Below are 288,358 nucleotides of genomic sequence, written 5' to 3'. Positions count from 1 at the left end.
GTAGAGAGTAGTACAGTGAATAGTAGAGTGAGTAGTAGAGAGTAGTAGAGAGTGAGTAGTAGAGAGTGAGTAGTAGAGAGTAGTAGAGAGTAAGTAGTAGAGTGAGTAGTAGAGAGCAGTAGAAAGTGAGTAGTAGAGAGTAGTAAAGAGTGAGTAGTAGAGAGTGAGTAGTAGAGAGTGAGTAGTAGAGAGTAGTAGAGAATGAGTAGCAGAGAGAATAGTAGTGAGTAGTAGAGAGTGAGTAGTAGAGTGAGTAGTAGAGACTAGTAGAGAGAGAGTAGTAGAGAGTGAGTAGTAGAGAGTAGTAGAGAGCAGTAGAGAGAGTAGCAGAGAGTGAGTAGTAGAGAGTAGTACAGTGAATAGTAGAGTGAGTAGTAGAGAGTAGTAGAGAGTGAGTAGTAGAAAGTGAGTAGTAGAGAGTAGTAGAGAGTAAGTAGTAGAGTGAGTAGTAGAGAGCAGTAGAAAGTGAGTAGTAGAGAGTAGTAAAGAGTGAGTAGTAGAGAGTGAGTAGTAGAGAGTGAGTAGTAGAGAGTAGTAGAGAATGAGTAGCAGAGAGAATAGTAGTGAGTAGTAGAGAGTGAGTAGTAGAGTGAGTAGTAGAGACTAGTAGAGAGAGAGTAGTAGAGAGTGAGTAGTAGAGAGTAGTAGAGAGTGAGAGGTAGAGAGTGAGTAGTAGAGAGTAGTAGTGAGTAGTAAAGAGTGAGTAGTAGAGAGAGAGTAGTAGAGTGAGTAGTAGAGAGTAGTAGAGAGCAGTAGAGAGAGTAGCAGAGAGTGAGTAGTAGAGAGTAGTAGAGTGAATAGTAGAGTGAGTAGTAGAGAGTAGTAGAGAGTGAGTAGTAGAGAGTGAGTAGTAGACAGTAGTAGAGAGTAAGTAGTAGAGTGAGTAGTAGAGAGCAGTAGAAAGTGAGTAGTAGAGAGTAGTAAAGAGTGAGTAGTAGAGAGTGAGGAGTAGAGAGTGAGTAGTAGAGAGTAGTAGAGAATGAGTAGCAGAGAGAATAGTAGTGAGTAGTAGAGAGTGAGTAGTAGAGTGAGTAGTAGAGACTAGTAGAGAGAGAGTAGTAGAGAGTGAGTAGTAGACAGTAGTAGAGAGTGAGAAGTAGAGAGTGAGTAGTAGAGAGTAGTAGTGAGTAGTAAAGAGTGAGTAGTAGAGAGAGTAGTAGAGAGTGAGTAGTAGAGAGTAGTAGATAGTGAGTAGTAGGGAGTAGTGAGTAGCGAGTAGTAGGGAGTGAGTAGTAGAGAGAGAGTAGTAGAGTAGTAGAGAATGAGTAGTAGACAGTGAGTATTTGAGAGTAGTGGAGTAGGAGAGAGTAAGTAGTAGAGAGTAGTGGAGAATATTCCAAAGTTTGGCACAGCACCACTTTCACAATGAGTCCAATCAAATCATATCACTTAGAGTCCTTATTGAAGCGCTGAATCTTGGTGTATATTCAAATGCTTTTATTTTCCTTAAGTTTATGTACCACAGCCAGCCGAAAGGTTTCGTTCTGTACAACAGAACTTCTTCAGGGCGTTCTTATTTCCTTCAAGTTATGTCGGTATCCAGTTGTCATATAACTAGATATTTCTTCCAAATGTTAGACGAGACATAAGTATATTCTTATTCAAAGTGACTAGGTATCAATTTTACCCACACAATTCGGGCAGACTTGAGTAATTTATAGCATCCTCAAAGTCAGTCTTTCAAAAATTCCAAAGTATAGGACATGATAATCCAAATCCAAATGTTTCTCAAGAAAAGTAATTTACAATCGTTCGGAATATCGGTGTTTGGGCAGATATGATCCAGGGACCCCCAGTATGCAAGGGGAATTAGTCCCCCCTCTACAAACGCGCCAGTGGCCTGCATTGCAGAGAGGTGTAACAAGGGTGTGGCCTCATTACACTTCTCTGCAATGCAGCTCCCTCGCGCATACTGGAGGCTCCTGGTGGACCAATTGACCCCAGGGACCCCCAGTATGCAAGGGGAATTAGTTCCCCCCCTGCAAACGCGGCAGTGGGCTGCGTTGCAGAGAGGTGTAACAAGGGGCATAGTCTCATTACACCTCTGCAATGCAGCCCCTGGCGCATACTGGAGGTTCCAGGTGGGCTAATTGGCCCCCAGGGGCCCCCAGTATGCAAGGGGAATTAGTTCCCCCTCTTCAAACATGCACGGGGGCTGCGTTGCAGAGAGGTGTAAAAAGGGTTGTGGCTTCATTACACCTCTCTGCAATGCAGTCCCCTGGCGCATACTGGAGATTCCTGGTGGGCTTTCAGGTCTTATATAGTTAGGAATTAGCATTAAAAAAACCTTTGAAATTCACTGAAAAAACCATAGGTTTCACACCAGTTATAGTTAGGAATTAGCATTTAAAAAACCTTTGAAATTCATTGAAAAAACCATAGGTTTCACACCAGTTATAGTTAGGAATTAGCATTTAAAAAACCTATTAAATTCACTGACAAAACCATAGATTTCACACCATTTATAGTTAGCTGGAAATTTTACTGACATAAAACCATTGAAATTCCCACGTTATAGTTAGTTGGACTCACTATAACTTGCGCGCCTGTAATGCACTGCTGATGACGTCACATATTACATCACTCATGACATGGTCAGTGACATCACTCATGACATCACTGATGACACCATCCTTGTGACAGAGTGACAGACCTAATTTCAGTGTAATGTAACGCTTGAAACACATATTCAAAAATAGAAACAAACATTTTCAAAAAAATGGAGATACCCAAACCAGTAACAACAACCAATTCAGTAATTCCACCATCTATATACACATCCACTCATTCACCAACAGTTCTATATAGTCACTCATATATATACTCACTCATCATATGTAGTGATACACCTATACATCCTGTTACACATCAGCAGTCATCCAAAAGTTACTCACACACATACTCACACATGCAAATAAACTATTGAACATCCATTTATTTGCATATACATTTATACACACACTACCACCTTACTTCTAAGGAAACTTACCCATACTTACTCTCTTAAACAATCACTTATAGAAACACATACTTATTTAAACAGGAACTCCTACAATCTCTCACTATATATACTATACTCACTTATATACATCAATACTCACATATACTAGATTAAAACATATGTCGTTACTAATGAAGACACTAGTGAGACAGTCATTCACTCACTAACACACACATATACACACTCATCCACCCATACAGTCCTGCACATATGCTGTCTTCAAAACACATACAAACAGTGAGTCAGTCACCAACCCCTGCAGCCACTTATACACAAAGAGAAACACTGATACAAACATTTAAATATTTAAACAATACTCGCTAATATATGTATTCACTAAGATACACGTAATAAGCCAGTTACCCAACCAATTTTTTTTTTAAAAAACATCCATTTACACACTTATTTAAACATTTATTCTTCCATCGACCTTTACAAATACATATATAAAACAAATTTATTTTTCAGAAAGACACACATTCACTGGATGGTGTCATCAGTGATGTCATGAGTGATGTCACTGACCATGTCATGAGTGATGTAATATGTGACGTCATCAGCAGTGCATTACAGGCGCGCAAGTTATAGTGAGTCCAACTAACTATAACGTGGGAATTTCAATGGTTTTATGTCAGTAAAATTTCCAGCTAACTATAAATGGTGTGAAATCTATGGTTTTGTCAGTGAATTTAATAGGTTTTTTAAATGCTAATTCCTAACTATAACTGGTGTGAAACCTATGGTTTTTTCAGTGAATATATATATATATATATATATTACCTACTGGCGGTCGCCAGTAGGTAGTTATAGTTAGGACCTAGTTTCCATGGGATATCCTCAAAATTCTATTTGGATTAACTTTGGCCCCGGTGGATGGATCTTCGCGAATTTCTCAAAGAAGATGGCTCGGTCTGCTGCGGTCCTTCCCTTAAAGTTTGGGGGGGATTCGTCAAGTGGGGGCTGAGATTAAAGGGGGGTCCCAAAATGTGTTTTCTCCATGTTATTTTCCATAGGACGTTTAGACACGGCTACAGCTCGAACGGCTGAATGGATTTATAAGAAATTTGGCAAAACGGTAGAGTCCGGCTCGCAGATTACGCTTCTTTTTTTAATGGTGTAAATCCGTTCAGTAGTTGCTGAGAAAATTAAAGTTGAAGTCAATTATATATCTATAAGCACGCACAGGTGTGTGACGTCTGTGAACGTTCGATTCGAAGGAAATTAGGAAGTGTTGACCGCCATTTCGTTAGTTCGAGTGAATATATTGTACATTTCAAAGCGTTGGAACATGGAAAGGGGACAAGGTAGAGATTGTCTGGCTGCGTAGGTTTTCCCAGGGGGTGCAGTAAGGCCCTTGAACCCGAAAATAATTTTTTATTTTTTTTAAAAAAAAGTTACGGGGTGCGCGCACCCGGTCGCGCACACCTATTTACAAGAGTGTGAAAATGGAGATAAATCAGAAGTTTGAGTGCTTAGATATAAGGTGGCTCTGAAAAGAGCCCTTGTGTTAATTGAGTTTTTTCTGCATTTATAAGTAAGTACCGATGCAGGGTCTCATGTTACAGAGGAAGATTCTGTTTCCCTCATCCGTGAAATAAACACCATCTCTCCTATAGATGCCTTGCTTGTTGTAACGCAAGTTGTTGTGGTAAATCGAACCCATGCTATAATCTCTGAGGAAAGCAGAAACAGATTTATTTACATGTTTCCTTGCTTTCTCAATTTGTGCACAATGTTGATTGGGCCAATTCCATTTCTGTCTTTGGCATATATTGGAATATACCAAGGCAGTTCGAGGAAAAAGTGTCATCAATTGTCGAAAGGTGTCTTTTAGAAGCATTTTCAGACCTACCCCAGTCAATGTGCCTAGATCGTTCCCACCACAGTGCACAATTATAAGGTCTGGTTCTGGGAGATTCATAAAACTTTTCACCAAAGGTATCAATTGGTGACATCTCAATCCTCTCTGGCCAATCCACGTTATCTGCACATTTGGTAAATCAAGGTTGGAAATTCGTCTGTTTGCTGCATATTTTCCACTCCAGTGAATATAGCTGTGTCCTAAAAGCCAAACCTTCATTTTCAAGGTAGATGCACTCGTACTCCGATGGGTTCTGGAAGTGGAATGGTAGTTAGAAGCTGAAAGTCAGGATAAAAAAATGGATGAGGCTTGGTGTGGTTGAACAAATAAAAATGATTGGTTGATTGTAATATCTCAAGATTGAAGACTACGTTGCATGTTAATGTTTATGTAAAACGAAAAGTACTATTGGGTGTCAAAAAAATGACATGTAACAGAGCTGTGGATAGGCAGGTGTTTCTGGAGGGAAAACAGTCTTCTTAGTTTGATGTAGAACGTTGAGAAATGAACTTTTGACCTGTGCCTTCAGCCAGGTGCAGAATGAGGTGTTACCATGGAAACAGCCAGAGAAGGCAGTGGGTGATGGGTGACTTTTATGTGACATTGAAAATATTGTGAGGGACAACCAACTGAAATGTTAATTTGATTTCAAAATTTTGCGGGAAGAAATATGATTGGTTAAAGACACATATATGAGTCTGTATTGACAGGATATCTGTGCCATTGAATTTTGGTTGCAGTGATAGAAGCATTTTTCAGAGTTACGCAAACGAATATCTGTTTTGTGACTGTCACTGTTCTACTTCGTACAAAGCATTGGTAAAGGTAAGTCTGTAACTGTTTGCTTTGTCATGTACTGTAAAATGTGGTTTAGTCACTAAAATTGGTTAATTTTCCTCACGGTCTCTGAGTAACCTCATTTTTGAATTTGAATTTAAAAACATTTATATAGCGCTCTACTACCGTGCGGTTTCTTGGCGCTTTAGGACTGCGAGGGGGGTGGCAGGAGCGGAGGGGGATCAGACCTTGTAGGCTTGGGAAAAGAGCAGAGTTTTAAGACCCTTCCGAAACTCTATGTAAGAGGAAGTCAGCCGGAGTTCAGTCGGGAGGGAGTTCCAGAACGCAGGGGCGAGAACTGCAAATTTTGTTCCTCCGGCCTTTTTCTTACGGAAACGGGGGATGGTTAGCAGGGCCTGATGGGAGGAGCGGAGCTCTCTGCCAGGTGAGTAGGGTTTGATGGCGGAGCAGATAAACTCCGGGGCGGTGCCCATTTTGGCCTGGAAGGTGGTACAGCCGAGTTTGAACAGGGCACGCTCTTTCACCGGCAGCCAGTGCAGTGCCTGCATTAAGGGGGTAACCCGATGGAATTTAGGCAGGCCGTGGATCAGGAGGGCAGCCTGGTTCTGCACTAGCTGCAATCGGCGAATGGCGTAGGCTGGGGCGCCGTTGTAAATGATGTTACCATAATCAAGGCGCGAGAGCACCATGGCCATCACTATGATTTTTAACGCAGGCAGAGAGAAAAAGCGAGAGATCTTCCTAAGTTTGGCTGTGATAATGTCTTGTATTTTTAAAACTATTTTTCCATTTCGCTTCGTCACTCTTTATCGACATTATTTGTTTGCAATTATTAGTTTTACATTTTGCATAATAAATTTCAATAAGCTAAATGGTGTTCAGTCATGTTCTTATGTAATCTTTTACTGTTAGTTTTTTAAATTCACTGTGAGTCAGAGACGAAACTGGAACGAAATTTTGGGGGGGCAAATTAAAAAAAATTGTTAGGCGTACTTGAATGTTTAATTAGTAGGCTGAGTAAAGCTGCAGGAGCTTTTAGAAGGGGTAAAATAAATGCAAGGCCTAATTAACATTCAAATGGATGTTTACAGACATGTGAAACGTTCAGGTGCGGCTATGTGTGTATCTGGAATATATATGTTACCTTGGGCTGGTAGACCAGACGGGAGGGGGGTGGGGGCCTGAAGTCCTGTGAATTTAATGGGGGTTGCACGCCTTTTTTTCACATTCTATCAAGTGTAAATTATAGTTTTGTATATAATTTAGGTGAACAGCAAAAAATGGAATATAAAATGTTTAATATAGACAGTAATTATTTAGGTGATTTTGAAGTGTTTGCATATAACGAGAGAAGTTGGTTCTGAGATGAAAAAATGGTATTAGCAGAGACAGAGATAATGCAGATAGAGAGAGAAATGGTACATTACATGTGGTACCGTCGTCAAAAAGTGCGAATGCTTAAGGTATTCCTAAACTTTGTGTCAGACGACAAAATTCCAGTCTGGTTTGTGGCCGCGGGTGCACTGGTGGGGGTGGGGTGAGAGGGGGAGATGGTCGAGTAAAATAAAATGAAAAGTTGTGACTATGAGGTTGTACACAGGTTTGTGTAGTACACAGGTGAAACCGTCGTCAAAAAGTGCTAATGCTTAAGGTATTCATAAACTTTCTGTCAGACGACAGAATTACAGTGTGGTTTGTGGCCGCGGGCTGCACTGGTGGGGGTGGGGTGAGAGGGGGAGGGGGCTGAGTAAAATAAAATCAAATTTGTGATTATGAGGTTGTATGCAGGTTCGTGCAGTACATGCCTTCGTACATTGAGGTAGCAGACCGTGTATACAAATCTCTCTCTCACTCCTGCCGTCTGACTTAATCTTTATCTCCGTCCTGCTTTCCGTCTCCGTTGCCCTGTGTTATCTTACTGTGTGTGTGTCTGTCTGTGTCTGCCTTCAGTCCGGGCTGAGGAAGTTTGCTGTGGAGGCACACACAGATAGTCGCATCAAAGTACTTGGCAGCTTTTCAAAAAACTATTTATATAATTGAGATGCTTTTTTGAAGCGCTAGTGATTGTCTACTTTCACAATTACTGCTCGGTTGGCTCCACAGAGCAGAGGGTATGTCGTATTTGACTTCTTAGGGCTTTTGCATCTGTACTCTGTTCTCTGGTGGCTGGCGGAGAAGTGTTTATTATAGTGGAGATGAAAGGGTGATAAGGAGTGAAATACGACATAGCGTCTAGTCTGTAGAAGCGGGGGAGCAGTGATTAACACTGAGTGAAGCGGAACTGCGGTGGTGCTTGGTAACAGTAATACATTATTTTCTTAAAGAGGTACGATTGTTTGCATGGTCCGCGACCCGCTAAGAAAGGCTTGACAGGCCGTCATAGGCCTGCGGGTTCTAGTATGAGTACGTCAGGTCGACAAAAGAAAACATGAACTTAGTACAGCTGAGGTTACGTGGAACACATGAATACTCTTTCAGTATACAATTATTTCAGTTCAGAATATTGATTAAAAGAGAGAACGTGTATATTTGAAATGTTTATTCAGAAATGCACTGTTCTCAAGGCAAGTTTCTTATCTAATACGAGTACAGATATTGTAAGAAACAAAGTAATCAGCATAGTCACTGCTACATAGAATACAAACGTTATAGTTGATGTAAAATGAATATGGTTTAGCAAAATTAATTCTACACCGTTATGAGGAAGTACATTATATTTTATTAAATATAAGAAGGTGTCTTGCGTTTCAGTTTAGCAACGATACATGAAAATGCTAGTGGTTAGACATCAGCTCATTAACAATAAGGTCTCTGTATGCGAAGCACTATCAACTTTGTGTTATGCTATTGTGTGAGGAAAAAAAACGCGCCAAAAGCGACAAGTTGGCTGGAGGTGCATGTATGTAATCAGTTGGAACGTTCGCAAATTAGTGTTGAGAAGAACTACTGTATTGACATATCTTTTGAAGGTTTCAGTACTCCATCTGAAATACAGCACGAAAAGTAATGCAAATATTAGTGAAAGAACATATTTTTCTCTTATGAATTAATAAAAAAATCAGTACATGGAAAACTAAAGCAGCAGAGGTGTGTGAGGCGCAAATAAGCAGTTGAAAGGAGAAATGGCATTTACACTTATAAAAAACTCATGCTACCTTTACACATTAATTAGGGCACATGTAGCATATATTACCCTGTTTTGCTCCGAGTACGTTTGAAATAAGATAAGATAAGATATGCAACTGAATTGTTGAAATTAGAGTTCAATAAAAAGTTAAGTTCGAAATCGAGTAGCTGAGGAAAAAAGAATGTGTCCACATAAAACACGAAAATCTGACCAGCAGGAAATTGTAATGTCCACTGTTAGTAAAGCCAATAGGTCTGTTGATGTAAAAAAAAATCCAAGAAAACGTGAAAAAGATAGGGAGGCAAAACAAAATGTAGACATCAATGGCTTGCATAAGAGTCATCCAATAACTGAGTAAGCGAAATAAGCAGCAACCGCTTCTAAAAGGAAGTCACTGTTATCATCCGAAAACATGTCAGCCATCCAATTGAAAAGAGGAAAAGAACATACACAGTCTTTAATTACCGGAGCCTCTAGTACCATCAGAGGGCAACTCGGTGAGTTTTCAATGTAGCTGTTTGCCAAAAAATCTTGCGCCGCTGCGAATATATTCCAATGACCCAGAACTCCTTGTATCGCTGCAAAGGCCATAATCCCTCCATCGGAACAAAGCTGTTCATGATCAATTAACGGATTCATGAGAGGATTGTAATTCACTTCAGGAGATACCAAGTTGCAGAGACATAAGTCCAGGGCCCACATGAAATCACAGCTCAGACAATGAAATACAGGCTGCACACAGGTGAAATAGGAAAATCGAAATGATAATCGAAATGATGCACTCAAAGTCGAGAGTGGTAGGATGCCATAGTACTCAAGCATCCTCTGGCGAAATAGTTCTAAGTGCTCCTGTTCATTTGCGAAGACAGGAGGGACATCCATTTTGTAATAAACAAAATAGGAACACAAAAGTCACAGCAGTGGTAGTACAACTGGAAGTCCAGACAAATAGGTCGCCAACTATGGAGTGAAGAGTAGCAGAATGAGTTCAAATTATTTCTGCAAGAGAAGTCACTAAACCATTGCTTAGTAATTATAAAAAAAATAGGGCTGCCTTGAAGTGGAGGATGCGTTAAAGATTATGGGAGTCACCTCAGCAAATTGTAAAGGAAGGTCACTATTTTATACGGAATGCACTTCTTTGTGAATATTAGCTAAGTGAAAGAGATATGTTTGCGAACAGATGGTAGGGAGAAGTGTGGCTCACTGGTTAGAGGAGGCAGACCTGGAAACAGAGGTCAGCCCGGGACCAGGGTTCGATTCCCGGCTCGGCTGGGTCTTGAGTCCTAAAATGTCCATGGACTCGACAATTCTCTCTCTGGTGCCTACTCGATTCGCGGGTTCACACTCTGCGACTCTGGGCAATAGCTTGCTTAATCTCCACAATGGCCCCTCGCGGCGGATGCCTGGCTTTCACCTTGCGGATACCCTGCCGGGGTTATCTTACAGGGGAATACCAGGACGGGTTCCCTAAGCAAGCGCTTAGAAACCGCTTGGTGATTTGCGCTATATAAATTCCTGTACATGGTAGGGTAACTTGTTTTTGTGACAATAAGGCTGTTGTTCATGTCTTGTGATTCAAGGCCAGAATTCGCGGCCAGATGGAAACATCAAGGTTCCCATGCGGGGGTAGATAAACTACATTCTTATAAGGAAGCACATGCAGAGTGACTATTACCGCGTAAGCTTTGCTGTTTAAAAACTCATAGTAATTTTCATTACATGAAAAAAAAAACATAACCACTGTTGAAGAATAAGGAAAAAGTCGGCATTATAGCAGGCACTGGTGTATCTTTGAAAAGACATGCAACATTATAGCGCTTCTACTTAAATATGTCATGTAATTGAAAGTGCCTGCATGTGAACGACTAATTACATGTTTGAGTACACTCATTTCTATAAAGATTTAGGGGCAGATTAACATGCTCCGTGCTGCAGTTTTGCTTCACTTGTCCCATGTTAAAAGTGATGCTAAAGTGGCGTAAGGGGATTGTAAATCTGCCGGACATTTTTTTGCATTCTCAAAGGCATTTGTAAGTGAAAGGGAGCGACTCGGTTTTATGACTGTAGGAGGTACTGAGCCGCTGGTATCTATTTATGTGAAGAAATTTAAAGAATTTGAACACTGAAAAAACGCGAAAGGTAGACTAATTAATTTGTGCATTAGCCATGTTGCAGTTGCGGCTTCAGATACTAAAAAGGGAAAAATGTCTAGGCGTTGAATGTGGAATATTGAAAAAAAAACGTGTGTCATGGAAAGCAAACGTGGTTTGAAAATGAAATGTAAAGGTTTAAACTAGAGAGAGGAGAAAATTAAGATAGTTTTAGGGCTTTAAGTTGGCCGGGTCTGTTCGAGTTTCAGCACAGGCAGTTTCTTAAAGGTAGGCTTGCTGTCTATCAGGCTGCACTTTTGAGGCCTGGTGTAGGCAGACTTTTTAGTTAACTTGTGCAGCTATTAATCTGTGTCAAAGGTATTAGTACTTAGTTCCTATAGGTATGATGTTACGTGTTCTACCATACCTACATTTAAAATTTAGAGGGCAAAATTTACAGTGTGGTTTGTGGCCGAGAGCTGCGATGGTGGGTGTGAGTTCAGAGGGGAAAGTGTTGGGGCTAAAGGGAAACAAAGAGTTGTGAGTTAAGATTATGCAGAGTTCTTGTAACAGATACATTCTTGCACTAAGTTAGTGGAGTCAGTATACATATATCTGTGTTGCTGTTTTCGTTTTCTGAACATACTGTTTTTGTGCTGCTTACTTCATATATTTTAGTGTGTCTGGCTTGTCTACTGTGCAGTTTTTCTCCATGTTGCCTATCCTTTGATTTTTACCGTTCCTGTCTCTCATACATTTTCTCTCTATGCAGTTGTTGTTCTCCCTCACATGGGCCTTTAATTATGAAGGCCTTGCGCCGGTGGTGTGTCACTTTTAACATGGGAAAAAGTAACGTATCTCTGGCGCAAGGCTTTCATAAATGAGAAGCTTTGTGTCCTATTCTTTTTGTTTTTCTTGCTCTCTCTGTCTTGGTTGTGCTTTTCACTATATTTATTCATTTCTGTGATTGTTTTATTTTCTGGCCTAAAAGCACTCTTACCTTCACTGTCCCTTGTGATATCTCTCTTCTTCTCGTGCTCCTTTTGTATGTTTATCTGTGTCGTGTTCTCAGTCTTCCTCCTACATTGTCTGTATAGTGGTGTATATCTGTTTTCTTCTTATTCACTCTTTTTCTCTCCATCTTTCTCTGTCTTCTGCTTTGTTTGTCCATCTCTGTGTTGCTTCTGCTCTCTCTCCCCCTATTGTAGTGTTTGCCTACTGTCCTCTCTGTCTCTGTTCCTCCTGTTTTTTGTCTTCTTTGTTCTCTGTCTGTTATTTCTACTCTGTGACTCCGTCTGCATGGTCATCTTTTTCTTTATTGTACCTTCTCTTTCTTTCTTGACTTTCAGTGGTGGTGTTATTTTTTTGTCTATCTATTTGTGCTTTGAATGTTAGTCTGTCTCTGTATGTTCCTCGTCCTGCTACTGTCTCTCTCTTTCCTGTAGTCTGTATCTCTCCTGTCCTGTATCTATTTCCTACTCTATATTTGAAATTTTATTTCATATTTATTTATGTCATGTGTTCAATAAACAATTATTGAACTTAGTTAGGCATTAGGATATCTAATGGTGGAGAATCTTAGGGAATTTATCTGTTAGGCTTGTTCTTTGCTACAATGGCTCTATGTTGTGTAATAAATATGTCTGTATTATGTTAATTAAATTTTATTATTTCTCTTTTTTATAGTGTTTGGTGCTGAAAAGCAACAACCTGCTTTCCATATCACAGAATTCCAGGAATTATATTATTTTTTTCAGGTGAGTTGGTATTTTTGAAAGGCAATTTTTTTGGGTGCACATTAAAATAATAAACAAGATTTTTAAAAATATTTGCAAAGTTTCGGTTTGGAGCATGATTTTATCTTCTATTTTTGCCATCTCTGTATCTGCTTGTACTAGATATGTATTTTGAGATATTTTTCCACTGACAGTTGATATTAACTTTTTATGGGCCTGGTGCATGTCTTCTTTCTGATGGAGTTCTGGTTTATCTATCATTTAACTATAATTCTTTGCAGTTTCCATGGAATAATTCTTGCTAAGTGTTCATTATTTTTGAAACTCATGCTGTATTATCTTTGGCAGTCTTTTTTCTTCCTTTACAGAGGGGTATTATGATATGGCTCTTGGTGTGATGGGCATCTTTCCTGCATATCTGTGACTGTACTATCTGTATGCACTGTTTTACATATATTTTCAGAGCTTTATTATGATGTGGTTCTTCATGGTTAGCTTGAAATTTTGTACATACAATGAAATTCACATGCTGAGTATGCTGTTGAACAAAAAAGCAACTGTCTCTGTGGGAAGTAGTAATCTGTTAAGTGAATGTTATGGTTTGTACAATGTGAGCCTCCCCTTCAGACTGTATATAGTTTGAATTGCACTTTGTAGTGGTGAACTCAGAAAATGGATCCCTAAAGAATAATTATAAAGTTTATCAATAGTTGTTATATCTAGAAAATCTAAAAACACATTTTACAGTAAAATGTCTTTTTACAGAAGTAATTATTTCATGCAAAAAAAAGGAACAGTGTTAATGTCTAGGGTTATAGTGTCAATTTCTTTTCAAAACAAGAGGAAGGTGCTATCTTAATATATGTAGTTAATGAGTTAGAAAGTATAAAAATATGTGTAGTTTAAAAATTAGTAAAGGTACTTTTAAATTATATTTATGAAAAAGATATAATTTAGTCTTTATATTTTTTTAAAAGGATACAGAAGAACGAAAACTAATAGAGATGCAGAATTATTCTGAACAAAAAGAAATTCATTTTGAAATTATTAATGATCTGATGGAGGACTTATTAGAAGCAGTGTTTGAGGAGGAAAAAAACAATGAAAATGAGGACTTTATGGACATTTCATTGGACAGTTCATATTTAGAGATGGTGGAAGGAGAAGAGGAGTATTTGGAGGATGAGGACTATGAATTGGACAAAGTACCTGATGATATTATGATTCAAGTTCTTTTAGATTATGAACTTTTAAATGAATAAAATTATTTTTGATAGTAAAGTATTCTTGAAAACAATTTTCTTGCCCTATTCGTCGTTGATCTGCTTTATGAGAGTGGCAAGACATGTTCTCATGAAGTGTATAAGAGATTATAGTAAAAAAGATTAAAGCACTAGGATGACGGACAGTTCTTGAAAAACAGTGTACTGTTTGTATGCTTTAAAAAATAGAATCAGAAAATATGTCTATAATGTTAACACAGCTATGGACTGTCATAAATTTAGAACCAACATTCACTACAGGATTTCCTACTCTGTTCAGAGACTGTTTCTTTGTCTTTATTCTACTTAGAAAATAATTCTGTGGTTTTAATTTGTATGTTATATGCTAGTAGCCAACTATATTATTTATTATGTTTGTGTTTTACAGATTGTCATTTTCATCACAAACATAAATTAGTATGCCGACCAGAAGTGAAAAAAGAAAGCTCTATAAACGGACATACCATTTGAAGAGGAAAGAAATACAAGAATTATCAAAACAAGAAAGGACGGATAAAAAGAAGAGTGCTCCTGGTAAGAAAACCAAAGCTTTTTTAAGAAGATTATGTCAAAGGAAAACTATTAACGATAACGTTCAAAAGGAAAAACAGTTATCAGTATGTAGAAGGACAAATGGAACAAAACATAAAAATGTTTCTGGAATCAGCAGAGAGGAAAATATATACATCAAAACTCGTACGAATCAGTTTACGGAAATCAGGAAGCGTATGTTTTATAACAGAGTAGTTTCAAATTTATTAAAAAAGGAGAAAGTTTGTAAAAGAAGATCTGCTTTTTAGAAGAAGAAAGAACATATAGAGGGTGTTGTTCAGCGCGCGTTTGAGACAAAAAGAAAAATATTTATTTTAGTACTTAATAGAATAAATACACTAAATAAGGCAATCCGAGTTTTAAAAGCTAAATGTAAATGGAAGAGACACATAAATAGAAGTAATTTTTGTAAAGTGTTTTCTGGGAAGTGGATGCATACTTCAACTTCTGAGCCATTTTTTAATGAAGAGAGTTACTTTCAAAGTAACGATTTGTTGCTTGCAGTTGACACCAGTGGTCGAGCATATGAGGTGAAGGATGGTTGTGCAATTGAGAAAGAGAAAATTGTGGTTAGAAATGCAGAAGAGGTGATGGCTGGAGAAGTTTTAGAGGGACGTCCTAATGTTCCTGTTTACAGTTGGAAATGTAGTAGCATTTGTAGTGCACGACATCATTCAATTAATTTCTTTCGCAATTTCTTACGTAAATACACGAAGGAAAGTCTTAAAAAAAAATTGTAATGCTGCAAGAATTAGATCATTGCAGAGTGCGAGAAAAAATAGGTCTGCAAGGCCATTCTCTGGCTTGTTTTTCTAAAACAATATGCCAGAGTGTGTTTCATCACTTCAGGATGTTAGCAGTACATCATACCAAAATGAGAAAATTAGTGAGGAAGTTGTATTATGCAAAAAGTCCAGCACTTAAACTTAAACAGTTAAATAGTGCTCTTTTGCATGGATGTGAACTAGATGTTAAGAAGATTTGTGGAGAAATTGAGGTAAGTTATTTTGGTCCAGAGGAAGATAATGCAGAAACTGATATAATTATAGAAGGAAATGTGTTAGAAAATGTTGGAAATTTTAATATTCAAAATTTTGAACAGGAAATAACAAACTTTAAGGTCATTGCAGGTGAGAAACCAAATTTTCCTTGCGTGTGTTGTCGACGCATTCATTACAAAAGTCAAACTAGGTTAGTTGATTTATATAACAGTACCTAGACTCTGAGAAAACCGCATTTAGGTCTGCTATGCACAAATATAAAGCTCAAATTAAGATAGCGAAAGCGACCTTTCTTGAACTCACTCTGAATCAGGCCCCAAACAAGGCTCAGGCCCTTTTTAAAATCGTTAAGGACCTGGCTCACCCTACGTGCGTGGCCAGTGCTGTTCCCTCGTCGCAGGCTCTTTGTGACTCTCTGGCGGATGCCTTTGAGGAAAAAATCCGCAAAATCCTAGCCGGTCTGCAGGACCCACGGAATTCCACCACTGAGGCGGGAGCTCCGGAGGAGTTGGCCAGTCGACCCCTGCAGAGGGTTACTAATCTCTGTCAGGAAGCTCCGGTCATGCCCTCCAGTCGACCCCGACCAGATGAGCAGCCCCCCAGCTTGGGAGCTCCGGCGGCGGAAGCCAGTCGACCCCTGCTGAGTAGCCCTCCTCTCTTTCTTTTGGATCAGGCCCTCAGCTTGGGAGCTCCGGCGACTGCGGCCAGTCGACCCCAGCTGAACTGTTCTCCCCTCGCAGCCCCCGATCTGGCTCCCTGCTTGGGAGCTCCGGCAATTGTAGCCAGTCGACCTCAGCAGGGTAGCCTTCTTCTTCCTCCTGTGGAGCCGACTCTCAGTCTGGGAGCTCCGGCGAGCGAGGCCAGTCGACCCCAGCTAAGTGGCCCCTCTGTCCCCACTTTGGATCAGGCCCCCTGCTTGGGAGCTCCGGAGACTGTAGCCAGTCGACCCCAGCAGAGGAGTCCCTTTTCTCTTTCCTTGGAGCCGACTCTCAGTTTGGGAGCTCCGGCGAGCGAGGCCAGTCGACCCCTGCTGAGTAGCTTCCCCCTTCCATCCCTGAAGGAGTTCGGCGACTTAGCCCTGACGATTTCCTCTGGTTCGCCTTTGGATCCTCTCCCTCCAAGATTATGGAAGGTGTTTCAAGAGGACCTCTTCCAACCCCTGCACGCTATCTGCTGTCAGTCATTTGAGACAGCTATTGTCCCTAGCTGCTGGAAGAAGGCAGTGGTATCCCCGCTGTTAAAAAAACCTACGCTCGACCCTGCTTGCCTCTCTAACTACCGGCCAATTTCCCTGCTTCCTTTTCCGGTTAAAATTATGGAAAAGTTGGTCACCCGCGCTCTGTCCAGTTTTCTAGAAGGGAACAGCTGGTTGGATGAGACGCAATTTGGCTTTCGCCCAGCGCATGGGACGGAATCCGCGTTGGTGACCGTGCTAGACAATCTGCGGGCGCGAGTCGACAGTGGTCGGGCAGCATTTTTGGTGCTGCTCGACATGTCGGCCGCGTTCGACACGGTCAGCCATCCCACCCTGATTTCTAGGCTGGAGGAGTGCGGGGTCAGTGACAAAGCCAGGGACTGGTTAATCTCCTATTTGGACTGCCGTCAGCAACGGGTCTCGTTACCCCCCTTCAGTTCAGAGGAGCGGAGAGTGGGACAAGGAGTACCTCAGGGCTCGGCCATCAGCCCTATACTCTTTAATGTCTACCTCCGCCCCCTAGTCCAGCTCATCAAAACCTTCGGTATCTCCGCATTTAATTATGCGGATGATACCCAGCTGGTCTTTTCTCTGGAGGGACAGGATGCAGTCTCATTGGAGACCTTTCACCGGTGCATGCAGGCGACAGCGGAATGGCTCCGGTTGAACTCGCTACAGTTCAACGGAACGAAGACGGAGGTCTTACACTGTTCCGCGGATCGGGTTCCTCGCGATCTTCCAATGGACTTCTGGCCTCCGTCCTTCTCAGAGACAGTGTCTGCGGCACAATCAGCGCGCAATTTGGGCGTCACTTTTGGGCCCAACCTGCAACTGGATCTACATGTGAATAAGATCTCTTCAACATGTATGATGTTGATCCGCATGCTGCGCAAGGTCCTTCCTTTCCTCCCTGCGCAAGCCAGACCAGAAGTAGTGCGTTGTACCATCCTAAGTCGACTTGACTATTGTAACGCACTACTTCTGGAGGCCCCGGTAACACTCCTGGGCAAGTTGCAAAGGGTGCAAAATATTGCTGCTAAACTCGCCCTTTCTCACCCCTACCACAGCTCTTCTACGGCAGCACTGCGAGAACTCCATTGGCTGCCAGTTCATCTACGAGTGCGCTACAAAGCAGCGTGTATTGTGTTTAGGGCTGTTCATGATCTGGGCCCCATTCCTTTGCGGCGAATGTTTGCCTGGTATTGTCCAGCTAGAGCTTTACGCTCCTCGTCATCCAGGCTACTGGTAGTCCCGCGATTCCAGAGAGTGAGGATGGGGGGCCGCTCTTTTAGAGTAGCGGCTTCCAAACTCTGGAACTCTCTGCCTATATCCTTGAGAAGCCTTGGAGATCTCCTATCCTTCAGAAAGGCTCTAAAAACTTATCTCTTTCCCAGGTTAGGCTGAGCTACTGTTTTCTCACTGAGTACGGGTCAAAGCGCCAGGATGCCCTTTGTGGTGACAGGTTGCGCTATACAAGTATGCCACAATAACAATAACACAATAACAATTTAAAAAGTGAAGATGAAAGTACTAGTTAATGGAAAGATTTCGCAACTTATTTGTTGGTGGAAAACTATTTTGATTTGGGTTTTGAGCAACGTATTTGTAAATATTGTTATAATAAATTAAATAAAAATAGAATGCCTGCTAGATCTTTCCATAATAATCTTGAGTTGATAAATATTCCATCGGAACTGATGGATTTAAATACTTATGAGACTATTCTGATTCAATGTGTACATCCTTTTCAGGCTATTGTTCGTATGGAGCCTAAGACTGGCAAATTAAATCCTTCAGATTTACAAAGAGGATTAAAGGGTAGAGTTGTATATTTGCCACTTGATTTAAAAAAAATATGGAAACAATTGGTGTTGAAAATGTAGAAGAGGAACCTCTAGTTATTCTAGTTTATGGTGTACCTACAAAGAGTAAGAAAATCTGGCAAGATTTAGTGGATGTTAGAAAAGTCAAAAAGGCAACGTTGTATTTAGTCAAAAATAATAAGTACTATAAAGATGTATACGTAGAAGAAGAAGAAGTAAGTGAAGAAGAGAACAATGATTTGTCTATTGGACAAATTGAAAAAGTTGACTTATCCAGAAGTGAAGAAATTTATGAGCATTACAGTGTTCATCCACTGCATTCCAAAGAAGCAATAGGGAATGCTATTGAAATATTTCAGATGAAAAAAGCAAAAGGAAATCCTATTAGTGTATGGGAAGAAAGTTTGGAAGGTCGTTGTTTCCCTCAGTTATTCCCTACAGGTGAAGGTACACAATATGATGATCGACCTATGCAGATTCCTGCATCTGAGTACCGGACAACAAGATTATATGCAGAAGATCCGAGGTTTCGCCAATGCATTCCATATTTGTTTCATCTTCTGTTTGAGAGTGACTATCTGGTCTTTCTTATGCAGTAAACCATATCTTAAAAAGTGGAGTGCATCTGCAAAATATTTCAGCAAAGGAATTTATGGATAAAGTGCAACAGAAAGATAGTGTTTTGGATTCACACCTAATTAATTTAATGGCTTGTCATCATGGTACTAATGAGTATTGGTACTGTCGTCATGGAGATTTGAAGTGCATGCTTAGAAACTTAGGAGCACCTACATGGTTTTTAACTCTAAGCTGTGCAGAGTATGCTTGGGAAGATTTGCTTGAATTTTTTCGGGAAGCGAATGCAAACATAGAAAATATCAACTACAAGACACCTGGAGAACTGTGTTCGTTAGATCCGGTTAATGTTTGCAGATATTTTAATCATAGATTTGAAGCTATGATGTCTTTTATTACAAACAAGAAAAATCCGCCTCTTGGTGAAGTACTGGATTTCTTTTGGAGAAAAGAATATCAAGCAAGAGGTGCTATTCATACGCTGTTATGGATCAAGGATGCTCCTAAATTTGGAACAGACTCGGATGAGACTGTACTGTCTTTTATTGAACAGTATGCCACTTGTGACATACCTAATAGTACAACTGATAAGGACTTAAGAGGAAAAGTGTTACGCTTTCAAAGTCATCGTTGTTGAAAATATTGTCGGCGAAAATTCAAATCAAAGAGTAAATTCTACACCAAATGTCGTTTTGGATTTGCACGGCCGGTACTTTCAAAAGGAAGAGGCAACAATTTTATGTCATCTTTGCGACATAACATCACAAGAAGAAGAAGGTCACCTAAAAATACGTACAATTTAAGAAGAGGTGAAGAATCCAAATATATAAATGACTATAACCCAGTCATTTTGTCCATGTGGAATGCTAACATGGACATACAATATGTTGCAGACAACTCTATGGCTGTGGCTCGATATGTAACGTCTTACATCACGAAATCTGAAAAGACGGAACTGAAGGAGATGTGGGAAGATATTTCTCATGAAAAGAGCCTAAGCAAGAAATTTTATACGTACAGTTTGAAGATGTTGTCTCATCGAGAAATTCGAGCATATGAATGCTGTGATCGGTTATCATCAGCAAGTCTTTATGCAAAATCAAGGACTATCCTCTGGGTGAGTTTGGATCTTGCAGAAACACGAAACCGTGTTCTGAAACCTGTGCAAGAAATTGAATATTTAGCCCAGAAAGAACCAAACAGTACAGACATTCTGAAAACAAATATGTTGGATACATACTATCCAAATAGAAGTACTCTGCTTGAAAATATTTGTCTGTATGAAATACTTCAAAACTACACTTTTAAAAGGAATATTACAGAGAATATTGATAAAGGTGTACATGCTGTAATTGGACATGAAGGATGTCTGGTGAAACAAAGAAAAGGACACTTGATTAATCATCGAAAACTGAGTTGCGATACAACTGACAAAAGAGAATTTTACTATTTAGCTCTTTTGCAACTCTTTAAACCATGGCGTACAGAAGAGGAACTACTTGGTGACTTTGATAGTTATGAAGATTCATTCAACGCATCTAAAAGTAGTATCAAATGTCCTGTTTTTAGTAAATATCTCCAAACGTTGAATGATGAAATAGAGCAAGAAGCAAGAATTGCAGAGACAGTTCACAAGGTAGTCAAAGTTCGGCTTCATTAAGTCAAGATCCACTGGGACAACCAATTATCCAAAATGAAGCAGCCACTGCCATGGATGAGGTGGAAAGAGCAATGCAGCAAGGTCAAGAGGAAGTAATAAACTTAGAAAAATTAAAGAAGCAATTTAATCTTGAGCAAAGACAGATATATGATGAAGTGACAGAGCACATTGAGCATGGCTTTCGTCATGAGAAAAAAGATTGCTCATGTATGTCATTTGAACCTATTCGACTATATGTAAGTGGAGAAGCTGGAACTGGTAAAAGTTTCCTAATTAAAGGAATTACTACATATCTACAGCAAAGAACTCAGTCAACACTGTTGTGTGTTGTTACTGCTCCAACTGGATTGGCAGCACATAATATTAAAGGTATTACTTTACATCGTTTACTGATGCTGCCAGTTGAACATGAAAATAAATTACAATATCACAAGCTATCTGGAGAAGCTTGTTTTGAAGTTTCTAGAGTCCTTAAAAAAATGAAACTTCTTAATATTGATGAGGTAAGCATGGTATCCTATTTAATGCTTGCTTTTGTGCATTTAAGAATGCAACAGATACTTAAGACAGAGTATGATGTGTTATTTGGAGGTAAACATGTCATCGTTTTTGGAGATATACTGCAGCTAACTTATGTGAAAGGACAACCTGTATTTGAAACTGTTACGCATGAAGAGACCAGAATGTGCCTGGGCAGTATTGGAAATGTTAATATATGGTCACATTTCAAATATACTGAACTGATTCAAAATATGCGACAGGCAAAGGATACTAAATATGGAAATATTCTTCAAGATATAAGGATTGGAAAACTAACTGAAGATGCGAAAGACACTCTACGAACACGAATACTTTCCAAGCTGTTTCCTAATGAAGATAATGTACCTGAGAAAATATATAGTAAAGAGGTAGCAGATAAGTCAGTCATATGCTTGATGCCAACTCTCAAAGAATGTTCGGTTTTTAATGAGAAAATGTTGAATTTAGAAAATCAAGAAATTAAGAAACTGGAAGCTAAAGATAGAATAGAGCATGAAGGTAGTACTATTGTTTTGTCTGAAAAGTTGAAGTTAAAATTGGATTCTCTTCAGAAATCTATATCTAAAACTGCTTGCTTAGAGAAAAATCTGTATGTATGTTTAAATTGTCGTATAATTTTATGGAGAATTTTAAATGTAGAAAGAGGATTGGTAAATGGAGCAATGGGTAATGTTGTTGGTTTTGTCAATTACTCAAATAGAGATGAGATTGAATTTTTAAGAATAAAATTTGATGGAATTGAGGAAGTTCAACAAATTAGTCGCTGTTCAACTCGTTTTTTGCTTGTGAAAGACTTATATGTCTGTCGGAAGCAATTTCCAATTTGTTTGGCATATGCAGTGACTATTCACAAATCTCAAGGTTTAAGTGTAGATTGTGCTTTGGTAAATATTGGAACCACTGTATTCAAAGAGGGTATGGCGTATGTTGCTTTATCTCAAGTTAGAACTTTATGTGGACTTTATCTAATTGATTTTGATGAGACAAAGATTAGTGCAGATTTAAATTGTGTGAAGGAGTATAATAGGTTAAGAAGAGAATATGCTCCAAGTTTACCTCAATATCCTTTAATTGAAAGGTGAATGGTTGGTCAGAAAAGGAAAAATGAGGAAAAATGTACCGAAGTAGTTGAGGAAGGAAGAAAAAAAGATGTAGCTGTCATTGGTAGGCATAAGACAAAGGTTAGTATTGAAGAGATTGTTGGATTTAAGTTTGAAAACAGGTCTGGTGTCAACTGCTATGCAAATGTAGTAGTTAATGTTGTTTTTTTTCTAAAAAATGTTAAGCAACAGATTGTACAAAATCAGGAGCAAAAATGTTGTTGTTCATTAAATTCTATATTTGAAAAATGTAGCAGTGGTGATAGTGAAGTAGCAAGTGTTTCAGAACTAAGGAATGTTTTAGACATATGTGCAGGACTAAATCAATTTTCTCAGAATATTCAGCAAGATTGTCAGGAATTTATTATGTATATGTTTACAGTTTTGGAAGATGAAGGTGTAGATATTGATAGTCTTTTTGGCCTTTCTTATAAATGGGAACATAAGTGTGATAATTGTTCATTTTCAAGTACTACTGATATACACAGTGAAAGATTTATATATTTAACATTACCAGACTGTAAAGAAGTGTCTTTTAATAAACTAGTTAAAGATGCACATCAGAACATGGTCTGTTCTCAATGTAAGTCTGAAATTTTATCCACAGAAATGGACAATATGTAATTTTAATGTTTCAACGATGCAGAGCTGATAGGAGTAAATTGTCAACTTTAATTAAAAATGTTGTGGCTTCTCAAGTATCTATTTCTAGAAGAACATTTGTAACTGTAGCCATTATTTTTCATGAAGGGCCTTCAACATCATCAGGACATTACACAGCTTATTTGAAGTGTCCAACAGGCTGGACGCTTTGCAATGATAGGCAATTGACTTTTAAGAAACGTTTGCCTTTTGACTTAACTAACTCTTATCTGCTATTTTTGCAACCCAAATTTCAGTAAAATGACTTGGTGTAGGAAGATTAATACTGTAACGTTGTTTTCACACAGTAATGTGTGCCTTGTAATTAGGGGACAGGGTGGATTTAGTTTTATTTTCTACACTCTTATGTTAACGATGTTGAATGTTTGATTAGAGCATGCTTTAACAGTCCTGTGATAAACTAGTTTATTCCACCTCTTTTTCTCGCAACGCCTCTTTTTGTGATAGGGCATTTTCCCCTCCAACCACATTTTGCATGTGTTTTGACATGCGCCCACTTTGCATGTCAGTAACTTACTGTACGCAGCATATGCAAAGTGGTCCTCCGGCAGGCGATGTAATGCCGTTTTCAAGAAGGTGCAGCAGAATATTTTCAAGGATAGGTAAAATATTAACGCCAGTTTTATCGGCAGAAAACTGCAGATATAGCGGCGATAACGGCGTTGATAATATGCTCTATGAATTGCAATCGAATCTAATGTTAGATGTAAAGACAACTAACGTAGGTTTCGGTTGCAATTCATAGATCATATTATGAAGGCTATTATCGTTGTTTTATCGGCAGTGTCCTGTCGATGAAACATACGATAATGTATTACGTCTCCTTCATAATATGTCCCAAGTATCGTCGCTTTTTTGCATAATTGTGCTGAAAAAAAGCGTCGATACTTCAGCTTGTGAATAGAGCTCTTTTTGGTACAATGAGGTAGTTCTGAAAAGAACTTTTTTTTTTTAACAAGTGTTATATTGTTTTTGATTTTTAAAACTTGCACCAACATTTTTAACTGTAAAACTGTGACACAGGATCAAAATGAAATGAAAAAAATTATCTTTTGTCGGAGCATTGATGACTCTCAATTTTTATTTTAATAAGAGTGAGGCTCTGCTCTCCGTACAGAAGAATTTCTCCACACTCGTTGCATTTCATATGCACCTTTGAGAAATATGGTCTCAAGTCCATCTCTGCACTGGATGGAGATACAGGTCATCGACCAAAAGATGTGCTGGCCACCTCTGATGGTAGTTGCGTGGCCAGGGCTCTTGTCGATGCCTGTGCAAATTTCTCAGGATGCACTTGTCTCACATGCCTCATCATGGTATGTATGGAAAAGGAATACTTTTTCGACTGATTTCCTCTTGAAAGAACTGTGTCACATATTGTGCAAGTTACTTTTGGCGCATTCACTTTTTTTTGATCCTTAGGATAAGTGAAAAATTGCCAGATGAAAGATTCCTTCCTTTTTCCTAAAGGTAGTCGATAATTTTCTTCAGATTCGGAAGATGAATTCGGAGTGGCAGCCATTTCACCAAAGTCTTCGGAAAGATGTAAAAAGTTGTTCTCACTTGAGAGTACAAAAGATAGTGAGGGAAGTGGGTGGGGTGGTCCGTGAAAATTCCAGAATAGAAACTACTAAGAACCAATTGGAAGTGTTGTTTTCGAGTCACATGACTTCACATACGCGCATTAGGACGTGTACGTGGTGACAGTATCTGGTCACGTACGTCATTTGGAAGTAGCGGTCTAATTTACTGAAGTTTCAAAACGTGAAAAGGAGTAAACCTAAACACATCCGGATTTTGTACATCTTCTGAGGGGGATTCAAGCACAAAATTGTTAAAGTATAAAACCTTTTATGTTTTTGAAAAAAAAATGGGGTGTGTGCATCCGGTCACTCACGAAAGTTTAAAAAGACGTTCGGCTCCATTTACTGAAAAGTTTCATAACAATAAAAAAGAAGGCTAGGTACAGTCTCTTTGACGTACTATAACTTCTTTGAGGGGTCTGTGAAGAAACTCAATGAGTTGGAATTGCAATGTTTTCTCGAAATATATAGGAGGGTGCGCGCACCCGGTCACGCACGAAAGTTTAGAAAGGCGATCTCCATTTACTGACAAATTTCAATACGTTCAAAATAAGGCAAGGTGCAGAGGGTGCGCGCACCCGGTCGCGCACGAAAGTTTACAAAGGCGATCTCCTTCTACTGACAAATTTCAATACGTTCAAAATAAGGCAAGGTAGACACTTTCTAATCCACTAGCGCTTTTCAAGGAGTCTCTATACAACTCTGACAGTCAAGAAAACTGTTTCTTTCCGAAATAAATATTTGCAGAAATTCATTGACAAAACTATAGGTTGCATTCACAATATAGTTCAAAATTAGCATTTAAAAAACCTATGAAATTCACTGAAAAAAACATAGGTTTTAAACCTGTTATAGTTAGGAAGTAGCATTCAAAAAACCTATGAAATTCACTGAAAAAACCAAAGGTTTTACACACGTTATAGTTAGAAAGTAGCATTTACAAAACCTATGAAATTCACAGAAAAAACCATAGGTTTGACACATGTTATAGTTAACTGGACATTTTACTCATATAAAACCAATGAAATTCCCCTGTTATACTTACTTCAGCTAACTATAACTCGCGCGCCCGCAATGCACTGCTGATGATGTCACATATTACATCACTCATGACATGGTCAGTGACATCACTTATGACATCACTGATGATATCTGAAATGACATCACTGATGATATCACTGATGATATCATCCTTCTGAAAGAGTGGTAGACCTTCTCTCAGTGTAATATAACCTTTGATACACACATTCAAAAATAGAAACTAAAATGTTAAAAGCATGAGTGAAGTACTGTGTGACATCATCAGCAGTGCATTGCGGGCGTGCGAGTTATAGTTAGCTGAAGTAGCTATAACGGGGGAATTTCATTGGTTTTATATGAGTAAAATGTCCAGTTAACTATAACATGTGTCAAACCTATGGTTTTTTCAGTGAATTTCATAGGTTTTGTAAATGCTACATCCTAACTATACCGTGTGTAAAACCTTTGTTTATTTCAGTGTGTATATATATATATATATATATATATATATATATATATATATATATATATATATATATATATATATATATATATATATATATATATATATATATATATATATATATTCACTTAAAAAACCATAGGTTATAGACCATATATAGTTAGGAATTAGCATTTACAAAACCTTGAAAATACACTGAAAAAACCATAGGTTATAGACCATATATAGTTAGGAATTAGCATTTACAAAACCTTATTTTACTCACACAAAACCAATGAAATTCCATATATAGTTAGTTGCACTAACTATATATCGCGCACTCGCAATCCACTGCTGATGATGTCACATATTACATCATTCATGACATGGTCAGTGACATCACTGATGACATCACTGATGACATCTCAAATGACATCACTGATGATATCACTGATGACAACATCCACTGACTGTATGTTTCTGTAAAGTTAAAATATGTCTTACATATTGAAGAATGAGTGGATGTATAAGTGTCTGGATGAAGGATTTAGTAGGTGCATGACTGACTGTATGAGTGAGTGATTAAATGTGTCTCACTGAGTGCATGGGTTAGTGACTAAACTGTCTTAATTTGTGCATCATTATGTCTGTTGTTCTGTAAACTGCTGCATGTGTTGATAAGTAGCTATATGAGTAACTATATGGGTTATTGATAGGTTGCCCAAGTATTTCTTTGGGAGACTGAGTGTGTGTGTGGGTGGCTGGGAGGTGTATGACTCTGTGCATAGATGTGTGAGCAGTTGATTCACTAGATGTATGGGTTCAAAAGAGCATGTGGAAATAGCTGTATGGGCGGTTGACTGTGTGCATGAGTGTATTGGTGAGTGAATGGATGTCTCAGTGCTACATGTCAAAGTAAGTACATATGTAAAACACAGTACATGTGAGAGTTGACATATATAAATAACTGTGCATAAGAGCCAGTGAATGTGTGAGTGGCTGTATGGATCATTGTGAACTTGTATCAGGGATTCTATAAGAGAGTAAATATGTGTTAGTATATGTTTGAATAAGTAGGGTGTGTATAACTGTATAGTTGAGGAAATGGAGGTGTGATTGATTCTTTGCATGACTGACTAGGTGTGTGAGTAACTCCATGGATGAGTGACAGTCTGTGAGTGTCTGTTTACACTGATTGTATCTAAGGTTATATTAGAGTCGGAAGAGGTTCATCGTATTATCACATGAATGATATCATCAGTGATGTCACGAGTGATGTCATTTGAGATGTCATCAGTGATGTCATCAGTGATGTCATTTGATATCTCATCAGTGATGTTATTTGAGATGTCATCAGTGATGTCATCAGTGATGTCACTGACCATGTCATGAATGATGTAATATGTGACATCATCAGCAGTGGATTGCGGGTGCGCGATATATAGTTAGTGCAACTAACTATATATGGAATTTCATTGGTTTTGTGTGAGTAAAATAAGGTTTTGTAAATGCTAATTCCTAACTATATATGGTCTATAACCTATGGTTTTTTCAGTGAATTTTCAAGGTTTTGTAAATGCTAATTCCTAACTATATATGGTCTATAACCTATGGTTTTTTAAGTGAATTTCAATGGTTTTTTAAAAGCTAATATCTGTAGCTGTAAAATGTATTCTTCTATAAATCTTAAAATATATTTTACATGTTTTTTATACAATTTTTTTTTTATTTTTTTTTTGTTTCGCTCCCAGTCCGCGAACCGGTCAGCTTCCCGTTAGCTCAATTTAAAGCCGCGACTCGGTCCGCGAACCGGTAAACGTTCCTTTACGTAACTGTTACGTTAGAATGACGTTTTGCGTTGTCGCGTAATACGTCATTTGACGCGCCAAGTTAGCGGACCCGGAAGCGGACCGGAAAGCGGAGCAAAGCGCGAAACGTAAACACAGCAGGTCATGTGACTCGGTAATAACACTTTTCATTGGTTCATTTCACTTTTGGTTTCCGAATGATGTAATACTAGGTCATGTGATCTAAAATTAACACTTTTCATTGGTTTAGAACTTATACTTTTCCCAAATGATGAAAACCCCTCCTTCTTTCCTCACTCTGACTTTCATCTTGGTGAGAGAAAGACCCTTTATTAACATTGTGATATGGCTTCATTAGTAGCTTCAGCTGGTTCTAACCCACCACCTCCACCAGATCCAAGGAAGAGAGGACCACCTGCTGAAGTAATCATACAACAAGAAGAGGAAGATCAGGAAGAGGAGGAAGAGCAGGAAGAGCCAGAGTTTTTGCCAGAGGAGCCCAGGAGGTATAATCGAAAAGAGAACTACATTTGGCAATTTTTTAAATTTCCTGAGGTGCAAAAAAAAGTGAATGCAAGATATGTGTTTTGCCGTATATGCGATGATAGACTGTCAAGGGGGACTGATAAAAAATACAGCTACGGCAATTACACTATGCATAGGCATATGAGTAGGTGGCACCCAAACAACTATAGTGCTGCCCAGCTACGTGATGAGCAACAAAATCCCCCTGCGATGGCAAGAAGATCGGTTGTTCAAGAAGTGTCGGGACCAGAGGTGAGGGAGATGGTCCCAAACATTCAAATGAACTTTGGGGAAGTGAAGCAAGTGTGCGTGCGCTGTAACCAAATCATTTGCTACAGAGAAAGTAGCATTACTCTAATTATGAAAGCTATTAACAATCATGTTTGCCCGAAACGCCCCAAACAATAAATTCTTCTTTTTTTCGTTGCTCCTGTTGAGCCCTTTTCAATTAATCATTTTTGTTTCCCCCCTCCCCCCAAAAAAACAAAAAAATATCAAAATGTTCAGAAAATACAAAAAAAATTAAAAAATGTTCAGAAAAATAATAAAAAAAACTTTAAAACAACAAAACAAAAAAAAAGTTCTTTTCAGAACTACCTCCCCATTATAAAAAAATTGGTAGAATTTTTGAAACTCTGCCAACCTCTATTTCTTTTAGTTCGCTTCCCGGTTCGCACTCCAGTACGCGAATCGGGAGCGAACCAAAACATTTTTAAAAAAAAAAAGAACAGTAAGTATAAGGGAAGGAAACAGACAGTTATGTTACAAGAAAGACAGCTATAGGGAGTAAACAAAAGATACTGTTACCCGCAATCCACTGCTGATCATGTCACATATTACATCATTCTTGACATGGTCAGTGACATCATCAGCAGTGGATTGAGAGTAACAGTATCTTTTGTTTACTTCCTATAGCTGTCTTTCTTGTAACATAACTGTCTGTTTCCTTCCCTTATACTTACTGTTCTTGTTTTAAAAATTTGTTTGAGATCATTCAGAAACAGTAACATTAATAGAGACAGAATGAGTGAATAAGAATGAAGAAGTATGAGAAGAGAGGGACTGAGAAAAATACTGGAAGGAGTATGTGACGTGGGGGACCCGGACGAGGGGCCCCCTGGTATGCCTATTAATGTCTCTACTCTTTTTATGCAGCACACAGAGGCCTGGAACACTCCGGATGTCATCCGACGTCGGCCCGATGTGGAGAACAGGCAGGCCTACACCTTTAAAGGGTCGGATCTGGAATGGCGGCACGCCCTCACCGAAGAGGTAAAACCCATCCCAGAATCTAACCAGGTGTGCGAGACACCCGGAGGCGGAGTAGGAGACTGGTGGCGAGAGTGGAGAGAGAGCGGAGCGGAGTGGACGGAAGAGGACGAGGATCGGAGGACGGAGGAGGAAGAGGATCGGAGGACGGAGGACGAAGAGGAAGAAGAGCGGGGGACGGAGGCGGAGGACGTGGTGGAACATCGGAGGAAGGACGAGAGAAACGGAGCGGGACCTCGAAGAAGGACGGGGAGAGAACATCAGGCGGAGCGGAGTTACGAGGAGGCTCCAGGGGAGAAGGCGGCGACAGGTCCGGAGGACGACGCTGAGGGCGACTACCGCTTCAAGCCAGGAGGCATTGTGGATCGCACTTCACCCAGCCACACTAACACGGAAGTGTGGCTCGACCAGGTACGGTCCAAGTTCACCGGGTGGGCGGGTATTAGGCGAGGCAAGCCCCACTGAATGCACGAAGCCCCTACTGCACATCCCTTTTGTTTGTCTTTACAAGGGGTCACGTCACTGAGCAGGGGTGCAGGTTTTGCACGTGTGTTTCCTCACCCCCTTTCCCTGCGAGCCAGTATCGCACTGAACACTTTGACTGAGACGGTTTTTCTTTCTTTTGTTATACCGGCACACCGAGGACACCGAGACGGCGGGGAAAAGGCCTACAACTCCCAGGAGACCGTGGGACCGACGCTCCGGAGGGAGAAGATCCACCACGGAGGAAGCAGAACAACCCCTACCATTTTACCGAGTGCCTGTACAGAAACGCAGACTATATAAAATAATAAAACCTGCACTACCCCGACAACCTGTGTCAGCGAATCTGTTTGAGACACCCTCTGAAACCCCACAAGTGGTGGAGAATGCGGGCACTCCAGTGGTAGACATCGAGGACACAACGATGGATGCGATCCTGCAGGCCCTCGTGAAGGGCCAAGAACAACTAGCATGGGCGGTAGAGCAGCAACTCGCCACCGCCCAACTGGACAGAGACACGTTTCGGAGTACAGTGGTCAAGCAACTAGAGGGAATGAGGGGTACCGGCGACACAGCCAGTCTCCCAGTCTGGGAGAACCGGGCCCCCCCTAATCCCGCAGGTATTTCGCTACAGAAATACGTCAGCGGGGAGGACCCAGACGCCTTCCTGACCAACTTTGAAAGGGTGGCTCTGGCATGTGGTTGGCCTTTAGATAAGTGGCCGTTTTTCTTAGCACCCTTACTGAATGGAGAGGCACAGGCGGCATATCAGGTCGCTAACAGCAATGGCACGACACCATATGCCCAGATCAAGACCATAATCCTGGATCACCTAGGCTTGGACTCTGAAGCCTACAGGGTGCGGTTCCGAAAGGAGAGGGGGCAAGCCGGCGACAATCCCAAAACATTGTTTTTTAGATTGAAAACCGCAGCGGACAAATGGCTTACCCCGACCACGAGCTCCAAGGAACAAATCATGGATAAAATATACCTGGAACAATACCTAGAAGCCCTCCCCTATGGGACTCAGCGGTGGCTGCGTCAGCATTCCAACTTGACCACAGCCCAGGCCATGGAGATGGCCTCCACCTATGCCAGAGCCCAACCACGTCTACACAATGTGGAACCAGACAGACCAGCAAAGGGACCGACCAGACCCGAACGCAGAGTGAGGGCCCCACCGGGACTGCTCCCTCCCCCTCCACGACCATCGGCTGCGGAACATCCCCCATTCCGGGGTCCGCAGTGCTTTGACTGTGGACAGTGGGGCCATATAGCTCGCTTATGCCCCCAGAAACGGACCCAGGAAGAACCGATGGATATCAACTATCTTCCCAAGGCGGTGTTGTAATCAGCGGAACTGGGAGGCTCCTTCCACGTGAGTGTTGCTGTCAATGGGGTGGTGGTCAGGGCTCTCCTTGATTCCGGGTGTAAACAGTCGGTCATACAAGGGTCTTATGTGAAACCTCTGCAACTGGTGCCTGACAACAGTGTGTTCATAAAATGTGTACACGGGGATGTAAAGGAATACCCAGTCGCACACCTCCCCATTGGGCTGGAGGGGATGGAAAGGATGGTAGTAAAAGTGGGGGTACTGGATGCCCTGCCTGAGCCATTGATCCTGGGTACGGATAATCCCCATTTCCTGAACCTATTCAAAGGCCGCTTACGCCAGGACAGTGACAGCGAGGTAGCGGTACCTAATCTCTTGTCCACGGGTCCCTGGGAAGGAGACAGGTCTTTTCGCTTTGCCCAAGCCAACGATGACACCCTCATCAACGCTTGGGAACAGGCACACATCGGACTATCCAACACCTCCCCCAGTTACCCCCGTTTTCTGATCAAGGAGGATCTACTGTACCGACAGGCCTCTCGTGATGATCCAATGCAATTGTTGGTGCCCTCCTGTTTTCGCGAGCAGATCATGTTTTATGCGCATACACACCTGTTGGCTGGACATATAGGGAGTGAGAAAACCACACAAAACGTACTCAGGAACTTCTACTGGCCGGGAATCTACAGCGATATAAAAAAACATTGCCAGACGTGCGATCTTTGCCAAAAGAAAAATACCCAGAGGCCTCCTGCGGTGCCTTTGCAACCTCTTCCGATCATCGGAACCCCCTTTGAGAGGGTGGGCATGGACCTGATAGGTCCATTAACGCCAACCAAAAAGGGCTACAGATACGCTCTCGTCATTGTGGACTACGCCACCAGGTTCCCAGAGGCGTTTCCTCTAAAAAGCCCTACCTCCCGGAACATAGCCGACAAATTTCTTGAACTGTTCTCCCGAGTGGGGTTCCCTAAAGAGATCCTCACGGACCAAGGGACCCCATTCATGTCCAAGGTTATGCAGGAAGTGTGCCAGTTATTGGGATTACACCAGATTAAGACTTCCGCGTACCACCCGCAAACAGACGGATTAGTGGAGCGGTATAACAGGACACTAAAGACAGTCCTAAAGAAAATGGTTGCTGTGAATCATGCAGACTGGGATGCTTTGTTACCGCTGGCCCTGTATGTGATCAGGGGCCAGAGACAAAGCAGTCTTGGTTGTTCATCATTCGAGATGCTCTATGGGAGACAACCCAGAAGCCTGCTGGACATGACAAAGGAAGTGTGGGAAACCGAACAAACAGGAGAGACCAGAGCTCTTCTAGAATACAGTACAAACTTAAGGAATAAGTTGGGAAAAATCAGAGAACTTGCCTTTACCCACTTGGAAGAAAGTCAGAAACAACAACAGGTGCAATATAACAAAGGAAAAAAATGGAGATCCCTAAACATTGGAGACTGGGCCCTGGTACTACTGCCATCGACGTCTAAGAAATTCCAAAACGAATGGCAGGGCCACTATGAAGTCACCGAGACAATAGGCAAGACGACGTACCGACTGCGTCTCTCAGCAAAGAAGTCCCAGATCTTCCACATAAACATGCTGAAGAAATGGCTGGGAACAAACCCAGTGGCAGCCCATCTGGTAGCGACCACCAAGACGGACCTCTCAACCACCATGGATGATTTGGTTGTCAACGAGGAGCTGTATAAAGACGAACAGGACGGACTCCGACGAGTATTGAAGGGGTTTGCGCCTATATTTTCCGACCTTCCAGGAAGAACCAGCCTAGCAGAGCTGAGGATCGATACGCCTGCTGGTACCACAGTAAAACAGCATCCATACAGGATTCCCGCTGCCAAAAGGGAAGCAATAGCAAAAGAGGTTGAGGAAATGCTCAGGATAGGCGTGATACGGCCATCCAGGAGTGAGTGGTCATCACCCATTTTCATGGTACCCAAACCTGATGGCAGTAGCCGTTTTTGTATGGACTTCCGTGCGCTAAACGCAGTATCCGCGTTCGATTCTTACCCGATTCCCCGGATCGATGAGCTCATCGAGAAACTCGGGGACGCTAAGTACATAAGCACGCTGGACCTGACCAAGGGGTATTGGCAGGTACCCCTGCGAGAAGAAGACAGGAAAAAAACAGCATTCGCCACCCCTGAGGGACTTTACGAGTTTACAGTCCTGCCCTTTGGCCTGCACGGAGCCCCCGCCACTTTTCAGAGGCTCATGAATACGGTCTTACGGGGTCATCATCGGTATTGCTCTGCATACCTAGACGACATTATCATATTTAGTCCCTCATGGGAGGACCACCTACAACATCTCGGTATTGTACTACAACTGTTAAAAACCGCTGGTCTACACGTAAACTCCAAGAAGTCCAGAATAGGATTCCATAAGGTCAAATATTTGGGATACCTTCTGGGTCATGGTGCCATCGAACCGCAAATCGAAAAAGTGAGGGCCATCGCGGACACCCCTTTCCCGAAAAACCTGAAGGATATGCGTGCCTTTTTAGGCCTGGTAGGCTACTACCGGAGATTTATACCAGCTTTTTCGGAGGTGGCAGCGCCCCTGACCGATACCCTCAGGAAAACAAAAACCGGCACGGACTTCCACAACCCTACACCGGCCATGTGGAAAGCCTTCCAAACCCTTAAGAAGGCTATCACCACCAGCCCAGTGTTGACATCTCCCGATTTCAACAAGCCCTTCATCTTGAACACAGATGCTTCGGACTTCGGCATCGGGGCTGTGTTGTCCCAGGACACAGGGGAGGGGGGCATTCAGCCCATCCTATACATCAGCAGGAAGCTGTTCCCGCGGGAGGTCAGGTATCCTACCATCGAGAAGGAGTGCCTTGCCATCAGATGGGCGGTGGACAAACTGCGCTACTATTTGGAGGGGCGTACCTTCCTACTATACACTGATCATGCCCCTCTTTTGTGGATGGCAAGGAACATTTCAAACAACCCTCGTGTGATGCGCTGGTTCCTGGCCTTGCAGCCCTTCAGGTTCCAGGTCCGACACCAGAAGGGGTCCGAGAATATCAATGCGGACTTTCTGTCTCGGTACCCTCTCCCCGATCGGGAGAATCCTAGGGGGGAGGTGTGTGACATGGGGGACCCGGACAAGGGGCCCCCTGGTATGCCTATTAATGTCTCTACTCTTTTTATGCAGCACACAGAGGACTGGAACACTCCGGATGTCATCCGACGTCGGCCCGATGTGGAGAACAGGCAGGCCTACACCTTTAAAGGGGCGGATCTGGAATGGCGGCACGCCCTCACCGAAGAGGTAAAACCCATCCCAGAATCTAACCAAGTGTGCGAGACACCCGGAGGCGGAGTAGGAGACTGGTGGCGAGAGTGGAGAGAGAGCGGAGCGGAGTGGACGGAAGAGGACGAGGATCGGAGGACGGAGGAGGAAGAGGATCGGAGGACGGAGGACGAAGAGGAAGAAGAGCGTGGGACGGAGGTGGAGGACGTGGTGGAACATCAGAGGAAGGACGAGGGAAACGGAGGGGACCTCGGAGAAGGACGGGGAGAGAACATCAGGCGGAGCGGAGTTACGAGGAGGCTCCAGGGGAGAAGGCGGCGACAGGACCGGAGGACGACGCTGAGGGCGACTACCGCTTCAAGCCAGGAGGCATTGTGGATCGCGCTTCGCCCAGCCACACTAACACGGAAGTGTGGCTCGACCAGGTACGGTCCAAGTTCACCGGGTGGGCGGGTATTAGGCGAGGCAAGCCCCACTGAATGCACGAAGCCCCTACTGCACATCCCTTTTGTTTGTCTTTACAAGGGGTCACGTCACTGAGCAGGGGTGCGGGTTTTGCACGTGTGTTCCCTCACCCCCTTTCCCTGCGAGCCAGTATCGCACTGAACACTTTGACTGAGACGGTTTTTCTTTCTTTTGTTATACCGGCACACCTAGGACATCGAGACGGCGGGGAAAAGGCCTACAACTCCCAGGAGACCGTGGGACCGACGCTCCGGAGGGGGAAGATCCACCACGGAGGAAGCAGAACAACCCCTACCATTTTACCGAGTGCCTGTACAGAAACGCAGACTATATAAAATAATAAAACCTGCACTACCCCGACAACCTGTGTCAGAGAATCTGTTTGAGACACCCTCTGAAACCCCACAGAGTAGAATAATTAAGTAATAGAGAAAGGAATGAGGGAAGTAGCAAATGCAGGAAAGTAAGGATTAAAGAAATGAAGCAGTAGAACTAATAGATGTTAAATGTGATAGATTAAATGATTGATTCAGGATGACGATAAGGTGTGGCCTCTCCAAAAGTTTGTTTAAGGTGAGGCCTACTCAGGGTTGCATATCAAATGTATGCTTGTTGAAGAATACAGAGGAGATAATACATGTGAAGGCCTACCATTGAAGTAAAACATGTCCACTTCACTCTTGAACAACGGCCAGACCTCTTCTGTGTCCATAGACAGACCTAAACTTCATCTGCACAATGTCATTCGGAAACTTAGAAAACACAAGTAATGTAATTGAAAAATGTGGAGTTTCTTTTGCTCATTTTACAATCACATCAGCTGTGTTGCCTTTGCTTAGGTATCTCATAGTGCAGATGTAGTCCAGCATATGAAACAGTACCCAGAAGTGCAGCAGTGTATGCATTAATACATGTGAAGGCCTACCAATGAAGTAAGTCATGTCCACTTATTACATCATTCATGACATGGTCAGTGACATCATCAGCAGTGGATTGCGGGTAGAAAGAGTAGAAAACATTTACCTTATAATTCTTGTTAACTTTTTCAATTCTTTTTTCATACTTTCAATCTGTAAAAGAGAGAACAAACATTTCAAAAATATTAAAACATGTATTTAAAAATTAGAAAAGACAAGGGAAAAGGTTCAAGAACAAACAGTTTTTCAACAACTTTGACATTTACAGAAGCCTCTGCTTCTCTACGTCCCCTACACAATCCTAAAGATATATATTTTAAACAAACAGTATCTTGATGCTGAAAAAGTGAGGCCTATTTTGGAACATGGTGCATCTTTTGCACTGCTGATGTCTCACAATAGTGATGCAATAGCAGCTCAAAAGAGATGTAAAGCCATCATAAAATTGTGTCTAACATTTTAAATGATTGTTTCAGGATGCAAATAAGATGTGTCCTTTCAAGAGGTTTCTTTGAGGTGAGGCCTATTCAGTTTTCAAAAAAAACAGTACCCAGAAGTGCAGCACTGTAAGCATTAACTTTGACACTCACAGAAGCCTCAGTTTCTCCATATCTACCTCACATTTCTAAATGTATATCATAAGTACAAAAAGTAGAACATTAATTATACATGTTAAATGGTTTATTTTTGCTGTTCTCAGAATGTATCAAATTTCACTTAAATCAGTGACTTGAAGGTATTCATCATGTAACAGCGGGGAAAAAAAACACAATCAAAATGATTGTGTTTAAAAAACCCATACAACCTAAGAAATCTGAATTCAAAACTCCTTAAAATTAACTTACTTTCCATAACGTCGAAGGATGTCCTATGAACAGCGTACACTCTGTTGTGCTATAAATATTTTCAGCCCGCCACTTTCTGAAAGAAAGCCTCCATCATTTTGAAAAATATGTTACATACAATAAAAGACTTCTCACATTCTACCACATGTTTCCACTTGGCCAAATCATGTTGCAGCATTTTACAACTCTTGTAATTCTTATAATGAAATCCCGTCATTTTCTATTTTCGCAACTTTCAAAAAGAAAACATTTAAGATTACTTTCACAATCCTGGACTACTAATATCTTACCCTTCTTTCTCACTCATGTTCTACTTTTCCTATGACACTGATACTGCTTACTATGAAGCAGACTTACTTGCATCAGGTTTATATAGTTGGATTTTTTAATTGACATTATAATTAAAAGTTTTGAACCAATAATCTAGACAGCATTGCAGACTTACATTCCCTCTACCTCATGAACCTTTTGCAATTCCTCAGAGGAAATCCCGAGATTCTTTCCTTAAAATTTTGGTTTTAAAAACACCAGGTAAGAATTTTTAAGGTCAAACGGCAATTTTGTTTTGAAAATTACAACAGAATCGTTGCAGAATGACCAGCCGTTTCTAGACTTTAAATAAGCTGTGTAATGTCCTGATGTTGTTGAAGGACCATCGTGATAGATAATTGCTACAGTTACAAAAGTCCTTCCTGATATTGACAGCTGAGAAGCAACACATTTTTTTATTAAAGTTGACAATTTTGATCCATCAGGCCTACATCATTGGATCATTAAAATGACATAGTGGCCATATCTTCGCATAAATATTATTGACATCATTTCAGATTTACATTGGCTACACTCCATGTTGTGATCAGCTGCATTTACTAGCTTATTAAAGGAGACTGATTTACTGTCTGGCAAAGTTAAATATATAAATCTTTCTGAGTCTACACTAGTAGTACTTGATACCATACAGTTCTCGCAGTCATGCTGCCATTGATAAGAAAGCCCAAACAGGTGATATACATCTACACCCTCATCTTGCAATACATCAAGCATATACATTAAAAACTCCTGACAATCCTGCTGATTATTTTCAGAGAAGTCTGTTTGACCTGAACATTCATCTAACAGATAACGAACTTCAGACACACTTTCTACTTTTGTTCGATCAGTGCTACATTTCTCTAACACAGAATTCAACAAACAGCATAAACTTTGTTCCGAATTGAACACAATCTGTTCTTTTAAAGTCTCTAGTGAAAAGAGAACATTAACCACTACATTTGCATAGCAGTTGACACCAGAACTGTTTTCAAATTGAAAACCGACAACATCTTCAACAGAATCCGTTTTCTTTCTGCTTACAATTTTCGGTTCATCGACTTTTCGGCTTTTTGCTACAACCTCCCTACTATTAGTGATATTTCTTCATTTACGGCCTACCACACGTTTCTCAAACAAAGGATATTGAGGCAAATGTGGCGCATACTCTCTTCTTAACCTATTGTATTCCTTAACATAATCTAGATCCGCACAAATGTTTGTGACATCACAATCAATCAAGTACAATCCCGATAAAGTTCTAACTCGTGACAATGCCACATATGCCATACCCTCTTTGAACACAGAACTGCCAATATTCACCAATGCACTATCTACACTTAAACCTTGCGATTTATGGATTGTCACCGCATATGCCAAGCAAACAGGAAACTGTTTACGGCGAACATATAAGTCTTTAACAAGCAAAAACCTAGCAGAACAACGACCAATTAGCTGTACTTCCTCAATGCCATCAAATTTAATTTTTAAAAATTCAATACCATCTCTACTTCTGTATTTCTCAAAATCAACAACATTACCCATTGATCCATTTACCATACCTCTTTCAACATGTAAATTCCTTCTCAAAATGATTTGGCAATTTAAACACACATTCAAAGTCTTTTCAAAACCCGCTGTTTTAGATATAGTCTTCTCTAATGAATCCAATTTTGATTTTAAATTCTCAGACAAAATAATTGTTGATCCCATATGCTCTATTCTGTCAATAGCTTCAAGTTTCACAATCTCTTGCTTTTCTAAATTCAACATTTTGTTGTTGAAGATGGCACATTCTGCAAGAGTTGGCATCAAACATATTCCGGATTTCTTCTCAGTAATTTTCTGAAAAATATTCTCAGGCACAACGTCTTGTTCTGGATATAAATTTGACAGTAATCGTGCATTTAAAGCTTCTTTCCCATGCTCGGTCACTTTTACAATTCTAATATCTTGTAGAATATTCTTGTAATCTTCATCCTTTGCCTGACGCATATTTTCATGCAGTTCAGCATAATTGAAGTTTAACCATATATTGACGTTGCCAATGCTCCCTAGGCACTTCCTGGTATCTTCATGCGTGAGTATTTTGAACACAGGTTGTCCTTTTACTGGTGTCAGCTGCAGAAGATCTCCGAAAACAATGATGTGCTTGCCACCAAATAACACATCATACTCAGTTTTAAGAACTTCTTGCATTCTCAAATGCACAAAGGCAAGCATGACATTGGAAACCATGCTTACTTCGTCAATGATAAGAAGTTTCATTTTCCTCAAGACTCTTGAAACTTCACAACAAGCATCCCCTCATCCCATCACCCTCATTCAGGGTCTAATCCTGGCAAGATTAGACTACTGTAACGCCATCTACTTGGGAGCCCCTGAAGCCACCTTGAACTCGCTGCAGAAAGTCCAAAACGCCGCTGCCCGCCTTCTCACGGGCACACCAGGAAGATCCTCCGCCAGGCCCGCTCTTAAATCCCTTCACTGGCTCCCAGTCAGAGAAAGGGTCGTCTTCAAGGCCCTTTGTCTGGCCCACAAAACCCTCAACAATAACGGCCCCCCTCTTCTTAAAGAACTCCTAATCCCATTCAAAGCGGAGAGAGACCTCCGGTCTAACGTAGAAAATCTTATCGTAGTCCCTAGAGTCAGGAAAGCCAAGACCGGTGGCCGTCGCTTCTCGGTTCACACGGCCAAATGTTGGAACCATCTACCACGAAGACTCAGGACAGAACCGAACTACCTCCAGTTCAGAAAAACCTTAAAGACCCTCCTTTTCCCGCAGATATAATTTTATCAGACGGCTGAAACCCTTGGAGAAGCAGGTCAGCGCTGGGATGCTCTTTGAGTTACTACGCGCTTTATAAAACCATTAAATAAATAAATAAATAAATAAATAACTTGTGGTATTGTAATTTGTTGTCATGCTCCACTGGCAGCATCAGTAGACGATGCAAAGTAATACCGTTAATGTTATGTGCTGCCAGTCCAGTAGGAGCGGTAACAACACAAGACAGCGATGACTCAGTCCTTTCCTGCAAATAACAAGAAATTGCTTTAATAAGGAAACTTTTTCCAGTTCCCGCTTCTCCACTCACGTACAGTCGGACAGGCTTCAACGACGTACATGAGCACTCTTTCTTCTCATGACTTAATCCATGATCAATTTGCTTGGTAACTTCATCATATATTTTCCTCTGCTCAACGTTGAGATGTTTTTCCAAGTCTTCTAAGTTAACCGCATCCTCCTGAGCATGTGCCATGGCTCTTTCCACTTCATTCATAGCAGTGGCAGCTTCATTTTCGATAATAGGTCCTCCTAGTGGATCCTGACTCAATGAAACAGAACTCTGACTGTCCTGAGAACTGTCTCTGGCAATCTCGGCTGCAATCGTTGCTTCCTGCTCAATTTCCAAAGTCAACATTTCTTGATATTTGGGAAAAGCAGGACATTCTATGGTCTCCTTAGCAGCAGTGAAAGAGTCTTCGTAACAGAGGAAATCTCCAAGCAGTTCCTCTTCTGCACGCCAAGGCTTGAAAAGTTGCAAAAGTGCTAAATAGAAAAACTCCTTTTTTTCTGGAGATTCGCCACTCAATTTTCGATGGTTTACTAATTGGCATTTTCTTTGCTTGACCAGACATCCCTCACTTCCAATTACAGCATACACTCCTTTCTCAATATCTTCTTTGATGTTCCTCTTGAATATATAATTTAGTAGAACCTCATATAGACAAACATTCTCAAGGTGACTGCTTCGATTTGGATAATATGTATCCAACATGTTGGTCTTCAAAATGTCGGTACTGTTTGGTTCCTTTTCTGCCAAATACTCAATTTCCCGGACAGGTTTTAGAACTCGATTTCGCGTTGCAGCAAGACCAAGACTCGCCCAAATGATACTCCTGGATTTGGCATAGAGACTTGCTGAAGACAAACGGTCAGAACATTCGTAAGCTCCGATTTCTCGATGCGACAACATCTTCAGACTGAAACTGTACAACTTCTTGCTGAGGCTCTTTTCATGGGAAATGTCCTCCCACATATCCTTCAATTCTGTCTTTTCTTTTTTGGTGATGTAAGATGTCACATACCGAGCCACAGCCATACAGTTGTTAGCCACAAATTGTATATCCATGTTAGCATTCCACATGGACAAAATCACTGGGTTGTAGTCGTTGATGTACTTGGACTCTTCGTTCCTTTTCAAATTGTATGTATTTTTGGGTGATTTCCTCGTCACATTATGTCGCAGCGAAGACATCAAACTGTTCACTCTTCCTTTAGAAATCACCGGTCGTGGAAAGTTGAAACGACATTTGGTGTAGAACTTGTCCTTGTTTCTGAATTTACGACGACAGTACTTTCCACAACGATGGCTTTGGAAACGTAGAACTTGTTCTCTTAGGCTTTTCTTCTCCGTTGTGTTTGGAACAGCACACGTAGAATACTGTTCTATGAAATTCATCACTAAGTCATCCGGATCTGTTCCAAATTTAGGTGCATCCTTGATCCACAGCAACATATGTATATGAGGAGCACCTCTTGCTTGGTACTCCTTTCTCCAGAAGAAATCCAACACCTCTCCAAGAGGTGGATTCTTCTTATTTGTGATGAAAGACATCATAGCTTCAAATCTATGATTGAAGTACCTGCATACATTCACTGGATCCAAAGAACACAGTTCTCCAGGTGTCTTGAATTCAATGTTTTCAATATTTCCATTTGCCTCTTGTAGAAATTCAAGTAAGTCTTCCCAGCCATACTCGGCACAGCTCAGAGTGAGGAACCATGTTGGAGTTCCTAAGTTCCTCAGCATACATTTTAAATCACCATGACGACGGTACCAGTACTCATTAGTACCACGCTGACACGCCATGAGATTAATTAGGTGAGAATCCAAAATACTGTCTTGGACATTGACTTTATGCATAAAGTCACTTGCCGAGATGTTTCGCATCTGTAAACCACTTTTTAAGATGTGGTTCACTGCATATGACAGTCCAGACAGATCGCTTTCAAACAGGAGATGAAACAAATAGGGAATGCATTGACGAAACCTAGGATCTTCTGCATACAATCGTAAAGTCCGGTATTCAGACGCAGGAATTTGATGAGGTCGCTCATCATATCTTCCTCCTTGACCTGTTGGAAATAGCTGTGGGAAACACCGAGTTTCCAAACTTTCCTCCCAAACACTAATGGGACTCCCTTTGGCTTGTTTCATTTGAAACAACTCAATTGCATTCCCCATGACTTCCTTGGAATGCAAAGGATGAACACTATAATGTTCATATATTTCTTCACTTTTAGAGGCCTCTACTTTCTCAATTTGGCCAGCACACAAATCGCTATCCTCTTCATCACTTACTTCCTCTTCTGCAACATATACATTCTTATAGTACTTATTATTTTTCTTCAAATACAATGTTGCCTTTTTGACTTTCCTAACATCCACTAAATCTTGCCATATTTTCCTATTCTTTGTCGGAACCCCATTAACCAAGATAACCAGAGGTTCCTCTTCCACTTTTTCTACTCCAATTGTGTTAATGTTTTTGTTCAAATCTAGAGGCAAATAAACAACTCTTCCCTTTAATCCTCTCTGTAAATCTGATGGAGGCAACTTCCCTGTCTTTGGCTCCATTCTTACAATAGCCTGAAAGGGATGGATACTTTGATTCAAAATAGATTCATAAGTATTTAAATCCTTCAATTCAGAAGGAACCTCAACCAATTCCAGATTATTATGAACCTCCCTAGCAGGCATCTGGTTTTGGTTTAATTTGTTACAACAAAAAGTACACACACGTTGATCCGAACCCAAATCAAAATAATTTTCTACCATCAAGTATGTGGCAAAATCCTTTCCATTCACTTTTATTTTCCCTTTCACTTTTTGCATATAAATCCACTAACTTAATTTGATTCTTGTAATAGGTGCGTCGACAACACACACAAGTGACATTAGGCCTCTCACTTGATTTCATCTGAACCGTGGCAATTTCCTTCTGAAATTTATCTGTACTAGAAACCTGTACATTATCTTCAACATTACCCTCTACTTCTGGGTCAATTTGAACATTCTCATCTTTACTTCCAAAGTAACAAAACTCAATTTCTTCACAAATATTCTTGACATCTATTTCAGAACCATGCAAAAGAGCAGCACATAATTGTTTAAGCATAATTGCTGGACTCTAAGCATGATACAACATTCTCACTAATTTTCTCACTTTATTATGATGCACTGCTAGCATCCTGAAATGATGAAAAACACTCTGGCATACTCTCCTGGAAAGACAAGCCAGTGATTGACCACGCAAACATGTCATTTGTCTCACTCTGCAAGGATCTAATTCTTGCAACAACTTCATTTTCTGCTTCAAACTTTTCTTATTAAATGTCCGTACTAAATCATAAAGCAAATTGATGGAATCCTGTCGCACACTGCAAATAGAACTACACTTCCAAATGAACACAGGACCCTTAGGACGTCTTCCTAAAACCTCATTACCTAACACCTCGTCTTTCTCTGTTGTCACAAGTTTTTCTTTTTCAACTGGACAACCATCCTTCACTTCATAAGCTCGACCACTGGTGTCAACTGCAAACACCAAATCATTATCCTGAAAATAACTCTCCTCATTAAAAAATGCCTCACAACTTGAACTATGCATCCATTCTCCGGAAAAAACTTCACAAAAGTTACTACGATTTACTACTCTCTTCCATCTACTATTTGATTTGAAATCAGAAATTACCTTGTTTAGTTTCCTAATTCTATTGATTACCAAAATAAATAACTTTCACTTAATTTCGAAAGCATGATCAATAATTTTCTCTACATTTTTCTTCTTCTTATAAAATGCCACTTTCTGTTGGCCTTTCTTAATATTTTTTAATAAATTAACTATTATCCTGTTGCGGAACATTCGTTTTCGAATGTCCCTAAACTGTTGTTTCCTTCTACTATCATGCAAAGAGTTATCTCTTGCTCTAGCAGTAACATTTTTGATTGGTCTTTCCTTTCCATTTAAATTGCTTTTCTTTTTCTGGACTGAAACATTTTTTGGAGAAATACTTTTTTTACTACAAATATTTCTTATGAATGATTTCGTGCTCTTACCCGGAGCTTTCTTGGTGATTTCACAAGTTTTTTGGGGAGAGGACTGCTGCAATAATAGATGATCTTGCTGTCTTTGACGTTTTCTAGCCTTTCTAATTCGATTCTTAGTTGGCATTTTTCAAATTTTGAAATGATCTGCAGTTGAATCTGTGGAAAAATATAATAAAAAATGTTATTAACCACTATTACCAAACAGTAAATGAATAACAGTCATCAAAAACTTAACACCCTACTTATTATTTAACATAGCAAATCTTTTGCACCACCACTGCGTCACAAAAGTGACACACAGTGGTACAAAACAGGCATACACCTATCATAAATCTCTCCCTAACATTTTAAATGATTGATTCAGGATGACGATAAGGTGTGGCCTATCTAGAGGTTTGTTTGGGCCCAGATATTTGGACTGGGGTGAATGTGTGGCATTGATCCACATTCGGTCCATCACCTGTTTTGTTTGTTTGAGGTGAGGCCAACATATGGTTGCAGATGAGATTTTCGCTTGTTGAAGAAAACAAAGGAGATAATACATGTGAAGGCCTACCAATGAAGTAAGTCATGTCCACTTCAATCTTGAACAAAGGGCAGACCTCTTTTGAATCTGTGGTCACACCTAAACTTCATCTGCACAATGTCATTCATAAACTTAGGAAGCACTAGTGATGTAATTTAAAAATGTGAAGTTTCTTTTCCTCATTTCAGAATTACATCTCCTGTGTTTCCTCATTGACTTAAAATGTCCTTAATACACATGAAAGCGTTTTTTTGATTGCCCTTGCACCATTTTTGGGTCATTTTGAACATGGCTATGTTACTCCCATAATCAAAATCTAAATTTGCCAAGCACAGGTGGGAGCGTATTTACAAGAAACTTGCCCCATGAAGAACGCTTTCCATTTAAAAAGGGAAAAATAACATCATAGACACTCAAATGCCTTATAAATATGGCCCAAACAACCTATGAAGCTCTAGCAGTACATATCCAGAAATGTAATTGATTTCAAAAATCGTTTTTAAACACAACATATAAATCAATTGTATACCTACATTCAGTTGGAAATGACTGTAAATGTCCTTGAGACACATGAAAGCGTTTTTTTGAATGCCCTTGCACCATTTTTGGGACATTTTTAACATGGCTATGTAACTCCCATAATCAAAATCTAAATTTGCCAAGCACAGGTGGGAGCGTATTTACAAGAAACTTGCCCCATGAAGAACGCTTTCCATTTAAAAAGGGAAAAATAACATCATAGACACTCAAATGCTTTATAAATATGACCCAAACAGCCTATGAAGCTCTAGCAGTACATATCCAGAAATGTAATTGATTTCAAAAAATCGTTTTTAAACACAGCATATAAATCAATTGTATACCTACATTCAAGAGGAAATGACTGAAAATGTCCTTGAGACACATGAAAGCATTTTTTTGAATGCCCTTGCACCATTTTTGGGACATTATTGACATGGCTATGTAACTCCCATAATCAAAATCTAAATTTGCCAAGCACAGGTGGGAGCGTATTTACAAGAAACTTGCCCCATGAAGAACGCTTTCCATTTCAAAAAGGGAAAAATAACATCATAGACACTCAAATGCCTTATAAATATGACCCAAACAACCTTTGAAGCTCTAGCAGTACATAGCCAGAAATGTAATTGATTTCAAAAATCGTTTTTAAACACAGCATATAAATCAATTGTATACCTACATTCAAGAGGAAATGACTAAAAATGTCCTTGAGACACATGAAAGCGTTTTTTTTGAATGCCCTTGCACCATTTTTGGGACATTTTTAACATGGCTATGTAACTCCCATAATCAAAATCTAAATTTGCCAAGCACAGGTGGGAGCGTATTTACAAGAAACTTGCCCCATGAAGAACGCTTTCCATTTAAAAAGGGAAAAATAACATCATAGACACTCAAATGCCTTATAAATATGACCCAAACAACCTATGAAGCTCTAGCAGTACATATCCAGAAATGTAATTGTTTTCAAAAATCGTTTTTAAACACAACATATCTGTTTCAGCTTACATGAGAGACCATGGAATGGGCTCCATGTACAACAATAACTTGTGTTACTGCGTGCCAGAATGCTACACCGAATATGCAATTTCTCAAAGAAACAAAATCTATTTGTATATCACTCGAGACAAAGCCACATTTTGAAAACACAGCTTTCTTCATCATTTTCTCCTTAAATCATACTATTCTCTATCTAAATTAAATAAATCTTTTCTCACCTTAGCAAATACTTTTTGAGTTTCAAAACAGTCTCAGAAATACTCCAAATTGTCTTCAGCAGAACAAAGAGGATGCACTCCAGAGGCTGCAGCTATAGAAAGCACAGAAATGCTGATATTCATTACACATATCTCTCATATTAGCCAATCATAACTCTTCCCTCTCAGTGCACCTGCGTATCCAGTGCAATCTTTCATTAAATGTTTTTTCCTTGACCATTCAAATGACATCTTTCAAAGAACACATCCATGCACCCTAACTTTCTGTTTTCAGAAATGGAAATGCACCAATCACTGCTAATGAATCATTAGCACTGGAAATCCACAGTTTTTTTTCTTTACAAACTCCTACTGTTTCAACTGCCCTTTCATTACCACACTTCATCTGACTGCAGCCCAACCTTCTCTCACCATGTTTAATGTCTGGATTGTTGGACATAGTTACATCTACTGGGCTCAAAGGTATGCTGAGAACAGAAATTTACCTAACCTCAATTTACAAGATGTGGAAATTAAGTGGTTGGGCCAAAGAGGATTAAAATGTCACCAATTGATACCATTGGTGAAAATCTTTATGCATTTGCCAAAACCTGACCTGTTAATTGTGCACTGTGGAGGTAATGATTTGGGCACTTTGACTGGGGTAGGTCTGGAAATGCTTTTAAAGGACACCTTTGAGCAATTAATGGCACTTTTTCCTCAAACTGCCTTGGTATATTCCAATATATGCCAAAGACAGAAATGGAGGTGGTCCAACCAATTTTGTCCACAAATTGAGAAAGCGAGGAAGCATGTAAACAAATCTGTTTCAGCTTACATGAGAGACCATGGAATGGGCTCCTTGTACAACAATAACTTGTGTTACTGCATGCAAGATATCTACAGAGGAGATGGAGTTCACTTCTCAGATGAGGGCAACAGAATTTTCATTTTGAATTTAAGACTGTGCATTGGTACCTACTTATAAGTACCAAAATGTACCATAAACCCAAAAGCTCTTCTCAGAGCTACCCTACATCTGATCACTCACAATTATTATTTTTCTCTAACTTTTTTCTCTAATTTTCAACAAACTACGCTCAAAAAGCGCTACCCGGTGCGCGAACTGGAAGCTAACTGTGCAAAATTTCTAAAAAAAATGTTTTTTCCCCGCACATATGGTCCTCCTCAGCCACCCTCAGAAAACCTAGGGGGTCAAGATACATCTACCGTGCCCCCTTCTGAACATTATTTGCCCTCCATCTTGTATCTTAATTCGACCGAAACACAAAATGGTGGACTCCCGTTACGCTGCTGGTTCGCGGACCGGGACGCATACCGGGAAGCGGTCCAATAAAAAAGGTGGGAAAGTAATTCACAGAAAAACGACTGGAGACACTCTCACCAAATATACATTAGCTCATACTACATAACAATCCCTTTCATTTTCACAAATTTGATTGAAATTCCATTTAGCCATTAAGCCTGTAGACCTCTCTAAATATCGTGAGGTAAATTACTTCAGAAAACACATCTGAAGTGTTGGAATTGACAACCAATGAAAATATTACTTTCATTTTCTACTTTTATTACCTGACATTTGATTGGTTATATACCTGAATATATATAAAGGAAGAGAAGAAAACACAGCCATTTTGACTGCTACTTCTTGTTGTACATTACATTTGAATAGTTACTAAACACTTCAACTTGTTTGTGAAGGTAAGTTGTTATTTTTAAAACTGAAGTATATTGTGCACTATAACTTAATATGGTAGACTTTTTCTGATAGTTATATACTATCCCTCTGTAGTAGTTATAGATTTAGTTAGACTTCTCTGTTATAGTTATGGATGGAGTTAGGCTTCTCTTGGTTAAATCACATACACTTTTTTATAGTCCTATTTCCACTCTGATACTATACACTGCCAAAAGATAAATTCACTGATAAAAACTGCCTATCTAAAATTAATCCCAACAGTGCCCTATCTCTACTAATATATATTTTTTTAATCCAAATTTCAGGCAAAATGGAAGGCGAGCAGCAAGTTCAATTTAAAATTGTACTGCAAGAGAGCAGCCAAGGAAACATTGATGAAAATCAAAATGAATTTATGTATGAAAGTAGGGACCAGGAACTACTACAATGTGTGGAAGCAGTGGATAACCTGCTTAAAAATGAGGACATTTTACACCCTCATAGACTACAAAATATATTCAATGACAATTTTGAAATTTCTGACAATGAAATGTTAGAAAGTTTAATGAATTATGAAACACAATCAAAATAAAAAAAATGCTTTAAAAATAAAGAAAACAAAAAAAAATCAACAAAAACAACAAACAATTAACATACAGTATTTGAAAAATCTATCATTCTTTTATACTTATAGTACGCTGCCCAGAACGCTTTCCGGTTCACGGACTAGGCGCTCAACACGCAAAAAAAAAAAATGTTTTTTTTTTGCCCTGCTGGGCCCTTTTAAAACCTCCACATAAAACCTAGGGGGTCAACGAGGATCTACTATGCCCCCTTATGGTAATTTCCCCCTTTGTTTTGGCCTCCTCTTGTCTCTCGATCCTACCGAGAGACAAGATGGCGGCCGCTCCGGATTGTTTAGAATGTTGACAGACACCAGAGAGCCAATCAGCTTCGCATCGCAAAGTTCCGTTACGCGAAAAGTACGCGATCCGGAGCGCTACCCGGAGCGCTGTTACAGATATATATCTTTTTTTGAACGTTAATTTCTCAAAATCCGCTGGAGCACATATATTGAGACCTAGCAAAGGCACATCGGGCTAACAGTCCCTACAATTTTGCCAAGTTTCGTGCAAATCCATTCAGCCGTTCGGGCTAAAAGTGAGGCCAACCGCCCTATGGAAATTAACATGGGAAAAACACGTTTTGGGACCCCCCTTTTTTCTCGGCCCCCCCCTTGCCGAACCCCCCCCAATGTTTCAGGGGCTGCTCAGAAACAAAATGTGCCATTTTCCTGAAAATTTCAGCCAATTCCGTCCACAAACGCCAAAGTTATTAGACATAGAATTTTCAGAAATCCCATAGGGAAAAAATCCTAACTATATATACCTACTGGCGACCGCCAGTAGGTAATATATATATATATATATATTCCAGCTCCAAAGTACCCAACGTACAAAGGAGCGCCCGGACCTCAGCTGCCCACAAGGAGCCTTAAATGGTAAGAACGCCTTCAGCACAGCGATATCCTTTAACTGTTCAAACTGCCCTGGATGCCTGACGTGTTTCGAAGTGTCCCCACTTCTCTTCAGAGGCTTTGGCAGTTATGAAGGAGCGCTTGAGGCACCACACCCCTTCTTGCTTAGATGCACGCCCAGGATGGGACTTGTAGTGCCTCACGTCGCGCTAATGTTCAGTCGGTAACATTTCAAGCTCACGGATGGGCCTCGCTGTGTGGAATTCGTGCAAAATCCATGCGCTGCTGTCCCATGTTCTCGGCTCGTAGTCAAGACCGCATGGCCCCCGATTCTTTCAGGTTGGTGCTCCTTCTGCGGCATGGGTCGCCGTGTAAATATTCCAGCTCCAAAGTACCCAACGTACAAAGGAGCGCCCGGACCTCAGCTGCCCACAAGGAGCCTTAAATGGTAAGAACGCCTTCAGCACAGCGATATCCTTTAACTGTTCAAACTGCCCTGGATGCCTGACGCGTTTCGAAGTGTCTCCACTTCTCTTCAGAGGCTTTGGCAGTTATGAAGGAGCGCTTGAGGCACCACACCCCTTCTTGCTTAGATGCATGCCCAGGATGGGACTTATGGGACTTGTAGTGCCTCCCGTCGTGCTAATGTTCAGTCGGTAACCATTCAAGGCTCCTTGTGTAAAAAAAAGCTGAGGTCCGGGTGCTCCTTTGTACGTTGGGTACCTCGGAGCTGGAATATATATATATATTTATATATTTATATATATATATATATATATTCACTGAAAAAACCATAGGTTATAGACCATATATAGTTAGGGATTTGCATTTACAAAACCTTATTTTACTCGCATAAAACCATTGAAATTCCATATATAGTTAGTTGCGCTAACTATATATCGCGCACCCGCAATCCACTGCTGATGATGTCACATATTACATCATTCATGACATGGTCAGTGACATCACTGATGACATCACTGATGACATCTCAAATGACATCACTGATGACATCTCAAATGACATCACTGATGACATCACTGATGACATCTCATTTGACATTACTGATCACATCACTGATGATATAATTCATGTGATAATACGATGAACCTCTTCAGAATCTAATATAACCTTAGATAAAATCAGTGTAAACAGACACTCACAGACTGTCACTCATCCATGGAGTTACTCACACACCTAGTCAGTCATGCAAAGAATCAATCACACCTCCATTTCCTCAACTATACAGTTATACAAACTTTACTTATTCAAACATATACTAACACATATTTACTCTCTTATACAATCCCTGATACAAGCTCACAATGATCCATACAGCCACTCACACATTCACTGGCTCTTATGCACAGTTATTTATATATGTCAACTCTCACATGTACTGTGTTTTACATATGTACTTACTTTGACATGTAGCACTGAGATATCCATTCACTCACCAATACACTCATGCACACAGTCAACCGCCCATACAGCTGTTTCCACACGCACTTTTGAACCCATACATCTAGTGAATCCACTGCTCACACATCTATGCACAGAGTCATACACCTCCAAGCCACCCACACACACACTCAGTCTCCCATACAAATACCTGGGCTACCAATCAATAACCCATATAGTTACTCATATAGCTACTTATCAACACATGCAGCAGTTTACAGAACAACAGACATAATGATGCACAAATTAAGACAGTTTAGTCACTAACCCATGCACTCAGTGAGACATATTTAATCACTCACTCATACAGTCAGTCATGCACCTACTAAATCCTTCATCCAGACACTTATACATCCACTCATTCTTCAATATGTAAGACATATTTACACTTTACAGAAACATACAGTCACTGGATGTTGTCATCAGTGATGTCATCAGTGATGTCACTGACCATGTCATGAATGATGTAATATGTGACATCATCAGCAGTGGATTGCGGGTGCGCGATATATAGTTAGCGCAACTAACTATATATGGAATTTCAATGGTTTTATGCGAGTAAAATAAGGTTTTGTAAATGCAAATCCCTAACTATATATGGTCTATAACCTATGGTTTTTTCAGTGAATTTTCAAGGTTTTGTAAATGCAAATTCCTAACTATATATGGTCTATAACCTATGGTTTTTTCTGTGAATTTCATTGGTTTTTTAAAAGCTAACATCTGTAGCTGTAAAATGTATTCTTCTTTAAATCTTAAAATATATTTTAGATGTTTATTAATAATTTTTTTTTTAATATTTTTTTTCTTCGCTTCTAGTTCGCGAACCGGGAAGCTTTCCGTTAGCTCATATTGATGCCGCGATCTAGTCCGCGAACCGGTCAACGTTACGTTAGCGGAACTGTGACGCGTCGCGGAAGCGCGACGTATCACGTTGTCGCGTAATGCGTCTAATGACGCGCTGCGTTAGCGCTCCCGGAAGTGCTCCGGACCGCGAACCGGAAGCGATCTGGGACGCGGCGCGCACCGCGTAACGTAAGCGGAACAGGTCATGTGACTTGTTTATCAAACTTTTCATTGGTTCATTTCACTTTTGGTTTCCAAATGATGTATGACTAGGTCATGTGACCTAAAAATAACACTTTTCATTGGTTTAGAACTTTTGCTTTTCCCAAATCATGTAAACCCCTCCTTCTTTCCTCACTCTGACTTTCATCTTGGTGAGAGAAAGACCATTTACCTATAATTGAGCAATGGCTTCTGTACTTGCTGCAGCTGGTGGACCCCCACCACCACCTCAACCTCCTCATAAGAAGAGAGGACCACCAAGTCAATTTATCTCTAACAGAGAGGAGGAAGAGGAGGAAGAAGAAGAAGAGGATACAGATCAACCACAATTTATCCCGGAGTTGCCCCGTGTTTCTAAGAGAAAAACAAGTTTCATCTGGCAGTTTTTTTCCATCCCTCCAGGAGAGAAGAAGGTGAATGCGAAATATGCCACCTGCCTCATCTGTGATTACAGATTGTCTAGAGGCACAGAGAAGAAATATAGTATGGGCAACTATACTATGCATCGACATATGACCAGGTGGCATCCCTTAAACTACAGCCGGGCTGAGTTAAGGGACCTACAAGACAATCCCCCGACAACTCCTGTGGCCAGATCTAACACAACAATGTCTTTGACAGGAAGAGAGGCACAAGAAACTGTGCCAAACATTCAGCCCAATTTCAAACATATGAGGTTAACTTGTATATATTGTGGTGCAATGCTGTCGTATGGGAACATGAGCATCAACTTGATTAATATGGTGTTCGAAAACCATAAGTGCCCTAATGCACCCAAGAAGTAATTTTTTTTTTGCTCCTGTTGAGCCGTTTTCAATACCTGTTTTTTTGTTGTTTCCCCTCCATAAAAAACACAAAAAAAACATAAAACTGTTCTAAAAATACAAAAAAATCAAAAAATGTTCAGAAAAAAAAAAAATATATATAAAACAACAAAAACAAAAAAAAAAAGTTCTTTTCAGAACTACCTCCCCTTTCAAATAAAATTGCTAGAATGTTTATCACTCTGGCAAGCTCTATTTCTTTTGGTTCGCTTCAAGTTCGCTGACCGGTTCGCGAACTGGAAGCGAACCAAAAAAAATATTTTTTTTAAAAAAAGAAGAGTTAGTATAAGGGAAGTAAACAGAGAATAATGTAAAAAGAAAGACAGCTATAGAGAGTAAATGAGAGATAGTGTCAGTGACATCATCAGCAGTGCATTGCGGGTAAAAAGAGTAGAAAACATTTACCTTATAATTCTTGTTACCTTTTTAAAATATTTTTTCATACTTTCAATCTGTAAAACAGAGAACAAACATTTCCAAAAATATTAAAACATGTATTTAAAAAAAATTTGACAGTAATCGTGCATTTAAAGCTTCTTTCCCATGCTCAGTCACTTTTCCAATTCTAATATCTTGTAGAATATTCTTGTAATCTTCATCCTTTGCCTGACGCATATTTTGATGCAGTTCTGCATAATTGAAGTTTAACCATATATTGACGTTGCCAATGCTCCCTAGGCACTTCCTGGTATCTTCATGCGTGAGTATTTTGAACACAGGTTGACCTTTTACTGGTGTCAGCTGCAGAAGATCTCCGAAAACAATGATGTGTTTCCCACCAAATAACACATCATATTCAGTTTTAAGTACTTCTTGCATTCTCAAATGCACAAAGGCAAGCATGACATTGGAAACCATGCTTACTTCGTCAATGATAAGTAGTTTCATTTTCCTCAAGACTCTTGAAACTTCACAGCAAGCATCTCCAGATAACTTGTTGTATTGTAATTTGTTGTCATGCTCCACCGGCAGCATCAGTAGACGATGCAAAGTAATACCTTTAATGTTATGTGCCGCCAGTCCAGTAGGAGCGGTGACAACACAAGACAGCGATGACTCAGTCCTTTCCTGCAAATAACAAGAGATTGCTTTAATGAGGAAACTTTTTCCAGTTCCCGCTTCTCCACTCACGTACAGTCGGACAGGCTTCAACGATGTACATGAGCACTTGTTCTTCTCATGACTTAATCCGTGCTCAATTTCCTTGGTAACTTCATCATATATTTTCCTCTGCTCAACGTTGAGTTGTTTTTCCAAGTCTTCTAAGTTAACTGAATCCTCCTGAGCATGTGCCATGGCTCTTTCTACTTCATTCATAGCAGTGGCAGCTTCATTTTCGATAATAGGTCCTCCAAGTGGATCTTGACTCAATGAAACAGAACTCTGACTGTCCTGAGAACTGTCTCTGGCAATCTCGGCTGCAATCGTTGCTTCCTGCTCAATTTCCAAAGTTAGCATTTCTTGATATTTAGAAAAAGCAGGACATTCTATGGACTCCTTGGCTGCATTGAAAGAGTCTTCGTAACAGAGGAAATCTCCAAGCAGTTCCTCTTCTGCACGCCAAGGCTTGAAAAGTTGCAAAAGTGCTAAATAAAAAAACTCCTTTTTTTCTGGAGATTCACCACTCAATTTTCGATGGTTTACTAATTGGCATTTTCTTTGCTTGACCAGGCATCCCTCACTTCCAATTACAGCATACACTCCTTTCTCAATATCTTCTTTGATGTTCCTCTTGAATATATAATTTTGGAGAACCTCATATAGACAAACATTCTCAAGGTGACTGCTTCGATTTGGATAATATGTATCCAACATGTTGGTCTTCAAAATGTCGGTACTGTTTGGTTCCTTTTCTGCCAAATACTCAATTTCCCGGACAGGTTTTAGAACTCGATTTCGCGTTGCAGCAAGACCAAGACTCGCCCAAACGAGACTCCTGGATTTGGCATAGAGACTTGCTGAAGACAATCGGTCAGAACATTCGTAAGCTCCGATTTCTCGATGCGACAACATCTTCAGACTGAAACTGTACAACTTCTTGCTGAGGCTCTTTTCATGGAAAATGTCCTCCCACATATCCTTCAGTTCGGTCTTTTCTTTTTTGGTGATGTAAGATGTCACATACCGAGCCACAGCCATACAGTTGTCAGCCACAAACTGTATATCCATGTTAGCATTCCACATGGACAAAATCACTGGGTTGTAGTCATTGATGTACTTGGACTCTTCGTTCCTTTTCAAATTGTATGTATTCTTGGGTGATTTTCTCGTCACATTATGTCGCAGCGAAGACATCAAACTGTTCACTCTTCCTTTAGAAATCACCGGTCGTGGAAAGTTGAAACGACATTTGGTGTAGAACTTGTCCTTGTTTCTGAATTTACGACGACAGTACTTTCCACAACGATGGCTTTGGAAACGTAGAACTTGTTCTCTTAGACTTTTCTTCTCCGTTGCGTTTGGAACAGCACACGTAGAATACTGTTCGATGAAATTCATCACTAAGTCATCCGGATCTGTTCCAAATTTAGGTGCATCCTTGATCCACAACAACATATGTATATGAGGGGCACCTCTTGCTTGGTACTCCTTTCTCCAGAAGAAATCCAACACCTCTCCAAGAGGTGGATTCTTTTTATTTGTGATGAAAGACATCATAGCTTCAAATCTATGATTGAAGTACCTGCATACATTCACTGGATCCAAAGAACACAGTTCTCCAGGTGTCTTGAATTCAATGTTTTCAATATTTCCATTTGCCTCTCGTAGAAATTCAAGTAAGTCTTCCCAGCCATACTCGGCACAGCTCAGAGTGAGGAACCATGTTGGAGTTCCTAAGTTCCTCAGCATACATTTTAAATCACCATGACGACGGTACCAGTACTCATTAGTACCACGCTGACACGCCATGAGATTAATTAAGTGAGAATCCAAAATACTGTCTTGGACATTGACTTTATGCATAAAGTCACTTGCCGAGATGTTTCGCATCTGTATACCACTTTTTAAGATGTGGTTCACTGCATATGACAGTCCAGACAGATCGCTTTCAAACAGGAGATGAAACAAATAGGGAATGCATTGCCGAAACCTAGGATCTTCTGCATACAATCGTAAAGTCCGGTATTCAGACGCAGGAATTTGATGAGGTCGCTCATCATATCTTCCTCCTTGACCTGTGGGAAATAGCTGTGGGAAACACCGAGCTTCCAAACTTTCCTCCCAAACACTAATGGGACTCCCTTTGGCTTGTTTCATTTGAAACAACTCAATAGCATTCCCCATGACTTCCTTGGAATGCAAAGGATGAACACTATAATGTTCATATATTTCTTCACTTTTAGAGGTCTCTACTTTCTCAATTTGGCCAGCACACAAATCGCTATCCTCTTCATCACTTACTTCCTCTTCTGCAACATATACATTCTTATAGTACTTATTATTTTTCTTCAAATACACTGTTGCCTTTTTGACTTTCCTAACATCCACTAAATCTTGCCATATTTTCTTATTCTTTGTCGGAACCCCATTAACCAAGATAACCAGAGGTTCCTCTTCCACTTTTTCTATTCCAATTGTGTTAATGTTTTTGTTCAAATCTAGAGGCAAATAAACAACTCTTCCCTTTAATCCTCTCTGTAAATCTGCTGGAGGCAACTTCCCTGTCTTTGGCTCCATTCTTACAATAGCCTGAAAGGGATGGATACTTTGAATCAAAATAGATTCATAAGTATTTAAATCCTTCAATTCAGAAGGAATCTCAACCAATTCCAGATTATTATGAACTGCCCTAGCAGGCATCTGGTTTTGGTTTAATTTATTACAACAATAAGTACACACACGTTGATCCGATCCCAAATCAAAATAATTCTCTACCATCAAGTATGTGGCAAAATCCTTCCATTCACTATTATTTTCCCTTTCACTTTTTGCATATAAATCCACTACCTTAGTCTGATTCTTATAATAAGTGCGTCGACAACATACACAAGTGAAATTAGGCCTCTCACTTGATTTCATCTGAAACGTGGCAATTTCCTTCTGAAAATTATCTGTACTGGAAACCTGTACATTATCTTCCACATTACCCTCTACTTCAGGGTCAATTTGAACATTCTCATCTTTACTACCAAAGTAACAAAACTCAATTTCTTCACAAATATTCTTCACATCTATTTCAGAACCATGCAAAAGAGCAGCACATAATTGTTTAAGCATAATTGCTGGACTCTTAGCATAATACAACATTCTCACTAATTTTCTCACTTTATTATGATGCACTGCTAGCATCCTGAAATGATGAAAAACACTCTGGCATACTCTCCTGGAAAGACAAGCCAGTGAATGACCACGCAAACCTGTCATTTGTCTCACTCTGCAAGGATCTAAATCTTGCAACAACTTCATTTTCTGCTTCAAACTTTTCTTATTAAATGTCCGTATAAAATCAGAAAGCAAATTGATGGAAACCTGTCGCACACTGCAAATAGAACTACACTTCCAAATGTACACAGGACCCTTAGGACGTCTTCCTAAAACCTCATCACTTAGCGCCTCTTCTGTCTCTGTTGTCACAAGTTGTTCTTTTTCAACTGGACAACCATCCTTCACTTCATAAGCTCGACCACTGATGTCAACTGCATGCACCAAATCATTATCCTGAAAATAAGTCTCCTCATTAAAAAATGCCTCAGAACTTGAACTATGCATCCATTCTCCGGAAAAAACTTCACAAAAGTTAGTACGATTTACTACTCTCTTCCATCTACTTTTTGTTTTGAAATCAGAAATTACCTTGCTTAGTTTCCTAATTCTATTGATTACCAAAATAAACAACTTTCGCTTAATTTCAAAAGCATGATCAATAATTTTCTCTACATTTTTCTTCTTCTTATAAAATGCCGCTTTCTGTTGGCCTTTCTTTTTAATATTTTTCAATAAATTAACTAATATCCTATTACGGAACATTCGATTTCGAATGTCCCTAAACTGTTGTTTCCTTCTACTATCATGCACAGAGTTATCTCTTCCTCTACCAGTAACATTTGTGATGGGTCTCTCCTTTCCATTTAAATTACTTTTCTTTTTGTGAACTGAAACATTTGTTTGAGCAAAACTTTTTTTACTACAAATATTTCTTAAGAATGATTTCGTGCTCTTACCCAGACCTTTCTTGGTGTTTTGACAAGTATTTGGGGGAGAGGACTGCTGCAATAAAACATCATCCTGCTGTCTTTGACGTTTTCTAGCCTTTCTTTTTCTACTTTTGGAAGGCATTTTACAAACTATGAAAGAATCTGCAGTTGAATCTGTGGGAAAATATAATATAAAATGTTATTAACCACTATTACCAAACAGTAAATAAATAACAGTCATCTAAAACTTAATGCCGTACTAATTATTTAACATAGCAAATATTTTCCACCAGCACTGCATCACAAAAATGACACTCAATGGTACAAAACAGGCATACAACACTCATAAATCACTCCCTAATATTTTAAATCATTAATTCAGGATGACGATAAGATGTAGCCTATCTAAAGATTTGTTTAGGCCCAGATCTTTAGACTGGGGTGAATGTGTGTCATTGATCCACATTCAGTCCATCACCTGTTTTGTTTATTTGAGGTGAGGCCAACACATGGTTGCAGATAAGATTATCACTGAAAAAAACCAAGGTAAAAAAACATGTGAAGGCCTACCAATGAAGTAAATCATTAAATGAAAACCAATACATTTCTGGAAATATGCACTACTAGTGCTTCATAAGATGTTTTGGGTCATATTTATAAGGCATTTGAGTGTCTAGTATGCTATTTTACGTTCTTCATGGTGCAAATTTATTGTAAATACGCTCCCACCTGCGGTTGGCAAATTTAGATTTTGATTATGGGAGTTAGACAGGCATGTTAATAATTTCCCAAAAATGGTGTATAACCCCAAACAACCTTTGAAGCAAATGCTCTTAGCCATGTTATCCACCTCCCATTGGATAACATGGCTAAGAACTGCTCGCAAATGCGAAAAAAAACGGCCGCAATACATGAATATCTCAGAAAAGTCAGCGATATTCATGCATTTTCCAGCAAATGCTCTTAGCCATGTTATCCACTTCCTATTAAATAACATGGCTAAGAACTGCTCAGGGCCCCATGAGGAACGCTTTCCATTTAAAAAGGGATAAATAACATCAAAGACACTAAAATGCCTTCTAAATATGACCCCAAACAACCTATGAAGCTCTAACAGTACATATCCTGAAATTTAATTGATTTCAAAATTCGTTTTTAAACACAGCATATAAATCAATTGTATACCTGCATTCATGAAGAAATGACTAAAAATGTCCTTGAGACACATGAAAGTGTTTTCTGGAATGCCCTAGCACCATTTTTGAGACACTATTAACATGGCTAGGTAACTCCCATAATCAAAATCTAAATTTGCCAAGCGCAAGTGGGAGCGTATTTACAAGACACTTGCCCCAAGAGGAACGCTTTCCATTTAAAAAGGTAAACATAACATCGCAGAAAAGTCAGCGATATTCATGCATTTTCCAGCAAATGCTCTTAGCCATGTTATCCACTTCCTATTAAATAACATGGCTAAGAACTGCTCAGGGCCCCATGAGGAACGCTTTCCATTTAAAAAGGGAAAAATAACATCAAAGACACTAAAATGCCTTCTAAATATGACCCCAAACAACCTATGAAGCTCTAACAGTACATATCCTGAAATTTAATTGATTTCAAAATTCGTTTTTAAACACAGCATATAAATCAATTGTATACCTGCATTCATGAAGAAATGACTAAAAATGTCCTTGAGCCACATGAAAGTGTTTTCTGCAATTCCCTAGCACCATTTTTGGGACACTATTAACATGGCTAGGTAACTCCCATAATCAAAATCTAAATTTGCCAAGCACAAGTGGGAGCGTATTTACAAGACACTTGCCCCATGAGGAACACTTTACATTTTAAAAGGAAAACATAACATCTTAGACACTCAAATACCTTATAAATATGGCTCAAAACAACCTATGAAGCTCTAGCAGTACATATCCAGAAATGTAATTGATTTCTTAAATCGTTTTTAAAAGCAACATATCTGTTTCAGCTTACATAACAGACCATGGAATGGGCTCCATGTACCACAATAACTTGTGTTACTGCATGCCAGAATGTTACACCAAATATGCAGTTACAATTTCTCTATGAAACTAATTCTATTACTATATCACTAGAGACAAAACCACATTTTAAAAACACAGCTTTCTTCATCATTTTCTCCTTAAATCATACTATTCTCTATCTAAATTAAATAATTTTTTTCTCACCTTAGCAAATATTTTTTGAGTTTTCAAAACAGTCTAAGAAATACACCAAATTTTCTTCAGCAGAAGAAAAAGGATGCACTCCAAAGGCTGCAGCTATTGAAAGCACAGAAATACAGATATTCATTTCACATATCTCTCATATTAGCCAATCATACCTCTTCCCTCACTTTTTTCAAATCAAAACCCTTCCCCCCTCTGCCCTGTCTGCCTTGTTTCCATAGCAACCACCTCCTGGAAGACCTCTCATGTTTGCAAATTCACACAACAATGTTTCAATTGAACTCTGAACTCTCAGTGCACCTGCGTATCCAGTGCAATCTTTCATTAAATGTTTCTTCCTTGACCATTCAAATTACATCTTTCAAAGAACACATCCATGCACCCTAACTTTCTGTTTTCAGAAATGGAAATGCACCAATCACTGCTAATGATTCATTAGCATTGAAAACCACAGTTTTTTTTCTTTACAAACTCCTACTGTTTCAACTGCCCTTTCATTACCACACTTCATCTGACTGCAGAACAACCTTCTCCCACCATGTTTAAGGTCTGGATTGTTGGACATAGTTACATCCACTGGGCTCAAAGGTATGCTGAAAACAGAAATTTACCTAACCTCAATTTACAAGATGTGGAAATTAAGTGGTTGGGCCAAAGAGGATTAAAATGTCACCAATTGATACCATTGGTGAAAACCTTTATGCATTTGCCAAAACCTGACCTGTTAATTGTGCACTGTGGAGGTAATGATTTGGGCACTTTGACAGGGGTAGGTCTGGAAATGCTTTTAAAGGACACCTTTGAGCAATTAATGGCACTTTTTCCTCAAACTGCCTTGGTATATTCCAATATATGCCAAAGACAGAAATGGAGGTGGTCCAACCAATTTTGTCCACAAATTGAGAAAGCGAGGAAGCATGTAAACAAATCTGTTTCAGCTTTCATGAGAGACCATGGAATGGGCTCTCTGTACAACAATAACTTGCGTTACTACATGCAAGATATCTACAGAGGAGATGGAGTTCACTTCTCAGATGAGGGCAACAGAATTTTCATTCTGAATTTAAGACTGTGCATTGGTACCTACTTATAAGTACCTAAATGTACCATAAACCCAAAAGCTCTTCTCAGAGCTACCCTTCATCTGATCACTCACAATTATTATTTTTTTCTAACTTTTTTCATTAATTTTCCACAAAATTCGCTCCCCGGGGCGCTACCCGGTTCGCGAACCGAAAGCTAACCTCGCGGAATTTTTAAAAAAAATGTTTTTTTCCGCACATATAAACCTCCTCAGCCACCCTCAGAAAACCTAGAGGGTCAAGGTAAGTCTACCATGACCCCTTCTACCCATTCTAAACATTATTTGCCCTCCATCTTGTATCTTAATGCGACCGAAACACAAAATGGTGGACTCCCGTGACGCTTAAGGTTCGCGAACCGGGCCGCTTCCCGGAAAGCGGTCCAAAAAAAAGGTGGGAAAGTAATTTACAGAAAAACGACTAGAGTCACTCTCACCAAATATAGATTAGCTCATACTACATAACAATCCCTTTCATTTTCACAAATTTGATTGAAATTCCATTTAGCCATGAAGCCTGTAGACCTCTCTAAGTACCGTGAGGTAAATTACTTCACAAAACACATCTGAAGTGTTGGAATTGACAACCAATGAAAATGTTACTTTCATTTTCTACTTTTATTACCTGACATTTGATTGGTTATATACCTGAATATATATAAAGGAAGAGAAGGAAACACAGCCATTTTGACTACTACTTGTTGTTGTATATATCATTTAGAATATCACTAATAACATCAACTTGTTTCTAAAGGTAAGTTGTTATTTTTAAAACTGAAGTATATTGTGCACTATAAGTAAATATGGTAAACTTTTTCAGATAGTTATATACTATCCCTCTGTAAGAGTTAGACATTGAGAAAGGCTTCTTTATTATAATTATGGACTGATTTAGGTTTCTGTGGTATAATTATGAATTTACTTAGGCTTCTTCACAGGCACTTTTTAATAGTACTACTTCACGCCTGAAACCATACAGTGCCCATAGATTACTTCTCTGTTATAAACTCACAAGTGCCTGTCTGAACTTAAACCCAACAGTGCCCTATATCTACTGATATATTTATTTTTTATGCAAATTACAGCAATAAAATGGAAGGTGAGCAAAATGTTTCCTTCGAAATTGTTCTGGAGAACAACACAGAAAAAGTTATTGAGGACAATGATGACTCAGATTTCATGGATGAATCACGGGACCATGAATTAGTTCAATGTGTAGAATCTGTGGATCATTTACTTCATTATGATGACGGTCAAATGTTGGAACTTATGTTCACTGAACAAGAACACATATCAGACAGTGAAATGCTAGACGTTGTATTAAATTTTGAAAAACAATCCGAAAAATAAAATTGTATGTAATATTAAAAAATTGTTTGAGTCTTTAATCATTTTTATATGTAATTCATAAACTAGTTAAATGTTAGAAATGTTATTAAATTTTGAAACACAATCACAATAATAAATAATTGCTTAAAAAATAAAAAAATTAAAAAATAATCAACAAAACCAACAAATAATTAACATACAGTATTAGAAAAGTCTTTCATTCTTTTATCCATAAAGTTCGCTGCCCAGAACGCTTTCCGGTTCGCGAACTTGGCGCTTACCACGCCCAAAAAAAATTTTTTTTTTTTTTTTTGGACCCTCCTAGGCCCTTTTAAAACCTCCACATAAAACCTAGGGGGTCAACGAGGATCTACTATGCCCCCTTATGGTAATTTCCCCCTTTGTTTTGGCCTCCTCTTGTCTCTCGATCCTACCGAGAGACAAGATGGCGGCCGCTCCGGACTGTTTAGAATGTTGACAGACACCGGAGGGCCAATCAGCTTCGCATCGCAAAGTTCTGATACGCGAAAGGTTCGCTAACCGGATCGCTGCCCGGAGCGCTGTTACAGATATATATCTTGATTTAAACGGTAATTTCTCAAAATCCACTGAAGCACATATATTGAGACCTAGCAAAGGCACATCGGGCTAACAGTCCCTACAATTTTGCCAAGTTTCGTGAAAATCCATTCAGCCGTTCGGGCTAAAAGTGAGTCCAACCGCCCTATGGAAATTAACATGGGAAAAAGGCGTTTTGGGACCCCCCTTTTTTCTCGGCCCCCCCTCCACAAAACCCCCCCAAATTTTCAAGGGCTGCTCAGAAACAAAATGTGCCATTTTCCTGAAAATTTCAGCCAATTCCGTCCACAAACGCAAAAGTTATTAGGCATAGAATTTTCAGAAATCCCATAGGGAAAAAATCCTAACTATATATACCTACTGGCGACCGCCAGTAGGTAATATATATATATATATATATATATATATATATATATATATATATATTACCTACTGGCGGTCGCCAGTAGGTAGTTATAGTTAGGATTTTTTTCAATGTTAAATCTCAAAATTCCATTTGGAATAACTTTGGCGCTGGTTGACGAATCTGCCTCAAAATTTCCTCAAAATGGCCTCGCGGCGTTCCGGTCCTTCCCTGAAAGTTTGGGGGGGATTCGTCAAGCGGGGGCCGAGATAAAAGGGGGGTCCCAAAACGCGTTTTCCCCATGTTAATTTCCATAGGGCGGTCGATTTCACTTTTAGCCCGAACGGCTGAATGGATTTCCACCAAACTTGGCAAAATTGTAGGGACTGGTAGCCCGATGTGCCTTTGCTATGTCTCAAGATATGTCCTCCAGTGGATTTTGAGTAATTAAGGTTCAAAAAAATATATATATCTATAGCCGCGCTCCGGTACGCGCACCGGTACGCGCACCGGGCGCTTACCGCGACTTGCGCGCAGAAAGCTGATTGGCTCTGGGGTGTCTGTAAACATTCTAAACAGTCCGGAGCGGCCGCCATCTTGTGTCTCGGTAGGATCGAGACACGAAAGGTGGCCAAAACAAAGAGGGAAATGACCATAAGGGGGCAGAGTAGACCCCCCTTGACCCCCTAGGTTTGATGTGGGGGCCATAAAAGGGCCCCGCGGAGCAAAAAAAAAAAAAAAATTTGATTTTCGCGGGGTGAGCGCCCGGTACGCGCACCGGTACGCGCACCGGTAAGCGTACCGGGGAGCGTACCATGGGGAAAAAGAATGACAGTTTTAAAAGTAGCTGTTTAAAAAAAAAATGTTTTTTTTTTTTTTTTATACATACACATACATATATACAAATGCATATGCATATATATATATGCATATATGTGTATATGTGTGCGTGTAGAGAGAGGTAGAGAGGTAGAGGTGTAGAGGTAGAGAGGTAGAGAGGTAGCGGTAGAGAGGTAGAGATTAGTAGAGAGAGAAGAAGAGAGAGGTAGAGAGTAGAGAGTGAGTAATAGAGAGTAGAGAGTGAGTAGTAGAGAGTAGTAGAGAGCAGTAGAGAGAGTAGCAGAGAGTGAGTAGTAGAGTGAATAGTAGAGTGAGTAGTAGAGAGTAGTAAAAGTAATTTACAATCGTTCGGAATATCGTTGTTTGGGCAGATATGATCCAGGGACCCCCAGTATGCAAGGGGAATTAGTCCCCCCTCTACATACGCGCCAGTGGCCTGCATTGCAGAGAGGTGTAACAAGGGTGTGGCCTCATTACACTTCTCTGCAATGCAGCTCCCTCGCGCATACTGGAGGCTCCTGGTGGACCAGTTGACCCCAGGGACCCCCAGTATGCAAGGGGAATTAGTTCCCCCTCTGCAAACGCGGCAGTGGGCTGCGTTGCAGAGAGGTGTAACAAGGGGCATAGTCTCATTACACCTCTGCAATGCAGCCCTTGGCGCATACTGGAGGTTCCAGGTGGGCTAATTGGCCCCCAGGGGCCCCCAGTATGCAAGGGGAATTAGTTCTCCCTCTTCAAACATGCACGGGGGCTGCGTTGCAGAGAGGTGTAAAAAGGGTTGTGGCTTCATTACACCTCTCTGCAATGCAGTCCCCTGGCGCATACTGGAGATTCCTGGTGGGCTTTCAGGTCTTATATAGTTAGGAATTAGCATTAAAAAAACCTTTGAAATTCACTGAAAAAACCATAGGTTTCACACCAGTTATAGTTAGGAATTAGCATTTAAAAAACCTATTAAATTCACTGACAAAACCATGGATTTCACACCATTTATAGTTAGCTGGAAATTTTACTGACATAAAACCATTGAAATTCCCACGTTATAGTTAGTTGGACTCACTATAACTTGCGCGCCTGTAATGCACTGCTGATGACGTCACATATTACTTCACTCATGACATGGTCAGTGACATCACTCATGACATCACTGATGACACCATCCTTGTGACAGAGTGACAGACCTAATTTCAGTGTAATGTAACGCTTGAAACACATATTCAAAAATAGAAACAAACATTTTCAAAAAAATGGAGATACCCAAACCAGTAACAACAACCAATTCAGTAATTCCACCATCTATATACACATCCACTCATTCACCAACAGTTCTATATAGTCACTCATATATATACTCACTCATCATATGTAGTGATACACCTATACATCCTGTTACACATCAGCAGTCATCCAAAAGTTACTCACACATGCAAATAAACTATTGAACATCCATTTATTTGCATATACATTTATACACACACTACCACCTTACTTCTAAGGAAACTTACCCATACTTACTCTCTTAAACAATCACTTATAGAAACACATACTTATTTAAACAGGAACTCCTACAATCTCTCACTATATATACTATACTCACTTATATACATCAATACTCACATATACTAGATTAAAACATATGTCGTTACTAATGAAGACACTAGTGAGACAGTCATTCACTCACTAACACACACATATACACACTCATCCACCCATACAGTCCTGCACATATGCTGTCTTCAAAACACATACAAACAGTGAGTCAGTCACCAACCCCTGCAGCCACTTATACACAAAGAGAAACACTGATACAAACATTTAAATATTTAAACAATACTCGCTAATATATGTATTCACTAAGATACACGTAATAAGCCAGTTACCCAACCAATTTTTTTTTTAAAAAACATCCATTTACACACTTATTTAAACATTTATTCTTCCATCGACCTTTACAAATACATATATAAAACAAATTTATTTTTCAGAAAGACACACATTCACTGGATGGTGTCATCAGTGATGTCATGAGTGATGTCACTGACCATGTCATGAGTTATGTAATATGTGACGTCATCAGCAGTGCATTACAGGCGCGCAAGTTATAGTGAGTCCAACTAACTATAACGTGGGAATTTCAATGGTTTTATGTCAGTAAAATTTCCAGCTAACTATAAATGGTGTGAAATCCATGGTTTTGTCAGTGAATTTAATAGGTTTTTTAAATGCTAATTCCTAACTATAACTGGTGTGAAACCTATGGTTTTTTCAGTGAATTTCAAAGGTTTTTTAAATGCTAATTCCTAACTATAACTGGTGTGAAACCTATGGTTTTTTCAGTGAATATATATATATATATATATATATATATATATATATATATATATATATATATATATATATATATATATATTACCTACTGGCGGTCGCCAGTAGGTATATATAGTTAGGATTTTTTCCCCATGGGATTTTTGAAAATTCTATGTCTAATAACTTTGGCGTTTGTGGACGGAATCGGCTGAAATTTTCAGGAAAATGGCACATTATGTTTCCGAGCAGCCCCTGAAAATTTGGGGGGGGTTCATCAAGGGGGGGCCGAGAAAAAAGAGGGGTCCCAAAACGCGTTTTTCCCATTCATTTTTCCATAGGGCGGTTGGCCTCACTTTTAGCCCGAACGGCTAAATGGATTTGCACGTAACTTGGCAAAATTGTAGGGACTGTTAGCCCGATGTGTCTTTGCTAGGTCTCAATATATGTGCTTTAGTGGATTTTGAGAAATGAACGTTCAAAATAAGATATATATCTGTAACAGCGCTCCGGGTAGCGCTCCGAGTCGCGTACTTTTCGCGTAACGGAGCTTTGCGATGCGAAGCTGATTGGCTCTCCGGTGTCTGTCAACATTCTAAACAGTCCGGAGCGGCCACCATCTTGTCTCTCGGTAGGATCGAGAGACAAGAGGAGGCCCAAACAAAGGGGGAAATTACCATAAGGGGGCATAGTAGATCCTCGTTGACCCCCTAGGTTTTATGTGGAGGTTTTAAAAGGGCCCAGCAGGGCAAAAAAAAAATATATTTTTTTTGTTTTTGCGTGGGGAGCGCCCAGTCCGCGAACCGGAAAGCGTTCTGGGCAGCGTACTATAAGGAAAAAAGAATGACAGACTTTTCAAATACTGTATGTTAATTGTTTGTTGTTTTTGTTGAATATTTTTTATTTTCTTTATTTTTTAAGCATTTTTTTATTGTGTTTGTGTTTCATAATTTATTAAACTTTCTAACATTTCAGTGTCAGAAATGTCATAATTCTCATTGAATATACTTTGAAGTCTTTGAGGGTATAAAATGTCCTCATTTTTAAGTAGGTTATCTACTGCCTCCACACATTGCAGTAGTTCCTGGTCTCTACTTTCATCCATAAATTCATTAATGTTTTCTTGGCTGCTCTCTTGCATGACAATTTTAAATTCAATTTTTTGTTCGCCTTCCATTTTGCCTGAAATTTGGATAAAAAAATATATATTAGTAGAGATAGGGCACTGTTGGGATTAATATTATAGGCAGTTTTTATCAGTGAATTTATCTTTTGGCAGTGTATAGTATGAGAGTGGAAGTAGGAATATAAAAAAGTGTCTGTGATTTAACCAAGAGAAGCCTAACTCCATCCATAACTATAACAGAGAAGTCTATCTAAATCTATAACTACTACAGAGGGATAGTATATAACTATCAGAAAAAGTTTACCATATTAACTTATAGTGCACAATATACTTCAGTTTTAAAAATATCAACTTACCTTTACAATCAAGTTGAAGAATTTAGTGATAATTGAATTGTAATGTACAACAAGAAGTAGCAGTCAAAATGGCTGTGTTTCCTTCTCTTCCTTTATATATATTCAGGTATATAACCAATCAAATGTCAGGTAATAAAAGTAGAAAATGAAAGTAACATTTTCATTGGTTGTCAATTCCAACACATTAGATGTGTTTTGTGAAGTAATTTACCTCACGGTATTTAGAGAGGTCTACAGGCTTAATGGCTAATGGAATTTCAATCAAATTTGTGAAAATGAATGGGATTGTTATGTAGTATGAGCTAATGTATATTTGGTGAGAGTGTTTCCAGTCGTTTTTCTGTGAATTACTTTCCCACCTTTTTTATTGGACCGCTTCCCGGTATGCGTCCCGGTCCGCGAACCAGCAGCGTAACGGGAGTCCACCATTTTGTGTTTCGGTCGAATCAAGATACAAGATGGAGGGCAAATAATGTTCAGAATGGGTAGAAGGGGACACGGTAGATGTATCTTGACCCCCTAGGTTTTCTGAGGGTGGCTGAGGAGGACCATATGTGCGGGGAAAAAACATTTTTTTTTTAAATTTTGCGCGGTTAGCTTCCAGTTCGCGTACCGGGTAGCGCTCCGGGGAGCGTAGTTTGTTGAAAATTAGAGAAAAAAGTTAGAGAAAAATAATAAATGTGAGTGATCAGATGTAGGGTAGCTCTGAGAAGAGCTTTTGGGTTTATGGTACATTTAGGTACTTATAAGTAGGTACCTATGTACAGTCTTAAATTCAAAATGAAAATTCTGTTGCCCTCATCTGAGAAGTGAACTCCATCTCCTCTGTAGATATCTTGCATGTAGTAACGCAAGTTATTGTTGTACATGGAGCCCATTCCATGGTCTCTCATGTAAGCTGAAACAGATTTGTTTACATGCTTCCTCGACTTCTCAATTTGTGGACAAAATTGGTTGGACCACCTCCATTTCTGTCTTTGGCATATATTGGAATATACCAAGGCAGTTTGAGGAAAAAGTGCCATTAATTGCTCAAAGGTGTCCTTTAAAAGCATTTCCAGACCTACCCCAGTCAAAGTGCCCAAATCATTACCTCCACAGTGCACAATTAACAGGTCAGGTTTTGGCAAATGCATAAAGGTTTTCACCAATGGTATCAATTGGTGACATTTTAATCCTCTTTGGCCCAACCACTTAATTTCCACATCTTGTAAATTGAGGTTAGGTAAATTTCTGTTCTCAGCATACCTTTGAGCCCAGTGGATGTAACTATGTCCAACAATCCAGACATTAAACATGGTGGGAGAAGGTTGTGCTGCAGTCAGATGAAGTGTGGTAATGAAAGGGCAGTTGGAACAGTAGGAGTTTGTAAAGAAAAAAAACTGTGGATTTCCAGTGCTAATGATTCATTAGCAGTGATTGGTGCATTTCCATTTCTGAAAACAGAAAGTTAGGGTGCATGGATGTGTTCTTTGAAAGATGTAATTTGAATGGTCAAGGAAAAAACATTTAATGAAAGATTGCACTGGATATGCAGGTGCACTGAGAGTTCAGAGTTCAATTGAAACATTGTTGTGTGAACCTGCAAACATGAGAGGTCTTTCAGGAGGTGGTTGCTAAGCAAAAAAGGCAGAGAGGGCAGAGGGGGGAAGGGTTTTGATTTGAAAAAAGTGAGGGATGAGTTTTGATTGGCTAATATGAGAGATATGTGTAATGAATATCAGCATTTCTGTGCTTTCCATAGCTGCAGCCTCTGGAGTGCATCCTCTTTGTTCTGCTGAAGACAATTTGGTGTATTTTTGAGACTGTTTTGAAACTCAAAAAGTATTTGCTAAGATGAGAAAAGATTTATTTAATTTAGATAGAGAATAGTATGATTTAAGTAGAAAATGATGAAGAAAGCTGTGTTTTTAAAATGTGGCTTTGTCTCAAGTGATATACAAATAGATTTTGTTTCTTTGAGAAATTTTAATTGCATATTTTGTGTAGCAATCTGGCATGCAGTAACACAAGTTATTGTTTTACATGGAGCCCATTCCATGGTCTCTCATGTAAGCTGAAACAGATATGTTGTGTTTAAAAACGATTTTTGAAAACAATTACATTTCTGGATACGTTCTGCTAGAGCTTCATAGGTTGTTTGGGCAATATTTATAAGGCATTTGAGTGTCTCTGATGTTATTGTTCCCATTTTAATTGAAGAGCTTTCTTCATGGGGCTAGTTTCTTGTAAATACGCTCCCACCTGTGCTTGGTAAATTTAGATTTTGATTATGGGAGTTACATAGCCATGTTAAAAATGTCCCAAAAATGGTGCAAGGGCATTCAAAAAAACGCTTTCATGTGTTTTAAGGACATTTTAGTCATTTCCTCTTGAATGTAGGTATACAATTGATTTATATGCTGTGTTTAAAAACGATTTTTTGAAATCAATTACATTTCTGGATATGTACTGCTAGAGCTTCATAGGTTGTTTGGGTCATATTTATAAGGCATTTGAGTGTCTCTGATGTTATTGTTTCCATTTTAATTGAAGTGTTTTCTTCATGGGGCAAGTTTCTTGTAAATACGCTTCCACCTGTGCTTGGCAAATTTAGATTTTGATTATGGGAGTTACTTAGCCATGTTAAAAATGTCCCAAAAATGGTGCAAGGGCATTCAAAAAAACGCTTTCATGTGTCTTAAGGACATTTTCAGTCATTTCCTCTTGAATGTAGGTATACAATTGATTTATATGTTGTGTTCAAAAACGTTTTTTGAAATCAATTACATTTCTGGATATGTACTGCTAGAGCTTTATAGGTTGTTTGGAGCATATTTAAAAGACATTTGAGTGTCTATGATGTTATTTTTTCTATTTTAATTGAAGACCTTTCTCCATTGGGCAACTTTCTTGTAAATACGCTCCCACCTGTGCTTGGCAAATTTTGTTTTTGATTATGGGAGTTACATAGCCATGTTAAAAATGACCCAAAGATGGTGCAAGGGCAATCAGAAAAATATGCTTTTATGTGTCTCAAGGACATTTTCAGTCATTTCATCTTGAATGTAGGTATACAATTGATTTATATGTTGTGTTCAAATACTTTTTTTGAAAACAATTACATTTCTGGATATGTACTACTAGAGCTTCAGAGGTTGTTTGGAGCATATTTAAAAGGCATTTGAGTGTCTATGATGTTATTTTTCCCATTTAAATTGAAGAGCTTTCTGCATGGGACAAGTTTCTTGTAAATATGCTCCCACCTGTGCTTGGCAAATTTAGATTTTGATTATGGGAGTTACATAGCCATGGTAAAAATGACCCAAAAATTGTGCAAGGGCAATCAAAAAAACGCTTTTATGTGTATGAAGGACATTTTAAGTCAATGAGGAAACACAGGTGATGTAATTCTGAAATGAGGAAAAGAAACTCCACATTTTTCAATTACATCACTAGTGTTTCCTAAGTATATGAATGACATTGTGCAGATGAAGTTTAGGTCTGACCACAGATTCAAAAGAGGTCTGCCCTTTGTTCAACAGTGAAGTGGACATGACTTACTTCATTGGTAGGCCTTCACATGTATTATCTCCTCTGTTTTCTTCAACAAGCGAAAATCTCATCTGCAACCGTGTGTTGGCCTCACCTCAAACAAACAAAACAGGTGATGGACCGAATGTGGATCAATGTCACACATTCACCTCAGTCCAAAGATCTGGGCCCAAACAAACCTCTAGATAGACCACACCTTATCGTCATCCTGAATCAATCATTTAAAATGTTAGGGAGAGATTTATGATAGGTGTATGCCTGTTTTGTACCACTGTGTGTCACTTTTGTGACGCAGTGGTGGTGCAAAAGATTTGCTATGTTAAATAATAAGTAGGGTGTTACGTTTTTGATGACTGTTATTCATTTACTGTTTGGTAATAGTGGTTAATAACATTTTTTATTATATTTTTCCACAGATTCAACTGCAGATCATTTCAAAATTTGAAAAATGCCAACTAAGAATCGAATTAGAAAGGCTAGAAAACGTCAAAGACAGCAGGATGATCTATTATTGCAGCAGTCCTCTCCCCAAAAAACTTGTGAAATCACCAAGAAAGCTCCGGGTAAGAGCACGAAATCATTCATTAGAAATATTTGTAGTAAAAAAAGTATTTCAACAAAAAATGTTTCAGTCCAGAAAAAGAGAAGCAATTTAAATGGAAAGGAAAGACCAATCAAAAATGTTACTGCTAGAGCAAGAGATAAATCTGTGCATGATAGTAGAAGGAAACAACAGTTTAGGGACATTCGAAAATGAATGTTCCGCAACAGGATAATAGTTAATTTATTAAAAAACATTAAGAAAGGCCAACAGAAAGTGGCATTTTATAAGAAAAAGAAAAATGTAGAGAAAATTATTGATCATGCTTTTGAAATTAAGCGAAAGTTATTTATTTTGGTAATCAATAGAATTAGGACACTAAACAAGGTAATTTCTGATTTCAAATCAAATAGTAGATGGAAGAGAGTAGTTAATCGTAGTAACTTTTGTGAAGTTTTTTCCGGAGAATGGATGCATAGTTCAAGTTGTGAGGCATTTTTTAATGAGGAGAGTTATTTTCAGGATAATGATTTGGTGTTTGCAGTTGACACCAGTGGTCGAGCTTATGAAGTGAAGGATGGTTGTCCAGTTGAAAAAGAACAACTTGTGACAACAGAGATAGAAGAGGTGTTAGGTAATGAGGTTTTAGAAAGACGTCCTAAAGGTCCTGTGTACATTTGGAAGTGTAGTTCTATTTGCAGTGTGCGACAGGATTCCATCAATTTGCTTTGTGATTTTGTACGGACATTTACTAAGAAAAGTTTGAAGCAGAAAATGAAGTTGTTGCAAGAATTAGATCCTTGCAGAGTGAGACAAATGACAGGTTTGCGTGGCCATTCACTGGCTTGTCTTTCCAGGAGAGTATGCCAGAGTGTTTTTCATCATTTCAGGATGCTAGCAGTGCATCATAATAAAGTGAGGAAATTAGTGAGAATGTTGTATCATGCTAAGAGTCCAGCAATTATGCTTAAACAATTATGTGCTGCTCTTTTGCATGGTTCTGAAATAGATGTCAAGAATATTTGTGAAGAAATTGAGTTTTGTTACTTTGGAAGTAAAGATGAGAATGTTGAAATTGACCCAGAAGTAGAGAGTAATGTTGAAGATAATTTACAGGTTTCCAGTACAGATAAATTTCAAAAGGAAATTGCCACGTTTCAGATGAAATCAAGTGAGAGGCCTAATTTCACTTGTGTGTGTTGTCGACGCACTTATTACAAGAATCAGACTAAGTTAGTGGATTTATATGCAAAATGTGAAAGGGAAAATAATAGTGAATGGAAGAATTTTGCCACATACTTGATGGTAGAAAATTATTTTGATTTGGGATCGGATCAACGTGTGTGTACTTATTGTTGTAACAAATTAAACCAAAACCAGATGCCTGCTAGGGCGGTTCATAATAATCTGGAATTGGTTGAGATTCCTTCTGAATTGAAGGATTTAAATACTTATGAATCTATTTTGATTCAAAGTATCCATCCCTTTCAGGCTATTGTAAGAATGGAGCCAAAGACAGGGAAGTTGCCTCCATCAGATTTACAGAGAGGATTAAAGGGAAGAGTTGTTTATTTGCCTCTAGATTTGAACAAAAACATTAACACAATTGGAGTAGAAAAAGTGGAAGAGGAACCTCTGGTTATCTTAGTTAATGGGGTTCCGACAAAGAATAAGAAAATATGGCAAGATTTAGTGGATGTTAAGAAAGTCAAAAAGGCAACATTGTATTTGAAGAAAAATAATAAGTACTATAAGAATGTATATGTTGCAGAAGAGGAAGTAAGTGATGAAGAGGATAGCGATTTGTGTGCTGGCCAAATTGAGAAAGTAGAGGCCTCTAAAAGTGAAGAAATATATGAACATTATAGTGTTCATCCTTTGCATTCCAAGGAAGTCATGGGGAATGCTATTAAGTTGTTTCAAATGAAACAAGCCAAAGGGAGTCCCATTAGTGTTTGGGAGGAAAGTTTGGAAGCTCGGTGTTTCCCACAGCTATTTCCAACAGGTCACGGAGGAAGATATGATGAGCGACCTCATCAAATTCCTGCGTCTGAATACCGGACTTTACGATTGTATGCAGAAGATCCTAGGTTTCGTCAATGCATTCCCTATTTGTTTCATCTCCTGTTTGAAAGTGATCTGTCTGGACTGTCATATGCAGTGAACCACATCTTGAAAAGTGGTATACAGATGCGAAACATTTCGGCAAGTGACTTTATGCATAAAGTCAATGTCCAAGACAGTATTTTGGATTCTCCCCTAATTAATCTCATGGCGTGTCAGCGTGGTACTAATGAGTACTGGTACCGTCGTCATGGTGATTTAAAATGTATGCTGAGGAACTTAGGAACTCCAACATGGTTCCTCACTCTGAGCTGTGCCGAGTATGGCTGGGAAGACTTACTTGAATTTCTACGAGAGGCAAATGGAAATATTGAAAACATTGAATTCAAGACACCTGGAGAACTGTGTTCTTTGGGTCCAGTGAATGTATGCAGGTACTTCAATCATAGATTTGAAGCTATGATGTCTTTCATCACAAATAAGAAGAATCCACCTCTTGGAGAGGTGTTGGATTTCTTCTGGAGAAAGGAGTACCAAGCAAGAGGTGCTCCTCATATACATATGTTGCTGTGGATCAAGGATGCACCTAAATTTGGAACAGATCCGGATGACTTAGTGATGAATTTCATAGAACAGTATTCTACGTGTGCTGTTCCAAACGCAACGGAGAAGAAAAGCATAAGAGAACAAGTTCTACGTTTCCAAACCCATCGTTGTGGAAAGTACTGTCGTCGTAAATTCAGAAACAAGGACAAGTTCTACAGCAAATGTCGTTTCAACTTTCCACGAACGGTGATTTCTAAAGGAAGAGTGAACAGTTTGATGTCTTCTCTGCGACATAATGTGACAAGGAAATCACCCAAAAATACATACAATTTGAAAAGGAACGAAGAGTCCAAGTACATCAACAACTACAACCCAGTGATTTTGTCCATGTGGAATGCTAACATGGATATACAGTTTGTGGCTGACAACTGTATGGCTGTGGCTCGGTATGTGACATCTTACATCACCAAAAAAGAAAAGACAGAATTGAAGGATATGTGGGAGGACATTTCCCATGAAAAGAGCCTCAGCAAGAAGTTGTACAGTTTCAGTTTAAAGATGTTGTCGCATCGAGAAATTGGAGCTTACGAATGTTCTGACCGCTTGTCTTCAGCAAGTCTCTATGCCAAATCTAGGAGTATCGTTTGGGCGAGTCTTGGTCTTGCTGCAACGCGAAATCGAGTTCTAAAACCTGTCCGGGAAATTGAGTATTTGGCGGAAAAGGAGCCAAACAGTACCGACATTTTGAAGACCAACATGTTGGATACATATTATCCAAATCGAAGCAGTCACCTTGAGAATGTTTGTCTATATGAAGTTCTACAAAATTACATATTCAAGAGGAACATCAAAGAAGATATTGAGAAAGGAGTGTATGCTGTAATTGAAAGTGAGGGATGTCTGGTCAAGCAAAGAAAATGCCAATTAGTAAACCATCGAAAATTGAGTGGCGAATCTCCAGAAAAAAAGGAGTTTTTCTATTTAGCACTTTTGCAACTGTTCAAGCCTTGGCGTGCAGAAGAGGAACTGCTTGGAGATTTCCTCTGTTACGAAGACTCTTTCACTGCCGCAAAGGAGACCATAGAATGTCCTGCTTTTCCCAAATATCAAGAAATGTTGACTTTGGAAATTAAGCAGGAAGCAACGATTGCAGCCGAGATTGCCAGAGACAGTTCTCAGGACAGTCAGAGTTCTGTTTCATTGAGTCAGGATCCACTAGGAGGACCTATTATCAAAAATGAAGCTGCCACTGCTATGAATGAAGTGGAAAGAGCCATGGCACATGCTCAGGAGGATGCGGTTAACTTAGAAGACTTGGAAAAACAACTCAACGTTGAGCAGAGGAAAATATATGACGAAGTTACCAAGCAAATTGATCATGGATTAAGTCATGAGAAGAAAGAGTGCTCATGTACGTCGTTGAAGCCTGTCCGACTGTACGTGAGTGGAGAAGCGGGAACTGGAAAAAGTTTCCTTATTAAAGCAATTTCTTGTTATTTGCAGGAAAGGACTGAGTCATCGCTGTCTTGTGTTGTTACCGCTCCTACTGGACTGGCAGCACATAACATTAAAGGTATTACTTTGCATCGTCTACTGATGCTGCCAGTGGAGCATGACAACAAATTACAATACCACAAGTTATCTGGGGATGCTTGTTGTGAAGTTTCAAGAGTCTTGAGGAAAATGAAACTTCTTATCATTGACGAAGTAAGCATGGTTTCCAATGTCATGCTTGCCTTTGTGCATTTGAGAATGCAAGAAGTTCTTAAAACTGAGTATGGTGTGTTATTTGGTGGCAAACACATCATTGTTTTCGGAGATCTTCTGCAGTTGACACCAGTAAAAGGACAACCTGTGTTCAAAATACTCACGCATGAAGATACCAGGAAGTGCCTAGGGAGCATTGGCAACGTCAATATATGGTTAAACTTCAATTATGCTGAACTGCATGAAAATATGCGTCAGGCAAAGGATGAAGATTACAAGAATATTCTACAAGATATTAGAATTGTAAAAGTGACCGAGCATGGGAAAGAAGCTTTAAATGCACGATTACTGTCAAATTTATATCCAGAACAAGACGTTGTGCCTGAGAATATTTTTCAGAAAATTACTGAGAAGAAATCCGGAATATGTTTGATGCCAACTCTTGCAGAATGTGCCATCTTCAACAACAAAATGTTGAATTTAGAAAAGCAAGAGATTGTGAAACTTGAAGCTATTGACAAAATAGAGCATATGGGATCAACAATTATTTTGTCTGAGAATTTGAAATCAAAATTGGATTCATTAGAGAAGACCATATCTAAAACAGCGGGTTTTGAAAAGACTTTGAATGTGTGTTTAAATTGCCGAATCATTTTGAGAAGGAATTTACATGTTGAAAGAGGTCTGGTAAATGGATCAATGGGTAATGTTGTTGATTTTGAGAGATACAAAAGTAGAGATGGAATTGAATTTTTAAAAATTACATTTGATGGCATTGAGGAAGTACAGCTAATTGGTCGTTGTTCTGCTAGGTTTTTGCTTGTTAAAGACTTATATGTTCGCCGTAAACAATTTCCTGTTTGCTTGGCATATGCGGTGACAATCCATAAATCGCAAGGTTTAAGTGTAGATAGTGCATTGGTGAATATTGGCAGTTCTGTGTTCAAGGAGGGTATGGCATATGTGGCATTGTCACGAGTTAGAACTTTATCGGGATTGTACTTGATTGATTGTGATGTCACAAACATTTGTGCGGATCTAGATTGTGTTAAGGAATACAATAGGTTAAGAAGAGAGTATGCGCCACATTTGCCTCAATATCCTTTGTTTGAGAAACGTGTGGTAGGCCGTAAACGAAGAAATATCAGTAATAGTAGGGAGGTTGTAGCAAAAAGCCCAAAAGTCGATGAACCGAAAATTGTAAGCAGAAAGAAAACGGATTCTGTTGAAGATGTTGTCGGTTTTCAATTTGAAAACAGTTCTGGTGTCAACTGCTATGCAAATGTAGTGGTTAATGTTCTCTTTTCACTAGAGACTTTAAAAGAACAGATTGTGTTCAATTCGGAACAAAGTTTATGCTGTTTGTTGAATTCTGTGTTAGAGAAATGTAGCACTGATCGAACAAAAGTAGAAAGTGTGTCTGAAGTTCGTTATCTGTTAGATGAATGTTCAGGTCAAACAGACTTCTCTGAAAATAATCAGCAGGATTGTCAGGAGTTTTTAATGTATATGCTTGATGTATTGCAAGATGAGGGTGTAGATGTAGATCACCTGTTTGGGCTTTCTTATCAATGGCAGCATGACTGCGAGAACTGTACATTTTCAAGTACTACTAGTGTAGACTCTGAAAGATTTATATATTTAACTTTGCCAGACAGTAAATCAGTCTCCTTTAATAAGCTAGTGAAAGCAGCTGATCACAACATGGAGTGTAGCCAATGCAAGTCTGCAATGCTGTCCACATTATTTATACGAAGATATGGCCAGTATGTCATTTTAATGATCCAACGATGTAGGCCTGATGGATCAAAATTGTCAACTTTAATAACAAATGTTGTTGCTTCGCAGCTGTCAATATCAGGAAGGACTTTTGTAACTGTAGCAATTATCTATCACGATGGTCCTTCAACAACATCAGGACATTACACAGCTTATTTAAAGTCTAGAAACGGCTGGTCATTCTGCAACGATTCTGTTGTAACTTTCAAAAGAAAATTGCCGTTTGACCTTAAAAATTCTTACCTGGTGTTTTTAAAACCAAAATTTTAAGGAAAGAATCTCGGGATTTGCTCTGAGGAATTGCAAAAGGTTCATGAAGTAGAGGGAATGTAAGTCTGCAATGCTGTCTAGATTATTGGTCCAAAACTTTTAATTATAATGTCATTTTAAAAATCCAACTATATAAACCTGATGCAAGTAAGTCTGCTTCATAGTAAGCAGTATCAGTGTCATAGGAAAAGTAGAACATGAGTGAGCAAGAAGGGTAAGATATTAGTAGTCCAGGATTGTGAAAGTAATCTTAAATGTTTTCTTTTTGAAAGTTGCGAAAATAGAAAATGACGGGATTTGATTACAAGAATTACAAGAGTTGGAAATCGCTGCAACATGATTTGTCCATGTGGAAACATGTGGTAGAATGTGAAAAGTCTTTTATTGTATGTAACATTTTTTTCAAAACGATGGAGGTTTTCTTTCAGAAAGTGGCGGGCTGAAAATATTAATAGCACAACAGAGTGTTCGCTGTTCATAGGACATCCTTCGACGTTATGGAAAGTAAGTTAATTTTAAGGAGTTTTGAATTCAAATTTCTAAAGTTGTATGGGTTTTTTAAACACAATCATTTTGATTGTGTTTTTTTTCCCCGCTGTTACATGATGAATACCTTCAAGTCACTGATTTAAGTGAAATTTGATACATTCTGAGAACAGCAAAAATAAACCATTTAACATGTATAATTAATGTTCGACTTTTTGTACATATGATATACATTTAGAAATGTGAGGTAGACATGGAGAAACTGAGGCTTCTGTAAATATGAAAGTTAATGCATACACTGCTGCACTTCTGGGTACTGTTTTTTTATGCTGGACTACATCTGCACTATGAGATACCTAAGCAAAGGCAACACAGGTGATGTGATTCTGAAATGAGCAAAACAAACTCCACATTTTTCAATTACATTACTTGTGTTTTCTAAGTTTACGAATGACATTGTGCAGATGAAGTTTAGGTCTGTCTATGGATACAGAAGAGGTCTGGCCATTGTTTAAGAGTGAAGTGGACATGTTTTACTTCAATGGTAGGCCTTCACATGTATTATCTCCTCTGTATTCTTCAACAAGCATAAATTTGAGTAGTATGGGTTTTGATCTCAAAAATTTTTTTAAAACAAGAACAGTAAGTATAAGGGAAGGAAACAGACGGTTATGTTACAAGAAAGACAGCTATAGGAAGTAAACAAAAGATACTGTTACTCGCAATCCACTGCTGATGATGTCATTGACCATGTTAAGAATGATGTAATATGTGACATGATCAGCAGTGGATTGCGGGTAACAGTATCTTTTGTTTACTCCCTATAGCTGTCTTTCTTTTAACATAACTGTCTGTTTCCTTCCCTTATACTTACTGTTCTTTTTTTAAAAAAAATTTTTTTGATTCGCTCCCGGTTCGCGTACCGGAGTGCGAACCGGGAAGCGAACTAAAAGAAATAGAGGTTGGCAGAGTTCCAAAAATTCTACCAATTTTTTTATAATGGGGAGGTAGTTCTGAAAAGAACTTTTTTTTTGTTTTTGTTGTGTTAAATTTTTTTAATTATTTTTCAGAACATTTTTTTTATTTTTTTTGTATTTTCTGAACATTTTGATATTTTTTTTTGGGGGGGGAGGGGGGAAACAAAAACGATTCATTGAAAAGGGCTCAACAGGAGCAACAAAAAAAAGAAGAATTTATTGTTTGGGGCGTTTCGGGCAAACATGATTATCAATAGCTTTGATAATTAGAGTAATGCTACTTTCTCTGTAGCAAATGAGTTGATTACAGCGCACGCACACTTGCTTCACTTCCCCAAACTTCATTTGTATGTTTGGGACCATCTCCCTCGCCTTTGGTCCCATCACTTCTTGAACAACCGACCTTCTGGCCATCGCAGGGGGATTTTGTTGCTCATCACGTAGCTGGGCAGCACTATAGTTGTTTGGATGCCACCTACTCATATGCCGATGCATAGTGTAATTGCCGTAACTGTATTTTTTATCAGTCCCCCTGGACAGTCTATCATTGCAAATACGGCAAAACACATAGCGTGCATTTACTTTCTTTTGTCCCTCAGGAAATTTGAAAAATTGCCAAATGTAGTTCTCCTTCCTATTATACCTCCTGGGCTCCTCTGGCAAAAACAGTGGCTCTTCCTCCTCTTCCTCCTCTTCCTGTTCTTCCTCTTCTTGTTGTACAATTACTTCAGCAGGTGGTCCTCTCTTCCTTGTCATTTGAGATGTCATCAGTGATGTCATCAGTGATGTCACTGACCATGTCATGAATGATGTAATATGTGACATCATCAGCAGTGGATTGCGGGTGCGCGATATATAGTTAGTGCAACTAACTATATATGGAATTTCATTGGTTTTGTGTGAGTAAAATAAGGTTTTTTAAATGCTAATCCCTAACTATATATGTTCTATAACCCATGGTTTTTTCATTGAATTTTCATGGTTTTGTAAATGCTAATTCCTAACTATATATGGTCAATAACCTATGGTTTTTTCAGTGAATATATATATATATATATATATATATATATATATATATTCACTGAAAAAACCATAGGTTTTACACCAGTTATAGTTAGCTTACTGTGTCATGATGTCATCAGCAGTGCATTACACGCGCAAGTTATAGTGAGTTCATTGGTTTTATGTCAGTAAAGTTTCCAGCTAACTATAACTGGTATGAAACCTATGGTTTTTTCAGTGAATTTCAAAGGTTTTTTAATGCTAATTCCTAACTATAACTGGTGTGAAACCTATGGTTTTTTCAGTGAATTTCAAAGGTTTTTTTAATGCTAATTCCTAACTATAACTGGTGTGAAACCTAGGGTTTTTTCAGTGAATTTCTTAGGTTTTTTAAATGCTAATTCCTAACTATAACTGGTGTTAAACTGTTTCCCAAAATACAAATCCTCTACCTTGAAAATGTTAATAATAAGTATTATCAAAAAGCAAATAACAAATCAACAGCCAACAAACTCAGGGCCTTATTTATGAAGGCCTTGCGCCACACCCAAAATCGTTTTTTGAATAACATTTAAAAAACACTGCCCAGAACCTATGTATAAGCACTCAATATCACTTTTAAAACGTCACTGTTTCCCAAAATACAAATCCTCTACCTTGCAAATGTTGATATCAAGCATTATCAAAAAGCAGAACACAAACCAAGAACAAACAAATTCAAGGCCTTATTTATGAAGGCCTTGCGCCACAAGAGCGTCATTTATTTCCCATGTTTAAATTGATGCATCGGCTGCACAAGGCAATCATAAATAAGGGCCAAATGAAAATACCATTCATTTGCACCCAAAATCGTTTTTTGAATAACATTTTAGAAACACTGCGCAGAACCTATGTATAAGCACACAATTTCACTTTTGAAACAGAAAACCTAGAGGGTCAAGAAGTGTCTACCGTGCCCCCTTCTACCCATTCTGAACATTGTTTGCCCTCCATCGATTGTACCGAAACACAAAATGGAGGACTCCCGTTACGCTGCCGGTGCGCACACCGGAGCGTGCACCGGTAAGCGCTCCATAAAAAACGGTGGGAAAGTAACTTACAGAAAAACAACTGGAGACACTTTCATCAAATATAGAATAGGCCCTACTACATAGCAGTCCCTACCACTTGCCCAAATTTGGTGAAATTCCATTGAGACATTTAGGCTACAGGCCTGTCTAAATATCCTGAGGTAAATTACATGAACAAAACACATATGAAGTGTTAGAACTTACAACCAATTAAAAAGTTTCTTTCATTTTCTACGATTATTTCCTGACATTTGATTGGTTATGTACATGAATAAATAAAAAAAAAGAGAAGGAAACACAGCCATTTTGACTACTGCTTCCTGATGTACATTTGAAAAGAAATAACACTGACAACTTCAACTGCTTTCTCAAAGGTAAGTTGTTATTTTGGAAAGTGAAGTATGTTGTGCACTTTAAGTTAATTTGAGAAAAAATATTCTGTTAGTTATATACTATCCCTCTGTAATAGTTATAGATTGAGATAGACTTCTCTGTTATAGTTATGGATTGAGTTAGGCTTCCCTTGTATTATTATAAATGTACTTAGGCTCCATCACATACTCTTTGTTATATTTCAAATTCCAGCCTGATACCATACACTGCCCAAAGATAACTTCACTGTTAAAAAATCCAAACTACATGTCTGAACTTAAACCCAACAGTGCCCTATCTCTACTGATATAATAATTTTATATGCAATTTCCAGCAACAAAATGGAAGGAGAAAAGAATATTTCTTTTGAAATTGTTTTGGACAACAACCATGATGGAAAAAATGCTGAAAATGAAAACATTAACTTTATGGATGAGTCTCTGGACCTTGAATTACTTGAGTGTGTGGAATCAATGAAAACACAGATTTTAAATGAAGAGATTCCAGACAATTTATTATTAGAAGTTTTATTAAATTATGAAAAAGAATCAGAAGAATAAATTTATATTTAATAATCAAAAATTGTTCGAGCCATTATTCATTTTTATATGTAATTCATCAAGAAGATCAAAAATGTTTAAAATATAAAGTGAGACTTATAGTATACTGTGCAACTTTTTTGTGTTACATAGAAAGTTTGCTCATAGTTACTTCCTTTCTCCCACTATATTATCTCCAATGTGTATTTAACATCTCTTTATCATCTTCTGCCTCCATGTTGTTTCTGCTTTCCTGACAGACTATGATATGGATTCCATATACCACAATAACTTCTGTAACAACATGCAAGATATCTACAAAGGAAACAGTGTATATTAAATTATAGACTCTGCATTGATACCTACATGTTGGTACATAAATAAAAAAAAAAAACAACAAACAGAACAATTAATAAACATACAATTTTTTTAAGTGATTTTTTTTCCCTATGGTACGCTCTCAGGAGCGCTCCCAGGAGCTCTCCCCGGTGCGTGTACCGGGACCTTCCCCTGCGAAAATCGAAAAAAAATATTTTTTTTGAGACCCCGCGGGGCCCTTTAATGGCCCCCACATCAAACCTAGGGGGTCAGGGGGGGTCTACTCTGCCCCCTTATGGTCAATTCCCCCCTTTGTTTTTGCCACCTCTTGTGTCTCGATTTTACCGAGAGACAAGATGGCGGTCGCTCCGGACTGTTTAGAATGTTTACAGACACCCGAGAGCCAATCAGCTTTCTGCACGCAAGTCGCATGGCGCGCCCGGTGCGCGTACCCGTGTGCGTCATGGGGCGCGCCTATAGATATATATATTTTTTTGAACCTAAATTACTCAAAATCCACTGGAGCACATATCTTGAGACATAGCAAAGGCACATCGGGCTACCAGTCCCTACAAGTTTGCCAAGTTTGGTGTAAATCCATTCAGCCGTTCGAGCTAAAAGTGAAATCGACCGCCCTATGGAAATTAACATGGGGAAAACGCGTTTTGGGACCCCCCTTTTATCTCGGACCCCGCTTGACGAATCCCCCCCAAACTTTCAAGGAAGGACCGGAGCTCAACGAGGCCATTTTGAGGAAATAATCAGTCACATTCGTCAACCGGCGCCAAAGTTATTTCAAATAGAATTTTGAGATTTAACATTGAAAAAAATCCTAACTATAACTACCTACTGGCGACCGCCAGAAGGTAATATATATATATATATATATATATATATATATATATATATATATATATATATATATATATATTCACTGAAAAAAACCATAGGTTATAGACCATATATAGTTAGGAATTTGCATTTACAAAACCTTGAAAATTCACTGAAAAAACCATAGGTTAGAGACCATATATAGTTAGCTGGACATTTTATTGACAAAAAACCAATGAAATTCCATATATAGTTAGTTGCACTAACTATATATCGCGCACCCGCAATCCACTGCTGATGATGTCACATATTACATCATTCATGACATGGTCAGTGACATCACTGATGACATCACTGATGACATCTCAAATGACATCACTGATGACATCACTGATGACATCTCAAATGACATCACTGATGACATCATCTAGTGTCTGTGTGTTTTTGTGAAGTTTAAATATGTTTTACATATTGAAGAATGAGTGGATGTATGGAAGACTGAGTGTGTGTGTGGCTGGCTGGGAGGTGTGTGACTCTGTGCATATCAATGTGTACTTGTATCAGTGATTGTATAAGAGAGTAAGTATGTGTTAGTATATGTGTGAAAAGTATGGTGTTCTGTGTTTAACTGTATAGATGAGGAAATCGAAGTGTGATTGATTCTTCACAGGACTGACTAGGTGTATGAGTGCATATGATAGTGTTGTAATAATGAGTGACTGTATGTATGAGTGATTGTATGGGTGAATGAGTGAATGTGTGTGTAGACGTAGGAATCAGTGAGTGCGTATGTAGTAACTGGTATTGGTGTGTCATGATGTCATCACTGATGTCATTTGAGATGTCATCAGTGATGTCATCAGTGATGTCATTTGAGATGTCATCAGTGATGTCATCAGTGATGTCACTGACCATGTCATCAATGATGTAATATGTGACATCATGAGCAGTGGATTGCGGGTGCGCGATATATAGTTAGTGCAACTAACTATATATGGAATTTCATTGGTTTTTTGTCAATAAAATGTCCAGCTAACTATATATGGTCTCTAACCTATGGTTTTTTCAGTGAATTTTCAAGGTTTTGTAAATGCAAATTCCTAACTATATATGGTCTATAACCTATGGTTTTTTTCAGTGAATTTCATTGGTTTTTTAAAAGCTAATATCTATAGCTGTAAAATATATTCTTTATTACGTGACGTATCACGTAGCCACGTGAGACGCCTCATGACGCGTCGCATAACCGTGACGTATCGGTTCTGCAGCGCAAACAAAACCCGTAACGTAAGCGTGCCGGAGCACGCTTACAGATATATATATTTTTTTTAACCTTAATTAGACAAAATCCACACGTGCACATATCTTGAGGCCTTGCAAAGGCACATCAAACAAACAGTCCCTACAATTTTGCCAAGTTTGCTGGAAATCTATTCTCTTAATTTTTTTTTTACTGTTTCTCTTGGTTTTCCCCTTGTTACGCTTACCGGGACGCTACCCGGTACGCGAACCGGACACTCCAAAAACACAAGATGGCGGACTCCCGTTACGCTGCCGGTTAGCTGCCCGGTTCGCGTACCGGGAAGCGCCTCTACCGCGAAAAATCACGGGGGACTTTAATATCCCCCTCATAAATCCTAGGGGGTCAGGAGGGGTTTACCTTGCCCCCTTTCCTTCATTTCCCCCTTCTTTTTTCACCACATCTTGTCTCTCGAACCTACCGAGAGACAAGATGGCGGCCGCTCCGGACTGTTTACAATGTTGACAGCTACGCTGCCGGTTAGCTGCCCGGTTAGCTGCCCGGTGAGCTGCCCGGTTCGCGTACCGGGACGCGCCTCTACGGCGTAAAATCGCAAAATTTTTTGCCCCGCGGGGCACTTTAATATCCCCCTCATCAATCCTAGGGGGTCAGGAGTGGTCTACCTTGCCCCCTTTCCTTCATTTCCCCCTTCGTTTTTCACCACATCTTGTCTCTCGATCGTACCGAGAGACAAGATGGCGGCCGCTCCGGTTTGTTTAGAATGTTGACAGACACCGGAGAGCCAATCAGATTCGCTTCGCGAAGTTCCGTTACGCGTCAGGTACGCGAACCGGGGCGCTAACCGGAGCGCTGTCACAGATATATATATTTTTTTAAACGTTAATTTCTCAAAATCCACTGGAGCACATATATTGAGACATAGCAAAGGCACGTCGGGCAAACCATATCTACAATTTTGCCAAGTTTCATGTAAATCTATTCAGCCGTTCGAGCTAAAAGTGAGTCCAACCGCCCTATGGAAAAATGAATGGGAAAAACGCGTTTTGGGACCCCCCTTTGTTCTCGGCCCCCCCTTGACGAAACCCCACCAAATTTTCAGGGGCTGCTCAGAAACAAAATGTGCCATTTTCCTGAAAATTTCAGCCAATTCCGTCCACAAACGCCAAAGTTATTAGACATAGAATTTTCAGAAATCCCATAGAGAAAAAATCCTAACTATATATACCCACTGGCTATCGCCAGTAGGTAATATACATATATAAACATATGTAATCTGCATATCTATATAAATATAAATGCATGCATACATATACATATATGCATACATATGCATGTTATTTACATGAAAGTTTTAAAAACACTAATAAAAGCAAAGCTAAAAAGCCACCTCATTACAAACAGAATGGCTTTAACTTAAACGAGGGCGAGATCTATTGCATTTTCAATGCTTGTTTACTTTGGTTCTATCAAGAAGGCATTCAGATGTTTCACACTTTTGCCATAAATTCTGAATGTTAGCACTCTAGTTGCTCATTAGATCACTGTAGTAAAGCTAGTGCTCACCAGGGAAGTCTGCTGCTAATCATGGTTTGCAGCCATTTTCCCGCATTTTTTATCCCGCAGACTTTCAGTCCGCATACCATTATCCCGCAAGGTCATTGAGCTCGCATACCATTATCCCGCATTTTTTCAAAACGCATGTGCATTTATCGCGCATGCCTTTACAAAGAATTACGTTTTAAAGGCATGTATGGTAAATGCATTTGCGTTGTGAAAACCACGATGACGAGAGAGGTAAGTGGGTTTGTGTTAATTTTTTCGTGGGTTAGTGATTGTGTAGTGTAGTGTAGTGTTGTGTAGTGTAGTGTTGTGTTAGTGTAGTGTAGAGTTGTGGTGGTTGTTTAGTGTAGGGTCATGCTGGGGGTAGTGTTTTAGGGTTTAGGGTTGTGTTGTAGTGTTTGCGTAGTGTAGGGTCATGCTGGGGGTAGTGTTTTAGGGTTCAGGGTAGTGTTGTAGTGTTTGTGTAGTGTAGGGTCATGCTGGGGGTAGTGTTTTAGGGTTTAGGGTTGTGTTGTAGTGTTTGCGTAGTGTAGGGTCATGCTGGGGCTAGTGTTTTAGGGTTTAGGGTAGTGTTGTAGTGTTTGCGTAGTGTAGGGTCATGCTGGGCGTAGTGTTTTAGGGTTTAGGGTAGTGTTGTAGTGTTTGCGTAGTGTAGGGTCATGCTGGGGGTAGTGTTTTAGGGTTTTGGGTAGTGTTGTAGTGTTTGCGTAGTGTAGGGTCATGCTGGGGTGTAGTGTTTTAGGGTTTAGGGTAGTGTTGTAGTGTTTGCGTAGTGTAGGGTCATGCTGGGTGTAGTGTTTTAGGGTTTTGGGTAGTGTTGTAGTGTTTGCGTAGTGTAGGGTCATGCTGGGGGTAGTGTTTTAGGGTTTTGGGTAGTGTTGTAGTGTTTGCGTAGTGTAGGGTCATGCTGGGGTGTAGTGTTTTAGGGTTTTGGGTAGTGTTGTAGTGTTTGCGTAGTGTAGGGTCATGCTGGGGTGTAGTGTTTTAGGGTTTTGGGTAGTGTTGTAGTGTTTGCGTAGTGTAGGGTCATGCTGGGGGTAGTGTTTTAGGGTTTTGGGTAGTGTTGTAGTGTTTGCGTAGTGTAGGGTCATGCTGGGGGTAGTGTTTTAGGGTTTTGGGTAGTGTTGTAGTGTTTGCGTAGTGTAGGGTCATGCTGGGGGTAGTGTTTTAGGGTTTTGGGTAGTGTTGTAGTGTTTGCGTAGTGTAGGGTCATGCTGAGGGTAGTGTTTTAGGGTTTAGGGTAGTGTTGTAGTGTTTGCGTAGTGTAGGGTCATGCTGGGGGTAGTGTTTTAGGGTTTAGGGTAGTGTTGTAGTGTTTGCGTAGTGTAGGGTCATGCTGGGGGTAGTGTTTTAGGGTTTAGGGTAGTGTTGTAGTGTTTGCGTAGTGTAGGGTCATGCTGGGGGTAGTGTTTTAGGGTTTAGGGTAGTGTTGTAGTGTTTGCGTAGTGTAGGGTCATGCTGGGGTGTAGTGTTTTAGGGTTTTGGGTAGTGTTGTAGTGTTTGCGTAGTGTAGGGTCATGCTGGGGTGTAGTGTTTTAGGGTTTTGGGTAGTGTTGTAGTGTTTGCGTAGTGTAGGGTCATGCTGGGGGTAGTGTTTTAGGGTTTAGGGTAGTGTTGTAGTGTTTGCGTAGTGTAGGGTCATGCTGGGGTGTAGTGTTTCAGGGTTTTGGGTAGTGTTGTAGTGTTTGCGTAGTGTAGGGTCATGCTGGGGGTAGTGTTTTAGGGTTTTGGGTAGTGTTGTAGTGTTTGCGTAGTGTAGGGTCATGCTGGGGGGTAGTGTTTTAGGGTTTTGGGTAGTGTTGTAGTGTTTGCGTAGTGTAGGGTCATGCTGAGGGTAGTGTTTTAGGGTTTAGGGTAGTGTTGTAGTGTTTGCGTAGTGTAGGGTCATGCTGGGGGTAGTGTTTTAGGGTTTAGGGTAGTGTTGTAGTGTTTGCGTAGTGTAGGGTCATGCTGGGGGTAGTGTTTTAGGGTTTAGGGTAGTGTTGTAGTGTTTGCGTAGTGTAGGGTCATGCTGGGGGTAGTGTTTTAGGGTTTAGGGTAGTGTTGTAGTGTTTGCGTAGTGTAGGATCATGCTGGGGGTAGTGTTTTAGGGTTTAGGGTAGTGTTGTAGTGTTTGCGTAGTGTAGGGTCATGCTGGGGTGTAGTGTTTTAGGGTTTTGGGTAGTGTTGTAGTGTTTGCGTAGTGTAGGGTCATGCTGGGGGTAGTGTTTTAGGGTTTATGGTAGTGTTGTAGTGTTTGCGTAGTGTAGGGTCATGCTGGGGTGTAGTGTTGTAGGGTTTTGGGTAGTGTTGTAGTGTTTGCGTAGTGTAGGGTCATGCTGGGGGTAGTGTTTTAGGATTTAGGTTAGTGTTGTAGTGTTTGCGTAGTGTAGGGTCATGCTGGGGGTAGTGTTTTAAGGTTTAGGGTTGTGTTGTAGTGTTTGCGTAGTGTAGGGTCATGCTGGGGGTAGTGTTTTAGGGTTTAGGGTTGTGTTGTAGTGTTTGCGTAGTGTAGGGTCATGCTGGGGGTAGTGTTTTAGGGTTTAGGGTAGTGTTGTAGTGTTTGCGTAGTGTAGGGTCATGCTGGGGTGTAGTGTTTTAGGGTTTTGGGTAGTGTTGTAGTGTTTGCGTAGTGTAGGGTCATGCTGGGGGTAGTGTTTTAGGGTTTAGGGTAGTGTTGTAGTGTTTGTGTAGTGTAGGGTCATGCTGGGGGTAGTGTTTTAGGGTTTAGGGTAGTGTTGTAGTGTTTGTGTAGTGTAGGGTCATGCTGGGGGTAGTGTTTTAGGGTTTAGGGTAGTGTTGTAGTGTTTGTGTAGTGTAGGGTCATGCTGGGGGTAGTGTTTTAGGGTTTAGGGTAGTGTTGTACTGTTTGTGTAGTGTAGGGTCATGCTGGGGGTAGTGTTTTAGGGTTTAGGGTAGTTTAGTTGTTTAGTGTATGCTAAAGGCATATTCGTTCTAAAAGTTTTCGTTATTTTAATTTGCGGCCTAATAGTACATGCGGGATTTTTTTTGCGGACTGATGGTATGCGGGATTTCGTCATATATTCGCTAATCATACTTTCTATGGCAAAATGAACCCCCTCATTTTGTTCCTTTTTAAATTAAATGTTTTAAGAGTTACCACTTTATTCCAATCAAGATGGCTTCAGGTGTGCCATACCTTTGTAATAAGTAGGACTGTTAGCACTCTAGTTGTTCTTTAGAACACTCTGGGACAATCTGTCATTGGGCTATAGTTGGGCTACATCTGGCTGATATTTGGGCTACATTTGGTTTTTTGTCTCTGGTGGCCATCTTTGGGCTACATTGGGCTACATTGGGCTACATTGGGCTACATTTGGGCTCCAACATATATATAGCCCAATGTAGCCCAATTTATATTTTTCAAAGTTAATTTTCGTAAAAACCACTGGAGCCTATATCTTGAGACATAGCAAAGGCACATCGGGCTACCAGTCCCTACAATTTTGCCAAGTTTGGTGTAAATCCATTCAGCCGTTCAGGCTAAAAGTGAGGCCAACCGCCCTATGGAAAATTGCATGGGAAAAACACGTTTTGGGACCCCCCTTTTTTCTCGGCCCCCCCTTGACGAAAACCCCCCAAATTTTCAGGGGCTGCTCAGAAACAAAATGTTCAATTTTCCTGAAAATTTCAGCCAATTCTGTCCTCATAAGCCAAAGTTATTCGACATAGAATTTTCAAAAATCCCATAGGAAAAAAATCCTAACTATATATACCTACTGGCTATCGCCAGTAGGTAATATATATATATATATATATTACCTACTGGCGATAGCCAGTAGGTATATATAGTTAGGATTTTTTTCCTATGGGATTTTTGAAAATTCTATGTCGAATAACTTTGGCTTATGAGGACAGAATTGGCTGAAATTTTCAGGAAAATGGAACATTTTGTTTCTGAGCAGCCCCTGAAAATTTGGGGGGTTTTCGTCAAGGGGGGGCCGAGAAAAAAGGGGGGTCCCAAAACGTGTTTTTCCCATGCAATTTTCCATAGGGCGGTTGGCCTCACTTTTAGCCTGAACGGCTGAATGGATTTACACCAAACTTGGCAAAATTGTAGGGACTGGTAGCCCGATGTGCCTTTGCTATGTCTCAAGGAATAGGCTCCAGTGGTTTTTACGAAAATTAACTTTGAAAAATATAAATTGGGCTACATTGGGCTATATATATGTTGGAGCCCAAATGTAGCCCAATGTAGCCCAATGTAGCCCAATGTAGCCCAAAGATGGCCACCAGAGACAAAAAACCAAATGTAGCCCAAATATCAGCCAGATGTAGCCCAACTATAGCCCAATGACAGATTGTCCCAGAGTGTTCTAAAGAACAACTAGAGTGCTAACAGTCCTACTTATTACAAAGGTATGGCACACCTGAAGCCATCTTGATTGGAATAAAGTGGTAACTCTTAAAACATTTAATTTAAAAAGGAACAAAATGAGGGGGTTCATTTTGCCATAGAAAGTATGATTAGCGAATATATGACGAAATCCCGCATACCATCAGTCCGCAAAAAAAATCCCGCATGTACTATTAGGCCGCAAATTAAAATAACGAAAACTTTTAGAACGAATATGCCTTTAGCATACACTAAACAACTAAACTACCCTAAACCCTAAAACACTACCCCCAGCATGACCCTACACTACACAAACAGTACAACACTACCCTAAACCCTAAAACACTACCCCCAGCATGACCCTACACTACACAAACACTACAACACTACCCTAAACCCTAAAACACTACCCCCAGCATGACCCTACACTACACAAACACTACAACACTACCCTAAACCCTAAAACACTACCCCCAGCATGACCCTACACTACACAAACACTACAACACTACCCTAAACCCTAAAACACTACCCCCAGCATGACCCTACACTACGCAAACACTACAACACTACCCAAAACCCTAAAACACTACACCCCAGCATGACCCTACACTACGCAAACACTACAACACTACCCTAAACCCTAAAACACTACCCCCAGCATGACCCTACACTACACAAACACTACAACACAACCCTAAACCCTAAAACACTACCCCCAGCATGACCCTACACTACGCAAACACTACAACACAACCCTAAACCCTAAAACACTACCCCCAGCATGACCCTACACTACGCAAACACTACAACACTAACCTAAATCCTAAAACACTACCCCCAGCATGACCCTACACTACGCAAACACTACAACACTACCCAAAACCCTACAACACTACACCCCAGCATGACCCTACACTACGCAAACACTACAACACTACCCTAAACCCTAAAACACTACCCCCAGCATGACCCTACACTACACAAACACTACAACACTACCCAAAACCCTAAAACACTACACCCCAGCATGACCCTACACTACGCAAACACTACAACACTACCCTAAACCCTAAAACACTACCCCCAGCATGATCCTACACTACGCAAACACTACAACACTACCCTAAACCCTAAAACACTACCCCCAGCATGACCCTACACTACGCAAACACTACAACACTACCCTAAACCCTAAAACACTACCCCCAGCATGACCCTACACTACGCAAACACTACAACACTACCCTAAACCCTAAAACACTACCCCCAGCATGACCCTACACTACGCAAACACTACAACACTACCCTAAACCCTAAAACACTACCCTCAGCATGACCCTACACTACGCAAACACTACAACACTACCCAAAACCCTAAAACACTACCCCCCAGCATGACCCTACACTACGCAAACACTACAACACTACCCAAAACCCTAAAACACTACCCCCAGCATGACCCTACACTACGCAAACACTACAACACTACCCTAAATCCTAAAACACTACCCCCAGCATGACCCTACACTACGCAAACACTACAACACTACCCAAAACCCTAAAACACTACACCCCAGCATGACCCTACACTACGCAAACACTACAACACTACCCTAAACCCTAAAACACTACCCCCAGCATGACCCTACACTACGCAAACACTACAACACTAGCATGACCCTACACTACGCAAACACTACAACACTACCCTAAACCCTAAAACACTACCCCCAGCATGACCCTACACTACGCAAACACTACAACACTACCCTAAACCCTAAAACACTACCCCCAGCATGACCCTACACTACGCAAACACTACAACACTACCCTAAACCCTAAAACACTACCCCCAGCATGACCCTACACTACGCAAACACTACAACACTACCCTAAACCCTAAAACACTACCCTCAGCATGACCCTACACTACGCAAACACTACAACACTACCCAAAACCCTAAAACACTACCCCCAGCATGACCCTACACTACGCAAACACTACAACACTACCCAAAACCCTAAAACACTACCCCCCAGCATGACCCTACACTACGCAAACACTACAACACTACCCAAAACCCTAAAACACTACCCCCAGCATGACCCTACACTACGCAAACACTACAACACTACCCAAAACCCTAAAACACTACACCCCAGCATGACCCTACACTACGCAAACACTACAACACTACCCAAAACCCTAAAACACTACACCCCAGCATGACCCTACACTACGCAAACACTACAACACTACCCAAAACCCTAAAACACTACCCCCAGCATGACCCTACACTACGCAAACACTACAACACTACCCTAAACCCTAAAATACTACACCCCAGCATGACCCTACACTACGCAAACACTACAACACTACCCAAAACCCTAAAACACTACCCCCAGCATGACCCTACACTACGCAAACACTACAACACTATCCTAAACCCTAAAACACTACGCCCAGCATGACCCTACACTACGCAAACACTACAACACTACCCTAAACCCTAAAACACTAGCCCCAGCATGACCCTACACTACGCAAACACTACAACACAACCCTAAACCCTAAAACACTACCCCCAGCATGACCCTACACTACGCAAACACTACAACACTACCCTGAACCCTAAAACACTACCCCCAGCATGACCCTACACTACGCAAACACTACAACACAACCCTAAACCCTAAAACACTACCCCCAGCATGACCCTACACTAAACAACCACCACAACTCTACACTACACTAACACAACACTACACTACACAACACTACACTACACTACACAATCACTAACCCACGAAAAAATTAACACAAACCCACTTACCTCTCTCGTCATCGTGGTTTTCACAACGCAAATGCATTTACCATACATGCCTTTAAAACGTAATTCTTTGTAAAGGCATGCGCGATAAATGCACATGCGTTTTGAAAAAATGCGGGATAATGGTATGCGAGCTCAATGACCTTGCGGGATAATGGTATGCGGACTGAAAGTCTGCGGGATAAAAAATGCGGGAAAATGGCTGCAAACCATGATTAGCAGCAGACTTCCCTGGTGAGCACTAGCTTTACTACAGTGATCTAATGAGCAACTAGAGTGCTAACATTCAGAATTTATGGCAAATGTGTGACACATCTGAATGCCTTCTTGATAGAACCAAAGTAAACAAGCATTGAAAATGCAATAGATCTCGCCCTCGTTTAAGTTAAAGCCATTCTGTTTGTAATGAGGTGGCTTTTTAGCTTTGCTTTTATTAGTGTTTTTAAAACTTTCATGTAAATAACATGCATATGTATGCATATATGTATATGTATGCATGCATTTATATTTATATAGATATGCAGATTACATATGTTTATATATGTATATTACCTACTGGCGATAGCCAGTGGGTATATATAGTTAGGATTTTTTCTCTATGGGATTTCTGAAAATTCTATGTCTAATAACTTTGGCGTTTGTGGACGGAATTGGCTGAAATTTTCAGGAAAATGGCACATTTTTTTCTGAGCAGCCCCTGAAAATTTGGTGGGGTTTCGTCAAGGGGGGGCCGAGAACAAAGGGGGGTCCCAAAACGCGTTTTTCCCATTCATTTTTCCATAGGGCGGTTGGACTCACTTTTAGCTCGAACGGCTGAATAGATTTACATGAAACTTGGCAAAATTGTAGATATGGTTTGCCCGACGTGCCTTTGCTATGTCTCAATATATGTGCTCCAGTGGATTTTGAGAAATTAACGTTTAAAAAAATATATATATCTGTGACAGCGCTCCAGTTAGCGCCCCGGTTCGCGTACCTGACGCGTAACGGAACTTCGCGAAGCGAATCTGATTGGCTCTCCGGTGTCTGTCAACATTCTAAACAAACCGGAGCGGCCGCCATCTTGTCTCTCGGTACGATCGAGAGACAAGATGTGGTGAAAAACGAAGGGGGAAATGAAGGAAAGGGGGCAAGGTAGACCACTCCTGACCCCCTAGGATTGATGAGGGGGATATTAAAGTGCCCCGCGGGGCAAAAAATTTTGCGATTTTACGCCGTAGAGGCGCGTCCCGGTACGCGAACCGGGCAGCTCACCGGGCAGCTAACCGGGCAGCTAACCGGCAGCGTAGCTGTCAACATTGTAAACAGTCCGGAGCGGCCGCCATCTTGTCTCTCGGTAGGTTCGAGAGACAAGATGTGGTGAAAAAAGAAGGCGGAAATGAAGGAAAGGGGGCAAGGTAAACCCCTCCTGACCCCCTAGGATTTATGAGGGGGATATTAAAGTCCCCCGCGATTTTTCGCGGTAGAGGCGCTTCCCGGTACGCGAACCGGGCAGCTAACCGGCAGCGTAACGGGAGTCCGCCATCTTGTGTTTTTGGAGCGTCCGGTTCGCGTACCGGGTAGCGTCCCGGTAAGCGTAACAAGGGGAAAACCAAGAGAAACAGTAAAAAAAAAATTAAGGGAATAGATTTTCAGCAAACTTGGCAAAATTGTAGGGACTGTTTGTTTGATGTGCCTTTGCAAGGCCTCAAGATATGTGCACGTGTGGATTTTGTCTAATTAAGGTTAAAAAAAATATATATATCTGTAAGCGTGCTCCGGCACGCTTACGTTACGGGTTTTGTTTGCGCTGCAGAACCGATACGTCACGGTTATGCGACGCGTCATGAGGCATCTCACGTGGCTACGTGATACATCACGTAATAAAGAATATATTTTACAGCTATAGATATTAGCTTTTAAAAAACCAATGAAATTCACTGAAAAAAACCATAGGTTATAGACCATATATAGTTAGGAATTTGCATTTACAAAACCTTGAAAATTCACTGAAAAAACCATAGGTTAGAGACCATATATAGTTAGCTGGACATTTTATTGACAAAAAACCAATGAAATTCCATATATAGTTAGTTGCACTAACTATATATCGCGCACCCGCAATCCACTGCTGATGATGTCACATATTACATCATTCATGACATGGTCAGTGACATCACTGATGACATCACTGATGACATCTCAAATGACATCACTGATGACATCACTGATGACATCTCAAATGACATCAGTGATGACATCATGACACACCAATACCAGTTACTACATACGCACTCACTGATTCCTACGTCTACACACACATTCACTCATTCACCCATACAATCACTCATACATACAGTCACTCATTATTACACTATCATATGCACTCATACACCTATGCAGACACTCACACACTGCCACTCATCCATGGAGTTACTCACACACCTAGTCAGTCCTGTAAAGAATCAATCACACTTCCATTTCCTCATCTATACAGTTAAACACAGAACACCATACTTCAGTGACATCACTAATGACATCACTGATGACATCTCAAATGACATCACTGATGACATCTCAAATGACATCACTGATGACATCATGACACACCAATACCAGTTACTACATACGCACTCACTGATTCCTACGTCTACACACACATTCACTCATTCACCCATACAATCACTCATACATACAGTCACTCATTATTACAACACTATCATATGCACTCATACACCTAGTCAGTCCTGTGAAGAATCAATCACACTTCGATTTCCTCATCTATACAGTTAAACACAGAACACCATACTTTTCACACATATACTAACACATACAATCACTGATACAAGTACACATTGATATGCACAGAGTCACACACCTCCCAGCCAGCCACACACACACTCATTCTTCCATACATCCACTCATTCTTCAATATGTAAAACATATTTAAACTTTACAAAAACACACAGACACTAGATGATGTCATCAGTGATGTCATTTGAGATGTCATCAGTGATGTCATCAGTGATGTCATCAGTGATGTCATTTGAGATGTCATCAGTGATGTCATCAGTGATGTCACTGACCATGTCATGAATGATGTAATATGTGACATCATCAGCAGTGGATTGCGGGTGCGCGATATATAGTTAGTGCAACTAACTATATATGGAATTTCATTGGTTTTTTGTCAATAAAATGTCCAGCTAACTATATATGGTCTCTAACCTATGGTTTTTTCAGTGAATTTTCAAGGTTTTGTAAATGCAAATTCCTAACTATATATGGTCTATAACCTATGTTTTTTTTCAGTGAATATATATATATATATATATATATATATGTATATGTATATATATATATATATTCACTGACAAAACCATAGGTTTCACACCAGTTATAGTTAGCTGGAAATTTTACTGACATAAAACCATTGAAATTCCCACGTTATAGTTAGTTGGACTCACTATAACTTGCGCGCCTGCAATGCACTGCTGATGACGTCACATATTACATCACTCATGACATGGTCAGTGACATCACTCATGACATCACTGATGACACCATCCAGTGAATGTGTGTCTTTCTGAAAAATAAATTTGTTTTATATATGTATTTGTAAAGGTCGATGGAAGAATAAATGTTTAAATAAGTGTGTAAATGGATGTTTTTTTAAAAAAAATTGGTTGGTTAACTGGCTTATTAAGTGTATCTTAGTGAATACATATATTAGCGAGTATTGTTTAAATATTTAAATGTTTGTATCAGTGTTTCTCTTTGTGTATAAGTGGCTGCAGGGGTTGGTGACTGACTCACTGTTTGTATGTGTTTTGAAGACAGCATATGTGCAGGACTGTATGGGTGGATGAGTGTGTATATGTGTGTGTTAGTGAGTGAATGACTGTCTCACTAGTGTCTTCATTAGTAACGACATATGTTTTAATCTAGTATATGTGAGTATTGATATATATAAGTGAGTATAGTATATATAGTGAGAGATTGTAGGAGTTCCTGTTTAAATAAGTATGTGTTTCTATAAGTGATTGTTTTAGAGAGTAAGTATGTGTAAGTTTCCTTAGAAGTAAGGTGGTAGTGTGTGTATAAATGTATATGTAAATAAATGGATGTTCAATAGTTTATTTGCATGTGTGAGTATGTGTGTGAGTAACTTTTGGATGACTGCTGATGTGTAACAGGATGTATAGGTGTATCACTACATATGATGAGTGAGTATATATATGAGTGACTATATAGAACTGTTGGTGAATGAGTGGATGTGTATATAGATGGTGGAATTACTGAATTGGTTGTTGTTACTGGTTTGGGTATCTCCATTTTTTTGAAAATGTTTGTTTCTATTTTTGAATATGTGTTTCAAGCGTTACATTACACTGAAATTAGGTCTGTCACTCTGTCACAAGGATGGTGTCATCAGTGATGTCATGAGTGATGTCACTGACCATGTCATGAGTGATGTAATATGTGACGTCATCAGCAGTGCATTGCAGGCGCGCAAGTTATAGTGAGTCCAACTAACTATAACGTGGGAATTTCAATGGTTTTATGTCAGTAAAATTTCCAGCTAACTATAACTGGTGTGAAACCTATGGTTTTGTCAGTGAATTTAATAGGTTTTTTAAATGCTAATTCCTAACTATAACTGGTGTGAAACCTATGGTTTTTTCAGTGAATTTCAAAGGTTTTTTAAATGCTAATTCCTAACTATAACTGGTGTGAAACCTATGGTTTTTTCAGTGAATTTCAAAGGTTTTTTTAATGCTAATTCCTAACTATATAAGACCTGAAACCCCACCAGGAATCTCCAGTATGCGCCAGGGGACTGCATTGCAGAGAGGTGTAATGAAGCCACAACCCTTTTTACACCTCTCTGCAACGCAGCCCCGTGCATGTTTGAAGAGGGGGAACTAATTCCCCTTTCATACTGGGGGCCCATGGGGGCCAATTAGCCCACCTGCAACCTCCAGTATGCGCCAGGGGCTGCATTGCAGAGGTGTAATGAGACTATGCCACTTGTTACACCTCTCTGCAACGCAGCCCACTGCCGCGTTTGCAGAGGGGGAACTAATTCCCCTTGCATACTGGGGGTCCCTGGGGTCAACTAGTTCACCAGGAGCCTCCAGTATGCGCGAGGGAGCTGCATTGCAGAGAAGTGTAATGAGGCCACACCCTTGTTACACCTCTCTGCAATGCAGGCCACTGGCGCGTTTGCAGAGGGGGGACTAATTCCCCTTGCATACTGGGGGTCCCTGGATCATATCTGCCCAAACACCGATATTCCGAACGATTGTAAATGACTTTTCTTGAGAAACATTTGGATTTGGATTATCATGCCCTATACTTTTGAATTTTTGAAAGACAGACTTTGAGGATGCTATAAATTACTCGTCTGCCCGAATTGTGTGGGTAAAATTGATACCTAGTCACTTTGAATAAGAATATACTTATGTCTCGTCTAACATTTGGAAGAAATATCTAGTTATATGACAACTGGATACCGACATAACTTGAAGGAAATAAGAACGCCCTGAAGAAGTTCTGTTGTACAGAACGAAACGTTTCGGCTGGCTGTGGTACATAAACTTAAGGAAAATAAAAGCATTTGAATATACCCCAAGATTCAGCGCTTCAGTAAGGACTCTAAGTGATATGATTTGATTGGACTCATTGTGAAAGTGGTGCTGTGCCAAACTTTGGAATATTCTCCACTACTCTCTACTACTTACTCTCTCCTACTCCACTACTCTCAAATACTCACTGTCTACTACTCATTCTCTACTACTCTACTACTCTCTACTACTCTCTCTCTACTACTCACTCCCTACTACTCGCTACTCACTACTCCCTACTACTCACTATCTACTACTCTCTACTACTCACTCTACTACTCTCTCTCTACTACTCACTCTTTACTACTCACTACTACTCTCTACTACTCACTCTCTACCTCTCACTCTCTACTACTCTCTACTACTCACTCTCTACTACTCTCTCTCTACTAGTCTCTACTACTCACTCTACTACTCACTCTCTACTACTCACTACTATTCTCTCTGCTACTCATTCTCTACTACTCTCTACTACTCACTCTCTACTACTCACTCTCTACTACTCACTCTTTACTACTCTCTACTACTCACTTTCTACTGCTCTCTACTACTCACTCTACTACTTACTCTCTACTACTCTCTACTACTCACTTTCTACTACTCACTCTCTACTACTCTCTACTACTCACTCTACTATTCACTGTACTACTCTCTACTACTCACTCTCTGCTACTCTCTCTACTGCTCTCTACTACTCTCTACTACTCACTCTCTACTACTCTCTCTCTACTAGTCTCTACTACTCACTCTACTACTCACTCTCTACTACTCACTACTATTCTCTCTGCTACTCATTCTCTACTACTCTCTACTACTCACTCTCTACTACTCACTCTCTACTACTCACTCTTTACTACTCTCTACTACTCACTTTCTACTGCTCTCTACTACTCACTCTACTACTTACTCTCTACTACTCTCTACTACTCACTCTCTACTACTCACTCTCTACTACTCTCTACTACTCACTCTACTATTCACTGTACTACTCTCTACTACTCACTCTCTGCTACTCTCTCTACTGCTCTCTACTACTCTCTACTACTCACTCTCTACTCTCTATTACTCACTCTCTACCTCTCTACCTCTCTCTTCTTCTCTCTCTACTAATCTCTACCTCTCTACCGCTACCTCTCTACCTCTACACCTCTACCTCTCTACCTCTCTCTACACGCACACATATACACATATATGCATATATATATGCATATGCATTTATATATATGTATGTGTATGTATAAAAAAACAACAAAACATTTTTTTTAAACAGCTACTTTTAAAACTGTCATTCTTTTTCCCCATGGTAAGCTCCCCGGTACGCGCACCGGTGCGCGTACCGGTGCGCGTACCGGGCGCTCACCCCGCGAAAATCAAAAAAAAATTTTTTTTTTTTTGCCCCGCGGGGCCCTTTTATGGCCCCCACATAAAACCTAGGGGGTCAAGGGGGGTCTACTCTGCCCCCTCATGGTCATTTCCCTCTTTGTTTTGGCCACCTCTCGTGTCTCGATCCTACCGAGACACAAGATGGCGGCCGCTCCGGACTGTTTAGAATGTTTACAGACACCCCAGAACCAATCAGCTTTCTGCGCGCAAGTCGCGGTAAGCGCCCGGTGCGCGTACCGGTGCGCGTACCGGAGCGCGGCTATAGATATATATATTTTTTTGAACCTTAATTACTCAAAATCCACTGGAGGACATATCTTGAGACATAGCAAAGGCACATCGGGCTACCAGTCCCTACAATTTTGCCAAGTTTGGTGGAAATCCATTCAGCCGTTCGGGCTAAAAGTGAAATCGACCGCCCTATGGAAATTAACATGGGGAAAACGCGTTTTGGGACCCCCCTTTTATCTCAGCCCCCGCTTGACGAATCCCCCCCAAACTTTCAGGGAAGGACCGGAACGCCGCGAGGCCATTTTCGGGAAATTTTGAGGCAGATTCGTCAACCGGCGCCAAAGTTATTCCAAATAGAATTTTGAGATTTAACATTGAAAAAAATCCTAACTATAACTACCTACTGGCGACCGCCAGTAGGTAATATATATATATATATATATATATATATATATATATATATATATATATATACATTAATAACATAACATCTAATTATAAATTAAAACATTAAACTATTTAGAAGTCTTTAAACTTAACTTTTCCACTTCAGTGAGTGCAACAGTAGGTAAAGTGTTGAATACCGGAGGGGTAAAAATTACTATTCCCACTCCAGTTAGTGCAACAGTAGGAAAAGGTTTGGATAGTGGAGGAATACAAATGATTTTTCCCACTCCAGTAAGTGCAACAGTAGGGAAAGTGTTGGATAGCGGAGGTATAAAAATTACTATTGCTACTACAGTGAGTGCAACAGTAGGGAAAGTGTTGGATAGCGGAGGGGTAAAAAATATTATTCCCACTCCAGTGAGTGCAACATTAGGGTAAGTGTTGGATAGCAGAGCGGTAAAAATGACTATTCCACTCCAGTGAGTGCAACCGTAGGGAAAGTGTTGGATAGCGGAGGGGTAAAAATTACTATTCCCACTCCAGTTAGTGCAACAGTAGGAAAAGGTTTGGATAGTGGAGGAATACAAATGATTTTTCCCACTCCAGTAAGTGCAACAGTAGGGAAAGTGTTGGATAGCGGAGGGGTAAAAATTACTATTGCTACTACAGTGAGTGCAACAGTAGGGAAAGTGTTGGATAGCGGAGGGGTAAAAAATATTATTCCCACTCCAGTGAGTGCAACATTAGGGTAAGTGTTGGTTAGCGGAGGGGTAAAAATTATTATTTCTGCTCCAGCGAGTGCAACAGTAGGGAAAGTGCTGTATAGAAGAGGGGTAAAAATTACAATTCCCGCTCCAGTGAGTGCAACAGTATGGAAAGTGTTGGATAGCGGAGGGGTGAAAATTAATATGCACACACCAGTCAGTTCCAAATTAAAAATAAACAAAATATTACGAACACAAAATATAAAAAAAATAGAATGAAAACATATACATATACAAATATTTAAAAAATCTAAAAAATAGACACATGTTATAATGTTAAATAGGTAAGACAAATACATAGAAATATTATATTAAATGCATTTAAAAATAATTTACAAACAAATAGCTATTTTTAATTAGAAATTCTTTATAAACAAAAACATTATTTATTACATAAATTAAATATGTTTTATTTCTAATGCGTATAACACCGCACATATCGCAACACACATCTAAATTAAACAAAAATGTATCTCCATAATTAACATACTTAACTATCAATTAAAGAAATATTATAAACAAATTAAAACAGATACAAATTAATTTACTTCCCTAATGTTACCCCTAAAAAACTAAAACTCACACACAAAAAATAAACACTTACCCTAATTAGTTATCATTTGATAACTAATTACTAATTAAGTAAACCCACAACCCGTTATGGAACCAAAAAACGCAAAATGTTATTAAAATAAAATTGATATCTACTAACATGTAATAAAAAACTAAAACAATACTTATGGATAAAAATACATAACACTAATTTAAAAATCAATATTTTAAATAACTATATGTTTGCAAACAATATTAATGACTTTTGCTGATATTTCTTACCTTAAAGTCGATATTCTTGACCACGATATTCTTGCTGTCACTATTTCTGTGTCACTATATTCCCAACTCGATATTTGTGCCAGTCGACATTTCCAACTCAATATTCTGTCTGCATACCATATATTTGTTGTGTAGGCTGGAAAGCTGCTTTTGACTCTGTTCCCCACAATTTATTCTGGCCAGTCAAAGTTGGCATCATGGGACGCACAATAGAAATTAGTAGGCATGATAATACTTTAATACACAAACACATCAGTCCAGGTAACATTGGGGGATGGCAGCCGTAATACTCGTCGTTTTGAAAGATTTAGCAGAATGAAACAAGCCTGTGCATTAGCTCCATATGTCTCTTTAACCTTTTTATGGCCGACCTACACTCCATCTGCAAAAAGTTAATGCTCATTCACCAAATCTCTCAGTTTCAATATAAAAATACCTACAGTACGCTGATGATACCATATTGCTCAGTCATACACGAAAAGGCTTCCAAAGGCTAAGAGAATCATTCAAAAACTATATTATAGCCAAATTTACGAATGAATGTAAAAAAACTAAAATAATGTTGATAGGTCAATATAAAGCTGTTATGTGAAAATGGAAACTAAACAGGTTATTGATTGAATCTGTAAAGTCCTAAAAGTATTTAGGAGTTACATTTGATGATAGACTATCTTTTAGAAATCATTTTACTAATCCAAAGACCAAAGTCACATCACCCTCAATTGCTTTCAAACACTGCGAGATGAGCTTTTATGTCCCAGCCATGAGTACCTAGTAAAAACAATGGAGGTAAAGGTGATCCCCTCTTTGTCCTATGATTATGAGTATGTTTTCATGGCAAAGACTCCAAACTTTAGAACAATCTACAAATTCAAGTTTTTAAGTCTATTTTTAAGATTACGAAAAATATTTGAAATGCTAATGTCTGACTGGAATTTGGCCTCACTAGCCAAATTCTAGTGAGACAATCAACATTTTTAAAATACTTATATTCTCTGTATTTAATTGAGCCTGGGACTCTAGCAAATCTGTGTTGACAAGAGCTTACAAAATATGTGTTTGGAGTGTTCTGGGAGCCTACATACAGTTAATTTTCAGTCTTGTGGTCATTTGAATATAAACAAAATCTTTTTTCAGCAGATATTAAATCGATCAATTCATTTTTTATCCTTAGTGCTGGATAAAGAGGACCTTGCAGTAAAAACGCATGCCTAGTCGGTAATCAATTCATTCAATAAAATAGAGCCATAACCATATTTATTGTATCACCTACAACCTTTTATAAGGGATCAACTTCTCAAGTTAAGATTAAGTAGATACTCAACAAATCCTGGATACATAAATGGCCAGCTAATAGTTGCCGACTTTTTGTTATCCCAAATGAAACTTTATTACACATTGGGCCCGATTCTGATCTTGTCCGGAAAGCCCTCCGTACGGCTTGGATCCGGAGGGCTTTCCAGGTGAAACGTGCTCCTGTACTCTGAGCGAGCGAGTACGATGTGTCGTAAGCATATAGACTCGATTTACTTGGTCTTCCATTGAAGTCTATGGGAACCTGCATACAGACGTGTACACAGGCTCCCATAGCAAAAAAAGGGTGGGTGGGGAAAAGCGTACACCTTGTGGTGGACCCCCCATGGTGACCGCCACACTGTGCATGCTTGGATTGGGGGGACCTGTGACAGATGGGGAGGGTCCCGGGTGTAGGGGGGCCTGCTACTGCCCCACAAAGTATGCTTCCGACAGCCGTTTCCTCTCACTGAGACTGAGGCGAAGTGGCTGTCCGAATCGTGCATCGTACTTGCTCGGTCGACATCTGGCTCCATTGTGCGGCACGATTTGTCTACGAACAAGTCGTACAGGGATGTTCACATTCGGAAATGATTCGCTCGGCATGCACACGTTCTTCGCATCGTGATTGGTCTTCGGGCCTTTGTATGTGTCAGTCAGAAACAAGGACTACGAATCAGATCCGGTAGAGCCAAATCCAATTCGAAGGCCTTCCAAACAACATCAGAATCAGGCCCTTAGTGTGCATCTGCCCCCTCTTTTTACAAGAGTAGCAAGCTTTGATGAAACCCGCTTTTCTCAACCAGGGGGTGAGAGCATGCCACCAAGCTATAATATTTTGCCTCTCTGAAGGAAATCAGCTGGCTTAACCACTCAATTTGTTAAGTTCATTCATATAGTAGATAATAAGAGGAACATGTATTTTTAACCCTCATAGACTGTGTGTAGTGCAATAATGATTTGTACGCACATAGGCACTTTATTATTTATGCATCAGTTCATTGAATCACAGTGATTAAAGTTTATCTGATTCAGGAAATGTGGTGTTATAAATGCATATATGAGGTACCAATTTCACAGTGCTGTAAGCTCATACGCTGTATTTGGACTCAAAAAATTCTCATAGACCAAACTGGAGTGCAGTAACATGATGCAAGCACAGAGGCACTTTACTGATTAAGACTCAATATTAACCCAGATTGTGTGCATCAGGATTTGTGTTCACTGAGGTGCTTTGTTGATCATCCATGTGCTCCACAGTTTTAATAGTTTTATGAAATGTGATTTTAATGATGTGTTGACTCGGTACCCATGTCCCCATACAGTATGTCAATATGCAGAATTCAGATTTAAAATTCGCACAGACTGATGTGGAGTGCAACAAAGAGATGTAAGCATGGATACACTTTTTAATCATCCACCTGTGCAATGAATTCATAAGTAAATATATCTTTATGATGTGTATAAGCAGTATTAATCTCCCAGTGTGGTATGTTACCTTCAAAGAATCATAATATATATAGCACTATTACTTTGAGCGCTATGGAAATTGTAATGGTTTTACCTAATTAACATTCTCTTTTGTGAGTCATTCTATGAATTATTGTGCATATGGTTTTATACTCCTCAATTTTGTTGGATATTGATTTTCATTTATCAGACAATCAATATATTAATATTATTAACCATAATTTTAAGTATTTTTTACATAAATATTACGCATAATGTTTTATTCTATCAGTCAAAGATTTACAAAAAACTCCAATCTTACATAAGCTTGATCTAATGAAATAATATATAATAGAAGTATAAATTATTTATATTAAAAATCAAAATCTCGCCAAATCTAAAACCTCAAAGAACAACCTCAATCTGTTACGTAAAATAGTGACAACACAGTGGAAAATATGGCGGTCAGCTAGCATGCCGGTCGAGGGTGAGCCCGGAGCCCGGAGAGAATCAACAAAATATGCTGTACAAGAGGAATTTGGATTATAAATACTCACCAGTTCATCGGACAACACAGAGTATACGATCAATGTAGAGACAGTAGTCCAGCGCAACTACGAGCTGAGAGTTTCCTGCTGTTTGTACTGAGATTCAGCAGTATGGTGTCAGAGCAGCCATGGGTGAGAGCGGCTCTGGAGCTCTGCAGGGTCGACGTGCCGCAACAAGGATTTCCTTCAAGGGTCAGCTGTAAGGCTCAGTTGGAGTTGGATTCAAGCACTTGACTCTAACGCTATTAAAGGACTCATTTCAGGTAGGGGCTGCAAAATTGGATTTTCCAGCATTGATTTGGAGGCTTCCCAGGCAGGGGTTGCTAATTTGTAACACACTAGCGCCAAATCAGATAAATGAAGGAAAAAGGTGTAGAGGGGGGCACTGGTGCTGTAGGGTGCAGGGGATTTCCAGGTTCCCCCTTAGAAGCACCGGGGCAGGTAACACTGTGGTAATTGAGCTTTAGCAAGCATTATCTCTGAAGTAGAAACTGAATTAGCGGAAAAAGTGGAATAGAATAAGGAGGACCAGGCAAAACAGGTGAGTAGGGCCAGCTCAGTAAAGGAGACCATGGTTAAAGAGGAAGTAAAGGACAAGATTTTTTTTTTTTTAAACGTATTCCTGAACGGAAAGTTAAGGTCACACCTTCACTTAGGACCAACTTTAAAATGTTGCCGACAACCAATATTATGAGTGAAAGTGTCCTAACAGACAGCTGTGAGATGGAGTCGAAGGGTCTTCAGGGTGTTCAGAGTGATTAAGGGATAACTCGCAACACTTAATAATTCCCAAATATGGGAGACTGGTCTAAAGATATAACCCCTAATCGCTATCAGGTCCTTGCCCCAGATATGGAGCTCACTGTGGAGTCTCCAGCCACTGAACTCCTTAGGGAAAAGGAAGCAAATGAGCTTGGGGTCAGCACGGAAGCACAAGCTGTTTAAAAAAACCTGGATAAAGAGGATGTTTCTATTTGTGGTCTGCTTACAACACTCACATTAGAACTAAATAATCGATTTGAGACGTCAGAAAGAAATCAGGGTGGTGGGTGAGAGTTTGAAAAAAAAAATTATGACTTGAGCTTGAGAACTGTGATCCTTGAAGGGGAAGTAAGGGACCTTAAAGAAGTAGAGAAAGTGAATGCTTCTGAAATAGAGATTCTAAAAACGAAAGAGAGAGAACAACAGGAGAGAGTAGAAAGGTTGGAAAACTTTCAGAGGAGAAATCATTTGAAGTTTTTAAAATTTCCAGAAGGCATAGAGGGGGTGGACATTAAATCATATATAGTCCAGTTGATCAAAAAAGGGCTACTTCTTGAGGAGTCAGAAGAAGAGATCAGCAAAGACATTCAGAGGATACAAAGAGACCCTTATCGACTTAACCCAAATAGGGCCAAGCCCAGGAGAATTTTTGTAATCTTTCTCACATACACCCTAAAGGAGAAAATCTTGTCTAGGGCCTTGACTAAGAAGGTAATGGAGATTGACAGGGCAAGGTTTAAAGTTAGATCGGATGTGTCAAGTTTAACCTCCAATAGGCGTTGGGAGCTAGGGAAGAGAATTGAACCTCTAAGAAAGCTTAGTGGATCAGTACAGTTAAAATTCCCAGCTTTGTTGAAGATGATGCTTAATAAAATGCATTCCTTCCATTTTTTTGAAGAGGTTGTTAAGTTCATTGAAAATCTGCAGCCTGGGTGTTGGCAAATGAGGATACAGGAGATCAACTGCGGACTCCGGAACAAATTTTATACTCTGGTGTATTGAATTTTTTAATTTTTTTCCCTTTCTTTTTAATTAGTGGTTTTAGGACTGGTGTTTGGTGCAAACTCTGGAGGAGGGGCACCCATAGGGTTTTTGCAATGGAAAGTCAGGGAAGAGTTTTCCATGCGGGGAGGGTGCAGAGGGCACAGGATGGGGATCATGAGCAGGAAAAAAACAAAAAACATTCCTCATTTGCCGTGTTGGTTTTTAACTTGCATTCAATGGCTAACTGTAAGAGGTACCCTATAGGTGATGGCTATGAGAGGTACAAATGAGATAAAAATCTCATCTTGGAATGTGAATGGCTTGCAGGTAAGAGCAAGATGTGAGAAAATACTGCAGTACTTAAGGGATTGGCTGGTGCAGATTATTATTATGCAGGAGATTCATTTGACAGAGTCTGAGAGTCTGAGGTTTTTTAAGGCAATCTTGGTGAAACAGGGGATGATTATCATGGTAGAAGGTAGTATTTCAAGCATTGCATGGTAAGTGGCTTGTGGCAAAGGTAAAAATGTATGGGCATAAATATACATTGGTGGGTTATTGTGGCACAAATCAAGACAATACAGACCACCTGGAAGCTCCATTTGCCGAGTTATTACATTTTCCTGACACAATTATTATGGCAGGAGATTTTAATGCCATAATGGATCACATGCTAGGTAGATCCCTAAATCCTAGGGCAATGGTGAATCCTAAAATGTTGGCGTTGATACACCAAGTGACAAGGCAATAGGGACTCTGTGACTTCTTGTGGCAGAGGGTAGGTTTTCAGAAATTTTTCACATTCCATAACAATAAATACAGACATCATTCTATGATTGACTACTTTTTAATTAATAATAAGCTAAAGGTCTCAGTATCAGATATTAAACACATAGGTGTACATCTTTCAGATCACTCAGCTATAATACTCCAGATAAAATTGGGCAAAGGGATGGTCCAATAAAGATGGACTTTATATCGCACCTTCTTATTAGATGAAGAAACTCTTGGTATTCTTAAAAAAGAGACAAAATAATTGTTTGACAGCAATTGGGGTTCTTCTTCTGTGGGTATAGTTTGGGGCTCTTACAAAGCCTATTTGAGAGGTAGATTAGTCACTTTAGCAGCAGCAAGAAGAAGATCATATCATAAGATTCTAGTCTTAGAAGAGCAAATTCAGATTCTTGAAAATTACCTGATTAACTCAACCAACCAGGAAAAACAGGATACTAGGTTGAGCAAAATAATGGAAATAAAGGCAACTCTGTCAGCAACTATACAAGATAGGGTCAGGAAAAGGTGGGAGACAAGTTGCCTGGAACACTTCGAATATGGAGAAGGATGTAGTGAGTTACTAGCCTGGAAAGTCAAGAGTAAACAAGTGAAAAACATGATTAAAGAGATCAGGTGTGAACAAACGGAAATATTAATTGGAGACAATCAGGCCATTGAATGAGCCTTCCATAGATACTTTGGGGAAATTTACCAGGAGGATTTGGATGTCACGGAGGATGAGGTGATGCACTGGCTAAGCCAAGATCCTGCTGAGCCTAAAGTGAGCACCTGAATGAGAGGATAAATCTTGAGGAACTACAAAAAGTAATAGGGGAGGGTAAGAAAGAGAAGACACCAGGACCAGATGTTCTGCTCTTTGAAGTTTACAAGGCCTTGGCAGATATATTAAGCCCCATTCTGATTGAACTGTTCAATGCAATTTTCTACCGGACTTCTGGAGAGAGGCTACCATCACTCTAATCCCGAAACCTGGTAAATGCCCTAAGAATTGTTATTCTTACAGACCTATATCACTTTTAAATTGTTATTATAAGCTTTTTGTAAAAACCATAGCAGAAAGGCTGAATGGGGTCATGCTTTTGCTGGTGCATGACGATCAAAAGGGATTTATCCGAGGAAGAACACTGAAAGGACGGACATTTGCTCTTATTGGAGCAATAGACCTGGCCACTACCTATGGGCTCCCTTTAGCAGTCATAGTACTAGATGCTGCTAAACTTTTGACCACTTAAATTGGGTCTTTTTAAAAGCTGTGGTTAAATCTCTTAACCTCGGTCCTAATGTTTGTAAAATCCTTGAAGGAATCTATGCTGCTCCCATAGTCAGGGTTCTAGTTAACGGGGTCCTGACAAAACCTGTTTGGATTACAAGGGGGATGAGACAAGGTTGTCACCTGTCCCCTCTTCTTTTCGATCTGTATATTGAGCCGTTGGCCAGAAGATTCAGGCAAAACGTAGAGATTCTACCATTCCAATATAATGGCTGGAGCAAAAAAATTGGCTTATATGCGGATGATATTTTGATTTTCACTGAGGATATACAGGGAGCATTGAAGTGTGTTCTAACAATTACTGCAGACTTTGGGAAAATCTCAGGGTACGATATTACCAAACAAAAAATGAAGGTTATGGCCTGAAGAATTGTGCACATCTGCCCTTAACCCTGTTTGGTCGGGTCAACCTTATAGAGATGGTAATTCTCCCAAAGTTTACCTTCCTTTTTGAGTGCATCCCACTTCCTTTTCATAAAGAGTGGTTTGTAAAAATTCATAGTCAGATTAGTTCCTTCATCTGGTCCTCTAAAGGGCCACACATTGCTTGGAAAAAGCTGTGAAGAAGGTTGGAGAAAGAAGACCTAGCATTATCTGATTTGCTCTTTTATTCTCGGTCTTTTTTGTTACATAATGGGAAAATGCTTTTGGACACACCCACTAAATCAGAGATTGGCAGACTTTTTGAGGTTCAGTTGACGAAAGAAAAATGGGGGAAAAGGGGCTTCATGTTCAAATACTCGGATCCAAAATACTTTAAAAAGGTTAGGCTGTAAATGTAAATGTATAGGCATTTATATAGCGCACTACATACCCGGAGGGTCCCAAGGCGCTTCGACCGCTGCGAAACCCTTCCTGGCTTCCCTGAGAGATGGTCCCTTAATGGGTATCTCCAGGGTGAGACCAGGCATCCCCGGCGGTCTGGTGGGGCCGTTAGTGAAGATGAGGCAAGCTAATGCCCAGAGTTGCCGAGTGTGATCGCTGATCAGAGTGGGCACCAAGGCGAGAGAATTATCGAGTCCACTGACCCTGGTCCAGAAACCTGCCGCGCCGGGAATCGAACCCTGGTCCCGGGCCGTCCTCTGCTCTCGGGTCTGCCGCCTCTAACCAGTGAGCCACACTACTTCACTGAAGATCTTAAGGGGCATGGCTGAGACATGGTAAAAAATTAGGAGAACTGTAAAACTGCCATATTTCAGTCAGTATGCCCACATTTGCGACTCTCTGGACTCACCTGAATGGACCTAGGATGAGTAGGCTATGCCATTTAGGGAGACGGGCTTATTAAAGTGGAAACATCTCTTGCATGAAGACCAGTATGTCTCGAGGGAATGGTGTAAGCAGAAATGTGATCAAAGAATTTCAGGATTTAAATACCTTCAGGTTCAGAGCTGGTTTCAGGTCTCAGATACAAAACTAGGTGAATACAATGAAACCGTTATGTACAGGGTTGTTCTAAAGAAAGAAATCACACTGTGGTACTGGCTGATGATAGAGATGTAAGATGGGAAATTGACTCTCCCGGTGGACCTTTGGGGAAGATGCTTCCCAGTGTCTATGCTGGAACTCAATGGCAAGTATCTAAGTCTACTTTATACAAAATAGTAAAACCTGCATACCTGAGAAGGAATCATCTTTTAACCATTCACAGGGCCTACTGGACTCCCAAAAGACTACCTAAGTTCGGGAAAGGAGGAGATGTCGCGGTCCCAAAGTGTGGTAGCATGAAGGAAGACGATCTCCATATGTTCCTATACTGCCCAAAGATTCAGGCATTTTGGGAGGCCCGGAGTAAAGCTTTGTCAAATTCCTTGAAGTTACAAATCAAGGTAAGCATCTTATTAGTTATTTTTGGAGGTTTGGATCCCCAAATTGTAAGTAAGAATAATAATGCAAAGTTGGTCTTTTATGCTATCTTGTTGGCTTGTAGAGAAATCTGTAAACAGTGGTTAATTTCTGTGAGGAATGTGGCCAATTTGGACATTTCGGATAAGGGCCAAAGAAGATGTGAATGTTGGGTACCCCTCCTGAGTTGGTGGGAGCAACCAGTAAATCCATCAGATTAGGGGTCCATTGATTAAGCCCTTCTCCACCTCGGCTGAAACCGTTTCTCTAAGTTGCAGGCCTGCACAAAGAGATGGTGTGTATTGGAAGAAAGAAGATGGGAATCGCAATCCAAGGGCAACAATAAGTGAATCCACCACTTGCACCTCCTTCAGCATAAGAGGATTCGGACATTTCAGTTGGTAAGGCAAGTGAAATGGTGTGAAAGAGTCAAATGAGGACAAAAAAAAGGGACAAAACATAAAATACACATTTCAAAATAACAATCACATTATAGTCACACAAGTAATTAAATATATATTTCTTGCCCAAAACAACAAAATTAGATATTCTGCAGCAAGAGAGGGCTGGTGATCAACCTGTAAACATGGATGGAAGTCCACTAGAGAAGGTCAGCGAGTTTACCTACTTGCTGTTTAACCTTTCTAAGTCGATGTCTTGGGTGTCTCAGGAGGAGATAAGTATTTAGAAGCCCCTATAACCACCATCACATCACTTTTTTTGATGTTGTGGTGGCGACACAGGCTTCACCTTATTTACAAGTCAGTTAAGCCACTAAACGTGGCTTAACGCTGCCTTGTAAATAAGGCCCCCTTTCATGCTATACTTAGTGAAAAGGGTGGGCAGTGGGTGTTGCAATGGGCTTTCCGTCGCAACTCCTATTGATTTTGACGCTGCTCTATATTTAGAAGGGTGGCGTAAATATGGAGCAGCACCAAAATTAAGACCAGGAAAACCTGCTCTTAACAGGGTGCAACGAGGAGAAATGCATTATTTCTCCTAGGTTTTGTGATTTTTATGTGTGCTTCATTGTGAAGCACACATACAAACAGCAAAATGCCATGCATGATTGTTTATGTGCAGAAAGGTATCCCTTCCTGCACATAAACAATATTTTAAAAAATTACGAGTTGCAACTTCTATGAATGCTACACAAAGCAGTATACACAGAAGTTACAAATCACCATTTACAATTGTTTATGTGCAGAAAGGGACACCTTCCTGCACATAAACAGTCATTCCCCACAACGCAGGCACCCTTACACTATGGTGCAAGGGTGCCTGCGTTGGAGCTAGGCAGCTATATTTAGTGCCAGCGCAGGGGGAAACACAGGGCTGCACCATATTGTTGTAAATACGGTGCAGCCCTGTGTTTTAGAAGTGGCAGAGCGTGTCGTTAGGCCAAGTAGGCTAAAGCCACGTTCCGTCGCTTCCTTGTACATATGCCCCATAGTTTGAATCTTATGCAGCAGCTGTGCTAAAGTGTACCTGGCCTCTAGAGCTAAGCAGATATCTCTTGCCCTGAAAGTGTATAGAGCCATTGCTGAGGGTAGTGCACTGTATGGGGGCAACTCCGACCGACATTGTAATAAAGCCCTTTGTTTTTTTCTGTCTGTCATACGTGCATCCCAGAAAATCCTGGATTATTCCCAGATGTAAGCAATTGGATGCAGACAGCACAAGGATGCTCTGTGATTACTGCGGACTAAGTCCAAACAGGCAAAATGAGGGTTTTTTACTCTCATGCTATAAGCCAACATGTTTTATGATTTTGTATGACTGTTCTATATCTGATCACTTGGTCCCCGTTTCTTGTTCTGCCCTAAGATAGTTGATCTACACTGGCTCATTTTTCATATAATTTGTATCTTCAAATGAGGGACCCCGTCTTTAGTAGAATGGATTAACATGGTCTGTAACATTATATGACTGCCCTTTTTGCTAGTTCAGCCCTCCGTTTTAGTCTAATTATGAAATAGTGGCTCTTTTTATATTCTATTTATTATTGTTGAATCTGTAATATGTAATGAACCTGTTTGTAAAGTTATTTCATGGTCTTATTTTATTTGAATTATGTGGATTGTATATTCAACTGCTTATCTGTCTTGTACTTTTATGGTTGGAAAATACAGAATAAAGTATTTTGAGTGAATTGCACGATCTCCAGGCTCTAGCCCAAGTATCTATCTGTGATGGCGGCGTATGGCCCCCAACCCTGTAACCACCAGATCCTCGAGTATCTCCAAGAGTCTGGTTGTAACATTATCCCCTGGAACATATCAAGTTTAGGCTCTAAGATCAACAATCCACTATGGTGTGATTTTATTTTAAACTTTGACATATTATGTTTCCAGGAAAAGGATACAATACATATAAATGGGGAAAAATGCTTAGCATGAAAGCAGTGGGGGGTTTAAGTGGTAGAGCAAAGGGTGGGCTTTGTACTCATATATCTAACAAGTTAACAATAAATACGATTGAGACCTATCATGAAGAAAGTTGCTATCAATTAACCACTCTGCATTTAAGTGCAACAAATTGTATTGTATTGGCTAACTTTTATAATAACATTCCTACAGATAGACTTTTGATTGTGATTAAGAAACTGGGCAAGGATCTGAAATCCTTGTGCAATGACAATGTTAATTATAGGATGTTAATATTTGCTGGTGATTTTAACTGTGCTCTTTGCTCCCATGAGAATGGTAACATCTGTGACTTCAACTGTGAAGAAGGTATGAGCAATGCTCACTTTTCCCATTTCAGAACAGGAGAATTGTTTATTGAAATGGTCTTTTTCTCTGAACTTGGGTTTTGCAAATGAATTATGTGCCAGACTCATTGCAATACCTCAGACTTTTAATGGTAGAGGCCTATGCTCAACAATAAATTACATTCTAGTGTCAAATACTTATACAGCTAGGCTGCATTCTTTTACAGTGGATGATAATTGATTGAGAAGACCACTGCCCTCTCTGCCTATCGGTCTCTCTTTTTCCAATGAGTAAATTGAGAAGGGTTGATCGGGTCGACCAGGTGTTAGCAAATGTGAAAATTGACATTATGGTGGTCGATGGTGGACCCAGTAGCAATCACAAAACAACTGGTAATTAAATGTAAACTAGCTTTTGACATTGCTTGAGTGAGTCAGCTACCGCCGACAGTACCTTATCCTCTTTTCAAGAACTAGCTGGTGCAGTAAGGGAAGCACAACACTAAATAAGTTCCTCGTAGCCTATCAATTATTTACATTATAACATTGTTCATATAAGATTTCTCAAATATTTATATACAACAGTGACACATAAAATTGGAATTTTCCATTATTTTTATTACATCATAACTTCATTTCTTTTATCATTTGTATTTTCATATTTTTTAATATGTATTTTCTTCATGAGAAACAAATTGTACAAAATTCATAGAAAATTTACATGACCAATAAATACCATTCCTATTAACACAAATCTTATTTAAAAAAAAGTGCAAAAGAAAACAACCCCCCTGGATTGACTTCAATAAATACAACCATACCACAACCACACAAACTCATACATTATCACACAAACCTTCATACACCCAGCATCTGTACACAGTAGAGGTTTATGTATAACAAATGAACCTCTGCGAAGAAATAGATCTTAGAATTCAAAGCACGAGGCTCAGCACAAGATTGACGTGCGTTTTGGTGGAGTAAAGATGATTAGACCATCTTCCTCAGGACCTTTCCAGATACCCACATCAAAGTCTCAGCTACCAGGGGACAGAAAAAATATTACAGTTTTCGGTGAACTGTAGTTAGAAAATAATATTATCCTCTCTAGATCCACAACCCAAATCCATCTGGATCCTCAGTTGGAGTAGACTCTGTAATCCGAATATATGCTCCTTGATTGAAAAAGTTTTTACTTATTCTTTGACGCTGTCATGTTTGTCCAGTCACGAAAAAAGGGCAGTAATTGACCTCAGCATTTTAGGGGGAGGATATTCACTTGTCGGTCTTTTTTGTTCATATATGTTGTAAATGTTATTGTAGTTCAATTTGAAGCACTTTATTAGTTCCTCTGTAGTAATGCACCCAAATCTCTCTGCGCAGGCCTCCCGATGTCAGTAAGGGAAGCACTACATGCTCAAAATCGAAAAAAGATCGTGCCCCAGGGATGATTTGACACAAAGTGCACACAAGCTTACTCAACCTTGAAGTACGAGTTACATACCCTACTAACATCAGGAAGGCAATAAGGGGCTATAGGGCCTTAAAACTAGAAAGAAAAAACTCCCTAAGGAAAGAAGCCTGGGAATCTTTCCACATAGCTTCCCAAATGAAGGATAGTGCTGCCTTTTGGAAATCAATCAAAGCACCATTTTTCTCACCTGGAGGAGGTCCCTCAATAGAAAATGCCATACCAGAGGATCAGTAGATCAAACATTTCTCGTTGGTGTGTAATGGGCAGGCACACCCTAATATCTAACTTAGCAACTCTCAAGAGGAAACCACTGATAGGCTGGACCTCCAGTTTAGCCTGGAGGAAGTAAACAAAGCACTTTTAGTAAGCCGAGGAGGCAAGGCCTCCGGGCCAGATGAGGTTCCAGTTGACATGTTTAAGTGAAATGCCAATCTCTAGGGACCAATAATGACTCAGGTAATAAATTCCAGCTGCCAGGCCTTTTTTCTGCTGACCTGGGTGGAATCTAATATTGTCCCTATTTTTTAAAAAGGGGATTGTCAGGATCCAGGCTGCTACAGGCCCATTTCCTTATTGGATTGTTTGCTTTGGCGGCAATGCGCCTGTCCATCTATCCCCTTCACCACCTACACTAGCACCGCGCCTCTGCACAAAATGGCGCTTCCCTGAATACTACATATCGGCGACTTTGGAGCACATCTTCGCACCATACGGTAAGCTGCTGTGTGAGGCATACGCGGTGTGTAAGGTGCAGTATTTACAGATATCCCGTTGTTGCCTGTCTGATGGCATACTGCCCCTAGGAACGTTCTGTGTTGCTTGTGAGGCCTGCAGCTGCGGAGGGTGCACCACTGAACAAAGCCCGCCTAGCTGGGGATGAGGGGCACTTTCAAACAGCAACTGCACTGACCTAACACTTATGAAGGCTGAAGACTGTACAGATCACCACATCCCCTCCACTAGGCCCACCATACTTGGCTACGGGTGGCTGGATCTCCAACCCACAACGGTCAGGGGCATTATTCAACACTCCGTGCATCTGGTGCAGCCCCACGGGGTGTGAAACATTCATCCTCTGATTCGATTACGTGTCCCTTGCACAATAGCCTTACGCTCCCTCACACACTCCAACTCTGCTGCACACATAGATCTATGACCAAGGCCAGAAACATGGGTAGGACGGATAAAGAACAAACCAAACTACACTTTGAAGCAAAAAAGCTTGCGAAGTCCCAAACCCAAAATGCCTCAGACACTGAGCCCGATCTGGAAGCGGGCACGAGTAACAAAATAGAGTGTCTGATGTTAAGCATGCAACAGAGTCTGCAAACTATTGATGCAAAGATCGATCACATTAACCTGCGCATGGACAATATGGTGGCAAAAATTGACAAGCATGGCACATAGATAGCGGAAGACAAGTAGCGCCTTTCCATGACGGAGGAGGAGGTTGTTAGCGCATCATGCGCTAGCATGGAAAAGATTTTGGAGGTGATCCAGGCAAAAAAATAAAGACATTGAAGCCCGCTCCCGCAGGAACAATTTACAAGTTACAGGTATACCAGAGTCCACCAACACGGGCCCATGGAATCATACATTGAGACTCCACTTAAAAACATGCTGGGAGCGGAAAATTTCTGTAATGTACTATCGTGGAGAGGGCTCATCAATCCCTGGCGGTCGGAACCATATCAGAAGCACCACCACGTCCCATTATAGCTAGACTCTTGAACTATCGCGATCGGGATACAGCGTTACGTTTAGCGAGAAAAAGGGAGCTTAACCTACCAAGGTATGAAAGTGGAGCTTTTTCCTGACTCCACAGTGACAGTACAACAATCACAATGAGAGTTTCAAGCTGTCTAGAAAAAACTACAATCATTGCACATCCAATATGCAATGTTATACCCAGCACGACTGAAAATACAACATGCTGGGAAAGCCTGCATCTTCTCAAAACCCAAAGATGCCCTCTAATACGTACGACGGATTGAGCGGCAGGAGTCGATGCGAGAGACACTTTGATCACAGACTGTAGTTATGAACGCTAACCTTTCTAGATATATTAGTTGTACTATACAGGTGCTAGCCTCTACCCTATAATAACTGCACTTCCACATATATTGTGATTGTTACCATGCAGAGTGCGCAATGTAGAAGCTACTGGTAATCTTTGATGTTCTCTATATAAGTCTGGGGTATTTGAGGTGCTTTATGCTGGCACCCACTATATCTCATTGTGCCTTTGGTTTGAATGCCTGCTAATTCCTGTCTCAACCCACCCTGTGCTAACGGCTACTAGCGACCCTCAGAAAGGGAATATCCCACAGAGTTTCTAATTGTGTTACAGCACCTTTAAGTGCATTTGCTGTTTTGTTTCTATTTCTTTTTTTTTATTCAGGCATGTGAGTGCTCAGTTGTTGTTTTGTTCTGTGGGTGGGGAATCTCAGCATAGTTTTGATGCTGGAGTGGGTGAGAGGGGATGTTGGGGGGTTATACATCATTACAGCTGCAAGGGGTGCACCACAATGGCAGAGTTTGGCGTACACAACACCAAATTATGGGAGACTGCACTTTTTTTTTATTCACCATTATTAGCTATGACAGCATCTAAAGCTATGACGATCTTGTGGTTAACTTGGAATGTTAGAAGGCTTAATAACCCCAAGAAGATGAGGCAAGAAGGTGAGGCAAGTGCTTTCCTGCCTGGATCGTCACCATCTCCAGACAGTCCTGCTACCGGAGACTCACCTTACTAAGCGAGCGGTCTCAACATTAGCCACTAGGTGGGCGGGAATACAATTGGCTGCCTCATTTTCCTCTTATGCATGGGGCGTTATGATACTCATTAAAAGAGGTGTCTTCTTTGAACCATTACAGGAGGAGGATGAGGGGGGTAGGTACATAATAGCGCAAGGTACACTACATGGTATGAGGATGGTCATTGTGAACATATACGGGCCCAACATTGATGACCCTACCTTCTATGACACAATATAGGGAAAGCTCTACAAACTGCCACCTTCAACTATTATATGTGGGTGAGACTTTAATGTTGATAGATTATTAACAGCTGAACCCCCTTCGAAAAAAGCGGCAACATCAGTACACAACGGTCCATTAAACCTGGGGCTCATGGATATCTAGCAGCTGCGACTCCCGAGCTCATGCGAAGGTACATGTCACTCGTATGCGCCTCAATCCTGGTCCAGCATAGACTATTGTTTAGTCTCGCATGACTTCAATGCATGGACTGTACAGATAAGACACCTACCTAGGTCCCTGTCAAATCACTCCCCGGTATTTCTCAGCATAACATTGTCATCTCACACTTCCTCCCAATTTCAACGGCGCCTGCAATCTTCCTCCTCCTCGACCAGGTCTTTTGCGAAGGAATTCGTGAAGCTATATCAAACTATTTCTCACACAACACTCGATCGGTACAAACTGTGAGGACACTCTGGGAGGCCTTTAAGGTGACCTTTTGGGGTGCATGTATAAGCCTACAGGTGGGTGTTCTGAAATCCCTTAGTGGCACCATGAGTAAATTACAATGTGAATTGTGTGACCTTGAGCGCAATTATAGCACTACGGCAGACCCCGCTACACTGGCAATTATTCAAACGAAAGTCACAGTATATAATATGTGGCTGACCAAGAAATATACCACATGTCGAGAAGAAGCAAAGCTAGGTACTATGGCGAAGGGGTAGGCCTGATAGAGCACTAGCTAGCCGAAAAACAGGCCCCTGGGGCAAGAATTGTATAGTTAAAGTAATCATAGCAGATGATGCCACGCATTATGACACACCCAATATACTCAAAACCTTTGCGCACTACTACGCCACGATGTATGCTCATTGGCAAAAGGCGGCTGAGGCGGAAATAGTACAATACCTTAATGACATTGCACTGGTGTGGCTCTCGCGCGGACAGCAAGAGTTTTTGCTGCACCCAATAACACTAGAAGAAATACCTGAGGCCATCACCGCATTGCCAAATGGGAAGGCGGCTGGTACCGAAGGTCTACCAGCAGAATTTCATAAAGAATATATAGACACTCTAGTCCGCGGTCTTCTTGAATTATACATGGACGCGTACGGAACTCAGAGTCTGCCCCCACCTTGTGTGAAGCACTTGTCACCCTGTTAAAGCCTGAGAAACCACCAGACAGGTGTGATTCCTATAGACCCCTGTCTTTGATAAATACCGACGTAAAAATCCTAGCGAAAGTACTAGCAAATAGGCTGACACTACTTCTTCCAATTATGGTGCTACCTGATCAATTGGGGTTTATTCCAACTCGATCCACGTTCCACAATTTACACACGCTCTTTGCAGTGCTACAGGTACTTGAACCCACCCTACCAGCAGTACTAGTACTTCTCGATGCCGCAAAGGCCTTTGACTCTATATCGTGGACATATATTTTGGCAATTCTGCACCTCATGGGCGTGCCATTTATTTTTACCAACTGGAATAAATTGCTCTATACAAATCCCATGGTGTGAATAAGAGTCAAGGGACAACTGTCGGACATATTTCGAATACAGCGGGGCACGCAGCAAGGGTGTCCGCTATCGCCCTTGCTATTTTTATTGATCCTGGAACCATTAGCATGTATTCTACAACAGCGTTATGCACAAGCAGCACTGCATTTTCAACAGCGCCCCCTGGCAGTCTCCATGTATGCCGACGACATGGTGCTATATGTGTGCGATCCCACTACACACATGGCACAACTCATTTGGGAATATATCTGATTGTAATAGTTCTCGGGGCTTTGGATCAATTGGTCTAAATCAATCATGTTGCCTCTCACGGATAGCACACCACACGTTGACCTGGATTATCCATTAGCATGGTGCTCAGACTCCGTAAAATATTTGGGGATATGGCTCACAAGTTGTCGTACAATCAAACTATGGCATAGCCATTACACACCTCGAAGAACAAGTGAACTGCTGGATTAAGTTAAAATTGTCATTTGCAGATTGGATAGCATTAATGAAGTTGGTGATACTTCTGCATTTTCTGTATTTATTCATGAATATCCCTGTACATTTAACACAACACTTTTTTGACACACTCCTATTAGTCACACTGGAATGGGGTTGTAAGAAGCCACAACTCAAATGGGAAACACTAAAGCTCCCTTAGGACCAGGGTTGCTTTACAGCACCTGATTTTCATTTATACTATCTTTGCGCACCAGAGCACAATGCCTACTACTGGCAGCAAGAACCAGCCTATATTCCCCATGTAGCGGTGGAAGCAGGCGCCATGCATCCAATACCACTTATAGCCATGAAAGTTAATAAACACACGGTTTTTGATAAAGGGGAGATTGACATGGTGCAAACTACAGCTAAAGCATGGCAAGAGCTGGGGAATCGTGCACAGAAACTGCCACTTTATACACCACATATGCCGGTACTACACCAGACAGAACTCTCAGTTACCGGAAGAACTGGAGCGCTGAAGACCCTTAAAGACATGGCTATCACTGAAGGACTGGGTTTCTCTAAGACCCAGCGGTGCCAGGGATAACACCTAAAACCTTTGTGGGTAACCTGTTCCGGCGTACAAATGACAGAGACACGGGACACTTCCTTCGGCGTCAAAGATTCGAGGTTTATTACTGCAGGGAACACAGAAGTCACGAGAAGTACATAGCATGTAAGTTCACGGAGACTGCTTCAAATTGTATCTGTGGATCGCTCTTCTTATACCGTTTTTGAGCATAGGATAACTTGGTGCACAAAAGATTACAACCTGGTTCCCATCGTAAAGATCATAAGGGGTCGCTTTCATGTATTCAGGGCCCGGAACATAATTACAGTAGCATTTGGCAGTTCCCAACTGTAAAAGTACATCTTCCCACCATTAGTACATTCCAATCAGCAGAAAACGAATCAAGGAAGAGACAGAAACAGGTGCAGAGGAAGACGAGGACAGTGAACAAATCGAAGAGGGTGTAAAAGGGGTGGTATCAGGAAACACGAGTTGCAGGCATCAAAGGGGACGTGCCTAATGAATGCACAACTGAGACAATAGACCGACACGGCAAGATGAGCCTCGAGCGGGGCCATCTGCCTTACAGTGTCATCCCCCTCATCATAAAGACACCTTCAAAGGAAACGTGTCTTCCGCAAGATTTTTGGGGATCCCAGGGTCGTGAAGCGGACAGCGTCCGTTCGCTGGCTACTTGAGGGCAAGAAACAAAATGGATGCCGTATCTAAGATGGAACCCGTGGGTTCAGATGAAGAAACCCACGAAACAAACGAACGGTTTAGGCTAGCACAGCGAAAACGCATACACCCACTAAACTCGTCATTTGCGGTTCATAGATACCAGACTCGACCATATTCGTGCGAGTCAAAAACACCACTTACAATTTTCACGGAACCTCAGACGCTCCTTTTGCCCTCATGTAGGCAAGCACTAGTCGGAATCATAATCGATCTCGATATTCATCAGACCATCTAGATGCTGTTGCAACATAATTCTATCCATCAGAGTTCCTTTGGTAACAGGCGGTTGCCGTATACACGTCGTAGCACAGAGGCCACATAAGGCAGGACCACACTGCACACAAAGACAACACTTGAACAGGAATGCTACGACAACCCCAACGATCATCAGAATCTTCCAACCCCAAGTCGACATTAGGCCCCAAAACCACCCGAGTAGCGTCCAATCCCCTACGTCCACGTGTATGGACTCGGAGATCTTATGCAACTTCGAGATGGCCTGATAGACAGTCGGAGCATTGTCTGGAATGAATATACAACAACTCGAATGGATCACCTTACATACTCCACCTCGATCTGCTAAGACAACGTCTAAAACCATACGATTTTGTAACGTCATAAGCCTATCCGCCTGAAGCTCTGCTGTAATATTGCCAAGGGCACTGGCAGTGATATTAGCAGTCGATTCCACCACTCGGGTCAACTGTCTCAGGTTCCTACTATTGACCATAGGTCCCCAAAACGGCAAGAAACCCTTGAAAAAGTCTCCTGCCTCTTGACCGGCGGTGTCTTCTTTGCTAATCACGCCCCTCACAACTCTAGTCTTGTGATAATCTGAGGCAACCGTAAAAGTTGGTGGCAACAAGTTTGCAATATAACAGGTGCCCGCAAAGTCAAGGGGCAACCATGTATATGCACGGTCGTAACAGACAAAGTACGTACCCTTGGCAGTCAGGAGAACAGGGGAAGAGAGCATTGGTAAAACATACGTCTCAGAGCAAGCACTCTCCCCAAGGTGAGCTCTCGGGCTTCGGCCACAGCCTTTCAGACAGAAATTACCAAAGTGGGGTACGATCCATATTGGAGACGAGCTTCTAAGCTGTCTATCGCCCACAAGCACACTATATTCAGCCTCACTCAGATCCCAATAGGCTCGCACCTCTTCCTCTGGGATGAGCGATGGTTCATAGATATGCCTATCTAAATCAGCAATCGCTATTGCCAAAGACTTATGGTACGGACCGGGACCAAAATGTGGAGAACGCGGCTCTCGATTGGGGTAAGAATCTAGTGCGCTTTGAAACATTGTTTGGAATGCTCGAGCTGAACCCTGGGAACTGAAAGGAAGGACCAAGTACGGAATTCCCTTATCGGTGGTATGTGGCATTAACCCACACACCCAACAATTGGTAGTGTTCACCACCAACTGATGCTGGTGAAGGAGCTGAACGAAGGAATTGTTCATAAATTCCGCACGTCTAACCTGTTCGTGTTGGGGTAGAATGTGGAAAGAATGAGGAGAAACAGTGGAGGTAGGTTTAGGTTCAGAAGAAGGGGTAGGTGAGGCAGAAGGCAACAATGACTGTATCATGTAATACACCCCACCCACCAATAACGAGGAAACAGTTAAAAACAGAAGGAACACCTGAAACATGAAGCATTTTGTACGTGCAATTCTGCGCAATTCGAATCTTTGGGCCTGAGCCTATTCCAATTCCGACAGCTTCGAGAAAGCCATCCTCTAAAACCGTCCGCTACGTTCTTGACGCACTTCGTTCTGTGTAGCAGTAGTCAATCCCCAGGAGTTCCCAGGAATCGACGGTCTCTGACCTAGTGTCAAGACCTACTAACCAGAAGGAAGTACCCGTGCGGCCCTACGGTCCACCCGGATGCAAGGTATTTTTAATCAACAATATATACAAAATCTGCTAGCTGTGGAAGGAAACACATATGCCGAAAAAAACTCAGAATTTACAAAATCACAATTATTCAAAAATGTTCAAAGTGGTAATGGGGTAATGTGAATGTCAGGGGAGGAAGCAAAAAATATTTTTTTATTAGTCTCTAGTGTTGGAGCGGAGGAAATATCTGCTCCTCCCAGGACGTGTCTGATCTTCAAACAGTTGGTCCGATGATAAAACAGAATTCTGTCGACCAGACAATTGTTCAGATCTTGAGTTCTTTGATGACAAATGTTCAACAGTATCGTCTGGCTGCACTGAGGTTTCTCCGACAGGCTGAGCGTCGCTGAATGGGACAAAGTTCGGTAAAACCTCAGCTTCAGACGAGGCGATGCCCTTCCTCACCCACGAGTCCGCTGGCAAAGGGATGGGTACCTTCTTGGTGTGGGTGGCATGCACCCAGTGCTTGCGACCCTCCAAACGAACAGCAGTCCTCGTGGCAAGGAGCACCTGGTAGGGTCCGGTGAACCTTGGCTCCAAATTTCTTTTGCGGCCAAAATTCCTTGTAACCACCCAGTCTCCTGGCTGGAGCTGGTGGCCTGGACCCTCCGTCTGCGTCGGCAGTGCTTCAAAGACCTGTTGGTGAATTAACCTCAGTTTAGCAGTCAGATCATGAAGATAATCGATCAACATTGGGTACTCAAGATCAGAAAACACACTGGGTCTAGGGACCCCCCAAACATTGGCAGGACGGCCGAACACAATCTCATATGGACTGAGCCCTACTCGAGAGTGTACAGTCGCCCTAGTTGACAGAAGAGCTAAGGGCAAAGCGTCAGGCCATGAGAGACCAGTCGTGGCCTGAATCTTCGCGAGTTTAAGTTTGAGAGTTCCATTGTATCCCTCAACTAAACCTGCTGACTGGGGATGGTTGGCGCTGTGGAATTTTTGTGTAATTCCAAGGCCCTTACACACATTCTTCATCACGCTCCCCACAAACTCACTTCCGTTATCGGACCATACAATCCGTGGCATTCCATACCGAGGAAAGTATTCCTTCAGTAGGATTTTTGCAGTGGACAGGGCAGTGTTATCTTTAAGAGGGTAGGCTTCAATCCATCGGGAGAATGCGCAAACCACAACTAAAACGTACTTCAAGTTATTGCATCGCTCCATATGGATGAAGTCTAACTGAATCACCTCAAATGGACATGAAGGGGGAGCAAAATGGCCAGGGGTGTAGGAGTTCCCTTACCAGGATTGTACATCATACATATCATATAATTCTTAACCAATCTTTAAGCACATTTAGCGATACCATCATTCTTCCATACAGGGGACAACAACTTACAGATACCTTTCGCACTAATATGTGACAAACCGTGTGCCATCGTCACAACAGCTAGCACATATGCATCCGGCAACATCCACCTCTTATTCTCAGACAAATCAATCCAACAGCCACTCGCATCCAGCTTTCCCGTACTCTCTTTCCACTTAGTCTTTTCAGTCTCAGTGGCCTCATTCTGAATCGCTTTCACACTCTCGATAGTGTCTTCACACATACCAGTTTCTGCAGGCCACCTTACCGAACTCGTCACATACATCCTAGTTGTAAGATTCCGTGCAGTCTCCTTAGCAATCTCATCCGCAAACGCATTACCACGACCAACATCATCCGTCACCTTATGGTGTGCACTACATTTAATAATCGCCACCTGCTCGGGCAATGTAAGTGCATCCAAAAGATCATTCACAAGTTGTCCATGCTGAATCTTCGTACCATGCAACGTCATGAAGCCTCTCTCTCTCCACAATCGTCCAAAGCTGTGAGCAACACCAAATGCATAATGGCTGTCCGTAAACACATTCACCCGTTTCCCTCTCGACAACACACACGCTCTAGTCAAGGCAATCAGCTCTGCCGCCTGTGCAGAATTCTGATTCAATATCGCAGTCTCCACAACCGTACTCAGCGTCACCACAGCATACGCGGTCGTCACATCACCATTCGGCAACTTAAAACACGAACCATCCACATACAAGGTACCATCTGGGTCCTCCAAAGGAGCGTTTTTTAGGTCCACACGACCTTTTGTTTCCTCCTCAGTTCGTAAGTAACAATCGTGTGCAGCTACCTCATCTGATTCCATATTGGTTGGCAACAAAGTCGCCGGGTTCAGGACATTACAGCGTTTTATTTGAATGTGACTTGCCAAAAGCGTCAACTCATACCCAGACAACCTTGCACTCGTTAGATGTTGAGTTTTCGTACGATTTAAGAGAGTGTCAACTGCGTGCGGAACCATCACCATAAGCATATTATCCATGACCAATCCTGCAGATTGTCGGATGGACACCGCAGCTGCCGCTGTTGCTCTCAAACAACTCGGCAATGCTCTAGCTACTGGGTCCAAGGTCGAGTAAAAATATGCACATGGACGCTGCTTACCACCAAATTGTTGCGTCAAGACACTCTACGCACAACCTTCCATCTCGTGAACGTATAGTGTAAACGGCTTACTGTAGTCAGGAGTACCTAACACAGGGGCCGAACACAACGCATCACGTAGTTCAGAAAAACTTTTCTGACATTCTTCCGTCCATGGCAAAGGAGTCGGAACATCTTTGCACGTAAGGGCTACCAATGGTTTCGCTAGCAATGAAAAATTCGGAATCCATTGCCTGCAGTATGACGTGATACCTAAAAAGGCACGCACATCTCTCTGAGTTGTTGGCACAGTCATTCGAGCAATTGCTGCAATTCTCTCTGGGGTCAACCTTCTTCCCTCCTTTGACAATAAGTGACCTAGATAGGTTACTTCTTGGCAACAATATTGCAGTTTAGAAGGTGACGCCTTGTGATGTAAGTCACAGAGATGCTGTAACAACGACACCGTAGCAAGTTTGCAAATGCCCTGAGTATCCGCAGCCACCAATAAGTCATCGACATATTGGATCAAGGCCGAACCGGCCGGCAACACAAACGCATCAAGTTGGCTTTTCAAGGCTTGACTGTATATCGATGGACTCTCACAGTAGCCCTGAGGAGCGCGTTTAAACCTAAAGCTACGGCCACCAAGAGAGAAACCGAAAAGGTCCCTACTCTCCTCAGCAATCGGAATGCTGAACAAAGCATTCTTCAGATCGATCACCGAGAACCAAGATGCAGAGGCTGGAATCAGAGTCAGTAGAGCCGTGATGTCGGGCACCACAGGGAACTGAGGAATCTCAATTTTATTCACCTCCCGTAAATCGATGACAAAACGATAAACAGGAGGTTTAGATGGATCAGTGCGTTTCAGAATGGGCAGCACAGGGCTATTGCACACGTTTCCCCGAGTCTCCTCAATAACATCTTTCTCAATCAAATCGTAGATAATCGCCAACAACGCACGCTCACCATCAAGGGAGATACGATACTGGGGAATACGTGGCAAACGCACATTAGATTTCAGGTGAACAACATAAGGGGAGATGTCAAGCAAGCCCACGTCATTGGGACCTGTTGCCCACAAAGATGCAGGAAGAGAACTCAATTCCGGTGGAAGCTTATCGAGAGACAAGTACATAGGAGAGATAACTCGCTCACCCAAAGTAAGCTTCACTCCCGCAGGAGAACAATACAAAGTCGCATATAGTTGTTTCAGCAAATCCAAGCCCAAAAGATTTTCACCACAACCAGTAGTCAAAATCAAAGGAGCTTGCAGCTCACGAGGCCCAATTGAAAGGGGCAATGGGCGTGAAACCGGATTGCTAACAGGGGCGCCAGAGAATCCAACGGAAATATTTGTTAAGCCAGACAAAGGTGCGCCAGGGAGTTTCAAATGCATGATGGAACTTTTCGCTGCACCAGTGTCCAACAGAAAAGGCTCAACTACGCCCGAGGTGGCAACTGCGACGTAAGGCCCTCTCTGATCAACCGGAACTGATACTACTCCCTCTCCTTGTCTATGGCTGTCCTAGTAATTACCGTCGTCAGTACCCTGATCGACGTAATAATCATCCACATTGTACTGTGCGGATCGGCCTTGCGACGATGATCCTCGCTGATCGAAACAATTGTTAGAATCAGAGGAATCATTAGAACGATCATTTTGGTTCTGATTAACACCACAACCTCTACCTCGTGAAGCCTGTTGAGGACCACTACGACCTCCTCTAGACGAATTACCACTATTTCGATCACGCAAAACCGGACAATCAAATTTCAAATGACCCTCACCCCTACAATAAGCACACTGATTGTACCCAAGCATAGATCGCTGTGAAGAGTCATTCCGCGATTGTGACCTATAGGACTGCGACTGCGATCGGTTCCGCTGCTGCGAATCATTCTGAGTCGAACGCGGAGGATACGCTTGTTGCAACAACACTTTCGTTTTGAGCTCTTTCGTCTTTTTATCTGCACGATCTATTTCCTCTTTCTCTCTATTCTCATAATATTGGGCCGTAGCCAATATCTGGGCCGAAGTGGAAACAGCCCACGCACTCTCAGAATTTCTCAATTTGTTGCTTAGGTCCGGCAACAAATTCGACACAAATTTCTCCACAAACAATCTCTGACCTCCCTCAGTACCCATATCCTGACCACTGTGATCGATAAATGCCTCCTCAAATCTCGTAAAGAAATCGGAGACACTTTCGTCCTTCTTTTGCTTGCAGGCAGACAATTTGTCCCAATTCACCTTCATAGCTGGCATAAGCGTTTTCATAAGAGTAATAATTCTCTGGGGAAGATCAGTAATGAGCTGTTCAGGCTTAGCCCCACCAACTTACAAGGCATCCACAGCAAGAAGTGCAGTCCAGTCACCGCCTAATTCTGCTGCATGGTCTTCCTGACGAATCTTTGCCCATACCGATTGCGGTACGACATTGCCAAACAACATATCAATGTCGGCAAGATTCATTATCGTAGCATCCACTAGCTGCGGCAATTCTTTATAGTACCCTGCAGGGTTTTTGCGAGGGTCAGGCAAAGATTGCTTTACCTGCAAAACTTCTGACCGTTTCCACGGAAGATGTATCCACACCCTCTGGAAATACGGCGGAATAATGGGATTAGCATTAGGATCGCCAGGCATCCACACCGGTGGAACTTCGCGCATGGGATACTGACCAGGCGCTGCTGGCGGTTCCTCAATGTCTTCTAAAAACAATGCCCGAGGCATTATAGAAGGACGAAAAGATAGCAACTGCTCGACAGCACGTCGAACATTGCTACCCACCATTATTCCGCTCGAAAACTGGAGCTGTAGATTAGTTAGAGCAGCCAATACATCATCGGACGCATCAGCCGATATTTGATCACGTAAAAGCTTGCACATTTCCTCAAACACGAACCTCTGTGTCGGTTCGTTGAATTGGGAGAACATATCAAGCACCACACGTGGAGGATTCCTAAGGGGGTATCTAATCCAACCCATCGCCATATTATATAGCGAGTCACGTTCCCTACTACCAGGAAGCTGACTTCGCCTTTGGGGACCATCAGAACCAGCGGACTCAAGAATCGGTCCAAGAGAAGTGAAGAAGTTAGCAGCAACAGAAGGGACACGACGTCGAGCAGATGGGGTAGTAGAGTAACACAACGGGGTAACAAGAGAAGTGTCAGGAACAGAAGGGACAGCAGGAGTAACCAGAACAGTAGAAGCAGCGGGAGCGGGAGTATGAGGAAGTCCAAGCGGGGGAGCAGTAGGGACGGGAGCAGGTAAGGGAGCAGGAACAGGTTGAGGAACGGGAACAGGTTGGGGAACAGGAACAGGAGCAGGTTGAGGACAGGGGGAACCACAGGAACTGCGGTACCCTGTGCATACGGAGGTGGTGACTTCAAGAGATAGGACAACAAGGGGTCCTCTACTACGTCCTCCTTATTGTCCGTACCCGTCGGTAAAGCGGGGTAACACTTATCAACAGTCATACGCTGCAATCTATCAAAGACTTCCTTTTCCTTTTCCTCCTTATCTCACTGAAACTGCTCTGCGTTTCTTACCATTGTAACAATTCCTTCTCTCTTATTATGTTTAATCTGCTTGATTTCTTTCTGCTTGGCTTCTTTACGCCACAACCGAAAGGAATCAAACATAGCCAGCCTTGCTTTTCTTTGGAACAATTTAGCTTCGAGATTATCTAAAATCGGGGCCTCAAAACTACCATGAGGTGGCCAACTAAGGACACCGTCTTTTTTAGTGTAACGAACCCAACACTCATTGAATGTAATTGGACCCAAACCGTGTCGGCTGTACAACTCGTAAGTTGGAGTTCCAACCGAAGGTATCGGATACGAGTCCTCCAGTCGGGAATCCGAACCACAACTTCTAAAGCAACTGAACAAAGTACTACGGCCAGGAATCGTGCACACTAACCGAGTATCACAAACGTCAAGGGTTATAGGATTACAATGTCCCTGCAAAGAGCAAAAACCCTCGGTTTTTGGTGACTGCAGATGTCAAATATCACAACAAAGAGCAAAATACCAAGAACCACAAATGCAATGGAACCATGCAACAACTAAGCACCCACAACAAAGGACTCTGGGAGCAACCCACAAATACTTAACTCAAAGAACAATGACGTCACCAGGAAGGCCCGTCAATCGTCTCGCTGTACCAAGGTCTACGCCAGGCGCCAAAACAGGTCGACAGTCAGGGCAGCAGTCCGTCGCATCCGTAAGGAGGCGAGGATCTTCGCGGGAAAAGTCTTCGGGCCACTTGTTCCGACAACAGGATCAATGAAGCGGGGTGCACCTTCCCTCGGAGATTTCACACGAAGTTCCTCACGATCGTCGGGCTTTGGACCGGTACCGCTGATGCAGCCCCACATTTGGCGCCAACTGAAGGACTGGGTTTCTCTAAGACCCAGCGGTGCCAGGGATAACACCTAAAACCTTCGTGGGTAACCTGTTCCGGCGTACAAATGACAGAGACACGGGACACTTCCTTCGGCGTCAAAGATTCGAGGTTTATTACTGCAGGGAACACAGAAGTCACGAGAAGTACATAGCATGTAAGTTCACGGAGACTGCTTCAAATTGAATCTGTGGATCGCTCTTCTTATACCGTTTTTGAGCATAGGATAACATGGTGCACAAAGGATTACAACCTGGTTCCCATCGTAAAGATCATAAGGGGTCGCTTTAATGTATTCAGGGCCCAGAACATAATTACAGTAGCATTTGGCAGTTCCCAACTGTAAAAGTACATCTTCCCACCATTAGTACATTCCAATCAGCAGAAAACGAATCAAGGAAGAGACAGAAACAGGTGCAGAGGAAGACGAGGACAGTGAACAAATCGAAGAGGGTGTAAAAGGGGTGGTATCAGGAAACACGAGTTGCAGGCATCAAAGGGGACGTGCCTAATGAATGCACAACTGAGACAATAGACCGACATGGCAAGATGAGCCTCGAGCGGGGCCATCTGCCTTACAGTGTCATCCCCCTCATCATAAAGACACCTTCAAAGGAAACGTGTCTTCCGCAAGATTTTTGGGGATCCCAGGGTCGCGAAGCGGACAGCGTCCGTTCGCTGGCTACTTGAGGGCAAGAAACAAAATGGATGCCGTATCTAAGATGGAACCCGTGGGTTCAGATGAAGAAACCCACGAAACAAACGAACGGTTTAGGCTAGCACAGCGAAAACGCATACACCCACTAAACTCGTCATTTGCGGTTCATAGATACCAGACTCGACCATATTCGTGCGAGTCGAAAACACCACTTACAATTTTCACGGAACCTCATCACCACCATGGAAGATGTCTTCCCCGGGGGCCGCTATACATACTGGGGAAACTAACACTATAATGCAAACGTTTCTATAAACTCGACTACGCTATGCCATTCATGCGCTATACCCACAATTTCCTGCAGAACAACCAACACTAGAGGTGCTACAACTTTTATACACTGCCACATCAAGCTGGTCACAAGATTGTGTCATGCCTCGCAGACGGACAAGGCCACTGTGGGGATGACTGCACTGACCAAATGGAATGCCGTCCTACCAAGCCCAATCTCAGAAGAGGATGGGATGGCTGTTGCCAATTTACAGGGCAATTGACAGCAAACTGCAACCTAAGATTGGTGCATTTTAAATATTTACACCAACTATACTATACTCCGGCCCAGCTATATAAATATGGGTTGCGGGAGAATGCTAATTGTAAGAGATGCGTCTGCTGCTGACTTTCATCACTTAGCATGGCCCTGCCCAAAAGTGAGTCTGTATTGGAGGTCAGTTACTCACACTTTGCAATTGATGGTAGGGACACCCATAACATGAGCTCTCCAAATATGTCTACTGGGTACATTTGCTAAAGTTAAAGCATCTCACAGAAAGTTTGTAGCAATAGCACTGTTGATGGCTAAACGCAGAGTTTCCATATGTTCGGGGGTAGACTTGCACCCACAACTATGGTTAGAAGACCTGACCTATTGTCGGGATCAGTTCACATGCTATGCTGAGGAATTGCCTAAATCCTCAAAACCTCACAATATTTGGGGTCCGCATACTGCATATCTACTGACTGTAACTGATATTTAATGTCCCAAGTTCCCACAGTAATGCTTTGTTTTCATACTTCCATTGTACACACTTTGATTACTGTCATACTGTGCCTATCTGTAAAGTCTAGCTCTATAATTATTGCGAGATGCCAAATGACTTGTAAATCTTGTCTGTGCCCTGCCAATTGCTAATGTTTACATGGTTGTAAATGTTTTTGAAAATGCATAAATAAACAAAAAAATAACTTTATGAAGGATTTTGGCCTCAGCATCAATATGACCCAGATCTTCACAATGAGATGGGGGTCGTGGGAAGAAGATGGCTAGACACATGTTTGCGGGTGGACAACAAATAGCCAATACCAAGAGTTTTTCATATCTTCGTATTTTATTTTATTCAATCAGAATGATCTATGGTCCCAAGCTGTCTGCAAAAAAGCTGGCAATCACTAGGGCTACCACTGCACTTGAAACTTAAAAAAAAAACTGGGAAGGAAACCACCAGGAAAGCTTATTGAAATTTATAAAGCCAAATGTATCTCTACTGCAATGTATGGAGCAGGGATCTTGGGCGCTACAGACATGCATCTGATACAATTAGTGGAAAACGCTTTTTCTAAGGTATATTTTGTCAGTTCCAGCCAGTACCTCTTATATGCTCTTATATGCTTGCCATACTGAGCTGGGTCTCCCATAAATTTCTGACCTCATAAAAATGGAACCTATTCTTCTTTGTATAGGATTTGGTCAAAAGAATAGACTCAGCTAAACAGGGAGATTTTACGAGATAGCTTGAACCTGGAAGGGGCCCTAAATATTTCATGGGTTAAGTATGTGCTAGATTTCATGAGAGACCTAGGTCACGTAGAATATTTTACAAATCCAAGCACTGCCCAGGTGATCACTTGAAAGAGTTTAAAAAAGGAGTGCCATCAGTTATTGGATATGCTAAGACTGTCTGGGGAGACTTTAAACCCAGCGTTCAACAGCATCAGGTGGTTTTAACTACTTTTAGTATGCAGCCATACTTAGCATTTGTCCCTGGTGGATATGATCAGCTGCTACTGACCAGGCTTAGATTGGGGATTGTTAATAGATTTGCTTCTTTTCCAAGAATGAATGACTGGACTCGAGAATTACAACCCTGTCCTTGGGATAATCACTTGGCCCAATCGACTATTCATCTTATTTCATTTTGTACATTTTACATGGAGTTAAGGAAAGTGTGGTTGAGTCGCCTTTTGAAAGCTTAGGGGTTGAGGCAATGTCGCCCGTCATTAATTAAACTCCAGTTTTCAGAAAATGAGCACCTAGCTTGGAGAATATCTATGTTCCTGAAGAAAGTGCTTTACCAAAGGAAGAGCATAGTGGTTTAACGGGCAAGATTGTTTGGGCACATTTTATTTTTATATTTTTAACATTATCTGATTTTAAATACCCTGATTTATTGTATATTAATTTTTGTGTTAACTTTGGTAAAATAATCATATGTTTTATGTGCTTTTATGATTGTTAAAAAGCAATTGAATAAAGCTTTCCTTGACTTGAGTGAAATAATTTGGATATGACTTACTCTTCTATAGCTGCACATCATCCTCTGTATCCACGTAGCCAAAAAGTATATTTCAGCAAAAACAAGAAAAATATTATCCAAAAAGCCGCCCAAAAAAACATTTCAACAGAGATCGCTCAAAGCAATCCAAAGTATCATGGAACCATTAAGAAAAAGGGAATCAAGGTTACAAATATTGATGTATTATACACCGAAAGTCATTTCCTAAAAAAAACAAGGTAAAACCCAAAGCCCATGGGACATGTTCATAGACATAAACCTGCACATTAAAACAGAAGACTCTCCCACAAAACACCTTACATTCCCAAAAGTACATATACATTACACTTAATCATCAAATAGCAGGTAACATAACATAATATAACATAGCATATTGATACATTACTATAACATTGTGCAAAAACCAAAGCTGCACACTAGTGAACAGCACTACAATTAACGCAACTAAATTTACAGAAATCTCACCAACAGCACTATAACTTACCTCAAGCCCTCCCCCCAACATCCCGCCTATGCTCAAAACAATATCAAAACCTTTTAAAAGAACTTAACTGTTACAATGAACAGCAGCACCTTATAGCGACCTGGATACTGGAAAATAAACTAAAAATGGCACAAATAGATTACAAAATGAAAGGCAGTGGTAAAACAAATAGCTGCTAAAGGAAAATAAGGAAAGACGATCTCCCAATTGGAATGAATGGGAACATGTTGACTCAATGTTTTAAAAAATGTAAACAATTATCAAACATGCAAACCATGTCAAAACATTTTGCAAAATATGTTAAAAATGGTGAAGTATAAATTAAAAATTATTATAAAAAATACAATTGCTTCATATGTATACTGAAAAATGTCTCTAGGAAACAAATTAAGAAATCTAAAAAAATGTAAACAATAGAAAACACTTAAAATGTATAAAATACACTACTATTTAGATATGATTTATATTGTTTATTTAAAAATAATAATACTTTAAAATATGTTTTATTTATCTATTCATATAAAAGTTTATTTTAAAGTAAAAATATAAATGTTTAAACTTGTAAAAATATTCATTAACATTTTTTAAAAAATATATAAAAAAATTAGTTACATGGCAGTATTCTAGAACAATATGTAATTAATAATGATAGTTGTAACAAACATTCAGTGACTACTTTTAAAACTATCTTTCTAAACACTAAAAATGCTGTTTAAATATCATAAACTACTCATAGTACATAGAAATACAACTTAAAAACAGTATTTCATACTACAATGATCACACTCCAACTTAAACCATTTGTAAGAAGCTGTTGGACAATAAAGAGGTAACACTTACTATTCCCACTCCAATCTAAACTAATTTGGGGAATGTGTTGGACACTAAATGGGTGATATTTATTATTCCTACTCCAATCTAACACAATTTGGGAAAGGTGTTGGACCATTAAGGGGTGACAGTTACTTTTCCCACATCATTCTAAAGCAATTTGGGCAAGGTGTTCGACACTAAGGGCCCGATTACGATGTTGTCCGGAAAGCAGTCCAACCAAATTGGTTTGGGAATGCTGTCCGAATGACTCGGGTTCAGGGAATCCAACCGATCGATGACGGTGTGTCCGATCACCGTTCGGTCAGACTCTTATTTACTTAAATATGAGGCTGTGTTCCAAACAATAACACAGGCTCCGATTGAGAAAAGGGTTGGTTGGAGAAAACCTTACACCTTGTGGCACACTGTGCATGCAGGGAATAAGGGGAGCCATGGATACCCCCACGGGCACGATTCGGAGAGCCCTGGGCGAAGGGGGACCTGCTATGAGCCCCCAGAGTCAGATTCAGGCAGCTCTTCCGTGTTTGAACAATCGACTCGGTAAGGCTGTTCGAAAACAACATCCTAATCGATTGTTCGGAAACGCAGCCAGCTGACCTGTACGAATCGGCTACAAACTACACCATTACTCTGAATGCCGCTCAGAACCGAGCTGGACAGTTTGGACGCTTTTGTCCAGAAATGTGTTCAAGTTGGATTCTACCAAATTGAATGCTGTTTGGAGCCTTTCAGGACGATATTGTAATCAACCCGTGACATTTAATATTCCTATTCCAATCTAAACCAATTGAGGAATGGTGTTTGACATTAAAGGGGTGAAATTTACTATTTCCCCTCCAATCTAATATAATTTAAGGAAGGTGCTGAACCCTACAGGGTTGATGGTTCTTACTTTCACTGCCATCTAAAACATTTTAAGCAAGTACACAATCAATACTTGATACTCACATATTATCTAAATCAATAAAGTCGAATCAAAATTACTTAAAAAACACAGTAACCCAAAATAAAATCCTATATATTAATAATTTAAGTTTATCACTATTAATCATTATAACATTTTATAAATATTTACTCATATTCCTAAACGTAAAACATAACATAAAAGAAATTCATACTCATACTCAAAAAAATATATATATATCGCTAATTTTTTAAGTGAATATTACTTTTGTGATAAAACAAAAATTTACACATTTTAGAAAATACATTCCCAACAACAGAACTTGCCCTATTACACCTAATAACATTTCAATATTGAAATTGTGTTTAAAATATTTTTCATAAATAAATGTACAGTGTATAAACATAAGATAAATTTATGTCGCATAAATATTAACTATTTATTATTTTTCCATAATTTAATTAGGCAACATTTTAAAAATATTTTAAAATAGAAATTTAAAATTTTCAAACAGTTTATTGACAATGACATTTAAAAAATGTCAATTTAATTTATGTTATAAATGTACAACTAGTTTACACTATTACATTTATTTTAGATACATTTTGAATTGTATCACATTTGTTTATAATTTAAATATTTATTTTAATGTTTGCAATTAAATATTTGTTATGTTTAATATCATAAATATGTACATTTGTAATATTTATAAACTAATATTTAGAAGAAAAAAAACAAATCAAAAACATTTACAATATTAATCTGCATACTAATAAAATATTTAGCATTAGATTTATATTAAAATATTCACTATTTAAAATCTCCCCACCCTTATCCCCTATAAGCCCAACATCCTGCTACTAAACACACATATATATATATATATATATATATATATATATATATATATATATATATATATATATATATATATATATATATATATATATATATATATATATATATATATATATATATATATATATATATATATATATATATATATATATATATATTCCATCAAACAATTCACCATTCCAGCTGAAGAAACGTAGGACACTTCAGGGGTTTTACACTGGGGTTCAAACTGCTTTTATTGGTATCTCACGGCAGACCGGTTTCAGCATCTTGCTTTCCTCAGTGCCAGCAGTTTTTTCCAATGCTTCCCCGCACTCGATCTAATGCGGCGCAGCCCCGCCTCCATTTGTGAAACGAGGCTCACCTGCTCTTGACTTTCCCTCGTGCCTCTTCACTCTCGGGGACTACCAGTCCCACAATGCTGCACGGGGGTGTCTTGAACTTCGGGGGAGTTTTTGGCAAATGTTCTCACTCTCCTCGTGTCCCCTTCTCTCGCCCAGTGGATTTTCAGCAAACATACATCGGAAACGCAATTTCGCAAAAGCGTCTCATTGGGAAGTCCCAACCAGCCGTACTAACAGCAGCATCGATGCCTGACTCGAATCCGCTGGTGGGTCACAAATTAAATCCGATCCCTCGGTAACATCAGTTTATAGTTCCCATGACTTGTGACCTGCTTCTTTGAGAGGGTCCTTGTTGCGCACCACGGGCAGCGCGTTCAATATTCCATCAAACACTTCACCATTCCGGCTGAAGAAATGTAGGACACTTCAGGGGTTTTACACTGGGGTTCAAACTGCTTTTATCGGTATCTCACGGCAGACGGTTTCAGCGTCTTGCTTTCCTCAGTGCCAGCAGTTTTTTCCAATGCTTCCCCGCACTTGATCTAATGCGGCGCAGCCCCGCCTCCATTTGTGAAATGAGGCTCACCTGCTCTTGACTTTCCCTCGTGCCTCTTCACTCTCAGGGACTACCTGTCCCACAATGCTGCACGGGGGTGTCTTGAACTTCGGGGGAGTTTTTGGCAAATGTTCTCACTCTCCTCGTGTCCCCTTCTCTCGCCCAGTGGATTTTCAGCAAACATACATCGGAAACGCAATTTCGCAAAAGCGTCTCATTGGGAAGTCCCAACCCGCCGTACTAACAGCAGCATCGATGCCTGACTCGAATCCGCTGGTGGGTCACAAATTAAATCTGATCCCTCTGTAACATCAGTTTATAGTTCCCATGACTTGTGACTTGCTTCTTTGAGAGGGTCCTAGTTGCGCACCACGGGCAGCGCGCTCAATATTCCATCAAACACTTCACCATTCCGGCTGAAGAAACGTAGGACACTTCAGGGGTTTTACACTGGGGTTCAAACTGCTTTTATTGGTATCTCACGGCAGACCGGTTTCAGCATCTTGCTTTCCTCAGTGCCAGCAGTTTTTTCCAATGCTTCCCCGCACTCGATCTAATGCGGCGCAGCCCCGCCTCCATTTGTGAAACGAGGCTCACCTGCTCTTGACTTTCCCTGATGCCTCTTCACTCTCGGGGACTACCAGTCCCACAATGCTGCACGGGGGTGTCTTGAACTTTGGGGGAGTTTTTGGCAAATGTTCTCACTCTCCTCGTGTCCCCTTCTCTCGCCCAGTGGATTTTCAGCAAACATACATCGGAAACGCAATTTCGCAAAAGCGTCTCATTGGGAAGTCCCAACCCGCTGTACTAACAGCAGCATCGATGCCTGACTCGAATCCGCTGGTGGGTCACAAATTAAATCCGATCCCTTGGTAACATCAGTTTATAGTTCCCATGACTTGTGACCTGCTTCTTTGAGAGGGTCCTTGTTGCGCACCACGGGCAGCGCGTTCATATATATATATATACATTATTTTTACACATTAATAATACACATTTCTAAAATATCATAATCAATTAATTATCTTATTAAAACATACACATTTTTATTATTAAACATAGAAAATCAAAAAACAGTACAATGAAATGCATACAAAATAACACTTACAAGCAATAATATTTAAAATATTATCTAATTCCATATTTTTTAAAGGGATATTAAAAACAACACTTAAAATTATATTTTTAACTTCAATATTCCTGTCCATTATATTTTTGACATCCCAATATTGACGAGATCTTTTTGCATCACAATATTTTTTATTTGATATTTTGTCTAAATACCCCCCTTAATTTTAGAAGTTAGTGTAATTTCCTACATTTTTAGCAGCATTTACACCTGCATTTTTCAAATGCGGAAATGTGGTTGAATGGCTTTACAAATATTTTGGATTCACAAGCAAGTTATGACTAATTCAGTGCTTGCATGGTCTGGCACACTGCCAAACCCACTGATATAACAAAGTTAACAACTAAACATTGAGCTGAATATCATAATAATCCCTGCTTAGTCATATCATGTGCCACAGCAGATGTCATGTTCTTGCTCACCACTCTGACAAACTTAGTACCCTACAAACAGCATTAGATAATTTCACCAAAAAATAAAAGTTACTTTGAGACCACTAATCAATACGTGCCAGGACAATCATCCTAAGAGATTTCCACCAAAACAGCCCTTTGATCACTCACTTCATCAACGTTCTTTAAATGCAGCCAACAGCTTAGGTCCTGTCAGGAGGGTCATCAAACCCTGGATTCAATAATATATGACATGGGATAGCACAATACCTTAGATAATCGAAGGGAGTTTTTTTTCTAACGCCCAGATAAGGCAAACCCAAATGCCAAGTTCCAAATCAATCAATCAGGGAATTGTAAGCGTGCTGCTCACCCATGAGGGTCTCAAGGTGGGTACTACAGGGTTCTATTTTAAGCCCGCTTTTGTTCAATCTTTATATGAGACCCCTTTTTTTTACAATTTTACAATTTACAATTTTGGCAGAAGTGGCAAAAGGCAGGGTGTTGTCCTTGGTGTCGTACACCGACGACACCCAGTTGGTAATTGCCGTTTCTACAAACTGTCGTGCCAACTTGAAGAAGTTTAAGGAGGATCTGTCGGCCATCTCAGATTGGTTGATGGCAAACTGTTTACAGTTACATGCCAGCAAATCTGAGATTTTACTGTTTGGGAAGGATTGGGAGCTTTGGTCTGAGCAGTGGTGGCCAGACCACCTCAAACCCGCCCCATCACCAAGGAGGCTGTGAAGAACTTAGGCGTATGGTTTGACAATAGATTAACGTTTGAGAAGAAGACAAAAGCTGTGACCGCTGTCTGTTTCAGGCGTCTGCGAGGGCTGAGACCCTTGCTTGGTATTTTCCCTCCTAGAGTGCGACAGACTATTGTGCAGGCGTCCATTCTTTCCAGGCTCGATTTATGGTAACTCTTTATACCTAGGCGCTAACAAAGCCAGCATTAAACGCCTACAGAGGGTACAGAATGTGGCGGCGTGTTTTTTTGTGGCCTTACCTAGATCTTGCTCGGTGGTGCATGTGCTCCCCAAGCTACATTGGCTGCCCATTGAAAAGCGCATCCAGTTTAAGGTATTGTGCATTTCAAATAAAATTTTAATGCACCAAGCCCCAGTTGGGCTATCCTGCCTGGGGATGCCCTATGTGCCTAGGCGTGCATTGAGAAATGCCGACCTTGCACTTGTCTGCGTTCCTCGAGTTCGGAGAGCGAGGGCAGGGGGCCGTTCATTCAGCCTTTTAGCGACTAAACTTTGGAACTCTCTCCCAGCGTACATTAGAGGTATTCCCAATCTCTTGATGTTCCGCAAAACCTTTGAAACCTGGTTGTTCCCATTATCTGATAATTAATCGCTAGGTTAGTTTTCCTGCTTTGTTTCTGGTTTCTGGTTGCGCTGGGACGCCTCGTTGCTGAGGCAACCATGCCCATTACAAGTCCTAAATAAATAAATAAAATAAATAAGGAGCTGAGGGGGGTTGGGGTGCGTAGATCAGTCTAGTCGAAGAGCCAAGTCTTGAGGGTCTTCCAGAAGGTGTTCCGGGAGGGGGCTTGTCTGATGTCTGCCGGTAGCTCGTTCCAGGTCTTGGCTGCAATCTGGGTGAAAGATCTTCCGCCTGCTCTGGCTCTGTGGATGCCCGGGGTTTCCTCCAGTGCAAGGTTGGAGGATCGGAGGTTTCTTTTGGGTGTGTGAAAGTTGGAAATCAGACTTGTCCCTAGTCCCTACATCCCAGACAGTGGACAACACTTTGAAAATGTAAATTTCTATAACAGAAAAGATAAAGGAAAGCCAGGAATAAGAGGTGCAACTCACTATTGTTAATTAAAGCAAGTTGTAGTAACGGTGGCCTCACAAACCCATTCAAGGAAAACCTCAGTAGATCGACTATCATTATCCACAAACATCAGTATGGTCCAATAGGCAAAACAATTAAAACACACAAAGTAACATCTACAGTTTTCTTTCCCATCTTCAGGTCTGTACCAAACAAATTAGTGGCAGTTGGCACCAAAGGCAATACAGGTTACAACACATAGCATTCAGGTGCTATTGAAAGGGGTGACCACAACCCCACACATACCATCAACTTAGGCCCTAAAAAACCCTGACACTCCAATTTAGGTACAGTCCATCTTAACAATGAATATTTTAAGTCAGATATTGTTAGCCAACATAATGCAGACAACATTTCCTGCACAGAAGATGCCAGCCCACAGAAATCAGTGCTTCCTGTAGTGATAGCACCCACGGAACCAGCATAAACCACCCAAGTCTCCTACCTTCTCCACTAGCCTTTGTAGCTAAGGTTGTTACAAATGAGCATGCAGCAGTAGAACATCCAAACAGAAAAGAGAAGCAAGATCTGCATGTAACTGGTAGCAGACTTAACAAACTCCTCACAGAACAAACAGCCAGCTTACCAGAACCAATATGGCCATGGGAATCTAAATAATGGCAACCCTCACTTTTGAGTATCACCAACTGGTGCCCCATCAATGCAATAACAATTTAGTACAAACTCCGAGACATTTTAAAACCCAGTTGAAGCCAAGATATCATTCGAAGGGCCACTTCGATATGTCAAATAGGGACAGCATCTTTGAATTACTTCACTACCTGCTCACTCTGGTGGAATTAACCTTTTCAGATATTTGATTGGCAAAATTCCTTCTGTCTCATGCAAATTACCCTAACCAAGACACCCTTGTTACTTGGTCCTCATATGAAGCTGTCAGTTTGTTTCTTCAGGAAATAATTGCTTTAGTAACTGGGCTATTGACATCTCCCTATATATCGCTGCCAGACGTCCTCCTATGCTAATTGCAGAATAAGTGAATAGACCTAACAGTTCCACACTGGCAAAACTTTAGTTTACTCTGTATTAAAGAGTGTTCTGGGCAGTGACCCACCCAGTGGAACCAGAGATTTGACAATCACTAAAGATCACTCAAAAATAGGGCTGTACTACAAACAAATGAATGGGGATGGCTGCCATTGTCTTCAAATTAAAAGCTCAAGCCATGATCTAAAGTTCTTGACTTCAATTTATCTTTTAATAAGCGGAACAATCAAAGGATTTGCTAATGGAACATTAGTGGCCTCTCAAAGTCACAGGATGCTTACTTATTAGCTCACTGGAAACATTTACACTTGGTGATCCTACAAGAAACATGGTCTCAAATCCTGCTGCCAGTCTTTCTACAAATGTTTAGCCTGGCTATCAGGTCCACGAAATATGATCACCCGAAGTGGGGTCTTGCTGTGTACCTCTCAGCTGCTCTAATTTACCATAGTGCAGTCATGCCCCAGGTCAATCCAAATATATTATGAGTCTCATTCAAAGGCCTACTTCAACATGCAAACAAACCCCTGTTATTGCTAAATACATATGTTTCTTTAATTGTCAAGAAGAAACAAGAAATCGTTGGATACTTTACTGCTATTATTCTGGAAGAAAGTGTTGGGGATGAAGTACCTCATCATGGGAGACTTTAACATGAATCTGATCTTCACTCTTGAGCTTAATAATACAATAGCTTTTCAGAACCAGCAATGGGGAATCCATACAGAGGGGGCAGGGGTACAAAACACTGAGACAAGAAGAATGGGGAACATTTAGGTATGGTGCTAGAATAGCTCAGCTTCCGTGTCTTGAACAGCATATTTGTGCCTTCCGGAGTATACATAGCACTCCGCCACATTACACACCTCTCGATTATACACTAGTCAGTCTGCCATTGTTTCCCAGCATTGTCTCTTTTAACATAGCAGAAAGGCCAGAAAGAGATCATTTCCGACAAATATGCGAGATAAATGCTAATCCACTGATACACCGTTTAGTGAATGGGATTCCAGGCTCTCTGTACACAGTAAACTTTAAGAAAATTAAGTGGTCAGAAAAATCAATTGTTTCGATAGAAGCTGCAGTCATGCAAGTGCTGGACACTTGTCAAAAAGAAGACCTTAATGCCCTCCACATCATACAGGTCTAGAATTGGTGAACAGGGTCAGGCAAACCTTATTCCACTGGCACTGAAGCTATCACCTACTTCTTGTAAGCTGGCAAAAAGACACTCAATTAGACCATCTGAGCACTTAGGAACTCATCAAGCAACGCGGCACAGCTACTACATGCCCTGAACCTCAGGAAAACATACATGAAAATACTCTGGAATGCGTATTCTGGGCATAAATTCTCTTATAAGTGAAAAAATGCAATTCTAAAAGCTTTTGGAAAGAAGTCAATCACATTAATAAAGCACCCTTTTTGACCTCTGAATCTGAAATTCCTGAGGAAACATGGTCCGGGTACCATATACTAGGGACTGACAAGGGTACCCCAGTATCCAATCCGGAGTGTAACTAAGTACATTACATAACAGTTTAGGGAAAAAGCAGATAGACTGGGATCCTGATTAGCAGGATCCCAGTCAGACTAGTTAAAAACAGTATCACATTTAGCAAAAATTGGGAGTACCGATAGGAAGCAGATCCTACTTTCCTACACAACCGCCCAAATGTAAGGAGATGAGACTAACCTTGCCCAGTTAAGTCTTCATTTTCTAAGGGGAAATTTCTGGAGAGTCCATCTGCATTGGCATGGTTACTCCCAGGTCTATGTTACACTGTATAGTCCATCCCCTGTAGGGAAATGGACCTCTTCAAAAGTTTGGAGTTTTCACCCTTTATTTGTTTTAGCCATAGGAGGGGATTATGGTCTATATGAACAATGAAGTGAGTGACAAACGGTACGGCCTCAGCTTCTTCAGGGCCCAAACCACAGCAAAGGCTTCCCTCTCTATAGATGACCAACTTTTCTCTCTGGGGGTCAACCTTCTGATGATAAAAGCTACTGGTTGATCCTGATCCTCTGCATTAAGTTGTGATAACACAGCCCCTACCCCAACTCAGATGCATGTTTTGGACAATAAATTTCTAGGAGTAGTCAGGCAGAATGGGAGCAGTGCACATGGCCTGCTTGAGATCATCAAATGCCTTCTGCCAGCTAACAGTCCACTGAACCTTCTTGGGCATCATTCTTTTTTTATGTAAGATCATTCAAGGGAGTCACTATGTACCCATATCCTTTTACACATTTTCTGTAGTACCCAGTGGGAGAAACCCGGCCCATTATGGTTTGTATTTTGCTCTGTAATGGTTGCACTTGGCCTCTACCCATATGGTTGCCAAGGTACCCAACCTTGCGCTGCCCTATCTAGCACTTATTTGTCTTGATAATGAGGCTTGCTTTTTGCTGAGCCTCAAAAACATTGGGCCCGATTCACAGAACTAACTTAAGACAAAATCCTAAACTTACTACTTTTGGTATTCGCAGAAGTTAGGATTTTGTCTTAAGTTTGTCTTAAGACAGACTTAAGACAGAATCCTAACTTCTGTGATTACCAAAAGTAGTAAGTTTAGGATTTTGTCTTAAGTTAGTTCTGTGAATCGGGCCCATTCTTCGTGCAGACCAGGTGATCCTCCCAGGTGGACCTAAAGACAGCTATACCATCAAGATATGCTGTACTATAGGCTCGAAAGGCCTATAAGGACTTTATTCACCAGCCTTTGGAAATTGACATGTGCATTCTTCAAACCAAAGGGCATTACAATAAATTGATAATGCACACTAGGGGTTGAAAATACTGTTTTTGGTTTGGCATCCTCAGCTAGTCTGATTTGCCAATAGCCAGTATTGAGGTCAAATATGCTCAAGAAAATGTGGCTGAGGCCAGAGTATCAATAAGCTCATCTGCCCTTAGAATTGGATGAGCATCATTCCTAGTGACTGCATTGAGTCCCCTGTAGTCAACACAAAACATAATCTCTATTTTACCACCCTGGGTGTGAGGTTTTGGTACAAAGACCACTGGACTAGCACAAGTGCTATCTGAGGGCTCAATAGCTCCCATCTCTAGCATCTTCTGCACCTTATTCCTGATGCAATCACTGACATGGTCAAACTGCCTCTAAATCTTATTTATAACAGGTAGACTCTAACCTGTGTCCACTTCATGGGCACACAAGGTGATCTGACTAGGAGTCAGAGAGAACATATCCCTGTATTGATTAAAATCACATATCATGATAAAGTGCAAAAGGTGCAAGGGTATAGTTTCTTCATTACATAAAAGCCAGGAGATTGGAAACATTCATTACATGAGGGCCACTACAGATCCATATATTTTCTATATTTAACAGTTAATTTTAAAAATTCAGTCACTTGGAGAATACTATCATTGTGTAAAAGTTGTAAATACATCAAGGCCGGTCTGATCTGAGTAAAATTAAGCTTTCTTAAAAGAGTCACCAGATAGCGCTTACGGGGGTATTCATAAAAACTAAATTAAAATATAAAATGCATCATATCCTGCAGAGACTTTCTGTCGCAGCAGCAGGGAGCTGCAGTCTTATTAAAATTAGCAGTTTTTGGCCTAACTAGCAGGTGATGAAAAAGATTCAACCTGAACCTGGTTAATAAAAACTTTTCATGAGAAGACAGGGAACCCAATAGATACGGCTCAGTAGTTACACACGTTTTCAACATAACATATTTTCTAACACTCGGCTTCTGGAGTTCCACGCCTTCCCTCTGTGTCTTCCTGACCATGAGGAAGGCCCGTTTAGTTACCTCCAGGTCCCCCTTGACAATCTGACTGGGATTTTCAAACAAATCGAGGCGCCCCAGTCTAGAGAAACTGGATTTCAGATATTTTATCCATGGGATTGCCAGTGCCTTGTCCTGAGACAAGCAGTCCCTCACTATCAGGTGTGTCAATGGGATATCAGGGTTCAGCCACAGTTTTATCCAGCAAATCAGTGGGCGTAGTGCAAAGATATCACATATATATTGTGTCCCCAATTCTTCGTGTACTGCAAGGTTGGATGTGCCAGAGGGAACGCACAAAAGACGCTTCATAAAGGAGTTTCCAGTGATCTGCAACTGCTCGCCACCGACATACCCCCATATTTCGCTACCATAAACTGCATTGCCACTGATTTAGCATTATAAAGTTGAAGCATGGCGCCAGTAGGTTTTTTCCCCAATTTCGAGGCAAAATTAAAAATAGAGGCATTCACCCTGACCAGTTCTCCTTTCTTTTTAAGTAGATGCGGGCCCAATTTAATTTAGTATCAAAAAGGACCCTAACCTGTGTCCACTTCATGGGCACACAAGGTGATCTGACTAGGAGTCAGAGAGAACATATTCCTGTATTGATTGAGGACTTTCCTGCATTCAATCTGCTGTTGGACATTGAGGCTGCCTGCGAAGGCTATACCATTAACTGACCAATCATCAGGGCTCTGAGAGAGGAGATCAGGGAGAGGGTCACTCTCTTCCCCCTGTCCCTCATCATTTGCCATGAACAAGCCCATGTCAGCCCTGTCCACAAAAGGTTTGGGGGCTCCTAGGAGTGCCAAGGTCCACCAAGTAGGTGACCTGACTTTTTTGCTCAAGTATGGTATGGGGTCCACTCCATTTGTCTTGGAGAGCTGCTGTGCCACAGGCTCCGACACCCATACCTTCTGCTCTGGCTGATAAACAGTCAGAACAGCCTTTTGGAGCCATGGTGGTTCTAAGGGGTATGGCCTCTGGATACCAATCTGGACGAGTTCTTTTTTCAAAAAATTCAAAATATCTACACTTCTTTCGCCCCTACTCTAACTGATTATCTACTGACTATACCCCCTGTACTAGATATACAATCTCTGGCTATCCTCGAGTCTTTCCCTGCTCTCAACCTTACTACATTAGAACCTATTTTGTGCCAGGTGAAATCAGGCTCCCCTAATGATCCAGCCCCTCCGCGCACTCTGCTTTCAGCTACCCACAATGTCCTTCCAACTATACTCAACTTGCTAAATGCTTCTCTATCTACAAGCTCTGTGCTGCCACCCTGGAAGCTCGCTATGTTAAAGACCTTTCTCAAAAAACCTAATCTAGATCAGGGAAATCCTAGTAATTATCGACCAATTTCCCTGCTCCCCTGGTTGAGTAAGACCTTGGAAAAATATGCTAATACGGTACTAGTAGAGTTCCTTGAGACTAACCATCTGCTTGACCTTTCTCAGACAGGATTCCGTCCCATTCATGGGACCAAAACCGAGTTGGTGGCAGTAACGGAGGAGGCAAGGAAGATCTTAGACCAGGGAGGATCGGCAGCTATAATCCTCCTTGATCTTAGTGCCGCCTTCAACACTGTAAACTATAATATCCTACTTCAGCGGCTCTCCAGCTTAGGAGTCTCTGGGAAAGCTATTGCCTGGTTTGGGTCCTTTCTCTCTGATCGCTCTTTTTAAGTGTTTGAGGGCGACATTACTTCTCCTAGTAAGCCTTTCAACTGTGGTGTGCCGCAGGGATCTTTTTTGAGTCCTACGCTATTTAATATATATATATATGAGCCCCCTAGCTGAGATAGTCCATCAGTTTGGAATAAACATTATTACCTACGCTGACGACACCCAGCTAGTGGTGGCTCTCAATCAATCACACACTGCGCCCAACGGTCTCAGGGACTGCCTAGAGGAGGCCACCAAATGGATGACTCTGTCATGCCTCAAACTTAACGGCGAAACTTCCCCTTCGCTCACGATCAAGCCACTGTGGACCACCTGTCTTGGCCCTGCCCCCATAACAAACAACAGAATCAAGAACCTGGGTAATTGACTGGATAAATCTCTCAACTTTAATTCCCAAGCAGCCATACTGTCAGCTACCAGCTTCGGCCTACTTAGGCTTTTGTGGAAGATTATTCCCCTACTGCCGTTTTAAGCCAGGCAGATTATGGTTGAGGGGCTTGTTCTATCCCGGTTGGATTTTGGGATTGCCTTGTATTTGGGGGCTCCCCAAACCACTCTGAACAAGCTTCAGATCATACCAAATTGTGCGGCACGATCACTACTTTAAATTCCCCACCGACTCTCTGTAAAATCTGGTTTGAAGAGCCTTCATTGGCTCCCTGTCAGAGAAAGAATTGAATTTAAGACCCTTTGCATTACTCATCGAGCATATTGGAAAACTGGTGCTGTCATCAATCATCAATCATTCACTGATCACTCCCTACAACCCAACCAGACAGCTTAGATAGTCATCCTCTCTCCTGGTGACAGTACCCAGGATTAAGAGAATCAGCATTGGCGGCAACAGTAGCAAGCGGCGAGCGAGTAAGCAGCAAGTCGGCATTTCTCTGGTGAGAAAATTAGTAGAGAATCGCCCGAGGGAGTCCTGCAGTGGCTTATCATCGGTTAGTTAGCCCGTGCAGTATTACATATTTACTCGACCTAACATAGGATCGATTCACGGCTTTGTGACATTGTGCAGGATTTTAATACTTTAAGCAATATGAGGGTTTATGTAACTGTTTCTGTTCATTTGAATCTCGTTTGGGATTGTCCAATTTGTACCGTGTCTAATAATCATGACAGGTCGGAAGAGTGCTAAAAATAACGTGACAAATGGGGGGTCCAGTATAGAATCATATCTGGTAAAGGCAGTTAGTGCCATCAATGAGGAAATAGGAAGGGCGGAGAGACAAATCTCCCTGGGAACAAGGGGTTTGCCTGCAACTCCGGATAATCTGGGAACCCCCAATGAAACAGGGGATGATGCTACCTCGACCACATTTTTTTTACCAGAAATCACTAAGGGGGCTGAAGTAAATAAGAGCCCGGAACGCAATACAGCCCAGAAACAAACAACTGATATAGATTCGCCTCCACCCAGGGCAAGAAGGGAATGTAGGAAAACCCAGAGTAACTAAGGGGCAATAAGAAAGTTCAGGAAAGTGAACACAATTGTACCAGTCACAGAAACAACTCATTTAGGGAACCCTAATGACTTACTTGTAACCCAGATTGCTGATGTAATTACAGGGAGGATAGAAGCATGCCTCAAACCCCTATATACTAAGGTAGATCTAATCAATGAGGAAATAACTAGGCTAAGGGGGGACTTGACTACCCAAAATGAGAAATTGGATAAAGCCGTAATAGCCCTAAATGGAAAATGTGTGGCTATAACGACAAACATACTCCAAGAAGATACAACTAAGGGTAGTATGGGAAATGTGGCACCCCCAATTGTATCTGGACCGGCAGGGGGAATTCAAACCCAGAGTCTGGGTAACTGCAACAATGACAATAATTTATTGGAGGCTAACCCTAGAGCGGGAGAAGGGAGCTTAGAGATGGGGCGGTATCGCTCAGTTAACCTGCCCCCTGACTGTGCCCCGTACGTAGTAGTTATCACTAATGTACTCCCCCTTAGTGAGCAACAAGAAGAGTCTCATGACTCACTTAAAAATAAAAGTATTAGTTGGCTAAGTCGTTACTGTGACTTTCCTATGACGTTTGCAGACCAGATCCTCAGTACACGGAGAGTCAAACGGATAGGCCAATCGAGAAAAACCATAAAGGGAGATTGCATAATCATTAATTTTAAGAATAGACATTATGCAAGAATATCTCGGAACAGATTAAATCTGGGATAATCATCGGGGCATGGCACTTCATTATTACCCCTGGCATTTTTCTATAAACACCATAGGCAAATTCAAACAGGTGGGTTAACCCAAGAACTGGATAGAACTAAGAGCAGAACTTGCCCGCAACAGGATAATAGGTTTAACTTGCCAGTCTCTAACAGGTTTCAACCGTTTAGCAACTTAGATGAAAATGACTGATAAAAATATCTTGAATAATAAGAATACTGTTAGTGGGAATGGGAAGAGCTCTGGAAGTAGCCAGGAAACAGAGACCGTACTTTTGGAACAAGCCGGCCCGATGGATAATGAGATTACATTGGAGCCAGGCTTGGTAAGCACTGAACAACCATTGTATATGGATTGTCGTCCTGGGATGCCTGTAGGAAATGGTGGAGTCAAACAGGAAGGAGGGGTCACAATAGCCTCCTGGAATATCGCTGGATTAATAAGCAGGAAATGCTAGGATGGTCAGAGTTCCTTGACTCCAATAATATTATATGTCTACAAGAGACCTGGTGTACAGGGTCAATTAATTTTGATGGTTTTACTTCTTATGAATTACCAGCATTAAGATCAGGACCGGGCAGAGCCAAGGGGGGGCTCGGTATTTTAATATCAACTGGTATCGACTTTACTGTAAAGAAGCACATTAACATCGGGTGTCATCCTCAGGTTTTGTGGTTAAAACAAAAGCATGTTAGAGACGTACTTTTAATAAATTTTTATAATAATGTGTTTGACAATACCCGGTTTAAGGTCGTCCTGGAATTAGAGAATGCTATCGCTAAGCTACATGAGGGGATGATGGTTGCGTTTGACATAATATGTGTGGGAGATTTCAATACTCCCACCTGTTTATTTTCCAATACAAGGGTTTGTAGTGTTAGAGATGATTTAGGAGATGATGGTATTCATTTCCCCCAAAATTCCTATGGGGAAACGCTTAACAACTATATGGCAAATTATGACTTAGTCATCCTAACGTGTGCAACAGGTGAGAATGGAGAAAGGATCCCTACTTTTACAGGAATAAACGCAAACACAATTATTGATCATGTTTTAGTATCATGTAGTATTTCCCAAAAATGTATTACCCCACGGGTAGAAGATTATTTGCTTAGCGATCATATTTGTATAATTACAAAGGTAGATATCTGGGACACTACTCACGAGAGTATGCCGGTTATTGTGGATCATATTGCCCCCATTAGGTCAAACGGGGTAAGAATGAAATGGAAAGGAGTGAACCCAGAAAAAACTATGGGAAATATAGTCAGAAACAGTTACCAAGAAATAATAGAGAACTTGGATGCTAGCAATTCAACAATGATGATTTTAACAAACTTCTGTAAAATAAATAATAACATCAGCACTATCCTAACGATAGCATCTAAAAAACATTGAGCAGGGGGTAAGGGCTGGTTTAACCATGCCTGCACACACTCACTAACCTTGTTAAAAAAGGCCCTGGCAAGTTTACCCAGGGACCCATTGATAGTAAAGAAACTTAGGATTGAATATAAAGAAGTTCTTAAATCTAGGAAAAGAGAATTGCAACAGGAGGCCTGGGATAAGCTCAACCAGGCTGTAGATACTTCTGACTCACAGTTGTTCTGGGCTACTGTAAACTCCCCGTTTCTAAAGAATGAATCCCAGCCTGAATTATCATTCAATGTAAACTTTGAGGCATGGGTAACTCACTTCTCGAGTATTTTTAAAACCGAGGTTGCCAATAATCTAACTGACCTAGCTAACTAGCCCATCCTACCGCTGGACATTACCCTCGATGAAGTAGCACAAGGCATCAAGAACAGTAAGGGGGGAAAGGCCGCATGCCCAGATGGAGTGCCTACATATGTCTATAAGTCATTGCCAGCCCTCTGGGTACCGCTTTTAAATATTGTATTTAACATAGCAGTAATGGAAGGCCCCCCAGTTTCATGGGGAGAATCAACTAGAATACCGATATATAAAAAGGGGTGAAATCGGACCCTAAAAATTATAGACCGATTTTACTGTTAGATTCTTCAATAAAAATAATGAGCAGGATCCTATTAGTGAGATTTGAGGAATGGGCTGAGGACAATAGGATTTTAGCAGATTCACAATAAGGTTTTAGAAAAGGCCGAGGCACCCTGGACCAATGTATCAATTTAGATTTGATCATTGGGAAATATACTTGTGCCAAGCAAGGGTCTCTTTATTTATGTTTCGCTGATCTTAGCAGCGCTTTTGATTTAGTGGACCACTCTATTTTATGGTCAACTCTACTGGACCTTGGTGCCCCGGAACCTATAATCTTCTTGGCAAGGCTTTATGAAAGGCTTTTTACATCTGTCCGGTATGGCCAGGGAGGTGAATGTACTCCCAAGTTCAGGGTAAGATGCGGCATCCGCCAGGGTTGTGTTCTGGCCCCATTATTATTTACACTCTTTATTAATGGGGTAGACTCAACCCTTAAACGGCTTTTGTTGGATGCGCCCAAGGCAAATGGAATAGATGTCCCAGTGCTGCTATACGCGGATAATGCTGTACTATTATCTAGAATCCCATTAGGACTCCAGCGTCTCCATAATTCATTTGTTGATTTTATGACTAGGAGGAAAATGGTGATCAATAAAACATTTGCTATGGTTTGTGGCCAAAAAAGGAACTTATGTAAACCTTTTTACATAGAAGGACAGAAAATTGAAACAGTGGATAAGTTCTGTTACCTAGGGATAACTTTTGCCGGGAACGGCACTTGGTCAAATGAAAAACTAAATGTACAAGCAAAAATGGCCAAAAGTTTCCATGGTATTTTTAAATTTGCAGCAAAACTGGGGGACCGTCGAATCAAGGATATGCTACATATATATCTTGCTAGTAGTGCATCCATCGCACTATATGGTGCGGGGGTGTGGGGTCACGGCTGTAACAAGCAATCACAAATAACCAAAAATAAGTTAAAAAAATTTGCTTAGCCTTCCTAGTTCGGCATCAGCAGAGCTTACTCATAGGGAACTAGGTATCAGTTATTTGTCAGATAAACTAGCACTTAGACCCCTAATGTCCTGGAGACTAATCTGGAGTAAAGAAGAAACAGCTTTTAATAGAGTAATTATGCAAGATTGGATTGCCTCCGGTTGGACAACTGGTATAAGATCCCCTGGCTGAAATATGTTGTACAATGATTTAATGACTTACTTAAAGTAAATATTAAAGATGACCCTGAGTGAACAACAGAACTGACAAAATTAGAAATTAAGAACATGTTTCTATCTAACAGAACTATGGTGAATAGTAGTGACAACGAACAGCTAAAAACCTGTCATTACTATTCTAGCTATTCAGACGCTGTTGGGTTCCAACCATACCTGAGTTCTGTTACCAGAGCATCTCATAGATATGTCCTAACCAGGGTGAGATTTGGGCATGCACACCATTTGGTTGCATTCCCTAGGATCAAAGAATATCCAACTTCCCCCTGCCCGTGTGATGGCCACACCAAACAGAGCACCTTGCACTTCCTCCTAGTCTGTGAATTGTATAAACATTTTCGTATAGCCTTTTTAAAACCGTTATTTTTGAAATATTGCACTTTCACCAATGATGTTGCTATGAGGCTGATTGTCTCAATGAATTAATTAGATGCTTGCTTCTTTACTGCAACATTTCTGCTCAAATCTATTGAAGCTAGGAAAAGTATGATGTTTTAAATTGACCCCTTATTAATTGACGATTTTTATGACTTTTTATGACCTTTTAAAAAAAATGAATGTAATGAGAATTGATATTGATGATGTATGTATATGCTTTTATGGTTATTTTTAATGACCCGAATAAAGATTTTTGAATTGAATTGAATTGAGTCAGATGTGGAGGTCGGTCGTTTTCATATAATGCCTCAATACTCTGGAATTCCCTTCCTTATCATCTACGATCAGAGTCCAATTTACTCTCCTTTTGTAAACAATTAAAAACCCTGCTCTTTAATAAAATTGAATAATCTCTTAAAATACTTTCTTGCCCATGCAGTCTGCAGCTCTAGGACGCCTCAGGGTAGCTATTGCGCTCTATAAATGGTCTTTTCATTTCATTTCATTTCATTTCATTTCATGTAGCATGGTCCACCACTACTAATGTGTGATTTGATTTGATTTCTAATGCGTTATAGATATAGTCATAGGTTGTTTTCAGAACATCAGGTTATTCTGCTTTTGTTCTGCATAGCTACAGCAGAGCTACTGGTTTGTATGATTCTTGTTAGACTAAACTTCTTCAGAACGTTTGGCCTTCCTATCACCATCCTTTACATTTATAGTATGGTTTTGAGGGTGGTGTATTTAAATTTGATCACTTACTTGTGAGCTGGCAGCCAATTATTGGTCCTCATTGGGTGGCCAATGGTTTGACATCATAGTTCTCACCCCTTCACTAGGATTAGCAGGGCCCATCAGAGGACCAAAGACTCTGTGAGTAACTTCAGAATCTGATTAGAGTGTCTAAATATTGGATAGAGTAGTATTTGTTCCCAGAACTACTTCTGATGCAGCACATGCATTACAATCAAGCATTATCTCTATATATTGCTCAAGTGACAGCCTCGCTCCAATTTTGACAGGTGATTGTCAAGATGTTCTTTTACAGATGCTTTTATTGCACTTAAAGAAGAAAAAACGAAATCTCTTCTATATATGTTTATCTCGAAATGTATGGCAAGCCTTTTGTTTTGTCCATGTTGAAATGAAGTACAAATTAAGGGGAGAACTATCCAGCCCTCAGGTGCATTTGGGGGCGGGCAAGTAAAAATGTGGTCTGGGTCTTCCCTGAAAGCCTCCGCCCTACCCCACCCCATGGCTAAAGTACAGGGGATGAAACTCTTTGAGAGTGATTATGAGTTTTGCGTTGCAGAGGTGGGACTACCCCATCACCGCACTGCGGAAATCTGCGTGAGAACCACACGCTATATTATTACTTTTTAAATCACTAGTGGGTGGTGATTTTGGTGTTCCCACGGCAGTTCCTATAAAATAGGCACTGCAAAGGGAATGTCAAAGGATGTTCCAGCACAGCATTTACTGTAAAGTCCATGCTGTGCTGGAACTGGGGGTGCATGCACACGGAGTGAGTCACAAGGAGGACCTGTATGGCCCACTTTCTTTCCTCACTGCCACTGTTTTCATGGAGAAAAGTACTCATTGAAGTCAGTGGTAGTGAGGAAAATCATAATATGCGTGTCGTCCTGCCAAGCAAATACTGCCTCAATACCACCACACCACTGCCAGGGAGCAGCATTTCCCTGGCAGCTGTGGCATTCCCAGGGCAGCACGACCACCAAGGTCATAATTTGGCAGGTGGAAGACCGCCACCACCGTCTCACCACAAGTCTGGTAGTCCGAGGACTGCCAGACTCGTAATTAGTAACCCTGGGCGGCAAACTACGCTATGCTAGCAAAGTTTGTGTTGTTTGTGCCACTTCGCGCTACGCGAATTGCACGTAGAGCAGTGCAAAATTGCGTAGCATAGCATAGTTGGCATTTTTTGCTCGCTCGCGTTCCTCAATGTCAAGTTGGCGACCGCGAGCGAGCAAAATAACATCCCGGCGAGACTTTTCCTTGTTCGCGATCAGCAACATCAAGTTGGCGATCGCGAACGAGGAAAATAAACCTCCCGGCGAGATTCTCAACGCATGAGGTCAGGTTTCTCATTGCGAGCAGTCGCGTATGTTCGCGACTGCTCGCAATGGGAAACTACCAGTCCGCGTTCAGAAAGCTGCCGCCCGAGTAAAAATCTACTCAAACGGCAGAAAACAACAGCTTGCACTGTGCAAGATGACGTTTTCAATGATTGCACAGTGTGGACAAGCATCCGGCACTGTGCAATCATCGCGAACAGCGCACTACGCAGTTCGCAAAGTGCTATGTGTATCTCGCATTGTGCGAAGTGCACTTCGCGTAGCTACGCGTAGCACAACTACGCGAACTACACCCAGGGCCCTATTTGTATTTTATTGATGACAAGACCTGCAGACAGCAAATATATCTTCAGTCAAATCATTGAGAACTGTTAACTATCATTTCTTGCATCTTTTTGAAAGACACATTGTGGTAATCTCTGAGAAGAAAAATACAGATATTTTGCTCATCTGTAGGGGGAGAACAAATGTTGAAAAGGTCATTCATAGTATATGACTGGTGCACGTATATGTATGTTTCTTAAATGTGTTCTCAAGTTTCACTCAAATCATCTTCTCTTTCATTTATTTTCTACGTACTTCAATGCTCTGCTTTAAATGGACCTGAAATGCCATGATGAAAATATTATGAATTGCACGCACCATTTTGTTTATTTATATTATAATTATTCACAGATGCAGTGTTGGAAGTTCACATTAGGTGAGAGACAGGCTTAAAATGGAAAGGCACCTGACAGCACTATGGCAAAAACCGTTCATTTGCAAGAAATGCGAGAAGTAACTTGGATCAGAAAGTGAAAAAATTGAATATATTAACAAAAGGCACGAAATAAAAGCAGGTTTCATGAATATTTAATGAAAATAAATAGAATTGCCTTAATCTTTCTCGATTTAGATGCAGCAAAAGCAGAATACATACATACAAATGCAGCATCGTGCAGCAAAAAGGCAAAAGGTTTCTTCTGCTTTAACATATCTTTAACGTATATTTGAGAAGTGACAGCAAAACCAGAGAAGTTCCATCCTTTTAAAGCAGTACCTAGTTGCTACTTGGTTACTAATATGATTACTGCTTATTACACAAATTGTTACACACATTGCTCACATTAAAACTGCCTTTTCGTGTACATCAGTTTGTAGCATGGTAAAAGAAAAAAATCATAATTGTGCTATACATTTTTTAGATTCTTTCATTTGCAACCTGTTTTAATTGAGAAAAAAAACCTCTTTTCATGTGCCTAACTATAAGAGACCCTCACAGCCCTCTGTACAACTCCTACAGGTACAACCAAAAGACAACTTTTCAACACAAATTCCTTCCCAACGTCGAAATAGGTTCCCCAAAGCTTTCCTCTGAACAATCAATTCAAAAACACAAAAAAGATGTAATCTTCCGAACCTGGGTGTGTTTGAATTAAAAACATAGGGACCATTGGTATTTGACTATTACACTAAGCAAAGTCTAAACGTGAGCTTTAGGTGCACCCTGAGTTTCCAACGCTCAAAAAGAAAGAAACAAACAAGGTATAACAATGCCAATGGTTTGGACTTTTATATATCAAAGAGATGTTTAACCAGCTTGGCCGCATTAGCCTCTACTACAGGCAAAGGGGTCAAATTTGATCGCAGCGCAAATGTAATGATTAGATTCAGTCAGTTGAGGATGTATTAGAAGGAGTGGATTTCTAAGCTCTCCTGGAAGGGAGACAAAGTGATTAGAGTCTCAAAGCACATAGAGAGAGAGTTCCAGTAGGAAGTTGGGGCACCATTAAAAGATGTATTTAGAATATGCTTTAAGAGCTTTACAATGTTGGACATTTGAGCTTGAGTGTTCTTCAGTTCTTAGGCCTTTTGAGATCTGTGAAGCTATGATTGAAGCAGGAAGCATAGTCAGGATCAAGGCAACTATCAACAATTCCCCAGAACTTCTATATATTCTTATGACTAAACTATGACACTTCAGCATCCATGGCATACCTCTTGCCTGGCTACAATCTGTTTCTGCTGACCTTGTTCAGGTTATTAAGATACTTCCTTTCCACTTTGATTTTAAAACTCTTCACGTGGGACGCAACAGGACCCCACTGTCAGCACTGCCTTGTGGTAGGTTGCCCTATTTGCCTTTAATATTCCGTTATATTGTCTTTTTCTGATGGGTCTCTTCATATGATGACACTTACCTCATTTTGTGAATTGACTCCAATGTGTTTGCAGTACAAGCCAATTATCATGGCTGTCTTTCTGCTATAGCGGATTGAATGAAGAGCAATGCTTTCAACTTCAACACAGACACACCTGAAGTATTCATCTTGGATGGTCAACCCTCTATCTCGTGTTCTCTGTGATGGCCCAATGAATTAGGCTCCCTTCCCAACACCATATTTTCAGAAACAATCATTTATTTTTATTTTGATCTCTAAAATCTGAAATTGTTTTTCTACATAAAAATGCAATTTTTTGATCATTCCTTTTCTTCCTCTGTATAGTTTAACCAGTTAATTATCTTCTCTTGTTTAAGCCAACTGGCCACAGACCCAGATTAAGGGACCATGGAGGCTATTCAGGGGGTCAGTGGACACATATGACTTCTAATCATTATATCCTGTCAATAATAAAAAAAACGATGTAAAAGTGGTTCTTCCTTGGAGGAAAAAAAGTTTTAAAAAGTAGCAATAATACTTTATTGCCCCCTCATTGTATTTCAAATGTATATATATATATATTCACTGAAAAAACCATAGGTTATAGACCATATATAGTTAGGAATTAGCATTTACAAAACCTTGAAAATTCACTGAAAAAACCATGGGTCATAGACCATATGTAGTTAGGAATTAGCATTTACAAAACATTATTTTACTCACACAAAACCATTGAAATTTCATATATAGTTAGTTGCACTAACTATATATCGCGCACCCGCAATCCACTGCTGATCATGTCACATATTACATCATTCATGACATGATCAGTGACATCACTGATGACATCACTGATAACATCTCAAATGACATCACTGATGACATCACTGATGACAACATCCAGTGACTGTATGTTTCTGTAAAGTCAAAATATGTCTTACATATTGAAGAATGAGTGGATGTATAAGTGTCTGGATGAAGGATTTAGTAGGTGCATGACTGACTGTATGAGTGAGTGATTAAATGTGTCTCACTGAGGGCATGGGTTAGTGACTAAACTGTCTTAATTTGTGCATCATTATATCTGTTGTTCTGTAAACTGCTGCATGTGTTGATCAGTAGCTTTATGATTAAGTATATGGGTTATTGATTGGTTGCCCAAGTATTTGTATGGGAGACTGAGTGTGTGTGTGGGTGGCTGGGAGGTGTATGACTCTGTGCATAGATGTGTGAGCAGTTGATTCACTAGATGTATGGGTTCAAAAGTGCATGTGGAAACAGCTGTATGGGCGGTTGACTGTGTGCATGAGTGTATTGGTTAGTGAATGGATATCTCAGTGCTACATGTCAAAGTAAGTACATATGTAAAACACAGTACATGTGAGAGTTGACATATATAAATAACTGTGCATAAGAGCCAGTGAATTTGTGAGTGGCTGTATGGATCATTGTGAACTTGTATCAGGGATTGTATAAGAGAGTAAATATGTGTTAGTATATGTTTGAATGAGTAAGGTGTGTATAACTGTATAGTTGAGGAAATGGAAGTGTGATTGATTCTTTGCATGACTGACTAGGTGTGTGAGTAACTCCATGGATGAGTGACAGTCTGTGAGTGTCTATTTACTCTTAGTGTATGTAAGATTATATTAGAGTCTGAAGAGGTTCACCGTATTATCACATGAATGATGTCATCAGTGATGTGATCAGTAATGTCAAATGAGATGTCATCAGTGATGTCATTTGAGATGTCATCAGTGATGTCATCAGTGATGTCATCAGTGATGTCACTGATCATGTCATGAATGATGTAATATGTGACATCATCAGCAGTGGATTGCGGGTGCACGATATATAGTTAGTGCAACTAACTATATATGAAATTTCAATGGTTTTGTGTGAGTAAAATAAGGTTTTGTAAATGCTAATTCCTAACTATATATGGTCTATGACCCATGGTTTTTTCAGTGAATTTTCAAGGTTTTGTAAATGCTAATTCCTAACTATATATGGGCTATAACCCATGGTTTTTTCAGTGAATTTCAATGGTTTTTTAATAGCAAATGTCAAAAGCTTTAAAATGTCAAGTACGTGGTAGGTAAAAACATTTTCGTGTTTTAAAGATGGCTCTGGGCAACCGTGGAACTCGGACGCTTGACTGCAAGGGCATGGGCCCCATTCCCAAAAGAGTCCCCTCAGCCTTGAAGATTCTACAACAGTCACCGGGACCCCCGACTCCCGTAGACTTCCGGTGGGGAGCGACTGCCATGATTGCTCGCGGAATGGCCACGACGTAGCCACGAGATGGTGGTGCTCTCATGCTGACGCCAGCTTCAGTCTGAAACATCCAGAAACACTGTAGACTACCAATTCGATCAGTTCCGGTGGAGCCCCAACGTGACCCGGTAGAGAAGAACTTGCCCTCCCCTCTTTGACTGATGGTTCTTGTTGCCTGTCCCTTCTGTTGTCATTTAACAGAACGTTTTGGACTGCTGAAAGGGGTTGTGTTCCGACCGCTGGTTGGTGGAGACATTTTGACTATATTCTGGACCTGCGTTGTCGCGTAATGCGTCATATGACGCGCCGCGTTAGCGCACCCGGAAGTGCTCCGGTGCGCGAGGCGCAGCTTCCCGGAAGCGATCCAGGGCGCGGCGTGCAGCGCGTAACGTAAGCATAACAGGTCATGTGACTTGTTAATAAAACTTTTCATTGGTTCATTTTACTTTTGTTTTTCTAATGATGGAAGGCTTGGTCATATGACCTAAAAATAACACTTTTCATTGCTTTCAAACATTTTTTTTTCCCAAATGATGAAAGCCCCACCTTTTTTTTACTCACTCTGACTTGTAAAGCAAAGGACCCAGATGCATTTACAGTTTATCACTAACAATGTCCCAGGCTAATGTATTTTCCCGGGAAATTTACAACTGTCCTGCAAGTAAAATATTCCTATTTCGAGAAAAAGGGCGTTTCTTCGTCCCATGAGAGAGCCGTTGAACAAAAGAGGCTCGGCTTGCTGTCTTAGTCGCTGATAGGCATGAATATCGGATTCTTATTGATCACTTTATGTTGCAGAAGAGGAAAACACAACAGCCCTTGACCATTTATCTTTACTGCGTTCCTGCGTATTATACCTTTTAACCGTCATGTAATTGGGCTGCTTTATTTCACTTGCCTTTTACTGATTCGAAAACAGTGGCTAATATTCAAAACTTTACCAATCTAGGTACTACTACCATGTTTTGTTTTAAAAACCTTTATTGTGAAAATGTCAGTATACAAATACGGGCCTATAACCACGTGGGCCGGCCACGGAGCAAACTGGAATCGGTTATGATGAGGGGACATTTACACTGTAGAAGAACGTAACGGGCGGGCCATTAGGTTGCAAGAACTAAGGTGTCTAACAGTTGCGGAATCGGTGGATGTAAATTTTATAATTAAAGTACGACAGGGCCAGTTACAATAAAATTATCTAGATATACATTTGCAGGCAAGTACCATGGGTGACGTTAATTCGAACTTTCAATAGTACAGTAATCAATAACACATCAGAACTTAATATCAATAGGGATGTCCAAATGTTCAATCAGTACTCGTCCCCGCCCACCATGTGCTTCAAAACTGCATACGTATCTCGTGATATCAAGGTTGGGCAACCAGTACACAACAAGGAGTTACGAGTCCCATTTATACCGGCGCCATTTTGGGCGAGGCCGGGCAGGTCCAGGATATAGTCAAAATGTCTCCACCAACCAGCGGTCGGACCGGAACCCCTTTCAGCAGTCCAAAAAGGTTCCGTTAAATGACAACAGAAGAGATAGGCAACAAGAACAATCAGTCAAAAGAGGGGACGCTTTCGGGAATGTGGCCTATGCCCTACCAGGCAAGCGTCCGAGTTCCAATGTGTCCCAGGGCCATTTTAGTGGACCAGGCCCAAATCCAAATAGCCGGCCGCCATTTTGAGAGTCCTGTTGCAGCCGCCTATCGCTGCACCGCAAGAGTGGGCGCAATTCAGCTGGATGGTGGGCGAGACGCTGTAGCCGCAAGAGCGGGCGCAACTCAGCTGGATGGCGGGTGAGGCACTGTGCCGCAAGAGCGGGCGGAACTCAGCTGGACGGCGAGTGAAACGCTAAGAGGCGCCCCACTGCAGATGAGGTGCCTCCACCTGGGGAGGCGGGAGAGACCCGTTTGCGCCGCCCCCCTCCCCCCCCGGGCGCCCCACGCCGTCTTTTGGCGCAGCAATGTAGGATGGCCACACCAGTGCGGCAACTTGCTGGACACCACCTCGGTGCCATCCGGATCTGGGCGCGTTGTGCTGCCTTCGGCCTACTGTAGCAGCAAGTGCGGGTGCAACTCAACTGGACGGCGAGTGAAACGGTAGGGGGCGCCGCACTGCAGATGAGGTGCCTCCACCTGGGGAGGCGGGAGAGGCCCGTTCGCGCTGCCTCCCCCCCCCCCCCCCCCCGGGCACCCCACGCCGTTTTTCGGTGCAGCATTGTAGGATGGCCACACCAGTGCAACTTGCTGGACACCACCTCGGTGCCATCCGGATCTCGGCGTGTTGTGCTGCCTTCGGCCTATTCGCACATCGGTCCGCTACTGACGCCGCCTCACAGGCTAACGGATTTTGTAGGCTTTTTATAGCCCAAAGCCGCATAACAGGTCATGTGACTGTAGAAGACTAAGAGTCTTAAATAGGATTCCTGAGAAGGAATATATTCCAAGTGAAGTTTATTAGTAGGTTTCCAATCACAGGAGGAGCGCCTCATCAGCCAGGAGTCCAAGCAGCAACTGGACAAACACAACGGACACCTGGCTTCTGAAAGCGCCCCTTCATTCAAAAGAATACATGTATACATTCTGTGCATGTGCTCAAACATGCGCTCACGAGATAAGGATAATTAGCACGAGAATAGAACAACAAAGAATACAATACACTACATCACCTTCCCCCTTATGCAAATATACAGAAAAAGAGTGACAATAGAATAATTAAAACAACTAGAAGGATATAAACTCGTTATATCTTGCAGGGGGTCTTCTCATACGACCACTGCGACTGCAAGACGGAACTGCAGGGGAAACTACAGGATCTTGTGCAGGGGAGGAATCTTTAGAGGGAGTAAGTGAAGTAGGAGTCAAACCATCGTTAGATTGAACTACATTTGGTTGAAGCCAATGTGACCAATCACATCCCTCCTGAGTAGATAAATTTTTCCTCCTAGAAATGAGGGCTGCTTGGTCTGCAGTCAACTTTGCCAATTGTCTCACGTTCCACCAACCTTTGTCCCCCAGAAAAACAGCATTCTTACTGACTTTAAGGATTTGGACAGGACTTAAAAACATAGACAAGCCTTTCGCAACTTTATAGGGTTTTTTGATCATAACCCAATCCCCCACCAACATTTGAATGTCTTTCACACTTTTTGATCTGTCAAAATTCTCTTTCATTACTGCCTGTTTCTGTTTAACCGAAAAGTCAATGTTATCCCTAATTGAAGGAAATTGATTACCCTCCACCTTCCTTAACCAAGCAGGAAATAAAGGGGAATGGAATTCCCTGCCCCGCAACAATTGAAAAGGGGACACTTGAGTCGTACAATGGGGCGAGACATTATAATTCCAAATTTTCTTTTCCAAAAACTTAAAAACATCCACACCAGATGCTAGGGCCGTTTGAATTCCTTCTTTCAAAACTTTATTGCCACGCTCTACCAGACCATTAGAAGAGGGCGAATAAAGTGCCACCTTCAACTGTTTCACATCGTGGACTTTCAAAAATGTACACATCTTGTCAGAGACAAAATGGGTCCCATTGTCGGTTACTAAGATTCGAGGGGCTCCTTCCAACAGGAACAATCTTTCTAGGAAAGAAATGGTATTATCTGAATCCGGAGCCTCTACGAACCTATAATACATCCACTTTGAGAAATAATCGATTGCTAAGATAAGGTACCTCTTCCCTTCCGGAAGTACTTTATATGGACCGGAGAAATCTAAAGCAACCTTCTCCCAAGCCATCCCCGGAAACTGAGAAGGTTGTAACGGGGCCTGATGAGTCTTCCAATGTTTATCAGACAACAAACATTCCTCACAATTGTCCACAGTAGCCCTTACCTGGGAATCAATACCCGGCCACCAATAATGAGCTTTGATTCTCATACAAGTCTTGGTCACACCAAGGTGACCCTCGTGGGCTAACTTGATAATAGTGTTCCTTAAACCACTGGGAGGAACGAACTTATCGCCTCTCAATAAAACTCCATCCTTGACCGAGAGTTCCTCTGCCACCTGAGCGAAATTCCTTAGGTCCCCAGATAGGTTTCTAACCTCTGGCCAAACCTTAGCAGAAAACTCCAAAGCCTGGGACAAAATACCATCCATTTCGCTAGCTTCCTTCCAATCCTTTTCAGAAACAACCGAATTCCACTCCTCAACAGCGTCCACCACTGACACACACTCCACGTCTTCTTCTACCAAGTCATCCTCATCATCCTAGTCCATCAACATCCTGGACAAGCAATCTGCTCTGAAGTTTTTACCCCCAGTAATGTGCCTTAACTCAAAATTGAATTCCTGAAGTTTAGAGACCAGTCTAGTCAGCCTAGGAGAAAGACTATTAGTACCAGAAACTTTGCTAAAAATAAATGAAAGGGGTTTATGGTCAGACAGCATCACAAACTTGCGGCCCCAGATGTACATCTTAAACTTTTGGGCCGCCCACACGCAGGCCAACGCCTCCCTCTCAATTGTGCTGTAGTGTTTTTCAAAATCCTTCAAGGATCTAGAGGCAAAGGCTACAGCGTGTTCTTTGCCCTCCACCTGTATGGCTGAGATACCCGCCACCCCCTCTCAACACAATCCCCAAGAATTGGGAAACCGGAAACAGTTCTTGAACTTTTGGAAGGCGGGAAGGGAGTTACCCTTCCCGGCCGTATTTATTAAAATATGAAACAAAATAAAAACATTAAAATAACAGTTTCATATTATGTACAATTTCATTTCCACATTACGATGTTTGGCTAACCTTAACAGATCTCTAATACAAAGGTTCTCCTAGCCGAACTAACATCCTACAAAACATTTGACTTGAAATTGTACATCCTAACGTTAAGGGCCAACGGCAAGGTCGTAACCGGTGTCAGATCCCTAAACCAGAAATACCCCCCTCACTTGTGAGAGGAGCGACCGCACAGAGGCGTACCTCAAGTGCATCTACCAATTTCCCTTTGTACTTGACGGGGGCCCCAATAAACTCGACGCCATTTAACGGTCGTTCGAGGACTCGTGTGAGGTGTCTAAAAGGTAGCGTAAACCCCCTCCCGCACCCCACACAACTTACCCATCTGCCGTCGCAGATGTCCTGGCCCCGGGAAATTCCCCAGGAGGGGCCGTAGCCCCTCCTATCCAGGAAGGGGCCTTGACCACCTTTCCTTTCCTTCCGGCGGCCTCTCCTTAGACGGGACCGCCTCCCCGTTGAGGGGCCAATTGGCCACCTCCCCCGAGCGCTCCCATCCGTAATGGGTGACGCCCCCTCATAGGGATCTTCCAATTACTGCTCACCGATCATGACCTTACCGCCCGACCAAAATAAATACGACAATTCTACCTAACTTACTAAGATTGCAAAGCAAACATAACTTATTACCAAACGTAAATACTGATCAAACCTCGTTCAAAATTACTTTATTTGCAAAACATACTGAAAATAACCATTCTTTATTGCATCTTAAAATTTCACGACAATCATCACAACCTGTAAGAAAACAGAGAAAAAAGAGATACTATATCAAACTGTATTCACAACGACTCGCTGTCCTCAGGGGCTGGTGGGTGGGTCAAAATTGGCTCTTCGTTCCGTCTCGAGCTCACGTGCAGCGGGGAGGTGCAGCTTCAGAGCACAGGAACAAGAGGATGCTTACTTGGCTTCCGCTCCTTTTATCCGTCTTCAGGGCGGGCGTAAACCCGCCCCCGCCTGCCTCCGAGGGCGTGGCCGGCCGCGTCAGTGTCTAGGACAGCCCATTCTAGGGCGGGAAAAAGGCGCGCCCCGGCTACGCCGCTTCGGGCATACCAGCCGAGACTCGCCTCCCGCCCAAGATGGCTTCCCGGGGGGATCGTGGTACTCCACCATACGTTCGGGGGGACCGAATGGTCGCCCCTTTCCATATGGCTGAGATACCCGCCACCCCCTCTCAACACAATCCCCAAGAATTGGGAAACCGGAAACAGTTCTTGAACTTTTGGAAGGCGGGAAGGGAGTTACCCTTCCCGGCCGTATTTATTAAAATATGAAACAAAATAAAAACATTAAAATAACAGTTTCATATTATGTACAATTTCATTTCCACATTACGATGTTTGGCTAACCTTAACAGATCTCTAATACAAAGGTTCTCCTAGCCGAACTAACATCCTACAAAACATTTGACTTGAAATTGTACATCCTAACGTTAAGGGCCAACGGCAAGGTCGTAACCGGTGTCAGATCCCTAAACCAGAAATACCCCCCTCACTTGCGAGAGGAGCGACCGCACAGAGGCGTACCTCAAGTGCCTCTACCAATTTCCCTTTGTACTTGACGGGGGCCCCAATAAACTCGACGCCATTTAACGGTCGTTCGAGGACTCGTGTGAGGTGTCTAAAAGGTAGCGTAAACCCCCTCCCGCACCCCACACAACTTACCCATCTGCCGTCGCAGATGTCCTGGCCCCGGGAAATTCCCCAGGAGGGGCCGTAGCCCCTCCTATCCAGGAAGGGGCCTTGACCACCTTTCCTTTCCTTCCGGCGGCCTCTCCTTAGACGGGACCGCCTCCCCGTTGAGGGGCCAATTGGCCACCTCCCCCGAGCGCTCCCATCCGTAATGGGTGACGCCCCCTCATAGGGATCTTCCAATTACTGCTCACCGATCATGACCTTACCGCCACAGGCTGGATAGTTGACCGGCTATCCGGACCCCCCACAAAACTCCTACCTAAAGGTCATGCTGCAAACTCCTTAACCAGGCTACGAAGTCTCCTATGAGTAACTCATTCCCCATCCGGGACAAATGAACCCCGTCCCCCAAATACATACTGTCCCCTTTGATACAACCATGCGAAACAGAATGTAGTGTATTTGTACGAAACAACCTACTCACTTTGTTATTTATTTTCTTTACTGAATGATTCAGAGCAGTAACCGAAATAGCCCCCCGCCACACTTTCCGTGGGATCATATGGGACCATGCAATTGTGCACCCTGGAACTCTTCTTGCCAACCAACTTACTGTGGAAAGCATTGCCTCAAGAAGAAGTCGTCTACCAGTGGCCACCAGATCGTTACCCCCAAGATGGACTATGAGTATAGACGGCGGTGACCTTGTCCGCTCTAACAAACCCTCAAAAAAGAATTGAAACTGGTCAATACAGAGCCCGCCCTTTCCGTAGAAGGACACCCTGTACCCGTATTCCCCAGCCACGTGAATCATATCACCTGCTTTGAATACGTCCGCGGCACGCCTCACATATGAGTGGCCCACGACCCACACCTCCTTATTCGCAGACGGTGATTTCTGACCGCTGGTCCCCAGGAGTCGGGTCGACTGTACAGTCCGCTTGCGTAACTGAAAATCAAACAGAAACAAGAAGCGTGAGTATATCATTACAGCTTCACAACATGTGCAACCGCACATACCTTTTATAACAGTTCGAGGACCAACGCCCCACACGTTTTACTTGTTCCACACTCAGACCCCTGGCTGTAGCCTCAGTAGCCGCCCCTATCCGAAAGGAATGGGTCCCGAACTCGCCGGGGTTCCAGCCCGCGGCCGAAATCGACATCGCAAGCACCCTCTGGAACTGAAACCTCGTCAGTGGGGTGGCGTCAGCGTGTCTCAAGAAGGTCCCCCCCCATGCTGCAACCCTCTGTGCCAAATATTCCTCTACGCATACCACAGGGCACATGGAAGACCCGGGGATCCTCTGAATGATTACGCAGTCCCCGATTGCTCCTTGATCGGATTTGGACCTAACAAATGAGACCGTCATCGTCTCCCCCCTGACCTGAATGTGCTCCCGGCACAATCCCCCCATCGTATCCCGCTTGTTCTTTGCCACTAATTCGCTTACTCGCATAGCCCCATGGAATGCTAGTGCAAATGCGGCTCGGAACAACACTGCTTCATACTGGGACGAACACATTGCCGGGAGCATAGGCAATAACCGGGTCAGCCTGTCCCAACCTATCGGGTGCCTCTCATCTACTCTGCGACCCTCAAGGCGTTGCCACCCACGTAGCGCTTTCTGCACCACGAAAGACGCTGTCGGGTCCTGGATCCCATGAGCCTTTGCCATAAAGGAAATGGCGGCCCGATGCCTCTGGGCCATAGCTACTGATTTGCCTGCCTGGTGTAAAGAGAGCAGAAATTTCACTACAAACTCTTCCTGACCCCAAAGCTCCCCCCTAGCAGTACCCAAAAAGGCCCAATAGGAACGGAACGCCCCTTCATATGCCTTCCTCGTCCTGGGTGCTAAACTCTCTCCCACGAGGTTTTGTAGTTCGGGGCACCGAGAGACCAGAGAGCTTCGGGAAAGGGTGCCGCCACCGGGTCCGCTGTGGGCAGAAAACCCCAGAAGGCCTGCATACGGAAACGAGAAAGCGCATCAGCCGCTTGGTTCATCACCCCCGGCACATGTCTTGCCCTAAACAGTACATTCAGTTGCATGCATAACAACACAATTTCCTTGAGCAGTCTCAGAATCAATATGCATTGTGCTGCCTGACTATTGATACACTCAACCATGGTCATGTTATCAGACCAGAACACCACAGAGTGATCACGGAAACCCCCGGGCCACGTTTTCAGGGCCACCAAAATAGGAAAAAGTTCGAGAAAAGCAATGTTACTCGTCAACCCGCACTCATGCCACCATGACGGCCATTTTTGAGCCGACCATTGTGTACCAAATATGGCACCAAAACCTATACTCCCCGCCGAATCTGTCCAAAGCCCCAGCTCCTCGGAGGACACCGCTGGTTTGTTCCAGACAATTCGACCATTGAAATCCGCCAGAAATGCCAACCAAATGCGCATGTCCTGGCGAACCTCTGCCGAGAGTCTCGTGCGGTGATGTCCTTCCTTCAGGCCGACCATGGCTTGTGCAATCGAGCGGGAAAAGGGGCGCGCCATTGGTATCACTCTTAGGGCAAAATTCAACTGACCCACCACCTGTTGCAATTGATGCAGGTTTACTTTTGTTGCACGAATACATGTCTCAAGGGATAACCTGAATTTCAACACTTTTTCCTTGGGTAATCGAAAACAACCTTCTACTGAGTCGAGCTCGATCCCCAGAAACTCGATCAAGGTCGAGGGACCCACAGTCTTACCTGGCGCCAATGGCACACCAAATCGATTCATTAAGACACAAAATTCATGTAAAGCCTGTCCACACTCAGGATCCCCGGCTGTCCCCAAAAACAGAAAGTCATCGAGATAGTGCATAACATGTTGAAAACCTGTCTTCCTTGTGAATACCCACTGCAGAAAACAACTGAACTTCTCAAAATAGGCACATGAAATCGAGCACCCCATTGGCATACATCTGTCCATGTAATAGCGACCCTGAAACATGAAACCAAGAAGACGCTGATCGTCTGGGTGTACCGGGAGCAACCGGAACGCTGACTCGATGTCTGATTTTGCCATCAGCGCCCCGGGCCCCAGGCGATTCAACATGGCTACGGCCTCATCGAAAGATGCGTACCGCACTGAACACACTTCCGGGTCTATCGCGTCATTCACGGAAAGACCACGTGGGGCTGACAAGTTATGTATCAGCCGAAACTCACCCGGGTCCTTCTTGGGGACCACCCCTAGAGGGGAACAAACAAAGTCAGCAACCGGTGGCAAATCGAATGGACCGGCGACACGACCTCGAGTCACCTCCTTCCCAATCTTTACCTGTACCACCGCCGCGTGCTGCAAGACCGACAGTTGATTCTTACAATACGCTACACCCTGAAAATCCCCCACTGGGATGCGGAAACCATATGAGAACCCGTTTCGCAACACCCCAGCGGAAGCATGATCCGGGTATTCGTTGAGCCAAGGAATCATTGCCATGGTATCAATCGGGGTAGGTAAAGGTGCCCCTCGGACTATATCAGACCTGTTTGGTGCCTCCCTTACCACCGTTATCACCCGTTTTGGCTCTGCACAAGGACTCAGGATGGGATGGCTGCCCACACCCCCCACACTCATGTCTGAATTTGCATGACCCCTGGGGCCTCGTACATTTCCCTCTGTTAAAATTCCAACAGATCCCCCTTTTCCCTGTGTTGCCACTCGGCTTCGAGTGGTACTCGTTACCTGCACCCGTCCGAAAGGGTGTCCCAGAGTTTTGGCGGGACGATTCCCCTCCGTTACTCCCTACCAATGGTACCTTCAACATTCCTGTACTCTCCATTTTTTGCCATGACACGGAGTCGTAACAATCCCAGGTCAACAATGGGTCGTGTTCCTTAGCTTTTCTAAAAAGATTGTCATAGCAGAACCACTGATTGCCCCCATATGCTACAGAATACTCCATAATGCGTGACTGGTAAATAGGTAACTCGGTCAGCAGCTCGGGCCTGTGCTCGCCCATGATGGAGGTAAATATGCCCCACGCTCTGCCCCAAGTACCAATGTTCTCGTCAACCTTAAAGGCGGCCATTTTTGCGCGCCAAACACTCGGATGCATGAGCTCCTTTTGGCTCTTCACATGCTCTATCTCGTAATGGTCGGTAAGCAATGAAAACATGTTTACATACTTATCCGCCCAAATCAATTCCTTAATTTCTAGTGGAACATGCTGGGCAATCTTCTCCCTTCGAGAAGGTACAGACCCCTCCCCCGCAATCGGCAATGGCCGCTTACCTGAAGTAGACCCTGCACTTGCCGCCGAACTTGGGCCTGCTGCACCTTCAGCCGCCGGAACCTGTGGGGGAACAGAAGATGGCGCCTTCGCAGCCTCCCTAGATTCCCGCAGTTGCCTCATTACTGCCCGGGCGTCGTCAGCCGTGGCGCCCTCGCTATCTTTTCCCAACCACGCTGCCAATTGTGCCGCTAACTCGGGGGGCATATCATCCCTGTTCACGGGGGTGACCACCACAGGAATTGGATTCCCCTCTTTCGGCACCGGGGTTGGCTCCTCACGTGGGGTATCGGGAACCGGGGTGTCCCCCCCAAGTGCCCCCCTTCTGGGCCTCTTGCTCCTTCCACCGGGGACTGCTCCCTGCAAAGGCCGTTTCGGTCCTCCCTCTCTGTCCTTAGCCTCCACCTTTTTCTTCAAATCGGCTATCTCCTTCATGAGCATGCGGAGCATCTGCTCGGTACCGACCCGCTTTCCGACTGTCTTAGGCATTCTCCGACGGGATATCTGTAAGACAAAAGAAAGATTACAACGCTCAAAATTGGCTCTTCGTTCCGTCTCGAGCTCACGTGCAGCGGGGAGGTGCAGCTTCAGAGCACAGGAACAAGAGGATGCTTACTTGGCTTCCGCTCCTTTTATCCGTCTTCAGGGCGGGCGTAAACCCGCCCCCGCCTGCCTCCGAGGGCGTGGCCGGCCGCGTCAGTGTCTAGGACAGCCCATTCTAGGGCGGGAAAAAAGCGCGCCCCGGCTACGCCGCTTCGGGCATACCAGCCGAGACTCGCCTCCCGCCCAAGATGGCTTCCCGGGGGGATCGTGGTACTCCACCATACGTTCGGGGGGACCGAATGGTCGCCCCTTTCCATTGACATAACACAGCTCCAAGACCTTTCATGCTTGCGTCTACTGCAATAATGCACATGGAATCATCCCTAAATGCCTGAAGGGAATGTGCAGAGACAATCAAATCCTTGACTTTAGCAAAAGTCTCATCTAAATCTTTGGTCCAAACAAACTTTTGGCCTTTCTTAAGGAGTAACCTCAGTGGCTCCACCACCTGAGCGTACCCTTCCACGAACCTGGCATAGTACTCTGCCAGACCCAGGAATGAACCCAGAGCATCCTTATCGCTTGGAGGTTTAGCTTCCATCAGAGCTCTAACCACAGAAAATTTAGGTCTGATGCCAGATTTCGAAATTGAATGACCCAAGTACTCCAATTCAGACACCCCAAACTTGCATTTGTCTTCCCTGACGGTCATACCTCTACTACCCAGAATGGACAAAACTTTTTTTAGTAGGATATTATGTTCATCCATTGTCTTTGCGAAAATCAAAATGTCATCCAAATATGCTTGTACCCCCACCAGATCCCCAAACAAAGAGTCCATTACCTTTGAAAAACGCTAGCTGCTGAAGCTAACCCGAATGGAAGTCTCAGAAACTTAAAAGCTCCGAATGGGGTCACAAAGGTTGTTAACTCTTGAGAATCTTTAGACAAGGGAATCTGATGGTAAGCGGACTTTAAGTCCAACAATGAAAACCACCTAGCTCCGCCTAGATTTGCTAACAGCTCTTGAATTTTAGGGAGGGGATGACAGTCAATTTTAATGTTTTATTGAGACCCCTGAGGTCCGCACATAGCCTGATCTCATTATTTTTCTTGCGTGCTACGACGATGGGCGCAACCCATTGAGAGGACTCTGAAGGTTCTATAATTCTGTCTTTAACCAAATCCTCAAGCATCTTTTTAAGTTCAGCCCTGACACTAAGAGGAACAGGGCGAACCTTATGGAAAACAGGAGATGCTCCCGGAATAAGTCTAATCTTGTGTTCCGCCCCATTCACGAGGCCAATTTTGTTGCTAAACACATTTTTAAACTCATTTAGAAGATCAGCTCTATCAATTTTTGCATCCTCTACAAAACAGATAGGAAAGTCTCGTACTTTGATTGGATTTTCATCCCCCGGGACAAGATATAGACCCATTTTAGCGAGGTCCTTCCAACCTACAATATCTTTTCCCTTAATCGCCACGTAGACTTTTGTAATAATGGATCTACCTAGGACCTCAACGCTAGCTAAGAAAAAGCCTAACATGTCAATATCTTTCTCACCGAAACCTTTTGAATTAACATCTGATTGATTTAATTTCATATAATTTCCCCATTTATCAAAAAATGTAGAGTCCCTGAGGATAGTAATGGGAGCTCCAGAGTCAGCCATTACTTGTAACTTAACATTGTCAATTATGGCTTCACACAAAGGCCCCTTAATAGGCTCAGAATCATCACACTCCACCATCAACATCAGATTATCAAAGTTGTGATTACATTCATCCATGTCCACATAGTTGACCTTGACAGATTTCTTTTGGAATCTGCAAACCTTTTGGAAATATCCCACTTTTTGCACAAAACACAACGTTTGTTCATGGCGGGACACCCTTTAAAATTCCCAATGTGGAATTTGGATCCACACCTAAAACAAAAGTTTTGTTTATTCAGGGTGCCATTAGTTTTACTTTGCCACTTTTCCTTAGTTTCTTTACTAGAAATAGCATATAGACCTTCCTCAGACGCTTCGTCCGAAATAAAATTAACCTTAGTGGCGGTTTCTACTGACATGGCTTTGGTAGAAGTTATTGATCTTTCAATACTAAGGCTAAGGTCAATAACTTCAGACAACGATGGATTCTTACAACTAAGAATTCTTTCTTTCACCTTGGTAGATGAACAATTGAACACAAATTGATCACGGATATAATTATCTAGCAAAGGGCCAAAATCACAGGTAATAGCTAACACCCTTGATTCCGAAATATATTCATCAATTTTTTCATCCTCCTTTTGCTTTCTTTTATAGAAATTGTGCCTCTCCAGCATGATATTAGGAGATGCTTTTTTAATCTGGCAATAGCCTCTATATACACATTCCATTCGCTATCTCCTGAATCAGCGGCTGGAGGTGGAATGGGTACCAGACTCTTAAAAATGCGTTGTGCAGCTAACCCAAGACTGCCAAAGAGAAGAGCAAACTTCCTAGGAGGAGAATAGTCAGATGCATCAATTGCCAAAATGTGATTTTCAAACAAGCCAAACCACTCAGACCATAACAAAGTAGGCTTTCCAGGTTTCTCAAGGAAAGGAGGGGGTTGAGTGACCTCCCTAACAGAAGCCATGTTATGAATATTAAACAGAAAATGTCAGAAGATAAAATACAGAATGTGCAATAATAAAATTAGCAAGGGTTATTTCACACAAGTAGAATGCAATAGAACTAATGGAAAAACGTGCAAGACTTTTTACATAAGTAAAATATAAAACCTGTATAACACAAATTGCTGGAAAGAAAAGGTTTCGTTAATGGCTCGAAATACAGCTTCAAGTAACAGCTGTTAACACTTGTCTGTGAGGCGTGTGAATCGCCGAGGTCACACGCAGATAATAAAGCAAGACGTGTGAATCGTCGGTAAAGCGCAAACGCCAATAGTTGAAGCTTCAGACTTCACTAAAATGGCCGCCGTGCGTAATACGTAGCGTCGTAGGCGTGAATCCCAGAATTCCACGCGTATCCCAGAGTTCCAGGCGAAGACTGAGCTGACGTATCCCAGAGTTCCAGGCGAAGACTGAGCTGACGTATCCCAGAGTTCCAGGCGAAGACTGTGCTGACGGTGTTCTGAAGATGCGATGCCGGTGTTCCAGGGTGACCGGTAAGCGCGTAATTTAAAATGAGAACATCGACAGGCTATCTTCCAATCTTTTCGACAATCCGAAGACAGTCTTTAGTCTCCGATCCTAGTTCTTAGCCTCTGATCACCGTCTTCCGCCTCTGACTCGGCACTCAGTCAAATAGAAGTGTCGAGAAACCAATTTAAAAGTCGCTCCTCCGAAGTGCAAATCTCGACCAAATAATCCAACAATCCACTTGACCAAACAAACCAGTATGGTGTGAAGAGATCATAAAGAATCGTTCGAATAAATCCAAATTTGACAAATTAAAAAAAAGTAAAATCTGCCAAAAATAAATCCCTTTGCGTGGGTCGGTGATGGAAACAATCCCGATCGTCGCCAATATGTAGAAGACTAAGAGTCTTAAATAAGATTCCTGAGAAGGAATATATTCCAAGTGAAGTTTATTAGTAGGTTTCCAATCACAGGAGGAGCGCCTCATCAGCCAGGAGTCCAAGTAGCAACTGGACAAACACAACGGACACCTGGCTTCTGAAAGCGCCCCTTCATTCAAAAGAATACATGTATACATTCTGTGCATGTGCTCAAACATGCGCTCACGAGATAAGGATAATTAGCACGAGAATAGAACAACAAAGAATACAATACACTACAGTGACTTGTTTATAAAACTTTTCATTGGTTCATTTTACTTTTGGTTTCCTAATAATGGAAGGCTTGATCATATGACCTAAAAATAACACTTTTCATTGGATTGAAACATTTTTTTTCCCAAATGATGAAAGCGCCACCTTTTTTTTTCTCACTCGGCAGTCCAAAAAGGTTCCGTTAGATGACAACAGAGGGGACAGGCAACAAGAACCATCAGTCAAAAGAGGGGAGGGCAAGTTCTTCCCTACCGGGTCACGTTGGGGCTCCACCTGAAGTCATCGAATTGGTAGTCTACAGTGTTTCTGGATGTTTCAGACTGAAGCTGGCATCAGCATGAGAGCACCACCATCTCGTAGCTCCGTCATGGCCATTCCGCAAGCAATCATGGCAGCCGCTCCCCACCGGAAGCCTGCGAGAGTCGGGGGCCCCGATGACTTTTGTAGAATCTTCAAGGCTGAGGGACTCTTTCGAGAATGGGGCCCAAGCCCTAGCAGGCAAATGTCCGAGTTCAAATGTGTCCCAGGGCCATTTTAGTGGACCAGGCCCAAATCCGAAGAGCCGGCCGCCATTTTAAGAGTCCTGTGGCAGCCGCCTATCGCTGCACCGCAAGAGTGGGCGCAACTCAGCTGAATGGCGGATGAAGCACAGTGCCGCAAAAGCGGCTGCTAAACAGCTGAATGGCCACTGAAACGCTAAAGGGCGCCCCACTGCAGCAGAGGAGCCTCCACCTGTTAAGGCGGGGGAGGCCCGTTCGCGCCGTCTCCCCCCTCCGGGGTGCCCCAAGCTGTTTTTCGGCGCAGCATTGTAGGATGGCCAGACCAGTGCGGCAACTTACTGGACACCACCTGGGTGCCGTCCGGATCTCGGCGCGTTGTGCTGCCTTCGGCCTATTCGCACAACGGACCGCTACTGACGCCACCTCACAGACCGACGGATTTTGCCGACTAAAAGACAGACCAAAGCAGCCCATTGTTGCTTTGAGATGGATGTTGCAGCAGGCTGCCATGTAAATAGTTGTTTAAAATATTTTTTTTAACGTGTTTACTTTGTTGGAGCGTTGTATATATTTATAAGTTATTAAAGTGTTATAATCCTACTACTTTGTTGGAGTGCTATATATTTTTAAGGTGACACATAATTGTGAAGACTTTGATGTACAAAAAGGCATCCCTGGAATCTTCCACTTCAGGCTCGGTCCCACACACCCTTACAGTGAGAATCCCCTTCCCAATCACAATACAGGATCGTTATCAGATAGTAGGAACGCGTGTGGTGTGACGGATCTCATGGGGTGGGGGCCTTGATCTACTGTAACTCCTTTGAAGAGGGGTGATTCTTTACAGTTGGGGCCATAAACTACATCCGCAGGGCTAGGTGATAGCCTGGGACCAGCCTGGACAATCAGACACAGAGGAAGAGGAGTGTCAGAGGGTGCGGTAGTGAATAGGGTGAAAGGGAGGTGTCGGGCGGGCACAGGGTGTGATTCTCAGGGAAGAGCAGCGCAGATGGGGGGAGGTTTATGGCCCATGCATGAGAGAGAGAGCGGGGGTGACCAGTGCGTGGGGGAGATGCTTGCGAGGGTGGGGAGCCATGCTGAGGATCGGCGGCGTGCAGAGAGTGGGTCTGGTCAAGGCATCTAAAATGGCTGCCGTGCACGACAAAAGTGTGGCATTGGAAAAAAAGCAAGATGGCGCAGACAATGTTTATCAATACGGATTAATTTATAACAATTATTTTTAACAATATATTTACTCGCAGTGACAAAATGGCTGTCAACACTTCCTGATTTCCTTTGAATCGAACGTTAACAGACGTCACGCAGCAAAATAAAAAAGAAAAACGCTCACGCGCAGCCGCTGGAAGACATGTATCAACATATATGAGCATCCTCAGCCACCCTCAGAAAACATAGGGGGTCAGGATACGTCTCCCATACCCCCTTATACCCATTTCTCACATTGTTTTTCCTCCATCTTGTAATTTAATTAAAATGAAACACAAAATGGCGAATTCCCGTTTCGCGACCCGGTTCGCAAACCGGGAAGCGCTTCTACCGCGAAAAATAGATTTTTTTTTATTTGCCCCACGGGACCCTTTAATAACCCCAACATCATTCCTAGGGGGTCAAGAGGGGTCTACCTTGCCCCCTTTCATTAAATTCCCCGTTCGTTTTTCTCTTCCTCTTGTCTCTCGATCCTACCGAGAGACAAGATGGCGGCCGTTCCGGACTGTTTAGAATGTTGACAGACACCGGAGAGCCAATAAGCTTCGCTTCGCAAAGTTCCGTAACGCGAAAAGTACGCGAACCGGAGCGCTACCCGGGACGCTGTCACAGATATATCTGTTTTTTAAAACGTTAATTTCTCAAAATCCACTGGAGCACATATATTGAGACCCAGCAAAGGCACATCGGGCTAACGGTCCCTACAATTTTGCCAAGTTTCGTGCAAATCCATTCAGCCGTTCGAGCTAAAAGTGAGGCCAAACGCCCTATGGAAAAATGAATGGGAAAAACGCGTTTTGGGACCCCCCTTTTTTCTCGGCCCCCCCCTGACAAAACCCCCCCAAATTTTTAGGGGCTGCTCAGAAACAAAATGTGCCATTTTCCTGAAAATTTCAGCCGATTCCGCCCACAAACGCCAAAGTTATTAGACATAGAATTTTCAAAAGTCCCATAGAGAAAAAATCCTAACTATATATACCTACTGGCTATCGCCAGTAGGTAATATATATAACCATATATAGTTAGGAATTAGCATTTACAAAACCTTATTTTACTCACACAAAACCATTGAAATTTCATATATAGTTAGTTGCACTAACTATATATCGCGCACCCGCAATCCACTGCTGATCATGTCACATATTACATCATTCATGACATGATCAGTGACATCACTGATGACATCACTGATGACATCTCAAATGACATCACTGATGACATCACTGATGACAACATCCAGTGACTGGATGTTTCTGTAAAGTCAAAATATGTCTTACATATTGAAGAATGAGTGGATGTATAAGTGTCTGGATGAAGGATTTAGTAGGTGCATGACTGACTGTATGAGTGAGTGATTAAATGTGTCTCACTGAGTGCATGGGTTAGTGACTAAACTGTCTTAATTTGTGCATCATTATATCTGTTGTTCTGTAAACTGCTGCATGTGTTGATCAGTAGCTTTATGATTAAGTATATGGGTTATTGATTGGTTGCCCAAGTATTTGTATGGGAGACTGAGTGTGTGTGTGGGTGGCTGGGAGGTGTATGACTCTGTGCATAGATGTGTGAGCAGTTGATTCACTAGATGTATGGGTTCAAAAGTGCATGTGGAAACAGCTGTATGGGCGGTTGACTGTGTGCATGAGTGTATTGGTTAGTGAATGGATATCTCAGTGCTACATGTCAAAGTAAGTACATATGTAAAACACAGTACATGTGAGAGTTGACATATATAAATAACTGTGCATAAGAGCCAGTGAATTTGTGATTGGCTGTATGGATCATTGTAAACTTGTATCAGGGATTGTATAAGAGAGTAAATATGTGTTAGTATATGTTTGAATAAGTAAGGTGTGTATAACTGTATAGTTGAGGAAATGGAAGTGTGATTGATTCTTTGCATGACTGACTAGGTGTGTGAGTAACTCCATGGATGAGTGACAGTCTGTGAGTGTCTATTTACTCTGAGTGTATGTAAGATTATATTAGAGTCTGAAGAGGTTCACCGTATTATCACATGAATGATGTCATCAGTGATGTGATCAGTAATGTCAAATGAGATGTCATCAGTGATGTCATCAGTGATGTCATTTGAGATGTCATCAATGATGTCATGTCATCAGTGATGTCACTGATCATGTCATGAATGATGTAATATGTGACATCATCAGCAGTGGATTGCGGGTGCACGATATATAGTTAGTGCAACTAACAATATATGAAATTTCAATGGTTTTGTGTGAGTAAAATAAGGTTTTGTAAATGCTAATTCCTAACTATATATGGTCTATAACCCATGGTTTTTTCAGTGAATTTTCAAGGTTTTGTAAATGCTAATTCCTAACTATATATGGTCTATAACCTATGGTTTTTTCAGTGAATTTCAATGGTTTTTTAATAGCAAATATCAAAAGCTTTAAAATGTCAAGTACGTGGTAGGTAAAAACATTTTCGTGTTTTAAAGATGGCTCTGGGCAACCGTGGAACTCGGACGCTTGACTGCTAGGGCATGGGCCCCATTCCCAAAAGAGTCCCCTCAGCCTTGAAGATTCTACAACAGTCACCGGGACCCCCGACTCCCGTAGACTTCCGGTGGGGAGCGACTGCCATGATTGCTCGCGGAATGGCCACGACGTAGCCACGAGATGGTTTTGCTCTCATGCTGACGCCAGCTTCAGTCTGAAACATCCAGAAACACTGTAGACTACCAATTCGATCAGTTCCGGTGGAGCCCCAACGTGACCCGGTAGAGAAGAACTTGCCCTCCCCTCTTTGACTGATGGTTCTTGTTGCCTGTCCCTTCTGTTGTCATTTAACAGAACTTTTTGGACTGCTGAAAGGGGTTGTGTTCCGACCGCTGGTTGGTGGAGACATTTTGACTATATTCTGGACCTGCGTTGTCGCGTAATGCGTCATATGACGCGCCGCGTTAGCGCACCCGGAAGTGCTCCGGTGCGCGAGGCGCAGCTTCCCGGAAGCGATCCAGGGCGCGGTGCGCAGCGCGTAACGTAAGCATAACAGGTCATGTGACTTGTTAATAAAACTTTTCATTAGTTCATTTTACTTTTGTTTTTCTAATGATGGAAGGCTTGGTCATATGACCTAAAAATAACACTTTTCATTGCTTTCAAACATTTTTTTTTCCCAAATGATGAAAGCCCCACCTTTTTTTACTCACTCTGACTTGTAAAGCAAAGGACCCAGATGCATTTACAGTTTATCACTAACAATGTCCCAGGCTAATGTATTTTCCCGGGAAATTTACAACTGTCCTGCAAGTAAAATATTCCTATTTCGAGAAAAAGGGTGTTTCTTCGTCCCATGAGAGAGCCGTTGAACAAAAGAGGCTCGGCTTGCTGTCTTAGTCGCTGATAGGCATGAATATCGGATTCTTATTGATCACTTTATGTTGCAGAAGAGGAAAACACAACAGCCCTTGACCATTTATCTTTACTGCGTTCCTGCGTAATATACCTTTTAACCGTCATGTAATTGGGCTGCTTTATTTCACTTGCCTTTTACTGATTCGAAAACAGTGGCTAATATTCAAAACTTTACCAATCTAGGTACTACTACCATGTTTTGTTTTAAAAACCTTTATTGTGAAAATGTCAGTATACAAATACGGGCCTATAACCACATGGGCCGGCCACGGAGCAAACTGGAATCGGTTATGATGAGGGGACATTTACACTGTAGAAGAACGTAACGGGCGGGCCATTAGGTTGCAAGAACTAAGGTGTCTAACAGTTGCGGAATAGGTGGACGTAAATTTTATAATTAAAGTACGACAGGGCCAGTTACAATAAAATTATCTAGATATACATTTGCAGGCAAGTACCATGGGTGACGTTAATTCGAACTTTCAATAGTACAGTAATCAATAACACATCAGAACTTAATATCAATAGGGATGTCCAAATGTTCAATCAGTACTCGTCCCCGCCCACCATGTGCTTCAAAACTGCATACGTATCTCGTGATATCAAGGTTGGGCAACCAGTACACAACAAGGAGTTACGAGTCCCATTTATACCGGCGCCATTTTGGGCGAGGCCGGGCAGGTCCAGGATATAGTCAAAATGTCTCCACCAACCAGCGGTCGGACCAGAACCCCTTTCGGCAGTCCAAAAAGGTTCCGTTAAATGACAACAGAAGAGATAGGCAACAAGAACAATCAGTCAAAAGAGGGGACGCTTTCGGGAATGTGGCCCATGCCCTACCAGGCAAGCGTCCGAGTTCCAAGGTGTCCCAGGGCCATTTTAGTGGACCAGGCCCAAATCCAAAGAGCCGGCCGCCATTTTGAGAGTCCTGTTGCAGCCGCCTATCGCTGCACCGCAAGAGTGCGCGCAATTCAGCTGGATGGTGGGCGAGACGCTGTAGCCGCAAGAGCGGGCGCAACTCAGCTGGATGGCGGGTGAGGCACTGTGCCGCAAGAGCGGGCGGAACTCAGCTGGACGGCGAGTGAAACGCTAAGAGGCGCCCCACTGCAGATGAGGTGCCTCCACCTGGGGAGGCGGGAGAGGCCCGTTTGCGCCGCCCCCCTCCCCCCCCGGGCACCCCACGCCGTCTTTCGGCGCAGCAATGTAGGATGGCCACACCAGTGCGGCAACTTGCTGGACACCACCTCGGTGCCATCCGGATCTGGGCGCGTTGTGCTGCCTTCGGCCTACTGTAGCAGCAAGTGCGGGTGCAACTCAACTGGACGGCGAGTGAAACGGTAGGGGGCGCCGCACTGCAGATGAGGTGCCTCCACCTGGGGAGGTGGGAGAGGCCCGTTCGCGCTGCCTCCCCCCCCCCCCGGGCACCCCACGCCGTTTTTCGGCGCAGCATTGTAGGATGGCCACACCAGTGCAACTTGCTGGACACCACCTCGGTGCCATCCGGATCTCGGCGCGTTGTGCTGCCTTCGGCCTATTCGCACATCGGTCCGCTACTGAAGCCGCCTCACAGGCTAACGGATTTTGTAGGCTTTTTATAGCCCAAAGCCGCATAACAGGTCATGTGACTTGTTTATAAAACTTTTCATTGGTTCATTTTACTTTTGGTTTCCTAATAATGGAAGGCTTGATCATATGACCTAAAAATAACACTTTTCATTGGATTGAAACATTTTTTTTCCCAAATGATGAAAGCGCCACCTTTTTTATTCTCACTCGGCAGTCCAAAAAGGTTCCGTTAGATGACAACAGAGGGGACAGGCAACAAGAACCATCAGTCAAAAGAGGGGAGGGCAAGTTCTTCCCTACCGGGTCACGTTGGGGCTCCACCTGAAGTCATCGAATTGGTAGTCTACAGTGTTTCTGGATGTTTCAGACTGAAGCTGGCGTCAGCATGAGAGCACCACCATCTCGTAGCTCCGTCATGGCCATTCCGCAAGCAATCATGGCAGCCGCTCCCCACCGGAAGCCTGCGAGAGTCGGGGGCCCCGATGACTTTTGTAGAATCTTCAAGGCTGAGGGGACTCTTTCGAGAATGGGGCCCAAGCCCTAGCAGGCAAATGTCCGAGTTCAAATGTGTCCCAGGGCCATTTTAGTGGACCAGGCCCAAATCCGAAGAGCTGGCCGCCATTTTAAGAGTCCTGTGGCAGCCGCCTATCGCTGCACCGCAAGAGTGGGCGCAACTCAGCTGAATGGCGGATGAGGCACAGTGCCGCAAAAGCGGCTGCTAAACAGCTGAATGGCTACTGAAACGCTAAAGGGCGCCCCACTGCAGCAGAGGAGCCTCCACCTGGGGAGGCAGGGGAGGCCCGTTCGCGCCATCTCCCCCCTCCGGGGTGCCCCAAGCTGTTTTTCGGCGCAGCATTGTAGGATGGCCAGACCAGTGCGGCAACTTACTGGACACCACCTGGGTGCCGTCCGGATCTCGGCGCGTTGTGCTGCCTTCGGCCTATTCGCACAACGGACCGCTACTGACGCCACCTCACAGGCCGACGGATTTTGCCGACTAAAAGACAGACCAAAGCAGCCCATTGTTGCTTTGAGATGGATGTTGCAGCAGGCTGCCATGTAAATAGTTGTTTAAAAATTTTTTTTTTAACGTGTTTACTTTGTTGGAGCGTTGTATATATTTATAAGTTATTAAAGTGTTATAATCCTACTACTTTGTTGGAGTGCTATATATTTTTAAGGTGACACATAATTGTGAAGACTTTGATGTACAAAAAGGCATCCCTGGAATCTTCCGCTTCAGGCTCGGTCCCACACACCCTTACAGTGAGAATCCCCTTCCCAATCACAATACAGGATCGTTATCAGATAGTAGGAACGCGTGTGGTGTGACGGATCTCATGGGGTGGGGGCCTTGATCTACTGTAACTCCTTTGAAGAGGGGTGATTCTTTACAGTTGGGGCCATAAACTACATCCGCAGGGCTAGGTGATAGCCTGGGACCAGCCTGGACAATCAGACACAGAGGAAGAGGAGTGTCAGAGGGTGCGGTAGTGAATAGGGTGAAAGGGAGGTGTCGGGCGGGCACAGGGTGTGATTCTCAGGGAAGAGCAGCGCAGATGGGGGGAGGTTTATGGCCCATGCATGAGAGAGAGAGCGGGGGTGACCAGTGCGTGGGGGAGATGCTTGCGAGGGTGGGGAGCCATGCTGAGGATCGGCGGCGTGCAGAGAGTGGGTCTGGTCAAGGCATCTAAAATGGCTGCCGTGCACGACAAAAGTGTGGCATTGGAAAAAAAGCAAGATGGCGCAGACAATGTTTATCAATACGGATTAATTTATAACAATTATTTTTAACAATATATTTACTCGCAGTGACAAAATGGCTGTCAACACTTCCTGATTTCCTTTGAATCGAACGTTAACAGACGTCACGCAGCAAAAAAAAAAAAGAAAAACGCTCACGCGCAGCCGCTGGAAGACATGTATCAACATATATGAGCATCCTCAGCCACCCTCAGAAAACATAGGGGGTCAGGATACGTCTCCCGTACCCCCTTATACCCATTTCTCACATTGTTTTTCCTCCATCTTGTAATTTAATTAAAACGAAACACAAAATGGCGAATTCCCGTTTCGCGACCCGGTTCGCAAACCGGGAAGCGCTTCTACCGCGAAAAATAGATTTTTTTTTATTTGCCCCACGGGACCCTTTAATAACCCCAACATCATTCCTAGGGGGTCAAGAGGGGTCTACCTTGCCCCCTTTCATTAAATTCCCCCTTCGTTTTTCTCCTCCTCTTGTCTCTCGATCCTACCGAGAGACAAGATGGCGGCCGTTCCGGACTGTTTAGAATGTTGACAGACACCGGAGAGCCAATCAGCTTCGCTTCGCAAAGTTCCGTAACGCGAAAAGTACGCGAACCGGAGCGCTACCCGGGACGCTGTCACAGATATATCTGTTTTTTAAAACGTTAATTTCTCAAAATCCACTGGAGCACATATATTGAGACCCAGCAAAGGCACATCGGGCTAACAGTCCCTACAATTTTGCCAAGTTTCGTGCAAATCCATTCAGCCGTTCGAGCTAAAAGTGAGGCCAAACGCCCTATGGAAAAATGAATGGGAAAAACATGTTTTGGGACCCCCCTTTTTTCTCGGCCCCCCCTTGACAAAACCCCCCCAAATTTTCGGGGGCTGCTCAGAAACAAAATGTGCCATTTTCCTGAAAATTTCAGCCGATTCCGCAGACAAACGCCAAAGTTATTAGACATAGAATTTTCAAAAGTCCCATAGAGAAAAAATCCTATCTATATATACCTACTGGCTATCGCCAGTAGGTAATATATATATATATATATTTTACTGGCCCCCAGTTTTGACAACCCGGACCCAGCCATGTTACAGGAATGGGGGGAGAGTAACTTGGCCGCATCCATGAATTTAGTTTGCATCTTAATAAAATACGCTGCCAGTGACCGGGCGAAATTGTTGGAACAGATCAAAGCACTAGAAATGGAAATCGAGGCTTGTCAAAATGCCACTGAAACTAAAAAACTCACGGATAATATGAACGAGCAACTACAAAAGCATGAAGAAAAGATCAAAGCTCGTAAAGCGTCAAAGTTTACCCGAGATGCAGATGACTATCGCCTCGGCAGGATATTTACATTTTCTAGAAAGTATAACACAGCTAAAAGACAGGCATACACAAAAAAAGAAAAATGCCTCTGCATCTAAATCCAACAATGATATGGCAACCACCAGCTCTGGCTCGACAGCATCAGGCACCATTGATGCAAATACAATGGCACAACAATCGGATTCATCAGTCACAAGTGCTTCGAGTATGGAATCTTTATCGTCTGGCTCCACTAGCAATGATTTAAACTCAATTGGACTGGAAACCTTAAATCTCCAGCAGGAAATGGACTTCGTGGTGGAGGAGAGACTCCAAACCTTGAGATCGTGGCAACACAATCCACAAACAAACAAAGGAGGAATAAACGCAGGAAGGAGCGACGGCACAGAAGGAAGCAACGCCGGGGAACAACTACAACAAAAGAAAAAGAAAAAAACATGGGGGAAACGACGATAAGTGACAATACAATCATCAACCTCTCTGATGTTGTTCTAAATAAAGCTGAAGAACAATTGCTCGCATTGGGATTGAACTATTCACCCATACAACATTTTAACTACACCATGACCAGGGTTGACCTCTTTTGCTTTATCAGGAAATTAAAATTAAAAAAACATTTTGCCTTGCAATCAGCCAAAGACCTTGAGGCTCAGAATGACGACACGAGAGTAAATGAATCTGGTGAACCATTGTCCTTATTAGCATCTGATACACATGTCTTCCTTGATGCTAATGATCTACTCAACTCCAACAACAGTGTGGATTTGGATTCCATAGATTCCACCCAAAATCGACTAAGACAAGTTCCCATTCCTCCTAAAGGAGCAGGTTTGAGTCCCTTCCACAGCAAATCGAAATTCGTACCTTTAATGCCCAAAGATGCGATAGATATTTTTCACGATTGTGTCACAAATGACATTAAGACATTGTATACCACTACCAATAACAAACGTCGCAAAAAGGAGACATATACTAAAATTGCCTATGACAAACTAATGAAGAAACTGGACAGCAATCCAGATATAGTGATCAAAAAATCAGATAAGGGGGGCAATCTGGTGATCTGGCCTAAGAAAGATTACATCGTGGAAGCCAAGCGCCAACTTGAAGACCCTATCTGTTATGTGAAAAGTACACACTTGGAATATGAAAAAGCAACATCCAAGCTACATAAATTTCTCAGCCAATGGAAAAGAGAAGGCTTAATATCTCCTGAAGAATTCAAATATATGTACGTGAATTTTCCTATCTTGCCTTCTCTCTATCTCATTCCGAAGGTACATAAGGCCGTTCAACCAATACCGGGCAGGCCAATTGTATCCGCCATTGGCAGCGCAGGGGAAAAAGTTGGGGAATATGTAGACTTTTTCCTTCAGGACTTTGTCAAACAACTCCCCAGTTTCACTCGTGACACCAGCGATTTTTTTGACTAAAATATCTACAACTGTATGGGAGAATGACATGTGGCTGATATCGCTTGATGTTGAATCGCTGTACACCAGCATAGATCATGTAAAAGGCTTATTTGCTGTTCAACATTACCTTGCTAGTAGACCCATCCAATTTTATGAGCATAATAAGGTAATTGTAGGCCTTATAGAATGGTGCCTTTATAATAACTTCTTTTCCTTCGGCAAGGAAATTTATAAACAACTGAGAGGAGTGGCGATGGGGGCCTGCTTCTCTCCCAGCTATGCGTGCTTGCACGTTGGCTGGTGGGAGGAGCAGGTCCTCAGAGTTTGCCATAAAACTTGGATGGAGGGCCACGTCAAATGCTACTTGAGGTACATCAATGATGTCTTCATCATTTGGAAGGGCAGCAGAGAGGAAGCATTGTCATTTATTGATGACATTAATGACAACTCACTTAACCTCAATTTTACTGCTCACATACATAAGAATCGCATCCAATTTTTGGATGTTGAGGTATATGTCTCTGACGGAATTCTTAATACTACCCTCCATAGAAAACAGACTGCAGGCAATGCTACTCTGCATGCAACCAGTATGCATCCTAGGCATACTATCTCTGGAATCCCCTACGGGGAAATTCTCAGGTTAAAGAGGATCTGCAGCCCCCCCTCTGATTTCAATACCTGCTTGGAAGAACTTTTAAACAGATTAAGAGCTAGGGGATATTCCGAGCAGATATTGAACACTGCACTCACAAAGTCCCTTTCTAGGTCTAGGGAGAGCCTCTTTTCTGCTTCTGTCCCCATAATAGAACCTTCTTTGGGGGTGGTACCCCAACCCGAGTGCCCACGTCTTATCACAACTTTCTGTAGGGAAGAGAGAAAAATCAGGTCAATTCTCAATAAACACTGGCCGATTATAATGAGTGACCATATCTTAAACACCAGGTTACCCTCTACCCCTACCATAACTTTTAGACGGGCTAAAACTACGGGCAACTTTTTGGACAGAGCAGCCCCTGAGTTGAAAACTAAAGTGCCATGGTTACGCCCTTCCAGAGGTTTCTTTAAATGCTCCAGTTGTAGGGCCTGTAAATTTGGAGTCACCACTACACATTACCATACCCCGTTCAGCACAGTTGCCAAGACCATCAATGGCAACTATAATTGCAAAACAGACTATGCTGTGTATGTCCTGGCGTGCACCTGTGGGCTTAGGTATGTTGGCAGTACCAAGCTCCAGGTGCACGCCAGAATACTACAGCATCTACGGGCTATCCTGCACAGTGACCCAACTTACCCGGTCGCCCGGCATTTCAAGCGGGTACATAACAAAGATTTAAACTGCCTCAGTTACTTCGTAATTGGGGCTGTACCCAGCTTGAGAAGAGGGGGTGACCGTGAGGCAGAATTAAGAAAACTGGAGTCTAGGTTCATATTGGAACTCGATAGTCGTTGGCCCAACGGGCTCAACAACATTGAGGAAATGCATCACTTCTTGTGAATTATCAGACTTATTTTGATTGCATTCAGTAGTTCTTCTCCGTATTATACACGTACTTCTAGTTAGGTTCCCTATTAGAAGTACCCTGTGGTCCTCACATCTCCTGTCCCATGATCTGTTTTTACAACTAGTGAAGTGTTACATTATACTCACTCATGGTGACATACTCCACGCACTTTATTCTGTAAATGTGATACCCTGCAATTTTACCGTATTTATACCATCCTATCTCTTGATTGTAATGTTAGAGTTCCATGATATTATTTCAAAGGTATACCATATAGTGTACAGGTTTTTCAATATACAGGAACTTTTTGTACATTTGTAAATACATTGAATTGAGGTTTCACATTTAATATGCAACAAGGGTGTGTACATATGGAGATGTAGAGGCAGTTCAATATGTATATATGGGCTTTTGGGATGGGTGTGTATATAGTAACTAGTTGGGTGATATATATTATTAACCCCCTTTTGTTTTTTGGGAGAACCTTTTTTGGTCTCTCATCTTTAGTCTTGTCATTTGAATGTGCTTTTTATTTCAACTAGGCTAATTATATTTTTTCTGTCATGTTTGGTTAGATGTGTAAGTTAGCGCAAAGAGTGTATATATATGAAATATGGTCTTATTTATACATATTGTCATTTTTAGCTTCTTGAGTGATAACTTTTTTTCTCCTTACCTGGAACCCTTTGAAAGAACTCACAATAGAATAGGATTATTCTAATGAATTTAATCATACTAATTTTCATACGTAGTATACTACTGTTCCAATGGGAGCTTTGCACTTTATTATATCTTCATCACTTATGCACTTTTTTATATATGCACTTTAATATGATTGCTGCTATATACTACAATTTGCATATTTGCACAAAATTGGTATACATGTCATTAGTATTTAATCATGAGAAAAGGTGTTTCGATGTATTTGCATCTGAAAAATTCTTTTAAGCAATGAATTAATTCGTGGATTTAACCTGTCAGAACCTTTTTTTTTGTATACTAGCAACCTAGAGCAACATTGCATCAGGGATTAGTGTTTTTTCACTGTTTATTCAATATCACGTGATTATGGTGGACGCCTCCAGGGGGCGGTGTCAATATCACTGCATACACCTATAAAAAAAGCATAACGATTTGAAACATGTTGTAGCGTGATCAAGGGCTTTCCGCCCGAAACGCGTCGCTGGTTCTGTTCAAATAAATTCCATCTTGCTGACTTTGCTGGTCCGGTCCTCTTTCTTTGCTGGCGTGGAGGCGGTGTCTGCGAGCGCAGAGCAAGTTGTGGAGGAATTCCCTTTCTCATATAAATATATATATATATATATATCAATATCAAAGTGCCCAGAAGCTTGGGAAAGCACTCAACAGCGCCTCCACCATCCGGTGCCTGTCGTCAGCCTTCCTGCATAAAACCATTAAAATTGCTCGCCTGACGCGTTTCAGGGTGAAAGAACCCCTTTCTCAAAGGCATTTGTGCTTCAATCATGGCGCTGAAACCTCCGTTTTTTTCACTGATGTTTATTCATTGGATATTGGCCCCACGTGACATCAGGAGCCCTGCTAAGTGCAGTATGCGTGTCCCGTGCATTCTGGGACATGCTGTCATCTCAGTCACTCAGCGCCATAGTCTTTAATCATTTTGAAGGTTTGAGTCTTTAGTAGATTGCAGAGAAATGCAGGTAGGTCGACTTTACTTGATTTGCTGTGCTTTCAGGTGTTGGAGAAGTTCCAAACCGGCAGCCCCTCTTTTTCTTTTCCTTAGAGATGGTGCTCTCCCCACGGCAGGACGACCGTGCGTAATTTCAATATCAAAGTGCCCAGAAGCTTGGGAAAGCACTCAACAGCGCCTCCACCATCCGGTGCCTGTCGTCAGCCTTCCTGCATAAAACCATTAAAATTGCTCGCCTGACGCGTTTCAGGGTGAAAGAACCCCTTTCTCAAAGGCATTTGTGCTTCAATCATGGCGCTGAAACCTCCGTTTTTTTCACTGATGTTTATTCATTGGATATTGGCCCCACGTGGCGCTGAGTGACTGAGATGACAGCATGTCCCAGAATGCACGGGACACGCATACTGCACTTAGCAGGGCTCCTGATGTCACGTGGGGCCAATATCCAATGAATAAACATCAGTGAAAAAAACGGAGGTTTCAGCGCCATGATTGAAGCACAAATGCCTTTGAGAAAGGGGTTCTTTCACCCTGAAACGCGTCAGGCGAGCAATTTTAATGGTTTTATGCAGGAAGGCTGACGACAGGCACCGGATGGTGGAGGCGCTGTTGAGTGCTTTCCCAAGCTTCTGGGCACTTTGATATTGATATATATATATATATATATATTACCTACTGGCGGTCGCCAGTAGGTATATATAGTTAGGATTTTTTCTCTATGGGATTTTTGAAAATTCTATGTCTAATAACTTTGCAGTTTGTGGACGGAATTGGCTGAAATTTTCAGGAAAATGGAACATTTTGTTTCTGAGCAGCCCCTGACAATTTGGGGGGGTTTCATCAAGGCGGGGCCGAGAAAAAAGGGGGGTCCCAAAATGCGTTTTCCCATGTTAATTTCCATAGGGCGGTTGGCCTCACTTTTAGCTCGAACGGCTGAATGGATTTGCACGAAACTTGGCAAAATTGTAGGGACTGTTAGCCCGATGTGCCTTTGCTAGGTCTCAATATATGTGCTCCAGTGGATTTTGAGTAATTTAGGTTCAAAAAAAGATATATATCTGGGCGGAGCCTAACCACACATCTGATCTGATTGGCTGTCAGCACTTCATCCAAGAAGTGTTGGCAGCCATCTTGGGACCAATATACATGATAGCACCTCATTAAAAAGCATTGTAGTTAATAGAGGGTTTTAGGACTTTAGTTACATTATAAATCATTTGTTGATGGTACCATACTCGTTTTAGGAATTGTGGTGGGTTCTAAGGTGATTTTACCATGTGAAAAAACCTTCTGCTGTGATATCATGAATATTGTTTGAAAGAAAACTAATATCTAATGATTTTCCCACAGTGGTTTGGAAGGGGATCTATAAGCTAAACTGAAAGCATATTTTCTGTAAATTCACATTATCTTTCTCAGTCATGTGAAAATGAAGTCTGACATTCTCAGTAAAACATGTACATCCAACAAGGACAGAGACTGTCAGTTGATTCCTTTGTGTTCTACTGCAGCCTCCTAGAGTGTTCTAAAGAACAACTAGAGCGCTAACAGTCCTACTTATTACAAAGGTATGGCACACCTGAAGCCATCTTGATTGGAATAAAGTGGTAACTCTTAAAACATTTAATTTAAAAAGAAACAACATGAGGGGGTATATTTTGCCATAGAAAGTATGATTAGTGCTGCAGAATGAAAAATTAGGGCACATTTTGAGTGACTTCTCAAATCCTTTTCTATTTCATTAAAACATTCTGACATGCAGTCTCCCAAAATGGCCACCAGAGACAAAAGAGCCCAAATGTAGCCCAAATATCACCCAGATGTAGCCCAGGTATAGCCCAATGACAGAATGTCCCAGAGTGTTCTAAAGAACAACTAGAGCGCTAACAGTCCTACTTATTACAAAGGTATGGCACACCTGAAGCCATCTTGATTGGAATAAAGTGGTAACTCTTAAAACATTTAATTTAAAAAGAAACAACATGAGGGGGTATATTATGCAATAGAAGGTATTATTAGTGCTGCAGAAAGAAAAATTAGGGCACATTTTGAGTGACTTTTCAAATCCTCTTCTATTTCATTAAAAAATTCTGACATGCAGTCTCCAAAAATGGCCACCAGAGACAAAAGAGCCCAAATGTAGCCCAAATATCACCCAGATGTAGCCCAAGTATAGCCCAATGACAGAATGTCCCAGAGTGTTCTAAAGAACAACTAGAGCGCTAACAGTCCTACTTATTACAAAGGTATGGCACACCTGAAGACATCTTGATTGGAATAAAGTGGTAACTCTTAAAACATTTAATTTAAAAAAGGAACAAAATGAGGGGGTATATTTTGCCATATGAATTATGATTAGTGCTGCAGAAAGAAAAATTAGGGCACATTTTGAGTGACTTCTCAAACCCTCTTCAATTTCATTAAAAAATTCTGACATACAGTCTCCCAAGATGGCCACCAGAGACAAAAGAGCCTAAATGTAGCCCAAATATCACCCAGATGTACCCCAAGTATAGCCCAATGACAGAATGTCCCAGAGTGTTCTAAAGAACAACTAGAGCGCTAACAGTCTTACTTATGACAAAAGTATGGCACACCAGAAGCCATCTTGATTGGAATGAAGTGGTAAGTCTGAAAACACTCAATTTAAAAAGGAACAACATGAGGGGGTTAATTTTGCCATAGAAAGTATGATTAGTGCTTCAGAAAGAAAAATTAGGGATCATTTTGAGTGACTTCTCAAATCCTCTTCTATTTCATTAAAAAAATTCTGACATGCAGACTGAAACATGCACTTTGAATACCAGCAGCAGACGTCCCTGGTGAGCAGTAGCTTTACTACAGTGATCTAATGTGCAACTAGAGTGCTAACATTCAGAATTTATGGCAAATGTGTGACACATCTGAATGCCTTCTTGATGGAACCAAAGTAAACAAGCATTGAAAATGCAATAGATCTCGCCCTCGTTTAAGTTAAAGCCATTCTGTTTGTAATGAGGTGGCTTTTTAGCTTTGCTTTTATTAGTGTTTTTTCAACTTTCATGTACATAACATGCATCTGTATGCATATAAGTATATGTATGCATGCATTTATGTTTGTATTTATATAGATATACAGATGATATATGTTTATATATGTATGTATATATATATATTCACTGAAAAAACCATAGGCTATAGACCATATATAGTTAGGAATTAGCATTTACAAAACCTTGAAAATTCACTGAAAAAACCATAGGTTATAGACCATATATAGTTAGGAATTAGCATTTACAAAACCTTGAAAATTCACTGAAAAAACCATAGGTTATAGACCATATATAGTTAGGAATTTGCATTTACAAAACCTTATTTTACTCACACAAAACCATTGAAATTCCATATATAGTTAGTTGCACTAACTATATATCGCGCTCCCGCAATCCACTGCTGATGATGTCACATATTACATCATTCATGACATGGTCAGTGACATCACTGATGACATCACTGATGACATCTCAAATGACATCACTGATGACAACATCCAGTGACTGTATCTTTCTGTAAAGTTAAAATATGTCTTACATATTGAAGAATGAGTGGATGTATAAGTGTCTGGATGAAGGATTTAGTAGGTGCATGACTGACTGTATGAGTGAGTGATTAAATGTGTCTCACTGAGTGCATGGGTTAGTGACTAAACTGTCTTAATTTGTGCATCATTATGTCTGTTGTTCTGTAAACTGTTGCATGTGTTGATAAGTAGCTATATGAGTAACTATATGGGTTATTGATTGGTTGCCCAAGTATTTGTATGGGAGACTGAGTGTGTGTGTGGGTGGCTGGGAGGTGTATGACTCTGTGCATAGATGTGTGAGCAGTTGATTCACTAGATGTATGGTTTCAAAAGTGCATGTGGAAACAGCTGTATGGGCGGTTGACTGTGTGCATGAGTGTATTGGTGAGTGAATGGATATCTCAGTGCTACATGTCAAAGTAAGTACATATGTAAAACACAGTACATGTGAGAGTTGACATATATAAATAACTGTGCATAAGAGCCAGTGAATGTGTGAGTGGCTGTATGGATCATTGTGAACTTGTATCAGGGATTGTATAAGAGAGTAAATATGTGTTAGTATATGTTTGAATAAGTAAAGTTTGTATAACTGTATAGTTGAGGAAATGGAGGTGTGATTGATTCTTTGCATGACTGACTAGGTGTGTGAGTAACTCCATGGATGAGTGACAGTCTGTGAGTGTATGTTTACACTGATTGTATCTAAGGTTATATTAGAGTCTGAAGAGGTTCATCGTATTATCACATGAATGATATCATCAGTGATGTGATCAGTAATGTCAAATGAGATGTCATCAGTGATGTCATCAGTGATGTCATTTGAGATGTCATCAGTGATGTCATTTGAGATGTCATCAGTGATGTCATCAGTGATGTCACTGACCATGTCATGAATGATGTAATATGTGACATCATCAGCAGTGGATTGCGGGTGCGCGATATATAGTTAGTGCAACTAACTATATATGGAATTTCAATGGTTTTGTGTGAGTAAAATAAGGTTTTGTAAATGCGAATTCCTAACTATATATGGTCTATAACCTATGGTTTTTTCAGTGAATATATATATATATATTACCTACTGGCGGTCGCCAGTAGGTAGTTATAGTTCGGACCTATTTTCCATAGGAAATCCGCAACATCTATTTGCAATAACTTTGGCGCCAGTTAACGAATCCTCACGAAATTTTCAAAAATGGTGGGGCGCTCCGGTCCGCTAATATCCTAAAAGTTTCACTGTGATTTTAAAGCGGGGTTTAGAAAAAAGGGGGCCCAAAAAATATGATTTCCCCATGCAATTTTCAATAGGAACCTTTAATCGCAGCTACAGCCCGAACTGCTGAACGGAATTACACCAAATTTGGCATAAAGGTAGCCCTTGGTTAAGAGTCGGGCCTTTTTGTTAAATGGTGTAAATCTGTTCAGCAGTTTTTTAGATATTAAAGGAAACATATATATATATATATATATCTGGGCGGAGCCTAACCACACATCTCATTGTGAGATCTGATTGGCTGTCAGCGCTTCATCCAAGAAGTGTTGGCAGCCATCTTGGGACCAATAAACATTATAGCACCTCATTAAAAAGCATTGCAGTTAATAGAAGGTTTTAAGACTTTACTTACATTATAAATCCTTTGTTGATGGTACCATACTCATTTTAGGAATTGTGGTGTGTTCTAAGGTGATTTTACCATGTGAAAAAGCCTTCTGTTGGGATATCATGAATCGTGTTTGAGAGAAAACTATTTTCCCACAGAGGTTTGGAAGGTGATCTATAAGGTAAACTGAGAGCATATTTTCTGGAAATTCGCATTATATTTCTCAGTCATGTGAGAATGAAGTCTGACATTCTCAGTAAAACATGTACATCCAACAAGGGCAGAGAGTGTCAGTTGATTCCTTTGTGTTCTACTGCAGCTTCCCAGAGTGTTTTAAAGAACAACTCGAGCGCTAACAGTCCTACTTATGACAAACGTATGGCACACCTGAAGCCATCTTGGTTGGAATAAAATGGTAACTCCTAAAACATTTAATTTAAAAAGGAATAAAATGAGGTTGTTCATTTTGCCTTAGAAAGTATGATTAGTGCTGTAGAAAGAAAAATTAGAGCACATTTCGAGTGACTTCTCAAATCCTCTTCTATTTCATTGAAATGCAGACTGAAACATGCACTTTCAATACCAGCAGCAGACTCCCCTCTTGAGCAATCGCTTTATTACAGTGATCTAATGAGCAACTAGAGTGCTAGCATTCAGAATATATGGCAAATGTGTGGCATATCTGAATGCCTTCTTGATGGAACCAAAAAAACAAGCATTGAAAATGCAATAGGTGTCACCCTCATTAAAGTTAAAGCAATTCTGTTTTTAACCAGGTGGCTTTTTAGCTTTGCTTTTATTAGTGTTTTTCAAACTTTCAATTACATAACATGCATATATGTGTATATATATATATGTATGCATGCATTTATATTTGTATTTATATAGATATGCAGATTATATATATGTGTATATATGTATGTATATATATATATATATATATATATATATATATATTCAATGAAAAAACCATTGGTTTTAGGCCATATATAGTTAGGGATTTGCATTTACAAAACCTTATTTTACTCGCATAAAACCATTGAAATTCCATATATAGTTATAAGCGCTAACTATATATCGCGCACCCGCAATCCACTGCTGATGATGTCACATATTACATCATTCATGACATGGTTAGTGACATCACTGATGACATCACTGATGACATCTCAAATGACATCACTGATGACATCACTGAAAACATCTCATTTGACATGACTGATAACATCACTGATGATATCATTCATGTGATAATACGATGAACCTCTTCAGACTCTAATATAACCTTAGATACAATCAGTGTAAACAGACACTCACAGACTGTCACTCATCCATGGAGTTACTCACACACCTAGTCAGTCATGCAAAGAATCAATCACACCTCCATTTCCTCAACTATACAGTTATACAAAATTTACTTATTCAAACATTTACTAACACATATTTACTCTATTATACAATCCCTGATACAAGTTCACAATGATCCATACAGCCACTCACACATTCACTGGCTCTTATGCACAGTTATTTATATATGTCAACTCTCACATGTACTGTGTTTTACATATGTACTTACTTTGACATGTAGCACTGAGATATCCATTCACTCTCCAATGCACTCATGCACACAGTCAACCGCCCATACAGCTGTTTCCACATGCACTTTTGAAACCATACATCTAGTGAATCAACTGCTCACACATCTATGCACAGAGTCATACACCTCCCAGCCACCTACACACACACTCAGTATCCCATACAAATACTTGGGCAACCAATCAATAACCCATATAGTTACTCATATAGCTACTTATCAACACATGCAACAGTTTACAGAACAACAGACATAATGATGTACAAATTAAGACAGTTTAGTCACTAACCCATGCACTCAGTGAGACACATTTAATCACTCACTCATACAGTCAGTCATGCACCTACTAAATCCTTCATCCAGACACTTATATATCCACTCATTCTTCAATATGTAAGAGATATTTTAACTTTACAGAAACATACAGTCACTGCATGTTGTCATCAGTGATGTCATCAGTGATGTCATTTGAGATGTCATCAGTGATGTCATCAGTGATGTCACTAACCATGTCATGAATGATGTAATATGTGACATCATCAGCAGTGGATTGCGGGTGCGCGATATATAGTTAGCGCTTATAACTATATATGGAATTTCAATGGTTTTATGCGAGTAAAATAAGGTTTTGTAAATGCAAATCCCTAACTATATATGGCCTAAAACCAATGGTTTTTTCATTGAATTTTCAAGGTTTTGTAAATGCAAATTCCTAACTATATATCCACTATAACCTATGGTTTTTTCTGTGAATATATATATATATATATATGTGTATATATTCAATACAAATGCCCACGTGCTTCGGGGAGCACTCGACAGCGCCTCCACCATCCGGTACTTGTTGTCCACCCCCCGGCAAGAGACCTTTCATTGTTTTGCTGCCTGACGCGTTTCAGGGTAGGTAACCCTTTCTTCAGAGGCTTCTGGGCTTGAAATCATGGCGCAACAGAGTTTGTGCATTTTCTGTGTTCTTTTATTGTGCATGCCCCATGCATTTTGGGACATGTGGTTTCTTATAATATCACAGCGCCATGATATTCCATTTTCTCCGAATAAATTGTCTTTAGTAGATTGCAGAATCCTGTCGGTGGGAGGGCTTGTTGATTTGCTGTGCTGTTCGGTCGAGGAAAAGTTCCTTTCACCAGCCTCTCTTTTTGGTTATCAGAGATGGTGCTCACCCCACGGCAGGACGGCCGTGTAGTCAATTCAATACAAATGCCCACGAGCTTCGGGGAGCACTCGACAGCGCCTCCACCATCCGGTACTTGTTGTCCACCCCCCAGCAAGAGACCTTTCATTGTTTTGCTGCCTGACGCGTTTCAGGGTAGGTAACCCTTTCTTCAGAGGCTTCTGGGCTTGAAATCATGGCGCAACAGAGTTTGTGCGTTTTCTGTGTTCTTTTATTTGTATGTATATATATATATATATAGATATTATGGGGGGTTAAAAACAAGATATTAACCCCTGACACACCTAAAAACCTTACATAATAAAACCATACCAAACGTACACTGTATAAAAACATCTTACTGAACTATAACTAACCTAAACTATTCCTAAACCTACAATAAGCATTAACAAGAACTATGAACACTATAAATACTCATATAAAATGTAAAAAAAGCAGGGAAGGGCATGTACAAAGGGAGAGTCCGGGAACTTTATTTGGGTGGCAATTTTCTGGAGGGTTTCCTGGCACCTCAGCAAAATCTCTCTCTGGCTCTACTGCTCCTACTCAATTCTGACAATCCCTTGGTCAATATGACGCAGCCGTTGGAGAAGAAAAAGATGGAAAATTGTAGGTGGTGCACTTCCATTCCTCTTTTGTCCTGTACCTTGCAGCTGCTCTCCACATGATGGTCCAGGAGTGTGATATTACCCGCTTTACTGCTGTGTGGGAAACTGAGATGCTGTAGGCGTGGGGTCTTCTGTACCTGTGACCATGCAGATGTTGTCCAAATGCCAGCTGACTTTGCCTTCTTAAATGTGCTGCTCATTTTCCTAAATAGCAAAAACAAGGGGTTTACCCTAAAAGCATAGGCTATCTTGTGGATACACCTATAACATGTCCCTCTCAAGGCAAACATTTGTGCCTGCTGTCATGTTAGCTACAGATAAAAAGTATATCATATTAATGCAAGTTTCATATGTACATCACGTATCGCGAAATATGACTGATATTGGTACAACTGATCTTGGTATAGAGAAATGTACAATATACTTTCATTACAATGACTTCTACAATTACAACATTTCAAACTACCCCAAGTAAGGTTAGTGCAAGTTTACAAAAATCTATTTAGTCACAATATAGAACCATGCATTCTACTTATACCAGTGATTTCCACTCTTTCTGATGTGTCAGTTGTAAATAATAACTGTGCCCAGATATGTACACTTTTGATATGAATATTGCATCCAGCACGGGGGTGGTCAAGGCAAAACCTAAGCAAGATGTGTAAAGGTAAGAAAAGGCAGCTTGCGTGGCTCTACATACCTTAAGTAATCTGGAGTTATGCAAGGCAGTACACATTGCTGACTTGCCCTAATCTGTGACAGGGAGCCATTCCACAGTTGAGTGGTGGGTGTCTCACTGCATCAAGAAGTTTAGTATGACACACCAGTACTTTTGCAGGTATAATATCACCATATTTCAACTGAGGTACTGCAGAAATACTTAGCCACACCTATATTAATACAACATTCAAATTATCAAGTCTCCTTATTTTTTTTACAGTCTGTTGACACGTGATATTGTGTTTGCTCAATTGATCTGAAAGATTTGTTGGCAGGTAATGAATACCTCCCCATACACAATATACTGTTTTAACTATCATGGATCACACACACTTGTCACAAAGCTACAACCATGTAGTCTTGACACTTACGTTCAATGGTATCCCTAAAGATGTCAATTTCACCTTGTGTAAATGAGCTAAGTACACCTGTAAAACAAAAATGAAAAAGATGCATTAAAAATCTAGCAACTACACACACTTCTATATCTAAACTGAGCACTATGACACCACCGTAATGACACATTCAGACACCCTTACATACATATGTTTACATTTTCAAATCATGGAACACAGCTAGTAACCTCGCAGGTTCTGATCTGCCTGGGGGTGAAAGGACAGAGATGTCTTACATCATATGCCAATATCATGCCCCATGCATGTGATGTTGTAAGAATTGCAAACCAGCTTCATCACAGGCCACCCTTGCATCATGACAGAAGGGTGAAAGCATTGGCACTAGGAAGCCAAAAGTGTGCCAGCAGTACAAAGGGACAGGAATGCACTGCAGTATGTTAAATACAACACGTTCCTGCCTTTTCACTTTGACGCTGCCCAGCAAGGTAACTTGCTATTACATGCTGCGTGAAATATTTATAAATGTACCTCTTGGTACATACATACTAGCCTTGCCACACAAACATGCCTTATACTTTGTGCAGTGTGGATAATGATATCTCTTGTGAATCTAGCCATAGGGACTGATTTATCCACATATTGTGCAGTGTTTGTGACATATGAATGAGGGAAAACAGCAATAAATTATGAATCCTATTACATTTAAAAGGTGAAACCTTCTTCAGTGCCCCACATAGCTAAATAGTAACCCTCATTTTGTCAAAAGGCTGATTTCCATTACTTAGCTTCAGGAATGCTAGCTCCCTGCAATACAACACAGCATTTATGCCAGGTCTGCTGCTTTGTGTGACAATTTGATAGACCTGCCACCTCTTGTCACTTTCTTACCTTGTGTCACAGGGCATCCACACATTGTAACACATTTTTTGATATTGATATGTACCTTAACTAAGCTATCTACATTAGTATATGTTTATATACATCAATACAGACATATGGGGCCTCTGATCTTCAAACCTACCAGGTCTAGCACATCAGCTTCCCACAAAATGTTGTCCCCCAAACAATGGTTAAGCAGAGAAACTAACTGCTCTTCATGGTCCACCTTGGCCATGTGCCACTGCACCCTCTCCCGCCAATCCTTCTGATCCTTGGGGCAGTATCATTTGCTGACCCTTCCTCCTGTAGCAACTATCTGCTGTAAGTAGTGCATAAACAGACAGATCAATTCATCTACTTTTCCATCTGTAAAATGTGTCCCTCTCCCCTTCCCAGACATGGCCACAATGGCACCAGCCATATCTGTACTTAACCCACTAACAACAAAAACACACCATAAACCCTTAATTATACCTAAGTAACTACTATCCCAAATTAGACAAACACTCAACATTATAAAGGCATTTATAAATAGAAAAAACGACACTTAGGCTAAAAACAACACAAAATATAATTCACAGCGACAAAGCAGACACAAACTCAACCAGAAATAGCCAAAAATCCACCAAAAATGCACAGCGTGTCCTCAAACCATCAGTATCAACCAACAGACATTGACAGAACGTAACATATATACTTCCTGGTATGCAGTTGAAGATTCATCAAACGGTGCCAAAGGCATGGGCAACACAAAAAAATACTTGTTCTATGGAGTCATGGTCCTAATAACTACATACCGGCGACCGCCATTAGGTTTTATATATATATATATATATATATGCATTCACTGAAAAAACCATAGGTTTAAAGGATGTTATAGTTAGTTGGACATTTGACTCATGTGAAACCAGAGAAATTTGCCAGTTATAGTTAGTTGAGCTACTGATGATGTTAGATATTACATCACTCATGACATCACAGACATGACATGGTCAGTGACATCACTGATGACATCACTGATGACATCTCAAATGACATCACAGATGACATCACTGATGACATCACTGATGACATCATCCAGTGAATGTGTGTTTCTGTAAAGTTTAAATATTTTTCATATATATCTATGCCAATGTGTATTGAAGAATGAGTGGATTCGCAAGTGCCTGAATAGATTATTTAGTAGGTGTGTGACTGACTGTATAAGTGAGTGATTAAACGTGTCTTACTGAATGCATGGATTAGTGACTAAACTGTGTGAAAGTCTGTATTAGTCTCTCAGTTGGTGTGTAAGCGGCTGCATGAGTGGGTGAGTAGCTACATGAGAGTCTATATAGGTTATTGATATGTTATATGAGTATCTGTATGGGTACCTGAGTGTCTGGGTGGGGGGTGTGTGACTCTGTGCATAGATGTCTGACTGGGTGATTCACTAGTTATATGGATTCAAAATTACATCTGTTAAAGGTTGTATGGGTGACTTAGTGTGTGTATGGGTGTGTTGATGAATGAATGAATGTCTCAGTGGAATATGTGTAAATAACTACATATGTTGTAAGGCAGTATATGTCAGTGTTGGATGTATAAATCACTGTCTGCTTGTATCAGTGATTGGATAAGACACTAAGTATTGCTTAGTATCTGCATAAATAGGTGATGTTTTGTGTGTATAAATAACCCAGTTGGTGTATATAACTGTATACATGAGTAAATGAGTATGTAATTCATTCTTTGCATGACTGACTCGGTGTGTGACTAACTCTATGGATGAGTGGTAGATTGTGACTGTCTGTATAGGTGTATCAGTACATATTATAGTACTGTATTGATGAGTAACTGTATGTATAAGACACATGATGTGTATATAGACCTAGGAAATAGTCGGTGGTATGTAGCATCTGTTATTGTTGTGTGTATGGTATCAAAAATAGTAGTCTGTATTTTAGAGTGTGTGTTTCATACTTTATATTAGGGCATCAGTATGTGCATCAGATTATCACTTAGGTGATGTCATCAGTGATGTCATTTGAGATGTCATCAGTGATGTCATCAGTGATGTCACTGACAATGTCATGAGTGATGTAATATGTGACTTCATCAGCAGTGCATTGAGGGCGCACAAGTTATAGTTAGCTCAACTAAGTATAACTGGCGAATTTCTCTGGTTTTATATGTCCAACTAACTATAACGTCCCCGAAACCTATGGTTTTTTCAGGGAATTTCAAAGGTTTTTTAAATGTTAATTTATTTTTTAATATTTATAAAACCTATATTTTTTCTAATTGTTTTATTTTTTTTAAATTTTGCAACTCTATTATCCTTTGTTTAACTTTAAAAATTAAGTAATGTTTTATATCTTCCCCAAAAATATGCAGATCAAACTTTTTCTTTTCAGAAAACTACAGTCCCGTACCAGTAGTCTACCAACCTTGATCAGCACGCAAATCCTACCCACCACATTTAAATGATGCTCATTTCGTATCCAACGGGTTTGTGATGCCACGTCCCTCATAACAACATGTACGTATGAGGTCACACCAGCTGCTACTGTGGTATGCGACCGGTATGCACTACCAAGCGGGGCGTTATGTCAGGTACGTATGGGGGTGGCACCCACTGCGCGTTCTAAATGTGACTAATGCACGCTGCCACACCCTGTGTTACGTCATAGACGTACAATATCACGTGGCATACGCCATTTCCTCTTTTTTGTCTCAAAACTATATGTAAATAACTTTAAAGTGTATATGAGAGCAAGCGATAATTTTAAATATTTTAAAGTTATATAATTGTAACTGTAATAAACTTATATTATAGTAAATATATTTTCTCAAAATCACATTGGGTGCGATCTCATTGCGCACTGGCTGCGCGATTGCCATGTGACCAAATAAAAAAACATTTCATTAGTTCATAACATTCCCCATTGTACCAGTTCGAAAACGCACCCATTCTAGTCAATATCTGTACTGCATTTCATTAGAACCCACACCTTTTCTGCTTAGAGAGCTTTGATCTAAACTTTTTGCAATATACACTTATCTTACACTACACACAACATGCAAGCATCATTTTCATCAATATTCATGCTCTGTAAAGTAGCCTTCCACCTGTGATAGCCATACACCTAAAAGTTACTTTTCCAAAATGTTCTCCAAGACCAGAGGTAACATGGTTGCATACGCTGTCCACAGCACAACGTAATATAGTACGGCCCAGGGACAGTATCATGCATACATAATGAACACACAGACACAGATAGATAGTGGAAGTGGGTACGGACACATGCTCTCAACTCTCTATTACCAGGGTGACATATCCAGTGACGTCTGTGCTGGATGAGTGTAAAACAGCCTTCAGGGAAAGGTTGCTGCTAGCATCAACTACAACAATAATCATTGGATCACACACAGAGATTCAATATTAAAAGAATTGATATTTTGTGCTGCAGTATGGTAGGGAGAGTAGAAGTGAAATAGTACAGAAATAATTCTATTGTAAAAGGACCACAACTTGTGGTATACTGACACACAATCAATAGATCTGAAATAATACACAAAAAGATTATATCATAAATGCTCCATCATTTCTAGTGCACTCATATAGCCACATCAAAAGCATTCAGCATATGCACAGCCAGGGATAATGCGTGCTGTAGACAGGCCGTACTAGGAACAATATCTGTTGTCATCAACACTGCATCATCTGCAATAGCGACTCAATCTGAATTGTGAACACTCCTGTCTGCAGTGTTGGCCACAGAGAGTGGTCAGCAACGACCCACAGCTACATAAGGTAACATGAGCTGCCCAGTGTGTGATAAGCGAAGCAACAAAATGGCATGTGCGGAGCCTGCAATGATACGTATGCATGGTGCAGACAGTACGCACTAGAGCAATGTCTTTTCCTACAGGACTACCTCATGTACAATAGCGACTCAATCTCAATTGTGAACACTGCTGTCTGCAGTATAGGCCAGAGAGAGTGTTAAGCAAGGGCCCACAGCCAAGTGGCATTAACTTGAGTTCTACAGTTTGCAATACACAAACAAAAAAAATGTGTGCAGAGCCTGCAATGATGCGTATGAGTGATGCAGACACAGCGCACTGGATCAATGTCTTTTCCTACAGGCAATACAAAAGGGGTTAGCTTGAAACCAGTGGCAACGTTTTTGTATCGCTTTGTTCCCCCTAAGTTGTCAGGGTATGCTCAGATGTGAGTCCCTTGCTCACATTGCCACTGGATTCAAGCTAGTCTGCCTGATGACGACTATAATGTCAGATACCGGTCCCAGGATGCTTGTCGCCGGTCCAGGGAAGACATGGCTGTGGCAGTTGGGGCTGGATTGTTCCTATGAGGCACAGGGTCAGACTGATTTGCATATGGCCATGTCTGAACTGGGGTGGCGGAGTGAGCTAAAGAATGGTGATGGATTAAACCCAGATCAGTTGACTGGGGTGAGTATTTGATTTGCTCGAACGCTCCATCCATCATCCCCTTTTGTATCGCTTTGTTTGTCCTACAGGACAGCATCATATACAATACCGACTCAATGCCAAATGTGAACACTGAAGTCTGCGGTATAGGCCAAAGAGAGCGTTCAGCAAGGGCCCACAGCCAAGTGGCATTGACTTGAGCTCTACAGTTTGCAATACCCAGAGCAGAATAAAACGTGTGCATGCAGAGCGTGCAATGATGCAAATGAGTGGTGCAGACAGAATGCACTGGAGCAATGTCTTTTCCTACAGGACTACCTCATCTACAATATCAACTCAATCACAATTGTGAACACTGCTATCTGCAGTGTTGACCAGAGAGAGCAGTCAGCAAGGACCCACAGCCACACGGAATTGACCTGAGCTCTACAGTTTGCAATACGCGTAGCAAAAATAAACGCGTGCAAAGCCTACAATGATGCATATGAGTGGTGCAGACAGAGCGCACTGGAGCAATGTCTTTTCCTACAGGACTGCATCATCTACAATACCGACTCAATTTCAAATGTGAACACTAAAGTCTGCAGTATAGGCCAGAGAGAGCGTTCAGCAAGGGCCCACAGCCATTTGGCATTGACTTGAACTCTACAGTTTGCAATACGCAAAGCAAAAAAACGTGTGCCGAACCTGCAATGATGCGTATAAGTGGTGCAAAAGGAGCACACTACAGCAATCTCTTCTCTTACAGCAGAGGTCCTCAAACGTTTTTATGCTGAGCCCCCCCCCATCTAAACTTTTTTAGACTTTGAGCCCCCCCTCTACCATCACCACTTGACAACAAATTCTGGAAGCTGGCGCATTCTGCATAATTGCTAGTCATTCCCACCTCTAGAGTCCAGGTCGTATATGGCAAATAATATGAAAGTAAGAGTGTTTAGTAAGCTGCAATTTTATACTGCCTGCGTGTAGTTGACGGATGCTTTTTACAAACTTCAAATGAAAAGCCTCCAAGATAAAATGCGCACAAAAAAATTACAAGAGTGCATTCTGTTACACATAAAACAACATTTTGCATAGATCAATAAATACAATTTCAAAACTGAGACAGGTATACCAAAGAGACAGACAATGTGTCGATGGATTCTTTCTGATACAATCCTGAGGTTGTGCTCCACTTCCAGGGGCTTATTTGCAACAGTGCATCACTTTTTGTGATGCACCAGCAGTGCCTTTTGCTGCTCCATATTTACAAGGATGGGAAAAGCCACCCTGAGTGGCTTTGCCTGTCCTTGTAAAAACGGCCCCTTTACACGCAGCATTTTGAGGGAAAGGATTGTTGCACGGGTGTTGCCGTGGGTGTTCCCACGCAACACCCATGGAACCTGACAGTTCCAGGTTTACAAAAAAAAGTAAACCTGGAAATGGGTCTGAATGCTACTCCTCCCCATGGGAGGCCTAGGGAGGCGCAACAAGGATACATGTATTTTTTTTCTCCTCGTTTTTATCTCTTTTCATGCATGGTGATTGTTTATGTGCAGGAAGGTGTCCCTTCCTGCACATAATCAATCATTAAAAAAATGACGGTTTGCAAGTTCTATGTGGCTAATGTAGCACACATAGAATTGAAAAATGCCATTTCAGATTGTTTATGGGTAAGAAGGGACACCTGCAAATAAACAATCATCCCCGTAACGCAGGCATTCTTGCACCAAGGTACAAGGGTGCCTGCATTGGCGCATGACAGTAAATTGTGCGCCAGTGCAGGGGAGAGCAAAGGGATCCACCATATTCTTGTAGATATGATACATGCATGTGCTTTCAAAGTGCTGCAGCACGGCACAGGCAATGGGATTGCGGTGCCGCGCTGCAGCACTTCCTTGTAAATGAGGACCCCAGTTTTGAGTGGTACTTAGAAACTGGAGCGCTCACAAACATTTGTAATATATTTTTTACAATTTTATATAGCACAAACATGACCCAAAGGGATTGGCGCACTTTACAGGATCATCTTTCACATTACACAAGGACACATTCATTATTTGTAAGCATAGGGAGATTAAATGATTTGCCCAGAATCACAGGACGTTGAGCAGATGCTGAGAACTGTATCTGGTTCCCCAGCTCCAAAGTCAGCAGCTCTGGCTGTTGTGCCACATCATTGCCCCTAGACAAGATATCAGGAAAAGGGGGCCCAAAAACCATGCTTTCTGACACAATTGAAAAATCACTTATTATGTGGAGCATGGCCATGTGTTGCCAGTAGAAGGTCATCCGCAGTTTTTCAAGAAGGCCTAGGGGACATCTACATCAGACATATATGCAATATAAGTGATTCAAGAGGATATATACCTTTATTCTCTAGCAGCATCAAGAGCCATTCAGTTGTTAACATAATTGGCTTATAAAGAAGACAACCTTCCAAAGATTCAGAAACATGTCATAAGAAAGCATTAATATTTGCCCTACGAAAGACTGGTGGCATATTTCACGATATTTGCTATTTCAGGCTTGTGTACTCAGCACTAACGTATTTGAACATTTTAAATGAGCACCAGCGACTTTAATCAAAGGAAGGAGACTTTAAAAAGTAAAAAAAACTCTTTAGACTTACGTGCTGGTGAATGGAATCCTCAGAAAGAATGCACCCGTTTTCAAATCCTTGGAGCGAAAGGCAATAGCAGCGAGATTACAAACCATGATAACCTCGCTGGGGAAGCCCTCAAAAGCGAGGCATAGGACAGCAACCCGATATGAAGTTAAGCAATCGGGAGGCAAAAGGCAGCAGTGGTGAAGCGCTGCTTTATCAGCAAATTTGAAGTATTTTGCAGCTTTTGTATGCAAAATTTGCGGCACTCCCTGGCATCTGTACTGCTGTCCATTTCTATGGAGGAACGTCAGTTTTAACATCAGTGTTGCAGAAACTACATGCTGATTGGCTGTTTTGAATGCTCCAATCAGAGAGAACCCTAACTCGAGATGGGGGCCTGCAACACATATAACAACAAAAAGAGAGATAGGGAGAGTTATGGAACACTCTTATTCCCCGGTTAAGTCTATCAAATAAGAAAAGAGTGTCCTATGGTATTTAAAAGGCCACAAAAAGGAGCAACAGAAAAAGGAAATTAGCCTCACTTAGGTCAGTTAATAAAGCCCTCACTCACCAACCTGGAGGTGACATGCTTCATCATCGGGCCCCACTAAAGAGGCAGAGTGCCTCTTTAGTGTGCTTCAATGCCAGGTCTACTGCGGAGCGGGTTTTCTTGTGAGTTCAGGCGTGCAGTCAGGATACATTAAATGGTGGTGAAGGATTAAAAATGTCTTCAATGTATCCCAAAAAAATGTTATTATTTGATTACTGGGTCATAGATTTAAAAGTTAGTATAGGAAATTAGTCCACAATTAGTTGTGTGGTTGTTTCCAAAATTATTTACTGTCAGTCAACATGTTTCTGCCTTCAAAACGGTGTTAATTTTCCAGGCATTCGTCAGGACTAATAAAGTGTACTTAACCCTGGCGGTATGAGCGCGCTAAGGCCCACCCTGACCTAGGGACGTGAATAGTGAAAAAAAGGAGTGACAAAAAGTGCAAAAAGGAAGAGGGATTTCTTCCCATTTACTCCTGGTTTAGGAGGCTTACCAAATTAGGGGGTATATTATCAAGGGGGTTTATCTCCACTTTTTTGGCTTTAAAAGCCAAGAAAGCGGAGATAAAATTATCTCCCTATTACCTAGCTGTCGCTAACACCAGTTAGCGACAGCTAGTAGGAGATAGCGACCATCTTGGGCCCCGCTTTGCACGTCAGTGAAATGTATCACTAATGACATGCAAAGTGGGCGTGCCAAGATGTTAGCGACTGGAAGCAGTCGCTAACATCGCTATCTCCTATTACCAACTTTTGGAGATATTCGCACTAAGCGCAAATATGTCCAAAAGCTAACACCTGCCCCTGAGCAGTTCTTAGCCATGTTATCCAATGGTAGGTGGATAACATGGCTAAGAGCATTAGCTCGGTAATGCATGAATATCGCGGACTTTTCAGCGATATTCATGCATTTCGGCCGATTTTTATCGCTTAGGAGATAAACCTTGATAATAGCAAGGTTCCTAAGCGATAAAAATCGCCGCAGCTCGGCGATAAAAATATTGCCGCTAAGCCAACATAGCGATAATTATCGCTAGTTGTTGGTAATATGCCCCTTGGTTTCTGCACTTGTTTGGTGTAATCAGTGTACACCATGGGTCACGGGAGGGGAGTGGTAGCATAATTGGCACACCGCCCTCAAAGCCAGGCACCCTCAGTAAACCTGTGGCACCCTCAACCGGACCCCGCCAACACAGACAGGAAACGTACTTTCAACGTGGGAAGCAACAATGCAAGGTGAAATGGTGAAGTGGAGTGCGCACCCCCCTGAGGATGAAGCTGCGACCCCCCAAGGGCGCGCACCCCACAATTTGAAGACCTATGTCTTCAGGACTGCATCATCTACAATAGCGACTCATTCTTAATTGTGAACACTACTGTCTGCATTGTTAATTGAAGGCAGTACTGACACACACAACCATCAATACTTTTTCTCACTCCCTCTTTACAAAATACAACAACATAAATTACATAAGACTCTACAATAAATAAATCAAAACAATTCGAATTGGGATTTCATCTGTCCATAGTCAACACTATTCACTGTTCCTTTTGACTTGCAAGATGAATTTGGCCATTTTATTAAACCTCTAACGCATCTAAAAAAAGTCTTCAAGCAAGTATACTATAGCCTTATAGCACAGGCTATACCGGCTATTAAAGGCCCTCTTTCCAGCAGTAGAGGCCCAAGCCGAAGGCGAAGGCCTTTAACAAGGGAGAGGGACTTTAATAGCCACTATATCCCAGCTACAAAGGGCGATAAGGCTATTTGAACATTCTGCCACTAGAGGGTAGAATGTTCTAACAAATAAAGCAAAGCCTTAAGCGAGCGCAAGGGGATTAGAATTCCTTCAGGCTCCCTGGAGCATTTATTAACAGCCAGACATGGCTTTGCAGTTCGGGCTGGACTGTTCCCATGAGGCACAGGATCAAACTGATTGCATAGGGCCATGTCTGAACTGGGGTGGTTTAGAAAGAGACCTATTTTTTTAAAATTGTGTAAATCTGTTCAGTAGTTCCTGAGAGAGAAAAAAATAAAATGTAAGTATCTGTGCGGGACCGAACCACACAAGCACGAGCTTGCCTCTGTTTGCCTGCCAACACTTCAAACAGGAAGTGTTGGTAGCCATCTTGTTCTCGGACAGAGGGAGAAAGAAAAGGTGGGAATGATGTGCGGGAGAGCACTCGGCCCTCCCACAGCCCTGGGGGCCGCCACCCCCCAGAACTTTAATTGTATTATGTGCGGGAGGGCACTCAGCCCTCCTGGGGCTTTAATTATTTTTAACGTGTGGGTGGGCCTGCAAGGACCCCAAGCCCCGGGGACCGCCACCCTCGGGTTTAAAAAAAAAAAAAAATCTGTGTGTGGAGGCTCGACCCCCCCACCCACCCCGGGGACGGCCACCTCCCCGGCACACTAATAATGCTAATGCGGGGTCTGTTATGGACCCCTGTGCCCAGGGGGCCACCACCTCCCCGGGGCCTAAATCGCATAGGTAGGGGGGCTCCTGCAGTGTCCTGGGGTGCCAGAAGTGCTGTTCACTATGGCAGGGCGGTAGCATGGCTCCCTCGTCATAGCAAACGTGCTTTGGAGTTTGGAAGCGAGAGCATGGAAACCTGCTCTCTCTTCCAAAATCCAAATCAGATTGCTTTTCCACACAGGGAGCTGCATGTTAGCAGCTCTCCATGTGGAAAAACAATGTCGGCTCCCGCAGCAGGGGGGAGCCAGCGGGACTGTGGGGGAATTAGGGCTCTCGCCCATGGTCCCCAACGGAAAGGCCAGGCCCCTGGGGATGGGGTCCCCAGGGCCAGAAGTGGCCTGGGACATTGCATGAGTACATGTATTCTTACAAATGTATTTATTTATTTATTTATGGGTTTATACCATGCTTGAATCGACTCCCGGAGGAGTATCTCTGTGCTCACAAGCCAGTGGCTGATGGAAGAAAAGGGGACAATCCAAAAGTGAGAGCTAAATCAGGAACAGGAAGGTTTTCAGCCTTTTCCTGAAAGTTAAATGGTCCGAATATTGCCTGAGCAGAAGAGAGAGTTTATTCCATAGTGCAGGACCGACCACTGACAGGGCTTTACCGCCCTGTCTGGTCTTTTTCACAGTAGGCACTCGAAGAAGAAGCTGATTGCTGTACCTCAGGGTATGGACGGGGTTTGTGTGGAATACATTTTTCTGCCAGATATGAAGGTCCTAATCCATATAAACCCTTATGGACCACGCAACAGGTCTTAAACTTCACCCTTTGGTGAACAGAAAGCCAGTGTAATTTTTCTAGGAGGGGTTTGGAGGGGGATCTAGGAGGGGCATTTAGGACCAGCCTGGCCGCGGTGTTCTGTACCACTTGAAGCTTACCATGTACTCTATCGTTGGCCAATGCCAAAAGCCCGTTGCAATAGTCGAGACGACTAAGCACCAGGGCCTGCACCAAAGTTTTTCTCATGGTATCTGGGAGTAGGGGAAACACTTTACGGAGGAGTCCTATAACATGAAAGCAGGATCCCACAATGTTGTTTCCATGCTGCTTTAAAGATAACTCCTGGTCCAATCGTACCCCCAAGTTCTTCACCACCTGTTTGGGTTCGGGAACCGGACCTAAATCGGATGGCAACCAATCAGGTGTCCATAGCATTTTGGCCTCCCAAAGAGCATAACCTCCGTCTTACCCACAAAACATTGTAGGAAGTTTGAGGTCATCCACAGGGAGACCGCCTTCATGCCTTGGGAGAACGATTTTTTTACCTCGGAAGTAAGATATTTAAATGGGAAGAGGAGCTGAGTGTCATCAGCATATGACACTGGAATAAAGCCGAAAGCTCTCATAATCCTAGCCAGGGGGGCCACATAGATGTTAAAAAGGGTAGGGCTCAAACCTGAGCCCTGTGGCACCCCCTTTGTAATCTCTACCTCCGCTGATAGGAATACTCCCATGTTGACACATTGAGTGCGATCAGATAGGAAACTCCTCAACCAGGCCAGTGCCATACTCTCACGCCCAATCTCTGCAAGGCGCCCGAGCAAGATGTTGTGGGATATAGTATCGAACGCTGCCGATAAATCCAACAGCACCAGGACCACCGAGTAGCCCTTGTCCTGGTACATGCGGAGATCGTCTGTTACTGACAGCAGTGCCCATTCAGTGCTATAATTCGGCCTGAAGCCGGACTGAGAATAGTCCAGACTCCCAGTTTGTTCGATAAAGTTCAAAAGATGTTTATTCACATGCTTCTCTGTGAGTTTGCTCAGGAACGGGAGCAGAGATATGGGCCTGAGGTTGGATAAATCCGTCCAAGGAATAGAGGAGATTTTCCGAATGGGTCTCACCAGTGCCTTTTTCCACTCCAATGGAACACGGCCCTCGGCAAGTGAGTGGTTGACAAGTCACTGGATCCCAGGACCGAGCACCCTGCCAACCACCCGCATGATTCTAGCCGGGATGAGGTCAGATGGACAGCCACACTTGATTTGGTCCACCAAGTCCTCCACCTCATTCAACGAGATGGCAGGGAACATACAGCCAGATTCATCATCGGCATGTTTTGCGAGTCTGTAATAGCGAATAATAAGGAATCGCTATTACAGACTTGCAAAATGGGATTCATGTAGGATGGCAATATTTATTGTGATTCCTACAGCTTCCTTATTTGCGATTAGCTAATTGCTAATCGCAAATAAGGAATAACTCCCCATTCATTCCTATGGGCCTAAAGGCCCATAGGAATGAATGGGAAGACATATCAAGGTGTGAATCGCTATTAGCGATTCGCATTTTGATTTTGCGATTTCAAGGGTGCAGGGGTGTCCAATGGACACCCTGTTGCACCCCTGAAATGTAAATGTCGCCTGATGTTGCGCACACACATGTCCTTTGTAAAATACCACTTAGAAAAATGCACTAAAGTGAATTTTTCTAAGTTTTCGCTATTTACCACGAAGTTACACTTCGCAGTAAATAGCGGCCAGAAATAGCGAATTCGCAAATAATAAATGGATAATGAATTGCATTTAAGGAATCTCAAATAGCGATTCCTTAAATGCAATTAGCGATTTTTGCATTTGGGATGATGAATCCCAAATGCAAAATTGCGATCGCAAAGGGCCAGATTCGCAGGATCCACCCCTTTGCGAGCCGATTTTTCTTTCATGAATCTAGCTGATAGTAAGCACACCATAATTAGCTGTATTCTTGACGTGAGGCAGTGCTGTAGGCCAACTTGTAGATAGATTAGAGTCAGTGATTTTGTGATAAATCCTGTCTATCTTATTGGTAAAGTAGTGGGAAATATCGTCGCATAATTTTTGCGACAATAGATCAGGACTCTCGCAGGCTACTGGTTTTATGAAGGTTTGCAGAATCTGATACAAGACCTTGGGGGCGTTATGATTCTTGTGGGCTGCTCTAATAGCTTTGTGATAAGAAGTCAAGGCCGTATAGTAGCAGAATCTGTCAGCCTTCAGATGAGACGATCTCTAGACCTTTTCAAGCTCCCTACAGGCCCGTTTAAGAGACCGTAGATGCTCAGAAAACCATACTTCCTGCTTTTGTGCGGGGCGTGGCTTATAAAGTTTCAAGGGAGCAATGGTTTCTACCACCGTATGGATAGCCAGCTTATATTCGGTTAAGGTCACCTCAATATTATCTATGGGAGCGATGTGGGGCTCTACAAACGTCTCTTTAAAAACCTCCTGGGACATTTTATGCCATTGTCTCCGCCACAAAGGTAGGGGCAATGGTTGGCTGAGATGCTTGCCTGAATTAGGCATCCTAAATTCTAAAATGAAATGGTCTGTTCAATTAACCTGCTTGGCAGGGTAACATACAATCGTAGGTGAATTGGAAAGTATTAAGTCTAATGTGTGCCCTGTCCGATGGGTGGGGCCTATATTAAGCTGTATAAGACCTAATAATGAAAGATCTTTCAGTAAAACCTGGGCTACCCCACTATCCTGCAGCTCACTGTGGACATTGAAATCTCCTAGAAGCAGAAAATCACTGCCCGTGTTAACATGTGGGGCCAGTGCTTCCATTAATGAGACAGAGAAGTTCGTGCAAGGGCCAGGGGGGCCATATACCAGAGCCCCTTTCCAGCTGTTCCTTGCCGAAATGTTGATCCTAAAGATCATCAATTCCAGGTCCGAGGTACAGCACGGGTCCAATATGGAGATAGTTATGCCACTTATGTGGACTATGGCTATCCCACCTCCTATCTTAATGGGACGATCTAATCTGACTATTTCGTATCCATCAGGGATACCCAAGGTAATGGCAGGAACCGAGTGGGGTTTGAGCCATGTCTCAGTTAGGAAGCATAAGTCAGGTTGTTGGGTTGAGATGAGGTCCCAAACCTCCGTATGATGCTTGGGCAACGATCTAATATTACAGAGCAGGCTTCTCCATCCTGGTTGCGTGTTAGAAACAGCCCCAGAGGTTATTCCTTGTTGGTAAAAAGCATCATCATCATCATCATATTGCGCCTGAAACTGACAATGCCAACATGAGAATGGCCCTTCTGGGAGAGACCCCACCTCCCTGACACAAGCCACCAGAAGAGCACTCTGTAGATCTAATAGTCCTTGGGATGAATAGCTCACACGTTTATATGAGTGGCAGCCTCGGTTTGGGGAAGTAAAAGCCATGGCCCCTGGCCTCGTCCGGTCGCGGACAGGCGCAGACGGGCTTCTCTTTGGCTTGTCTTAGGCGCGTCCTTAGGCGCTCCCCTGCGCGCAACCGCTGCATGCTCGTTACGACGAGAGGGCTAAGTAGCCCTTTCTGTCCGAGAGCTAGAACGCTAACGGCTCCTGTGGGCGGAAGTACCTGGCTCTGCCTGTCCTGCTCAACGGTACTGGTTACCGAGTCGGACCGGGGCGGGCAGGCTGCAAGATCGAGCACAGGCTTCCCTCAGGTAAGTGTGGGCCGCCCAAATTCCCCTTGTGGCACCAGTGGTGTAAAGCGGCCAGAAGTGAAGATGCAGTGGACACAATTTAAAATAAATTCTGCGATAATGTTAAAATTCGGCAAATATATTAAAAGGAATCAGGAGTCAAAAGCATCAGGAAAGCACCATCAAATTGAATTGCGCTCTAAGAATAACTCACTAGGCGTGAAGCGGGTCGGGGAGACTCTGCCACCGTCCTCCCTACCGCTCACCATACGTCCTCCTTGCAGCACTCTAATCATCCAGTTACTACCCAGGTACTCATGCAATGGCCCAGGCACTAACTCATGCAGTGCTACAATCCGAAAAGCATTACCCATGCAGTCCAGCAATCCCCCGTCACTCCCTGTGCACTCTTCACCCTATGGCCTAGGCACAAATACATTCAATGCTACAATCCACAGAGAAGTACCTATGCACTCCATCATTCCCCTTGTCACTCCGTAAGCACTCTTTTAATCACCCTGTCAGCTCTGTATACTTATCCAATCACTATGCCAATACCAAAGCACTTCACCATGTATCTTTGCAGCACTCTAATCATCCAGTCACTAACCATCTTTTTATTCAATGACCCAGACACTAACAGATGCAGTGCTACAATCTGAGGACTACCTATGCAGTCCAGTAATCTACCTATGCACTCTTCCAATCACCTAGCTAACACAATGTACTTATCCAATCAGTCCACCAAAACCCAAGCAATTATAAGTTCACCATGCACTCTCATTACAGTACTGTAATCATCCAGTCACTACCCATGTACTGATGCAATGGCCCAGGTACTAACATGCACTGCTACAATCCACTGAGCACTTCCCATGCATATCTCTAACAACCTACACACTACTGATTCACTCCTCCAATTACCCAGGTAGTAACCATGCACTTCAGAAATCCCTCTGTCACTACCCATGCAATCCTGCAATCACCCAGCCAGCACTATGTACTTATCCAATCACTCTGCCAAAACCCAAGCAGTCTTCTCCTAGTACTCTAATCATCGAGTCACTACTCATGTAGTCATGCAATAATCCAGGCACTAACACATGTACTGCTACAATCCCTGTGTCCTACCAATGCAGTCCTATAACAACCTACACACTTCTCATTCGCTCTTTCAATTCCCCTGGTAGTACTCATGCAGTCCAGCAAATACCCTGTCACTCACCGTGCACTCCTCCAGTCACTGAGCCACTACTATGTACTAATCCAAACACTCTGCCAATACCCATGCACTTCTAAATGTACTCAGGCACTCTCCTTGCGGTATTGTATTGTTTCAGTCAGTAGCTATGCAATATTTCAGGCACTAACTGTTCACTGGTATAATCCCCTATGGACTACCCATACAGTCTTCTAACAACTTACACACTTCTTATTTGCTCCTTCAATTCCCCTGGTAGTACCCAAGCAGTTCTGCAATCACACTGTCACTCCCTATGCACTCCTCCAGTCACCAAGCACTACCATGTACTAATCCATACAACTATAATACCTATAGTGGTAAAAGACTGCCAGGGGATTGCTGTAGTGCATAGGTGGTCCTCAGGGGATTGTAGCAGCACTAAATCTGTTAGTGCCTGGGTCATTCCACAAGTACATGGTTAGTGACTGGAAGATTAGAGTACTGCAAAGGGAGTATATGTTATATTATGTTATTGTTTTCTTGTAAAGCGCTAACAATCATCCTGAGTAGGATATCACGGCGCTGTAGCAGCTATTATGAGTGATGGTTTATCATGGGTAGTAACATTTTAGTCTGGTTTAGGGAACAGGGAGGTTTTCAGATGTTTTCTAAACGCCAGGTGGCAGTCCATAAGTCTAAGAGCCACGGGCAATTCGTTCCATTTGGTTGCAGCTAAGTGGGAGAAGGCACGCTCTCCCATCCTGGCTCTCTTCACTCGAGTGGTTACTGCTCTGTATACTTACCCAATCACTGTGCCAATTCTAAATCACTTATAAATTCACCATGTAGTGTCTATGCAGCACTCTAATCATCCAACTACTACCCATGTACTCTTGCAATTGCCCTGGCACTACCTCATGCAGTGCTACAATCTTAATAGCACTACCCATGCAGTCCAGCGATCCCCCTGACACTCCCTGTGCACTCTTCATGCAATGGCCTAGGCACTAATACATTCACTTCTACAATCCCCCGAGCAGTAGGTATGCACGTCAGCATTCCCCTTGTAACTCAGTGAGCACTCTTCTAATCACCCTGTCAGCAGTGATTACTTATTCAATCACTGTACCAATACCAAAGCCCTTATAAATGTACCATGTCGTATCTTTGCAGTACTTTAATCAACTAGTCACTAGCAATGTGCTTATGCAATAACCCAGGCACTAACAGATGTTGTGCTACAATCCTCTGAGGACTACCTATGCAGTCCAGTAATCTGCGTGTCACTACCTATGCACTCCTCCAATCACCCAGCCAGCACAATGCACTTATCCAATCAGTCCGCTAAAACCCAAGCACTTATAAATTCACCATGTACTCTTCTTACAGTACTGTAATCATCCAGTTACTATCCATGTACTGATGCAATGGCCCAGGCACTAACACATGCACTGCTACAATCCCCTGAGCACTTCCCATGCAAGTCTCCAACCACCTACACACTACTTATTCACTCCTCCAATTACCCAGGTAGTACCCATGCACTCCAGAAATTCCTCTGTCACTACCCAAGCACTCCTCCAATCAACCAGCCAGCACTATGTACTCAAAAAATCACTACGCCAAAACCCAAGCAGCACTAAAATCACCATGCACTGTCCTTGCAGCACTCTAAACATCCAGTCACTACCCATGTCATCATGCAAGGACCCAGTCACTAACAGATGCACTGTTGTAATCCCTTGAGGACTACCAATGCAGTACTCTAACCACCTACACACTTCTCATTCTCTTTGTCATTTGCCCTGCTAGTACCCATGCAGTCCAGCAATCACCCTGTCACTCCCCATGCATTCCTCCAGTCACCCATCCACTACCATGAACTAACCTGAACAACTATAACATCTATAGTGGTCAAAGACTTACAGGGGGATTGCTGGAGTGCATAGGTAGCCCTCAGGGGATTTTGGTAATACATCTGTTAGAGTCTGGGTCATTCCATAAGTACATGATTAGTGACTGGATGATTAGAGTACTGCAAGGAGAGTACATGGTGAATGTATAAGTGCTAGGGTACTGGAGCAGTGATTGGATAGGTAAACGGTGCTGACAAGGTGATTGGAAGAGTGCTCACAGAGTGACAGGAAATGCTTGAGTACTTATGTACTGCTTTGGCGATTGTAGAAATGAATGTATTAATACATGGGACATTGCATGAATACATGTGTACTTACAAATTCACCATGCACTCTCCTTGCAGCACTCTAATCATCCACTTACTACCCATCTCCCTAGCACAGGCACTAACTCATGGAGTGCTACAATCCCAAGAGCACTACCCATGCAGTCCAGCAATCCCCCTGTCACTCCCTGTGCATTCTTCACCCTAGGGTGATGCCCTGAAACAAGTCCCAGGATGCTTGTTTCCGGTCCAGGGAGAACCTGGCTTGGCAGTTCGGGCTGGACTGTTTCCACAAGGAACAGGGTCAAGACTGATTTGCATATGCTGGTTCCAAACTGGGGTGGTGTGGTGAGCGAAAGAATGATGGATTAAACCTAGTTCCTTGTGACTGGGGGTGAATGTTTGTATTGTTCAGCATTCCTTCTATCAATTGTTTCTTTTGCATATGTCACCCTAAGTGGGAAGGGTTTGCCCAGACGTGGGTCCCGTGCTCACTACACCACTGGATTCAAGCTAGCCTGGCTGATGAAGGGTGATGCCCTGAAACCGGTCCCAGAATGCTTGTTTCCGGTCCAGGGAAGACCTGGCTTGGCAGTTCGGGCGGGACTGTTCCCGCAAGGAACAGTATCAAGACTGATTTGCATATGGCTGGATCCAAACTGGGGTGAAGTTGTGAGCAAAAGATTGATGGATTAAACCCAGATCCTTGTGACTGGGGGTGAATGTCTGCATGATTCAGTATTCAGTCTATCAATTGCTTCTTTTGCAAATTTTGCCCTAATTGGGAAGGGTATGCCCTGACGTGGGTACCGTGCTCACTGCACCACTGGATTCAAGCTAGCCTGGCTGATGAAGGGTAATACACTGAATCCAGTCCCAGGATGCTTGTTTGCGGTCCAGGGAGGACCTAGCTTGGCAGTTCAGGCTGGACTGTTCCCACAAGGAACAGGGTCAAAACTGATTTCCATATGGCTGGGTCCAAATTTGGGTGGTGTGTTGAGCAAAAGAATGATGGATTAAACTCAGATCCTTGTAACTGGGGTGGAATGTTTGCATTGTTCATCATTCCGTCTATGAATTGTTTCTTTTGCATACTTTCCAAAAGTGGCATTTTCAAAATTGTAACCTAAAATTAGATTTTCCAAATAAAGTAGATTTTTAAATATTATTAAATATACCAAACAGGAAATGTTCACATGTTCCCAATAATACGTCTGCACCTATTTAATTTAATAAGGCAACCCAATGTTATCCTACATGAAGCGTATGCCTCACAGTAGTGAAACAATAATTTAGGGGGGTCTCAGTACGAGAACATGTAAAACTTAAAAGTGCATGTCCTTCCTTTTAATTACAATGCACCCTGCCCTCATGGGGTACTTAGAACCTAACTTAGGGGTGGGTTATATGCAATAAAAGGGGGAGGTTATGGCATAGTAAGGGGATTACATTGCCAAGTCGATTAGGCACTTTAAAATTGCAAGGCAAACATGAGGAGATGATGGACGGAGTGCTGAAATTTTTCAGACACTCAACCCCAGTCACTGATATAGGTTTAATACATCATCATTCTTTAGCTCATGTTGTCACCCCAGTTCAGACCCACCCATATGCAAATCAGGCTTGACCCTGTGCCTCATTGGAACAGTCCAGTCCGAACTATCAATCCAGGTCTTCCCTGAACCTGAAACTAGCAACCTGTGCAGTGGTTTCGGGGTAACCTCCCTCATCAGCCAAGCTAGCTTGAATCCAGTGGCTAAGTATGAAAGGGACCCAAGTGGCACAGGGTCAAGACTGATTTGCATATAGCTTGGTCTGAACTGAGGTGGGGAAGTGGGCGAAAGAGCGATGATGTTTTCAACCCAGATCTGTGACAGGGGTTGAGTGTCTGAAAAGTTTCAGTGCTCCATCCATCATCTCCTTATGTTTGATTTGTTTGTCCTAAGTTGGCAGGTTATGCCCAGAGGTGGGTCCCTTGCGAACTTTGCCACTGGATTTTAGCTAGCCTGGCTGATGAGGGGTGCTACCTCGAACCGGTCCCAGGATGCTTGTTTCTGGGTTTGGGGAGACCTGGCTTGGCAGATCGGGCTGGACTGTTCCCTTGAGGCAAAGGGTCAAGATTGTTTTGCATAGAGCTGGGTCTCAACTAAGGTGGCGATGTGAGCTAAAGAACGATGATGGATTCAACCCAAATCTGTGACTGGGGGTCAGTGTCTTACAAGTTTCAGCGCTTCGTCCATCATCTCCTTGTGTTTACTTTAAAACTGCATTCAGACTGCAATGGCAGGTCTGAGACATGATTTAACGGGCAACTTTGGTGTGTGGCACAATAAGTGCTGCAGTCCCACTAGTAGCTTTTTATTTACAGGCCCTGGGTATATGGTATACCCCTTTGCTAGGGACCTTTAACTAAATTAAATGTGCCAATCAGGTCTATGTCGATTTGACCATGTTTTAGAGAGTGAGCACAAGCACTTTAGCACTGGCTAGCAGTGGTAAAGTGCACAGAGTACTAGATCCAACAAAAGTGAATTCAGCAAAATAGGAAGGAGGGTGAAGGCAATACGTTTGGGGGCAGACCACCCTAAGGCTGGCAGTTTTAACAGTCAGTACTATGATGAGTGACAAAACACAAACTACTGCTTAAGATTGACCTGGTGTAGGGGTGTGAAAGCAAATAAACCTTCCTAAGCAGAGAAAGGCACACAAATAAAGCCTTATCAGAATCGAGTATTTCAAGGAAGCTTCAACCCCCAGTTAGGATAACTATTGAAGACGAAGAGTGCACTAGAGATTGCTAGGTCTGTGCTGCTTCTGCAAATAAGCAGGGAGAAGTATGCATTTCTGGGATTCGAGTTGTGACAGAGGCTTGGAGAACAAAGACAAAATGGCCACCGCACACAAACGCATTCACTCGCTCCAGAAAATGGTGGTTTACGAAGGGCCAGCAAAAAAGGAGGCATGAATAACAAAGGCAAAATGGCTGACTATGACACACACACACATGCACGAATACTCATAGGAATTAAGCACCACAAAATGGTGGTCGCCAAATAGCCAGACCAGAAGGGCACATGGAAAACAAATAATATGGTTGCCATATCCTGCTTGGAGTATGTTCCTCCCCACAACAGATATTTTAGCATGGTAGGGATAGGATTGCACGAATGTATATGACTAAAATGTGTCTGAGCTCACTCATTGTACTGCACTAACTCTCTACCAGTAAATCAATGATGTCAGAAAATAAAATCAAGTTTAAGCAAGAACCTATGGCACTAGACTTGACTATAGTGCTTAACTGGCAACAAATTGTGCAGGAGCCCAATGTTTTTCTAAGGAGACCAATGCCAGTACAACCAACTCAAGGGGTGTCAAACACTCAGTGTGCCCAGGCTTGATTCCAGCTCATGCCTATTTCTTCCATCACATTACTATTTTTATTTCTTTAACACACTCTTGCAGGTTCTTTATTCATCCCTGCTGTCTCCATTAGTTACTGTTCTCATATCCTTCCCTTCCTCTTTATTTCACCGTTTTAGCCTTTCTATTTCTTGTTGTGACTCAAAGCTTGATAGTGAAAATGAAGTCCACTCCCCAAACACAAGTCTGGGTGCTCACCATCTGCACCTGTCAACATAAATCATGTACTGCCTCTGTACCCTGGCTTAAATTGATCTTCTTCAATCTATGATACACCCCAAAGCCCATCACTTAATTACATGATGACATTTCAGTTTTCATTGTACAATAAAGATCATCTGTTTTACACAATAAGCCAAATAATTTAAACATATAGCAAAAACAATTCTGATATAAGATCTTGAATTTTTAATTTCAGCTTCCTTAACAGTGACAAACTGTGGCCATATTACAATAAGTGCCCCAGGGGCTAAACAGAGGTTTGCGACCGCTTTGCGTGACCCCGGGGCACTTTGGTATTATAGAAGGGGGCACAGACGGCCGTGCGTCCCCTTACCTAATACCGATAGCGCAGGCGCACTTAAAGCACCAGTGCTACCTTCAGAGGGTATTCACTAATTTGCCTAGGGGCATGCCCTATGCAATGAGGGAATTCATTTGACTCTGCGACTGCGCCATATTACAGAAGATGGCGCAGAGTCAAACGAGCCTTCAGGAGGCGTTCTGACACTGTGACATTTAAAAGGTGGCACATTTTCTGTCCACCTCCTGACAACAGCCCTCTGCAAGGTGTAAAGGGGGTCCCATGGACCCCCCCAGACATCCCCTTGCAGGCGGGTGCAGTCACTGACTGCACCCACCTGCAAGGGGATCTCTATTACCCTGTAAAAGTGTGGGTGGGTGCCGCCTGCACTGCCTGCACTGTGAAAACACGGAGTGGCTGCTCAGTGTTTTCACAAGAATGCACTGCCCCCAGGGCAGCACGAGTTTGCGGCTACCCTTGGGGCAGCGACTACATTATAATAAGGCGCATTGTGATTGTTTGCGCCAGGCGCACCTTTTAAAAGGTGCTCCGGGCACAAACAATCACAATGCATAAATCGGCCCCTGGAGTATAAAAATCAATTACAGGATCTTTAGCATAATGAATAGGATCACATTTCTCAAGATGTCAATAAAGTGTAAAACCCGATTAGTTAAGGGCCTCTTTGCTACCACCAGACCCCCAGATTTTTTTTATGGTGGATTATCTGTCATTAACATATTAACTAATCTTCTTTAGACTGTCTGATATATGATTTACTAAAGTGTAAATGATCATTATGACCACCATGGGGAATCTGTGACACATGATTTAAAGTAAGATCAGGTCAGTCACTGAATACATTTTACATTTTTCCCACAGATTTGAAAGATGGAATTTATATTCATTGTCAAATTCAAAAGAAAATGTAATGTTCAATGACCTTCACTGCAAACTCAACAACCCATGAAGCGAATCTGTTCAGCAACAGCTTTATAACATTGGCTGGGAAGAGAGGTTTTTTCTCAGTGCATTACCATATATTATCCCAGTTTAGTAAATTAAAAATATTATCTAATTAGAGTTCTGAAAGAATGAGTCCAACATATGTCAGCCTTCTCCACAACATTCGAAGTGATCAATATTTCACGTATTTAGGGCATTGTCAACCAGCCTCGTAACTACTCATGCCACGCACATAATGTGTATGCTGTTCAGTCTTCAAATTGCATTTTAAGCGCAAATGTTTGCTCACAGCATGTAATTCAATCCCCGACCCGTTTTTGCGGCATCATACAAAGCTGAGTAAAACCTGGCTGTCCATTAAAGTAAGGGAATATTTTGCACAACTAAAACATCTTTGAAGAGGCTATTTTTACCTTAGGACTTACTGCTTTTATGTATTATTGGGAAACAGTCAGAGCTGCAAAGTAGAGCATGAGACATGGAATTCTTTTTTGCACTTTTACAAACAAAAATGACAATTCAAACTGTATAGGTATTACATCCATAAAAAAATATGTTTTTTGTATGAAAATCAACATTCAGATCCAGATGTTCGATCTGCACTCTAAAACAAGGGATTGTTTATTTAAAAACATAGAGGCATAATTGCAAGGGCCTAGTGCAACTGGAACGTCACTTTTCTCTGACGCTCCTATGGTGCTATGCCCTGCTTCATATTTAACCACATCCGTGCTGCCACAATTTACCGCCGACGCTGGGCTCCAATGTTAATGGGTGTGGTCCTGATGGACCGGTTCCGTCATGAGCACAGCTCGACCGATGCTCATGATGGAACCGTTCCTTCATGAGCATCGAAAGGGTTATAAGGTGTCGCTAAGCCCCTTTGTATGGCTTAATGCCGTCTTGTAAATATGGCACTCCTCGACTCCGTTTTCTGCGTCAAAGGGGCATGCAATGGGTGTTGCTGCAGGCATTCCCACGCAACACCCATTGCTTTTTGATACTGTCCCAGATTTACAAGGATCTATCAGTCTGAGGCAGTTTCAAAAACGAATGCCTTTCAAAAGGTGGTGCTAATGTGGCCAAATGAGGAGAAACACTTTTATTTCTCCTCATTTTTCCTCATCTGTGTGTGCTGCCTTCATAGAAGGAGCAAAACACCATTAAGGATTGCTTTTGTGCAGGAAGGTTTCCCTTTTTGTACAAACACAATCATCTCTGGTGCAAGGGTGCCTGTACTGGTGCTAGGCAGCTTTTTTAGCAGCGGCACAGGGGAAAGGACAGGGGTGCATCATATTCTTGTTGATATGGTGCATCCCTGATTTTTTTAAACGACGCAGCTTGGCGCTGCTAATTTGCTTGCAGCACCACACAATTTCATTGTAAATATGCCCCATAGTACCTCAATGAAGTTTTTATACATATAAAATATACCAGTGCACAGCGACATTCACAAAATGATAGGGATCCCAGGGAGAATGTGAGGAGGGGCCCTAGAGCCTCCCATATCGTACAGGTAATCATTGGCATTGGGTTCAATAGGGCCCCATGAAAGATGGATGAGCTCCCTGAAGTGTTGGGGGACCAACCGCACCATAGTGGCTACAGGCACCTGTGTTACACTTCAATAAGAGAGAAGCCTGCTCTTGTTTTGTTTCCAGGTATGTGACCAACAGTTTTACATTTGAGTAATAAACCAACACCGAAATACTATATATACATTATTTTATGGTACTAGATGCTAAAAGCGTCATAGGAAATACAGGTGTACTTACAAATTGTTAAAACCTTGGGGCATAATATCAAGGACAGGCGATACATTATCGCCACTTTTATCGGCAGGAAACTGCCGATAAAGTGGCGATAATGGCCTTGATAATATGCTTGATGAATTCCAATCGAAGCCCATGTTAGATGTGTTCATATCTAACATGGGCTTCGATTGGAATTCTTTGAGCATATTATCAAGGCCATTATCGCCGCTTTATCGGCAGTTTCCTGCCGATAAAAAGGTCGATAATGTATCGCCTGTCCTTGATAATATGCCCCTTTGTTCTAAACACTTTGCCCGCAATACGTTCTGGTACAATATTCAAGACAAGACACCATTCCAGGATGGCTATTTCATTACCAAACTAGTTATTCATGCAGATTTAACATCGCACGAAAAAAACACAAATCACTGTTTCTTACTTTTATCTAGAGACAATCAGCATGACTCACACTCTCAATTTAGAAACAAAATGTAATGTATCCATAACCTGAGTTCCTTTGTAAACGGGAAGCGGACCACACATGGATGACCTAATCAAGTGGTTAAAGCAGACATTAATTTTGTGGGGCTGTGGTACCCTGCTCTACAGTTTCCACATCCACCAACCCAAAAATATGTGGCCATCCGTTTCCAGAATTCGGGGGTGTTATTTTTGAATGAGCTACATTTATGAGAAAAATACTCTACTATGTGTAAACATACTTTGCTGGGAGATAATTGTCAAGAACAGTTGCCTTTATAAAAATATGAAAGAAATGACAAAATTATGCACTATGCCAATTTAAGGGATTTTATTTAATCAAATGCATGATGAGATTGTCTTCCTACAAGTAAGGATTTGTCACCCAGGTTGAAGGTGTTATACTCAACGTAGTGAAAATATTAAGCAGACATGTAAAACATACTATATTTTTTTCAGTCCAGTGCTTCCTCTTTCCCACTCAGATAAGCAGTGCTCGGTGAATGATGCCCTCTTAAGGGTGAACTCCACACAATGGACCTTGAGAGTCTGCCTGAAAGAGAAAAAATAACTGTTTTGTTTCTCTTCATTCCTGGGTCTTGTGCATCGTCACTTGAGAGCATACTTCTAAGAAAATAAGTTATTGATTGAGGGAGGGAGGGGTTGAAGTCCTACTCAGTGACCACCCACAATTCTTTTCAGGGTGAACCACAAAAGTCACTAAATTGTCCCATGCTTAACCCTCTGGAAGCTTGGCACAAAAGAAGTCAGGCTTTACTTAGAGGCAGCACACAAGCAGGAATAATACAAAACCACAATACAATAAAAGGTATTAGTCCAAAATAATACCTAAAAGATCAAAGTACCAACCATGGTTATCTGGTCATGCGAGACTGGGGCAGATTCAAAAGTTAAATATGCCTGCGATGGAACTACACAAGGTGGATTGGGCCAAGTCTTAGCCTACTTTCAGATTTAGAATATATTTTGAAGATAATTTCCTAAGAAGGTAGAGTTCAGCAGGGGAAGGCAGCAGAGGGTGCCTGAGAAGAAGGCTTCATTAGGGAGCTTTGGACGTGGTGAAGATTTTTACCTTCGGAAATAGTCACTTTATTTTAAAGTTGAAAATCTCCATCTAGACGAAGTTGCAGCCAGTGAGGGCTCCACATGGCTGGATACCTTTCCTGAGCGTTACACTGAACAGGATTTGCTGATGCAAAAAAACATAGTGGGAACTACCACAAAGTCAGGCTGACTGGCAGTGCAACTTGGGAGGATCGACTGACATATAGGCCCTGGTCTTCTATTGGTTCTCATGGCCCATTTTAGTAAAAAAGTTTCTGTGTCCCATGTTTTAGGGTTAGGGAGGATCAACACTTCTAATACCACTTTCAAGGGTCCAGGGCATGGGGGCACCACTAGGAGGGGTTAGGACTCACTCCAGTAGAGGACAGGTGCCAAGGCCTTTGGAGTGTTATATCTCTGTAGCTCACACAGGAGGCCAACCATCTAGCCCTTGGAGTCACTTATGGTGGTCTTGGGTTTAAAGAGAGTGTCCATTTTGCCTTCCAGGAGCAAGGCAGGACTTCAAATAGCAGAGCACTCCTAAGGCAGCAGCAGTGCAGTCCTCTGGGGGTCCTTCTCAAGTCTTCCACAGATCCAAGAGTGTACTTGAGAGGTATTCTTAGGGTCCAAACTTATACCCTGGTGCCACCCTTTGAAGTCGAGGGGTATCCTGGGCTACCCACCATATCTGATTCTGGAAAGCTTTCCCCTTCCTCTGCCAAGGCTCCAAAATGTCTGGGGTGACAAAAGGCTTGTGTCAGGTTCCTTTGTGTGTGCCAAAGGCAATCCCTTTGAAGTGTAAGTTAGGCTCCACCTTAGCCACCAAGGCAGGAGAGGCCATCTTGCTAACACCCAGCCCCTTTTGTCTCACTGTCATGCAGGAATACAGAAACGCCAGCAGTAGAGCCATTCAGTGTCATTCGACCCAGGGCACTGGAAGCACGCACTAAATGGCTAGACCAAGAAAATGCCAACTGTCTAAAAGTAATATTTTCATAATTGTGAATTCAACTTTACAATTGAATAGGATTTTAAAATAGAATTTGTTTGAGTCCAAACATGACATTTCTCTCTGCTCCAAATCAAGGTAGCAAATATGAAATGTAATAAGGTAACCCTATGTTACCCTAACGAATGTAGGAGTTTTTACATACCAGGACATGTAAAAGCTACACCCACAAGTCCTACATTTTAAATAGAAAGCACTGTGCTCAATGGGACTTCAGGGCCTACCTCAGGGGTGACATATGTATGAAAAAGGAAGATTTAATCCTGGCAAAAGGTCTATTTGGCCATGTGGAAAAGGCAGTGTAAAACTGCACTATTGCCTTTAATGAAAGGCCTGAGACATGTTTTAAATATTTTCTTCAGTGGATGGCACAATAAGTGCTGCAGGCCTACTAGTAGTATTTAATTTACAGGCCCTAGGTACATACAGTACCAGTTTACTAGGGACTTACAAGTACATAAATGTGTCTACCAGGTGTAGGCCAATTCAATTACATTTAGGTGAATTAGCACAACCACTTCAGTACTGGTTAACAATGATAATGTACATAGAGCACTAAGCCAACAAAAACCAATTCATGAAACATTTTGTGGAAGACCACACCAAGGATGTCAGATCTAACAATGCTGATTACAACAGATGCTCTAGAGAAACCCATGTTTGAACCACAAACAAGCTGAGGAGACCCCCTTCATGAACTGAAGTCTGGTGGCAGCCCCGCACAATATGGGCTTTGGGGTGTCCATTATGCCCCTGCCAGTGGCTTGAAGTGAATTCCGGTGTTGTGCATCATTCACCTATGGTGCTAAATCAGTCAGTGATTCAATTACACGCTGTGCTAAAACATTTGTGACAACTTGTGTTTTTTATAAACAAAAATGAGCAATGAGATAAAAAAGGATTCTTTCTTTTGTTTATGATCACACTATGGCCACAGGTTACGCTTCAAATAGTTTGAATTAATTGGAAGTGTCATTTCAGCTATAAAAGCATGTGGTTTACTCTGACTTAAACTGGCCAAATTTAAACAAACATGATGCTGTTTACTCCTTGTGGAAGTTTGAAAAGTGTATATTGGATTTTGTAAGATCTCTACCACGTGACTTTCGCAGGAGACCATCGCTGGTGTTCACCTCCTGCCACCCAATGACATGTTATGGCTGTCTGAATAGATTAAATGTACTGATTATTAAAGTTTCAGTGATTATTTTATGGAGGTTGTCAAACAGAACTCAGACACTAAAATCTTACACCTCAAAGCATGTCCAACAATTGGGTGGATCAGGGACATTGTTAACCTCAAATCATGAGGCAATATCTTCCATAGATAAGGCTCAAATATGCATTACAGAATAATGTCACTAATAAAGGACTGACTCAAAAAGTGAGTTCTAGAGCAGAATTTCAGACAACCCTAGAGATTTATTGCAGGAATTCAAAAGGAACAATACAGGATAATGGAATGCAGAAAATGCTGAGTTAAATAGAATTCAGTTATCGTAAAGGTCATCTTTTCAGAATTATACAGAACCGTGACATATTCGAGAAATGCTAAGAAACAAAAGGTGCATTCAAATTGGTAAGAAAATTGAACAGTATCTCTAGCAGAATCCCAAAAGGATTCTGGCGCACCCCCAAAGTTGAGGATTTATATAGCAAATTTCACTGTAGCGGAGTATGAATACTGCAAAGTCACTGTGGGATGAGCAAATAAATATATATATTCAATTAATAAAAATACAGACTTCACAATTTTCATACAGAATTACCATTTAGCACTAACCTACCACACACATATTAATTCAGCTCTTCTGACCCAATATCAGCCGAAGTTTTCAGAACAAACCAGTTACAAAAACAACAGTGAACCATTGTGAATTAATGTAATGCTCTGTGCAAGCACAATATCCTTGTAAAAGTGTTTAAGTAGGCCCTCTAGCAGGCTTTCTTCAAGAACTGTTTCTTTAAAAAATGAACATATCCACATCTAGTTTGATTGTGTGAAGCAGAAATACAAACATAAAACAAACATGATGCTGTGACATCCATTGTGGACAAGATGGCACCAAGGCTTAATTGAGACCTAGTTAGCAGAAGCTAGGAAAGCAGACTAAATTGGATAATAACAAAATAGTTTCAACGCCAATAATATCATATTAACATATACATGTAAATTCACGTGTAAATTCATATTCTTCCCACTATTATTAATGCACATTCTTGAATAATGCATAAAAAGCTCCCTCATCATCAATATTTCACTTCTTATGTCTATCCTTCCAAGCATTAACAACACATCCCCCCTGTGCAGTAAGGATAGTGAGAGGTAATGGGAGGGGTAACTTGAGTTGCATCTCTCTCTAAACAGAATGTAAGTGTCTGCAAGTCTTATATCTTAAAATCATCAATTAGTCAAAGGCTAGCATCAACATCATACCTCTCCACGTATCTGATCCAATTATGTATGACCCATCAGTGTCCCACTCAATCCTGCTCCATCAATTCAGAGTTTTCCCTTCGTGTTGCTAGAGAATTCTAAGCCCTGTTTACTTATGGAAAAGAAGTGGCAATGTCATTCATATCAAGTTTGTGTGGGGACCGGTTGTAATCCAGAAAAATCAGCATTTTTTCCTGATAAATAGACGCAACTTGTCATTTATTGGTTTTCCACAGGATTTTAAGTCACTGAGCTGAGCAACCTAATTCAGCTGTAAGCATACCCCTCTACTCAGTGTCTTACACTGCTTGTTGTTGATCTGCATGCTGGATGGGGGGTTCATAAGGTAGAATTTCCTTCTCTGTGAATCACTCATTGTAGTGGTTAGGAAACCTTTGCCCTTACGTTGGCATCAAATGTAGTGTCGCCCAAGAACTTGAGTTAAAATTATAACATGGGCTTGATAATATGCCCTTGTGAATTCCCATAGAAGCCAATGTTCTGGTGTGAACATGGGCTTCTATTGGAATTCTCAAGGGCATATTATCAAGCCAATTATCGCCGCTTTAGCAGCAGTTTCCTGCTGCGAAAGCGGCAATAATTTTAACGCCATTCTTGATAATATGCCCCTTGATTTGCAAATCTTTATACAAACGATAGAACTGTGCATTTTTTTACCACCTCTATTTTTCCTCATCAAGCTCCAGGTCTGCCACTGAAACTTAGAACTGCGGAACCTTCTCTATGGCACTCTGGACAACCCCTCTATCTTGGTCATGCACTTATTAAAGGAGATGGTTGCCTCACTGAGTTACCTTTTCTTCAGTGTTTCTTGTGGACTATTGTAAGACCCTTCAAAGAGCCATTATCAGAGGCTTCCTCCACCATGGGTCATCCATTCATGTGCCTTTTGAGACTAGCCTCATCGTTTTCCTCTGCTTTATGTGAAACACACAGATTAAAAAAGTCAGATTTATCTTCTCTTTTATCACTGTGGAATAGGTTGAGCAAGCATTGGACCTGTGAGATCACAAGGACTAGTACTTTTTATCAGAGAGGTATGCATAAGGTTACCATTACTGGGCAGCAAGCCAGAAACTTATAGTTGAAGGTATATCTCTTTGTTCCATTGAAAGAGGCCGTGGGAGGCCTGAGGCTCACTTAGCTCCTTGTTTTCACCTTTCCTCAGAATTTTTCTGCCCAATGCAAGACTATTATCATGCAACTGCTCAATAATCATTCATTATCTCCAAAATAACATGTGAATAATACTGGAAAAGGACACATGGAGTGAAACAGAAAGTTGTTCTGCAGAATTTGCTCTAAAGCTGGGCATTTGCTGCCTTTACTCATAAGCCCTCATCATGAGCGGTGATATATAATGTAGTAAAATACGGTGAATCACCATTGGCTCACAGTGGATAAGCGCATCAAATTCAAGGCTCTCTGCTTTATGAACAAAGTCAAGATTCATTCAGGACCACAATTCCTACAACAACTGGTTGTGCCTTATCATCCTTCCGGCAGATTGCGCTCCAGTAACCACTCCCTCTTCTTAGCGCCCCAAATAAGATACTCTTGAATGGGTGGCCGCTCATTTTCTTTCCTGGGTCCCAAGATGGGGAACACTCTTCCTGAGCATATATGAGGCTGCCCTTCTCTCCCCTTCTTTTGTAAGAAGTTCAAAACGCATTTATTTTAGGTCTTGTTCTTAGGCTACTGTCACCGGTGAAGAGGTGTGGGGCAGAGGCCAGGGCAGCTGACTTCAAAGCACAGCGTTCACGGTTTGGTCGCCGGCGCCGGTGGCAGCTCAGCTCAGCACCATGTGACTCTGGGCAATAGCTCAGTTAATTTCCACAATGTCCCCCAGCGCCTTGAGACCTGTAAGGGTGAGTAGTTGGTGCTTTACAAATATGGATTTACCTGTCATCAAGCGCTGGGAAACCTTATAGGTAGTTATCCGCTATATATGAACTTCAATAATATAATGCAGCTTATCATTTTTACCTGCACTTTTCACGTGCACAATGCAAGTGGAATATCTCGGTGAAATTCTGCCTGCAAACTGTGAAGGACATCTAGGAATTGGCGCAGAGGCACCCATTTTGCCAAGTTTTTCCCCTTTCTCTACTTGCAGATCAAGTCTTGATCAAAGTGCAAAAAAATCGTCCTGCTCAACCTCTATTTCTTCTACATATATATACCATCAATAAGATCTATTAAACATAGTACAGTTTTTTTCAATAATTAATAGTTTTTAAGTCTTTATTACATGTTATTTACATGTTAAATTTATAAAGACATGGGATAATTGTGTCCTTATCAAAACTGAATTGCAAAGTATATATATTAAGCCTTATCAAAATTAATTTCCAAAATGTATTTACCACATAATGCCGTTACCCCCAAATACAATAGTTCAAGGACTCACACTTTTAAACAAAAACAGTGCTTCCCGGATAATATCTGTAGTACGCTTAGATCAGTAGGTAGCATCTTCTGTACATTTATTGCACGTTAATGTTTTCTGATTGGTGAACTTTAGAGTCTGTCAATGCCTTTTTCAGTGGTTATTGCTCCCAATCTACCGCCTTCTTCAGCACCAGCATTCACTTAGGTTACTTGAAACTCTGGGGCTTATTTACAAGCCCTTTGCTCCGCCGGGACGTCAGTTTTTCCTGTTTTAAAAGTGACGCACCGTCGGCGCAGGGATGTTTGTAAATAAATGTGGTTCAGCACGTTTTTTATTCCAAAGCGATATTCATACTTAAGTTTCATCCCAAAACATTCTTGCAGAAACCTTAACAATCAGCTAATTGCAGTTCCTTCATACAACTATGTATGATGCGCCTTGACAAGCAGTTGTAAGGCCGCAATGCTTGACTCAATCAGCACACAGCACTAGGCACGAGGAGAGCACGTAGTTTAGGCCAAACATGTCACATCTAAAATATCTCTCCATATCTGTCAGATAACCATAGGAGGAACCTAGAATGGTCCCATCTCGTTCTTCCCTTCACACATCACATCAAAACAGAAATGTGTGAACAGATATAATCCCCTCATACAGCAAATGGACCCCATGCAACTATCCACGGATAATTTGCTAAAGTTGTGAAATTACTATATGTTTTGGATTCGTGACAGGCAAAAATCAACCCTTTCAGATGGTCACTGCAGTAAATGGGTCAGTGCTCAGTGAACATTACAAAAAATTACAAACTTTTTAATCTGAGAGTCATATTCCAGAAGAACATACACGAGAAAAGTAGGCAAATCGCCACCCCTTTCCATGAAATATTTGGTAGCATTTTCTCTTTCTTGAGCAGTAAGAATACAGTTACAAAAATTGAAATGCAATTGGACCCCATGTTCCATCCTTTGCAATTGACAGTTTTGAGGAACGGCTCCTCTTTTTTTCAATCACCCTCATTCTACGTTTCCTGGCAAAGCATTCGCTTTTGATGGAGTAATAATAAGCATCTGCAGCAAAATAGCACACAATCGTAGGCATGCATTTTACTCTTTATATGCCTTTAAACAGCCATTTGTGAGTGTCGATGTACTCAGAATGGTATGTGTACTGCGTCGAAATTTTTTCAGTTAAGCAATAAACACTGGAGCCCAGTTTTACTCACAATTCATCCAACACAGCGTCGCAGGTAAAGTTGCTGTGCCGCATTGCGTGAAATGGAGAGAACAGAACAGCTCCATATCTATAAAGATGTGGCACTGTTCTGCTCTCTCCCTGAACTGGCCCACTTTTGGCTGCCATGCACTATTGCAGACACCATTGTGCCATAGTCGAAGGGTGTCTACATTGTGGTAAGTACAGTTTTTCAGCAGAAAGGGCTCCCTTCCTGTAAAAAACTATACTTTAAGGCATTTCTCTCTTTGTATGTGTGCTGTAGAACGCAGCACACATGTAATGAGGGAGAAAACGAGGTGAAATGAAAAAATTTCTTTTATTTCCTCCTGGCTCAGGGAGGAGCAGGATTTTGGAACAAATATTTACAATTCCACACCCATGGAACACCCCTTTTGCCATTGCCTTGCATTACTCTGGGTTACCATTCAAAGCAAATCTCCATTTGTGTTGGTTTGTAAAACCCACCTGTAATCTTTGTGTGGGTTTGCATTAAAAAATAACCTAAACCCAAACATCAGGCTATGTATTCTGATAAATTACTTATTTTTTGTAACATGGAGATTGGTGTAATCTCTCCTTTCTCTGACTGCACATTGAGAGGTATTTTTAAACTGAACTATATGATGATCTTCCAGGAATATAGGGAGAGTGAAAGGATCCACTGTAGGATACCATTTTTTTTTAATACAACAAAATGTAAATATCTGTAAATGAACTCAATGCATTTCAAAATATATTAGCAGTTAGAAAAGTACAAATTGGAGACGCACAAGCACGGGATACAAGATGGCCGCCTCCTAGGGAGCTCCGGTGCGTCTGACCCGTTTTTATCAATATAACGCCGAATTTGTGTCAGAAACTCAGCGAAAATGAGGTCGCACATGTTTAAAGGCAACATCTGTTGGATTTTGTGCAGTTTTCAGCGCTTTTTCTTCCCTGAGCTTCTGCTTCCAGCTCTGCTCTCCAGCTCAGCCAGGTCAGTCAGTCAGGTGGGCGGAGTATCTCCAGGAAAGGGCCTGGCTTGGGCCTAGCCACTCCCACAGCCCATTATAGGTGCTGCACCGGCTTCACTACAGATTTCTTCTTGCTGCACTATAACTCTCGATTTTTCACTGAAATTATTGACTTTTATCCCATATTTAAAATGGAAAATAAAAATCCAATTCATTCCAAAAGAAGGCAGTAAGTTTCACCTCCACCAATTAAATCAAAGGCGTTTGAATCATCAGAACCTTCATTAACACTGATTTTAGAGGAAATTCAAGCTCTTCGCATTAATACAGACTCTATTGCGTCAGAAATTAAAAATGTTCGTATAGAAATGGCGAGTTTATCAATGAAAATCTCTGATAATGCCATTAAAATTCAGGATAATAAAACTAAGCTTGACTCTTTTAACCAACTTGTTGCAAAAATATTGCCAATATCTACACAACCTTTAGACATGGAAAATCGTAACAGGCAATACAACCTGCACAGTTTTAATTTGCCAGAAGAGGTTGAGGGTAATAACTGCAGGATGTATTTAGAGAATTTTATTCCAGGCCTTCTACAAATTAAATTTCCCCAAAAATGTGAGATTGATAAGGCTGATAAGATTGATAAGGCTCACAGGATTCCTTCACATCGCAATCCTAAGCATTCTAAACCGCGTCAAATGATTTTCAAAGTTCTTCAACATCACCACTTAGGCCTGATTCGGAAAGCAGCGAGGGAAATCCCTTCTTTGATGGTTAACGGGAATACAATATTCATTCACCAGGATTTCGCAAAAGAGACTGTGGCAACATGCAAGGAGTTTTCTGAGCTGCATCCTCAACTGAGAAGTCTTGGATTCAAATATGGTCTTTTTGACCCGTCTACTATGCGCATTTGGAAAGACAATTTTTTTTAATTCTTTCAGCGTCCTGATGATTTACGTCACTTTTTAGAACAACAATCGCACCATTCCATGGATACTCATGACTCTAATACTTGACTTCAATAAAAAAATTCCTATGTTCTGACACTTATAATTGCTTTTGTATACTGTGGGCTCCAACGGTTCTGGTCATACTAGTAGAACACATGTGCGTTTCTTTCTTGATATTAATGTACTTTGTTTGTCCCTTTCTCCCGGTTATCTTTTCTTCCTGTCTCTTTTCCACAGCTAGAGTTACGTTTTTTTTCTATTTACTATCTCTGTTCTCTTCGCCTCTTCTTGATTCCTGACTTTCATTCCTTTTTTTCATCTCTTCATGTTAAAGGTTTACGCCATCCTGTTAAACGTGTCAACATTTTATATTACTTAGGTAGTTGTAAGGCTGATATTAGTTTCATTCAAGAGATGCACATTGATGATAAAATATTAAGTTATATGAAAAAAAAGTGGGTAGATACTATTTTTTCATCCTCTGCTAATGGTAGGAAAAATGGTGTTACTATTTTCTGTGCAAAAAAATTACATTGTCAGGTTTTAAGTAAAACCTCGAATTCAGAAGGTAGATACGTTATAGTTAAACTTAAACTTCATGATTCAGACTTATTTTTACTTAATATTTATGGTACTACAGCTGACAACCCTATATTTCGGTCTAATATTACCACGGACGTCTTAAAGTTGGGCAATGTTCCGTTAATTGTTTGTGGGGATTTTAATGTTTTTGCTGACCCACTCTTAGATAGATTATCTAGTACTAAATTTCGTCCTCCTAAGATGTTTCATGCTTTTATATCCTTTCTCCATACCACCAAATTGACAGACATTTGGCGTTTGCATTTTCCTACTGACAAATGTTTTACATTTTTCTCCAATCCCAAGAATTCACGTTCTAGGATTGATTATTTTCTAATTTCTAAACAATTTTTTCAATCTACTACGAATGCTATGATGTAATATTGATATATCCGATCATGCCTTGATTTTGTTGGTTTTAAATCTGTCCTCCACGTTTGCAAAACAAACTAGATGGTGTATGAATGCTAACATTGTCCCTAATTACCATAATAAACCAAAAATCTTAATCTTAAAGATTACTTTTTGTTTAATCATAAAGACTCCACTTCAATGGTCAATAGATGGGACGCCTATCAGGGGTGTTACTATTTCTATCATGGCCTACGAGAATGAAACTTTTAATGCTCATATCAAACATTTGGAAAAGCAAATAGCGAAATTTGAAAGACTATTTATTACGTTCAATGATCTTCAAATTCGACTTAATCTGCAAAAACTTCTATAAGAATTTAATTCGATCCTCAGTAAAAAAGCTGGTATCCAAATTTCCAAATCCAATGCTAAATTTTGTTTTAATGCTAATAGATTTGGGAAGCTCCTAGCAAATTATCTGCGTATTAAGAAAGATAAGACGTAGATTACTTCTATTCAAGGTCCTAATGGTAAAGTTGCATTATCTCACAATGATATTGTTAAAGAATTTTTAGACTTTTACTCTAATTTATATAATAAGCCAGATTGTCTTGATACCTCATTAATTGATTATTTTTTAAATACTTGATATGATTTGCCCAAAATCTCACAATCAAATAAGATTGGATTAGATGTACCCATTAATGCTGAGGAAATTTTAGTAGCCATAAAATATCTCCCAAAAAATAAATCCTCAGACCCTGATGGTATTCCAGCTGAATTTCATAAGCAATTCCAATCCCAACTCCTACCTTACTTATTCCAAATTGTTGCTTTTTTTGCTTCCTCTGGTACCCTTTCAGGCACTTTTAAGGATGCTTTAATTGTTGTACTTCCCAAATCTGATAAAGACCCTACCCTTGTATGAAATTATCGTCCTATTTCTTTAAATAATCAAGATTGTAAATTTTAAGCTAAAATCTTTTCTTCTCGATTAGCCCCTATTCTTGATTCTAATATTTACCCAGATCAATCAGGTTTTATGAAGAATAGATATTCTGCAAATAATACAAGAACTGTACTGCATGTAATTAAATAAAGTCATACATTAATTGCTCCTTCAGGAATAATGGCTTTGGGTGCAGAAAAAGCCTTTGATAAAATTCATTGGCAATTTTTATTCGGGACTTTATTGTCATTTAATTTTGGTCCCTTGTTTATTCGTATGATTTCAGCCTTGAATTCGGCTCCCAGTGCTAGGTTATTTATCAATGGCCAAATATCAACTCACTTGTCCCTTTTTAGAGGCACACGGCAAGGTTGTCCTCTTTCACCACTTTTATTTGTAATTGGAATTCAACCTTTCCTTCATCATATTAGAAACTTTGATAATATTAAAGGCATTATGTTGAAGAATGTTACTATAAAAAAACCTTAGCCTATGCTGATGATGTACTAATATTTATTAGTGACCCTCTCTTCGATCCCGTTCTTATTAGAAATCATTACAAAATATTCCAGAGTTTCTGGTTACAAACTTAATATTAATAAATCAGAATGTTTTCCCTTAAATGTTTTCTGCATTCCTCATATGCTACCTATGAGTGATATTATTTGGCAAAAAAATAAATTGAAATATCTTGGTATTTTGTTTTTGTCTTCCATCAAAACAACATTGACATTGAACAGTGATTTTATCCTAAATTATATTAAAGACAAAGCTTCTAAATGGTCCTCACTTCATCTCCAATGGTGGGGTAGAATGCATTCTATTAAAATGAATATTGCTCCTAAATTTTTTTATACCCTTGCTATGATTCATAGTCAGTTTCCGTTAAAATTTTATAATGATGTTGATAATGAACTGGCAGTGGGTAAAGCGGCGGGACCAGACGGTCTACCATTAGAGGTATACAGGGTCCTGGAAGATGAAATCCTCCCTCTGTTTGAGGATCTTTTTAATGGAATAATATGGTCAGGCATTATCCCAGATACATGGAAACAGACCAACATCGTTATATTTCATAAAAAGGGCAAACCAGAAGAGAACCCAGGCTCGTACCGTCCGATATCTTTAATAAATACTGATGCTAAACTGTACTCTAAAGTTTGGGCAAACAGATTAGGACGGATCATTACCCAACTTGTCTCACCGTGGCAGCATGGGTTTGTCCCTGGGAGAGGTACCACGGAACACACAGCAAGGGCAATTTCATTATTTGATGCAGTTAATGTTACGGGCGGAGATATGGCTATGATACTTTTAGATGCCAAGAAGGCTTTTGATCGTGTGGTCTGGGACTATATGTGGGAGGTATTGGCTAGAAGAGGCTTTGGTGAAAGGTGTAGGAAAGCCATCAAAGCAATGTACATGGATCCAGTTGCTAGAATAACTACAATGGGTTTCCAATCAGATGAGGTAGTGATTAGAAGGGGCACCCGTCAGGGGTGTCCATGCTCACCTATACTCTTCTCATTGTACATCGACCCGCTTATTAGGAAGATTCTTGCCTCCGAAAAAATACCCCCGGTTGTATCTCATGGTCACACCACTAAGCTATTGGCCTATGCGGATGACTTGGCAATTGTTACTACTAACCCGCAAGTGGCAATGCAGGAACTAAGCAGTTTGGCTCAGGAGTTTGGGAAATGTTCAGGGTACAAACTCAATACTGAAAAAACTATAATAATCTGTTCTATTAATATTCAGAAAAGAGATCAAAGGTATGTGGACTCCGCGGTTTATTTAGGAATTAAAATAAATGCAAACGTAGGAAAAATCAATCAAGAAAATTATGGGCCTCTATTAGCCACAATTGATAAAGAATTAAGAAGGATTGATGTACTGCATTTGTCATTGATTGGGAGGGTCAATGTGCTGAAAATGTCAATGTTTCCCAAGCTATTGTATCTATTCCGTGCCATACCGCTTTTAATTGAGGAAGGTTTGATGAAAAAGATGGAAGCAGTGTTTTCACATTTTTTATGGCAATATGGCAAAGTCAGAAGATCTTTAGCCCGACTTTCTGTACCGTTAGAGGGAGGTGGGTTATCTGCTCCTAATCTACGGTTATACCATTGGGTTTGTTTATTACTACGTATGAACCATTTGTTGGATTATGATGTCCCTGAATCATTACATGATACCTATAGAATCCCCACAATTTATGAGCTGGTAATGGGTCAAAAGGCCAGGGGGGTGCTAACACGTGAAATTAATGCCGTGCATTTTAAGAGGAGTAAAAGCAAAGTGCTGCTATCTGCATGGGGGACATGGAAGGCAGTGCTGAAATTTCTCAAGATCCCTAAAATTAATGGCACAATTGATCTTTGGAATGCAAGTCCATTTCTGCATCTTGGACAAAATAGGAATAGTAGCTGTTGGAAGAGGCTGGGCATTAGATGTCTAGGGGACGTCATGGAGAAAGATGACCTCTTGGGGTTTGAGGCCTTGCAACAGAAATTTGGTATCCCCTCAAATCACTGGCTGTTATACAAACAGATAGAACAATCAGTGAAGGCATTAAGACCAAGGGTGTCTGTTCAGGAGCCAAACCCATTGGTGCAATACATAATGAGTGGGGGTAAAAAGATTAAAATAGGGTACAATCATCTGTTACAGGGATTAGAAGAGGATATTGGACAAGTAGAAAATGCCTGGGCTGTAAGATTAGGAGATCCCGACATTGATGTGGATTACGCTTTGGCATTAAATAGGAAAATATTAAGAGCGACTAACCTGAAGGCACAACATTATAAGATGATCTTCAACCTCTACTACACCCCGGCTAAGTTGTTTCAATGGGGTAAAAGGGATACAGATAGTTGTCCAAGGTGTAACCAAGGTCCTGCAGATCTAACCCATATGTTCTACTCATGCCAAAATCTCAACCCTGTTTTGAAAGAAATGGAGAAGTTTTTATCAGGGCTGTTAGAGCGTCAAATTTCTTTATCCCCAACATCTGTTCTGATCGGCAGGGATGAAAATCTTAAGGTTGAGCAGGAAGCCGAAGCCTTTATCTTTCTTTGTGTTGCTGTTTTTAGAATTCTAATTGCGGCGGCCTGGAAAGATTCGATCGTTCCCACGTTTCAGATGTGGCTTACAAGGCTGCTAGGGACCCATAATATTGAAGAATGTTTATATAAATTTAAGGGTAAGAAAAGAAAAGAATTTGGTAAAAAGATATGGGCTCCGCTAAGTAACTGGAGGAAGATAAGTTGATTGATGAGTGTCACTATACAACTTATTATGATTTCTAATGTAAGATTATGCAATGCTGCCAATATATGTTTAAGGCTTCTGCAATGTGCTCTGTAAAGTGGCTGCGAAAGAATTACCCCGTATATTTGTGAATGTTGTTTTAATCCTCTCTTTTTCTTTTTTTGTTTTCTGTTTTTTTTCTGTTTAAAATTTTGATATGTCAGTAGGTCCAGCTGATATCTGTATCATGTTAATTTGTATCTGTTTTTCATTTTCTGATCCATCTCAATAAAAAAATAAAAAAAAAAAGATGTTGATAACATTTATCCAAATTTCTATGGAAAAATAAATCACCTCGAATTGGTTAGAAGAAACTAAAACTACCTACATGCAGTGCTGGTTTTGGCTTGCCTGACTTTTTTTCTGTATCATAAAGCATTTACATTGAAACAAAGTTCTATATGGCTTTGCTCTTCCTCTATAATTAACCCTCCTATTTAGTTCAATATAGAGAAATCTCTTGTTAATACTTTTCAATTTCCTACCTTGCTTACCATGTCCAATACATTTACAGTCCTACATCACTCAGTTATTATTAAATCCTCGAAATACATTTTTAATGATTTGGATTCAAATTTCTCAGCTCCTATTGTCCATACTGTGCATTTATCATTATGGCACAGTAATGCTATTAAATTGAATACAAATTAGAATTTTTGGAATTCATGGTTTAAAGCTGGTATCATCTACCTTAAAGACTTATACAGTAATAATGCCTTCATTCCATTTGATACTTTACAATCAAAATTTAAGTTGCCTAAATCTAATTTTATTAAATATGAGTCTTTATGTAATTCAATTTTGGATTATTTCCCTCGTGGTATTCCATATACTATTTCAAAAGATATAGGGCCAGATGTAGGTATCCAAATACCGTTCGGTAACGGACAAAAATACCGATTTTCGACCGTTACCGACCGGTATTTGGATACTGAGATTGTGGGCATATTAAAATACAGAGAGTGTCAGTTGATTCCTTTGTGTTCTACTGCAGCTTCCCAGAGTGTTTTAAAGAACAACTCGAGCGCTAACAGTCCTACTTATGACAAACGTATGGCACACCTGAAGCCATCTTGGTTGGAATAAAATGGTAACTCCTAAAACATTTAATTTAAAAAGGAATAAAATGAGGTTGTTCATTTTGCCTTAGAAAGTATGATTAGTGCTGTAGAAAGAAAAATTAGAGCACATTTCGAGTGACTTCTCAAATCCTCTTCTATTTCATTGAAATGCAGACTGAAACATGCACTTTCAATACCAGCAGCAGACTCCCCTCTTGAGCAATCGCTTTATTACAGTGATCTAATGAGCAACTAGAGTGCTAGCATTCAGAATATATGGCAAATGTGTGGCATATCTGAATGCCTTCTTGATGGAACCAAAAAAACAAGCATTGAAAATGCAATAGGTGTCACCCTCATTAAAGTTAAAGCAATTCTGTTTTTAACCAGGTGGCTTTTTAGCTTTGCTTTTATTAGTGTTTTTCAAACTTTCAATTACATAACATGCATATATGTGTATATATATACAAGGATTACACTGGATTGTTATGTATTTCTTTCATGTCTATGACTTGAGTAATCACGTGGTCATAGTATCACACAGCACAGTCACTTTAAATAAGCCTTCGCGCTCAAATGTGATTGTCGAGTGAACAAGCGGCGTACGCGCTGCGAAACGCGTCTCAGACATCTGGCCGAAATAAACATTTGAGGCACAAAAGAAATTGGGTCCGTGTCCTGCTTTGAATCTGCGTGGAGTGTACGAGGCGTCATAACACAGGATTTGAGATATATTAACTGGGTGTTCCGAGCACCAGTTCAACACGGGACCCCTCCTTCGTAAGCGGGCTTGCAGTGGAAAAACGGAACTTTCTTCCGGGTTCTCCCGGCGGATGACGACTATCCTGGGAAGGAAATACTGCAGCCCCCCCTGCACCGAGAGTGGAAGCAACGTACCTGGAAGGCGGAGAACGGCGCGAGGACACCGGCTAGACGCGAGGGTGGATTAGCGCTCGTGGAAAGCAAGGAGCCCGGAGGTCGTGACCGTCGAAGGTACTGTTCAGAGGTGGCATTGCGGGGAGGAGGAGTTTATGCAAGACGACCGTCAAGTAAGCGCGTTAAAATATATGCAGCAGACCCGCGTTTACAGAACACACAGGTCGCATTAAGTAACTGTGAATAATAGCCAAGATGTCGAGCGACACAGTAAAAGAGAGGGAGGCAGCAGCAGTGGGAATGTTTAAAGACGTCCCTGCAACCAGCAGCGGTACCAGACCCAAAGAAAGGAATGTAGCTAATGTACCAGATTCTGTGGCAATAAAAATGAAACAACTCGAAAAGAAAATGAAACTTGAAATGTCTAAGTGGTGGGAGTCAAGATCCCTCCAAAGTTATATAGAGGTGGGAAGGATACCTAGAGGACTCCGTATTTTAACAGCACCCACCTATGAGGAACCCAACCCAGGATTAATGCGTGAATGGGCTGAAGTGAATCTTGACTCCTCGAAGAGACTCACATTACTGCTAATAAAATATGCGGATATTGACAGGGCACGCCTGTTAACTGAAATTGATAGTATTAATGAAGAGCTAGCCAATATGGGCCAAGAGGAAGAAATAGCTCGCATTAGAAAAGAAATAGCTACCAGACTAAAAAAGGAGGAAGAGAAAATAAAAGACAGAAAAACTCATAAATTTCAACGTGACAAGGTTGACTATGAAGTAGGTCAAATCTTCACCTTTGCCCGAAAATTCGATAATATAAGAAAAAACCAACAACAGCAGAAAATGGGGCGAGGCAAAGGTCCTGCAGTCAGTGCCCGGTCAAGACCCACAGGGGAAGAGTCAGGAGCTTTATCCAGTGACCAATACACGTCCAATAGCGAGGATGATTCAGAGTTGAGAAATGTGCCCACAACATCAGCAGATGCGACACCATCGCCGGGGGAAGAGATGGAGATTTTAGCCGCTCAAAGAATGGCAGCTTTGAGACCAATGACACGCTCGCAGACAAACGGAAGCGGGCAAATCACAAACGCAAACAAAGGCGCAATGCAGCAAAGCACAGGGCAACAGCAAAATCAAAATCAGCCCCGAAGGAAAAGGTCTTACTGGAAAAAGAAACCAAACAAACAATAGTCAACTTGTCCAAATTGGATTTAACACAAGGAGAGGAGAATACCTTGAGTCTGGGCCTTTCATACTGTCCTCCAAACAACTTTGACTATCCTAACACCCGGATGGATGTGTATAAAGGAGTGAGAAAGTTAAAGTTGAAAAAACTATATGCCATGAAAAAATCCTCACTTGAATTAGAGGAAATCTGTCTACCCATGACACCATCTCAAGAGTTAGACATGGAACAAGAATTGGAAGATTTGTGGAATGAGGACAGTGTTCAAAACAGTTCTGCAACACAAAGAGCAGTGACACCACGAAGCAAAGGAGAAGGTTTGACACAATTCAAACCAAAATCAAAGTATTGCCCAATAATGTTGCATGATGCAATAGATACATTTCATGAAATAGTATCCCAAAAAATAAAAAAATTAAATAAAAAAATTGGCACAAGTACTGTCATGCAAAAACATCGAAACCAAGATCACAAATATTTCCAGCTGATGAAAAAACTCTCTGCAAATAAAGAGGTAATAATCCGTAACAGCGACAAAGGGGGAAATATAGTACTGTGGCCCTATGAAGAATACATGAAAGAGGCCATGCAACAGTTGAATGATAGACAATGTTATTCCAGGACTGATGTTGGCAAATTGAAGGAAATGTACCAGATATACTACAAAAAATTATCAAGTTGGAGAAGTAAAAATCTCATCAGTGACAATGAGTATAAATACTTGAAAAATGAGAGTCCGACAGTGCCAACGATTTACTTTATACCTAAAGTACATAAGGACTGTAACAAACCACCGGGACGTCCTATTATCAGTGCAAAAAACAGCTTACTGGAAAAGACATCAGTCTATGTGGATTTCTTCCTCCAAGAATATGTCAAGTCATTGAAGTCGTATGTAAGGGATACCAGTGACTTTTTAAATAAGATCAAGAACTTTCAGTGGAACAGCGAATACATCATGATGGCCATAGATGTAACATCTTTATATACTAGCATAAAACATGAAGATGGCCTGCAAGCAATAGAATATTACTTATGTAACAGGGCCCCCGTGTTCAAACAACATAATGAAATGCTGGTATCAATGATCAAATTTTGTTTACATAATAATATCTTTATGTTTAATCATCTACTGTACTGCCAAATACAAGGCGTAGCCATGGGGGCCAGTTTCTCCCCAAGCTATTCATGCCTGCATATGGGCAAATGGGAGGAACTGGTCCTGGGAGTAACGCATGCAAACACTGTAAGAACAAAAGTCAAAATATGGCTAAGATTTATAGATGATTTATTTGTAATCTGGCACGGAACCAAAGGAGAGGCAGAAATCTTTATGGAGGAATTAAATAATAATCATCTTAATTTAAAATTCACGGCTGAGATCAGTGACACAATGGTGAGTTTCCTGGACACGGAAGTGTTTGTTATTGATAACACCCTACAAACCAAACTACATAGAAAGAAAACGGCAGGGAACTCCCTACTGCATGCCTCGAGTTCACATCCCCACCATTTAGTGAAAAGTATTCCTTACGGCGAAATGCTAAGGATAAAGAGGATATGCAGTACCCAGAAAGATTTAGAGTTAGCCCAACAGGAGAGTAAAGAGAGATTCTTAGCCAGGGGTTACTCCAAGAAAACTATAAATCAGGCTATAGCTAAAACTAACTTAATTGAGAGAGACATATTATTAGCTGGTAACACTGTTAAAAATTCTGACCAGAAAAAAGTAGGCTCACAGCCAAGCCAAGAGGATTTGGAAGTGGATAATTTTCGTTTAGTTGTGGGATACAGCAGACAACACAAAACCATACAAAAAATTATTCAAGATGCATGGCCCGCAGTTTTAAGTGATCCAGTACTAGGACCCCTGCTACCGCAGAGGGTGTCCATTACGTACAGCAGAGGCCCCTCAATGAGGGATGCACTAGTGGTGTCAGATCCAGAAATTATAGGCAAACCCTCTTGGTATCAGAATTTAAAGGGGTTTAAACGATGTTCAACCTGCAAAGCCTGCACACATGGTGTAAATACAAAAACCTATTTGAGTCCCTTTAGAACCAAACCCTATGTGATTAACAAAATGCTAAACTGTAAAACCGAATATACAGTATATGTACTAACTTGTCCTTGTGGATTGAATTATGTGGGGTCTAGTAAATTACAGGCCCATGTACGTATACTGCAACATCTAAGAGCCATAACCAACATGGATAATACGTATCCAGTGGCTCGCCATTTCAGAAAGCATCATGCATCAAATAATAAAGGGTTAACGTTCTATTTGATAGATGCAATATCCCCCAATAGGAGGGGTGGGGACCGAGAAAATAAGTTACGTAAACTTGAAACACGGTATATCCTTCTGCTGGATTCGAAACATCCTCATGGACTGAACATTACAGAAGATATGTATACGTGTTTGTCCTAGAATAACCATGTAATTAAAAAATGTATGTCACAGGATAAGATAGAGTAAAGAAGTAGATTCAATGCTTCAAGAAAACTAACAATAAAAAACACATCAATCTAGGTATAACATCCATGATCTATATTATTAAATTTTGAATATTGTAAATATATTGTACATATATGAATTATATAGGAAGATGTAAATATTTTAGGAATATTTTATTGACATTTTTTTCAATGTTTTATCAACGATTGTCATTGAAATTAAGGTGGACTAGATATGAAAAATTGATGTTGAAGGAGAGTGACATAGAATATTTCGAATACACTTGAGGGCAATGCAGGATAACATGACGTATGAGGAAGGCCAACATTAACATGAAGTGTACATGTATATAGTAAAATAGAAAATAGATCGATGGATACAATATGTGCAACAGGTTGTGTGATCTGGTAAAGAATATGTAAATATATTGGAAAGGGTACATCAAAACTTAAAAAATGGTAAAGTGAACGAATATATGAAAAGTAATGATTGATGAGTAAGATACTGGGTATCTTTTTTAATTAAGTGGAAGCACTTATCACTGAGCACTTTAAATAACTTTTCTTTGTCGATTAGCATGAAATAAGAATGTACAATTAACAGAAACATAGTTGACGAGGTAAAGGGTCAAAGGATTATTGTATTTTACATAAATTTAACATGATCTGACAAACAGTAATTTATTGTTTGATGAAATCCTGGATTTAGAATATCTAGTTATGTACTACTGTATTTTACATGTATTAAGTACAAATGATTTCAACCAAACGCCAAACATAAGCAATGTATTTTACAAGGATTACACTGGATTGTTATGTATTTCTTTCATGTCTATGACTTGAGTAATCACGTGGTCATAGTATCACACAGCACTGTCACTTTAAATAAGCCTTCGCGCTCAAATGTGATTGTCGAGTGAACAAGCGGCGTACGCGCTGCGAAACGCGTCTCAGACATCTGGCCGAAATAAACATTTGAGGCACAAAAGAAATTGGGTCCGTGTCCTGCTTTGAATCTGCGTGGAGTGTACGAGGCGTCATAACACAGGATTTGAGATATATATATGTTTGCATGCATTTATATTTGTATTTATATAGATATGCAGATTATATATATGTGTATATATGTATGTATATATATATATATATATATATATATATATATATACACACACATGCATATATATAAATGCTTATGCCTATATATGCATATATCTGCATACGTGTGCGGGTAGAGAGAGGTAGAGTGGTAGAGGTGTAGAGGTAGAGGTGTAGAGGTAGAGAGGTAGAGGTAGAGAGGTAGAGGTAGAGAGGTAGAGGTAGAGTGGTAGAGAGGTAGAAAGTAGTAGAGAGAGAGGTAGAGAGAGGTAGAGAGTAGAGGTGGAGTAATAGAGAGTAGAGAGTGAGTAGAAGAGGGCAGTAGAGAGTAGTAGAGAAAGTAGCAGAGAGTCAATAGTAGAGTGAGTAGTAGAGAGTGAGTAGTAGAGAGAGTAGCAGAGTCAATAGTAGAGTGAGTAGTAGAGAGTGAGTAGTAGAGAGTGAGTAGTAGAGAGTAGTAGAGAGTGAGGGGTAGAGTGAGTAGTAGAGATCAGTAGAGAGTGAGTAGTAGAGAGTGAGTAGTAGAGAGTAGTAGAGAGTGAGTAGTAGAGAGTAAAAGAGAGTGAGTAGCAGAGAGAGAGTAGTAGATTAGTAGAGAGTGAACAGTAAAGAGTAGAGAGAGTAGTAGAGAATGAGTAGTAAAGAGTAGTAGACAGTGAGCAGTAGAGAGTGAGTAGTAGAGTGAGTAGTGGAGAGTGAGTAGTAAAGAGTAGTAGAGAGAGAGTAGTAGAGAGTGAGTAGTAAGGAGTAGTAGAGGGTGAGTAGTAGAGTGAGGAGTAGAGAGTGAGTAGTAGAGAGAGTAGTAGAGAGTAGTAGAGAGTGAGTAGTAGAGAGTGAGTAGTAGAGAGAGAGTAGTAGGGAGTAGTAGAGTGTGAGTAGTAAAAAGTGAGTAGTAGAGAGAGAGTAGTAGGAAGTAGTAGAGAGTGAGGAGTAGAGAGTGAATAGTAGAGAGTAGTAGAGAGTGAGTAGTAGAGAGTGAGTTGCAGAGAGAGAGAGTAACAGAGAGTGAGTAGTAGAGAGAATTAGAGAGTGAGTAGTAGAGAGTAGTAGAGAGTGAGTAGTAGAGTGAGCAGTAAAGTGAGTAGAAGAGTAGTAGAGAGTAGTGAGTCAGTGTCAGTCAGTGTCAGTCAATCATTGTCAGTCAGTGTCAGTGTCAGTGTCGGTCAGTCAGTGTCAGTCAGTCAGTCAGTGTTAGTCAATGTTAGTGTCAGTCAGTCAGTGTCAGGAAGAGCAGCTCTGCTGACCTGGTTCTCTGGCTCTAAAGCAACTCTGCTGACCTGGTTCTCTGGCTCTAAAGCAGCTCTGCTGACCTGGTTCTCTCCCTCTAAAGCAACTCTGCTGACCTGGTTTATCTGGCTCTACAGCAGGTCTGCTGACCTGGTTCTCTGGCTCTAGAGCAGCTCTGCTGACCTAGTTCTTAGGCTACAGAGCAGCTCGGCTGATCTGGTTCTCTGGCTCTACAACAGCTCTGCTGACCTGGTTCCCTGGCTGTAAAGCAGCTCTGCTGACCCGGTTTCTATGGCCCTAAAGCAGATCTGCTGACATGGTTCTCTGGCTCTAGAGCAGCTCTGCTGGCCTGGTTGTCTGGCTCTAGAGCAGCTCTGCTGACCTGGTTCTATGGCTCTAAAGCAGCTCTGCTGACTTGGTTTTCTGGATCTAGAGCAGCTCTGCTGACCTGGTTCTCTGACTCTAAAGCAGCTCTGCTGACCTGGTTCTCTGGCTCTAAAGCAGCTCTGCTGACCTGGTTCTCTCCCTCTAAAGCAGCTCTGTGACCTGGTTTCTCTGGCTCTACAGCAGGTCTGCTGACCTGGTTCTCTGGCTCTAAAGCAGCTCTGCTGACCTGGTTCTATGGCTCTAAAGCAGCTCTGCTGACTTGGTTTTCAGGCTCTAGAGCAGCTCTGCTGACCTGGTTCTATGGCTCTAAAGCAGCTCTGCTTACTTGGTTTTCTGGATCTAGAGCAGCTCTGCTTACCTGGTTCTCTGACTCTAAAGCAGCTCTGCTGACCTGGTTCTCTGGCTCTAAAGCAGCTCTGCTGACCTGGTACTCTCCCTCTAAAGCAGCTCTGCTGACCTGGTTTCTCCGGCTCTACAGCAGGTCTGCTGACCTGGTTCTCTGGCTCTAAAGCAGCTCTGCTGACCTGGTTCTATGGCTCTAAAGCAGCTCTGCTGACTTTGTTTTCTGGATCTAGAGCAGCTCTGCTGACCTGGTACTCCTGCTCTAAAGCAGCTCTGCTGACATGGTTCTCTGACTCTAAAGCAGCTCTGCTGACCTGGTTCTCCCCCTCTAAAGCAGCTCTGCTGACCTGGTTTCTCTGGCTCTACAGCAGGTCTGCTGACCTGGTTCTCTGGCTCTGGAGCAGCTACGCTGACCTAGTTCTTAGGCTACAGAGCAGCTCTACTGATCTGGTTGTCTGGCTCTAGAGCAGCTCTGCTGACCTGGTTCTTCGGATCTAGAGCAGCTCTGCTGACCTGGTTCTCTGGCTCTAAAGCAGCTCTACTGACCTTGTTCTATGGCTCTAAAGCAGCTCTGCTGACTTGATTTTCTGGATCTAGAGCAGCTCTGCTGACCTGGTTCTCTGGCTCTAAAGCAGCACTGCTGACCTGGTTCTCTGGCTCTAAAGCAGCTCTGCTGGCCTGGTTCTCTGACTCTATACCAGCTCTGCTGACCTGGTTCTCCCCATCTGAAGCAGCACTGTTGACATAGTTTCTCTGGCTCTACAGCAGGTCTGCTGACCTGGTTCTCTGGCTCTAGAGCAGCTCTGCTGACCTAGTAATTAGGCTCTAGAGCAGCACGCTGACCTGGTTCTCTGGCTCTAAAACAGCTCTGCTGACCCGGTTCTCTCCCTCTAAAGCAGCTCTGCTGACATGGTTCTCTGGCTCTAAAGCAGCTCTGCTGACCTGGTTCTCTCCCTCTAAAGCAGCTCTGCTGACCTGGTTTCTCTGGCTCTAAAGCATCTCTGCTGACCTAGTACTCTGGCAGTAAAGCAGCTCTGCTGACCTGGCTCTCTGACTCTAAAGCAGCTCTGCTGACCTGGTTCTCTGGCTCTAAAGCAGCTCTGCTGACCTGGTTCTCTCCCTCTAAAGCAGCTCTGTGGCCTGGTTTCTCTGGCTCTACAGCAGGTCTGCTGACCTGGTTCTCTGGCTCTAAAGCAGCTCTGCTGACCTGGTTCTTCGGATCTAGAGCAGCTCTGCTGACCTGGTTCTCTGGCTCTAAAGCAGCTCTACTGACCTTGTTCTATGGCTCTAAAGCAGCTCTGCTGACTTGATTTTCTGGATCTAGAGCAGCTCTGCTGACCTGGTTCTCTGGCTCTAAAGCAGCACTGCTGACCTGGTTCTCTGGCTCTAAAGCAGCTCTGCTGGCCTGGTTCTCTGACTCTATACCAGCTCTGCTGACCTGGTTCTCCCCATCTGAAGCAGCACTGTTGACCTAGTTTCTCTGGCTCTACAGCAGGTCTGCTGACCTGGTTCTCTGGCTCTAGAGCAGCTCTGCTGACCTAGTAATTAGGCTCTAGAGCAGCACGCTGACCTGGTTCTCTGGCTCTAAAACAGCTCTGCTGACCCGGTTCTCTCCCTCTAAAGCAGCTCTGCTGACCTGGTTCTCTGGCTCTAAAGCAGCTCTGCTGACCTGGTTCTCTCCCTCTAAAGCAGCTCTGCTGACCTGGTTTCTCTGGCTCTAAAGCATCTCTGCTGACCTAGTACTCTGGCAGTAAAGCAGCTCTGCTGACCTGGCTCTCTGACTCTAAAGCAGCTCTGCTGACCTGGTTCTCTGGCTCTAAAGCAGCTCTGCTGACCTGGTTCTCTCCCTCTAAAGCAGCTCTGTGGCATGGTTTCTCTGGCTCTACAGCAGGTCTGCTGACCTGGTTCTCTGGCTCTAAAGCAGCTCTGCTGACCTGGTTCTATGGCTCTAAAGCAGCTCTGCTGACTTGGTTTTCAGGCTCTAGAGCAGCTCTGCTGACCTGGTTCTATGGCTCTAAAGCAGCTCTGCTGACCTGGTTCTCTCCCTCTAAAGCAGCTCTGTGGCCTGGTTTCTCTGGCTCTACAGCAAGTCTGCTGACCTGGTTCTCTGGCTCTAAAGCAGCTCTGCTGACCTGGTTCTATGGCTCTAAAGCAGCTCTGCTGACTTGGTTTTCAGGCTCTAGAGCAGCTCTGCTGACCTGGTTCTATGGCTCTAAAGCAGCTCTGCTTACTTGGTTTTCTGGATCTAGAGCAGCTCTGCTGACCTGGTTCTCTGACTCTAAAGCAGCTTTGCTGACCTGGTTCTCTGGCTCTAAAGCAGCTCTGCTGACCTGGTACTCTCCCTCTAAAGCAGCTCTGCTGACCTGGTTTCTCTGGCTCTACAGCAGGTCTGCTGACCTGGTTCTCTGGCTCTAAAGCAGCTCTGCTGACCTGGTTCTATGGCTCTAAAGCAGCTCTGCTGACTTTGTTTTCTGGATCTAGAGCAGCTCTGCTGACCTGGTTCTCCTGCTCTAAAGCAGCTCTGCTGACATGGTTCTCTGACTCTAAAGCAGCTCTGCTGACCTGGTTCTCCCCCTCTAAAGCAGCTCTGCTGACCTGGTTTCTCTGGCTCTACAGCAGGTCTGCTGACCTGGTTCTCTGGCTCTGGAGCCGCTCCGCTGACCTAGTTCTTAGGCTACAGAGCAGCTCTACCGATCTGGTTGTCTGGCTCTAGAGCAGCTCTGCTGACCTGGTTCCTCGGATCTAGAGCAGCTCTGCTGACCTGGTTCTCTGGCTCTAAAGCAACTCTACTGACCTTGTTCTATGGCTCTAAAGCAGCTCTGCTGACTTGATTTTCTGGATCTAGAGCAGCTCTGCTGACCTGGTTCTCTGGCTCTAGAGCAGCTCTGCTGACCTGGTTCTCTGGCTCTAAAGCAGCTCTGCTGGCCTGGTTCTCTGACTCTATACCAGCTCTGCTGACCTGGTTCTCCCCATCTGAAGCAGCACTGATGACCTAGTTTCTCTGGCTCTACAGCAGGTCTGCTGACCTGGTTCTCTGGCTCTAGAGCAGCTCTGCTGACCCGGTTCTCTCCCTCTAAAGCAGCCCTGCTGACCTGGTTCTCTGGCTCTAAAGCAGCTCTGCTGACCTGGTTCTCTCCCTCTAAAGCAGCTCTGCTGACCTGGTTTCTCTGGCTCTGAAGCATCTCTGCTGACCTAGTACTCTGGCAGTAAAGCAGCTCTGCTGACCTGGCTCTCTGACTCTAAAGCAGCTCTGCTGACCTGGTTCTCTGGCTCTAAAGCAGCTCTGCTGACCTGGTTCTCTCCCTCTAAAGCAGCTCTGTGGCATGGTTTCTCTGGCTCTACAGCAGGTCTGCTGACCTGGTTCTCTGGCTCTAAAGCAGCTCTGCTGACCTGGTTCTATGGCTCTAAAGCAGCTCTGCTGACTTGGTTTTCAGGCTCTAGAGCAGCTCTGCTGACCTGGTTCTATGGCTCTAAAGCAGCTCTGCTGACCTGGTTCTCTCCCTCTAAAGCAGCTCTGTGGCCTGGTTTCTCTGGCTCTACAGCAAGTCTGCTGACCTGGTTCTCTGGCTCTAAAGCAGCTCTGCTGACCTGGTTCTATGGCTCTAAAGCAGCTCTGCTGACTTGGTTTTCAGGCTCTAGAGCAGCTCTGCTGACCTGGTTCTATGGCTCTAAAGCAGCTCTGCTTACTTGGTTTTCTGGATCTAGAGCAGCTCTGCTGACCTGGTTCTCTGACTCTAAAGCAGCTTTGCTGACCTGGTTCTCTGGCTCTAAAGCAGCTCTGCTGACCTGGTACTCTCCCTCTAAAGCAGCTCTGCTGACCTGGTTTCTCTGGCTCTACAGCAGGTCTGCTGACCTGGTTCTCTGGCTCTAAAGCAGCTCTGCTGACCTGGTTCTATGGCTCTAAAGCAGCTCTGCTGACTTTGTTTTCTGGATCTAGAGCAGCTCTGCTGACCTGGTTCTCCTGCTCTAAAGCAGCTCTGCTGACATGGTTCTCTGACTCTAAAGCAGCTCTGCTGACCTGGTTCTCCCCCTCTAAAGCAGCTCTGCTGACCTGGTTTCTCTGGCTCTACAGCAGGTCTGCTGACCTGGTTCTCTGGCTCTGGAGCCGCTCCGCTGACCTAGTTCTTAGGCTACAGAGCAGCTCTACCGATCTGGTTGTCTGGCTCTAGAGCAGCTCTGCTGACCTGGTTCCTCGGATCTAGAGCAGCTCTGCTGACCTGGTTCTCTGGCTCTAAAGCAACTCTACTGACCTTGTTCTATGGCTCTAAAGCAGCTCTGCTGACTTGATTTTCTGGATCTAGAGCAGCTCTGCTGACCTGGTTCTCTGGCTCTAGAGCAGCTCTGCTGACCTGGTTCTCTGGCTCTAAAGCAGCTCTGCTGGCCTGGTTCTCTGACTCTATACCAGCTCTGCTGACCTGGTTCTCCCCATCTGAAGCAGCACTGATGACCTAGTTTCTCTGGCTCTACAGCAGGTCTGCTGACCTGGTTCTCTGGCTCTAGAGCAGCTCTGCTGACCCGGTTCTCTCCCTCTAAAGCAGCCCTGCTGACCTGGTTCTCTGGCTCTAAAGCAGCTCTGCTGACCTGGTTCTCTCCCTCTAAAGCAGCTCTGCTGACCTGGTTTCTCTGGCTCTGAAGCATCTCTGCTGACCTAGTACTCTGGCAGTAAAGCAGCTCTGCTGACCTGGCTCTCTGCCTCTAAAGTAGCTCTGCTGACCTGGTTTCTGTGGCTCTACAGCAGGTCTGCTGACCTAGTTCTCTGGCTCTATAGCAGCTCTGCTGACCTAGTTTCTAGGCTACAGAGCAGCTCTGCTGATCTGGTTCTCTGGCTCTAGAACAGCTCTGCTGACCTGGATCTCTGGCTGTAAAGCAGCTCTGCTGACCCAGTTCTATGGCCCTAAAGCAGTTCTGCTGACATGGTTCTCTGGCTCAGGAGCAGCTCTGCTGACTGGTTTCTCTGGCTCTAAAGCAGCTCAGCTGACCTGGTTCTATGGCTCTAAAGCAGCTCTGCTGACTTTGTTTTCTGGCTCTAGAGCAGCTCTGCTGACCTGGTTCTATGGCTCTAAAGCAGCTCTGCTGACCTGGTTCTCTCCATCTAAAGCAGCTTGGCTGACCTAGTTTCTCTGGCTCTACAGCAAGCCTGCTTACCTGTTTCTCTGTCTCTAGAGCAGCTCTGCTGACCTGCCTGTCTGGCTCTAGAGCAGTTCTGCTGGCCTGGTTCTCTGGTTCTAGAGCAGCTGTGCTGACCTGGTTTCTCTGGCTCTAGAGAAGCTCTGCTCACCTGGCTCTAAAGCAGCTCTACTGACCTGTTTCTCTCCCTCTAAAGTAGCTCTGCTGACCTGATTCTCTGCCTCTAGAGCAGCTCTGCTGACCTGGTTCTCTGGCTCTAAAGCTGCTCTGCTGACCTGGTTCTATGGCTCTAAAGCAGCTCAGCTGACCTGGTTGTCTGGCTCTAGAGCAGCTTGCTGACCTGGTTCTCTGGCTCTAAAGCAGCTCTGCTGGCCTGGTTCTCTGACTCTATACCAGCTCTGCTGACCTGGTTCTCTCCATCTGCAGCAGCTCTGTTGACCTAGTTTCTCTGGCTCTACAGCAAGTCTGCTGACCTGGTTCTCTGGCTCTAGAGCAGCTCTGCTGACCTAGTTATTAGGCTCTAGAGCAGCTCGCTGACCTGGTTCTCTGGCTCTAAAGCAGCTCTGCTGACCTGGTTCTCTCCCTCTAAAGCAGCTCTGCTGACCTGGTTTCTCTGGCTCTAAAGCGGCTCTGCTGACCTAGTACTCTGACAGTAAAGCAGCTCTGCTGACCTGGCTCTCCCCCTCTAAAGCAGCTCTGCTGGCCTGGTTTCTCTGGCTCTACATAAAATGGAAGTAGAGGGTGCACTGCGTTGAGTTGAACAACATCCTGAAGTCTTTAGTGGGAGGTTGAAAAGGTTGGGTGCACTCTATGGTGGTGTCTCCGTCCGGCGCCTGTAATATATTAGTAAGTAGTGTACGCATGAAAGTGCGTATGCATCCCAATAAGGGGCACTCCTGGATGGATCATAGACTGATTCCAATGTTAGTTGAAGAAATGGTTTATTTTCATTTTCATAAATTGTTTCTTCGTGATATTAGCAACATATCAGCAAAATTCATGGCAAAGTCAAAGATTAATCATTGGATGAAAGCTCCGATGCATTTCGGGCATGGTGCCCTTTGTCAAGGAGAACTGAAAGAAGAAGAAATGAGCATGTGTAAGAATACGGGGAAGAAAGATAGTAAAAAAAAAAAAGAAAAAACATAACCGGCATGCGCCGTGCTAGTGCAATAAAGGTAAAAAAAGCCCGGGTGCGAGCAGTGCACAGGAAACGGTACGGGGAGTGAGGATTATTGACGTGGTGGACTATGTGGGTTTACCTAAAGTGAAGAATGGGATTGAGTTATCAGAGGGTGGTGCAGGAGTGTGACCGGGAGGTAAGAATATGAATGGGAATGGCGTGAGTTAATAAGGGGACGTGGACTAATAAAGTTTCAAGCGGTACTAAACAAGATACCTGCGGGGTCAAAAGGGAAACTTACTTCATCACGAAAGCGCCGTGGTGCAAGGGTCAGGTCAGCGTGCGTTCGCGTTCCGAGCGATGGTGGCGAGTGGACGCTGGAAAGTAAATACTCGAGCGTGGTGATAGAAAGTGGACTAGTACGGTGTGGACGGGAAGTAAACATGAAGGACGGGTGAGGTAAAAGGTGGTGGCCATATTGGGTGAGAATTGGGGTAAAGAGTGAAAGGAAAGTAAAAAGAAAACACAGGGAGCAATACATGAAATATATCAATGAAACATAATACAGCGTCAGTATTATAGATACCAACTAAATTCTAAACGATCGTTAAGTCCGTGTGGCTTCAGTGTTTGCAAACGGTAAATCCATTCTAGTTCCCTTTTGAGAAGGAATTTACGGTTGTCGATTCCTTCAGTCTTAGTTACTGTTTCCAATACAATGAATCGTAGTTGAGCGATGGTATGATGCAGTTCATGGAAATGAGTAGCGACATTAGATTTGTCGTTCCTAGTCCGAATATGGGATTTGTGCTCATTAATGCGCACTTTAATCTTTCTCTCAGTCTTGCCTACATACAATTTGCCACAGGGGCATTTAATGGCATAGATCAGATTCATGGAGTCGCAGGTGGCGTTCACGGCTAGTTTGATTATGTGACCTTTCATAGGGTGTCTAATGGTATTGCCTTTGATTATACAGTTGCAATTATTGCAGTTCATGCACGGCCGGGTTCCTTTATTGTCTTTAGAAATGGGGGATTTTCTAGTGAGTATTTCCTTAATGTACCTGCTGCGGGTGTAAGCGAACAGGGGTTGTATCTGAAAGATGTCCCTAAAGTCGAGTTCCATTTGAAGAATGGGCCAGTGTTTGAGAATGATTCTCTTGAAGGTTGCGCTAGTCGTGGAGTATTTAGACACCAGTACTATGCGTTGGTCCGTTTGTTTAACCTTCTTGATTAGACTTTCCTGTCTATTGATGGCTACAACTCGGGTGTTAGCATCGTTTAAGATGGTTTCAGGATAACCTCTTTCTTTGAAACGATCCTGCATTTCTCTGATCCTTACTTTGAGTGTGTCTTCATCGGAAACAATGCGTTTAACACGTAACATTTGTGAGTACGGTAGGTGTTTCTTAAGTGATCCCTGATGGAAGCTTGCGTAGTGTAACGTATTGTTACGGTCAGTGGGTTTCCGGTATAGATCAGTGATGAGCCCTTGGTCAGTGATCTTAATGTTTACATCTAAGAAAGAAATGTCTGTTTCGCTCATTTGCCAAGTGAGATTAATACGCTCATCCTTTGTATTTAATTCAGTGAGAGCATTGGTAAGGGAATCTTTATGTAATGTAATGTAATGTAATTGCCCATTTATACCGCGCTACAATCGCTCCAGGGAGTATCTCGGCGCCAATGTGAGGTCAACCTGATGTCAATGTTGCCTTCCTGCTTGGAGTGACCAGGACCGGAATCACACTAGTGCTCTGGCAGTTATATCTGGAAGGTTGTAAATCCAAGTTTTTAATTGTTTACGGAATTCTGATTCCTTGTCCAGTGCCCTTAAGTGTGGGGGGAGGGCATTCCATGCTTTTGCACCTAGTACCGCCAGGGATTTGCCCCCACGGGTTTTAAGTCTAAACCCTGGGACGGTCAGTAGGTTGGCATTTGAGGATCGTAGTGCTCGATTTGGACAGTATCTTACGTATTTTTTCCTTAGGTATAGAGGGCCTAGGTCATGGACAGCTCGAAAGGTAATTATCAGCACTTTGTACAGGACCCTTTTTGTTATAGGCAGCCAGTGTAGTACATTAAGGGCTTCGGTTGCTGAGGATTTTCTTGGCCATTTTAAAACCAGCCTTGCTGCCGCATGCTTTACCATCTGGAGTTTATGGGTAACCACCTTATTGGTACCAGCATACAGGCTGTTGCAATAAAAAATGCGTGATGTCACTAATGCATCCGTAACTGTTTTCCTCGCTTCAAAGGGCAGCAGGTCAAAGAACTTCCTGAGCCCCTTAATCACCCCAAAACAGGTGCCTGCCACTTTTGACGCCTGGTGTTTAAAGGATAGGTCGGCGTCAAAGTGTACCCCAAGGTTATGGGCCGAGGAGGTGGTGTGAGGCGGTATTTCTGCCTTCTCGGGCCACCATAGTCTGGGAATGAAATCGTTTTTTGGGCCTATAGGCATGATCTCAGTTTTGCCTGTGTTGCATTTTAGATGGTTTCTCCGCATCCAATCAAAAGTGGCCGTTAGGCAACATTTGAGTTTTTCCTCCCAGACCTGGTTATCTTTATCCATTACCAGGATAAGTTGTGTATCGTCGGCATATGCTATTACGTCTATGCCAAATGACAATATCAACTTTATCAGGGGTGCGGTGTAGACATTAAATAATGTCGGACTCAAGCTGGAACCTTGAGGTACTCCCGTCGACAGTGATTTCTCACTGAAACGGATTTCCCCCAAGGTCACCACTTGTCTCCTGTCACTTAGAAAGTTATTTATCCACTCCAGGGCTGTGCCTGTAATGCCAGATGTTATTAGCCGGTCTATTAAGATGACATGTGAGACCGTGTCGAAGGCCGCCGACAGATCTAATAATATCAGGACGGCCTTCTTACCTTGGTCTAGGGCTGAGCGGATAGTTTCAGTAGTGAACAGGAGAGCTGATTCCGAGGAATGTTGAGTCCTGAAACCTGCTTGGTTGGGGTGCCATACTTCACTATCCGCCAGAAAGCGTGTAAGCTGTTTATTTACTATCGATTCAGTGATTTTACACAGTGCCGGGAGTAGATTTGATAGTATAGTGGGGTCAGGGAGCTGTTTTTTTTGCAAAGGTTTCACTGCTGCCAATTTCCACTCAGAGGGGACGTTAGCCGTGGACAGTGAATTATTGACAATGTCATTTATTTCTGGGTTGACAATTTCTGCAATGAGATGCAGGAGTCTGATAGGGCACGGGTCAAATGGTGATCCCGATTTTGTTGCCAAGATAGCTCGTTTAGTCTCCTCCGGACTGATTGTACGAAAGGCTGTAAACTGGGTTACCTCTAGTGTCTGTCCACATGAAAAAAAGATTGTCAATGTATCTGACGTACATTTTGATTTTGTCGCTGAAATCCGTATTGCCATATATATACAAATTTTCAAAGTTTTGCATGTAAATGTTGGCGTACGTTGGAGCCGCACAATTTCCCATTGCCATTCCGGATAGTTGAATGTACCATCTGTTGTCTTGTTGAAAATAGCTATGGTATAGTGTATAAATCATAGGTTCCATCAGGAATGTCTGCATGGGTGTGTCAATGTCGCTGTGAAGGATGGCTTGTTCGATGGCTTCAATGCCCCCATGATGGGGGATGGAAGTATACAAGGAGCTGACATCAGCTGTGCAAAGTATCAGTGATTCTGTCGCATCAATGTTGATTTGTGCGAGTTTTAGTAGAAATTCAGTTGTGTCTTTGATATGACTTGTCATTTTAATGACCAAGGGTTGAAGAAACTTGTCTATAAATTTACCCACTGGTTCGTGTATGGATCCTTTGGTTGAAACAATGGGTCTGAAGGGTGGGTCATACAGATTTTTGTGGATCTTCGGAGACATGTGAATTGAAGGACTCTTGGGGTGTTCTCGCAGCAGGTAGTTTTTGGTGCGGTCCTCAATGATCCCAGCTTCATGTGCTTTCAATACTATGGTTTGCAAGATGGTCTGAAATTCCCTGGTGGGGTTATTATCAAGTTGCATGTATGTATTCGTATCCTGGATATGTTCATGTAAACGCTGGTTGTACATGCTGGTGTTGAGAATTACAAGGGCGCCGCCCTTGTCTGCTTTGACGCATTTGATGTGTGGGTTGTTTGCCAAGCTTTTTAAGGTATTTAGGTCTTTTTGTGTGATGTTTTTGTATTAGAAGTTTTCCTGAAGTTTATTTTGGACAAGTCATTACGAACCAAATTTTCAAATAGGTCGATGCACTTATGGCTGCTAGTAGCCTGGTATGTACTGGGTGATCGCAGCCCCTTGAGTTGGTCATTTTTACCTGATGTATTGGGGGGTAACGTATTGTCAAAAAAGTGGCGAAATTTGAGTTTACGGGTAAATTGAAAGTGCTAACTTCAAGTTAATTGGTATGAGCGGCCGGAATGAATGACGTGCCTTTCTCAAGTAGATTAATTTGGTGGCTTGATAGAACAGTGTCCGAAATATTGATGACTAAGTGGTCTTTTTGGGTTTGGAGTCTTTCTTGGTCACTGTGCTCCGAGTGGTTGGAGGACTTTTTTCCTTTTCCTTTCTTTTTGCTCCTCCTGGGTCTTCTGTTGATTCTTGGCCTGATTCTAAAAAATGAACCGGGGATGGTTGTTGTCCGGCTGTAGAGGTAGTTGCCTGATTATTAATCGGTGCTTCACTCATAGATGTTACAGTGGTTGTTTTGTGTGCTGGACGGTAAGTAGAGTCGCTCCCGGACGATGAGGTGTCAGTTTGGGTGTTGAAAGGTTTGTTGCGACGTCGTTGGGCATAGACTTCGGCCCAAGTATGCACTTCGTCTAATTTGTAATCTAGAGTGTCTCTCCTAAATTTTCTCACCTTGCGTTCATTGATGTCTTTACTGTGTTTATCAAGTGTTTGCTTGATGTCTTCTAAAGTTGTAGTGAGTTCTTTAGGTGTTAATAAATCTTTTAATTCGCAGTCAATGTCTTTGATTTCCTTCTCTAGATCTTTGAGAATACCAGATAGTTCTTCGACTATCAATAGGATCAGGTCAAGACTACATTTATTCAGACTTCCGTTCCACTTTTCTCTGAATGTTTTTGAATTCTTACAAAGACAGGGCTTAAGGGCTATCCGTAATCCGCGTGGAACTCTGAGGGCTCGATGGTACTTAAGTAGTGTGCTCGTGTGGAGCTTTTGATTGATATGGCATTTAGAGAGATATAGAAGTTGTTTCAGGCATTGCTCTTTGGTGCGGGTGGTTGTGGTTGGGCTGATGTCTTCTTCTATCAGAGAGTAAATGCGTTTGCGTTCATCTTCATTGTAGGCAAGAGTATGAGCTCTTGCTTCAGTGGTTTTGCTAATCTCGTCAAATTGCATGATGATGGCGTGCTACCCTCAGGTTGAGCGGAAAGTAGAAATTACAAAAAATGGAAGTAGAGGGTGCACTGCGTTGAGTTGAACAAAATCCTTAAGTCTGTAGTGGGAGGTTGAAAAGGTTGGGTGCACTCTATGGTGGCGTCTCCGTCTGGCGCCTGTAATATATTAGTAAGTAGTGTACGCATGAAAGTGCGTATGCATCCCAATAAGAGGCACTCCTGGATGGATCATAGACTGATTCCAATGTTACTTGAAGAAATGGTTTATTTTCATTTTCATAAATTGTTTCTTTGTGATATTAGCAACATATCAGCAAAATTCATGGCAAAGTCAAAGATTAATCATTGGATGAAAGCTCTGATGCATTTCGGGCATGGTACCCTTTGTCAAGGAGAACTGAAAGAAGAAGAAATGAGCTTGTGTAAGAATACGGGGAAGATAGATAGTCGGAAAAAAAAGAAAAAAAGATAACCGTCTGCTGACCTGGTTCTCTGGCTCTAGAGCAGCACTGCTGACCTAGTTTTTAGGCTACAGAGCAGCTCTGCTGATCTGGTTCTCTGGCTCTACAACAGCTCTGCTGACCTGGTTCTCTAGCTCTAAAGCAGCTCTGCTGACCCAGTTCTATGGCCCTAAAGCAGTTCTGCTGACATGGTCCTCGGGCTCAGGAGCAGCTCTGCTGGCTGGTTTCTCTGGCACTAAAGCAGCTCAGCTGACCTGGTTCTTTGTCTCTAAAGCAGCTCTGCTGACTTGGTTTTCTGGCTCTAGAGCAGCTCTGCTGACCTGGTTCTATGGCTCTAAAGCAGCTCTGCTGACCTTGTTCTTTGGCATAAAGCAGCTCTGCTGACCTGGTTCTCTTCATCTAAAAAGCTTGGCTGACCTAGTTTCTCTGGCTCTACAGCACGCCTGCTGACCTGTTTCTCTGTCTCTAGAGCAGCTCTGCTGACCTGCTTCTCTGGCTCTAGAGCAGTTCTGCTGACCTGGTTCTCTGGTTCTAGAGCAGCTGTGCTGACCTGGTTTTCTGGCTCTAAAGCAGCTCTGCTGACCTGGTTCTCTCCCTCTAAAGCAGCTCTTCAGGCCTGGTTTCTCTGGCTCTAGAGCAGCTCTGCTCACCTGGCTCTAAAGCAGCTCTACTGACCTGTCTCTCTCCCTCTAACGTAGCTCTGCTGACCTGATTCTCTGCCTCTAGAGCAGCTCTGCTGACCTGGTTCTCTGGCTCTAAAGCTGCTCTGCTGACCTGGTTCTATGGCTCTAAAGCAGCTCAGCTGACCTGGTTCACTGGCTTTAGAGCAGCTCTGATGACCTGCTTCTGTGGCTCTAAAGCAGCTCCGCTGACCTGGTTCTCTGGCTCTAAAGCTGTTCTGCTGACCTGGTTCTCTCCCTCTAAAGCAACTCTGCTGACCTGGTTTCTCTGTCTCTACAGCAGCTCTGCTGACCTGGTTCTCGGCCACTAGAGCACCTCTGCTGACCCGGGTCTCTGTCTCTAGAGCAGCTCTGCTGACCTGGATCTCTGGTTCTAGAGCAGCTCTGCTGATGTGCTTCATAGGTTTAGAGCTCTGCTGACCTTATTCTCTGGCTCTAAATCAGCTCTGCTGACCTAGTTGTCTGCCTCTAGAGCAGCTCTGCTGACCTGATTCTTAGGCTCTAGAGCAAATCTGCTGGCCTGGTTCTCAGGCTCTAAAGCAGCTCTGCTGACCTGGTTCTCTGGTTCTAGAGCAGCTCTGATGCCCTGGTTCTCTCCCTCTAAAGCAGCTCTGCTAACCTGGTTCTCTGCCTCTAGAACAGCTCTGCTGACCTGGTTCTTAGGCTCTAGAGCAGCTCTGCTGCCCTGGTTCTCTCCCTCTGAAGCAGCTACGCTGCCCTGGTGCTTTCCCTCTATAGCAGCTCTGTTGACCTAGCTCTTAAGTTCTAGAGCAGCTCATGTGACCTGGTTAACTGGCTCTAGAGCAGCTCTGCTGACCTGATTCTCTGGCTCTAAAGCAGCTCCGCTGACCTGGTTCTCTTGCTCTAAAGCTGTTCTGCTGACCTGGTTCTCTCCCTCTAAAGCAACTCTGCTGACCTGGTTTCTCTGTCTCTACAGCAGCTCTGCTGACCTGGTTCTCGGCCATTAGAGCACCTCTGCTGACCTGGGTCTCTGGCTCTAGAGAAGCTCTGCTGACCTGGATCTCTGGTTCTAGAGCAGCTATGCTGATGTGCTTCATAGGTTTAGAGCAGCTCTGCTGACCTGATTCTTAGGCTCTAGAGCAAATCTGCTGGCGTGGTTCTCAGGCTCTAAAGCAGCTCTGCTGACCTGGTTCTCTCGTTCTAGAGCAGCTCTGCTGCCCTGGTTCTCTCCCGCTAAAGCAGCTCTGCTGACCTGGTTCTCTGCCTCTAGAACAGCTCTGCTGACCTCGTTCTTAGGCTCTAGAGCAGCTCTGCTGCCCTGGTTCTCTCTCTCTGAAGCAGCTCTGCTGACCTAGTTCTTAAGTTCTAGAGCAGCTCATGTGACCTGGTTCTCTGGCTCTAAAGCAGCTCTGCTGACCTAGTTCTCTGGCTCTAAAGGCTCTGACCATCCAAATGTTTAGCTTTTTTATATGTACTACTGTCAAGGTAAGATTAAGTAATCCAAACACTATCAATGAACAACTACATTCAGCTGTGCACTATATATATAAACCTCTAATCAGCTACTTAGTAAAGTACTACCCATGCTACCTAGGAATCCTCCTGTCTCTCCCATGCACTTCGCCAATCACCCATCCAGCACTATCTACGTATCCTATCACTCCGCCATACCTAAGCACTTATAAATTCAACATGTACTCTCTTTGCAGCACTAAAATTATTCTAGTTACCAGTCATGTACTTAAGGAATAACCAAGCCAGTAAAACTAGTACAGCTACAATATTCTGTGCACTATGCATGCAGGCCTCTAATCAGCTACATAGCATTGATACAGTATTTTAAATATTCAGTTAGTATCTATGCAGTCTAGGAATCCTTCTGTCTGTCCCAAGCACTTCTCCGTTCAACCATCCAGCACTATCTACGTATCCTATCACTCCATCCATACCTAAGCACTTATAAATTCAGCACGCACTTTCTTTGCAACACTGAAATTACTTCAGTTATTAGTCGTATACTTAAGGAATGGCCTAGTCACTAGCACAAGTGTAGGTACAATATTTTGCACACTATGCATGAAAACCTCTAACCAGCTACAAACTATTGATACACTCTTCTAAATACAGAGTTAGTACCTATGCAGTGTAGGACTCCTCCTGTCTGTCCCATGCATTTCTCCAATCACCCATCCAGCACTATCTACTTATCCTATTACTCCACCAATACCTAAGCACTACACTTCCCAGAAGTCTCATTGGAGCCTCCCATCGGCGGGTGAGTTATATGAAATTGGAGAAGTGTAGCGGGTGTGCACACCGCTTCTGTTAAAGCCCCTGAAGAGAAGCAGATGGAGCTTCGAAACGCGTCGGGCAGATCCATTACGGAGCGGCGTCTACAGCGGATCCCAGTCCTCACCTACACATAAATAAAGCTGCTGCTCGCGTGCTACTCAAAGGTGGACAACCAGGGAGCGAGAATCTATATGCGGCAGTCCAGCCGCAGAGTATGCACCACCCTGTTAACGTGGGGGTCACGGCAGTGAAGTAGCAGCCGTACATGGGATCAAGGACGGGCCCACTTGTGGAGTCCATACAGGACTTGATTGTGTGCTTTCCGCATTACACTTTCCAGAAGTCTCATTGGAGCCTCCCATCTGTGGGTGAGTTATATGAAATTGGAGATGTGTAGCGGGTGCGCACACCGCTTCCATTAGAGCCCCTGAAGAGAAGCAGATGGAGCTTCGAAACGCGTCGGGCAGATCCATTACGGAGCGGCGTCTACAAGCGGATCCCCGTCCTCACCTACACATAAATAAAGCTGCTGCTCGCGTGCTACTCAAAGATGTGCAACCTGGGAGCGAGAATATATATATATATATATATATATATATATATATATACACAAACGCCCAATAGCATTGTACCAACACTCGTTGATGTTATTACAGATGGTGGAGTGGTGCCTCAATAATAACATCTTCCTATTCGACAAACTGCACTACAAACAACTGCAGGGATCGGCAATGGGCACTTGTTTCTCCCCCAGCTATGCGAATCTGCATATGGGCTGGTGGGAGGAGCAAGTGTTGGCCGTGAAACATGAGATGGAAATGACACATAATGTGGTGGTTTATAAACGCTACATCAATGACGTTTTCATCCTATGGAGGGGTACCATTGAGAGTGCTGAGGCATTCGCCAAAGACCTAAATGAAAACAGCCTAAACTTAAAATTTACTGCAACTACAAGTAAGGAAATGCTCCAATTCTTGGACATAGAACTGTATGTGCAAAATAACAAAATCCAAACTAGAACGTATAGGAAACCCACAGCGGGAAATGCCGTGCTTCACGCACAAAGTTTCCACCCCACCAAACTTAAAGAATCGATCCCCTATGCGGAGTGTTTGCGTATGACACGCAACTGTAGCACAGAGGAAGGAGCAACCAAAGCCAAAAAAGATCTGTTTGGCAGGTTGAGCAATCGAGGATATAAACCACATACCCTCGAAAAGGCTGAGAATAAATGTAAAACCAAAAACAGAAAGGATCTATTATTCAATAAAGGGTTGGAGACCATAACCCCTGTCATAACTGGTAACCCCCCAAGAATGATAACTGGTTTCAACATGTACCACAATCAGGTCAGAAAAATCCTGCAGAAACACTGGCCCCTGATCAAAAATGATCCTGTTATAGGACACCTGAGCGGAACTAAACCTAGCATTACATTTAGGAAGGCCAAATCCATGCGTGACCAACTGGTATGTAATTCCCCAGCTTTGAAAAAACCGGTCACATGGCCACCACCCCAAAAAGGCTTCAGAAAGTGCACCAAGTGCAAAGCTTGTAAACAGGGTCTCAATATGAAGGAGGTACAGGTACCCTTCAGGAACAAACCTTACACGATCAGGGGCGGCTACTCTTGCAAAACAGAGTATGCCGTATATGTTTTAGTCTGCAGCTGTGGCAAGCGATATGTTGGAAGTACTATCCATCAAGCACATGTGAGAGTACTGCAACATTTACGCGCCATCACAAACAACGACCAAACGTACCCTGTGGCCAGACACATAAATACTATACATGATGGGAATATAAAACATATTTCCTATTATGTGATAGATAGTGTCCCAAAAAACCCAAGGGGTGGTAATCGCAGACTAGCCTTACGACGTCTTGAGTCAAGATACATAATCTTGCTCAATTCAAAAATCCCGAATGGATTGAACTCAGATGAAGCTATGACTGTCCACTTATGATTCAAAGTATAGCCCAACCCGACAATTTTATCCCATTCTAGTTTATAACTCTGCAATTTGAAATACACAAATCACTTCTGTAATTGGGACACATTGTGAGCTAATAATTTTTGTTTTGTTACTAGTATCCTTAGACACTGTTACACATACAGTACTATCACATGATAAGGAAGTCAACGGATGCATACATCTGAATGTCAGGCATAGACATGTCGTTTATAACTGTCATATGTTTAAACAGGAACTATTATGTCCACTTGGAGATAATGTTTTAGACGCTTTTGACCGGGCATCGGTATTATCATTTGTATCAATTTATTTATTTACCAAAGTGTTATAGCATGACTAGTCAACAGACTGCAGCGTAGCATAATGTAAATAATCGTCCGCAAACCGGTGGTTTGTCATGGTAACTTTGGTAATTCATATAGTTTATATTCAGACAATGCACCTAAAAATTTTAACGTGCAGCGTCTGGGTAGTAATTTAACGACTAATGAGATGTAGTGGAAATAATGCGAGGAAATGTATGTTTGTGCGCAAAAAACTACAGACTCTTCTGTGTCTATGCCAGTAGTATGTTTAAGCCATGACTCACCCGTTGTCATAACGACCAACAACCTATCATGTTGTATGACGTTGCTCTTGATGTGTCAGCATGTAATGTCAGTATATAAGCGTATGCCAATTATTGCAGAGTTAAGTGAGCAAGGCGGAGGCTTCCGCCGAAACGCGTCTGTGCAGCATGTTCGGATTAAAATAATTTTCCTTGAGTAAAAGCCACGGTGTCAGTGCCTTCCTTGAATCAGAGGGAAATGGATTGGTAAACAATATATATATATATATATATATATATATATATATATATATATATTTATATATATATATATATATATATTACCTACTGGAGGTCGCCAGTAGGTAGTTATAGTTAGGATCTACTTTCCATAGGAAATCCGCAACATTCTATTGGGAATAACTTTGGCGCCGGTGGGCGAATCTTCGCGAATTTCTCAAAGTTCCTGGCCTGCTCCGCTCCGCTCCTTCCCTGAAAATGTGGGGGGGATTTATCAAGCAGGGGCCGAGATAAAAGGGGGGTCCCAAAACATGTTTTCCCTCATGTTAATTTCCATAGGGCGGTCCACCTCACTTTTAGCCCGAAGGGCTGAATGGATTTCCACCAAACTTGGCAAAATTGTAGGGACTGGTACCCCGATGTGCCTTTGCTATGTCTCAAGATATATGCTCCAGTTGTTTTTACGAAAATTAACTTTGAAAAAATATATATTGGGCTACATTGGGCTATATATATGTTAGAGCCCAAATGTAGCCCAATGTAGCCCAATGTAGCCCAAAGTAGCCAAAGATGGCCACCAGATACAAAAAAAACAAATGTAGCCCAAATATTAGCCAGATGTAGGCCAACTATAGCCCAATGACAGAATGTCCCAGAGTGTTCTAAAGAACAACTAGAGCGCTAACAGTCTTACTTATGACAAAAGTATGGCACACCTGAAGTCATCTTGATTGGAATAAAGTGTTAACACTTAAAACATTTAATTTGCAAAGGAACAAAATGAGGGTGTTCATTTTGCCATAGAAATTATGATTAGTGCTGAAGAAAGAAAAATTAGGGCACATTTTGAGTGACGTCTCAAATCCTCTTATAGTTCATAAAAAAAATTCTGATATGCAGTCTCCCAAGATGGCCACCAGAGACAAAAGAGCCCAAATGTAGCCCAAATATCAGCCAAATGTAGCCCAACTATAGCCCAATGACAGAATGTCCCAGAGTGTTCTAAAGAACAACTAGAACGCTAACAGTCTTACTTATGACAAAAGTGTGGCACACCTGAAGTCATCTTGATTGGAATAAAGTGGTAACACTTAATACATTTAATTTGAAAAGGAACAAAATGAGGGGTTTCATTTTGCCATAAAAATTTTATATATATATATATATATTCACAAAAAAAACCATAGGTTTTAGGCCTTATATAGTTAGGAATTAACATATAAAAAACCATTGAAATTCCTCCTATATAGTTAGCTGGACATTTTATTGACATAAAACCCAATGAAATTCCATATATAGTTAGTTGCAATAACTATATATCGCGCACCCGCAATCCACTGCTGATGATGTCACATATTACATCATTCATGACATGGTCAGTGACATCACTGATGACATCACTGATGACATCTCAAATGACATCACTGATGACATAACTGATGACATCTCAAATGACATCACTGATGACATCATGACACACCAATACCAGTTACTACATACGCACTCACTGATTCCTACGTCTACGCACACATTCACTCATTCACCCATACAATCACTCGTACATACAGTCACTCATTATTACAACACTGTCATATGCACTCATACACCTATGCAGACACTCACACACTGCCACTCATCCATGGAGTTACTCACACACCTAGTCAGTCCTGTAAAGAATCAATCACACTTCGATTTCCTCATCTATACAGTTAAACACAGAACACCTTACTTTTTCAAACATATACTAACACATACTTACTCTCTTATACAATTACTGATACAAGTACACATTCATCTGCACAGAGTCACTCGCCTCCCAGCCAGTTATACACACACTCAGTCTTCCATACAAATACTTGGGCAACCAATCAATAAGCTATATAGCCACTCATATAGCTACTGATCAACACATGCAGCAGCTTGCACAACAACAGACATATTGATGCACACTTTCAGACAGTTTAGTTATTAACCCATGCATTCAGTAAGACACATTCATTCACTCGCTCAGTCAGTCACGCACCTACTAAATCCTTCATCCAGACACTTATACATCCACTCATTCTTCAATATGTAAAACATATTTAAACTTTACAGAAACACACAGTCACTGGATGATGTCATCAGTGATGTCATCAGTGATGTCACTGACCATGTCATGAATGATGTAATATGTGACATCATCAGCAGTGGATTGCGGGTGCGCGATATATAGTTATTGCAACTAACTATATATGGAATTTCATTGGGTTTTATGTCAATAAAATGTCCAGCTAACTATATAGGAGGAATTTCAACGGTTTTTTATATGTTAATTCCTAACTATATAAGGCCTAAAACCTATGGTTTTTTTTGTGAATTTCATTGGTTTTTTAAAGGCTAATTCCTAACTATATATAGTGTATAACCTATGGTTTTTTCAGTGAATATATATATACACAGATTAATTGGTATGAGAGAAACACATCGACTATAATAAATGGTGACTACTATTTTACTGATTCAGCTTATTTTAACCCGATCTTTTTTATTCCACTTCATTAAAGTCCAGACTAAAACGTTGCTACCACTTTGATCCACTAGAAACCACGGTTAAATTGATCGCCACTTCTGCCCATTCTGAATTCAGAACACGCCCAAGTACATGAACTATAAAATAACCTAGCGTGTTACCCTGATAATTACACAAACAAGTATTTGCCCAATATGTCCTCGTATCCTTGGATACCCTAATTTCAGCGACGAGGTTCAATTTGTTTTGCATAAATAGGAGGTTCCGCGGTTGCTTCCCGCCCAGGAGCCCCGACAGGGGGCAGGTTGGTGCGCCTCTGGCATATTGAGGAAATTATCCAATTAGCAGGAGGCTTGAGGAAAGTTGCACGTCACATCGCAAGGCCCAATTATTGACTGGCGGCTCTAATGCAGATTAATAAGGGATTGGCATTGCGCACCACGAGCAGAGGGAAGTGTACAAACAAAGGCAACAGTTTCCTTCGTTGACAACACGTGTGGAAGCCGCCACTGGCCTCCCTGTGCAACATCTGACAGATGTATAAACAGGGCTGCACGGTAAACTCTCCTGAGTTTTTAAAGTATTGTGTGTTCGATTTTCTTTTTGGGAGGTGGTGGGGGGTACACTTTAAATGCTTTTCATTCAAGAGATGGACGAACCCCTCCCTACGTGCAGTCAGTACAGGTGCCTCTGTTTAGTTTTCAGAATTTCGGTTTTAAAAAACGGCATAATTTAATAAACATCGAAGGAATAGTTGCAGCTGGTAAACGGCACAATTCCCTACAAAAAAACATCTGAAGTTATCGTTTGGGCCACCGAACGGCCAGAAACGTCTTCGGGCTGAAGTGAGCTGAGACAATGAAATTGCGAATGATACCTGAGCGGAAAGCTGCATTTTCCGCCGGGGTTAAATAAATAGGTGTATTATTTAGTAAATAGCTTTGTGAGCAATGCCCCGTCGGCACAGACAGTATAAATGTTGTACAAACAGGGAAATAGAAACACTCTTTTAAGGTGGAGAGCATTGTCTGGAACAACCGCCCCTCCCCCTTACACTTCCTCGGACACCAGCCTCATTTCCACGCCTCCGCCAAGTGCCCGACCTACGCCTGCCTACGGGATGAATACACCACTGCAGGCAGTAGTACACTAAGAGACAGCGTGTGCTCCGCCCAGATGGGACCAATCCAAATGCACTGTATTGAATACTTGCAAAACGTCACCAATACGTATTGTTTCTTCATCATAGTCCGCATTGTAAAAGGCGCAGCATTGCACTAGCTTTCAAAAAGATTCAGATATCCGTACGTACACGTTTTAAGGCGCTATTAATGCGTTAAGTTCGCATTAATGAAATCTATTCGTCTGTTTGTTCCCTAAATTCACACTCCTGTGAACCCGCAGACAGTTAACACAGCCCCACACTCACACGGCCAATGTAGGACTTTTGTTGAAGGACTTCCGGCTGCGTCGCACTGGTCTGACAAGCAGGGTGCAAACAGATCTCTGCAGTAAACGACTAACCCGCTGAGTTGTCTTTAACAAACTCCCTTTTCAAATGGGCTACTGAATTATGTCGGCAAAAGGAGTTAACCTCCGAACGATGGGCCAATCCCAGCGCGGCCCTGAGGCGAGCCCCCCGATGACGTCAGAGCTCCTTGACCAATCGGAGCGCGGCTCCTTCGCCGGCCCCGCCCACAACCAGGCGGCGGCCATCTTAAGGCAGCTCGGGCGGCGGCGGTGATCTTGGGGGCCAAAAGGAGGGGTGGGCACCCTCAAAATTAAAATAAAAACATTAAAATGAAAGAGAGAAACCCCCCAAGCCCCCCCAAGCCTCCCCCCCCCAAAAAAATCGCGAAAAATCGCGGGGTTCGCGCACGCGTTCGCGCTTATAGATATATAATTGATTTCTCTTTGATTTCTCTTCTAATTTTCTCAGGAACCACTGGAGGGATTTACACAATTTTACCAAAAGCGTGATCTGCATACCAGACACTACCATTTTGACAAGTTTGGTGTAATTCCCTTCAGCGGTTCAAGCTGTAGCTGAGTCTAAAGGTCCTATGGAAATTAACATGGGGAAAACACGTTTTGGGACCCCCCTTTTTTCTCAGCCCCCACTTGACGAATCCCCCCAAACTTTCAGGGAAGGAGCGGAGCGGAGCGAGCCATCTTCTTTGAGAAATTTGCGAAGATTCATCAACCAGGGCCAAAGTTATTCCCAATAGAATGTTGGGGATTTCCTATGAGAAACCGTCCTAACTATATATACCTACTGGCTACCGCCAGTAGGTAATATATATATTTTCCATACCAGAAAAAGTGATGTCATTTGAGATGTCATTAGCGATGTCATGAGTGATGTCACTGACCATGTCATGAGTGATGTAATATGTGACGTCATCAGCAGTGCATTGCACGCGCAAGTTATAGTGAGCCCAACTAACTATAACGTGGGAATTTCAATGGTTTTATGCGAGTAAAATTTCCACCTAACTATAACTTGTGTGAAACCTATGGTTTTTTCAGTGAATATATATATATATATATTCACTGAAAAAACATAGGTTTAACACATGTTATAGTTAGGAGTTAGCATTTAAAAAACCTTGCAAATTCACTGAAAAAAACGTAGGTTTTACACACGTTATAGTTAGGAAGTAGCATTTACAAAACCTTTGAAATTCACTGAAAAAACCATAGGTTTTAAACCCGTTATAGTTAGGAAGTAGCATTTAAAAAACCTATGAAATTCACTGAAAAAAACATAGGTTTTACACACGTTATAGTTAGGAAGTAGCATTTACAAAACCTATGAAATTCACTGACAAGGATGAGAGAGGACCTGTTAAAATTGATAAAATTGAGGAGAAAGTGCAAACCAGTGAAAAGGTGAGATTTGTGACCACCTATAGCAATAAAGCATATGGAATGAGGAAATGCCTTGAAAAACACTGGAGCATTTTACAAACAGATCTAGACATAGGAATGGCAATAAGCGAGTCACCCCAAATTACCTTTAGAAAAGGGAGATCATTTAAAGATATGGTAAGCCTGGCAACTTTACCTACACTATCAACCAGAACAACAAGTCCTATACAGGGGTTTTATATTTGTGGCAAATGCAAAGCCTGTAGATATAGTACCAACTGTAAATCAGTAAAGTTTTCAGCCAGCAGTAGCCCATCCAAAATCCTAAAACACCTGACGTGCGAGACAGAATATGCAGTATATGCCCTCAGATGCCCATGTAACTTGAGTTACATAGGGAGTACCATACATAAAGCAAAGAAAAGAGTACTTGAGCATCTGAGGGCTATTAACCACCATGACAAACAGTACCCCATTGCCCGCCACTTCTACACAGAACATAAACAGAATACGAGCTTATTATCTTTTGTGGTATTGGACTGTATACCAAGGAGGGAAAGAGGTGACGATCGAGTGAGAGAACTGAGAAGATTGGAATCAAGGTTCATAATCAAATTCCAAACACTTTTTCCATCTGGACATAATGCAAATGAAGGGTTGTGTCAGGGCTAGGGTGGCCTGTGGTCTAGGGCCCGCCCCACTCAACATTCGGGGTCACCTGTGTGGCAAAATGCATCAGTCGTCTTTGGGAGGGCGTTGGTGGTTGTGGTGTTCTAAACCCGCTTGTCCGTCTGTTCTGCATCCTTCCTAGAGTGACTGTGCAGGTTTCCTGTTCATTGCTCGCTGCCTAATGCCGTTCCGCCTAATGCGTGAGGTTCAGCATGTTGTAAGCGTCCGCCTAATGCGTGAGCTTTGTTTGCCGGCGCCCGCCTAATGCGTGAGCTTTGGTAGCCTGGTCGCATACGTAAGCGCCGTAGGCACGTTAGCTTGCGCGACCGCGCCCTGTCTCCTGTGCTCACTATTCTGGTCGTTTCTGGGGAGTGGCTGTGGTCTCTTCTTGCTCCCTCTTGTTTGTATGCAGATCCTGTTGTTTGGAGAAGGATTTCACCGGAGACCTTTGGAGATCGATCCCAGGGGGCGTGGCAGTTTCCAGCTTGCTCTGTGTTCGAGTTTACCGGATAGAAGAGTCGATTTGAGAATCCAGAGGGGACATCTTGTCCTTCAGAGCAGTAGAGTAGGTCGTACTCTACAGGTAGGAAATATCAAACCTCAGTTCTTGGCGCGCAAAACTTTGAAGTTTAATTTCCTGATTAAAAGGTGTCAAATCTGTTTGCTAATTTTATAAGGAATAATCAAGAGCACTGAAAGTCTGAATCTTTGGCGTATAATCTCCTTTGAAACTGTGAATAGCATCTCTTTGCTGGCAAGGGATGTTTAATGTAGACGAGCAAAGCTAATGAAAGTGCGTGTATTCATTTCCATTGCAGAATATCTTGGCGCAATTCGTTCTTGTGATTGTTTTCTAGGAGAAAAAGGCCAAAGGTTGTTTTAGCTATAGTTCATGAGAAAGATAGCAGTGTGATATAGCATTGGATTGTTCTTAAAACTTTGGTAAAGAAGTCTATTTACTAAAGAGTGGTGTTTTTACTTTTAAAGGAGAATCTGTCGCTATTCACAAGAGAAAAGTGAATAGCAGTATTGCAAAAAGAATGTTTTTGTTGACTTTGTATTTATGCACAAGAAGTTGATTGTATTAGTGGTGAGTGTGATTAAGGACTTGAGTTCTACAGAATTCTAAGTCTTGGTTCTAGGTTTATAGTCAACTTAGGATTACGGAATATTTGGTTACTAACTTTTCCTTTCCAGATCTCCTTCCCTGCTGTCCCCTTCCTAATTCCCTTTTCCCCCCCGCTTGATCACTCCAAGATTCTGTGTAGTAATTACATTCGGAATTGGAGGTATCGAGAGGTGGGTCCTTATAACTTCACGACAGACCCTGAGGAAGACGTCGCCTTGACAGGTTGGCAGCTCATCTTGGAGAATAATGTGCTAGTGCAGGTTTAGTTTTAAGAAAAACGCTGAGTACAATGAATTCATGGAAATGAATATTTTTAATGATAAATTACAATGACATTATGTGAAGAAATGTCACCACTGAATTTTAACGGGTATACTCTCTCATTTTCAGATTATTCAAGATCCTTTTGCATTCCAGAATGTATGAATACGTTTGAAAGCCGCAAGTTGAATGAACATGAGTGCAAAACGTACAATAAAAGCTGAATTGTGATGTTTCAAGTGAGAAGTATTAGACACCAATGAGAAGTTATTGGCCCACTTGGGCACGAGATTGGTTTATTTAAAAAAAATTGCTAAAAATTTGCCAAATATTTGGTTAAAATAATTTTGTGATAGGTATGTTAAGAATTTCGCCAAATATGTGTATATCAATGCGAGGAAAGCCCACATGGGCTAGACTGTCCTAAATCGCCTACCTATACTGAGGAAAATGAACAAGACAATTCACTATGAATTTATAGGCACTAAGCGATGGTGTCTTCACTGTTTTGATCGCACGCAAACACCAAGATAAAAGAGGCATACTCGCTGAATGATATTAATTCCGACGAGTGCACTTGAAAAATCAGTGTTTCTACATATAAATGAATTTCAAATGTTTTACTTGACCGAAGAAATGTATTATGGGACAAGTAGTGCTGATTGTGCCGATATCGTGTTCAATCGCTTAATGGCAGAGTCAACTTGAGGACTGAATACTGGAATGTATATGTTTATAATATTAATTGTGACACAATGAAAGATAACAATTGTATCATTTGACATGAAGAAATGTTATAATGTAGAGAGTCTGGTTTCACTGTTTATGTTTAAGTCACATGACTAAGTTTCCTTTTTGTATATATCTTTATTGTTCAAACACAACTCTTCACTCGTGAGCAAGCGGCGAAGGCTGCGAAACGCGTTGGGTGTGATCGCTTGAAAAATAAATTCACTTTAAATGCAAATTGGGCCTCGACTTGTTGTCTTATGAACTGTTGGAGACGGCGTTTCTGTGGATATATATATATCTATATATATATTCAATGAAAAAACCATAGGTTATAGACCATATATAGTTAGGGATTTGCATTTACAAAACCTTATTTTACTCACACAAAACCATTGAAATTCCATATATAGTTAGTTGCACTAACTATATATCGCGCACCCGCAATCCACTGCTGATGATGTCACATATTACATCATTCATGACATGGTCAGTGACATCACTGATGACATCACTGATGACATCTCAAATGACATCACTGATGACATCACTGATGACATCTCAAATGACATCACTGATGACATGTCAAATGACATCACTGATGACATCACTGATGACATCTCAAATGACATCACTGATGACATCATGACACACCAATACCAGTTACTACATACGCACTCACTGATTCCTACGTCTACACACACATTCACTCATTCACCCATACAATCACTCATACATACAGTTACTCATTATTACAACACTATCATATGCACTCATACACCTATGCAGACACTCACACACTGCCACTCATCCATGGAGTTACTCACACACCTAGTCAGTCCTGTAAAGAATCAATCACACTTCCATTTCCTCATCTATACAGTTAAACACAGAACACCATACTTCAGTGACATCACTGATGACATCACTGATGACATCACTGATGACATCTCAAATGACATCACTGATGACATCTCAAATGACATCACTGATGACATCATGACACACCAATACCAGTTAATACATACGCACTCACTGATTACTACGTCTACACACACATTCACTCATTCACCCATACAATCACTCATACATACAGTCAATCATTATTACAACACTATCATATGCACTCATACACCTAGTCAGTCCTGTGAAGAATCAATCACACTTCGATTTCCTCATCTATACAGTTAAACACAGAACACCATACTTTTCACACATATACTAACACATACTTACTCTCTTATACAATCACTGATACAAGTACACATTGATATGCACAGAGTCACACACCTCCCAGCCAGCCACACACACACTCAGTCTTCCATACATCCACTCATTCTTCAATATGTAAAACATATTTAAACTTTACAAAAACACACAGACACTAGATGATGTCATCAGTGATGTCATTTGAGATGTCATCAGTGATGTCATCAGTGATGTCACTGACCATGTCATGAATGATGTAATATGTGACATCATCAGCAGTGGATTGCGGGTGCGCGATATATAGTTAGTGCAACTAACTATATATGGAATTTCAATGGTTTTGTGTGAGTAAAATAAGGTTTTGTAAATGCAAATCCCTAACTATATATGGTCTATAACCTATGGTTTTTTCATTGAATTTCAATGGTTTTTTAAATGCAAATTTCTAACTATATATGGTCTATAACCTATGGTTTTTTCGGTGAATTTCATTGGTTTTTTAAAAGCTAACATCTGTAGCTGTAAAATGTATTATTCTTTAAATCCCAAAATATATTTAGATATTTATTGATAATTTTTTTTTAAATATTTTTTTCTTCGCTTCTAGTTCGCGAACCGGGAAGCTTTCCGTTAGCTCATCTTGATGCCGCGATCTAGTCCGCGAACCGGTCAACGTTACGTTAGCGGAACAGTGACGCGTCGCGGAAGCGCGACGTATCACGTTATCGCGTAATGCGTCTAATGACGCGTCGCGTTAGCGCTCCCGAAAGTGCTCTGGACCGCGAACCGGAAGCGATCTGGGACGCGGCGCGCGCCGCGTAACGTAAGCGGAACAGGTCATGTGACTTGTTTATAAAACTTCTCATTGGTTCATTTCACTTTTGGTTTCCAAATGATGTATGACTAGGTCATGTGACCTAAAAATAACACTTTTCATTGGCTCAGAACTTTTGTTTTCCCCAAATCATGTAAACCCCTCCTTATTTCCTCACTCTGACTTTCATCTTGGTGAGAGAAAGACCATTTATCTGAAGTTCCACAATGGCTTCCATTCTTGCTGCAGCTGGTGCACCCCCACCACCACCTCCACCTCCTCATAAGAAGAGAGGACCACCTAGTCAAATTATGACTAACAGAGAGGAGGAAGATGAGCAAGAAGAAGAAGAGGACAGAGAGGAACAACAATTTGTCGAAGAGTTGCCCCGGGTTTCTAAACGAAAAACCAGTTTCATCTGGCAGTTTTTCACCATCCCTCCTGGATCAAAGAAAGTGAATGCAAAATATGCCACCTGCCTCATCTGTGATCACAGATTGTCGAGAGGCACAGAAAAGAAGTACAGTATGGGGAACTATACAATGCATCGTCACATGAGCAGGTGGCATCCCTTGAACTACAGTCGGGCTGAGTTAAGGGATCTTGAAGACAATCCGACGGCAACTCCTGTGGCAAGATCTACATCCACATTGTCTTTGACGGGAAGAGAGGCACAAGAGACTGTGCCAAACATCCAACCCAACTTCCAGCATATGAAGTTATCTTGTATTTACTGTGGTGCTATGTTGTCATATGGCAACATGAGTGTCAACCTGATGAACATTGCATTTGAAAATCATAAATGCCCTAATGCACCCAAAAAGTAATTTTTTTTTTTTGCTCCAGTTGAGCCGTTTTGAAAGCCTGTTTTTTGTTGTCTCCCCTCCATAAAAAACACAAAAAAAACATAAAACAGTTCTAAAAATACAAAAAAATCAAAAAATGTTCAAAAAAAAAAATAAATAAATAAAACAACAAAAACCAAAAAAAACAGTTCTTTTCAGAACTACCTCCCCTTTCAAACAAAATTGCTAGAATGTTTATCACTCTGGCAAGCTCTATTTCTTTTGGTTCGCTTCAAGTTCGCTGACCGGTTCGCGAACTTTAAGCGAACTAAAAAAATATTTTTTTAAAAAAAAGAAGAGTTAGTATAAGGGAAGTAAACAGAGAATAATGTAAAAAGAAAGACAGCTAGAGAGAGTAAATGAGAGATAGTGTCAATGACATCATCAGCAGTGCATTGCGGGTAAAAAGAGAGGAAAACATTTACCTTATAATTCTTGTTACCTTTTTTAAATATTTTTTCATACTTTCAATCTGTAAAACAAAGAACAAACATTTCAAAAAATATTAAAACATGTATTTAAAAATTAGAAAAGACAAGGGAAAAGGTTCAAAAACAAACAGTTTTTCAACAACTTTGACATTTACAGAAGTCTCTGCTTCTCTACGTCCCCTACACAATCCTAAAGATATATATTCGAAAGAAACTGTATCTTGATGTTGCTGAACTGGAGCCTATTTTGGAACATGATGTTTTTCTTGCACTGCTAATGTGTCACAATAGTGATGCAATAGCAGCGCAAAAAAGATGTAAAGCCATCATAAAATTGTGTCTAACATTGTAAATGATTGTTTTAGGATGCAAATAAGATGTGTGCTTTCAAGAGCTTTCTTTGAGGTGAGGCCTCTTTTTTTTTAAAAAAAAAACACTACCCAGAAGTACAGCACTCTAAGCATTAAAATTGATATTTACAGAACTCAGCTTACCCATATGTACCTCACATTTCTAAATGTATATCATAAGTACAAAAAGCATAACATTAATTATACATGTTAAATGGTTTATTTTTGCTGTTCTCAGAATGTATCAAATTTCACTTAAATCAGTGACTTGAAGGTATTCATCATGCAACAGCGGGGAAAAAAAAACACAATCAAAATGACTGTGTTTAAGAAACCCATACAACCTAAGAAATCTGATTTCAAAACTCCTTAAAATTAACTTACTTTCAATGACGTCGAACGATCTCCTATGAACAGCATCCACTCTGTTGTGCTTTAAATATTTTCAGCCCGCCACTTTCTGAAAGAAAACCTCCATCGATACGTGAAATATGTTACATAGAAAAAAAACTTCTCTCATTATATCACATGTTTCCACTAGGCCAAATCATGTTGCCGCGATTCGCAAGTCTTGTAATTCTTCCAATCAAATCCCGACATTTTCTATTTTCGCAACTTTCAAAAATAAAATATTTGAGATTATTTTCACAATCCTGGACTACTAATATCTTACTCTTCTTTGTCACTCATGTTCTCCTTTTCCTATGACACTGATACTGCTTACTATGAAGCAGACTTACTTGCATCAGGTTTATATAGTTGGATTTTTAATCGAGACAGCATTGCAGACTTACATTCCCTCTACTTAAAATTTTGGTTTTAAAAACACCAGGTAAGAATTTTTAAGGTCAAACGGCAATTTTTTTTTGAAAGTTACAACAGAATCATTACAGAATGACCAGCCGTTTCCAGACTTTAAGTAAGCTGTATAATGTCCTGATGTTGTTGATGGACCATCGTGATAGATAATTGCTACAGTAACAAAAGTCCTCCCTGATATTGACAGCTGAGAAGCCACAAAATTTTTTATTAAAGTTGACAATTTTGATCCATCAGGCCTACATCGTTGCATCATTAAAATGACATACTGGCCATATCTACGTATAAATAATGTTGACATCATATCACATTTACATTGGCTACACTCCATGTTGTGATCCGCTGCATTTACTAGCTTATTAAAGGACACTGATTTACTGTCTGGCAAAGTTAAATATATAAATCTTTCTGAGTCTACACTAGTAGTACTTGATACCATACAGTTCTCGCAGTCATGCTGCCATTGATAAGAAAGCCCAAACAGTTGATCTACATCTACACCCTCATCTTGCAATATATCAAGCATATACATTAAAAACTCCTGACAATCTTGCTGATTATTTTCAGAGAAGTCTGTTTGACCTGAACATTCATCTAACAGATAACGAACTTCAGACACACTTTCTACTTTTGTTCGATCAGTGCTACATTTCTCTAACACAGAATTCAACAAGCAGCATAAACTTTGTTCTGAATTGAACACAATCTGTTCTTTTAAACTCTCTAGTGAAAAGAGAACATTAACAACGACATTTGCATAGCAGTTGACACCAGAACTGTTTTCAAATTGAAAACCAACAATCTCTTCAACAGTATCCACTTTCTTTCTGCTAACAACTTTCGGTTCATTGACTTTTAGTCTTTTTGCAACAACCTCCCTACTATTACTGCTATTTCTACGTTTCCGGCCTACCACACGTTTCTCAAACAAAGGATATTGAGGCAAATGTGGCGCATACTCTCTTCTTAACCTATTGTATTCCTTAACACAATCTAGATCCGCACAAATGTTTGTGACATCACAGTCAATCAAGTACAATCCCGATAAAGTTCTAACTCGTGACAATGCCACATATGCCATACCCTCCTTGAACACTGAACTGCCAATATTCACCAATGCACAGTCTACACTTAAACCTTGCGATTTATGGATTGTCACCGCATATGCCAAGCAAACAGGAAACTGTTTACGGCGAACATATAAGTCTTTAACAAGCAAAAACCTAGCAGAACAACGAGCAATTCTCTGTACTTCCTCAATGCCATCAAATTTAATTCTTAAGAATTCTATTCCATCTCTATTTCTGTATTTCTCAAAATCAACAACATTACCCATTGATCCATTTACCAGACCTCTTTCTACATGTAAATTCCGTCTCAAAATGATTCGGCAATTTAAACACACATTCAGAGTCTTTTCAAAACCCGCTGTCTTAGATATAGTCTTCTCTAATGAATCCAATTTTGATTTCAAATTGTCTGACAAAATAATAGTTGATCCCATATGCTCTAATTTGTCGATAGCTTCAAGTTTCACAATCTCTTGCTTTTCTAAATTCAACATTTTGTTGTTGAAGATGGCACATTCTGCAAGAGTTGGCATGAGACATATCCCGGATTTCTTCTCAGTAATTTTCTGAAAAATATTCTCAGGCACAATCTCTTGTTTGGGATATAAATTTGACAGTAATCGTGCATTTAAAGCTTCTTTCCCATGCTCGGTCACTTTTCCAATTCTAATATCTTGTAGAATATTCTTGTAATCTTCATCCTTTGCCTGACGCATATTTTGATGCAGTTCTGCATAATTGAAGTTTAACCATATATTGACGTTGCCAATGCTCCCTAGGCACTTCCTGGTATCTTCATGCGTGAGTATTTTGAACACAGGTTGACCTTTTACTGGTGTCAGCTGTAGAAGATCTCCGAAAACAATGATGTGTTTCCCACCAAATAAGACATCATATTCAGTTTTAAGTACTTCTTGCATTCTCAAATGCACAAAGGCAAGCATGACATTGGAAACCATGCTTACTTCGTCAATGATAAGTAGTTTCATTTTCCTCAAAACTCTTGAAACTTCACAGCAAGCATCTCCAGATAACTTGTTGTATTGTAATTTGTTGTCATGCTCCACCGGCAGCATCAGTAGACGATGCAAAGTAATACCTTTAATATTATGTGCTGCCAGTCCAGTAGGAGCGGTGACAACACAAGACAGCGATGACTCAGTCCTTTCCTGCAAATAACAAGAGATTGCTTTAATGAGGAAACTTTTTCCAGTTCCCGCTTCTCCACTCACGTACAGTCGGACAGGCTTCAACGACGTACATGAGCACTCTTTCTTCTCATGACTTAATCCGTGCTCAATTTCCTTGGTAACTTCATCATATATTTTCCTCTGCTCAACGTTGAGTTGTTTTTCCAAGTCTTGTAAGTTAACTGAATCCTCCTGAGCATGTGCCATGGCTCTTTCTACTTCATTCATAGCAGTGGCAGCTTCATTTTCGATAATAGGTCCTCCAAGTGGATCTTGACTCAATGAAACAGAACTCTGACTGTCCTGAGAACTGTCTCTGGCAATCTCGGCTGCAATCGTTGCTTCCTGCTCAATTTCCAAAGTTAGCATTTCTTGATATCTAGAAAAAGCAGGACATTCTATGGACTCCTTGGCTGCATTGAAAGAGTCTTCGTAACAGAGGAAATCTCCAAGCAGTTCCTCTTCTGCACGCCAAGGCTTGAAAAGTTGCAAAAGTGCTAAATAGAAAAACTCCTTTTTTTCTGGAGATTCGCCACTCAATTTTCGATGGTTTACTAATTGGCATTTTCTTTGCTTGACCAGGCATCCCTCACTTCCAATTACAGCATACACTCCTTTCTCAATATCTTCTTTGATGTTCCTCTTGAATATATAATTTTGGAGAACCTCATATAGACAAACATTCTCAAGGTGACTGCTTCGATTTGGATAATATGTATCCAACATGTTGGTCTTCAAAATGTCGGTACTGTTTGGTTCCTTTTCTGCCAAATACTCAATTTCCCGAACAGGTTTTAGAACTCGATTTCGCGTTGCAGCAAGACCAAGACTCGCCCAAACGAGACTCCTGGATTTGGCATAGAGACTTGCTGAAGACAATCGATCAGAACATTCGTAAGCTCCGATTTCTCGATGCGACAACATCTTCAGACTGAAACTGTACAACTTCTTGCTGAGGCTCTTTTCATGGGAAATGTCCTCCCACATATCCTTCAGTTCGGTCTTTTCTTTTTTGGTGATGTAAGATGTCACATACCGAGCCACAGCCATACAGTTGTCAGCCACAAACTGTATATCCATGTTGGCATTCCACATGGACAAAATCACTGGGTTGTAGTCATTGATGTACTTGGACTCTTCGTTCCTTTTCAAATTGTATGTATTCTTGGGTGATTTCCTCGTCACATTATGTCGCAGCGAAGACATCAAACTGTTCACTCTTCCTTTAGAAATCACCGGTCGTGGAAAGTTGAAACGACATTTGGTGTAAAACTTGTCCTTGTTTCTGAATTTACGACGACAGTACTTTCCACAACGATGGCTTTGGAAACGTAGAACTTGTTCTCTTAGACTTTTCTTCTCCGTTGCGTTTGGAACAGCACACGTAGAATACTGTTCGATGAAATTCATCACTAAGTCATCCGGATTTGTTCCAAATTTAGGTGCATCCTTGATCCACAGCAACATATGTATATGAGGGGCACCTCTTGCTTGGTACTCCTTTCTCCAGAAGAAATCCAACACCTCTCCAAGAGGTGGATTCTTTTTATTTGTGATGAAAGACATCATAGCTTCAAATCTATGATTGAAGTACCTGCATACATTCACAGGATCCAAAGAACACAGTTCTCCAGGTGTCTTGAATTCAATGTTTTCAATATTTCCATTTGCCTCTCGTAGAAATTCAAGTAAGTCTTCCCAGCCATACTCGGCACAGCTCAGAGTGAGGAACCATGTTGGAGTTCCTAAGTTCCTCAGCATACATTTTAAATCACCATGACGACGGTACCAGTACTCATTAGTACCACGCTGACACGCCATGAGATTAATTAAGTGAGAATCCAAAATACTGTCTTGGACATTGACTTTATGCATAAAGTCACTTGCCGAGATGTTTCGCATGTGTATACCACTTTTTAAGATGTGGTTCACTGCATATGACAGTCCAGACAGATCGCTTTCAAACAGGAGATGAAACAAATAGGGAATGCATTGCCGAAACCTAGGATCTTCTGCATACAATCGTAAAGTCCGGTATTCAGACGCAGGAATTTGATGAGGTCGCTCATCATATCTTCCTCCTTGACCTGTGGGAAATAGCTGCGGGAAACACCGAGCTTCCAAACTTTCCTCCCAAACACTAATGGGACTCCCTTTGGCTTGTTTCATTTGAAACAACTCAATAGCATTCCCCATGACTTCCTTGGAATGCAAAGGATGAACACTATAATGTTCATATATTTCTTCACTTTTAGAGGCCTCTACTTTCTCAATTTGGCCTGCACACAAATCGCTATCCTCTTCATCACTTACTTCCTCTTCTGCAACATATACATTCTTATAGTACTTATTATTTTTCTTCAAATACACTGTTGCCTTTTTGACTTTCCTAACATCCACTAAATCTTGCCATATTTTCTTATTCTTTGTCGGAACCCCATTAACCAAGATAACCAGAGGTTCCTCTTCCACTTTTTCTATTCCAATTGTGTTAATGTTTTTCTTCAAATCTAGAGGCAAATAAACAACTCTTCCCTTTAATCCTCTCTGTAAATCTGCTGGAGGCAACTTCCCTGTCTTTGGCTCCATTCTTACAATAGCCTGAAAGGGATGGATACTTTGAATCAAAATAGATTCATAAGTATTTAAATCCTTCAATTCAGAAGGAATCTCAACCAATTCCAGATTATTATGAACTGCCCTAGCAGGCATCTGGTTTTGGTTTAATTTATTACAACAATAAGTACACACACGTTGATCCGATCCCAAATCAAAATAATTTTCTACCATCAAGTATGTGGCTAAATCCTTCCATTCACTATTATTTTCCCTTTCACTTTTTGCATATAAATCCACTACCTTAGTCTGATTCTTATAATAAGTGCGTCGACAACATACACAAGTGAAATTAGGCCTCTCACTTGATTTCATCTGAAACGTGGCAATTTCCTTCTGAAAATTATCTGTACTGGAAACCTGTACATTATCTTCCACATTACCCTCTACTTCAGGGTCAATTCGAACATTCTCATCTTTACTACCAAAGTAACAAAACTCAATTTCTTCACAAAGATTCTTCACATCTATTTCAGAACCATGCAAAAGAGCAGCACATAACTGTTTAAGCATAATTGCTGGACTCTTAGCATAATACAACATTCTCACTAATTTTCTCACTTTATTATGATGCACTGCTAGCATCCTGAAATGATGAAAAACACTCTGGCATACTCTCCTGGAAAGACAAGCCAGCGAATGACCACGGAAACCTGTCATTTGTCTCACTCTGCAAGGATCTAAATCTTGCAACAACTTCATTTTCTGCTTCAAACTTTTCTTATTAAATGTCCGTATAAAATCACAAAGCAAATTGATGGAAACCTGTCGCACACTGCAAATAGAACTACACTTCCAAATGTACACAGGACCCTTAGGACGTCTTCCTAAAACCTCATCACTTAGCGCCTCTTCTGTCTCTGTTGTCACAAGTTGTTCTTTTTCAACTGGACAACCATCCTTCACTTCATAAGCTCGACCACTGATGTCAACTGCATGCACCAAATCATTATCCTGAAAATAAGTCTCCTCATTAAAAAATGCCTCAGAACTTGAACTATGCATCCATTCTCCGGAAAAAACTTCACAAAAGTTAGTACGATTTACTACTCTCTTCCATCTACTTTTTGTTTTGAAATCAGAAATTACCTTGCTTAGTTTCCTAATTCTATTGATTACCAAAATAAACAACTTTCGCTTAATTTCAAAAGCATGATCAATAATTTTCTCTACATTTTTCTTCTTCCTATAAAATGCCGCTTTCTGTTGGCCTTTCTTTTTAATACTTTTCAATAAATTAACTAATATCCTATTACGGAACATTCGATTTCGAATGTCCCTAAACTGTTGTTTCCTTCTACTATCATGCACAGAGTTATCTCTTCCTCTACCAGTAACATTTGTGATGGGTCTCTCCTTTCCATTTAAATTATTTTTCTTTTTGTGAACTGAAACATTTTTTTGAGCAAAATTTTTTTTACTACAAATATTTCTTAAGAATGATTTCGTGCTCTTACCCGGACCTTTCTTGGTGTTTTGAAAAGTATTTGGGGAAGAGGACTGCTGCAATAAAACATCATCCTGCTGTCTTTGACGTTTTCTAGCCTTTCGTATTCGACTTCTGGAAGGCATTTACCAAACTATGAAAGAATCTGCAGTTGAACCTGTGGAAAAATATAATATAAAATGTTATTAACCACTATTACCAAACAGTAAATAAATAACAGTCATCTAAAACTTAATGCCGTACTAATTATTTAACATAGCAAATATTTTTCACCAGCACTGCATCACAAAAATGACACTCAATGGTACAAAACAGGCATACAACACTCATAAATCACTCCCTAATATTTTAGATCATTAATTCAGGATGACGATAAGATGTAGCCTATCTAAAGATTTGTTTAGGCCCTAATCTTTAGACTGGGGTGAATGTGTGTCATTGATCCACATTCAGTCCATCACCTGTTTTGTTTATTTGAGGTGAGGCCAACACATGGTTGCAGATAAGATTTTCACTGAAAAAAACCAAGGTAAAAAAACATGTGAAGACCTACCAATGAAGTAAATCATTAAATGAAAACCAATACATTTCTGGAAATATGCACTACTAGTGCTTCATAAGATGTTTTGGGTCACATTTATAAGTTATTTGAGTATCTAGTATGCTATTTTACGTTCTTCATGGTGCAAATTTATTGTAAATACACTCCCACCTGCGGTTGGCAAATTTAGATTTTGATTATGGGAGTTAGATAGGCATGTTAATAATTTCCCAAAAATGGTGTATAACCCCAAACAACCTTTGAAGCAAATGCTTTTAGCCATGTTATCCACCTCCCATTGGATAACATGGCTAGGAAGTGCTTGCAAATGTGATAAAAAAAGGCCGCAATGCATGAATATCGCAGAAAAATCAGCGATATTCATGCATTTTCCAGCAAATGCTCTTAGCCATGTTATCCACTTCCTATTAAATAACATGGCTAAGAACTGCTCAGGGCCCCATGAGGAACGCTTTCCATTTAAAAAGGGAAAAATAACATCAAAGACACTAAAATGCCTTCTAAATATGAACCCAAACAACCCATGAAGCAATGTGAAAAAAAACTGCCGCAATGCATGAATATAGCAGAAAAGTCAGCGATATTCATGCATTTTCCAGCAAATGCTCTTAGCCATGTTATCCACTTCCAATTAAATAACATGGCTAAGAACTGCTCAGGGCCCCATGAGGGAAGCTTTCCATTTAAAAAGGGAAAAATAACATCAAAGACACTAAAATGCCTTCTAAATATGAACCCAAACAACCTATGAAGCAATGTGAAAAAAAACGGCCACAATGCATGAATATAGCAGAAAAATCAGCGATATTCATGCATTTTCCAGCAAATGCTCTTAGCCATGTTATCCACTTCCTATTAAATAACATGGCTAAGAACTGCTCAGGGCCCCATGAGGAACGCTTTCCATTTAAAAAGGGAAAAATAACATCAAAGACACTAAAATGCCTTCTAAATATGACCCCAAACAACCTATGAAGCTCTAACAGTACATATCCTGAAATTTAATTCATTTCAAAATTCGTTTTTAAACACAGCATATAAATCAATTGTATACCTGCATTCATGAAGAAATGACTAAAAATGTCCTTGAGACACATGAAAGTGTTTTCTGCAATTCCCTAGCACCATTTTTGGGACACTATTAATATGGCTAGGTAACTCCCATAATCAAAATCTAAATTTGCCAAGCAC

The sequence above is a fragment of the Lissotriton vulgaris genome, chromosome 11, assembly GCF_964263255.1.
Source record: "Lissotriton vulgaris chromosome 11, aLisVul1.2, whole genome shotgun sequence".
Lineage (NCBI taxonomy): Eukaryota > Metazoa > Chordata > Amphibia > Caudata > Salamandridae > Lissotriton > Lissotriton vulgaris.
This window is presented reverse-complemented; position numbering follows the sequence as displayed.